Source organism: Carassius auratus, chromosome 29 (assembly GCF_003368295.1).
Source record: "Carassius auratus strain Wakin chromosome 29, ASM336829v1, whole genome shotgun sequence".
Taxonomy (NCBI): Eukaryota; Metazoa; Chordata; class Actinopteri; order Cypriniformes; family Cyprinidae; genus Carassius; species Carassius auratus.
In genome coordinates this window covers 1334754-1557917 of record NC_039271.1, presented here as the reverse complement: position 1 = coordinate 1557917, position 223164 = coordinate 1334754, and the positions used below count along the sequence as shown (strand labels likewise).

The window sequence follows — 223164 nt, the reverse complement described above, 5'->3', positions numbered from 1 at the left end:
AGTAAACACTTTACAATAAGATTTCATTTATAAACATTATGTTAACATGAACAATATTTATATAGCATTAATTTATGTCAGTTAATATTCCAAACTTAAACATTAAAACATTGTTTTATTGTGATTTTTTTCCAAGCACATTTACCAATTCCAAACCATATCAATCTTAATAACTACCATTATTTTTTATTTAATCATTTATGAGTGCTATACAATAGTCCAGGAAAGCTGTAAGAGAAAAACTCCTTATATTCATGTGCAGAATTATTAGGCTGTTTTCTTTTACAGATGAAATGCGCTAAAAAAGAGTTTTAACTCAAACTGTTTTAACTCAAAGTCGAAAATTATGAAATACCCATGAGAAATATCAAACACAAATGCAATACAGAAATGGAGAAGTTAAGACTTGACCATTGTACAAAAATGCTGACTGGGTCATGAGGTCAGAAAAGAAGAAGAAAAAAAAAACAGGTCAAGAAGAACTGACAAAAATAATTGCAAAATAATTAGGAATTAATGTGAAGATTAATTTTTAGTCAATTCTGCAAGACAGACTTTCAGGAAAGGAGGTGGAATAAAAATGAGCTCCTAAATCTTAATCCCGGATTCTGGAAGATATATTCCTCAAACCATCGGACAAGAGGAGGTGGTGCTGGTCCTTCATGAGTCACTCTAATCTGTTCATAAAGCCTATATATAAAGTCTTAATATATAGTATTTCACAATACTTCATGGTATTCTAATTAAATCATTTTTTGGAATCTTAAGTCTCTCAGAACCTGACACCGAGTAATTCTGAGACTCCAGGAAAGTGGCAGTTCTGTAAAATGTTGGCGCTGGAGACTAAATGCTCCCTGATAGTTTCACACCTAATTCACTTAACACACACACACACATACACACACACACACACACACACACACATTACCCACAGTGACAGAGGGACAGAGTGACATCAGATGTATGATAGTTTTTTAATTTTCTATCATCCATATAGTGTTGTATAGTCATGAAACTATGCATATTTCCTCAGAATGACTTGTCTTCTATGTGTACATTTTTTTGAAGTGTTTAGAAGCTGCACTTAAAAAAATAAAAGACATTTACTGGTTACTTTTTTACTGTTATTTCAAAAAATCACCACGACAAAACCATTCAAGCTATTCAAAATTCATCCGCACCTGTTCTGTAAGATACATTCTTTAAACAGTGGTAAAAGAGGATGTGGTGCTGATCCTTCAAGAGTCACTCAAAACTTATCTGTCCATAAAGCCTATAAAGAATTATTCTTAATATACAGTTCACAATACTTCAGCATGTTGTTCTAATTAAGTGAGGGTCATTTTATCAGTAAAATACATAAAATTCATATTATTTTTCTTTGAAAGATTTCTATAAATGATTTAAATCATACTTGTTTCTACAATAATTATTTAAAAGTGATCCTATAGCTCCATCTGGTGGCCATTATTGGTACTAAGAATTGCCAGCTTGATTTATATGTTATGATAGTTTTAATTTTATGCTGGCTCTTGAAAATGATAAAGCTATGAAACTTACTGTGCTTCCTTCAAATGATGACTTCTAGGTATATAAAAAATTATGAAGAGTTGGAATTAAAAATTTTAAAGATATAGTAAAATAACTATGGTATTTTTTTATGTTACTTTAATAAATCGCTATGGCCACACCATTTAAGGTATCCTAAACCCATTCGCAATTTAACATCTTCAGTATATGGCTTCATGTTAAAAAAGTTTGGTGTGAACTACTTGTGTCTTCTTGGAGGAGAATTAATTCATTTACAGGCTGAGTTTATCATAAATCCACAATAACATTTCTGAGTTCTGTATCAATCAGTGTTGTTGTTTGTTTATTTTTATTTTTTTATTTTTCATAGGAAGATAACTGACCCTTTACTCTCCTTTTTAATAAATTAACTATTTATAGCTGTATTTATAAACTGCTTACTAATGACTATTAATATTGGGACAAGGCTTTATAAAGCATGAACTGACTATTTACTAATGAGTGCAGTTATTATAAAGTGTTATCAATGCATTTGCTAATGTTAACAAATTAGACATTATTTTACAGTGTTATCAAATCCCTTAAATGATTTGTAAGTGTTTTGTAATGATTTTATTGACCTAAAAGCATTTGTGAAAGTTCTGCTTACATTACAGCTTAGTCTTGATCTGTGAGCTGAACAGATTTACTGTTACATCCATGAGGTTATGTAAATTCAAATAAATATCATGTCACAGGATGTCAGAGGTCAGTATCAAATTAGTTTGAAATTATTATTTGCAGCACAAATAAGGTTTTTTAGGATTTTTAAAAATCCCTAAAACTGTCAGAAAAGGATAAGGCCTAAGATTTCTATGTGAGTGGCTAAATTTGTTTGTTTTTATAACTATAATGCAGAAACTATGAAACTATACAAAATGTATAAAAAAGTACAAGTTATTCTTTTCCAATGTTTTTTATTTATTTACATTTTTTTTTTTTTTTTTTGGGATTTACATTTTTAAAAATTAGCCTATGGCAATCATTCTAAACAGCTTGAATAAAACCTGTCAATATTTATTATAGACCACTATAACTGTGTATAATCTAACAAACGAGTTTATTATGAAAATAAAGTGTGTACACCAGATAAATTGGACGATAAAGAAATTGCTAACAATAGTATAATAGAGCATGTTTTAGGTTTTTAGGCGTTTATATGCAGAAATGGACAAATCAAATGTAAAATCAAATGTAATTGATTTAATTAAATATAGATTAAGTCTTGTTAGAGCAAAATAATAAATAAATACGTACACACATTAAAAAAGCAGCCAAGATGAATGAGTTTAATTTTTATATAGATTAAAATTGAAGGAGCAGCTGGTATATGCGGTCACTTAATATTCAAATCCAGTAGATCCACTTCAGATTTATTTCTCAACAGTTTATGTTCACGTGGCTGTTTTCGTTTATATTAGCCAAGCTATTATGTATTTTGAAATAATCTTGTCCGTGATGTGTTCGTTCTTACGACGAAAGACAGAATCCTGCAGCTCGAGAGAGAAATGTTATTCTGCCAGTCGCGCTTTCAAATAGTCTTGCGCACTTAAACGGGTCACAAACACCTGCATTTAGCTCGTGTAGTGTTATAATGGATGTATTGTGTGCATTTATGGCAATAATTTATTTTGAAAAGCTCTTAAACAAGAATAAATTCGTTTGTTTTGAACTTGTGACACTGTGCGCGCTGATCGGAGGCAGTGATTTCATATAGGCAGCCGCGAATATTTCATTTTCACACAAACAGTTCAAAAACATCTTAATTTAGCTCTTGGTGTGCTCTAATTGGTGAATTGTGTGATATCGCTGCAATACTTTATTTTTAATAGCTATAAAACAAGAATAAACTCGTTTTTTTCTGAGCTCATCATTCCACACGCTCCTGCTCAGAGCGGTGATTCATCTCTCGTGTTTCTCACGTATCACTGACCACACATCAATTATTAATGAGCCCTGACATGGTAATAATCATATATGTTGGTTTAGCTTGTCAGTGTGAATTAAATCCAAGTATTTATTTGTATTTTAACCGATTTAAAATCGAAACCAAAAGACAGTCTCCTCCCTTTTTTATTCCGGTAACTGCACCTGTAGGGGCGCTATTTCTCTCAGACAATGGAAGTCTAAGCACACACACTCAAACAGAGGGACAGAGTGATATGAGATGTCTGACAGTTTTTTAATTTTCTGTTATCCATACAGTGTTGTAAAGTCATGAAACTATGCATATTTACTCAGAATAACTTTTTTTCTTTATGAAAAAAGGTTTTGAAGTGTTTGGAATTTAAAAATGCAGGAAAATTAATAATTCCATCTTTATTGTCATTTTAAAAAATCCCCACGACAAAACCATCCAAGCTATCCAAAACCCATTCACAATTTAAGTTCCTCAATGTTTTTTCAACATGTACACCAAGTTTGGTGTGTATAGTGTTACTCTCCTCTGAGCAGTATGCATTAATTCACAGCTAAATGTAAAAAACAATCCACATTCAAATCAAAATAGCCGACTTCCTGTTGGTCGTAGCTGATGACTGTGAATTAGAAAGTTGTCCGTCTTGATAAGAACAATTTTTGTACTGAGTTTGGTGTCTGTAGCTAAAACTAACCCCCCCACTTTTGACAAAAGGTGGCGCTATAGAGTGCCTCTTCCACGCCCTCTTATGAAATTTTGCCAGTGTCTAGCTGTCACTAATACTGATATGTGTTCTGAGTTTGATGAAATTCTAAGGATGTTATATGCCTCAAAATCACCTGAGAAGTATTCCAGTTTGACATGTTGCCACGGCAACAATATTTTTAGATATCAATATCCCCCCAGCAGATTTATATCGGCTGTGTTTTAACATTATTCTGATGAAGTTTGAAGCAAATCGAGTAAAAATAAGATGCTGAATTCAAAGCATTTTGAAAATGACACACTTCCTGCTGCCACTTGGTGGCGCTATAACTTTGACTCCTAATAGTCACATATATGCGATCGACATCATACAATGAATAATCTGATGAAGTTTGATTAAAATTAGGAAATGTATGTGGATGGTATTAGACACTTCCTGTTTCTCATTTCTCGCCATAATTTCAAAGCCTCGCCACGAGCAAACCGTTTGAGATATCAAAAATCCCCTGGCAATTTTTCATCCCCAATGTCTTGAGATCATGTTGACCGAGTTTGGCGGCAATCGAGTAAAAAACCTATGACAAGTATTTCAAATTCCAGAGCATGCGCTTTTTACATAACTCTAAATAGCTGACTTCCTGTTGGGCGGAGCCTATGATATGCAATACGAAAGTTGTTCGGCACGATGAGATCTATATGTGTACTGAGTTTCATATTAATACGTGCAAGTATGTGTGAGCTATACATCAACATTTATAACTGTGATCCAGGGGGCGCCGTAGAGCCCCTGTGCCACGCCCAGGTCTCAGCCTCTGCAGGCTCCTTCAGGCCACAGATTCCAAAGTGTGCGCAAATTTTCAAGAGTTTTTGAGTATGTTAAGGACCCCAAAAGCCCCCACAACTTTGACGACAAATATGAATAATAAACCCCAAATAGCCAACTTCCTGTTGGGCGGAGCCTATGATATGCAATACGAAAGTTGTTTGTATTGATGAGTTCTATATGTGTACCGAGTTTCGTATGTCTATGTGCAAGTATGTATGATATATGGCCCTCCATATTCCAGGGGGCGCTGTAGAGCCCCTGTGCCACGCCCGTGTATCAGTCTCTGCCCGGCCCTAATGGCCGCAGGTTCCAATGTGTGTGCTAATTTTCAAGACTTTTTAAGCATGTTAAGGGCCCCAAAAGCCCCCGAGACGTTGGAAAAAAAAAAAAATAAAATAATAATAATAATAATAATAATAAAAAATAATCCTAAGGAAAACAATAGGCCTCTCGCCCTTTGGGCTTGAGCCCTAATAATAAAAAATAATCCTAAGGAAAACAATAGGCCTCTCGCCCTTTGGGCTTGAGCCCTAATTATAAACCATGGACACAAATAAGGACTTCTCAGAGGTAATTAACCTAATCATTTTCTATGGTTAAAATTAAGATTTGAACTTAATTAAATGTGACACTAATAATTAAAATGTAAGAAGAGGTTGAGTGTATCAGGAGGGTATTTCCTAGCAATTTTGACCAATACTATTTATGAAATAAGAGTCAGTTTAATGTGGTAATAAGCATGGTACAATTGCATAATAATTCCTTCAAAATCTGAAACTTTATATGTTGGAAAATGGGATATGAGTGCAACAATACACTCTATAAAAACATTTTTGAAGTGAGATTGTGTTTTCTCAAAACTGTAAAGTAAAATGACATGAAAATGAATACAGTAATAGTCAGGGTCATTGTAAACATGAATTAATGAAAGAATGAGCAAACCTATAAAGGAAAGAATTTTATGAGCGTTTGAAAATGAGACTTGATGTAATAGTGCAAAGGTGCACATAGATACTTGGGTTGAATTTGGCATAAATTTTCTCCAAAACTTTACACTACAAAATATTTGAAAATTACCACAGTAATAGTCAGGATCACCATGAACAATAATCAATTGAAAGAACGAGCGAAGTTACAAAGAAAATATTTTTATGGGTGTTTGAAAATGGGTAATGGTGCAACTGGTAGAATGAACTTTTTTTTAAGTGATTTTTCCATTAATCTTATTCAAAACCATACAGTCAAAATAAAAAAAATATGATCATCCCACCCCTATCAGGAATGCTGAATCCCTGACAATTTTCAAGCGACAGCTGAAAGCTCATCTCTTTCAAAACTACTTGGCTTCATTGGAAAAAAAAAACAACAACTCTATTTATTCCTTCTTTTTCTAGCTTTTACTTATTTGAACAATGTCTAAAACTTGGTATTACAAGCACTTCCTGTGTTTGTTTGCCTCTAAGAAGAATCACTTTATGTATCCCGAAATTGTGAGTCGCTTTGGATAAAAGCGTCTACAAAATGACTAAATGTAAGTCGTTAAAGGTACTCGATGGCGCCGCGCATGGCTGCTTCAGTGCTTGGCTCTCCAGTGTTTGTACTGTTTTTGTTCGTTTTTCCTGTTTTTTGTTTAACAAACACTATCAGTTTCACCAGGGATGAACTGCTGAACATTCGGCAGAACACACCACAAGATCTTTTACCAGATTTAAATTATTCAGACGTTTTACTGAACGTTGTTATCGGAGGAGCGGCGGCGCTGATCAAACGCTTCAGGACGCGCAGACGGGTGAAGAGAGCGGGAACGCTCGTCAGACTCAGGAAGCGCGGATTTCGAACGCCGTTGCCTAGCATCCATCTGGCAAATCTCCGCTCTCTACCTAACAAAACAGACGAACTCCTTTTGCTCTCTCGGACAAATAAGGATTTCTCTCACTCTGCTGCTCTGTGTTTCACGGAAACCTGGCTGAATGACGCCATACCGGACAGCACGCTCCATCTGCCGGGCTTTCAGCTGTTCAGAGCGGATCGCGAATCAGAGTCTACTCGGAAATCGCGCGGCGGCGGGACATGCTTTTACATCAATGAGCGATGGTGTAGAGATGTAACTGTGTTAAAGAAGATGTGCTGTCCTGATCTAGAAATGCAGTTTGTCAACTGCAAGCCGTTCTATTCGCCGCGGGAGTTTCATTCGTTCATTCTGGTTAGTGTTTACATCCATCCGCAAGCGCACGTGAGCTCAGCTTTACAGAAACTCGCTGATCAGATCACAGAGACAGAACAACAACACCCGGACTCTGTTTTAATCATTCTCGGGGACTTTAATAAAGCCAATCTTTCCCGTGAACTGCCAAAATACAGACAGCATGTTACATGTCCCACCAGAGACAGTAATATATTGGATCACTGCTACACCACAATAAAGGATGCATATCACTCTGTTCCACGAGCTGCTTTGGGAAATTCTGATCACTGTCTGATTCATCTTATACCATCCTACAAACAGAAACTTAAATCTGCTAAACCTGTAGTAAGGACTGTGAAGAGATGGACCAGCGAAACGGAGCAGGATTTACAATCTTGTTTTGACCTCACTGATTGGAGTGTTTTTGAAGCTGCTACCACCGATCTGGACGAACTCACAGAGACTGTAACATCCTATATTAGTTTCTGTGAGGATGTTTGCATTCCTACCAGGACTTATTTAACATTCAACAACGATAAGCCATGGTTTACAGTAAAACTCAGACATCTTCGTCAGGCCAAAGAGGATGCCTACAGAAAAGGGGACAGGGTCTTGTACAATCAGGCCAGGAACACACTGAACAAAGAGATCAGAGCGGCTAAAAAGACCTACGTTAAAAAGTTGGAAGACCAGTTTTCTTCCAACGACTCAACTTCAGTTTGGAGAGGACTGAGGGCCATCACAAACTACAAGACACCATCCCCTTGCACTGAGGCTAATCAACGGCTTGCTAACGTCCTGAATGAGTTTTATTGCAGATTTGAAACCCCCAACACCCATTCTGACCATCTCCCTGCACAACCATTAACACCTCCTGCAATCCCCCGTTCCACACCTACTGCTCTTCAAATCTGTGAAGATGATGTGCGCCAGGTCTTCAAGAAGAACAAAAGAAGAAAAGCACCAGGCCCAGATGGTGTTACACCAGCCTGTCTGAAAATCTGTGCTGACCAGCTGGCCCCCATCTTTTCACAGATCTTCAACAGATCCCTGGAGTTGTGTGAAGTACCTTCCTGCTTCAAACGCTCCACCATCATCCCCATCCCAAAGAAACCCAAGATAACAGGACTTAACGACTACAGACCTGTGGCTCTGACATCTGTCGTCATGAAGTCGTTTGAAAAACTGGTTCTGGGTTATCTGAAGGACATCACTGGACCCTTACTGGACCCCCTGCAGTTTGCTTACCGAGCAAACAGGTCCGTGGATGATGCAATCAACATAGGATTGCACTTCATCCTGCAACATCTGGACAAAACAGGGACTTATGTGAGGGTCCTGTTTGTGGACTTTAGTTCGGCTTTCAACACCATCATCCCAACAACCCTCCAGACCAAACTGACCCAGCTCTCTGTTCCTAGCTCTATCTGTCAGTGGATCACCAGCTTTCTGACAGACAGGCAACAGTTAGTGAGACTGGGGAAATTCACATCAAGCAGCTGCTCCACCAACACTGGCGCCCCTCAGGGATGTGTTCTCTCCCCTCTGCTCTTCTCCCTTTACACCAACGACTGCACCTCTAAAGACCCCTCTGTCAAGCTCCTGAAGTTTGCAGATGACACTACAGTCATCGGCCTCATCCAGGACGGTGATGAGTCTGCTTACAGACAAGAGGTTGAGCAGCTGGCTGTCTGGTGCAGTCTTAACAACCTGGAGCTGAACACGCTCAAAACAGTCGAGATGATCGTGGACTTTAGGAGAAACCCACCTGCACTTTCCCCACTCACCATCATGAACAGCACTGTGACTGCAGTGGAGTCATTCAGATTCCTGGGAACCACCATCTCTCAGGACCTGAAGTGGGACAATCACATTGACTCCATTGTAAAAAAGGCCCAACAAAGGTTGTATTTCCTTCGCCAGCTGAGGAAGTTTAACTTGCCACAGGAGCTGCTGAAACAGTTCTACTCAGCCGTCATTGAGTCTGTACTGTGTACTTCTATAACTGTCTGGTTTGGCTCAGCAACAAAATCGGACATCAGAAGACTCCAGAGAACTGTTCGGACTGCTGAAAGGATTATTGGTGCTCCCCTGCCCACCCTTCAAGAACTTTATACATCCAGAGTGAGGAAAAGGGCTCATAAAATCACTCTGGATCCCTCACATCCAAGTCACCCCATTTTTGAACTTTTGCCATCTGGCCGGCGTCTCAGAGCCGCAAATACCAGAACAGCAAGGCACAAAAACAGTTTCTTCCCCCAGGCAATCTACCTCATGAACAGTTAAATGTTCCCCACTTATGCTTATGCAAACAAAATTGCAACATCCTTATATTTATTTGTTACCCCTCCATCCTAGTACATCCCTGCATCTTTTTCAATCCTATCCCATTATCATTTATAGCACAATTGTTTATACACTTATTTATTTGGCTACAATTTTTTTTTATTTTTTTTTATTTATTTTTTTTATTTTTTTGTCTGTGTGTTGGTGTCTCTGTGTACTGGAAGCTTATGTCACTAAAACAAATTCCTTGTATGCGCAAACATACTTGGCAATAAAGCTCTTTCTGATTCTGATTCTGATTCTGATTCTAAATCCATCCATCCATCCATCATCTTCCACTTATCCGGGGCCGGGTCGCGGGGGCAACAGTCTAAGCAGAGACGCCCAGACTTCCCTCTCCCAAGCCACTTCTTCCAGGTCAGCCGGGAGACATAGTCCCTCCAGCGTGTCCTAGGTCTTCTCCGGGACTCTGCTTCTGCTTTGAAAATGAATCCAGTGATAGTATGGGTTACTCTGAATACATATGATTTGAAAGAATAAAACAACCCTAAAAGAATGAGCTAACCTATAAAGCAACCCTTTTTAAAAGGGTGAAAGTAGGGGTCACTCTGAATACATATGACTTGAAAGAATGAGCTAACAATAAAAAGTGTTAAGTGCAACAATGGATTTTGATGTTTTGGGTGAATTTGCTTTTAGTTTTCTCCAAAACTATACAGTAAAATGCCTTGAATATTAATACAGTGATAGTAGGGGTCACTCTGAATACATATGACTTGAAAGAATGAGCTAACCTATAAAGGAACACCTTTTATGAATTTTGGAAAATGGGAAAAAGTGTTAAGTGCAACAATGGATTTTGATGTTTTGGGTGAATTTGCTTTTAGTTTTCTCCAAAACTATACAGTAAAATGCCTTGAATATTAATACAGTGATAGTAGGGTTCACTCTGAATACATATGACTTGAAAGAATGAGCTAACCTATAAAGGAACACCTTTCATGAATTTTGGAAAATGGGAAAAAGTGTAAGTGCAACAATGGATTTTGATGTTTTGAGTGAATTTGCTTTTAGTTTTCTCCAAAACTATACAGTAAAATGCCTTGATAATTAATACAGTGGTAGTCTGGGTCACTCTGAATACATATACATTAAAAGAATGAGCTAATCTATAAAGGAACACTTTATATGAATTTTTGAAAATGGGAAAAAGTTTAAGTGCAACAGTGGAGATTGATGTATTGCGGGAATTTGCTTTTAGTTTTCTCCAAAACTATACAGTAAAATGAATAGAATATTAATACAGTGATAGTAGGGGTCACTCTGAATACATATGACTTGAAAGAATGAGCTAACCTATAAAGGAACACTTTATATGAACTTTTGAAAATGGGAAAAAGTTTAAGTGCAACAATGGAGACTGATGTTTTGCGGGAATTTGCTTTTAGTTTTCTCCAAAACTATACAGTAAAATGCCTTGAATATTAATACAGTGAAAGTAGGGGTCACTTTGAATACATATGACTTGAAAGAATGAGCTAACCTATAAAGGAACACCTTTTATTAATTTTGGAAAATGGGAAAAAGTCTAAGTGCAACAATGGATTTTTATGTTTTGGGTGAATTTGCTTTTAGTTTTCTCCAAAACTATACAGTAAAATGCCTTGATAATTATTACAGTGGTGGTCTGGGTCACTCTGAATACATATACATTAAAAGAATGAGCTAACCTATAGAGGAACACTTTATATGAATTTTGGAAAATGGGAAAAAGTTTAAGTGCAACAATGGAGATTGATGTATTGCGGGAATTTGCTTTTAGTTTTCTCCAAAACTATACAGTAAAATGCCTTGAATATTAATACAGTGATAGTAGGGGTCACTCTGAATACATATACATTAAAAGAATGAGCTAACCTATAAAGGAACACCTTTTATGAATTTTGGAAAATGGGAAAAAGTGTAAGTGCAACAATGGATTTTGATGTTTTGGGTGAATTTGCTTTTAGTTTTCTCCAAAACTATACAGTAAAATGCCTTGATAATTAATACAGTGGTAGTCTGGGTCACTCTGAATACATATACATTAAAAAAATGAGCTAACCTATAAAGGAACACTTTATATGAATTTTGGAAAATGGGAAAAAGTTAAGTGCAACAATGAAGTTTGATGTTTTGGGTGAATTTGCTTTTAGTTTTCTCCAAAACTATACAGTAAAATGCCTTGAATATTAATACAGTGATAGTTAGGGGTGTGCCGGTTTCAGAATTGGTGATGACGGTTATGACGTGAGTCAAATGTGACGGTTCATAACATAGCCGTCGGGGGGGGGGGGGGGGGCGGATAGCGTGTTTCATTTTGTTTCATATTGTCTCGCCACCATGCTAGTGGATCTGCCGTAGTGTCAGTTGGTTGATCTTGGAGATAGCGGGTTAACTCCGTTTCAGCGCGCGCTCTGATCGGTAAAGGGGCAGAGATTTCAGTCCTCCGTTTATTAAGGAGATATGTCACAAAACTCATCATCCGCGCCAAAGTTTTTTGAGCAAATTTCAAAGCCGCACCCGCCCGCCATCCGCTGATTGTTTTGCGGTCTATGCTTTGCTGATGCGAGCCGCAAAAAAAAAAAAAAAAAAAGCCATTGTCTGTTCTGGAAAGGATGCAGCAAAAATATTTAATGCTAGAGTATGAGGCATAGGCCTACGCTGAGTTTCATTTACAATGAGATGCGCTCTAGTTCACAGTGCAGTGCAAGTGAACGCGGCGCGCTGGTGCTTCCATGTCACGGTTATCATTGTCTGCTATATTTGCTTTTTATTTATTAAAATACATACAATTGGTTGATGAAACATCTATTAAAATTAAGATAAAATTTGTTCAAAACGAAATTCGTTTTTAAGAAAGGTTTTCTACAAAGCAAAATTTAATGAAGTGGTAAATATCATGTCTGACGATTTACAAAACTTCATTAAGTGGTAAAAACCATGTCTCCCGATATATTGCGCATCTGATGATCCTATCTAAAAAATGAAAATAATTTTTGATAAAAAATGTTTGTAAAAAATATTTTAGTGACACGGTTTTGGCGGTTATAGAGTTCTAATGACGGTGTTCAACTATAACCGCCGGTCTCACGGTTATATACTAACCGTCACACCCCTAGTGATAGTAGGGTTCACTCTGAATACATATGACTTGAAAGAATGAACTAACCTATAAAGGAACACCTTTCATGAATTTTGGAAAATGGGAAAAAGTGTAAGTGCAACAATGGATTTTGATGTTTTGGGTGAATTTGCTTTTAGTTTTCTCCAAAACTATACAGTAAAATGCCTTGATAATTATTACAGTGGTAGTCTGGGTCACTCTGAATACATATACATTAAAAGAATGAGCTAACCTATAAAGGAACACTTTATATGAATTTTTGAAAATGGGAAAAAGTTTAAGTGCAACAATTGAGATTGATGTATTGCGGGAATTTGCTTTTAGTTTTCTCCAAAACTATACAGTAAAATGCCTTGATAATTAATACAGTGGTAGTCTGGGTCACTCTGAATACATATACATTAAAAGAATGAGCTAACCTATAAAGGAACACCTTTTATGAATTTTGGAAAATGGGAAAAAGTGTAAGTGCAACAATGGATTTTGTTGTTTTGGGTGAATTTGCTTTTAGTTTTCTCCAAAACTATACAGTAAAATGCCTTGATAATTAATACAGTGGTAGTCTGGGTCACTCTGAATACATATACATTAAAAGAATGAGCTAACCTATAAAGGAACACTTTATATGAATTTTGGAAAATGGGAAAAAGTTTAAGTGCAACAATGAAGTTTGATGTTTTGGGTGAATTTGCTTTTAGTTTTCTCCAAAACTATACAGTAAAATGCCTTGAATATTAATACAGTGAAAGTAGGGGTCACTTTGAATACATATGACTTGAAAGAATGAGCTAACCTATAAAGGAACACCTTTTATGAATTTTGGAAAATGGGAAAAAGTTTAAGTGCAACAATGGAGATTGATGTTTTGCGGGAATTTGCTTTTAGTTTTCTCCAAAACTATACAGTAAAATGCCTTGAATATTAATACAGTGATAGTCAGGATCACTCTGAATACATATGATTTGAAAGAATGAGCTAACCTATAAAGCAACCTTTTTTATGAATGTTGAAAAATGGGACACACTGCAATTTCTCGGATGCATTTTTTATTTGGGGTGATTTTGCTTTTAGCTTTCTCCACAACTGTACATTAAAATGCTTTGAAAATGAATACAGTGATAGTCAGGGTCATTCTGAATGCATATGATATGAAAGAATGAGCTAACATATAAAGGAACACTTCTTTGTGTAGGGAACTTGGACAGTGCAATTGGTAGAATGCATTAATATATATATATATATATATATATATATATATATATATATATATATATATATATATATATATATATATATATATATATATATATATATAGATGTGTGTGTGTGTGTGTGTATATACAGTATTGTTCAAAATAATAGCAGTACAATGTGACTAACCAGAATAATCAAGGTTTTTAGTATATTTTTTATTGCTACGTGGCAAACAAGTTACCAGTAGGTTCAGTAGATTGTCAGAAAACAAACAAGACCCAGCATTCATGATATGCACGCTCTTAAGGCTGTGCAATTGGGCAATTAGTTGAAAGGGGTGTGTTCAAAAAAATAGCAGTGTCTACCTTTGACTGTGCAAACTCAAAACTATTTTGTACAAACATTTTTTTTTTCTGGGATTTAGCAATCCTGTGAATCACTAAACTAATATTTAGTTGTATGACCACAGTTTTTTAAAACTGCTTGACATCTGTGTGGCATGGACTCAACCAACTTGTGGCACCTCTCAGCTGTTATTCCACTCCATGATTCTTTAACAACATTCCACAATTCATTCACATTTCTTGGTTTTGCTTCAGAAACAGCATTTTTGATATCACCCCACAAGTTCTCAATTGGATTAAGGTCTGGAGATTGGGCTGGCCACTCCATAACATTAATTTTGTTGGTTTGGAACCAAGACTTTGCCCGTTTACTAGTGTGTTTTGGGTCATTGTCTTGTTGAAACAACCATTTCAAGGGCATGTCCTCTTCAGCATAGGGCAACATGACCTCTTCAAGTATTTTAACATATGCAAACTGATCCATGATCCCTGGTATGCGATAAATAGGCCCAACACCATAGTAGGAGAAACATGCCCATATCATGATGCTTGCACCTCCATGCTTCACTGTCTTCACTGTGTACTGTGGCTTGAATTCAGAGTTTGGGGGTCGTCTCACAAACTGCCTGTGGCCCTTGGACCCAAAAAGAACAATTTTACTCTCATCAGTCCACAAAATGTTCCTCCATTTCTCTTTAGGCCAGTTGATGTGTTCTTTGGCAAATTGTAACCTCTTCTGCACATGCCTTTTTTTTAACAGAGGGACTTTGCGGGGGATTCTTGAAAATAGATTAGCTTCACACAGACGTCTTCTAACTGTCACAGTACTTACAGGTAACTCCAGACTGTCTTTGATCATCCTGGAGGTGATCATTGGCTGAGCCTTTGCCATTCTGGTTATTCTTCTATCCATTTTGATGGTTGTCTTCCGTTTTCTTCCACGTCTCTCTGGTTTTGCTCTCCATTTTAAGGCATTGGAGATCATTTTAGCTGAACAGCCTATCATTTTTTGCACCTCTTTATAGGTTTTCCCCTCTCTAATCAACTTTTTAATCAAAGTACGCTGTTCTTCTGAACAATGTCTTGAACGACCCATTTTCCTCAGCTTTCAAATGCATGTTCAACAAGTGTTGGCTTCATCCTTAAATAGGGGCCACCTGATTCACACCTGTTTCTTCACAAAATTGATGACCTCAGTGATTGAATGCCACACTGCTATTTTTTTGAACACACCCCTTTCAACTAATTCAACTAATTGCCCAATTGCACAGCCTTAAGAGCGTGCATATCATGAATGCTGGGTCTCATTTGTTTTCTGAGAATCTACTGAACCTACTGGTAACTTGTTTGCCACGTAGCAATAAAAAAATATACGAAAAACCTTGATTATTCTGGTTAGTCACATTGTACTGCTATTATTTTGAACAATACTGTATATACATATATATATATATATATATATACACACATACACACACACACACACACACACATATATATATATATATATATATATATATATATATATATATATATATATAGATAGATATATAGATATATATATATATAGATATGTGTGTGTGTGTGTGTGTGTATATATACATACATGAAAAAAACAAAGAATGAAAATCATTAATATTGTAATTTATAATCTCTAATAAACGATTTAAAATGATTAATGTACAACACAAACGTTTATACAATAATGAGTTAAAATAAGCGAAAGTATAAAGGAAACGTGTGTACGACAGCTCCTTTACATGCATTTTGACTGCTCTCAGCACCCGTACCGTAAGTGCATGATTACACGCGCAAAGGAAAAAAAAGTGCGGCTGGCTTGACCGTGTATTTTCAAAGTGCGGCTGGCTTGACCGCAGTTTTTTAATGTTTGAGTCAACGTGTCACTCGCTGGCGAGGAAATCACTGCAAACTCCAAATAAAGCCTTTCAGCTTCCTTTAACCTTAGAAATGTTATCTGTAAGAAACGCTACAGTAAAATATGTTACCAGTAGAAAAAAAAGTTTAATGGAATAATATAACTTTATGGTAAAAAAAAAAAACAGTTTAAATTCTTTATTTCCAAAGCTACAGTGAAAGTTTCTAGAAGACAGTAGCCTACTCTGCTGGGAATTTTTTTTTTAACACAAACAAACAAAACGCATCTAAACAAACCCAAGATTGTTTGGCAGTCTTTTGTTGAAACCTCTTTTACAACCAGTCAGAGACCAGCAAACCAGCTTTTTTCCTCCAACAGTGAGATATTGTTACAAGTACCTGTATGACACATTACTTTTGATGATATATGTAATGGTATGTTCCTTTAATAGCACTGTATTATTGTGCTAACAGTATATTTTATAGTATATATTATACTATATCTAAATTGACAGCATCATAAAGTATCAGTATGTGGTTTAATATTACAGCATTTTTGGAAGTAAATCTGTATTATGAGGTAAGATCAGCCTTCGGTAGAATTCTTGAAACATTTCTTTGAATACTTGTGGTAACCCATAATGACACAAAGCCTGCATGTGTCCCAAATCTCAGCCAATGCCATGGGTCTGTCAACAGAGTGGACAAGAGGATAGTTTGTCTTTATCAGACAGACAGTGAGGTGAATAATAAATGCAAATGAATAAAACATTATTCTGTACTAAATCCTTATTCCAAATTTAAAGTTCTGCATTTGGAGTCTATCACCATGATAACTAATATGTATTCACTGCTCAATACAAGTATATTGAAAAAGCACTCTGTGTGATTACTACTGACACACAGCCTACAGGCCCTGAGACGTGAGCGTGTCATCTGTCTGTGGCAGAAACCCATGGGCCACAGCTGTTAATTAACATGTCATAGAAAAGAACAGTGTTTGACTGCCATCTCTCCAAAAGCCTGTTTATGCTCCTGCCAACCTCCTCTTCTTTGTCCTTTTCCCATTTTGTCTCATAAATACGCAAAGTGTGAACAACCACCGCTTCATGAGAACATCTTTTCTTTAGCACTTCTTTTTTTCTCTCTTCTCACTAACAGGAGAGATGGGCAGCTTGTATAAGGATGAGCAGGACAACTGGATCACAGTGTGTCTCAAGTACCTCCTCTTCGTTTTTAACTTCCTGTTCTGGGTGAGTCTTAGATGCAAAAATTTAAATTTGCTGAAAATTTACTCCACCTCAGCTTTACTTTTAGCCTTACATCACTTGCTCACCAGTGGATCCTCTGCAGTGAATGGGTGCCGTCAGAATGCGAGTCCAAACAGTTGATCAAAACATCACAATAATCAACAAGAAATCCACATGACTCCAGTCTATCAGTTAACTTACTATGAAGTGAAAATACATTTTTAAAGTATTTTAACTTCAAACTATTCCTTTATTCATAAAAGTTGTTTTGTCTGAATAAAGAGAGAAATATGCACAGATCACGCACCATTTACAAGTGAAAAAAGTCCAAAACAGTTCTGAACTAATATTTGGATCTGAGAGGACAACATGGGATTGACTTCTTCACTTTTTCATTAATACGGATTATGGAAACCTGTTTTGAAGCAACAGTTTAGTTAAAAGGTTGATTTTAAGCAGTTATTTCACTTTGATGTGCATGAAATTATGTTTGGAGAACATTTCCATCTTCTGTTTTATGCACCATTCCTATGAAATATCAGAGGCAGTGAGAGACACAAGACAAAGTGTAGGAAGAAAAAGTGTATATGTGAATGTAAAAGCGTGATATTCATAACTTAAATTTGAGTTTTGTCCCATCATCTCCTTTTTCTCGTTCTCTTCCCACCCACCTGTGTATTAGCTCAACAAGTACAGTTCCCTCTGGAGTTGAGTGTGTTTTCTAAGTTGATCCGAGTGGAGAAAGACAAACCTGCTGTCTGAGCAAAAGCATTTCTTAATATGAAGCATTATTTAATTAAATATATCTTTATGATTACATCTCTACTACAGTTTCAGACAGATGGATTTCCATAAATCCTAGACAAAAAAAAAAAATAGAGGGAGAGACAGAGAGATCCAGGAAATGATTCAGAAACCAAACTTTCAACCAGAATGCATAACCCCGTGCATTAATCGACTTACTTAAACAGATAGTCCATCCAAGTCTGTATGACTGACTTTCTTCTGTGGAACACAAACAGAAAAATTCTGAATATTGTACTGTATTGTACTTTTTTAATGCTGTTAAAATGCTTCAAAGTTAAAAAAGGACAAAGAAGCATAATAAAAGTATCATAAAAGTGGTCCATATGAATTTCAGTCTGTATTTCACACTCAGTCCTCATTATATTCACCTTTTGTGCTGCATGGGAAAAAGATTAATGCAAGTTTGAATTGTCATGGGTGAGTAGTAATGACTCATTTTTATTTTTGAGTTTTTCTATAAAGCTTAACCTTTATAGAATAACTTAATATATATTCAGTATATACTCGAGTGATTCATTCAATACAGAGTTTTTATAAAGGAATTTTCTCCTCAAATGCTAAGTCCTCACTGTGTCAGGTATGCAAGCAGCTCAGGGAGCATTAAAGAGTCTCTGGGATAGCTAGTGTTTAAGTTTGGCACTGGAGATTATCATGGAAAGTGTTGAAGGGAGGAGCCTTGTTGGATTTTCCTCAGTTTCCGACTTGGATAGATCTGAGAAAGAGATAAATGAGTGTGTATGCATATAGATTATTGAGGTCTTTACTCTGCTGCTGCACCACACAGGTGGATCATTGACTTGTGCTGAAATCTCAGGGTGAGGGAATGATTATTTGAGTTGGTTAAATAATGACAACCCTGTCAAACTATGAAATAACTGTTGATCATTTGAAACTTTTTTGTGCATTAGAAGAAACATTCTGATATGCTGAGATGTATTTTTGTCTTTCAGATGGGTGGTGGGGTGGTGATGGGTGTCGGGATCTGGACGCTGGTTGATAAAGGAGAGTACCTGAGCCTGCTGGCCTCCAGTACATTCGCCGTGTCCGCCTACATCCTGATCCTGGCAGGAGGGCTGGTGATGGTCACGGGGTTCTTGGGCTGCTGCGCTGTCATACGTGAGCAGAGGAGCTGTCTGTCCACGGTGAGGGGATGGAGATGAATGAGAGGACATCATGTTATCAGTTGCACCAATTTATCCATTATCCAACCGCTAATTGCTTTAGATCCCGGCCTCTTTTCATTCACCTCTGTTATTGTCACTTGTTAGTCGAGGTGGGTGGCTCTTAGTGTCCATAGACAAAGCTGGCTCCATGGCAGCTGTGACAAATGAGCTGACAGGCATCTGCTTTCTCTCCATTTTATTACATTTTTTTAAAGATAGTACCTTGTGTTTGTTCGAAAGAGAGAAAGAGACAACAAGGTTGTGACTGCCACTGCAGCAGTGCTATTTATAGCCCACTCTCACTCAGATGTATGAATCTACTGAGGAGCGCCACCTCGCTACAAATTAGTCATGAGGACACTGCTTTGCTGGTCTGATCTGAGTGCATTGCATTCTGGGAAAAACATGCATGCATGAATGTCCACACGAGACCGCTGCTGTTGAGGTTAACAGCAGTTTAGTGCACTGTTTTGTTTGAATAACCTTGAGTCGGTTTATTTAATTTGCTTCACTGCTCGTGTTGGTGTTTATATAAATTACATTGGGCTTCCTGTCCTTTCTTTTGACATCTAAATGAGAATTGCAGCATGTATGGATTTGTTTGTTTGCTCTCATTTATTCTTCTCTCACACATACACTTTGTCTTTTCAGTTTAACTTCACTACTCCCTTTGCAATTCAAATAAAATGTGGAGTGTTCTTAGAAAGACATGGAGAGTTTGAGTTATGTATATTCTTGAAATGGTGTTTCTTGGATGGCTTGTTTTCAGTTATGCCACAAGAAATATTTTCCTGAAAACGTTTTCAAAGGCAGATTCGGGGTTGTTATCACCCACTCTCTCTCCCCCACAATAAACTATGACGGCTTATTCAGTTCATTTATTGTTTCATTTTCCTCTGAGGAAAATGTCACTGTGTCTTTTATTTTCATTTGTCAGGCATCTCCACCTCTGCCTGCTCTGAGCAAAACATTTCTTAGAAACCAGTTGTATTTATTTTATCCCTATGACAGGGATTTTGAAGCTTTTTGAATGTTGTTTGTTGATGCGTGAATAAACAACCTTGTTGTAATATAGTTTCCTATAGAGGAACGCCATTTAAAACTATGCTTCATAAGGACAAAGGCATATGAAACTAATTAAGAACAAATTTTTTCATTTTCTGAACAAAATATTTTTTAGTTACTGTGGTTGTGACTGTGATTAGTTCAATAGTTAATTAATTAAATGAAATCTAAAATAGCTTAAATTTAATTATATTGTTTTGTATTGTATTGTTTTGATACTTTAATAGATTTCTGTTTGTTTGTTTGTTTGTTTGCATGTTTGTTTGTTTATTTGCCCTTTTTTTAGCAGTTCTGTTTTTATATCAGATAATTTTTTCATTTATTACATTTTTAGTTTTATGGAACATCCCCTTGACATTTATGACTTTATATATAATCAGTATAACAGGAAACAGCATTTTTAAATTCGTATAGCGTATCAAGAGTGGCAATCGTTACTATTTCAATAAATTCAAATTCAATGACTGGATTTCATGATGTTTCCTGACAAAGATGTTCTATCATTTGTCTACAGTACTTCTCCTGTCTTCTTCTGATCTTTCTAATTGAGCTGGTGGCTGGTGTTCTGGCCTACGTTTATTATCAGTCGGTGAGTGAACTTCTAGACACACTCTATATTACTACAAAACAAAGATCTAAAGAACCAACTCCAATTTGCTTTTCATGATGGATGTAGTTGTAGGACCATACACTACTGGCATTTGACAGATGACACTGCATACTGCTCATTCTCTATCTTTTTCATCATTTCTCTCTGTCTTTCTCATCTCCTATCTCTCCCAGCTGAGTGAAGAGCTGAAGCAGCACTTGAGCAAGACAATGACAGAGAACTATGCCAAACCTGGAAAAGAGAGCATCACACATTCTGTGGACAGACTACAGCAGGATGTGAGAAATGCCAAATCCCAGAATGCTACTGGGCCTTTTCAACTCACCTTTTTGATGTACACACAAATATCAGAATCAGTATATTGAACATTTTATTTAATTAGATTAGAGAGAAAAACAAGAGTATATGGGTAGGGCAAATTATTTTTAAATTGGATTAGAGTTTTTTGTGAGATGGTAATGGAACATGAGTGATTCTAATCACACAAGCTACTACCTCTAAACATCATGTAAAATCACTACTGTGAAAGAAAATAATGCAGAAATATAAGCACCCCATACCAGACCACTCTGCATGCTGATCCTAATTAATCCCATAACTCCATAACATCTTTTAGTTCAAGTGCTGCGGGAGCAACAACTCCTTTGACTGGACACACAGCGTGTACATCATGTCCCTGGAAGCGGAGAAAAGATTGGTCCCTGACAGCTGCTGTAAGACCATCACCCATCAGTGTGGAAAGAGAGACCACCCCTCAAACATCTACAAGGTGGAGGTGGGTCAGAGACTGTTAACCTCAAATCAACCCCCACACCCAACATTTATGCAACATGTGTCTATTCATCTTTACTTAACTTGCTTTACAAAACACAGAAATCCAAGTACACTAAAGGGACTTTGTTAATGTACTGTTGTAGTATGGGGGGTACAGACAAAGCCACCACAGACTCTGATGCTTCCTCGTTGCCTGTGTTTAGACTAAGAAAGCACAGCAGTGAGCAAAGCAGGCGTGACTGGTAACATATACGAGCTTGAAGTGTGAGGTAACACTACAGTTAATGGCTGCCAAGCTCTCTGTATTCTGTATTCTTGGGAACCATCCGCTGGTGTGATAAATAATACAAGAAGACACTGGTTTTACTGGCCTCTAGTGGGCCATTAGTTTTCTTCTTAACGTGGTCTGTTGAGGCTGTACCCACGATACTATTGCGTGAATCATGCAATACAAAAATCACCCATATAGCTGTAACTCTTCATCAGTCTGCAAAATAAATCCGTTTACTCATTCACAACTGGGCATTGACACTGAAAAGAAAAGATCATGATCTACACATTATTCTGAAGTAGTTAACGGTGCTGTGGTCTCTTACAGGGCGGCTGTATCACTAAACTAGAGCAGTTTCTGGCAGATCACTTGCTCATTATTGGTGCTGTGGGAATAGGCGTGGCCTGTCTACAGGTAAGCCCCGCCCTCCTCAGGTATACTGTGCAATTAAAGGGATAGTTCACACAAGCTGAATCTGCAGTAGTCATTACGCCAGTCTTCAGTGTGACATGATCTTTCAGAAATCATTCTAATATGCTGATTTGCTGCTTGCAAAGAGTTGTTTTGATTAAATTTGAAAAAGAAGATTGTTATTGCCTTAACTGTCACTTTTGGGTCAATTTAATATGTCTTTGCTGGATAAAATTATTTAGTTCTTTTAAAAAATAAATAGTGACCTCAAATATATGCATATTTATATACAGTATAAAGTATTATTTATTTATTGTATACTTTGAGTTGAACTCAACATGTACTGTACAACCTACATACTTTACAATATATTTTTTACGTTTATGCCAAATTACTATGAAGTACATCTCAGAGAAACAGTAGAAACAAAGGATCATTAAGTTCTTCTGATGTGGTTCAATAACATGAAAGCCTTCACTAAAATAGCTGATGCAATGACCTGCGGGCAATCATTTAATGGACTCTGTTTTTGCCCCTGACCGTTAATGCACACGGTAGTCTCGCAGAGCACTGCCCGCTGGGTAAAAATAGGTGGAGACCTCATACAGGTTTGAGAAAATGAATGAAAGAGAGATAAAGAGCTCTTAGCTTTAAGTGCAGATCTCACAGTGTGAGTGCTGAGTTCACTGCAGGGTGGAGAGGCCCATTGATCTGTTTCCTTTGAATAAACTCTGTATATAAACACCACTGAAATGTGACTCTAGCTCTGACCTCATATTGATTTTCTGAGCCGGGAGGGATATATAATGAGCAGAGATTTATCTTTTAAGAACTTTATCCCATTTATTGTCGTTTTAGTGGATAGTGGTGGTTTTTATGTGCTGTACAGAAGTCTTTTTTTCTCACTATTCAACATGTTTTTTTCTCAAAATTACTATGTAGTACTGTATGTTAGTCCCATATATTTGGTCAAATTGGTTTAATAAATTCCCCAAAGTCAGTTGAATTAACAGTCAACTGAACTTCTTTTTTTGTGAGAAGATTTAAGTAGATGCATAAAACTGTAACTACTGTATAAATATGTCAGGATTTCAACATATGCAGCATTAATGCAACGTTTCCAGCATCAGGGTCTCAGCTGATGGTCATGTGATCATTTCGTCCAGGAGATGTGAAGCTCTGGAGTGATTAGGTGACTAAAAATAAATCCTGTGTTGACTTTAATGTAGGGATGTCAAATTTCGATTATTTCCATGATCGATCGTCGTTTAAATTAACGATCAATTAATCGATTAATCGTTAACCATAATACTGCAAAATGCGTCTATTGTAGGCACGCAGTCAGCGGTATGACAGGATGTGCAAAAGCCACACACACACACAAAACGCTTTCTCACTTGAATTAAAGAGGTTTTAGTCTGAATAAAATGCTAGTAGCAGGATTATAAAATGAATAGATGCGATTATGATCATTTGATAAAATGAAGCGCGCCATACTTTTGAGGTCATTTTACTTTGTTGACAGTTTCCAATCCCGCACGGAGAACGCTGAACGCGCCTCTTTAAATGGTTTTGTGGTGCTCGTTGTTGTATTTTAAAGCACAATTGCAATGTTTTCAACTGACATTATTGTATAAAATTATCCGAAATGTGGAGCGCGTGTGACTGCGCTGCACATTAAGTGAACTACATCGGCGCTGCTGCACCAAAACACAGTTGCTCACATTAATTTGATCCTGCTGGATTCGGTCCTAGAAAATGTCAGATTTTTAAAAATCCGGCATACAGCACATTAGATCGTGACAGTGCATGCGTGCAGACGAGGATGAGCGAGCGCGGCTTTGGCTAGATTTATTTGGAGGTTATTGCTCATGTCTCATTCGGCAAAAATCGAAATGTTTCCATATTCGCAATGTATTTGAATGTTAAACTATTATTTATAATGTAAACTAGGCTTGTACTTAACACGCATTCGCATATAGACGGAAAAGATGATCCTCTGAGCAAAAACGTCCTTGGCATAACAGCAGAGTGGACCGGTATACTACTGTCTATTTAAACTGACCAGTGTAACCTTTTAATGTTTAGTTGACATTTTATTTTGATAATGAACAGACTGCGATGTAAGTTTGAATCGCTAGAATATACGTGTGCAGCAGGCTTCGGGGCGATCGAAACAGCTGAGACATTAAAAAATATATATATTTTCCGCAAAAGTGTTTACTTTCATTTGTGCACACTCACAATAAAAACAGAAGATTTGTGCTCTTGTAAAATAAAGCAAACAAACAGAATGCGTTGTCATCCTTTTTTTTTTTTTTGTGAACTTATGGAGCGCCCACACTTCTGTTTTAAATCCGTTAATCTTAATTAGCCTATTTAAGTCGGATATATTTCGCATAGCCTATTTAAAAAAAAAAAACATGAAAACAAATTGTTATTTTTATGTTGGGCCTATTACTTAGTAGGCTATAAATTTTCTTTAAAACTTCCCATTTTGTCCCAGGGCTTAGAACCTGTGCCCTAGTCAGGTCCATGCAGAAACTTGTGAACGATGCTCGGCGTCACCGTTTAGTGACAGCAGTGATAGCTCCAGGAATGTGTCGGTCACAGCGCCTATTAATCGCTGTTTTGAATCCAGCAATTATTTATTTAGAAATAATAAGATCTGATTATGACAAGTGTGGTATAAAAGCTTTGTTTATTAGAGGAATAATAGGTTAACTGGAAAATGTTAGATCGCGACCATGCTTTTGGACCCCATAGTCTTCATTTACGCGGCTTTGTTCTGGTTTGCCGGTTGGTCACGAATTTCCACAAATTCAGTATATTTAGGCATTGTTTCTTTTCATAAATCTTCATCGTCTAACCCTCTAATTTCCCAGGTTTATTTTATTATCTTTCGATTTTAATAACTGTTTTCGCATCTCTTACTGTGGTAAACATGGGAAGGGAAATTAAAGATTTCATGAATTAAGAATTCGTTCGATTTATTAATTTGTTCCCTTATTTCACTTAAATCATGGGTTATTTAGGGAACAAAATTAATGAAACATGGACAATTGCCACATTAATAATTCGTAGGAATGAATTAACAAGTTGTAGGAATGAATAGACTACCTGTCCTGTCACTGTGTCCCGCAGCCCTGCAAAGTGCACGATATAAAACAGTCATCTGATGAAATGATTAGTAACTACATTTCTATTGCATTTAATGTTGAAGAACTTTTATGTTGTTTCTATTTTAATGTACTTTAAAGTTTAAATCACACTAAAAGCTTAATTTGTACATTGTGAATGAATGATGATGCTTTTATATATCGTCACCGTCACTCACAGCCGCTCGCACGTGTTGAGTGCGCATGAGCCGCAGCCCAACATTGAATCGGTTAACCGACCATCGATAGCCTTAATCGATTGCATCTCTTATCGACAATTAATCGATCATCGATTAATCGTTGACATCCCTACTTTAATGTAATGATTTTACTGTAAAAAGCCACAATGTAGCTTGAAGTGGCTCTCTAGAGGGAGCGCTAATTGAATTGATCGTTCATTATGGCTGTAAATACAGTGCTGCTCTGCAGGGGTCTAGAGCATTGGTTCACATTCAGAACATACTGTTAAACATAATATTGCTTGGTTTTATATTTTCTGTGTAATCGCAGGAGTGTATCTATGAAGAAACGAGTTAAAAACTGTAATTATCGCTTTAAGTTAATATCACATAAATCAATATCTATAAATGCATAAATTAATTCTGCAATTAGATTTTAGTCTAAATTAGTCTTAATTAGGGTGATTAGCATTTAATTGACAATAAATACAACTAATACAAAAATAGAAAACACAATGAATTATGTTACAGAGTTAAAGAATAAAGCAGCTTTAAATGTAATATTTCACTTCAGAAAAGGAAATCTGTGCAAACAAATTTATTTTCTATTTCCCTGCTGTAAAAATGTGATAATGTATCAACACTTTGTCTTTCCTTGAACATATTTTTCTCAGATTGTCTTATTGTCATAATGTTTGTCTTCAATTATCTGTGTCTCTGTTTTGTCTTTGTTTTGTTTGTCTTTGTCTCTCTCTCTCATTATTTTTGGTGTTATCTTTCTTATCTGTTTTGGTGTGTGTGTGTGTGTGTGTGTCATTTAGCTGGTAGGAGCAGTGTTGACTGCCTGCTTTATTTATCTCCTTTATAAAGAAGAGGAAGAAGACTTTTCTGATGTTTGACTGGCTAATGCCAATGTTTGATTCCTGAAGCTCTATGTGTTGAGAAGGTTGGCCATTTGAGTTTGTGCTTGTGTCTGTGCATGTGTGCATATCCATGTGCCTTGTTCCTGTCACTTCATGTCCACCTTATGCTTTCGGTATGACTTATGTGTATGTGTTGGCATGAAACAGTCAGTTTTACACTACACATGCTGAATGCTGCATGGCAAAAAAAAGAACAAAAACTCACAACTAATTGAACCAAATATCATTTTATCATGTTAAACTTTTGTATTTTGAGACAAAAATTGTTTCATAACAGAATAAGGCAATTAATTGAATCGTAATTTTTTGAGAATAAGTATCGACAGTTTACCTGATATAACCTTTTACCTGCAGCCTGCTGTGGGACTCCCAGTGTGTCTGATCTATTTCAGGCCTCTCTCTTCCTGCCTATTGTATCGCTATCTCTGGACCTAGACCGCTGGAAAGAAGAGCTTTCAAAGGTGTCAACATATCTGCTCAGAAAAAAAGACTGTTTGTCCCTGGCTTTTTGTGAAGGTCTGCTGATTGCGTATAAGTCTCATCTCTCGGTTTGTTGTTGTTGTGCAGTTAATCCCACTTTCATTTGGTTTTATTGTCCTCTGGAGTAGCATTTGAAGTGCTGGCAGACAGCAGTATTACTGCTTCTCACTCAGTGCTTTATGACATGGAAGACAATTCCGTGAAAAGAACATGCTTTTTAAATGTGAAAATGAAAAATTGACACAAAGGAAGGTATTCTGTAAATTTTCTAAGATGCTATTTTCCTTGCACGGAAATGAATGAGGTTTTGAAATGAATGAAGTTCCAAAAATGACAAAAAAAAGAGGCATAAAGCACTAGAAAATTGTCTTTTGGTGCACTATATTCTACATTTGCTAATGAGAGATGACATATTTGTGTTTAAATAATTCTTTACGACAAATTTACGCAAAGTTTGGGGTCAGGAAGCTATTTGAAAATTATTTTAAATTAACATTATATTTTAGAATATTACTGTTTTACTGTGTTTTGACCAAATAAATGCAGTCTTGGTGAGTATAAGGTGAGTATAATTTATGTTATTAAACACTCGAAATGGGATTTCCAAGATATATTTGCACCAGGTTTGGTCCAGCTGACATCAGATATCACTGGTTCTTGTAATTTCCTGATTGCAAAACTGTTCATTTTTATTAGCCCTCAGGCGCAAATAAGAGTATTCCTTTCCGTTTTCATTGTATTGAAAAGAGCAGCTTTGACATTCTGTAAAATATCTTCAAAAGGAGGAATAACATAAGGGTTAAGAATGTTGTTTGAGTTTGCAAATTAGAAAAGATGAAAAATCTATACTAAATCTACACTTTGTATACAAATATATATTATAATATATTTAGGTTTTGTTCACATTCTGATTTAAGCTAAATAATGCCGCTCAGTTATAACATAAAGCAAGCTTTATGAACTAAGATCGGAATGTACCCCATTTTTAGTCCATAAACGACTGTGACACATATTTTACAGTTCCCATTCTGAGGTTCATTTGAAACCTCTAAAAACACTCATAAACTAGAGATCCTTATTGGTATGTGCCATGAATACTCATTTGTCCAATAGATAACTACAGATTAACCAATTTATAGTTTATGGTTTTCCCATAATTGTAAAACATTATTAAGGCAGGCAAATACTTGAGTTGAGCTGCACTTCCAGCTCTGGTTTATTTGTGTGTTTGTGGGTAGGTTGAGGCTCCTTCATTCTTGTAGAAATGATCGCCCACCAAGAGCCCTCCTAGGACCTAGCTTCCGATTTGTCTTTAGCATTTTCCAGAGGGAGAGGGGAAAAATATAGCATGGCTGCATACTGAAACACTCTGTATTTTTAGATTATGTTTTGTAACATGTAGACTAAGTTTGTAAAGGTTTGGGAAGATTCTTATATTTTTATCTCCTATTTATTTTTAAGTTGTTTTTCCCAGGATTACAGCTTGAAGAATATCTCAGGATTTTTTTTTTTTATGCTATCACAAAAATATGTACCTCTCTCATAAGAAATTACCAATGTGAATCTCAAAATTGTTGCTATGAATTATTCTACCATCATGGCAATATTTAAAAGTGACTTGCCATTCTGAAATATAGAAATGTGTAAATTAATGTTAATGCTCTTTTCATTATGTTAGTTATCACTGATCTGACTCTCCCTGAACGTTATAGCCTTATACAAACACGTGCACACACACACACACACTACCGGCTGCCTTACACCTTGGTTTCCATAGTAGCTCAACACCGCTTCCCTCTTCCTACGAGCCTTTTATGAAGAGTGTTTCAACATTTGCCACAAGCCTTTTAAAATATCAGTGCTTTTAAAGGAATGGCTAACCCAAAATGAAAAAAATTACACACCCTCAGGTCATTCAAGAAGTATAAGAGTTTGTATCTTCATCAGAACAGATTTGTAGAAATTTTGCTCACCAGTGGATCCAATGCAGTGAATGGGTGCCACCAAAATGGGAGTGCAAACAGCTGAATAAAGCATCACAATAATCCTCAAGTATTCCACACGACTCAGGTCCATCAATTAACATCTTGTGAATTGAAAAGCTGTGTGTTTGTAATAAACAAATACAAATAAAAATAAAATTTGAGTCCTCTATCTAATATTGTTTTGCCAGTGAAAAATCATATTTTCTGAATTATGAGAGAAATATGCACAGATCAAGCAGAAAAATATTCCAAAACATTAATTGGTTTACTGGAGATGTGGATTATTGTGATTTTTTTTTTTTTTTTTTATCAGCTGTTTGGACTCCCATTATGACGGCACCCATTCACTGCTGACGATCCATTGGTGAGAAAGAAATGCAATGCTAAATTTCTTCAAATCTGTTGAGCTAAAGACACAAACTCGGATGGCCTGAGGGTGAGAACATTTTCAGCAAATTAACATTTTGGCATGAACTATTCCTTGGACATCTTAATTGAAAAAAAAAAGAGCTAAATCTCAAGATTTTTCCATTATCCATGCTGACATTGTTGGAGCTCTTTTTATGGAATGTTTTGCTGCCTGATGCCTGCCAGTATCATAAGTTATTATCCATATTTGACCAGACAGATGTCCACCAGACATGAAAATGTAGCTGATGGCCATCTTATCTAGTCAAATGCAATATAAAATCCAATCTTTACCATGTTACTTTGATAATTTTCTATCATATGTGTGTTTCAGATTTGTGGAATGGTGTTCACCTGTTGCCTGCACAGGCGAATTAAACTTGACCCGTACTGATGGCTCAGAAATGTTATATGCCGTTCCTGACACTCAAACGCACAGCCTTACTACCATTTCCATTTTAAACTGCATGACCAAACCATTTACATTGATATAAGGGCTTTATTATCTTTCATAGGCTACATTTTTAGACAAATGTTGCTATTTTTAATAAATCCTCATGATCCTAATAGTCTTGAAGGATATGGGATATTATTATCATTTAGATGTCAAGGAATTGGTCAGAAAAAAAAACTCTTAATTTTCACTTTTAAGTAAATTGTAATATATCAGAGTATTTTTTATTAACCACATATTTGCTTTGATTCACTCATATTTAATGTATGTAATGTGCTGCTTAATCTTAAACAGGTGTGGGAACCTGCTTATAGGCACAAAACACACTAGACCAACGTCAAGACCATGTACCGTATTATTATTATACAGTATGTTCATAAAATGTGTTTGAAGCTTGTAGAAATATCACTGTTTAGCATGTTTCAGGTATTCATATTCTGGGAAGAAATGCCATTATGTCAACTGTATCATATACACTGAGAAAAAACAATGAAACTATTTTCATTCAGAAATTCATGTCATTTTGGCAAAATAATGACAAAAATAACAAGTGACACATTGACTTAAACATTACATTTTGAAGTAAAAAGACTGATATCATGTTTTCTTGTATTTTCTTGTTATTTTCTTACTCCAATAATCATTTTATTTATTTAGCCTACACTATTTTTTTGCAGTGTAGTAATTATTATCATGGCATTACAGTAAACAAGTGTCTTTTTAATCTGTGAATCTCTTTAGTAGTTATTCCTAAATTATATATCAACTTGTAATGTAAATTCTGCCAGTTGTTACACTTTGTGCTAAAAATCATTAACAAAAAAGATGAAGCTGCTTTTTGAGCCTGAATGATTTCTCTAAATGATGGATTGGCTGAATGTTATGCTTATCTTATAAGATATTTTATTGAATCAATAAACTCTCATTTATGGTCATGTTATGAAATGTTCAGCTGATTGAAGGAGAAGAATGAGCACCATTTCATTGCAACACACCAGTCACAGCTGCAAAATCTTAATATAGTTGCCACAGCAACGTCAGCCTTATTGAAATTCAATGTCATTTGGGGAATAAATGGTTAGGAGAAATACATTCTTGTTTTTTATTGTGCTGATTACTGTCCAACTGAAATCCAACAGCTTTATGCTAATGTTAGTAAAGCCATTGAGCAAATAAACAGTCTCCCATCAGAGCTGCACCTAAGTCTTTAAAATATGAATATAACAATCTTGTTATAGTTTATATAATAGATGCAATCTTCCATTTGAATTTTGTGTTTGTAGATGGAATGTGCATGTATTTTCATAAAGAATTCACTTCATAAACTATTTTCCTAAGACTTTTTGTGGGTAGGAGAGTTTTATCTGGAACAGCTACAGTATATGCTTATTCTGTTTTTTAAAAATCTATTTCAAATAAACTTATTTTGTTGACATATTCCGGTTGGCTGCTTGTACTGACATACTTTAGCCAGTAGATGGAGACAAACACAAATGAATAAGCTTGCTTCAAGGACAAGAACTCACTTTAAATTGAAAATCCAAACGACTCTCATGTGCTTTATTTTGGAAAAAGACCCACTGAGATGCAACCACTAATATCCGGATAATAACTTTCATATCCGGATAATATCCAGATCCAGAATGTCTTTATATTTGACCACATAAATTTGTCTCTGTTTTCTGTCTCTTGTCAGATAAAATCTGATCTGTAATGCTTTTCCCTTGTCCCAAAAAAATACGGGCAAGCTAATTTCCTGGTTGCTTTTTGTGATGATGCCATAAAATGTCATTGTTATATGGTTTTGTGTGCATAAGAACAAGACTTTGAGTTTTTTTTTTTTTTTTTTTTTTGCAGTCTTGTGGTTTTTTAGTTTTAAGCTTGAGCTGGCATTGCAGCCTCACGCATTTCTAACTGTTCTGTCATCAATTATAAGTAAGTTACTGACAAATTCAATTAGGGTGGTGTAATCATGACTTATGCAACTTGAATAAGCAGATGTTTTCAGCTCACTCACATGCACAATGTGTTTTAAAGCACATCTCAGTGTACTTTGCGCAATATTATTGCAATGCATAGATGCCGTTACACTGCAGGGCATCCATCTGATCAGGCCCATAAAGTGGGTTGATCTGGCCAAAATTCGACTCTGCTCCTGTCATTTCCACAGGAAACTGTGAAAAACTGAGTAAAGCATATGAGCGAGTCCAACACTCCCCACACCCCACACTACCCCTGTTTAACATTACCAACAAGTGAGAGTGAATGAAAGACAGCTGGTGATACATAACACTCTGCACACACACACCCTGATCTCAAATCTCTGAGTTATGCTACACCTATCTGCTTCATTTCAGCTGACTGTCTGTCTGACAGTCCGTCCATCTTTGTTGCCCAAAGTAGAACGGAAACTAACCTGACATGAATATTTAAACTGCATTATACTCTGCAGTAAACATGCTTGAATGTTTCAGTGCCATGATCAAAGCTTGGGAAGGATGGATGCATAGACAACAAAAGCTGCGAGTGTCAGCAGGACCAGGACCGGAGGCCCGTCACACATACTAAAACCGTAGGGTGTGTTCCTGTCAGCATGCGGACATGTGTCAGAACCAAAGCAATCGCAGCAAGCGATGAATAGTGCCAGATGTTGTTTCTTGGATCGGCGCCTGGAAAGATGGCCTCCAGACAAGATCTTTCAATCAAACTTAAGTCGGATGAGTGAATGTTTTACATCTGTCAGTTGTTCAGTGTTCTAAATGAATTAAATGAAATGATGTTTGTCATTGTGATTGAAAAGCATTGATGCTTCATTAGGCAACTGAGTAGATTGTTGTACTTGATTGTTTATACATTTTACACAATGTGACCTTTGGCCTTTACATAATGTAATTTTTGTGTCATGGCCTTATGACATATTATATTTTTAATGCAAATTTACACAGATCCATCAGTAAAATACTTTGTTTAGTTAGCTATTTGGCCTTTCCAGCATTGGAATGAAATGAGGGAGAAAGACGCTGAAGTCTGATGTACTGCCTTACCATAATATATTAATCTCTTCTCCAATTATTTACATGACTTGTTATAACTTTCAGAACAAGCCCTCAAAAACAGTCAGCCAAAACCCAAACAAGATATATTATGAAGAAAAATCTAAACATAATAGACAGCTAACTAAACATAATATTATTTATTTACAAAACACACACACACACATGATGTTCATTCAATATTTTAAAATGTTCAATAACTATCGTAATAGGCTATAACTCAAAAAGGAGGAGAGAGTTACATTTTTTTAGACATATTTCACTTTGTTTTAATGTCTTTTTACAACCCTTCCAGCCAATCATAAACAGTTTCAGCGTTGCCCTCATTAAATATTAATGTGCTGTATAATCGGATGAACTTAACTTCTCGCGCTGTTTAACCGCATTAACACCAAGCGTGTTAATTGTCGTTATAATTAATATTATCATTTCACTATATATGTCAGAAGAAAACCAGAGCGAATTTACATGGCGCCATTTGTGTTTCAGTGTTACTAACCTCGTAAATACGCAAAATACGAACGCTAAACCCGTGTTTACAAGCGTATAAGGTAGGCCTCATGAAATCCGGAGAATTAATTACTAAGACAGGGTAAAGAATAATGAACAGTGTTATAAATTAACTAGATAACCAAGCATTTCAATAATCCAGAGTTATTTAAAAAATGTAATATATAAAACACCTCAGGTACTATTCAAGTGTGCACAAAGCAACAGATGTACAAGGATATACACTGACACATTTAAACGTTTGTATTGTTTCAGGTAAAGAAGCTTATTCATTTGGATAAAGGCATTTCTCATCTGATTTGGTAAGTCACCTAACTGTTGAATTATGTATAGGCTAAGAGAAAGCAAAATGCTTTGGTTTGGTTTTTATATTGTTTTTATATTATATTGTTTTGCTTTGTTAACCCTTTTTTTCTTTTGAACTGATGGGTGTTGCTTGTGCTTTATGTTAACATCTGCTAGGGCAGTTGTATCAGCATTCATGTCATATTCTTTGAGTATCACAGCATCAGTCAGTTATATGTCCTTAACACACTCTGCAAATTAGGGTTATCAAAATAAACAAACGACCAAAATTGCACTTGTCTTGATCAAAGACTGATTATAAAAGCAATTTTTGAATATTCAATGGAGCAATTTTTCCAATTTAAGAATTTTAACTTGAAAAGCTTTTTTTTATTTTTTTTATTAACCTAACCATGTTTCAGTTCTCATCTCCATTTTTCAATTGGACTTTAGCCTACATAGTATGATCAGTTTTGAATGTTTCCTGGTTTGTATCCTGACTGAAACATAAATGTGAAATACTGTGTGTATGGGCAAGTTATCGATTGGCTTAACATACAAACAAAAAAGCGGGACAATGAAAATGTGTCAAAGAGCATATGACGAAATTCAGCTTAGCTGGTCTTTGAGGTAAATCTACATTTTAATGAGATGATTCAAACATCTCAAAGCTGTATGAGCACACATGTCAAACAGTGCACAGAAAGACAGCAGAAAAACTATATTGACATGAACACCTGGAACATATTTTCTGTGAGCTAAACAGTCCGGCGAGCAAAGGAAACTTGAGCCTGTTTGTGAGAGTAACACTTCTGGTGCTGGAACGACTTTTGAATGTATTAGTATTCAAATATTGGAATAAGTTTAGGATGCCATGCACCTGAGGATATATGACAACATATCATTATTAGGTTATTTGTAAGTCGCTTCGGATGAAAGCATCTGTACAGAGTAAATATTATTTTCAGCACCAGAGCATTACATAACAATTCTGTGCCTGTTTAAGAAGAATTTCTTCAGTTCAATGGAAATTATATCAATACAGAAAAGGTGGGACAGTTTTATTTACTAGAGGCCTTTCAGGTTGAAACTGAGTCCATCATTTAAAGTCTGATTTTTGAGATTTTTTTATAGCATACTGTCTTTGTGAAACATGTTTTTATTATTATTATTATTATTATAATATTCATGTAATATATATTGAGCATTGTTGTGGAGTGCTTGTTTTAAAATAATATTCAAGTTAAACTTAATCAACAGCATTTGATTACCACCAACATTAATTTGGCTTAGTACTCCCTTTCTTTTTTTTTTTTTTAAAAAAAAGGGAAAATGTGGTTTGAGGTGCCACTGTTTGATAAAAAAATTAATTGAAATGGCACTATTTTTCACTATTTTTTCCTGAGAGGGTAAAATATTTTTCCACACAGATTAAAAATCAGATTTAGCTGTTCATGCACCATTTCTGTGGACCTTCAGTTGGATTTTTTTCACAAATATGATGCACCTTTACAGTGTATCTTTATAACTGTATTTTCTGTGTAAAGTTTTACAACTTTGCCTTCATATTATAATCCTTATATTACAAAACAACTGTAAACATGACAAGAACAATTTTACAGCTCAAATAATGCAGTTTTAACAGAAGTTAGAACATAACAAGTGATGAAATTGCAAATTATAATCTTCACAATTCTACTTTTCTTACAAAATTGTCCTCCAACAAATGGCGCCATTGCTTTATCCCTTTAAGTTGTCTGTCCTGTCCTAGGTACAGTTGATAAATGTAGCCATCATGATTTGAATCGCACCCTTCACCATTAATCAGTCTTTTCCTAGCAGTTGTGTGAGCATTTGCTGCAGAAAGGCCTGCAGACAGAGGTGAACCTCTTCGTATCCTCATACTTGATCCGCCATATGTCTTTTCACCTCTTACTGAGAACTGTGGTGGAGTTTTGCTGGCATATCTTTCTCTTTCTCTCAGGGGAACAGTAGACGTGTGTATGTGTGTGTTAGTTTGTATGCGAGTGTGCGCGTGTGTCTGTGGATTGGCTGACTCACAGATCTGCATACTGTAACACACACAGATCCTTTTCCCACTGCACCACAGTCAGGCAGGGTATTGCGAGACCCTCGCACACACATTCCTCACATTAAAACTGTTGAGTGTCTGTATGGGATACGCCGGTGGTCGTACAGGGGTCGGAATAATCCACTTCTTGGAAAGCCTGCTTAACATCAGTGTGAGTTTTAGTGGTTGTGGCCACATATTAAACTACAAAATGGCTGATTTTTGTGTGGCGGTCTAATTGTTATTCTCCTAACATCCAGAAGAGGGCACTGTTAGTTCAAAATCATTAGGAGTGCATTTAACAGCCATTATTTCGAAATTAGCTTTTTTTTTCTACGTTGAGGGCAGTACAGTTTTATTTAATCTTTCTTATTTTGTGCTTGTAAAGTGAGACAGCCCTGATTCTATTGGGACCCCTTAAATTCTTCAGGTTGCTAAATATGTTGCTAAATGCTTCAATAAGCCACTTCTGAATTGTAAATGGTTAATTGTAAATAATTAAGCAGATTATTAGAGAAGGAAGAGAAAGGAAAACAGATGCAGGGGTCTGGGTCGCATGGGCATTAAGACAAATCACCATGACGACAAGCCTTTAAGTGCGTGGATCCAAACGGCGCTTGCCAAGTTCCGCTCCGAAACATCTAAGCCATGAGCGTGCCTTCCTTTTGGACAACAGCATGCATCATCAGGGATCTGGGGACGGAGGCGGACGGAAACCGCAAGGACATTCTTGCAATTATTCATATCTCTTGTGTCATTAAATAGATTTCGTGTTGGTGTTCGTTTCAAAGGCCAGATCGCATGCCTTCCATGTGGCGTGTTGTTGTTCAGTAAGTTATGTATGGCCATATGTACAGCGTGTTAGGGGTGCTGGTGCAGCGGACCTCAACGGACGTCTATAACTGGATCACGTTCAGCGTTAACCCACTTGTTCTCGCACAGTCCAGAACCGCTCATTTATATCTTGTAACCAGTAATCCCATATGGCCGAACGTGGACCACGCCGTCCTGCTTCCACGGCCTCGCTGATCGAATTTTAAGAGAGTTCTGTGACTTGAATTTGCTTGGCACCAATCATGTGACATATTCACGCCTCGCGACCATATTTTCCGCCCCAGAGGAAATACAACAGGCCTGTAATAAATCTTGCAATTACACAATAGAAAATGCAGAATATGTAAACACAAGAGTTTTAATTGGAAACACATTTGCTGCTTTGCAGCCGAGGGAAGGCAGCTTTCGGTTACATCTATACAAGACTGTAAATGAGTAATTGCCTCAGCCTCTCTCAGCCTGTCTCCATTTTTTAAATTCTTGACAGGCCGCTAAGGAGAGAGAGACTGGATTTTTGCACGAGCAGGGTCTGCTCTGACCCCTCTCGCAAGCGCAACCCTCAGGGACGCAGAAGGAAGTCTTATTATTTTTTTCTGTGAGGCTACAGAGATGCGGGGGGAAGGACAGGTGAAGAAAAATCGAATGAGAATGAGATGGGGGTCCCAGGTTGAAAGGGGACCTGGCGAGGCTTGCTACAGGCTGAGAGGGGCTTTTTGGCCTGCTGCCCCATAAATATGCGATTGCATACTCTTACCGATTTACTTCAGGAAATGTGTTTCTGATAAGTCAGCACAGAGATTACATCCACTGAGCTGCTCTGCTCTCTTGTTTCAGACCTCAGCACTCCTCCCGACCGCATATCGCCAGCAGTCCTGGCTGTATCTCTCAAAAACATGTCCGCGTTGCATTTCAGTGCAAAATTCAAAACTATTTCTTTAAATGATCCTTATTAGATTTGTATTAATTAAATGAAAATGTAATATATAAGAATTTTAACATCTAAATAAAAAAATAATAAATCTAAATTACAATGTATATATATATTGTATGTGTGTGTATATATATATATATATATATATATATATATATATATATATATATATATATATATATATATATATATAATTAATTTAAATATTTGTAATTAAATTAGTCATCTAAATGACTTATATATATTTGCAATTATTTAAATATTTTATACAATTTTAATCATATAAAATAAATATATTATATAACAACATTTATATACAATATAATTATATGCTTATATTATACACTACATTTAATAAGGTTCAGTGCAATGATTTAGAAAGAAATTAATGCTTTTATTTAGCACGGATACATTAAATTGATCACAATCGAAAGAAAAATATGTAAAATGTTGCCAAAAACAAAAAATCAAAAGGTTTTAAAATTAGGCCTTAACTTAAATTAATCAGGAGTCCTGAAATCCATCATGTTTTCCACAAAAATCTAAAGTAACACAACTGTTTACAACATTGATAAAATAAGTCTTTCTTTACCAGCATATCAGCATAAAATGATTTCAGAAGGTTTATGTGACAGTAATGGCTGCTGAATATTCAGCTTTGCCATCACAGGAAAACATATATATTAAAATAGAAAATGCCTTTTTTAAATTATGATAATATTTTACAATATTTGATCAAATAAACAGCCTCGCAGAGCATAATTCTTCATAATACTTTCAAAAGCATAAAAAAAATCATACTGACCCCTGACAGATGTTTTATTCATTCATTTTGAGAAATCGTTGTGCATAATTGTCATAGAAATAATGCCTTAATTTTAATGGCGTTGAGAATACGCTTATTTTCTTTCCTCCTTCTCCATTTGGGCTAAAATATGACATGGACAAGGTTTTTGTAAGATTCATCTTCTTACTGTATTTTCCCGCATTCACTGCCTCTGGTGACAGAAAATGAAAATATGGGGTCAATGTTTTGTTTAGAAGGCTAGATGATTCTGCCGTTGCTATGGACACAGTGCTGCTGAACGATTTGCCCATTGTATTTGCCGTCCTTAAAAGTGATGGGGATTTTAAGAGCTTTATTGATGTGCTAGATCTACAGATTCATCATACTGTCAACTGAATTATCATTATGAATAGATCTGTGCATATAACTTGAATACAAGGTGAGGTGGCAGTGTCACATTGAGAGAACCCTCTTTAGGGTTTTACTGTGTCTAAGCATACATTTTAGGCTTTCCATAATTTCTTCTTTTTTTTTTTTCATGCCATCACAAACCATTGACCAGCACAGTTGCCTTTAGTTCCTTCAGCTGTGTGCTCAAAATAAAGACCTGTAAACCAGTTCAGCATCAACTTAGCCGCAATGGAAATGACTTTTTCTGTCACACTTATTCCTATGGTGCTTATAGCCAATCACATTGACACAAGCAAAGTCATTGGTCCTCAGCCTTATCACTCAAACCTCAAACTCAAGGAATGAACCAGGCAATTTTTGCATAGTTTGCCAGCTTCAAGATATGGAAAATACAAGAACCCATTAGGACATAACCGAAATCATCTCGACCACAGATCAACCTTTTCATACAGTTCCAAGCGTTCTTCAATGCTGCATCCGAGCCCAGTTGTCAATGGGCTGTTTGTGCACTGATGTCAGATCTCGTTCCTCGAGTGTGAAGGACAGTCTCATTTGTTCTTGTTTATTAGATATCAAATGTAGGAGCACAAATGGCCCAGTAGGTTGCCATTTATATCACTCTGGATTTGCTTGATTGGGCAATGCGCGTCTGCTCTTTGGGTCCATGTGCCCAAGTTTCCTCTATCTGTGTCTTTGATTCCAGTGGCAGCTATGGATCATTTCAGAAAACCCTTTCCTGTTTTCCCACTCGTACCCCTGCTGCTGCTGCTGCTGTGGTCTGGTCAAATGAAAACGGGCGCAAACACACTACCTCATACCCTGCCAACCCCTGGTCCGGTGGGGAATAAGCCAGCAAACCCCACTAAATGAAGTCACTGAGTGAGGCCTCATGGAGATTAATGACTAGAATGGGTGAGATGACTTTTATGAGAAACAACACAATCCATCCATATTTGAAGAGGAAGGTAAAAAGTGCTTAACTTTGGAATTCACTTCACTTTTATTTTCTGCCATTTAGTCTGATCAATACCATATGTGAAACTTGAGGACCAACCAGATGTTAACACAACTTAATTGAATAATTTAAATTTCAGATACAGACACCTGACTGCTATCTCATGTGTTGTTGGAAAGAAGCAATTGTTATTGTCTTTTTAACCTAACCGGATAGTTCATTCAAAAATTTAAATTCATCATTTACTCATCCTCATGTACTCATGAGGTTCCAAACCTGTATGATTTTGTATGACTTTGTTGAATACAAAAACATTATTTTGAAGAACACTGGAGTCTAAACAACATTGGACCCTACTGACCTTTATTGAATGGACATTTCTCAATAAATAATACTAATTTGTGTTTCAGAGATGAAAGTAAGTCATACAGGAGTAAATGATAGCAAAGTTTGAATTTTTGGTGAGAACTATCCCTTTAATAAAGACAATGGTCAATTATAAGACTCATTTTCTGGAAGAAGGATGTTGGCATACAGTGTTAAAGGCCAATTGTTTTTACAAAGCGCCCAGTATTGGAAGTTATCAGGAGATAGGGCCAAATTAGAAAGGATTAGTCACAGATTTAAGCATGTGAACAGCTTTCTCCCAGACCGCAGACCTCCGTGCTTAATGTTCATGATCAGTGTCCCTTGACAGAGCTGAGAGATGCTGTTCATCGTCATTACTGATGCAGCTGTTTATGCAAGCACGTGTTCGTGTCTAAATGGAGACTGGAATTACAAGTTGTAGTTGAATAATTTTAACACACAGCTTTCAGTGTAATTTTACCAAACTGTTTATTTTAGTGTTCCAAAGCCACTATAGCAAAAAAAGGAACTGTTCTAAACAAGTTTTCTTTTTTATTTTAGTAACTATAGTGAAGTTTTTGTCTTTGATGCTATCAAGAGATCCATTTTTACATGCTATAATTTAATTAGGGACTATGACTGATTCTTTTTCATAGAAACTCAGACTCCTAGACCTCTGTCAGCCATCCATGGTATCAAATGTTAGATATTTTTAATGGTTCAAAGATAAGATTCGGTTTTGGCTCAGCAGTTTTTGTGGATCTATTTTTTATGAGCAAAGGGCTTCAATTCAATAGACTTCAATCCTAATGTCCTCACAAATGTACAATTTCATGTATTATTCTGTTTAGTAGAGCCATCTTTAAAACAGTATTATTATGAACCAAATGAACTTAACTCTGCTGGTAATCAGGTCTGCGTAAAAAAAGTAGTGTAAAAAAATCTTGAAAGGCATTATAATTTTACTGTGGTACCATTTATAATCATTGCACTTGTTCTTTCTTTTTTTCCCCATGATCTTTTTGTGTTTTTAATAAATCCTTGAGTTTTGAAGTCATGGATAAATGATTAGTGGTAAGACACCTTGAAATCTTTTAAGAGGCTGAGGAACATCTCGTCATCTCCGCTTCCTCTCTACAGTTGTATGGCATAAATATTATGAAAAATCTTCAACGAAAAGGATTTATGGATCAGATTGACATTATGTCTGGAAGCCAAAAGTGATGCTGAAACCGAAAGCTGATACTGATTTGAGAAATGCCAAGTATTCTGCTGAGGTGCAGCGATTTTTGCCATAGCGTAGCGGATCGGGTCTCTGGATTTATTTGCGCTCACTGGGGACAGGTGATCGTTTAATCCCATCTTGACATTGCCAGTGAGGAAGTGTGATGTGCTCTTGCGAAGCACGAGCTGTGACAGGAACACAGACAAGAGCTTCTTAATGGGCCCATGGGGAGACAGGGATACAAGTTATCAATCAGAGAAGAACCAAAGAGAGCCAAAACAGTTTAATCATATAACTCACACATACACACTTTCAAAGATGCAGCTGTATACGTTATACATGTACCTTCCGTGCTCTGCTCTTTTTTTTAATCTTAGTACTGCACAGACAAGATATGTTCTGCATAGAGTTATTTAATCACTCGACTGAAATGGAAATACATTATCTGAGCTGTTTTTGACAGATGTGATTTGTGGTCTAAGTGTTGCTATTTTCTGAGTATTTGGTATATCAAATAATGTTAATATTACTTTTGTTCATTTAGCAGACTCTTAGCAAATTACTAACTGTAATAAAGGAATACAAAAAAAGTTACATTTCAGTGACCATAGAAGACTAAGAGTGCAACTATATAATAAATAAACAACTGGCAAATAAATAAACATTTATACATTTACATGCTAATAATACATTTGAAAAATACCTTATACATTTCTCAAAGATTATATTTTTTAATTAAATTATTCATTTACTTTTAATGTTTAACTTTACTATAAAACACGACTAGGCTAATTTAATAATTCTATAATTATAATAATAATATTATACAATAATTATATAATAAATATTTTATAATTTGTCTAATTATAAATAATATAATCATTTGTTTAACATTGTTTTATTTTTCAAATTAATACATTTATTTCTTATATTCTTTTATTTACTGTAAGTAAATAAATACTGTAATTAAAAGGGATATTGGGATTTTTAACTATGTACTTTAAAACATGAAGCTAAATAATTGTATAAATTCTATAATTTTTAAAAAAACTAATAATAATAAAATAACATTTTCTAACTATAAACATCTGTTTAGTAGTATTAATGATAAAATATTTATCATTAGTTATAATATGTATATTTTGCATTTAGATTAATTTATTTCTATTAGTTTTAGTTATTTTTTCAAATAAATTTCAAATTGATTTCAAATTTTTAAGTGGTAAATTGGGGAAACTGGAAATGTATTGAATGTTGGCATGTTGAGATTTGCTTTGTACGTCTCTCTCCTGTACAATAACCTCAGTGCTCGTCTTCAGATTTCGGCAGTACTATTAGAGCTGGATGGTGCGCTCAACACATGTCCCTTGGGACTCCAACTGAATGCAATGACCTTATGATGGATTTGAAGAATTTTTAGTTGTGTGTTTGTGTGTGTGTGTGCTGTTTGCTCTTTGTTCACAGAGTGTGCTGAATCGACACAGTCTTGTCAGACATAGTGAGCCATCGATCCAGCAGTGACACCCAGATCCTTGGTACACTACACACACACATCCTCAGAGGTTGAGGTATGTGCTTAGAGCTGCAGAGGACTCAAAATCGCTGAGACAGAGAGAGTGCGCACTCATGTATGGATAAAACATTTCATGCTGCAGGGAGAGAAGAGTGTCTTTGTTAACCTGAAACAGGTTCAATTATAATATTCAGTTATAATATGCAAGCCAATTATTTTAATAAGTAAATATATTTTTATTAATAATAGTATATTATATAATTCATACTATTGTTTATTAATTTGTTTATTAGTTTATCAATTTATATATAAAAAAAAATTCAAAAGAAAAAGAATTTCAAACCAGCAGACGTCATACATTTACTGACTTTGCTGTTAGAGAGGAGAAATTGTGCATCATACACTTAACGACAGAATCACACACACTACAGCCCCTTTCACACTGCACGTCGGACCCACAATATTCCCGTAACATTGCCTGGTCGCCTTCTGTGTGAAAGCAACCACGTCCCGGAATTGATTACCGAATCGAACCCGGGTCGGGGACCTAGTAACATTGCGGTAATCGATCCGGAACGAGCGCTGTGTGAACATAAGCCAGATCTAATTCCCTTTTACCGGCTGTTTTGAAGGAAGATCAACGTTCGTGACGAAAACATATGTGCAAACTGTAATGAAGCAGAGATCAGTTAGTTCCTCACTTTCCATGCTGATGCCGAGATCATTTGCTTGCTTCAGCTAAAGTATAACATGCCAAGCGTTGTCGACTCGTACATTACACGTCACGCGCTGATGTCACGTGTCGTTACGGGATCTTCAAGGGTTGTGTGTGAAAGCACGCACAGATACTGGGTCATCACTGGCAGTGTGAAAGTGCACAATCTAGCGACCAGGGAACAATTACAGGAACACTTTACCCCTGTATTTGCCGGAATGGCAGTGTGAAAGGGGCTTACGAGACGTTCAAATTGTTCCGATCTCAACAAACTCACACATGCCTTAGGAGGAGCCGGGAGACGTATGACAAATTAAAACTGTGTGTTCTAAAATTGTCTCAAAATATTAATTGTGTTTGATATCCTCTTACTTTTTTTGTATGAAATCATATTCCGAAGCTAAAAATCTGTGGCCATCATACACTGTGATTTTCAATGAAATCTGTCTTCTCAAATCTGCAGACTAGCTCTGATTTCCAGACTGTAAATCTGGGTGAAAGTCATGTAGTGTATCCAGTAAGTGTGTGTATTTTCAGCATTAATTCACCTGCTCAGCCATCACCTCTGTATTAAAATCCATTCTCACCTCCCTCCCCCAACTCTTACAGCTCTCGTTCCATCTCAACATAGATTTAAGATAATTACCCACCTTTTCACACACATACACACACACACACACACACACACACCAATGCCACATCAGCCTCTCTCCACATGATATGGAGTCATTTTCTCCTACCAGGCAGTAATTACCTTAGATAAGGGTCGATTAGAGCTGGTATTTGGTAATGACCGCCACTGGACATCTTTAATTACACACTGCTCTAAAGCAGTGCTTGATTCCTGTTATAAAGGGACCTCACTTCGAGGTAGTACAGAGGAAAAAGAGAGAGGGAGAAAGTGGAATAGTTTTATTCGTTTAAAAATACAAGTTTTTTATTAATTAAAAAAAAGTAAAAAAGAAGTACTTTCACTAGTGATCACAGAGCTTTGTTCCTCACTGAATATAGAAACTCTTTCAAGTGAGTGGGAAAACAAAGTCGGAGCGTGTGTAAAAGACAGATGAGCTTCTCTGTACAGGTGCATATGCTCAGGATGATTCTCGTTTGCACGCTGTAGTCCTCTCTGGGTCACGACCTCGAGAGCCGTCATGGTGATGTGCACATAAGCGAAACAAAGGCCAAGGGTCGAGTCACATGAACTGGGAAAGAATCCGAGCAAGCTTGAAAGGAGACCCTCGTATACGGCCCATCTCCACGCTTCACCCGGAAATAGTTGAGAAAATCTCAGCACACATAAACTGAGCCTCTGCTAGAGTAATCAGCTAATCTTAAATCCCAGACTATTAATAAATCATTACTCTCACATCAGCACCTGGCTATATAAAATCGTTAGGACTGTGACACTGTATAAGGTCTCTCTATGACACCTCAGCAGGGGACGGTCTATGATTTCACTCTCAGGGGTCTCAGTTCAACCTGAGTGTGAGCTGATGTGAGTCTGAGAAATGTGTATATGTATGTATGTATGTATATATATATATATATATGTATATGTGTGTGTGTATGGATAAATTAGTTTTTTAAGAATGCTGAGATGAGAGAAGGTTAAATCCCCCTAAATGGTGTTTAAAACTGCCCCGCATCTGTCAGGATGGACTGTTCTCATAAAGCTCTGTTTGTGCAGTTATTATGTGTGTTTGTGGACCGTGGGTCCTCTAACTGCTCTTGTAAAAGGTATAATGTAACCGGGCATCTGATGAAGACATTAGCAGAGAGTGAGGTCACCGTGTGGACTGACGGTAGCCCCTCTGACCCGTGAACGCTGACCTCAACTAAGTCCCGGGCTCTATATTTAGATCTCTTTTCTGGTAATTCCCTGGGGAACCTGGTCTGGAGGTATGCGTGTCCTTCATTTAAACACCATCAAACGCTTGCATGGCTTCATCCTGCTTTATCTCCTTTTTAACTCTCCTTGTGCCTTCTCCCTCTCATTAGCATTCATTAATACCTGTCATGTTTCAGACAGTCTTGTTTTTCATGTGACAGGCTGTAATTCGGCCTGTCGTTCTGCATCCAGATCCAACCCCACCCCCAAGAAGCTCTCTTTCTCCACTTCTCTTAAACCTGCTTCCATCTAGAAGGGCCGATAAAACACTAGGATGTAGATCAATCATTTTAAGTGCTATTAAGGTAGTGATGTTATTCTTTGTGACGTGATGCCTGGTTTTGCCAGAGGATGGAATCGTTACAATAACCCCAAGCGCCGTGCCTTGTTGCGGTCATGTCAGGGCTCAGTTTTATTCAAAGCCATGATTCAACACTGTGAACGCAATGCCAAAAGACTTGACTCCTGGCCCAACGGCCTCATTTAACTTTTATTGTGTTCGAATGGCAGGCGACAAATGACGGTCATATGAGTGAAGGACAAGCTAAGTGCAGTCCAAAGAACAGGCCAGGATCTCTATTTTCAGAACATAGTCTTACATTGCAGCTTGTTAAACGAGAGATTCAGTTGGCTTATTCAAACATACATACTAGCATACTGTTGACAGAATTATGCTTTTCTCTTCTACTCTTAACAATGCATGTTTATTAGTGCCTTCAGTTCTCTATCAGTAATTTTTTAAATGTACTTTAAAGAATTACAAGTAATTACTTTAAACCAGAATTAGTCAATGGTCACACTGTGTGTTTTTGATTCATTTAAAAAGAAGTGACTCATTAAGATGTTTATGTGATTCTTTATGATACATGAAAATCAGACTACACTGGTTGTGCATTTTTTCGTGATAAAGAGTTTGTGGGATTTTTAATAATTTACATCCTGAATATCATTTGGCTCTTGGAAATGGAAGTAGTTTTGAATAATAACCATTTTTTTATTCCCTACCCATACTGTTAATTGCAAACTGACAACTAACATACTAAATATAGATAGTTTACTTGATATTCCTCTCACTGTATAACTTACATCATTGGTGTCTGTAATCTAAGGGCTGTTTGGTTGCCTTGGATCCAGAGCTACAGCCTCGTGATCTCCTGGCTAACAGAGCAGGGTGGATTTTGTTCTTTTGAATCCATCCCAAGGATGCTTCTCAGAGATGAATGAGGCTGATATATCTCATCACCCTTTCAAATTAGAGCCAACATATAAACAACTTAATAAACATGCTTCATCAGAAGATTTACAAAACCCGCTGATTCGGAGTGGGGCTGAGGTCGCGGTCTTCTCATTTTAACTTGCTTTAGTTAGATTGTCATTTTTGCTGTCCTGATATGATCTAAAGTTTGGTTGATTTAGCTGACATTGTTAACAAAGATCATGCACTCTGATTGATATCAGTGAGACTGCTAATGATCAGTGTTTATTAAAAAAAAAAAAAAAAAAACTTGCCAAATGCTTGAGCTAAAAGAAAAAGCTTTTTCCCCTTAGTTGAGCAGTCAGCGTAATAGAGTTGAGTGTGGGATCCCTGGTCACTGAAGCCCAGGATCTAATTGGCTCCTTTGTGCAGCTCATTGAGCTGCAAGGTGTTGAGTCGCCCCTGTTAAAAGTGTGAAGTTTGAAAGTGTGTGTCAAACTCAAGACAGATTGCTCAAGCTTACCTCTGCATTCTCTGCAGCTATTAAAGGAGAAATGGCTGGATTTGGTCGGAAGAAAGTCTTAACGCATTGACCAGATGACAAATTAGGACCATCAAGGTCTTGCTTTCCAGCGGGGGCTACTACTTTCTGCTTGCGTGTGTGTATCGAATGGATCTTGGTTCCTTTTAAGTCCTGTGTTGATGTGTCTGGGATTAGTTAGATGGATGACCCGCATAAAAGTGCTGCTGGAAAGACCATTTGATGTCCTGGTCTGTGATGGCTCAACCATTTGTGACCGTACAGATGTGTGTGCCCTTTGTTTCCAAGCCCTAAAGACTCTTCTTTTATTTCATTACATTTTTAATAGACTGGCGCACACTATATTTCATTTTCTTGGCATACTAGCGCTTTTAAGTCAACAAAGTTCTAATTAGCATCCAAAGCATCTTGAAATCTACTTATTACGGGGACAGTCCCTCTGGAACAACCGAAGGTTAAGTGTTTTGCTCAAAGGCACATGATGTTTTGTTCATGGTTCACCTCTTGTGGGATTTTTGGACCAGTCCAGAACTACCTGACTTCACAGCCTACAAATGAGCTAGTAAGTTAGTCTCTCACCAAGGTGATTTAAAAAAAGTTAAATACATAAATTGTCCAGCATGAGGACACAAATCAAATAAAGCACAGCAAATGATGTAATAAATTAAAAAAAATAATAAAAAGCTTTAAATTAAATATTTATTGTAATTTAAAATAGTTCAAATAAAAAAATATAGCTTTTAATTTTATGTATATATATATATATGTGGCGAGTGGGGCGGGGCCGAGAGGCGTGGGAACGAGGAGTGAGGCCAGGTGTAGTGATTGGAGATGAGCTACACCTGAGCCCCACCGCTAGTATCGAGTCCCACGTAGGAGATGGAAGGATATAAAACTGGAGTGACGACCGTGAAGGACGAGAGAGGACCAGGCCTGGGATATTATTTTAATGTGTGTGCTTTTTATTTATGCGCACCAGTCGGCCGTGAGGGGCTGGTGCGCCGTTTTGTATTTACTTTTGATTATTAAAGTATGTTTTGATTGTGCGCCGGTTCCCGCCTCCTTCTTCCCGATGAATATGGAGATTTGTTTATCATTACAGTGGTGCCGAAGCCCGGGAGAAGGAGGGACGCGCTGCTGAAGATCCCTCGCCGCTGTGGTGAATCCGCGGTGCCCTCGAGCAGGCGAGGTATGTGCCGCCAGGGACGCTCGAGGCGGTGGGCTGGAGCGAGTTGCCGGGGACGGGCGAGCTCGCTGCCGACCGCCCACGACAAGGAGGGGCGGCTGCCGTCCGTGAGGGAGCGGAGGAGTCGGCGCCGTTCGCCAGGGGGCCGGAGCCTGCCGCCTCCGTGACGGAATCCGGAGGGGCAGGGAACGGGGGACTCCTGCCGCTGCCCAAAATCGGAGGAGCCGTCGCCGTCCATCGGGCGGCGGAGGAGTGTCGCGCCGTCCGCCGAGGGCCGTCCAGTGCCACCGCCAGGCACCGCGGAGGATATCACCCAGCTGGTGGAGGGCCGAGCAGCAGTGCGTCTGGGAACCGGATTTTTTTTTTTTTTTTTTTTTTTTCCTCTCTCCCCTCTCTTGTCCTTGTCGCTCCTCCTTCCATCTCCTTTTCTCTCGCCTCGTCTGTCCTACCCCCAGGTTCCTGCAGGTCCCCCCCGGAGGGAAGGGGGGGGGGGGGGGGGAGTAGAGCGCAGTCTCGAGGGTACCCCCCGGCCTGCGAGGGGCGATGGGGGTATGTGGCGAGTGGGGCGGGGCCGAGAGGCGTGGGAACGAGGAGTGAGGCCAGGTGTAGTGATTGGAGATGAGCTACACCTGAGCCCCACCGCTAGTATCGAGTCCCACGTAGGAGATGGAAGGATATAAAACTGGAGTGACGACCGTGAAGGACGAGAGAGGACCAGGCCTGGGATATTATTTTAATGTGTGTGCTTTTTATTTATGCGCACCAGTCGGCCGTGAGGGGCTGGTGCGCCGTTTTGTATTTACTTTTGATTATTAAAGTATGTTTTGATTGTGCGCCGGTTCCCGCCTCCTTCTTCCCGATGAATATGGAGATTTGTTTATCATTACAATATATATATATAAAATGGACATCTAATTGTTTTACCACTATGTGTGTGTGTGTGGTGAGCCCAGCAGATCAGGAATTCACTGGTTCTGTATTTTTGTGAAAGACTGACAGTAAAAGTAAATTGATGGTACGGTTGTCATGGAGATTTGAACACCTGCTGAGTCTACCCAAACAGGTGGGCATGCTACTGTCAATCATTATGTCAGCGCCATCCCAAATGCAACTCCTCCCCTCCCCAACACACACACACTATCTGACATATCAACATCAGGAGTGCTTCCCTGGTATGTTCTTTTTTAGGCAGCTGTAATGATTTTCTAGTACTTCATAATCATTTGTAGATTATTCTTGTAACATGTCATGATGGCTTGATATCTTGTGATTGCATACTACAGTACTGTGCTAATTTATAATGGGAAATTGTAAGCATTCACATGCTGTTTCTGGACATACAGGAGCTAGAAAACCCAATTTCAAATCTGTCATCATAATGAAAGAATTTTCCATGACAACGCTGTTCCCCGCATATGAGCGTGGCATCTCAGATTGCCAGTCAGTTTAATGGTGTAAGTGTTTTCCTGGACTACCATCCATCTGCTGTGTATTTTATTGGTTGTTTCATTCACGGGCCACAGAAAACAATTTGAGTGGGTCGAGCTGAGAGTGACGACAAGAACTTAGTCAGAACATCTGGCAGATCTTTAAATCTGAACCATTCATGAGTCTGAGCCAACTCATACTTTGGCCATTATGGAGAAACAGAATGGAGGAAGACTAAATCAATGTCCCTAAAGTAACGTCAGGCTGGTAGGTTGAATACAAGGCCACAGAGTCAAAGAACTTCCTCTTTAAAATGCCTTTGTTCTCTGTGGGATGCCATAAAAGGGATCCTCCCCATTCAAAACACTGCGCTCTGATTCGCTGGCTATCCTTCCCCTTCACTCTCTTTACTTTCAGATGGTTGTCATTGTCTGTCCATCAGAGCTTAGCTTGGGTCTAGTTTCTAAAACATTGATTAGGCCTAAGCCTGTAACAATAAACAGTCAGCTGGGCTTCGGCGGAGTTGTGTTTCTTCCATATGGGGGAGATAGCAATAGCTCTCATGTGCGACCTCTTATTTCAGGAGTCCTGCAGTCCTAAGTAAATTGATTGCTAATATTTAGACATGAATATTTGAAACAGTTTTTTAACAAATTATAGTTTGCAGTAATAATAATATGCATATTTCAACAGAATAATTAATGTGCTTTTATGAAAATATAAGCCTCACATTTTTGCTTTAGCCCTTATATTGTTTTCCACAACATTTTGCCCTGGAGAGGATTTTCTTTTTCCTGAAAATGCTAGTTAATGTTATTGCATTGGACTTAAACTTATTTTCTGTGCTCAACTTCCTGAAAATGTTTTATATATTTTTTTTTATTGTTCCACTTACACTTTTACACTTTTGGCATTCCCGGTCAAGAATAACCAGCTTACAAAAAACTGCATATACTCATTATGCTATCTTATTACTAAATTAATAAAATAAAATAAAAATAACAGGTTTTGTGTCCCTTTTTAGAGATGATTGATCATAGGCTAATGCACTTCATTTTTTGAGTAGACATTGTCAAATTATCAACAAAGAATGCATTTTTTTCTTTTCTTTTTTAAACAAACAAAAAAAACTGCAAGACTGTTTAAAAGGCTGGTTATTTTGACCAGGAACATCAAATTAGGTAAAAGGATGTTTTTAGTTTTAGTTTTTTGTAGAAAATAAGAGACTTTTTTTTCTGTGGAAATAAACATTGTACCACAAAGACTATCAGTTGAGCTTAACTTGTACTCAACCCAAATTATTTGTTTAAGACAGAGACAATTTTTCCCAGTTCACTAGGCCCCTCAACATGTATTAAAATAAGGCAATGTACCTGATTGCACTTTTTAGTTATGTAAGAGCAACTCCTGCTGCTTTTAGAGCTGGCCTCTTGTGTCTGTGATCGTAATTGAGAGCTACAGTATTGTTCAAAATAATAGCAGTACAATGTGACTAACCAGAATAATCAAGGTTTTTCGTATATTTTTTTATTGCTACATGGCAAACAAGTTACCAGTAGGTTCAGTAAATTCTCAGAAAACAAATGAGACCCAGCATTCATGATATGCACGCTCTTAAGGCTGTGCAATTGGGCAATTAGTTGAATTAGTTGAAAGGGGTGTGTTCAAAAAAATAGCAGTGTGGCATTCAATCACTGAGGCCATCAATTTTGTGAAGAAACAGGTGTGAATCAGGTGGCCCCTATTTAAGGATGAAGCCAACACTTGTTGAACATGCATTTGAAAGCTGAGGAAAATGGGTCGTTCAAGACATTGTTCAGAAGAACAGCGTACTTTGATTAAAAAGTTGATTAGAGAGGGGAAAACCTATAAAGAGGTGCAAAAAATGATAGGCTGTTCAGCTAAAATGATCTCCAATGCCTTAAAATGGAGAGCAAAACCAGAGAGACGTGGAAGAAAACGGAAGACAACCATCAAAATGGATAGAAGAATAACCAGAATGGTAAAGGCTCAGCCAATGATCACCTCCAGGATGATCAAAGACAGTCTGGAGTTACCTGTAAGTACTGTGACAGTTAGAAGACGTCTGTGTGAAGCTAATCTATTTTCAAGAATCCCCCGCAAAGTCCCTCTGTTAAAAAAGGCATGTGCAGAAGAGGTTACAATTTGCCAAAGAACACATCAACTGGCCTAAAGAGAAATGGAGGAAAATTTTGTGGACTGATGAGAGTAAAATTGTTCTTTTTGGGTCCAAGGGCCACAGGCAGTTTGTGAGACGACCCCCAAACTCTGAATTCAAGCCACAGTACACAGTGAAGACAGTGAAGCATGGAGGTGCAAGCATCATGATATGGGCATGTTTCTCCTACTATGGTGTTGGGCCTATTTATCGCATACCAGGGATCATGGATCAGTTTGCATATGTTAAAATACTTGAAGAGGTCATGTTGCCCTATGCTGAAGAGGACATGCCCTTGAAATGGTTGTTTCAACAAGACAATGACCCAAAACACACTAGTAAACGGGCAAAGTCTTGGTTCCAAACTAACAAAATTAATGTTATGGAGTGGCCAGCCCAATCTCCAGACCTTAATCCAATTGAGAACTTGTGGGGTGATATCAAAAATGCTGTTTCTGAAGCAAAACCAAGAAATGTGAATGAATTGTGGAATGTTGTTAAAGAATCATGGAGTGGAATAACAGCTGAGAGGTGCCACAAGTTGGTTGACTCCATGCCACACAGATGTCAAGCAGTTTTAAAAAACTGTGGTCATACAACTAAATATTAGTTTAGTGATTCACAGGATTGCTAAATCCCAGAAAAAAAAAATGTTTGTACAAAATAGTTTTGAGTTTGTACAGTCAAAGGTAGACACTGCTATTTTTTTGAACACACCCCTTTCAACTAATTGCCCAATTGCACAGCCTTAAGAGCGTGCATATCATGAATGCTGGGTCTTGTTTGTTTTCTGACAATCTACTGAACCTACTGGTAACTTGTTTGCCACGTAGCAATAAAAAATATACTAAAAACCTTGATTATTCTGGTTAGTCACATTGTACTGCTATTATTTTGAACAATACTGTACATATTTTTATGTGTGAGACAACCATAAATAACACACAATATACAAGATCTAAGGCCTGTCAAAGTTGGGCTTGAAGTGTTGGCAAAACAATGCATTAAATAATGTTTGGTTGATTAAGCTTTTTACTGAATAACTGTGACACAATAGGGATAAACAGAATTAGTTCTCCCATCTGCACTACATTGGTTTATCCTGTCATCATTTGTCCAAGCCTATCACAAAGAATTCATATAGAATTACTTATTATGAAGCTAAAGATTGCATAATTTATAATGCCAATATAAAGCCATTCATTTGGTGCGAAAAGAGAAGGCTGAGAGCAACACATATTTATTATCCCTCTAAACTTTTAACTGTCGGCCCCCCCAGTGCAAAGCAGGAGCCAGATGATTAAAGCCTCCAAGAAATGATCCCTTGGCTTGGGATGTGTCTGATAGTCCAACACTGTTTGTTCCAAGACTCCTAGTCTCTACCAAAAACCAACAAAACTCATATTAAAGCCTAGTGTGGTGATTTAAAATAACTCTTTTGCGTTTATGAGAGCAGAGATGATCTATTTATGGTTTCACAGATATTATTGAACTATTTAAGGGTAACTGCTAAGACTTTGGTGGCTTGCCTGGATGAGGAGGATCTTAAAATAGGGCCATTTTCTTTTTATCACACGCTGGTGTAATTATGCAGTCATGTAGTCACAGCAGTAAACCTCGGACAGGACTTTTGGCGACCCGTGGGACAGCGGCACCCTTTTAAGAGGCTGTTTACCATGAGTGAAATGCCTTTTGGGAGGTGCTCCAAAAAATCTTGAAACCCAAAAAAACTTCAAAAAATCATCGAACCCCACAATGTTTTGAAGATTGGGGGGCACCTTTGTGGTCTCTTGGGCCCTTTCAGTACCTGTGAGAATGACATGACCATTCCCTCAAGCCTTCAGCTTGATTGAGAAGAATGTTTTCTGGTTAAGTGCTCTGAAATGTATGTGGTTTTTAATTTGGAGTTCTTGACGAACACCCAAACAATCTTGCGGTGGCCTCAAAATAACTTCCACACTAGTGAAACCTGGTATGTAGGGAGAGAAGATGTCCCTCTGTCGATTTCCCCACCGCATGGTTAAGCAATCGCGGCTAGTGTTGAACCATGGGAAAGGTAAACACTTCCACTGAAGTTCCCATTATGAGATTGGGGCTTCTGCTAAGTCAGTATGTGTTGAGTGAGATGAGACAAAAAATTTCTCAGTTCGTTAGCTATTGTTTGCTTTGCTAAATGCTAGGCTAAAAGACCGTACCCTTGTGAAAAAATAGAATACTTTAGCATACCTTTAAAACAAGTACTTACTTCGGAATTAACATACTTTAAAAAAATAACACTTAGTTCAAACTAAATGTAATGTGAACTTAATTTCATGTTATTTACAATTTAATGAAAATGTGTTATGGTTAACTTTAAGTAGTACTTAAGCACATCTTTAAATGCAATGTAATAATTACTTCTGTAATAATTTCTACAGAAACTTGTCATGTAAATATATTTGTAATTACACATTTCACAGCAAAATAAGTGTACCCCTTTAAAACATGACAAAAGACTTTCAAACATAACATTGTTAAATGTGCTTTAAAGTAAAACTTTCTAATTTGGCTTTAAAAAGTGCAGTTTTTAAGCTCTTAAGTGTGTTTTAAGTGTTCTCACAAAAGTAGCCTTATATTTCATTGATATCATATCTGCTTGATTTGAAGTATGCATACAATACAAGTGTACATTTACAATTAAGTAAACTTTACAAGTGTAGTCAACATTTTGTGGTGTAAAATATGTAAATAAACATGGAAAGCCATTCAGAGTCACTCATTCACTTCTGCTAAGTCAGTTAAGTTGAAAAGTGCATGAGACAAAAGCTTTCTCGGTTCATTAGCTATTGTTTGCATTACTAACTGCTGGGCTAAGAGACTAGGCAACAGTCTTTGGTCTAAAATATGTAAATAAACGTACACAATGGAAAGTAGTTCAGAGCCGCTCGTTCATTTTGTCATTTTTAGCTTGCCATGCTATCGCGTGTTAATTAAAAAGCTCTCTCAGGTAATCACGGCTAATTGCTACAAAGTAATTGAACACACAAATATAGGAAAACTACAAGACAGCAGCTTTATGGTAGTAATTATGCTTGCAGTAATGGCATTCCTTGAAAAACAGGAACATGTTTGCAAATCATGGTCGTGATTCATCAGATGTTTATTATCTTATAAGTCTTATGTTACTTCTCATTATTTAAATATGGGCTAACATCATGTTTCCTGTTTACTTTGACAACAGAAATGTTGCAAATTTGGCGTGTGATGCAAAAGAACCGCTGTTGGCCACCCAGCAAATGTGATTGAACCGAGACAAGTAATTCATCCAGGTAAGTGAATAAGCTAAGAGCTCTCACACAGCTGGAATGAATATGCTCTTGAGAAGAATCGGAGGTTTGAACAGATAATTGCGGCGTGAGGTAATTACACTTCAGCGGCTGGCATTAAATCACTAAAGCTGTATAGAAACGAAAAAAACCAATGCACGCAGAGCTACGGTGCTAAGAAATAACGAGAAATTTGGTGCCAGTTTTATTCGACAATGTTTAAAGTCATACGATTATGAGCTGGGAAATATGAGCTGGGATATTCACACATTCTTAACCTTTTGGCTTTAGACGACAGTGTTGATTTATGCATTTGTCTTGTTTTCCTTTGAATCCTGAATCAAAGGCTTACAGTGGATTCGGATCATTGACCTGTCAATGGATAACAAATGAGTCTTTTCTTTTGGCCGCGCTGCTTCTAATGAATCATTTGTCGTTAAAGCTGTAGTCAACACAATGTTCTTCGGAGACAGTGACACTTTGTTTTTTGGTACGAGGCGATCTGCACAATAGAGGCTCAGTATGTTTACGGTGCGTATATCAGTTTTCTTTCTAAATGAAAGTGCAAACCACAAGTGTACACGAAATTGAATGTTTTCCCAAGGCCGAGTGTTTTTGCTAACTGAGCGTGACTGCCAGGATCCAGAGTTTGAAGGAACTGCATTTAAGGAAAACAAATGGCGATTGTCAGCAATATATATGTGGTAGCTAAACAAACTGTTTTTGTGGATGCTTCTATGTGTAAATAAGGGAAAATGTGTTGTTATTTTTTTTCTCCATTTCAGTTTAGCGAACCCTTCTAGACCTCTTTTCCTGTCTTGTTATAATGCAGTTGTGAAGGCTTGTGGGTGTTTTGCAGTTCCCTGAATGCAGCGTCAGCCGGTGCGGTACGATTGGGCTGTTGGGGACAGTGATTGAGTTTGAAATGGAGCAGGTCAGCCCCAGGGTATCTGAACAGGCTTAATGAACCTGTTTGAGACCTGCAGGGGCCATGAGCAGTGAGGGTCACCATGGGGTCATGTTTACTCAGAGCCTTCCAGAGCGTGCCGCATGCCAATCCATTTTCCCTCCAACCTGAGCAAGTGCAGCGCCGCATCTGGATGCCATTGGGCTCTGTCACTGTGGGGGGAACCTACTAATCCTGCCAGGAAAGCTCAAAAAAAGTCTGCATTTTCAAAAAGGGAAAGTTTGCTTATTTCAGTACACCATGGGGTTTTTGCTTCGAACGACCCTTTGTGCTGCTTTCTGTCATATTTCTCCAGTGCTCTTGAAAGTGACGTATTTATAGCGATGTGAGCTCTGGTTTGAGATTGCTCAGGCCGGCAGCACCATGTTTCATTTTCAAGCCACGCCGTATAGCTAGTCACATCTCATTAAGTTTGGGGCAACTCTCTGAACACGCTCCAGCAGTTAACAAGAGTAGTAAAGCGAGACTGGAACGCCGAGGTGAGGAGAAAGGGACTGAATGTGTGGCGGAGAACGAGAGGAAGGTGAGAAGCCTGGCATGTGCCAAACCGGGCGCTGCTTGGCAGTGGAACTCTTGGCATCGTTAATGAGTAAAGAGTGAGCCTGAAACCACCGAACTGTGACTGCGCAGGAATAATCAATTGTTGGAAATGAAATGTGTAGATCATAAAAATATGAACAGAGCTATTCACCAAAAGTCCCACAGAGTGTTAAAAAATGTGTAGTTTATGGTTCAGTTTTACATTTTTGCTAACATACATAAACCTGGATGGCAGACCGCTGGGAATAAGCGGGAAAGGAATGTGTATCGCTACAAACATAAACATTCTTTTTCGGGTGTTTAATCATTTTAAATACATGTATAGAATTCGATACAGGCACAAATCAACCTCCGCGGGAGTGAATGGACGGTTATATATGTGTAGTCGGAGGTTATAGTTCCTCAGTCTCTAGCAGTGCACTTATGGTATTCTTGTCAACATTTACAGCATTATTTTTCATTGAAATGTATGAGAATGCAATGCTTAGTTTAGAGTCTACTAGTAACTTTTCACTTTATACTGATAAGTATTTAAGCCATTTGAGAGCATGTAATGTGTGATTTAAACTGTCTATCAGCATGGCAGTCAAAGTAAATATTTATTTTTGTTTTAAAGACAACCTTTTTCATATATACAGCTATTTTTACATTACATTTTATTATTTAGTTACATTTTTATTTTTACATATAATTAAATATTATTTTGTAAAATTTAATTTATTCTATATCATAGTTTATGTATTGTTTTTATGGTTTGAGTTTTGGTAGACAAATACATTATTTAAGCATATGATGTTAGATTTTGGCCATCGACATGGGAAGTCAACATGAATAGGATCTAAACTAAAGTCCGAAATGTATTCATTTATTTACACAGGCCAAACTCTAGAAAATAAGACCGGTTCACATACGAACCAAAACAGTTTTAAAGGTCAGGATGGCTTGTATCAGCAATGTAGGAATGTGCAGCCGTACAGAGAAGATCTGCAGTCTGAAGAGTTTGTTTGTGGCGTAGTAGCGTGTTGGGCTGGTATTAGTCTGGCTTGAGCGATTCAGGTTAATCTTTTCACCCCTTCCTCAGAAGACAAGAACAATCCCGTGAGATTTACCTGGGATTAGAGCCATTTATGCACCAAATCCTAATTTAGGATTCTACAGGCAATTCTACACCCTCCGTATGGCCCATGTGACCCTTTCAGAAGCACATAAGTCCCTTGGTCGTCTCCTGCTGCCTCAAGAGGAGCTCCTGGAGCACAAGGTGCTTGCTTCATGATCCTCACACTTCTTCTCTCAAGGTGCTGTTGACATGTGAGGGTATTTGAGCATGCCGAGGGGTGAATGGTGAAGCTCCAGGGGGACAGCGCTCAGGTATCAGGCTCTGATGTGTGTGTGATAGACTGTGAGTCTGTTAAACCCTGACCTGGCTGTAGAGAAATGAAAACCAGCTGAGGAGTGCCTGCATCGCTCTTTGTGCGAGAGAAAGACATGAGCACAGGGAGGACAGGAAAAGGTGAAGAATATTCAGATGACAAATGGTGCTGGGAGATAGTGGTTATTTTATGAACTGACTTTCGCTTTTTGACTGATAAAAGGCAGAGAGAGCAAGAGAGGAAAACCAAATAAACTCCCCACAAGAGGAATAGTGCTTTGTGATTTGTTCACCCACACCGATAACAGCCTAATCTGTCTTTCTAATCCTAAAATGTGTCTCCGTAACGTTAAGTGCCAACATTTGTTCAAGTAAAGTAAATGTCTGTTCTTTTAGAGGTTGAATTAGTTAAATTACCTTTTTTAATAACCTGAGAACATTTACTGGCCATATATTTATTAAATAGTATATTAATTAATTACATAGGTTTAATTACAAATGTTTTATTACTTTAACAAATTATTTTAAAAATGAAGTTTTGCTCTATCACTGGCCATAAGTGTTTCTTTCCAGCCCCCCAAAAATATTTTAATTGAAAAAACATTTTATTATTTATTTTATTACAAATATTCTGTCACTTGATAATGAGATTGCAGTTTTTATGATTACTTAAAATTGTACTAATTAAAAACAAATAACTATTATTTTGGGGTTGAATTAATTACATTTTGTCAATTTGTATAAATATTTCTGACCAGCCAGGAAATTGTATTTCTATCGAATAATATTTTAATAGTTATCTTATTCAAATATTCGCTTTGACAATGAGATTTTTATTATTTTTTACAATTTCAATATTTTTACTTGCCATACCATTTTCTAACATTTGAAAATATTATTTCATTATGTCAATGAAATAATAATAATAACAATAACTATTGTATTATTATTATTATTATTATTATTATTATTATTATTATTATTATTATTATAAATTTTACTTTTTATTTTCTTTATCTGTTTTCATCATATGTTTTGTTTGGTGGTATAATTCACATGTGTGTCATCACAAGGTTTTGGAGCGCTGCAAAGATTATAATTAATCAGTATTTTTATCTTGTTTTACTGTAAAAAAATATCTAAACAAAGCAATATAAATTTGCTTGTTAAACAAAACTGTGTTGGAAAATTAGAATTGCTTCCAGAGAGTATTTCTAGAATCCCGTTTATTTTTCTTACCCCATTGGTGAATCATTTTTCTTGTTTTAAGCATAAACCTTCCTAAATTTAGTTAGATTTATGCTAAAAACAAGTAACACTTTGTGTTGTCTAGATAAACGAATGGAAAAATTTCCACTAATATAAAAGCCATTAAAAGAATCAGAGCAGATGTTTTCATTAGCCCACAGTTTGTATCTCTTGGAATTGCTTGTCAGATTCTGCTTACAAACAATTGAGTACCATGTGGTTTTCCTGTTATTCCCATCGCTCTTTCAAAGGTGAAAAGTCACGCCGGAGCTGTTCTGACCAGCCCTCTGTGTTATCAGGTATGTCAGGTTTAATGGCACGTGGAGGTTCGGACCACACGATTCCTCTGGGAATACATTAATTAGGAATTAGGAGAAACAGATGCTCCATTCCTTCATCCTGTAGTCATTTCAGTTTATCTACAGCTGTTCGACAGTGTTTTATGCAACACAGGGTTACTGTGATTTAGCATATTCTTCTTGTGCAAAAACACATCCAGGCAGCTTCCTTGGAGTTTCCTAACAAGTCATTAAAAGCATTTATTTCCTGTGGCACAAAGGGGGCTATTGTTCTACTCCAGTCTCCATTTTTACAGTCACAGCATTTTCATTTTTTCATTACTTCAAGAGTTAGACGAGAGCGTCTCTTGCTCTCAGAGAGATCTGTGGGAGGTCAGGGAGAGAGTCTGTGACCATGTGTGAATTCTCTTTATTTAAAGCTGACTTTAATACTAGTGTATGTTTAATCTAGATCCCCGTGCTGTCCCGGCTTCAACTATAGTATGTCATTTCATTTCTGGAGAGATGCCCTCAGCATCAAGGATGTAATTTCAGGACTCTGTGCATTTAGATTCTCGATCCATCTCGCCCTAGATGAAACAGGTTTATTATTACAGCAGGGATGTAATATCAGCCTGAGTGTTTCCACTGGCTGGGAATAATGCCCTGAACATGCTGTTAACCACTCGTACACTACACACAGGGAAGGTGAGATGCCTCAGTCATTTCCGTGACTTTGAAGGCACACTTATGTTTTTGCCCTTGTTCTGTGTATGCTTGTGTGTCGTGCCAGAGATTAGTCCAGCCAAGGCAGCTGTGAGGATGGACATCAGGGATCTTGTCGGGTTGTAAAAAAATGCAGCGAATGCGGAACCTAATAGTCTTTTGTTGGTCCAAACTGTTCTGGGCTTTTGATCAGTTAGACTAGCAGTTGTTGGGACTGATATGGTAAGGGCTCAACAACTTGGATAGCATGCTGGATGAGAGAGTAAATTATTAGGGGACAAAAATTAGTAGGACAAATTTTGAAAATATACTCCTACATTCAGACGTTTGGAGTAAGTACGTTTTTTTTTATGATTTTGAAGGAAGTCTTTTATGCTGAAAAAAAAAAAACTGTAATATTGTGAGATATTATTACTATCTAAAATAACTGTGTTTTTTATATATATATATTTGTTAAAATAAAAAAAATGTCCGGGAATGACAAAGCTGAATTTGTAAAAAAAACTGTACGCTCTTTTACAAAGTCTTGATTTTGTGTACTTTAACAGACTCTCACACTAGGTTGTTTAAAAAAAACACATAATTTTTTGTATATTTTACATTATTATAACACCTCTCTTCCAGTCATGAATGGCTCGAATAGTTCCTGTATCAGATGAAGGTCGGCCTTCTGAAATACGAAATATGTTGTGATTGACAGCACTTAGCACCTGGTCGGGAAATATCATGCCCCTTACCATAGCCATCTGCCAGCTTCAAAATCAAATCAGTTTGAGATCGATTTAAACCCGATGATTGTAACCACTCTAAGCTCGTCTGTCTTGGGAACACTAGCGCTTTTCAGATATAGTGATAACTAGGGATGGGTATCATTAAGGTTTTAAAGGTATTACTAAGGTTCCTTCATCTTGGCTGAGCTTTCAACGTTGTTACAGAAAAGGTGAGGAAGTTACATGACCTGCGGTGCGCTTGCGGCATTCTGAAAAGTTGATGTTTTTAACTCGATGCAGTGCGGATGCACCTGGAAAAAAACGAGCGCGTCACACCCCTTGCGCGTCGCGACCGCGTCGCTTCCATTATGAGCGTGCATACCGCGTGCCTACATTTGAAATAACGAACTTGAGCGCGCAAAAGACGTGATATATGAAAGGCCCCTTATGCGTGTGTATGCGCCGCACTCGCGTGATTTCTGTTCAATAAAAGATCTCCTTTTGCAGTGGACTTTGACCTTTGATCTTTTTTATGCTCAAGCAGCAACATTACAGACTAACTAAAGTTGAAAAAGTGAAAAAGCATAATAGGACCCCTTTAATTAATTTCTTACTGACCCCAATTTTTTGAACAGTATGTGTATGAAATGTATGAATAAACTTAAATTAAATACATACATTATATTCTAATGATGACAGCTTTGCATTAAGAACAGACACAAAATAGGTGTAGCAATAATAATAATTATTATTATTGTTATTATTCACAAGTTCACAAGATGAGAGTTATTCAGTGATAGTATGATTTATTTAGTTTTTTCATGTGCCCATGTTCAGTTATGTACCTGTGCTTACCGTAACTTAATCTTACCAAATCAGGTCATTCCTCATCACATTCTGGTAAGGGTCAGTCATGGGAAACTGGTACCTAGACACTGGCTCAATAAATCTCTTATCTGATCCAGATGTGCTGTGAGGGTCTGTTTGATCTCTCAATGGGCCTGGTAACAGTTAGCGAGGGCCGCTTGCTTACGGCACAAAAAAAAGAAGGGGATTGTAGCGGAGCGGGAATAGAAAGATGATCCAAACTCCAAGGGAGAGAAGTACCGTCCAGCTGTTGGACAACATCACTTCACACTTACCTCATTCAGCGAGAGTAAAATCCGCAATATCCCAGGCTTGAGCATGCAGACCATTCCCTGTGTGTGTGTGTGTGTGTGTGTGTGAATGAATGTTTGTGCCTGTCCATCTGTACGTCCTAATGAATACTCATTAGCTGCCAGTCTGTGTGGCTTCCATTGTGATCCACAATGACTGCTGGAACTAACGACTTGAGGAAATAAAGGAAATTAATTCATTCTTTCTTTTCATTTTGAAACAAGACAGGGGTGGGGGGGTGGGGTTAGGTTGATAAATTATTTTCTCTCATCGTCTTAATTGTTCACATTCAGGCCGATCTCCTGTGCCACCAAAATACACTACAGCCTGAACCCCACAGATAAAACGACACATCTGCTGTTTTTCACCCTACCGCCCACTCGTTTACCACACCATTGCCTCAGAATCACCCACCGGCTGTTTCCCCCATCTCCTTTTCCTCTTTAATAGACCACAAACTTACCCGAAACACACCACCCAGGCTTCAGACCACATACGTGTAGGATATACATTTACAGTGTGGTTGCAATCCAACCTCAAATCCCCTAGGTTCAGGCATATAAATTGATGCATGTGTCTGCACTCGTCTTATCTGTTGTTGCTGCTGCTGTGCATAATTGTTTCTGCCTAACATTTGGCAAAGCTTGAGCCGATATCTAATAAAACCTGTATGCGGCATGCATGAGCTACCGACAGATCGGTATCAGGCGAGAACAAGAGAAGCAGATCTGAAAACTGTCACCTCGTTGATGTTCGGCCTTCGAATGGACTCTCTAACTGAATAATCGAAGATGTTCTTGGAGGAAATTAAAAAATCACTCTTGAGGAATTGGGTTATCTAAGAAGAAAATTACTCTATTGATTTTTGTTAAGGCTTTGCATAGCTTGCAGGAGTGAATTCGTTTTAGATGTTTTTTTTCCTTTTCTCCTTTTCTTTTGAGGATGAATTATTTTCTTAATTATTATCACTTGGGTTTTTTTCACTGGTTTGGATCTAGGAAGTCTCATGTAGGAAAACTTTTGACTGTACGCTATTATTTTGCCCACTTGACAGAATGAAGAGACTGACTACATGACTGACATAACATTACCAACCACGGTTTATTTTGTTTTAAAGTGCTTTATTCAATATATTATATCACACTCAAAGTCAAATAATGTTTCATACATTTGAAATGAATAGAAATGTAAACATTTATTAAATGTTTTGCAGGTATAAAATGAAAAGTAACATTTTTTAATTAATTTCAAAATAAAATATTAAATTAATAAAGAATAATAAAAATATGTAAATATATGTAAGTATAAATTTTTATAAAATCAGTAAAATTGAAATTAAGTATATAATTAAATGTATAATGAATAAAATTGAATTAAATATGAAAATATAAAAAGTTGATAAATATTTAATTCATTTTAGAAAAAAAAACTTTATAGGCCCAGATTGCAAAGAATCAGATCAGAAAAGTAACAAACTATTATTTTACAGACATAAAATATTTTTTTTTTGGTAATTAATTTGGTAGACTAATTTTTAATTACCTACTTACATTTAATTGATTTATTTTCACGTAATGGCAGGCCCTAATTCTACAGAATGAATTGCACTAACCTGGGAAATCCAATGACTTTTTAATCCTAAACTATTTTCAGACAGACAGATTAAAAAACGTGTGAAAGTTGCGTAAAGTCAGCAGTCAGATTGAAACTGGTCATTTCAGCCAGTATTCGTCATATTTGTATGCGTTATGCATCATCGGTCAGTAAGCAGGCTGTGGGCGGTTCGTAGGTGCGCTGTCTGAGACTGAGACTAGGATCTAGGTAACTAAGGAACCGGTTTTTGATTTAAGACAAACCAACACACCTCTATTTGAGCATTCATCATGGAAGATCTTGTAGACAATCCCTCTAAATGTTCTGGATCTTGAAAGGTGGGCCAAAGGTTCGCCTTTGTGTTGTGTAGATGCATCAGTTGAGCAGGATTCCCACCTTTAGAGTCGGGTGTCTTGTTTCACGCTTTTAAACGTGTGCAGATGAGTGCGAGAGACATGACAGAGCTGTATTTATCATGTCAGGAGCTTTTCTTTCGAGCTGAATAAAAACGTCTCTGTGTTTGACTCTCTCCATGGCGACGGGAATGCCAGAGGAGGGCCAGATCTGTCACAGAAGATTATGCCAAGGTGCTGGCAACCAGGAAAACGGTAGTTAGATGAAGAAAGGAGGGGAAAAAACTCACTGCTATCTTAGATATAAAGCTGAAGTTTTGAGTACTTTGACCTCTAGAGGAGGATTAGAAAAGACAGCTGGCTAATAAATTAGTTTGAGGGGGGGGGGGGCCCTTTCCTCTGAGCCACTAACACATCACCCATAATTCTTTACAGTACACCTGATCGAGTTGGACTTCAGGAGACAATGATGGATTCGCCCATTTTTTATGCTCATTCGCAAATAAAATTTAGTGTAAGATTGTTGATGCAGGAACTGTTAGAGAAGACAGTGAAAAGATGAGAAACGTTGATGCCTTTTCAGAGATCTACAGATTAATAATAAGAATAATAAAACTTGTTTTCCTAATTAAGACACTGGAAAGCATCATGATGTTGTTTTACTGGAAAAGCTGGAAATTATTTAGAATTGATGCATTGGTTTGTTCCCAGAAACATTATTAGTCACTATGTTCAAATTGTTTTTGCTCTGTTGTTGTGTAACCCATGGTAGGAAGTGTTTATTGTTAAGTGCCATTATTCATAATCAGTTTTAAAGTGCAGAAATGAAACACATCCAGAAGTAGCCCCACCAAGCCTACTCTTACAGTTTTTCTCAGTCGCTTTGGTACATTTCTCTAATCATTCTTGAGATTTGCAAAACAGTAAGTGCATTTCTCAAAACAACTCGTACAAATATCAAAACACAATGGATGACCTGCAAAAGCCAGTCTCTTGCTCAAAATCCTTAGTTCATCTCTCAAAAATAAATATCTGTGTCAATGAACATGTCAGTGCCATCAGAATGACAAGTCCTTGTGTCATAGTTTACGGATAAGACAGTCAAATTGCTTAGTCATGTTGTCAATTTAACAGTGGAGGGATGTTCTGATGTAAACTACTGTATTGAACAGTATGCCATATGCTTATGTATGCCATATATCCATTTCAAAACTACACATTTACATATTACTGTTTGTGGGATGTTGATTGAAAGAGACTGGATAGAATTCCCAGTTACACTTTTACTAGTGGTCTGACCAAAAAAATAAAAAATACTTTTACAATGCCATTGTGATATAGAAAAGGAAATATGGGAACAAAGATGAAAATAATTCCATTTTCAGAATTTGTAACTCTTGTGTTGTCCTTTGTCTATACAGTATAAGCTTTCCTACTGAAGATTCATGAGATGAACCTTTGAGCTATTTCAGAGAAATGGTTTATCATTGGTTTATCATCTACATTCTCTTCATTAGTAAAGATTCACTTGCACAATTCATGCCAAATTGACAAAACATCTAATACAGTTTTTCTCAGTCACTTTGGTGCATTTTTCAAAACAGAAATGAAATTTTCAAAACTACTTGTACAACCTCCACATCATCTAGTCATTAATACACATCATAAAACCAGTTTCTCATTCTTTTGAACAAGTTGCGATTGCTATTGTACATTCCTGCAATTGATTACGCACATTTATCTGCGGTTTCCTACATTATCAGTTGCTAATGTCATGTTGCTCAAAATGTATTATACAGTTTTCTGTGCAATAGTCTTACCCCCCAAAACATCTAGTCTTTAGTTCATCGTATAAGTCATTAAATGCAAAATGGTTAATCTAGTTGTCAAAAACTGCCTGGCACACGTTTTATATTTATTTTTACAAATTATTATTAGACTTTTTGTACATTTGGCATGAATTGTCCAAGTGAATCTTGACTAATAAAGAGAATGTAGATGATAAACCAATGATAAACCCTTTCTCTGAAATAGCTCAAAGGTTCATCTCATGAATCTTCAGTTGAAAAGCTTATACTGTATAGACAGAGGACAACACAAGAGTTACACATTCTGAAAATGGACTTATTTTCATATTTGTGTCCATATTTGTTTTTCCTTTTCTATATCACAATGACATTGTAAAGGTTTTTTTTTTTGGTCAGACTTTGTAAAAGTGTAACTGGATATTCTATCCAGTCTCTTTCAATCAATATCCCACAAACAGTAATGTGAAAATGTGTAGTTTTGAAATGGATATGGCATACATAAGCATATGGCATGTTGTTCAATACAGAGGTTTACATCAGATCATCCCTCCAGAGTAAACTGTTATATTGACAACATGACTAAGCAATTTGACTGTCTTATCCGTAAACTATGACACAAGGACTTGTCATTCTGATGGCACTGACATGTTCATTGACACAGATATTTATTTTTGAGAGATGAACTAAGGATTTTGAGCAAGAGACTGGCTTTTGCAGGTCATCCATTGTGTTTTGATATTTGTACGAGTTGTTTTGAGAAATGCACTTACTGTTTTGCAAATCTCAAGAATGATTAGAGAAATGTACCAAAGCGACTGAGAAAAACTGTAATAGTGTGTAAAAATACAAATAAAAAGTGTGCTTGGCAGTTTATGACAACTAGATTAACCATTTTGCATTTAATGACTTATACGATGAACTAAAGACTAGATGTTTTGGGGGGTAAGACTATTGCACAGAAAACTGTATAATAAATTTTGAGCAACATGACATTAGCAACTGATAATGTAGGAAACCGCAGATAAATGTGCGTAATCAATTGCATGAATGTACAATAGCAATCGCAACTTGTTCAAAAGAATGAGAAACTGGTTTTATGATGTGTATTAATGACTAGATGATGTGGAGGTTGTACAAGTAGTTTTGAAAATTTCATTTCTGTTTTGAAAAATGCACCAAAGTGACTGAGAAAAACTGTAAAACATCTTTACATTTCTCTAGGTCAAAGGTACAGTATATGGAAACCTAGTGCTAAAATGTTGGCTTTGTCTCTGTGTGCATTTGATAAATAGCAATAGAATAATTAATTTGTTACAGACATCTCTGCTGGAACAGTTAATATAAAACAGGTATATTGAAGTTATGTATTATTATTAGCTTATGACCATTTCTTTGAGAAGACTTAATCTGAGAAATTTGGTAAGTATATTTATTTATTTTAAAATAAATAAATTAGTTATAAATTATATATCCAAGGGTATGTTAATTAATGTTTTTTTTTCTTTAAACAATTTCAGCTACATCACTAGCAGGTGCATAAAATCAACCACACAGCCATAATCACAGAGTAATCTCCTTAGACAAACATATTTAGAAGAATGGGCCCCAGAATCGAATGGCCCTGTGCACAAAGCAATGCAGATAAAGAAATAATTTACAGAGGAGGGTGGGAAAGAATTTATCTGGTCTGCACAAAGCCCAGACCTGAACACCTTTGGGATAAATTTGAATGCAGATTGCGAGCTGGACCCTATCACCCAACATCAGGGCCTGACCTCACTGAAGCACTGAAGCAAATCCCAACAGCCATGTTGTAACATCTGGTGAAGAGTGGAAGCTGTTGAAGTGAATAACATGGCTGTGCACCATTCACAATTAAACTGAGAATGCTTTTTAGATTCCAGTTCAGTCTTTGAATTTGAACTGAGGAAACAAAAAGGATGCAGAATTGAATGTAAGGATGTAGAATTAACAGGAAATGAGTTTTAAAAGTTTTGAAAAATGGATGGATGGATACAGATGGATAGATAGATGGATACAGATAGATGGATGAATGAATATATAAATGATGGATGGAAAGTTGTATGGGTGAATGCTTAGATAGATGGATAGATAGATAGATAGATGGATAGATAGATGGATAGATAGATGGATAGATAGATAGATAGATAGATAGATAGATAGATAGATAGATAGATAGATAGATAGATAGATAGATAGATAGATTTATAATGGATAAATGATAGATGACAAATGGATAGATGAGTGGATGTACAGATACATGGATGGATTGATAGATACAGATAGATGGGTGGATGGATGGATGATAGATCGATAGTTGGAAGGGTGGATGCGTGGTAGATGGATAGATACATTGACCGTTACATGGATGGATGGATGGATGAATGGATAGATACATAGATGTATAGAGAGATAATGGATAAATGATAGATACATAAATGGATAAATAAGTGGGTGGATGGATGGATGGATGGATGGATGGACGGATGGATTGTTGGATGATATATGGATGGATACATACAATAGATAGATAGATAGACAGATGCATAGATGGATAGATAGACTTGGTTATAATACATTGCACAAACATTGCATGAATGTTAATTTTGACTGCTCAAATATATATTAGGTATATTTTGAGCTCTGTATTGCTTATTTTATATTACTAAAACCTGCCTCTTTTTTTCTGGGATATTAGGGAGTTTCTGGCTGCTCTCCACAGCAGTCCCAGATCATGTGCATCTCACTGGGTGTGTGCTTGTACTGAAGGTCGTCCAGACCGTTCTGTTGTTCTATTGCAGGGAGCATATTAAGCACTGGAAGGTCTCTGCCAGCCCCTGTAGTCACAGACATGTTAAGTACACTTGTGAAGGGCATTTGTGTTTCATTTCCTCTCACCCTCTCCCTGGCATCAGCCATCGACACAGCTTCCTGCTGAGAGGAAATTAAAATCCTGATTTATTGAAATGGTTTCATTATATTGGTACTGTAATAAAGAAATCACTCTAGTGCAAATCTTATTTTTTTATTTCAATTTTTTTAAACTTCTGTTTGGCAGTTTATACACAGTCAAAGAGCCATAACTCTGCTGTAATAGAAAACAAAATTTGAAGCATAGCTCTCATTATTTTAAATGCAAAGCAAAGCAGTTTAAATCATACCGGTTTAGTCTTGATTTAATACTTTTGAAAAAGAAATCACTTTAACAACTTTAATCAAAATCAACAACTTGTTTAAACATGACAGAGTAAATCTCAAATCTGAGAAGGGCTTGTCACAGTAAATGATGCGAGGAGACGCAGTGAATCAGTTTCTAGCTGCATACTGTGTGCTCGGCTATAGCATGTGAAGTATCGGCGATGGGTAATATGTCACAAAGCAATCTCACGCTGAATGGCTTGATCCGAACAGTATTTAATGGCGGTCGATTTCCCAGACTAGTCACCGTTCTACACTCCGGTGGGCCACAATCACCTAACAGCTGTCAATAAATTACAGCAACCAATCTAGAGATGGCCATTCATTTAAAGTGGCCGATATTTCATTACAGTCAATGTTGTGCTTGTGTGTCTTTGTGTTCAGTGCCATAGAGTTATTGCTTCTCGCTGCATTATCTGACTTTTTGGTGCAGTATCGAACATTTTTGTAGGCAGTTTTGTTCTGAAGTATTTCAGTGGGGATCCTGAAACATAGTTGAAGGCCATTGGTCTTTTGTCCTTGTTCATATGTTAGTACAGCTCTGCAACAGTCGTCTATTGATTTATAGTTTCTCTGGGTTTATGAAACATATGTCAGAACAATCAGTCCATCTGACGGCTGTCAATAAAAAATGATAGGCGGAGAAAGGGGTGACATATGTTCTTTATAGGGGGCATTTGCAGGCGTTATAAACGATACACAAATTCACACCTCCTGTTTACAGCTCAAAGCTTTGCACACAAACCTGGAAAATGTTTGGTTTGCAAATCTATAGTAATGGGTTTCTTTTCTTTTAAGGTTTGTAAATGAAAACAACAAGCCAAAAAAGAAATACAAATTAGTTAAGTATCAGCTTTAAGCATGTAAAAGTGGCTCGGCTTCCTGTGAGAGGCCATCTGAAGCTGTTATTTTTTGTTAAAGACGTCTGTCAGAATGCGTCTGATTGTTGTCCTAATGAAGTGGAAATAGTTTCGTCGGGTCTAATGTGTTGCGGCTAGTTACCACATACATCTCCGAGCTGGAGTGTGTCGAGTGGAAGTTTTGAAGCTGAGAGTATGTGGCGAAGCGTCTGGGTTATAAGGTCAGTGTTCTGGATGAGTTATAAGAGCTGAAGTCGAGACCTTACCTCGTTAGTGTGATGTGAAGTCAAGATGTCTCGATGTGACAGGCCACACCAAACATAGCCCAGCATTCTGCTGTGTCACGGCCTCTTGGTTATAAATACCTGTGTTTCCATCACCCAGCTTTACTCTTTCTCTTTATTGCTTTCTCTCTCTCTCTCTTTGTATTGCTCAGTGGTTGCTCTTTCATATCTCAAGAGACTGAATAGAGTTGTTTTTGTTGAGAGTCAGCTGAGTCTCATATGTTTCTCCTAAAGTTTCTCCTTAAGAAAAAAAAAAGAATAGGTGCCTATAAAATCTATATATATTAGTTCAAAGAAGAAAACTTGGAAGAATATGATAGTAAAAGGATGTTGAATAATTGATTCAAATGACAAAGTCAGAATTTTCCCAAAATAAATAGTGAAATTAAATATAAAAATGTGAATAAATACAGTAAATAAAATGCTAAATTATGTAGGATAATATTGATAATAATAAGGTCAGAAATTATTATTATTATTATTATTATTATTATTGTTTTAGTTATCATAAAAGAGTAAAGCATGTGATCTATCTATATTCAATTTATAGCTCTGTACTTCTTCCATTTTATTTTACCTCTCTGAACAGAGTGAGATTATTAAAGTATTTTCAGGAAAAGGACAGGAGAAATCAGAGAAGCAGAAGACTTTTGCAGACTCCTCCTCTTGATATTTATTGGATCTTTTTGCTGTCTACCATCAACAATTGAGATCTTACTGTACGTGTTTCCTATTCAGCTTTCAACTCTTTTTCTTTTTCGTTCTTACCTCTTCCCGCTGTTCTTGCTATTTCTTTCTCCCTTCTAATTTCTTTCTTTCCAACTAATTTTCTCTTTCATCTCATAAAAGGTCACAAAATGACCAGCAAATCCTCAAACTGTGTTTTTGCATCCCATGTTACCCTCTCTTTATCCAATTCTTAATTGCACCGACCAAACTTGTTCAAAAACCACATGCCCCTTAAAAATCACCATCCAGTCTCTGTCCAGCCAGTTTAATGCTCTTTCTCTCTCCAGACACACATCTGGTTCAAATTTCTAAACCTTCTATTATTGTCAACCACCTCAGCAGCTCACAATGGCCTTTTTATAAAAACGTCAACCCATTCTATTGTACTACCATTGATTAAATGTTTGCTTTAACATAATGTGCTTCCTGAAGATATTCACTCATCTGGCCAAACAATAATAATTCAAATTAAGTTTGACGTTGTTTAATTGGTGTTCATGAGCGATACGTCCTTTCTGGGCCTCCGTGTGACACTGAGTTGAGGAATGCCAAATTAATATGCTTTTAAAATTTGCAAGCTTGTAGTCCACGATCATCAATCATATTGAATTTTGTTGTCTTAAAGTTGCTTTAGTAGCAAAATAAGTGATAGATGATTTCTTTTCGCAAACCATACGCATCAGAGCACCCTATTGGATCCGTTAGGGACCAGGAATTCATGTGATTGGATGACATTTTATCCTTTAACAGCTAATAAATGCCTCACAGCACACAATATTCTGTTTCATTCTGACAGTAAGTGGGATTAAGTGTTTTTCAATGGTTCAGACATGCATTGAGGGTAAAAAAAAAAAAAAGGATTTTGCATGAAGATGGAAGTGCTTTCCACAAGTAGCTCACTCATCTCTCTGTGTTTACAATCAGTAAGCTCCGGGTGCTGTTTCAACACACAAGGCCAAAGGGCTCTGACCCCATTTCTCAATATCTGTGAGGTATGGAAAGATATTATTTTTCATTGTTTTTTTTCTTGTCAAGCCCATTCGTTCCTGATCACACACTTTTTCGGCATTCTCTCGCTCAGATATCAAGCTGGTTTGCACACTCTCCAGCTTTCCTGCCAATGGTTTGAAACATTGCAGTATTGCACGAGGCATTGAGTAATAAGTCAGCAGCTTCTGAGGTCAGGGGTCAGAGGTCGCCCAACCATGAGGATACCCAGGGCTATTTAAGGGGTGATGGCTTTGCCCGCTTCAAGGGTCACCTGTAAATGTCACCTGTAAGATGTGAAGGGTGACTTGAAGAGTTGAAAGATTAGTTTACAAAATGAAAATTCATGTCATTCCAAACTTGTATGACCTGCTTAATTTTTAATAATTGTACTTGTCATGCAGTAACAATGAATGGGGAACTTGAAGGGATCGTTCACCCAAAAAAGATAAGTAGATTAGGTAGAAAGGTGGAAATAAAAAAACAGTCCCTTTGAATTTCATTGTATAGACAAAAAAAATGCATTTAAATTTATAGACATAATAAAGAGTCATACAATGTTGGAATGACATGAGATGTGTGTAAGTGATGCCAGACTTATAATTTTTGGATGAACTATCATTTAAAAAAAGATGTAAAAGCTTTTTAACAGTAGTCCATTCAAGTCATAAGATATATTTGTGTGAAAAAAACTTTACCCCCCATTTTTTTTTTTTTTTTTTTTTACTGATAGTCTGAGTTGTTAACTAATGTGACTGGATCGTTGAGTCAGTGAGTTGGATTCAAGAAAAAAAATACGTCTGATTCATGAATGAATCATTCACTGTTTTGTGAACTGCATCATCTGATTCATTGAAAAGATCTGACTCAAAAGAATGGTCTGTTAATGAATCATACTGTACATTGTTACAGTGTTTCTCTCATGAATCATGAAACTAACATGGATTTCAAGATTTTCAGCACATCATTTAAATTCAGTGTATAAATTACTTATGTTTGGGAAGGTTTTACTAGCATTACTAGCAAAAAAATGTGATAGATGATACATTTGGCATGATTCATTTGAAAAACTGTATACACTGGAACAACACTGGAACACCGGAGTGACATAGACAAAGTTAGCATTATTTTTGTGTGCTTTTTCTCTGCAGTGAAGATTAAGGAAAGAAGTGAGGGCCTAGAGTTTAAACGTGGTTTTTGTGGAAAATCTGTGTTTGTAAGCATATGTGTCTTTGTATATTCCGGCTTGCCTCTGCGCTCTGTCTTTCACCCTCCTAATGGAGTAAACTTTGAGAGAGGACCAGTGGTTTATTTAAGTAAAGCTCATACATAACTTTCACAAAGCCAAACCCACAAACCCACAAACCCACATCGATCACCCCCCACTGCACTGCACTGTCTCCATACTTACCACAGTCATTTAAAAACGCCAGACTTTTTGAAATTTAATTGTTAAACTTTACTCACTGTAAATTGTGCAGCAACTCATTTTTACCGCCACCCATGTAGCGTCTGTAGGTGTCATATACATTCCTAGCTTTAAAAGCAGAGCAGAAGTGGAACTGTCAGCGATGAACTCTGACCCTAATCACAGAGCTATCAGCTGCCTCTGTTCTTTTCTGGAGCTCTGGCTGCATTGCTGCTGCTGCACCGCTGCTTTGTTGTGTGTTTTTCTGCAGCGTTGCACTGCATTGCTGCATCAGCCTGTTTACAGCATTAGCAGTGTCTCTGTATGTTTGTTTGTGCTGTTTCCTCTGCCTCATATCATGCATTCTGAGCTGTAGAGTCTGTCTGTATGATTATATATCAAATCCTGGATAGGTTTAATCGTGCAATGCAACTTTTTTTCTTTGTAGACAGCTTTGTTGATTTAATTTTAATCCTTTACACAATGCCACGCATGTCTGATGTAAGGACAGTGCAAGTGTAGGTTGTCTGAGAAGTGTTGCACAATGTTACAGATGTGCAAGGATATTTTGCAATAGTTTGAAAATGCGGTGATTTTTAACATATTACACTTTTAACATATTTGTACACTTTACAAAAAGCCACACCAATATTATTCAATACATTATGTATTATGAACAAACAATGAACAATTATATTTGAATAAAATAATTTATTAATTATAAACCTAAAGTAGGTTACTGTTAATTTCTACATGCATTTTCAAGTTATAAATTAATATTAGTATGGTATGGACACACTTGAAATAACAATGAACAATAATTTATATATAAATAACATTAACTTTGATAAATGTTGCAAAAACATTGTTCATTATCAGATTGATATCTAACGAATTAAGCAATGGAAATTATTTTATTTTACCTTAAATACAATTCTTATATAATTATTATTACAAATATATTATGGTTTAGGCCTGTCAAATTCCAACAAATGACAATAGAAATATAGGCATTATTTATTTATTTGTGAAACAAAAATATAAATAGTTAAAAACAGTAGGGGTTGAATTCAAAGTGACAACACTAAAATGTGCAAATAAAATTCTTAAATTAAAATAAAGGGGTACATTTTATAATTTGTAAATCCTACAAAAATAGACATTCATTTAAACCAAATTATTTATTAGTTAAACAATAAATTATTGAAGAAAAAAAAAAATTGGGGGTTTAAATTCAAATTATACTATATTTTGATTCAAAATTACTCATGCTGTTTGTAATTTTCGACACACCGCCCACCCAGTATGACAGCATACTGCAGATGGACGCTGCTTACAGTATGTCGTAACATACAGTACATGTGAAATACAGTTAAACAGTTGTTGTATTTCCCCATTGCTTCCCACTGCTCTGTCTTATTTGGAAACCACAGCCAGGACATAATACAGTTTTATTGAGTCTAAGCCCACACATGCTGGCCTGACTGCAGGTGTGTGAGTGAGTGATGGCAGCAGTTCATTAAGGGGACGGCCAGAAGTGGAGAAAGACCCTCAGGAGACACATACCGAATGTTATGATGGATGGTTGTATCAGTCACAACGGGCCACTCATTTTTACTGTCAGAGGCTCCTGTTTTAATAGACCCAATGCAACATATGATAGGGAGACAGAAAGGCAGAAGGGTGTAGGGTGAATTATTCATGGAGAATGACTCTCAAACCGAAAGGCCCCCAAACCATGTAGAGGTGTTCAACAGTCTGGACCGATCATAATGACTCATAATAAGTGGAGAAAGGATCAAGATGAATGAAGAGGAAGAGACAGAAGGGACTGAAAAGGCCACATAAGTCTTGAGAGCCAGTCAAGCGTTGTTGTCGACACAAGATGACATTTCTTAATGAGCTGGTGGAACTGGCTCTAGAGGTATTTTGAGTGCTAAAATCACAGCCTTGTACACACATTGAGTTTCCAAATAGTGACATTTGGTCCCTTACAGACCCTTGAAAAGTCAATGGAGCAGCACAAATGAGTGTTGTACTGATGAAAAAGAGAGAAGAGATGCCACGAGTAGAGATGTGTAGATGCTCCTGATAAAAGAAACTAGATTTTTACATTTTCAGAAGATAGTGTGAGTTATAAGTAATGTTAATAACTTTAAACTTCATAAGTGGTTCATGTTGTTATGAAAACATTTGCGTTTTAGAATGATTGGGAAAGATCACGGACATTTAAACAGCCTACTGTCTGTAACACCTTCATTTACATGCTTGTTTTCATCACTTTTGCTTTGATTTTCTGTACTTACTCATTTGCTAAACTGAACAACCAATGAGAGGTATCACTCTTGCTGACGGCCCCGATGCCGTTTCAACATGGAAAACTGCCGCTGATGTGAGCCCGACGAGAGTCGACGAGTGGAGCACACCAAACAAACTAGCCTGACAGTTAATTGTTGTGATGGAAAAGCTGAATTTTCAGCAGCCACTACTCCAGTCTTCATTATCACATGATCATTAAGAAATCATTCTAATATGCTGATTTGCTGCTCAAGAAGCACTTCATATTATCATATTACTATATCATATCATCAATGCCGAAAAAGTTTTTTTTTTTTCACATTTTGCACTTGGATAGGTTAAATACAGAGCACAAATTGAGAGTATGGGTTACCATGCTTGGCTACACATCACATTACGTCACTCATCTTTTCTTTTTTTTTCAAGATTATTTGAGGAGAAAGTTAAAAAAAAACAGCATTTCTCTGAAAGAAAAATCTTTTGTAACATTTCAAATGTCTTTACTCTCACTTTTGATTAATTTAATGCATCTTGGCTAAATAAAGCATGTGTCATTGGCATTGTGATAAAATTACAAAGGCAGTCTGAATTTTTATGCCTTTTAAGGCATTTTAAGGTCTGTAAACATCCTGTGGCTCAGGTTCCCCTTGGGATATATTTCACTTGTTTTATTCTTCACTTGGCAGAATCATAATTTATCTAACCAAAAATAAAATTAAACACATAAGTGCACCATTTTCCACACCACAATCAGTCAAGCTCATATCACCAGCAAACATACACTCATTTACATACTTCTCTTCACTCTCTGAGGCAGAAGTCTCAAAACTCATCCTTTCTAATCACCCTACTACTTGCCCGCTTGATCCTATTCCATCTCATCTCCTTCAAGCCATTTCTCCTGCAGTTGTACCTGCACTCACTCACATCATCAGCACATCCCTCCACACTGGTGTTTTTCCCTCATCATTTAGACAGGCTCGTATAACTCCACTACTTAAGCATGATCTGTCCCCTGCCTTTGACACGGTTAACCACCAGATCCTCCTATCAACCCTAGTGGCAAAGGGCATCTCAGGAACCACACTTCAGTGGTTTGAGTCTTATCTATCAGATAGGTCCTTTAAAGTAGATTGGAGAGGTGAGGTATCGGAGTCACAACATCTAACTACTGTGGTGCCTCAGGGCTTAGTTCTTGGACCACTTCTCTGTCTACATGGCATCACTAGGTTCTGTCATTGAGAAACATGGCTTTTCATACCACTGCTATGCTGATGACATTCAACTCTACCTCTCATTCCATCCTTATGATCCGAAGGTAGCTATTCGCATCTCAGCTTGTCGAACAGACATTTCTTGCTTTATGATGGACCATCACCTTCAACTCAACCTTGCCAAGACAGACCTGCTTGTGCTTCTAGCAAACCCATCGTTTCATCAAATTTTCACCATCAAGTTAGGCACATCAACCATAACTCCTTCAAAAACAGCCAGAAGCATTGGAGTTATGATTGATGATCAGCTGACTTTCTCAGACCACATTGCTAAAACTGTCCGATCCTGCAGATTTGCTTTATTCAACATCAAGAAGATCAAGCCCTTTCTTTCCGAACATGCTGCACAACTCCTTGTTCAAGCTCTTGTTCTGTCCAGGCTGGACTATTGCAATGCCCTCTTGGCAGGTCTTCCAGCCACTTCTGTCAAACCTTTACAATTAATCCAGAATGAGTAATTTTTAATGAGCCAAAAGAATACACGTCACACCTCTGTTTATCAATTTGCACTGGTTTCCAATAGCTGCTCGCCTTGATGTTTGCCTACAAATCTACCACTGGCTCTGCACCCATTTACCTAAATTTGTTACTTCAGACTTATGTGCCCTCTGGAAGCTTGCGTTCTGCAAGTGAACGTCGCTTGATTGTGCCATCCCAAAGAAGCACAAAGTCACTTTTACGGAATTAAATGTTCTTCATTTTTTATTTATCATATTATTTAAAAGCCAATGCTACGTGTACTGTGTTAACCTAACTGAGACTTGTTATAGCACTTCTATATCATTGCTCTTTTTGTTGTTTTTAATTGCTTACTCTGTCCTCATTTGTAAGTCGCGTTTTCATAAGGCAGATAAGAAAACGTAAAACACTTCTCAACACTTGTTTGTAGAACAAACGATGCACACCAAGTCTAATAACCCAAGCTACTGTATGAGCAATAGTAATGTTGAACATGAATCTGAATGATTGACAAGATGGATGGTTGTAAAATGCCGTCTGTGTATAAATATTAATGCGTGTGCTCTTAAGCGTGTTTGTGCATGTGTATACGGCAGAGATCGATAGATTGAAATGGTGTTAGAGCTGCCGACTGATTTGACAGGAAGAGAGGATTTATTCAAGTTTAGAGAATACGGGCTCGCAGCTCCATGAAGAAAAGGTCACCGTCTCATTAAAACAGCCTGTATGTGCAACACGATGTCCAATCCCACCCGTGCTTTCACACACAGATAAATGACAGTGTCAGTCGTTTGAAAACATGTCAGGGTGAGATGGATGAGCTTTTCGCAAGGCATCCATTGATTTTGCTCCTGTCTTATTGAGTGATACACATCTGATAGACGTCTCTGTTTGGCAATGTCGTGCTATTGATTAGTAAGCAGTTCTGTGTTAAAACATGTATCTATGTATCGATTAGGGTCAGCATGAGCCTCTTGGATACAAATGACCAGCGGTAAATGGCAAGCAAGGTCAGCTATACTCGCCAAAAGCATGTTTGTGAGTGTGTATGCGGCACTTTTAGACTCCAAAATCTGCAGTCTCAGAGTTATTTCCCTCTCATTAGGAGTTGTGGTCTTGTTTTTACTCCAGTCCCACAGTAAATAAACTCAATATGCTGGATTCTTGTCATCCAAGGCTTGGATTCGGTCCAAGTACTCGTGTTCATTCAAAATTTCCATTCACTGCCATTAAAATGGAACTGTACCGAACCACTGAATCCATCAAAAAGCGATGTTATTGTCTCCATAAGCACATAAACTGTCAAAGATGTGGCGAGCCTCACATATCCCAAATAAACATTCTTGACGTCTCTGAAGCAGGATCTCACCCTGCTGCTCTGAAACAACAAATAAGAGCCAACGGAGAAACAACCAGAGAGAGAATGAGTTCAGGGAGAGCGATCTAGACACGCAGAGCGAACGCAGATGGGAGAATGTTACAGGAAATAGTTTTGGGGGGGCTGGTGGGGTGGAGGGGAGGTAGACAAATCAGAAACAAGAGTCAATAGCCATATTTTAAAGCGAGGACTAAATTCATTCATTTCCTATCTATTATATGGGAGATGCAATCAGGAAGTGGTACATTTCCCTAAAGAGTGTCTGAGTCATGGGTAATAATGTAATCTCCTTATAAATGTTATTGTTTTATTGTTTATACAGATTTCATCTTGTTTGCTCAGGTAATCGTCTGACAGCCTCTGACAAGGGTTATCTGACAATCTCCTGTTATGATTAATGATGAGGTTTGTCTTTATAGATCTGATCTCTCATCTGACTCTAAAACGATGACTTTTTTTTTTTTTTTGCTATAAAGCTAAAATGAAATACAAATATTAATATTAGGTGCAAAAACAACTTGAAATACGTGCATTGGCATCTAATTTAAATAAATTGAAGCACTGAAACTACTAACATTAAAAATAAGTAATAGCTCACTTCATTTGTTATTTTTTTATTATTATTTAACATTAGACATGTTTATTTTATTTCATTTTTAGTTTTAGTAATTGTAGTACTATCACTTTTTTTCAATGCTTTTTATTTATTAATTAAAAAAACTATTATTAAACATAAAATAAATACTAAAATAAAAATGAAAACGTAAACTGTAAAACTATAAAAATAAAAGCTAGTTTAAAATATTACTAAATGCCATAATAGTATATACTATTAGCTAATAGCTTTACTTTAAAAACACTGATCTGAATATTTCGCACATTTGTTTTCAGGCTCAAAAAGTGTCCTGCGGCTATAGAAATATTATGACAGTCATCATAAATCAACTGACCGCATCCCTCGTGGGCTTTCACAAAAATATGAAATCAATTGAATTACCCTGGCAGCTTTAAAGTCAGACCGCAGTGGAAGTCAAAGGGCTTGTGTGTTTCTCCTGATGTGTCTGACCTCTGAGAGAGTTCATGTTGTATTTAAGTCAAATTAATGTCCAGAGGTGTGACCTCTGCACCTGCAAACTGTAAGAGCAGGGGCGATGGATAGTGTATCTTTCTATCTCTGTCTGGTTCTTTCTCTCACACACACACACCTGCGGTGAGAACCAGCGGAGGATGGCGGTGGATCACATGTCTATCTGGCTGTGTGGCAGTAAATTAAAAATGAGGAGCAATTTCCTGAGCTCTAATTAGCAGAAAATTGGTCCTGTCTGTTTTCAGCTTCTTCCGCAAGCCCAGTCCAGGGAAAGGTGTGTGTGTAACTGTGCCAGAGGAGTGTGAAGACATGTGGAGAGTGAGAAAGAGAGAGAGAGAAACAAAAACAGCGGGAATTGTGGCCAAAGATGGCAGAAACGGTATAGATACAGCACTAAAAAGAAAGAGATGTGGACTTACCAGCATGATGTTGCAAAAATAAAAATAATAGACAGACACTCATCGTGTCACTCATCGCAGCTGTGGCTGGCTAGAACAAAACCTCCAAATTTCACAAAGCAGTCTTCTTTTATTGCATGTTTTTTTAAATGTATATATTGTCTGAATAAAGAGAGTATAAGCAAGTTTCACAATTAGAATTCATAAGTAAATGTTATTGTAACTTTATTTAACATTTAGATTTATATATTGTTATTAATAAACATTTAATATATATTTAAATGTGTGTGTAATATATATTAGTACTTCATAGTATATTAGTTCAGTCCTAATATTTATTTAATGTACTATTTTTGTATCATAAAGTACTAATGTTACTAATGTTCACTTGTAATATGTAAATATTTGTGTGTGTGTGTGTGTGTGTGTGTAATTTAACATTATATATATATATATATATATATATATATATATATATATATATATATATAATGTTAAATTAATTACTTATTAATAAATGTATTAATTATTAAATTATTGACACAAGAAATCTAAAATGTTAGAACTGTAATATTTAAAGTGCTATTTAAAAGTATTTATATAAATAAATTCGTAAAGATATGAATTTATATTGGTATGTTGAATTTATGAATAAAACATTATATATTAAACAAATCTTGTTTTTACATTATATTTTATTAATGCAATAGTGTAATATCTAATATAATAATATGTATATATAGATATATAGTTGTGTGTGTGTATGTGTACAGTATAATATAATTGTATTTGGTTCAGTCAGAATTGCAGACATTGAGAAAAACAAATTAAATGCTAAGAGAATGATTGAGGGATAAAAGCTATTGGGGAAACTAGATGTATAGTGTTGGCCACTGCAGCATTATGGGTAATGAGCTGCACATGCAGTTTTGTCTCGTATCAATTTGAGCTGGAACGAATGGCTCATCAATGACATTGACATGTGGGCTAATACAGGCTTCAGGGTTTAGGTCAGTGTCGGGCTGGTTCTTATCGACGCGTGATCCTGGGTTTTAATGGAACCTGCGAAGCGTTGAAGTTCAGTCATGCAAAGGTCGAATGCACAGAGGGACCGAGATTAAACAGACAGTCTTCTTGCAGTTCTTCACAGTCAGCACAAAAGCAAAGTTGTTATAGGCCTGCAATGCCATGTTAAATTCAAAATCAACTTATTTGTATGGTCTACTCATCGGGCCCTTGAATTTAAGCTCTGACCCTGTGCCGTCATTGATCCGATTCAAAGGCATATGTTGTCAACAGCACATTAGTTTGTGTTGTAGGTTAGTCTGGCATGTGAGTGGGGGTTAATGTTATCAGACAGCCTGACTCTGTCAATAAAGCATCAGTGCTGTGATTGACTGAACTGGATACCAGTCACGACTGTCATCACTCTATTATCTTCTCCGTCACACGCCCTGATAAGCAGCAACCTGTCCACATGAAGCTCCTGTTTGTCTTCATCCTTCCCTTCCTGGCTCGCTTTCAGAAACGTACCTGTATTGTTTTTTGTCTTTAGTTTTGTGCCCCTCCTTTTCTCGCCCTCTTCCTCCATCACAATCTGTCCCTCTAATATGTAGATAAGCTTCGGCTTGTCCAAATGTTGGCTCTTTCAACTCTGTCTTCGGCTGCCATTGGCCCTGTATGTTGTGATATGCCCCAGGCACAGCAAACATGACACTTTGACCCCTCGCTCTCTTGCCCGTGTCCATTAAGGGACTTTGTGTTAAACTGGTGACCCCTGTTCAAACACTGCCGAAGGGCTTGAGGGAAAATGTACTTTCAATATGGCTGCTCTTTTTTTTTGGCTAAAATGGGGAATAATTTGCTGCTGGGAGCTTACACACCTAGACCACTTAGACATCGGTTGGTGTACAGCAAACTCTAGAAAAAGAAAGAATATTTTTATATAAAAAATAAAAATAAAAATAAATAAAGATTATTTATTTATAGGAGTTACACAGACTAAATGCTAGTACATAGATTGGTCAATGACAAATAAAATGTGTACTTTTAATAATAATAAAAAAATACATAACACTTTTGGAAAGTTAATTTAAAAAAAAATCTTCTTTTGTTGAAATGCTTTTAGACAAAACAAAAAAAAAGGTTTCAATTCAATAACTCTAAAAATGTCATGGTGTGACAATGGTGTTTACAGTTTTAACAATTTTCCTTAACATCAGTATATTTTAAGAATATTTAATATTTTCAATTATCCTTTTTAATATATATATATATATATATGTATATATCATTAATTACAGTCTCTGATTACTGGATATAATTAACCAGTGTTTTTGAGGATTTGCACCACGTGATACTTTTCAACCTGAATTAACCTTGCTTTGTAAAAAAAAAAAAAAAAAAGAAAAAAAAAACATTCAGAACATTAAGAGTTCTCTCTGTGATATAAATTTCTTTTTTATTATTTTTTTTTCTGCTGCATGAATTTAATTTTGCAGACAGTGTTTCTTATATATGAATAAGCATTGAAACAGTTTCATATTAGCGGTTTTAAACATTATAGTTTTATATAAAAACAATAATAAAACATTTTAGAGTTTTCTTTTCATGATTTTAATTCCTGTAATTAGTATTTTTCCTTATAATATAAATTATAAAGACATTTGTGTCAGCTTGACATAAAAAAAAAATGAAGAAAAAAAAATCTAGTCAAAGTACAGTCAAAAAAAAAATATTTTTGTATTTCTCATAGAGGAGACGTGTTCAAGTTTTTGTATGCATGATTTAAATGTTTATGTTATATTAGAATAAATCTTAAATTTGCATCTCATCACTGAACCAAAATAGAAACCTTGTTGTGGTGGCATTGGACATTACTGTATTCATTACTATGGAATATCTTTCATGGGTCAGTACATGATCATGCTAATGGTGCCCATCTTTCTTTGGTGGCTTGGCATTGGCTTTATCAGCTGTGTGATATGTGGGAAGGTCAATTGATCATCTAGTTGACTCCATTCACACAGCCGGCCATTGTTAACCTTGAGTTTGAGCCCTTGGGAATGATTTTTGGGGGACACAAAGGCTGTATTAGGCACAAAGGGGTGGTGAGTTGTTGAGGGTGTAGGGACAAGCTGGAGCCGTGGCCCCCAGGACCCCTCTTGTGTGTCTGCGTGTGATGTATGACTTGCCGTCTGCAAGGCTACAGAGAAACTTCAAAGAACAATAGAGTGTTTATGTGAGCGCAGCCTGATTTAGGATTTATTAATGTCAGGCTCTTTATGTTTTAACTCACCACACGGGTTTCATCCACTCACACACTCAAGAACACACTTGCATGCCTCATGTGTGTGGTACTCAGAGCCTTTGGTTTGTTACTAAAATGGGTTGCACTGGATATTAGGCCGGACCACATTCCTAAAGTCATTTCCAATGGAAAAAGGTTAATTGATTAAATTACTCCCTACTGACTCCTTAAGAATTTAATTTGACACTAAACAGAGCAGCATTATTGGTTAATAAGGAAATAGGTGCCAAGGGATTTAGATATGCTGCTAGAAATTACTGTGAACTTAAAGGATTAGTTCATCCAAAAATAAAATTATATTATTATCTACTCTGCCTCATGTGATCCCCAGGACTGTTATTGTTAACTCAAACTACAACTATTAAAAATCAAATTTATTAATTGAAATAAAATAAAATGAAATATAAATATTTGATGAAAAACTTAAATGAAATTAGAAATGTTGCCTGAAATAAAATAGGCTGAACTGAAGTAAGCATATAAAGTTCTAAAGTATAAACTAAAACTAAAATAAAAAATATTAGAGAACAGAATATGTAAAAACAGAATAAAAAATGCATACACAAAAGCACATAAAAGTACAAACCTTAAACTAAAATTGAAATGAAAACTGAAAATATAAAAATAAAGGTAAATATAAAAAATAAATAATGTACCAGTATGACTCATTCTTCCATTGAACACAACGGAAGCATGCTGCTCTCTTTTCATGCATTGGGGAACAAACAGCTGTTCATATTAGGTGAAAAACCATAAAAGAATAAATAATAATAATAATAATAATAATCTGAAACGATAAAAATTGAAAAGGTAAAATATAATTGCCCTGAAAATGGAGCTTGACAGCTTTGGTCACCATTCACTTTCATTATATGGAAAAGAGCTGCTTGGAAATTCTTTAAATATCACTTTTTGCTCCACAGCAGTCATACAGGTTTGGAAATAAATCAGGGTTAGTTAGTGATGACAGAATTTCCATTTTGGCTGAATTATTCCTTTAAAGCCATCTATTATGTACACAAATGAGGTAAATTCTCAGCTGAGATAACATCAGAATCTCTGGAAAACTTCATTTTTAGTCTGCTGTGCAAACCCCATTTGGGACATAAAATGCTACTTAGTATGTAATTTATCAGATAACAGTTTGAGATTCAAATAAGCAAATTAACAAGCTGGATACAGTGTAAGGAGCACAAAAAAGGCTTTAAGATGTGGTGTGAATTAGAGGCATTTGTAGAATTGGGTTATCTCTCGGTGGGTGATCTCTCCACAGCCAGGGTCCGCACCTCTGAGGTTAACAGCTACACATCATTAGCTGTACCGCACTGGAACACTGCTATTACTGCCGCGGTGAAGTCTGCTTTCCTTCGGCAACCTTTGGCTCTCAGAACAGTAGCACGTAGTGAGAGAGTCAGCAGGAAAGAGACAGTTTGTTGATGGAAAATGAGAAGATTTTGTGGGGAAGAATGTGGGCAAAAGGGACAGAATAACAAAAAGTTCAAGAGGCAATGCAATGTGTATTGTACGCGAAGAAAAAAAGGACTCAAGTGAGGAAAAAAGCGAGAGTTGATGGGGGAAAAAGCATCAAGTGGCTTAGCCTGAAAAAGCGGAAGGTGCCAGGAAAGAAAGAATGAGATTTAAGGGAGCAGAGAAGTGGAAAATCTGATGATACACCTGGAAGCTCTCAGTCCACAGTCATTCAGCTGGAGGTCACAGAGACGGATTACACATTACACTGACTCACATTACATAGTACACTGATTTCAAATACTGAATCCAGTGCGGTTTAGGTTTCATTTGAACGTGAACGCATCCTGGTGCTCCGTATGGCCGGTCCATTCCTGTTTAGCACACTGACACGGTCAGGAAAAGGGCTGTTGGTTCAGGCGGACACACTTTGTAAAGTAGGCCGGGACTGGAATAATCAAACACATTACCTTGATAGAGTGTTGCCTGAGTGTATGACAGTTTTACACACAATATGGCCAGAGGGAAGAGGGTTAGCGCAGTCAAACACATTACAGTGATTGAAAGGGAGGGGGTGCGAGTGACTTTTCTAAACACATTATGGCGGAAAAGAGATGGTGTGCTTAAACACTCAACGGTGATGGAGAGGAGGGAGAGAGGAAGGTCAAGTGAGCCTCTGTTTTAACTCAGACGAGTTAGCGAGCTAGCGCCGCGCCTCTCGACTCTTCAGCGCTGACTGAGTTTTGACACAGCCTCACCTTGTGCAAACAAACAAGTTATGCGTAGTTGATCACCGTCTCGTTTAACTCTGAAGTGTCTCTTGTTCTTCCTGTTGGGGGATGTGTGATAGTGCGGAGTCTTTGTGCGAATTTGGAAATGGCAGATAAGAGTGTGCTTATTGGTTTTGACTATTATTTACACTTTTTTACAGATATACTGGTAAAAAAGCAAAGCTCAGTCATTACTTCCATGCAGTACATCTTTAAGTAAAGAAATATTCCTGGTGGTCTTTTTTTATTTTCTTCACTCAAAATGTTAAAATAGAGCATGTTTTATTAGCAATATTGTTTGTAAATGTATAGCTTTTTCCCGATGATCTCAATGTCATTTTCTTTTAAATATAACTCTGTGAAATACTGAATATCAAACTGTTTGAAACACTTTCTCAATGTATTCTAAAGTCTATAGAAATTATTATAATACATGCCTTGGCAGAATATTACCTGTGTGTGTGTGTGTGTGTGTGTGTGTGTGTGTGTGTGTGTGTGTGTGTGCGTGCGTGCGTGTATGCGTGTCTGCGTGTGTGTCTATGTGTAATAATAAATAATATATATATATATATATATATATATATATATATATATATATATATATATATATATATATATATATAACTACTTTTTAATAAGAGTTGGGTTGTCTCAGTCACTTTTTTTTAATTTTATTATTATTATTATATATTTTCTTCTTTTAGATATCATGTTCATCTTATTTCTTTTTATTCTGTAAATTATAATTAGATATAATTAATAAAACTGACCTTTACCACAGTACATTTCTGAGAAATGTTTAAATGACTAAATTGCAAGATTCACTTTTTAAAAAGTTACAATTTCAAGCGGTGCTCCATAAAAGGAATGACCCTAAGGCGTGCAAAATAAAAAATAGTCCGAGACATTTTAGCAGAGTGCCTGCCATTCATAATAAAAACAAGAAGAGTAGGAATTGAGGTTCTCTTCTTTTGTGGCAGCACATATTTTCTTGCCTATTAATCAGGTTGACTTTAGATGTTTAATTAAGTCTTCAGTTTGACAGGCTGTCAGACTTGTCAAAGCCTCTTATGGTGGTCTTAGCGCTGCTGGACTGCAGCGACGCAGTGTTACAAACCCAGATGGATTGGGTCCAGCTGGGACTGGATTAGCTGACGAGTCGGGGCCTGGAGCTGGTCTTTTCTGGAGGGCCCTGGAGTGTTTTGCCTGCGCAGCTTGAGTTAATCTCCCATCTTTTGAGCAACCTCCCAACAAGACCCCCCTTGCTCACCCCAACATGTGGCCAAAACCTGAATAACGCAGATTATTGCGTGTGTACGTTTATTTGCTTCTGTGACTCATCAAGCATGCAAAAAACTCTCTGATTGTTATTAATGCAATGTGTTGCTACACACATCAACTCAATCTCTTTAACCTCAAGTTTGTTGAGACAGTACATATTCCCGTTCAAATGAGTCATATCCCATAATCTCATGTATGTCAGATTGTCAGGAAGAGATATTGACTTTGGGTGGTCTCCCTAAACAGTGAATTAGACAGACAGGTGTGTGTGCTTTATAGAAGAGCATTGCATGAGCTATAAATGTTTTTTTTTCTTTCTTTCTTTTTTTTTTCTTTGAATAAGTCAGTTGGCTTTATTTGTGACTGCATGCTGACAGAAATGTATAGATGGAGGGCAAGTCTGCTCATAGCACTGCAGTCTGTATGACATATTTCCCTGACAAATGTTTTAGAGTAAATCTCACATGTATGTCGCAAAGCTGTGATAATCATAAAAGAATTAGCTAAAACGGTAAAACCTGTCTTGAGCACATGCAACGTTTACAAAAACGTTTTCTTTTGGTGGCTTAACCCTATTTAAGGGATTGCATTTGCAAGCCAACAAAGCAAAGGTCTGTCTGCGTGTTTTTCAAATCTGACTATTCAAGTTGTAACTTGAGAAACACATCAGGCTTTTTTAACGAAACAAGTATGAGGGGAAAATGTTGCGTCATGCAGTTACTTACATTTATTTGTGAATAACTGTTAAAGTGCATGCTTTAAATGTTGTCTTGTACCCTGAGGCATCAAACATGTGATTTAATATCATTATAAAGGGTTTGCATAAAATTGTACAATAAATGTAAGCTCTAAATGACGTAATCACAATAGCTGGGAATCAAATTACAGGCTTCAAATGCCAGTTTCCCATAACTCTAAAGTGTCTCCTTGGCCAAAACTAACAATGCAAACAGGGATTCTCTGATCTGGGTACCGGGCTCATTCAAAAGGGCTAATCTCACCAAAAACACCACTGGGCCAACAGATAACCACACAAAAACATCAGAGGAAGAGCATGATGGGAGCGCAAGCTCATAAAGACATGCACAGAGCTTTTATATTGACAGATGTCGCTTTTTGGAAGCTCGTTTGGTTTCGTTGCTCTAGGGCGCTGCTCAATCTTCTAGTTCTGTTGAGAGAAAAGGTGTGTTTTGTAACATTGTGAACCTTGTCGAGTACAATGACAGGTAATGGATGAAACGTTAGCCCGTATGTGGCATTGTTAGTGACAGAGATGACTTGATGAACGCAGAGCGCCCTTTGAAAGAGGGTGCTGTGATATTTAGACTTAAGTGGACAGGAGACTAGAGGTATGCGTTCCTCCTGGTACGGTGAATGTTGTGAGTCATGGTTCTAACCACGCAGGTTATTGATGTGGCTTTTTTCCCATTAGCCCCCATGTATAACTTTACAATCTGCACAGGAGTCACATCAAAGGGACGCTCCTAGCTAAAAGCCATGTTTTATTCAGCAGTATCATCTTTTGTTATGGTAACTAAAAGCCAGGATTATTATTGTTATATAAAGCTAAAATCATAAACAATGTTTCCATTACTTTATATAAAATAATACTATATATATACCAGTTCTATTGATATTTTGCTACTGAAGTAGTTTAAATTCAACATATCACACAGATCTATAGATGCAGTATTAAAACACAGCTGTTATCAGTAACTTTATGTCCGGCATGATTATAAAAGCATAGGCAGTGTGCATAATTGACGGTCATGAGCTGATCCTTTAGCTCTGTTCCCACCAGTTGGACAAGGGGTTGTTTTCAAAGTCTGTTTCAAAGTCAGCACGTCAGTTCTCTGAAGTGTCTCGCTGATGGGAGCGAAAGGGATTGTATTATCTGGAAAGGAATGAATGAGACTGATCTTCTGCCAGGGAATTTCTACTGCGGATATATCCAGAAAAACCTTGGCCAACTGATAACTGTTCTGTTAAACAGCACATGCCTGATAATAATGTGAGCCGTCTTCAATACAGAAGCGTTTATGAGGTTAAGAGTTTTTGCTCCTGATGCTATGATTATTACTTTTGTGTATTTTATTAACATGTCCATCATAATGAGACTAGTGTACTTGTCATATCAGCATGTACATTAATATCTCAATGAGATGTCTTGGCTTGTTCCCAGCCAAGCCTTTATTGCATAAGCCAAAAGTTATTGTCATAAGCGCCAATGCCAACAGTTGAATAGCCATTAGCATTTCCCTAAAGAAACCACAGAATGCACACTAGACGTCTCTGATGGATGACATGTCATAATGGAATGAGGATTGAAAGAAGGCTTATTTATGTATAAAGCCTTCAGACCCAGTAAAATGCATACCACGGATAGAAAACATCTCATTTCAATTATGAATCTCGGTTAACTGAAGAATTACCACTGTGAAAACCGACACTTATAATCAATTATAATCACTTTACCCCTTATTCTGTGGGGAAATGCCCTAAACATGCTTATTATTTGACCATAAAAGATAATGGAGTGTTTCAGTTCTGGTAATAAACGAAAATAAAAATGTTGGTTAGTGAGCAGATTTCATAATTTCATCAAAGTGCAAAGAATAATTGTCATAATGGCCTCACAGACATACTTTTTTTTTCTTTTTTCTTTTTTTACAGAGGAGATCTGCATTGTATCTTGTGAGTCTGTTAGTTGTGTTCAATGTACGATGAGGTAAATAAGTGAAGCTTGTTTTTTTTTTTTTTTTGAAAGCTTGATAGCAGGGGTTTGAAGAATTAGAACAGGACATGGTGTGGGCGAGCGCGTGCCAGTGTTTCATTTGCATGCAGAAACATCCCTTCATTATCCTAAATGGCAACCGAACAATTTGTCTTACCCTCCATTATTTCCTGAATAGCTCTTGACTTGCCTTATTCAGTAATGTGTACGTAACCCAATTGCGGGGCAGCATTTAACAAAAGCATATGTGCTTTCCAAAAGCATGTCCTGCATTATATATGACGATTTCCTCTGGGTGACATGGAAATGTGTCCATTAGTCTGTTCCAACACAGGTGAAGACTATCACGGACCATCAATCCTGGAAGAATGTTTTAAAGTGGTACCTCACACAAAAATTCTGTTGTGATTTACTCACCCTTATGTCATTTCAAACCTGTATGACTTCATTTTAAGGCTGGGAATTTGACACAGATTTCACAGTTGGATTCATTTTTGAGCTTGCGATTCGATTCAGTTCGATATAGATTAATTTGGATATACTGTACACCAGGTACAGTACATGTCAGGTATTCTTTTTGAAATAAATCTCTCTTAACTAATCCTGTAAACTATACTGTGAAATATAAACATTTAAAAACAACAGAGGCTGCTAACATCTAAACCTGTCCAGGAAGTCATATTGTGCGTCATTGTCTTGAAAAAAAAAAAAAAACACATTCTCACTTTATGAATGCAGACGCTCATGCCCACAGCTGGGTCTCATCACTAGCAGCAAACACCCGGTGACTCATCACAACGCCACATTGCATTAACGTCGCTTTCACAGGAAGCATACTGTGTCTGAGAGAAGCACCTATACACTGAAGAGCATCCGGTTATTTGTGCAATAATCTACCCTCATCCTTCTGTCACAAAGGCCTGTTTTTCCCAGTGGCACTGTCGTGTTAATGTGTGATGTAAGCATTTTCAAGATCATAGACAGTCAGATAAGGTTACCGAGTCACAGACTGACTCATTATATTTTTGCTGAAACACCGAAACGGTGCATAATAAAGCAAATCTAATTAAGCACTACATGAAAACACCCCATAGAAATGCATTTAACCACAGATCATCAGGTTTCATTCGAAAGAGGATTACAGTTGCTGTTCTCTCTCTCTTTTACCCTGATATTTTTTTTGGCAGCACTTCAGCTCCGTATTAAATATGACTCCTCAGCTTGGCTGTAACGTGAGTGCCGGTGGTTAGTTTTTATTTGTTTCACAAGCATGTAAATGTTTAATAGAGTTCCTGGCTGGACTGCAATGTCACTATGACAGTTTTCCCAAGCTGAAGAGCTCTGTGCCTGACAACAAGAGCAGAGATTCATGATGCACAGGTCAGATTTATGTACTGTAAGTCCTCTGTGCCGTTCATGTCTAAAAAAATAATATTTATAAGGCTGGGTTTGAATTCCATAATTTGATTTAACTTAAGCACAATCTAAATTTGCAAAGCACTGAACATAGAAATGAGATGCAACACATTGGCCAAAGATGTCTATCACTAACTTTCTGAGCAGTTCACTTAGATCCGCATCTGTAGTTTGTATGACTTTGGTTGATTTCTGAAGACAGGACTTCCCATGTAAGCTAAATGGAAGACTAGCTTTTGCCTACTTTCCTTTGAAGAACTCTTAATTTTTGCATAATGATAGACTTAGTTAAGCCCACTTAACTTTTCTAAACAAGCCTTGTGTATTGGTTCCAATACAGTAATTGACTCCTATAGCTGAAACTCTCCATTTGATTTGGTTACATTTTAATTTTAGCCATGCAAATAAGTTAATGCTCTTTCTCTGTCCTTCTTAACCCCAATTCACCTTGCCTGGGGGCTGCAGGGGAGGATTTTCTGCCAGCTTAAGCCTTCTGATTGGGTTACACAGATGGAATAATGAGTGCTTTTCTGTTGTCTCAGCCGATCTTGAGTTAAGCTCTGTGGACCGGGCCATTCACTGACGCCACACAACATTTACATATACATGAGATTTAAAAAGACCTTTTGCCTCCTGGATTAGTTCAGCTTCCTCACAAACTCGACTAGGCCTTTCCACATCACTAGCGCTTTTTAGTAGCACTCCATCGGACAATAAACTCCTGTGATCCAGAACGGAGACCTCCACATTCATTGAAAGCCGATTCAGTATCTATCCTGGAACTGTTTGTTCTGACCTGAATACTTCAGTAGCAGTTTAACGTGTCTTCTTTTTAGAAACAGAAGTCTGTTAAAGCAGATAATGAGGCTGTAATTAATCTTTTCATTAACGAGAAAAAGTACCAAAAAGTTCTCATGTGTTTTGGTAGTCCTATATCAGTGTGTGTTCATTAAATGGATCAGATGTTGATACAGTAACTGCTCTGATGGATTTTGTTCAGTGAAGGATTTGTCCAACCCGATCTCACGGCAATTCATACATTTTTACATGGTGGCTTATTCGTACGAATTCGTACGACCACACTCGTACAAATTCTTACGATTGTTGCCAAATCGTACGTATTTTACGAGTTGCACAATTCGTATGAATTTGCACGAATGACCTACACCTAACCCCGCCCCTAAACCTAACCGTCACTGGGGTCGTATAAAATCGTACGAGTGAGGTCGTACAAATTCGTACCAATAAGCCACCTTGTAAAATACGTACGAATTGGTCGTGAGATAGCGTTGGATTTGTCAGACTTAAAATAACCATTCGCTCAGATTAGTGTTTTTGGTTCACTAAAAAGAACTGGATCATAAGAGTAATTCGTTCAGGAATCAGACTACAATGGTGTGCTTTGTGTTTTTGATGCACTTAAAGGAACCACAGACAAGAATAATTAGTTTGAGAATAGGCTTGTTCGAGATGCATTGGCGCTGTGCAGCCAAATCGGCGTATGTTATCAAAGTACTGTAAGAGTAATTGGAGAACAGATGAATCTTTATGCTTTTGAATTCTACACTGATTGGTCTGTGCAGTGCCAATTCATCTCGAACAAACCTAATGAGACTACAGTAGTCAACATTTGAAGTGGATCAAAACATGAAGTTCATCAAAGCTGTATTAAGACAAGAACACGTTTTGTTTTAGGCTTCGATAAAAGGTTTTGATCCATTTCAAATGTTGACTACTTTACACTGGTTGAACTGTATGGTTTTGATTCACTTAAAAGAACTTGTTTATAAGAGTCATTCATTCAGGAAACAGACTTCACTGGTTTTGCAACTTGTTTTTGATTCACTAACAATAAAGTTTCATGAGAGTCTGGTTGTGCTGTATATCTTTGATTCATTAAAAAGCACCAGGTCATAGGAATCAAGTATTAGACTACACCAATTACACTGTAACTTGATGATTCACTAATAAAACTATTCAAGAGATCCAGCCTTTCCATTCGTACTCATTTTAACTTGAGATTCTCCCATGCCAAATTACACAGCGATATATTTCAACCTCATCCTGCTGCCTCACATTACATCACCTGTAAGACAAGTCCAGACTCTGTCAGACTTTATTAATCAGATGAAAGTTTTTTTTTCCCCTTCTTTTCTTTCTTCCTCTGTTCTGCTCTGTAAATCACTCCTGAAATCCGAAGACCCCGCTGATGCACTGCTGGAACGGATGCATCTGTGGCGAAGACGCTGCGGGATGCTTCCTCTACGGTGATAGATGGGAAGAAATTAATGATAAAAAATATTCTGCCAAGATTCTCAACCCTGACACTCTTTCATTGATGTTTTTATGAGGGTGCCACTCTTACCCATACATTTTACCCATACATACATAATGTGGTTCATCACTGCTTATTTACATTCTGTTTACAAAGTTTGTCAAAAAGATTTAATATCGAAAGCATTCATGAAGGGGAGGGTGATAAGGTGGGGGCATGTGGAGGGTGGAACGGTGGATTATGAAACTTCCGTTGCCCACATGACAAGGACTGTGACCTCTTTTGTGAAATGAAGGCTGACCTCTGACCTCTGCTCCTCTGATGAAACAGAGGAAACACCCCTTTTCCGAAATGGAAGTGGACAGGAGGTACTAAATGAGTCAAACACACCCTCGAGTTCTGAGGAAAATTGACAAATTCAGTGCAGCTTCTGTGTTTCATCATTAAGGTTCACAGTGATGGAATGAAACAAGCAGAAAAAGTTTGACATTTTTTTCTATTATAGAAACGTAAAAAAGTTTCAAGTATTGAATTTTGAAGCATAAAATGTGAGCATTGCCAGGTGTCTTTACCTTGGCCCACAACATTATCAAAGTTCATGCTCTCTCATCTCCCCTGTCTCCTCTGCTGTGGAACACCTCTCTATTACTTCAAGTAATTGAAGATGTGTTTCAAGGGACTTTACTGTTCCAGTGATTATTATTAAGTGTGATGAAGCCTTCGGGTTACTTGCATACTCTCTTAAGAGAGTGGCGCTTGTTTTTGGTGCTGTCATTGCCAAGCAAATCTATCTATCTATCTATAGCCCGTTTCACACTGCACATTGGACCTGGGAAATTGCCGGAACATTGCCAGGTCGCCTTCTATGTGAACGTGAATACATCCCGGGATTGATTCCGTGATTGATCCCGGGTCGGGGACCTGGTAACATTGCCAGGCTCAGTCCCTGAACGAGCTTGGTGTGAACTAAAGCCAGAACTAATGCCGTAAAGGGTGTATCGTAGTGATGACGTACATTATCGCGTGACCCTTTTACCAAGTGTTTTGAAGGCAGATCTACGTTTGCGACAAAAAAATATGTGCAAACTGTACTGAAGCAGGGATCAGTTAGCTCCTCACTTCCCACGCTGAAGCTGATATCGTTCGCCAGCTTAAGTGAAAGTTCGTGCCTAGTGTTTTCAACTCGTACATTATCGTCACATCCTGATGTAAAGTGTCTTTACGGGACCTTTACGGGTTGTGTGTAAACACATGCATCTATCTATCTATCTATCTATCTATCTATCTATCTATCTATCTATCTATCTATCTATCTATCTATCTATCTATCTATCTATCAATCTATCTATCTATCTATCTATCTATCTCTAACCTTATAACTGCAATAAAACAGCGTTACTTGTGATGTTGGATATGCAGAATTCCAGTCTATCAATCTTCAGGCTTGTTGTTCATGAGTAGATGTGATTTGTGGATGTGTTTTTACGGCTCTCTCTCTTTCTATTTCTTTCTCTCTTTCACTGGGCCATGTGTTGATTGAGCAGACCAAGGCGTCTGAGCTGTCATCACGGCGAGTGGAGAATGTGGGTAGAGTGGACTGACTCCTCTCTTTTTCCATCCATCCTTCCTCTCCTCCCCTCCCATCATTCTCCTTTCACCTAAACCAAACGCTTTCAGGAGTCACAGGGGAAGTGCATGTGGTTTACTGATATCTGCTGACTTACTGTACATGACTTTGAGAGACGTCACTGCAGTGTGTTCCTCTTGCAGGAAGTGTGACCTCTCAAACAGGAAGTTCCTTCTGGTGGAGTGAAACCTTGAAAGTGGCCCAGCAGTTATCGTAATACTCATGATAATGACCTCTAAAGAACATAATACAGGAAGGGAAAGCCTAGTTGAATGAGAGAGTGAAGGTTCAATTCACGTAAAGAGGCTTTCACATAAATGTGTGTATGTATATAACAATTATTATTTTTGCCATATTTTTTGTTATATATACACTAATCTTTTTAAGTTTTTAACCTTGAATCTTGGTCCTAGAAATATGTGACAATTCATATAATCTTTTAAACACACACACACACACACACACACAGATATATATATATATATATATATATATATATATATATATATATATATATATATATATATATATAATTTTATATATTAATTTATATATTGTGATTTCAATTAATTATTTATTTTTATCATCCGGTTTTGATTCCCTTTCTGAAGTAAATTTGCTTCATTTTAAGATTTTTTTTTTTTTATTTTAACTGGAAAATTAGACAATAATGCCAATGCTTTTGCGTCACCAACCATAACTTATATTTCCTTTAGTCATTCCTTGAACAAAAGCGTGGCTGCAAGAAGTCACCTTTGTGTCATTGATTTATACATGCCCTCATGTGCTCCTGCATGTATACACATGCCTGCAGTGTGAACATTTGCCTATAGGCCTAGTCGTTAGTGACAGACCGGTAATAATTTAAATTTTTTATTTGTACAGTAGATTGCACAAATCATTCCACACCAACAGGTTTTGAAGACACGTTGCATTTGCAATAAAGATTGCACAAACACTTAGCAAGCTTTCATCTTCAACACGAATGCTGTATTTATCAAAGCCAGGATCCATTCGATGTGTTTCAAGGAGGCCACTCCTCTGTGGATCTCATGTTTCGGAGGCTATATTTACCACTTTGCTACTGACAGGCTTCTGGAAACTAGTTGTCAATGAGCTATCTGGTTTTAGTGCACAAATTCATTAAGACATCATTAGTCAAAGTGCCCTGACAAACCACCTCCACATAGTTGTTGTACAGAAGAGCGACGACCAGAGGAAAACCTCGGCATGTCAGCGGATCTGCTGGGATAGAGACCAGGCAGCAGGTGGATGTTTTTTAGCCTCCTGATACCTAAGGAGGAAGTGTAGTGTCTGTCCATCATCTCCACCGTTCTATGTGGTGTAAACACCTTAAGAGCGTTTGGTTGTAAAGGTGATGAGACCTGCTCATGAAAGCAGGAAACACTTACATACAGACATGCCAAAGGCATTGAGAGATCTGGGGATTTTTTTTTTTTATAATTTGCAAGGTTGTGAAATACCTTCACACACTCAGCTGGTGTTTCGGAGGCACTTTTGTCTTTAGCACTCAGGGGTGAAAAATCACACATTAACACCTCTGTCTATCAGAGGCTTTGTTACAACAAGCAGAGAGTGAGTGAGAAGTAAGAATGCTGGATAGTCTAGCTCTATGTATTACGTTTTAATTTAATGTACGTTTTAAGTATTATTAGTAAATCTCATTGGTTTGCTCATTTTGATAAAAAAGCTGAAGTTGGTTTATGGACAATAGATAGAAATATTTCTAACAATGGCAAAAATAGAAATACTTTAATGTGGCCGATGATTTTTCTATATTTTATTTAATGTTATTTTTATTAATTAATTAATGTATTTATTCATTCTATTGCTATTGTTTTATAACATAAATCGTAGATAGATAGATAGAGAGATAGATAGATATTTATATTAGATTTTATATGCATGTATGCTATATTAATCTAACCTTTTATATAATTATCATTATCACTATTTTATTATGACTCAAACAATTAAATCCAGGCTAACATACATACACACAGAAGTATTCTAGAGGCTGTGATGAAATATGATGGTCTGCCAGAAAGCCAAAAAAGGAGAGAGCAGGTGGGAAGACAATGCATTGTAGGTGTAGCCTATAAGCAATGCAGAAAAGAAGGACACAGAGCAACCAAACCTTTGCAGAAGAGTCTTTCGCATACCTCTCCTTTCAGCTCCGCTCCCTCGTCCTCCCCCTTCAGCTGCTCCCCCTCCCTCTCCTCCCCTCCCCTTCCCCTCCTGCGCTCCGGTGGATGGTGTACTGCTCTCTCTCCCTCTCCCTCTCATTCAGGCTGAGCCGTGGACACAAGCAGAAGCAGTCTTGTGAGTGTATGTGAGAGAGTGTGTGTGCACGAACCTTGAGCGGAGAGAGAGAGGGTCTGCCAGATCCCTTACTGAAACTCTACCTCTCCCACAAACACACAAACCCACTCACCGGTCCTCCCCACCAGGGTCCGAGAGCACATCCCTGAGGAGTACACCTTCACCCCCAAATCCGGTTAAACGCCCCCCCCCACATGGAGCCATGTGAACCCCTGTCTCCTGCTTCGCTTGGGATTTGATTTTGGATTGCCTCCTTGGGGAGAAGCTCCAGGCGCTGGATCTTTTGAAGTAAGGAGGGACTCCGAAGAGCTCGGCTATCCCAGAGGGAAGCACTTTACTCTTGATACTCTGGGCTACAAGCCCCCCTGGGCTGGAGGCCAGCGCTCCAGCACCATGGATTACCTAGTTGGGATTTTTCTGCTGTTGTGTGGGGTGGTGTTACCTGACCGAGTTGCACCCCAGCACACCAAAAAGAACGTGCCCAGACTCAAGCTCTCCTACAATGGTAAGTTTTGTTACCAGACTCATCACCATGAGCTTTATTACCTTTTTTTTTAATTTCATTACCTGTTGTACACCTATTTATTCTTAAATTGGACTTTTTATCATTTTATTATATATATTTATATATGATTCCATAACTGTCACCCTGCTGTCTCATTTCTGTCTAGTTTGATAGTCTCTCTCACTCTCTTGCATGTGATTTAGTCTCGTTTTACCCTGACACATTGTTTCCATGTGTTCAAAGTGCATGTACTGGATCTTCTACATAATTTTTCCAGTTGCACTGTCCTGTAGCTCTAAACTCTGCACTGGAACCCTGTCATACAGCTTGTGAACTCTGAATGAGGTATCGTGGGTAATGACTCTGCATTTGCGGCCAGAAGTCTATTTTCTCAAGCCATCAAAGTGATTTTACAGCAATCCATTACAGGAATATTCCTGGTTTAATGCATGTTAGGCTCAATCCACACCATGCTGATTTGCACATATATCATTTTGACTCTGTCATTTTCTTGAAACAAAAAGGAAATACAAAAATCAAGGTTACAGCGAAGCACTAATAAAGTGAAACGTGAAGCTTCTAATTTGATAAAAGCACTAACATTAATTCCTGTTAAAATGTGTATTGTTTGAGCTGTGAATCTATTTTTACACTAATTTTAGGGTTTATCGGGTTCTATTGTCATGGCAACAAAGTTGTCGAAATTAGATGTAACTAAAGTGTTTTTCCACACTGAAATCATGTTAACTTATGATTATGGTCTATGTTTTGTGGTTATACTAATGAAACAGTGAGTGTTTTAATGTTACAGATGTTTCTCGTTTACTTCCAATGTAATTGCCTCATTGTAATCTAGAATTTTGCCTTTTAGAAGAAGAGGAATAGCTAGGACATTTTTAGTGTGAAAAAACATTTGCCACAAATGCCAATTCCGCTTAACTTGTACTGAAACTGAAATACCTTTGCATTTACTAGCTTTGTAACAAGATGAATTGCCATATGCACACATTATAACAAGTATGCATACTCATGCTCGCACACATTATATATTTTGAAGCATATTCTATGATACTAGACACACAGTACATTGCATCTGAAGGCTTGGGTGATGCTGGTCGCTGTGCGTGAATGGTGGTAACAGCAAACATGTTATTCTCTGGACTGTGCTATTTTAAAGGAGACAGCAGAGAGATCCAGACTATAGCAGCCTCTTTGTAACCCAGAGCTTTCATCTCTCACGAAAATAAGCGGCAGGATTTTTGGCATATTTTGGGTTGTTTCCCTTTTTAATGTAAGCTTAGCAGGCTTGCTGTGGTTCTTTGTTCAGGAACATGACCAAAAGTGTACGCATCTATGTGTGGCGGTGATCTCTCTCTCCCTCATTTGGTAAATATAGCCTTCTGTTCTGTCGGTCAATCTGTGCTTCTGGTGTGGTGATTGTAAGGTCTGTGTGTGGCATGGGTTTACCCCACCAGAGTCGTTTAACGGCCTCTCATTTCTTTTATAGAGACTGAGAGTGAAGGAGGAGTGAAAAATATTATTTTTCTGAGAATGTTGTTAGGAAAGAAAGAGCTAGGCAATGGAGAGCAAGAGAGAGGATTTAAGAAACAAGTTGTTGCTCTTTAAGAGGAAAGGCTGGAGACTTTATTATATGAAAGATGCAGGTCCACCTGTGATCAATCACATGCTTCTCTGAGTTAACACTGTTGTGCTTGGATGGCCCGAAGCATTGTAGGAAAACAGTCTCACATCGCGTCATCAAAATGCTTTCCAAACTAATGCCACCTGTGCACTTTATGGCTGTGTTTTCTCTGATTCATGTTAGAGTTTTTTTGTATGTTGTAATGGATTTGGATTTAGTTTGATTGATAGTTGTATTCAGATAAATACAAAGAGAAGCTTCACTGCTATGCACAAAATCCACTTGGGATGTCAAAATGGATCACATCCAATGGGAAAATATTTTATTTTACAGAATAAGAACTATTTAACTAATATTTATAATTTAACTGATTTCTGAATCCTCTGAAACTGTGATCAAACCAGACATTTCCAACAATTGCGAAAATGCTGTGTGATGTAACACAACCAACGCCACTCAAATGATAATTGGTGTTTGTGTGACATTTGTGTGGAACAGATTTTTGGAGCAGGGCAGGCCACAGAAATATGGAACTAAATGTTTGTCAAAATATCGCTCATCGTTAGATATGAAAAAAAGAAAGATTAAATTGCTTGCTACTTTATCATATTATGCCTTGTTAAAAAACAGTGTACTGTAATATTTTATACAGGTCTGTTAAAATTTAGTTTGATCACCAGATATCGTATAAACCGTAAATAGCCAGCAGAAATAAAAAACTTATAGTATGCAAAATAGTAACATATCATTCAGATGTCTGCATTTTACCTCCAAAATCTATTCCTTTCAATCTAATATTAAAAGTCTACATTTTTTTTATTACGTTTGAGTGAATTTTGAGCAAATATTATTATATTGTTTATTTTGATTCCGAAGTGTTGAGTTAATCTCATTTACTGTCATGGTATTTTAATATGTATTTATATAATATATTGATATAATATAAAAAAAAATGTATGTACATTTAATGTAATTTAATGTACATTTAATGTAATTTAACAGTAAAATGCTGTTAATTTTACAATAATAGAAGAAATCCATGTATAATTTACAGTAAAAAAAAGTCCATAAACCGATATTCCCAGAATTCCCTGCATGACACTCCACATTTGAAAGTATTTTATTTAAATAATCATGTTTTTTAATAGTTTATGTCATCAGTTAAGTACATTTGGGCTTTATGTTACATCTTCCGTTTAATGAATGTTTATTGCATTATTTTTATTTAATTTTTAAGGGACAAAACAGAATTTAATAGTAATTGTTGAATTTACTGGTTAACAGTCAATTGTTCATGTTAAATTACAGTTTTTGGCCATAAATGTGTTTACAGTTTTTCTGTACTTTATACAATTATTCTGGTAACCACAACTGACAAAACTATTTTGTAAAAAAAAAAAAAAAAGATCCCTTATCAGGCCCCACATACAGTAACTTGTACTGTACGATAACTTGTTTTCCTATTGGATAATTGGGAGTGAGTCATCGTATATGTGTCCGAGACAGAAAATGTGTCTGATGTGTTTTTGGCCTGCAAGATGTGTGAGAATGGAGGCAGGCTTAGATAATTAGACACCTGGCCATGGTGATAGAGCTGTGTGTGTGTAATGCAGTGGCATAGTTCACAGGTGCTTGATGGCTCTTTTGATGCTCTGCAGTATGACAGATTGCTGTTTACACCCACACAGTGTCTGAGTGTTAAAATGAGAGAGAGTAAGAGAGGAAAGGATGGAGGAAGAGTGGCAAAGAGGCTGCGTGAGGGGAAGAGAGTGGCTGGTTTAATGAAGGCGGTGGGCAGACAGTAGTTGGCCAGGAGAGGATAGTCGTTAAGTGAAGTGTCATTCATTCTCACTCCCTCTGTGAATGCAGCATAGTAATTAAGCCAAATAAACGCTCAGACATGCTCTCCAGAGACGCACACTCCAATGAGTGTCGAGAAGGGGGACGGGTATCTCTTTTTCACATACACACACACACACACAGATTTATCATGAATTACACCCAGAGTTTGCAGTTCTGTTGTACTGCCTCCGGGGAGGCCATTCGGACGATCACAGACGAAGAGATCCATCTTAGTTGTTAAACGATGGCAGAGTGATAGATTTTCCTCTTCGTTTCCCGTCCCTGTAATTATACCAGAGTTATGTCTCCAGTTTACTCCCCTCATACACTTTAAACTACCGTCTGTGAAAATTGCTCTTGTCAGAGCTATCAGCGGCCCGTTCATCTGTCAGTATGGTGTAGGATAGGCCTTCACATGCTTGTCAGATTGCCTTTCGGATCTCAAACTTGTGGTTACGAGGTTGTGAATTCACACTGTAGGATTAGCAGTGGGTTACAGGGTCCATGTGTGCCCAAAACCCCACATAAATACCATGTGAGATGCCAGATTAGGGTGGAGGTGGTCGGTGCATATGAAGACACTGCCCCCTGCAGGTGGCAAAGTGTGGGAACATGACTCTGATAGGGGGGTCCCTTTGTAAAAAAGGCCATCCCGATGTCACACGTTTGTAAAATGGTGCATCGGGGACTTTAATGTGCTTGTGAAACAACCTGATAATTACTCACAACTGCATAATTACCAGGCGTCCCATTTCATTACCCTGCCCCATGGCCTCCTGGGATTGATTGGGATGGGCGACACTGGGACTACGAGACTGCGAGTCGTCTGTATTCAGCCTAAATCTTCTGAAATAGACACTCCGCGCCCGACCGCACTGGACGCAGACTGGAGGAATCCTATAATAGCGGGCTGTTCGCTGGCTGCCGGGTGAAGTGCAGGCTGACATCGGGCCAGGATTTGGGGTGGATGGGAATGATTATATGGAGAGTCTGGGAATGATGCTGGTTTCTCTTTCTCTCACGGTTTCTCTCATCTGCATCCGTCTCTTGTCTGTCTGTTTTCACCCTCTTCCAGAGATGTATAAAGTACTAGAGAACCATACTTGAGTAAAAGTACAAGTGCTCTATCAAAAAAGTGACTTGAGTAGAAGTAGAAGTGCTCTTTAAGCACCACACTTAAGTAGAAGTACTAAAGTATTCAACATTTTTTGTACTTAAGTATTGCAAGTAGTCTATTTTAAAATTTACTACTCAAGTACTGAAAGTAAAAGTAGAAGTATTGTGTTATGTAGCTATTAAAGAAAATAGTCAAAAGTTGGAACATATTGTTTTTACTATTTCAAATGATTAACCTAAAGGACAATAACAATTCCTTTGACTGTAACTTCTTGTAAACAAAAAAGGGTTACTAGGGTTAGTTAGCCCAATTTGCAAAATGATGTCATTAATAACTTACCCTCATGTTGTTTCAAACCCCTAAGACATCAGAGGGTCATTTAGAATTTTTTGAAGCATCGAAAATACATTATGGTCCAAAAATAGCTAAATCTACGACTTTATTCAGCATTGTCTTCTCTTCCGTGTCTGTTGTAAGCAGAGTTGGGTATAACGCGTTACTGTATTCTAATTACTTTTCGTGGTAACGCAGTAATGTAACTCATTACATTTAAAATAAATGTAATTTGATTACAGTTACTGATGTCAATAAAATTAAGTTACTTGCGTTACAAATGTATTAGTACGAAAAAATATTAAAAGTTAGGCCCGACAGGACCAGAGCTCGACAGGTTTCGGCCCGAGCCGTACATTTTGATTGACAGCCTTTTAAACCCCGAACCAGTGTGCAGCGCAGCCCGACATTCAGATGTGCGCATACACGCACAGCTCTTTTGCCTTTTGTCAACAATGAGTCATTTATACATGTTTTAACATAATTTATTCATAACTAACGTAGACTAGGCCACTTGGAAGTTGGAATAAAGAAATAAAATAAGTCCTCTGTAACATCGTATCTCAGCACTCTAAATAGACATAGCCTATAAATAAACCAACGCACCAATGAAAACGATCTTTTTTAACAGATTAAATTAAGATATGGTATTTGGCAATAACGAAATTAAGATAAAGGCTCCGCCGGGTTTGCTTCTCATATCAGATGACATTTAATAAAATAATAATGCCAACATTAGCGTAAATACTCTGTCCACATTATGCATTTAAGCCTTAATGAATATATAGTTATCATTTGAAAAACCTTTACTAACAGAGATTAGGCTAGATCTACATGTTTTTGTGGAGGAAAATGAATGAATCCACTGTAGATGTCTTCAATGTGTTCCTGCGCTCACTGATGGTGATTATTCACTCATTATTCTCATTATAAACATGGTCAAAACTTTTCCACACCTCAGAACTTTGCTTTAGTTGGTGGTGCAACCAAAACGTATTTTCGCCAGAGGCAAGCCTCCGTTACACATACTCAGCATCCATTTCACATCTTTCTCGCGCTAATCGATTTACCTATCAATTAATATTAATTTACCTCACAAACCGGAGCGCAAGCCCGAACCCAGTCAAAATCGATTCCCTATTTTCATTTTCGAAACTTTTTTTGGTTGGTCCGATCGATTGTGCAATCGATTTTCGAATGAAAAGTGACAGCCCTATGCGGATATGGAGTATGAACTGAAAAAAAAAACATTCGAGCGTTTGGAATACGTCTCCACAACCGCAGACATCTGGACTTGTAATAATAGAAGCTTCCATGGAACGACAGCCCATATGTAGTTAAGACATACTGTATATACATTTAAAAAGACTATAGTTTTCATTGTTAGGCAAGTTTATGTTAAGAATGTTAAGTTATAGAAATGCATTGGATCTTTAATTCAAGTTGCTGTTTTCATATTTCTGTAATATTTTTCAGTCAATATTAAATTATGGAAAGAACTGAGTTTCACTTTGTTTGTAGTTTTTTTCCTTGTAGGTTTAATAGGTTTTCAAAGTAACTTGAAAGTAAAGTAATTAGTAATCTGATTACTTTTTACTTGCAGTAATCAGTAATGTAATCAAATTACAATTTTAGAGCAGTAATTAGTAATTTGTAGTGGATTACTTTTTTTGGGTAACTTACCCAACACTGGTTGTAAGACAGTTAAAAACAAAGCAGTTTGTGATATCTGGTTCGCGAACGAATCATTCGATGTAACCGGATCTTTTTGAAACAGTTCACCAAATCGAACTGAATCGTTTTAAACAGTTCGCGTCTCCAATACGCATTAATCCACAGATGAATTAAGCTGTTAACTTGTTTAATGTGTCTGACACTCCCTCTGAGTTAAAACAAACCAATATCCCGGAGTAATTCATTGACTCAAACAGTACACTGACTGAACTGCTGTGAAGAGAGAACTGAAGATGAACATCGAGCCGAGCCAGATAATGACTCGTTCACGAGTCAAGAACCGTTTCTGTCAGACGCGTCCGATTCGTGAACCGAGGAGCTGATGATACTGCGCATGTGTGATTTAGCGTGAAGCAAACCGACACACAGAGCGTCTGGAACCGAACTGATTCTTTTGGTGATTGATTCTGAACTGATTCTGTGTTAATGTTATGAGCCCAAGTGCAGTCAACGCCAATGACGCCATTGCATCGAGCGCAAAAGAATCGGTGAACTGTTTTCTTCAACTGGTTTATTGAATCGAACTGTCAGAAAGAACTAACGTTACTGGTCATCCGAAAACCGATGCAACCGGTTATTGACTCGTGAACGAGTCATTATCTGGCTCGGCTCGGTGTTCATCTCTCTCTTCACAGCAGTTCAGTCAGCACGCGTCTCGCTTGATTCGCTCAATGATGTGCCAGCTTCATCAAACCTGCCATGCCTTCTACAGTTCTGGCAGTGGTTTGTAATGGAATGATTCGTAACATTTTTATAATTGTAACGAGTAACGATGCAGCACATAAACAAAATATCGGAGTAAAAGTATTAAACTCAGCGAAAATATGTACCGAAGTAAAAGTGGAAGTAGGAGAAAAAAATAATACTCTAGTAAAGTACAGATACCGCCTTTTAGTACTTAAGTACAGTAGTGAAGTAGTTCTACTTCGTTACTATACATCTCTGCCCTCTTCACCAAGTATTTCTTAATTTTTGGCCACAATGTTTTTTTCTTCTTCTGCGTGTCATGAATAAACATAATAAACAGCTGAATTTAACTTTTGATTCTTTTCATAAAATAGCGCTATATAGTTTTTGTTGTCCACTGCTTCTTGGAAAGGTAACTTGTTACTAGCAAAGCGCTTGTGTTTATTTATGATTCTGTGTTTTTTATTTTATATTTCTGTATACTCTCTCTCTCTCTCTCTGTTTTGCTCTTTTCTTCATTCTGGAGTGCTGTAGAGAACTTGAAGGTCACCTGTAGAATATATATATATATTTTTTTTTGTAGCATGAATTTTTTTCTCTGTAGCCGTGGAAGTAGTTTGTCCTTATTGACCTTTTTACGTATCACATCCTGTTGTGTCCAGTCTTATGTTGGCCCTATTAGACGTTAGACTTACTTGGCTCAGGGATTTGCACATTTAGCTTCCTCTTCATAATACATAGGCCTAGTTATTAATAAGCAGAGTGTTCTGTTATTTAGATTTAGTGTGTGCTTACACCTGGGTGTCATATGCTGTGCATTAGATTACTGGCTAGATACTGAGTGCAGGGTGTTGGGAAGTGGTGCACCTGTTATTGAATTTCAATGATATCCTTAGACAAGCATTTCCAGATGAGTCAGATTTCATTACTAGTTATGTATTAGTTTGCATGTGTGTGCTTGTTTGCTTGTCAGATCTCCAGGCAAAAAAATAAAATAAAAAAATGAGGTTGCCTTGTAAAATTAACTTATATATTTTTTTTAGTTGACAAATTTCAGAATCAATCAGTATTTACTTATAAGCTTTTAAAGAGATATTTCACCCAAAAATGAAATTTACCTTCTTTCAGACAACATTTTTAAATATTACTCCCATTCTATTTGTCTGAAATAAGAAAATCATATACACCAAAGATTGCTTAAGGATGAGTAAATCATGGGGTAATTCTCATCTCTTTAACCTTAGCTTTTAGTGTAGTTTTTATTTTATTCGGGTTTATTTTATTTTATTATTATTACTTTAATATTTATTTAAACGTGGGATTTTACTAGTTGAATGCACTATTAATTTGTACAAGTTTGATGCTGTCAGATTCATTTGTGACACATTTTTTACATCACAGAAACATTTTCTGGTCCCTTGCGAATTGTACATTACCAAAAAATGACTTGCAGTTACGTGAAGGAGTCAGTATAACTCAGTAATGTCTCTGAACGATTGATTCACTGACCGAGAGTCTGATTCAAATAAACTGAAGTCCGAAGCTGTATTGTGAAACTAGTAATAAAAAAAGTAATAATCTTGAGTTTCACCAATGGCAACTACATGGCAACTAAGTATTTTTTGTTGAATTTGGGACTATTTTATTTAGCCTGGAGCCAAGCTGAAGGCCATATTTCTGTCAGTTCGAGGAATAGAACTGAATTAAATTTCTGTACTAATGTATCTTTCAGCACTTTGTCTCTTGTAAACCTCCTCTCTTGGCTATTTGCTTTAATGTCACATTATCTCTGGCTGTCACTCTCCCTCTCTGTACATGTGCTGTGTTTTTTGTGTCATCTGGAGCTGTGGAGAGTGGACTGTGCTTTCTCTGCACGGTCTGTGGCTGGGAGCCAAATTTAAACAGACACTGCGGTTCACCCATCATGTCACGAGTAGATTCAGGGGTAATTAAACGGTTCCACATACTCTCCCCTCTCTCTGTGCATCAGGGCAACACAGGAATCTCATGCGGTCGTGCATAAATATTGTGTTGCATTCTGCAACAAAGGAGATCAGCGAGAACGCTGGTTTTTAGTGGGGTGCACAGACAGACTTTCAGACTTGAGTGCAACAGAAGAAAGTGTATAAATATAACACCACTGACAACATGACATTTGCATTTTTGACACAGATGCTTGTGTTTAATTGGAAAATGCATTCAGTTTAATTAGACCTTTTACTTTTGCAAGAGACTGTTTATGAATTAAAACTACAGTTAAAAAAAATCTACAAAGGGATCATTTTAAAGGGATAGCTCACTGAAAAATGTCAATTCTGTCAAAAGCAGATATTTTGAATAGTTTAATGGTTACTTTTTTACATGCAATAAAAATGTATCTAACTGTTAAATGCTGTGACTGAATCATTGAGTCAGTTAATGAATGATTCATTCAGGTTATCTGTTTTTGTGAATCAGATAAATGAATCTTAAATGAGTGAACTGGAAAGAATTGGACTCGGGAGAAGAGTTAGACCACTACTTTCTCATGAACTTTCATGAACATATCAATATTTATTTGTGAATAAAGACTTTCATTTTGGGTTGTGACTCATACAATACCTTATTTTGTACTTATACATGTACTTCTAAGATATTTTTATGGTGCTTTTTTGTCATTGTTGAGATTGACAGTGCCAGACTTCATTTACATGGAAAAGAGAAATAAAAAAAAATGTTTGGAAGAACATGAGGTTGAGTAAATAATGACACAATGTTCATTTTTGGTGAACTTTTCCTTTGAGCTAAACAAATTCATCTTTAGAACTGCCACATGCATCTTGCCAAAAAAAAAAAAAAAACGTTCCTCACCGTTTGGCTTTGTGAATGGAAATTTGAGCCAGTTGGCCATGAAATAAATCAGTTCATACAAAGGCGTCTATTATTAAAACGATTGTGTATAAAGAGATTTGACACAGTGATTATGTTTCCTGTTGGTGTCAGTGGAATCAAATGTTGGCCCACAGGTCCGCTCTCAGCAGCCCTTCTCTAGCTGTCAATCCAACAGACTGAGCACTCGAAGACCAGGGAAACTTACTAAAACCTGCGGCCGGTTGCATGCGAGAGCAAGTTAAAATAAAGGGAAACTACAGGCTTATTCTTATCCCATAGCTTCAAGCACAATGCGAAACAGCATGTTAAGCAAATCTCTAAAATTTAGGATCTCTCAAGCACAAAACCGACAAGACTGAACCACACACTTAGCCCATTGAGAGAACATAGAGATGAACTTTTGCCAAAACCGTGTCATGATCAACGACGTGTGTTTTGAAGCGCGTCATTGTTCTGGCTTAAATAAACAGGTAGCGCCCAAAACCATCTGCAGCACTTTTTCACTTTTTATTCCTTCTTTCATCACTTCCCTTGCTCTCCCGGGGCGACTGGTAGCCCGAGGCAGAGCTAAAGCACAGTGGCAACAGCATGCACACACATTTTCCCTTCTCTCAAACACATACACAGATGCAGAGAGACATAACTGAAGTCCAAAACTGGTTTTGATCCTTAGACGGCTGCATGATTCATTTTCTACTTCTTTTGACCTCATAAAACAGAACAGGTTGATTTTTCTTGTCATGTGGGTTATATTAGATATACTCCTATTTTACATTTTTGGCCTTTAAGTGGCTTTTATTGTATTGATATGTCACCTAATTGGTCAACTAGTCAACTAGTCAAGTGGTTTTTATTTGTACATTTTTCTGATTTATAACTTAGATTGGGATTTTTCTAAACTCACACACACACACACACATATATATATATATATATATATATATATATATATATATATATATATATATATATATATATATATATATATATATTGCCAGAGTTGTAGATTTTTATTTTATATTTTACATTTTAATAAAATGTTTGTATCACAAGCAGCATATGTACACACAAACACACACACACATATACATTGTCATGCAAATAAAAACATTAATATGTGCTTTATAAGTAAGTACTAATATACAGCCAATATTTTAGTTATATGCATGATACATAGCAACTAGTTAATAGTGGAAAAAAAATGTTTTTATAGAATTAAACCTGCGTTGCAACTCAGCGTCTTTTCAGCAAGTTTTTCAATTTAGAATTTCAGTTTAGAGTTTTCAATTGTAAAATTTTAGGCTTGCTTAGTATTGTTATTTAGTTTTCATGTACTATCTTAAATTTATTGGAAACAAAGGTGTGTGAATGAAAGTGTTGCAGTGTATAAATCAAGTGTATGATGATGATATATGAAGAGTTGACAGCACACTTCTTAGTCTACGGGACAGAGAGAAACTGAGAAAGAGCGAGAGACATTTGTTAAGCTTCCTTTTTTAAATCTCACACTTCATTTACTCTAAGCTCCTATCGAGGTTGATATATCCCCCGGATAAAATGTGTGTGTATGTGTGATCAAGGACCATATGACGGCTACCTTTTGTGATGGTCTTGCCAAGGCACCATTTAAAAAAAAATAAAAAATGAAAAAAAAGCCTGGTCTTCAGAGTTCAAGTACCAGTCATTCACTTTGAGCAGGGGAAAAGTGAAACTGCGAGACACGGCCGTCAGATCTTGAGCCAGAATGGCAGGAGAGTGAAGCTTTGGAGAAGTTCACGTAACAGCAGTATTACAGACACTGACTGAGAAAAACGAGGCAAAGAATAAGAATATTTGGCACATGGAGCGATGCAAAGACTATGAGCGAGGATAATGTGTCAGGGGAATAGAAAAAAACAAAACAAAGAAAGATGAGATGAAGAGACTTCTAGGATGTCCTCTTGTGTTCTCTCAGACCTCCCTTGGAGTCTGGCAAGAGGGAATCAGTGTGGCTTTCTTTTATTTCCTGAATATAAGCTCCTTTTGACTATTAATATTTCTTATTAAAAGTGTTAGACACATAGCAGCATGGCGAAGAATTGCAAAATGAATTACTTATATTTTCAAACTACTTTTCTTTACATTCTTTAATGGTGGTTCTTCTATTGAGGAACCATGATTTACTTTATGGTTTTGAGTCGATTATATGGTTCTTCATGTTACATTATTGGTTCTTCATATCAGTTGAATGGGTTCTGGGTTATCTAAAGCACCAGTGCATAGATGGTTTTCTGAATATGCAGTGCTTTGTATTTTACAAAGTTTTCTAATCATTAATTGAAGAGTTCTCTGGGATACTTGATTCTGATTTGTCAGTTGTGACATTCTGCTGTCAAATATAATGTTTAGCGAACTTTATTATGGACTGTTGACCCTGAGAATCAATTTCTTAGTTCCATATCTCTCGTGTCACTCTGCATCCTCTGTTTTTAACTATATTTGTTTATTTGTTTGCCAAGTATACTACTTTTCAGACGTTTGAATTTGGTAAAATATTTAAAAAATTCAAAAGACGTGTCTCATGCTCTGCAAGACTGAATTTATTTTATCAAAATACTGCAAAAAGTGTAAAATTGTGAAATATTCTTACAATTTAAAATAGCCTTTTTTCTATTGTGATACGTTTTAAAATTGTATTTATTACTTGTGAAGGAAAAAGCTGAATGTTCTGAATATGCAGATTTTTTTTTGTTTTTAAAGTTTTAAAGAAATCGCCAAAGAAGAACAGTTAATATTTTAATAAACATTTTTTGTTGTTGAAAATATGACAAGTCTTTACTGTCACTTTTAATCACTTTAAGTATTAATTTCTTTCAAAACAAAAAACAACACCAACAGCTTTCAAACTAGGGATGTCAACGATTAATCGATGATCGATTAATTGTCGATAAGAGATGCAATCGATTAAGGCTATCGATGGTCGGTTAACCGATTCAATGTTGGGCTGCGTGCGGCTCATGCGCACTCAACACGTGCGAGCGGCTGTGAGTGACGGTGACGATATATAAAAGCATCATCATTCATTCACAATGTACAAATTAAGCTTTTAATGTGATTTAAACTTTAAAGTACATTAAAATAGAAACAACATTAAAGTTCTTCAACATTAAATGCAATAGAAATGTAGTTACTAATCATTTCATCAGATAACTGTTTTATATCGTGCGCTTTGCAGGGCTGCGGGACTAGGGGTGTGACGGTTAGTATATAACCGTGAGACCGACGGTTATAGTTGAACACCGTCATTAGAACTCTATAACCGCCAAAACCGTGTCATTAAAATATTTTTTACAAACATTTTTTTATCAAAAATTATTTTCATTTTTTAGATAGGATCATAAGATGCGCAATATATCGGGAGACATGGTTTTTACCACTTAATGAAGTTTGTAAATCGTCAGACATGATATTTTTCACTTCATAAAATTTTGCTTTGTAGAAAACCTTTCTTAAAAACGATTTTCGTTTTGTACAAATTTTATTTATTTTAATAAATAAAAAGCAAGTAAAGCAGACAATGATAACCGTGACATGGAAGCACCAGCGCGCCGCGTTCACTTGCACTGCACTGTGACCTAGAGCACATCTCATCGTAGGCCTATGCCTCATACTTTAGCATTAAATATCTTTGCTGCATCCTTTCTAGAACAGACAATGGCTTTTTTTTTTGCGGCTCGCATCAGCAAAGCATTGCATCGCCATAGACCGCAAAACAAGCAGCGGATGGCGGGCGGGTGCGGCTTTGAAATTTGCTCTATGATTTCCATGAAGCAAAAAACGAGGACGGAATCTCGAAATCCAGTCATGAAAATGAAACTTGCATTTTAATATGGACAGTCATGGAATTTGCCAAAGTTAGCATAAAATAATCAAATCAAATCTCCATATGTACCAGTATCTGTAAATGTTAAGCCGCAAAAGTTGTTTAAAATATAAATCCGTGTTCTGCGCGTCTCTGTGTGAATTAATGAATGGCAGAGACGTGCAGGTTTGTTTACTACATAGACTGAAGCGCATGACGCTTGCATTAATTTCAGCATCTGAGCTTCAGAGTTCTCTCTCCTTCAAGCGATCTGAACTTTTCATCTCATCTCAATGGACACACAGCCCACCTGTATTTGACGCTCTGTAAACTCTTTGTGAATGCGCATGACTCACCGTCACTTTACTGATAGCGCTGTTTCTCACACATGCAAAGAGAGAGAGCGTGAGTCTTACCACGCTTAAACAACACGCTATATGTAAACTATTCTTTGTTGTCTTCTCCTGTCAAAATAATGGATTAAATTTAGAAATATTCATATTCATTTTCGAACAAGCAGAAGACATACCAGTTTCTCCGGTAGTGGGCGGAGCTAATGGGCAAATGGCAATGGCTTTTTTTGCGGCTCGCATCAGCAAAGCATTGCATCGCCATAGACCCCAAAACAATCAGCGGATGGAGGGCGGGTGCGGCTTTGAAATTTGCTCAAAAAACGTTGGCGCGGATGATGAGTTTTGTGACAGATCTCCTTAATAAACGGAGGTCTGAAATCTCTGCCCCTTTACCGATCAGAGCAGAGATTTTAAAAAATCTGACATTTTCTAGGACAGAATCCAGCAGGATCAAATTAATGTGAGCAACTGTGTTTTGGTGCAGCAGCGCCGATGTAGTTCACTTAATGTGCAGCGCAGTCACACGCGCTCCACATTTCGGATAACTTTATACAATAATGTCAGTTGAAAACATTGCAATTGTGCTTTAAAATACAACAACGAGCACCACAAAACCATTTAAAGATGTGCGTTCAGCGTTCTCCGTGCGGGATTGGAAACTGTCAACAAAGTAAAATGACCTCAAAAGTATGGCGCGCTCTCTTCATTTTATCAAATGATCATAATCGCATCTATTCATTTTATAATCCTGCTACTAGCATTTTATTCAGACTAAAACCTCTTTAATTCAAGTGAGAAAGCGTTTTGTGTGTGTGTGTGTGGCTTTTGCACATCCTGTCATACCGCTGACTGCGTGCCTGCAATAGACGCATTTTGCAGTATTATGGTTAACGATTAATCGATTAATTGATCGTTAATTTAAACGACGATCGATCATGGAAATAATCGAAATTTGACATCCCTATTTCAAACAGTAGTGTAAGTTAACCAATATAACATTTTGGACTGAGAACTGCTGATCCAGATCTTTTCCCCATGTGATATTGTTTAAATAAAACTATTCAGGATGACAGAAGACCCCTCTGTACGTTTTCCCTTATATAAAAGAGAACTTACTTATTATTCTGACTCAGCCGGAGTCTGTCAGAAAGGCCTGGCATCCGTTTCTATATCTGAATATCGCATGTGATTGCTTAATGAAACTCTTGTGTTGGAAGCAAAGAACGAAATCAGCAGGAATGGACAGACTTGAGTCGTGCCCGTTCTGCATTCGGTCCTGTGGGAATGCTGTTCTACATTTGATATGCAGCGTTATTGACACAGGCAAAGGAAGGATGGTCTGTTTCTCCTTAACGCTTTCCCTTGCTCGCTCTCTCTCCCGGCACCACACAGATGTCCAGAATCTTAGCGGGGCGAAACGCAGATGGCTACTATAGGAGCGGATTGATCTGGGCTCTGGAGAGGAGCTGCAGTCTTTGCGTGTCACTGTTGATTATGATTCGTGTGCGTGTTGCAGAAACGTTGCAGAGATGTTGACCTCACCCTCTCCCATGAGCAGATGTTCTGGCCGGTGGCTCCTGCGAGCTCTTTTCCAAAGTCGTTTCTCTCTTTCACTTCTTCCTTATCATTCTCACTTCATCTCCTCTTTAATTGTTGTATTTTTTCTTTTCCTTCAGCCTTCTCTTACTTTTATCCAACCTTGTTTCCTCACTCACAGGGAGAGTGACGAATTTGGCAGGTTTTGTGTCTCAGGTCATTATATTTTCACAATGTCTGGTCTAGTGCTGTTGCGCAGATAGTTTCTTTGGCTGTGTCTGCCATAACAACAGTAGTTTTTACTTGATTAGTTATTCTTCTGACCTGAGTTACTAAAAAGATTCCAAATAAAGCGGTACTAATTTGCTTGTGCAATCTAACAAACTGTGTGTGGTCACTTCATAGGTGCACTGCGAGGGATTTACTAAGAATATTCATGCAAGTAAGATTGATGCACCCTAATTTAAAGGAGACTTTAAGTGCTGAAAGATGTACTCAGCAGGCTACATTAGTAGATCAGATTCTTGTATGATGATGTTGCACCATTTTTATACACACAAATGCTAAATCTAAAGCTAAAATGAGATGTAGATGTAAGTGCCAGAGTGCAATAAGAACTTATTAAATAAGCTGTATATACCAACATGCTTAAGAGCTGTTCTGATACTACCTTAAACCCAGCGTGTGCGGGCACACAAATCATTTTGAGTATTAAGCTCATATAAATGATTACATGGGTCAGCTGGTCATACACTTGATTTGGTCCTTGTGATTCAATCATGCAATGTTGTCCTCAGCACTTTTCATGCTATGGTTGAAAAGATACAGTTGTGGTCCACTAACCTTCAAGGTGGTTTTAAAGAAATTGTAACTAAACACATGATTAGTTTTGTTTCTCAGAGATGCAGAAAATGCCGCAAATGACTTCAAATAGCCTTAGGTGTCTGAAAACAAATATTGAAAAATATTTTAAGATATTTGTATATTTATTTGTATGTATATATATATATATATATATATATATATATATATATATATATATATATATATATATATATATATATATATAATAAATATTTTTATTAATTAAACAATTGAAAAGTATTATAAATATTAGTAAAGTAGTTTTTTAAAATATAGAATTTTATAATAAAAAATAATCAGCAATAGATAATGGGACCTTCTTGTTAAGCTTTCTGCTAACCTCAAACAAAAATATTTTTTAATGATTTCAACTGTTACTTAAAAATAACTAATTTAAATAAATAGACAATTTCAAACATCTAATTTTAAATAAATAAATAACATCATTTATTTAATATATAATGACAATATATTGTGGGACCTTTTTAAACTTTGAATGGATGCAAATGGATTTCACATTCTAGACTTATGTTTGCCTTCGTTCTCTTGTTCTGTCTTTCAGAAATGCTGGAATCCAGTAATCTAGTGACTTTCACTGGATTGGCGAACAGTTCAGGTTACGACACGTTCCTGATGGATGAAGAGAGAGGGAGATTGCTTGTTGGCGCGGAGGATCATGTCTTCTCTTTTGACCTGGTCAACATCAACAGAGACGTCAAACAGGTGACACACCACACCAGCTTGCCTTGACATCACTATAAATAAATGTATATTCATGGTCTTATTGTGAGCCATTCATTGTTTTATGTTATTTGATTAAATTCTTCATATTCAAATGAATTAGTCAAAATCTTCGAACAGCTATCCTTTACCGCTGATGACACTTAGGCTGCACAGGGTGTTCATCATGAGCTAAATACAGACATTTTAAAGCAAACTTGTACTCAGCTTGATATGGTAACTCATGATCAAATCAAACTGCATTTTACATTTTTCAAATTGAATATTCTTCTTAACTTGGAAATATGTCACATTTTAGCAGTAAAATATGTTGTGAATTGTAGTTCATGCTGTTTCTCTCTATCTGCATTTAGCAAGAAAGATCGGTGAGGGATTTTATGAAGTGTGTCAGAGAAACCCAGGGTCATCAGAGACGTCCATCTCGCTCTTATTAGCTGCACAACCAGATCTGCGTCCACTTTCTCCTTCTTTCTATCTGCCCATTTGATCTCAGCCTGCCTCCCTCTGTTTCTCATTCCCTGATCATATCTGCAGAGTAATGCTTCTCTTTCTCTCTCTCTCAATCACTCTTTCTTCCTCTCTCTGGATTCCATTACTTTGGTTTCCTCTTTCTTTCTCCTGCCTTTATGCTTTCTTTTTCCTGGAGGCTGCAGACCGTTCTCTTTATATATGATCCTTGTAAGGGTTAATACTGGCTTTTATTGAAAACTCACGCACACATGCATACTTCAGCAATACCATTGTTGAAAGATAATTATCATCGCAACTAACCAAATTATTTTTGCAGACAGAATAACTTAAGAATCAGATCTTAAATGAAGATAACAGAATAAAAACAGTTCTGTAGGCCTACGTGTGTGTGATTGTTTCTCGTGCTCGTGGGATAAGACGAATGGTAGTTTTTATCCTCCGTCTTCATCGTCGTCACAGATGGAGGTGGCAGAAGGACGGCAGGCAGCACTCGTTGATTTTTTTACAGCCAGGTTTCATGCCGAGCGCCTTAGTCAGTCATTTGCAGTTCATTGTGTTCGCTCTGCGCACATTCTCACACCTTCTCTCTTTCTGTGTTTTATAGATCGCCTGGCCCGCCACACCTTCCAAACGCGATGAATGCAAGTGGGCTGGAAAAGACCTTGGGGTAAGTGTGGGGTGACACGTAAACTTAAAAAAAAAAACTATACTTCATCTTTTGGGTATATTTAGGGTATGTGACTCACTTCAGTAATATTCAAATCTACACTGCCATTCAAAGGTTTGGGGTCTTTCTTTTGAAAGAAATTAATACTTTAATTCAGTAAGGACCAAGCAAGGATATTTTTGATCAGAAGTGACAGTAAAGACTTTCACTGTTTGAAAAAAATAAAAAAAGTCAATCTTCAATTCTAAATCTTCTATTTTAGTTTCTTTAGAACTTTCTGTTCAGAAAAGGATCTGGATAATTATGGTTTCCGCACAGTTATTAACCAACACAACTGTTTTTAGCATTGATGATATTAATAATAATAGTAATAAAAAAGTATAAATGATACTCGAGCGCCATGTTTTCATATTAGAATGATTTTTCAAGGTTCGTGTGAAAATGTAGCTTTACCATGTCAGAAATAAATGACATTTTAAAAATGTATTAAAATAGAGAACAGTTTTATTTAATTGTGTTAATATTTTATAATATTACTGGTTTTAATGTATTTTTATTGAATTATTTGTAGCCTTGGTGAGAAACTTAAAAATATATATAAAAAACTTGCTGACTACAAACAGTTGAATGATTTTGTATAAATAAATATACAAATCTGTAAATATGTATTCATTCATTTTTATTGATGGAAAAAAAGCATTCCCCTGAATTTACCAAAAGCAGCAGACAAAATGGCTGAAAAGTTTTCATAGGTCCACTGTAAAAAAAATATTAAAATGTAAAGATTATTAAATAATGTTTTCATACTATATTTTTTTACTTCAAAATTTCATGTTTAATTAAATTAGTTACTTACCATTTAACTAACTTTTTCTAAGTAAAAATGTTTCTACAGTAGTTTTTTTTTTCTAGAATCAATGAACTAATAATCTGAATAACTTTTTTTTTAATTTTTTATTTCTAAAGCACCATCAACATGGTTCTTGATGGTTTTCTAAAGCAACATGAGCATGATAAATGATTCATGATAAGAAAAGTGTTGATTAAAGAACCTATACTATGTGTGTATGTATGACCTGCATTACTCAGGCTGGGTGTTGCATGTGCACTTTGGCTTGATTGCCGTTAGCGATGGAGTTTTGCTGGTGCACACGCTCTTCTGTTCCTCTCGAGAGTTTATATTCTGCGTTTAGATCGAGCAGCAACCCTTGGCCCTTCTGTAAAACAGAAATGGTTTATTTATCAACCCGGCTCTTGCTCGCTCTGTACGTGTGTGTTGTATCTGATGGTAATTTCACGGCTGGGTTCCCGCTGAGATGGGGGGCAGAAGGGGAGCAGGGTTATTAGAGATAACTCACCAGACCTACTTCTGAGACGTACACCCTTAAATAAAGTCACCTGATATTGCAATGAGGTTCTGGAATCACCACATGAATCCGGAAAGAACCATAGATTTTGGCGCTGGCTGTGAAGGGTTTATTTGGCGTTACATGCACACAAATTCACCAGTTCAGAATAATGGTGTTTGCGTGCTGTGAAAATGTTTGTTCAGTTGTTGAAAGCTGCTAGTGAGTGTGCTTGAATGTGTGATTAGGGTATTACCAGCGCATTTCCATAAATCTCTTCATTCTCACATTTGCGTTGGCCAGCCGAGACAGAAACAAGCCCAAAACGACAGCTGGTACAACTGCCTCGCTGTTCATTCGAAACTCTTGGTGATTCATGAGATGAGGGTTAAATATCTCAGCAGCACACTTCATGTCTGTGTTCATTCAAGTTCAAGTCTCAATACTGTATGCTTAAATACACAATTTACAAGGAATTATTGAGGATGTGTTGTTTGATGTGACCATCTACTTAATATATATATTTATATTATAGTCACTGAAGTGATCTTCTTTTTTTTTTTCATGCGACACATTTCAGCAAATGAAGATTAATTAAAAGGCAAAAAGGACCCAGTCAACGGGAACACGAATCACTATAACGAAGCTTTTTCTTCATCTAATAACACAAAACAGCATGGATCTTTTAAAAAATCTGTTCTGTTGTAAAGAAAAGTAAGAAGCTTGCATTGATGTTACAATAAAGTTCTGAATATTTTCATCTAATTTATGTTAAGTAATCGTGTAAAGTCCTGGTAATATTTTAAAGTGGCAGATTGCAATTCCACAGTGGCTGCACTTTAAAAGAAACTGTGCATTAGTTTTGACATTGTCAAGCTCTATGCTGTTATTATCTTTTCATGACTTCACTCGTGTGTGAATGAAATTAGTCACTACTGTGTTGTTAGTATTGTACATAATTACAGATGTGTCTAAATCGTAATCCCCAACACTCTTTGCTTATCTTATCTGAAAGGGAATCATATATCTCTCACGCTTATGAAGGTGCACTCACTTTTCTGCTTCGCAGCTTTGGCCGCTTCTTTATGGACCTTGAAGATAAAACAGAAGGGTTATATGTGTCTAATTACACAGTAGTTACACTGTAATTACAGCACACCACCCAGTTATTACAACTTGAGGTTTGTATACATAGTAAACTCCAAAGAGCGCCAGTTCATCCACCTCTCTCTCACGTGAACACCACACTTGGCTCTATTGGAGCAGGCAAGGACCTTAAAAACAATAACGACCATGGGAAATTTAAAACATTTTTCCTGGTGCAGGAAGTGTTGAATTTTATAGAGCACATGGAATGATTATGCTAGGAATACACACATTTCCTTTACCTTGGAAAAGCCATTACATCGGCACACTAAAGTGCTTTTGTGTAGGTTGACCAAGATGGGTCACACATATGTGTGAGGAAGTGATCTGATTGGCTGTTGCAGGTGATTGAGGTCACTGGATTTATAAGAAAACCAAACATGTCGCCAGAAAATCTCAGCCCTATGCAAGCATTTATTATCTGCTTTGAATAGCTTGTACAAACTAAACTGAACTGGATGTAATCAAGGGAAAGGGCCTGCATTTATGTGTTCTTCTGTTTAGCTTTCTTCACATGTGTGTGCTGAATAAGAGTATGTATGTGTCTTTTTTGTGGTGAAAACACACACGGAGATGGCAACACCCTTTCCTGTGCTCTTAACTGACAACTCTCATTCAGACGGCACACACCGCGCCAAGACCATCAGTGTTTAGACAGATGGACCTGCTTTATTTTCTGAATAGCTGTGGAAAGGTGTGTGCGTGCGCGCATAGGTGTGTGTTTCTTCATGCAGTGTGTTTTTAATGTGTCAGTTTATTATTAGTGAACCCAGTCTTCGCATATTTTACAAAAGAAAGGGAGTTAAAGAGAATTCATTCACATGAAACAATTCACTCATCGGCTCTCACCAACTCATTCAGATGGCCTTAAGACATGTGCTGTACATTTACCTTTCATCCAAACCACACACACACACACACACACACACACACACACACACTTTCAGCACTAATGAGAGTTGGCTGACAGGATATTAAGATGGATAAAACAGCTGGGATCATCATCACTCAGCCGGCAGGAACTCAAAGGCATTTTAATGATACTAAAAGCTTAAATATTAGGTTTACATAGAATTTAAATGTCTCATTTACTTATTTATTGCAGATCTTGTGTCAATTTAGATGGGTTTTCAAAATGTATGTGCAGTACAAGAGAGTCTAAAAGTGAGAAATTATGAAAGTTGTAAACTACATTTTTACAATATAATTTGTGTGGTTCTTGCTTGTGCAAAAGTAGGTTGCTTAATGTTCGATATCCAAGTTCTGGTCACTAAATATAGTTTTTTTTTTTAAAATGTTATTATTATTAATTAATTTTATTATGAAAAATTGTCATATTTTTTTTTCATTGATTTTTATATAATGTTGTATATTATACAGTATCTTTTTTTGGTTAACAGATTTTTTTTTTTTTTGATGTTGTGTCTTTTTCAGAAAGAATGCTCAAACTTTGTGCGTGTGCTGCAGCCGTATAACCAGACACATATTTACATATGTGGCACCGGAGCTTTCCATCCTATCTGTTCTTACCTGGAGATAGGCAAGCGAGCAGAGGTACACAACACACACATGGACACACACGCACACACACACACACAGAAACACACAATCTTGATGCTGTATCAATAATTGATTCAATTAATTCTCTTAGTCCAGTTCTTTCCCATCTCAGGAAAGCAATGACACTAAAACATACTCAGGCGCTCATGTGCATACATATCTTGAAGGCTCATTCACCAAAGCATTTAAAGGAATGAAAAGGAAATTAATGGTGGCTGTCTGCTGCTAACATCTACCCTTATAACAATTTCGGCCTAGTGAAGTAGAAAATGAGGGCATCACAAAGCAGCGAGTGTGTTATTTAGAAGTGCCTCAACTGTGGGAAATGAGATGGCCTTTACATGGTAGAAAAATGTCAGTGAATTTCATGATTTGATCCGGGGAAATTAATCATGGCTTGAGCGCACTGAACATAATAGAAGATAACTTGAATGCAGTTGTTTTGCTGTGAGTTTAGAGATCCAAATCTAAAGTAGCTTTTTTTTTTTTTTTTTTATTAATGTTTTTGATTCTTTTTGGCTACTTGTTGAATATTTAGAGACTCTTGAACAAGATCCTAATGGCACTTTTTGACATTCACCTCTCCATTACCTCATCCGTTTACTATTCATGACTTGCTGTGGTTGGTTAATTCATTATCCCTTTCCTCAGGACAATATCTTCAGACTGGATGCCAGCTACTTTGAGAATGGACGTGGGAAAAGTCCCTATGATCCAAAGATGCAGTCCTCATCCCTCCTGATTGGTGAGTTAGTCAGAGATGGTGTTGTTTGGCTTTTAAAGATTTAGAATCAGTATTAAAAGTGGTCTGATTGGAGATTTCATACTCTTTTTTTATTTCTCAGATGGAGAACTGTATTCTGGGACATCAGCAGACTTCATGGGACGAGACTTTGCCATTTTCCGAACACTTGGGTCACAACATCCAATCAGAACTGAGCAGCATGATTCTAGATGGCTGAATGGTAAAAATGCTGTATTCTGAATAACTAGGGGCTGGTTTTTCAATATGTAAACTATATTTTCTGTTATCCCACCATGATATGAATGAAGTGACTCTCTGAGTGAGTTACTGAATCATTCATTCACTTGATTTGCTCAGTGAGTGAGTCACTGAATCATTCATTTATCTAATTTTTTTAAAACTCTGATTTATTTAGGAAGAACCAAGTGACTCTCTTTGTGAGCAAGTGATTAAATCATTCAATCAAACGGATCAGTTCAGAAATTAATCAAGTGACGGTCTTTATGAGTCACTGAGTCATTTCTTCAACAAATTTGTTCAGAAACACTGATTTATTCAGGAACAAATTAAGTTTCTATCCTTAGCTGCTTGCTGAAATCATCACACAATATATGTGACTTTGCTAGGCATGTGTCTGCCAAGACCAAATGTGTGAAATACATGTAGATATATGGGTTCTTGCAGAACTTTACATCCCTTTACGTGAGTGTCTATCTGCCCGTGTCTGTGAGAGAAAGAAAGAGCCTCTTTGTGAATCTCTGCAGGAGAGATTAGCTTGGCCAGGGTGTTGAGTGTTTCCCCTAACATCCCACCTGCATTTTTGCAGGTCAATATCAAGATAGGAGAATCGGTCAGTATTTTCCCATGAAGTTAATCCTGTCTCAACTGTCCCTGCGAGTGGCTCTTGTTTCAGTCCTCACACAGGGTCAGCGGCCACGCCATCAATACCCTCCTATATTCGCGAGGAAAGGTGCTTTTGAAAACGCTCATCTCACCTTAATCCTCGCTGTCTGTTACCACGGATACATCGGACGTTAATTCCATTTCACCCTCTCTGAAAGCTGTCTCTCGCACAAAAGACCCAGTTTTGTTTGGAGGATTAGTCACATGGATATTCTATCAAACCTTATCAATAGAAACACAGGCCTCTCGCTATCATCAGACTGTTGATGGTTATTCTTCCTACACTTCAAAGAGGATCAGCCTTTACAGAGCAAACATTCGAAAGTTTGGGAGGCTGGAACAAACTTAATGTCATTGGGAAACAGTCAGTGTATTGAATGACAGGGGCGGCACTGTTTCATTGGCGTCTCTACGGGCACATACACACTCACAGTGCATGAACAGAGTTGGTCTTTGGTAAATGTTCGTTCCGCTATTTAAGCTTCACATCCTGTTGGGTCTGTTGCGCTGTAATGCAGCTCTGCATGTTGCTTTATGCGTGTGCCGCCCACGTGGGTGGGGGACATATTACATTTCATTTCTGAGAGCGAAAGAGAGAGAGCGGTCACGGCTGGGTAAGAGTGATCCCCCTGTAACTGGTGATATTGAGGCCTTGGCTCATTTTGGAATAGCTAAAAGGGATTCAATGAAGTGTGCAATCATTTCTGTGGGTTTGAACTTCCCAGAATGGTCTTTTAAACAACTCTGTTTCTTCTGTATCTTCTTACAGTCAAGTGAAAACTGAAGTTCTGATGCATTGTGTGTATTCCAGACCCCAGGTTTCTAGGAATACACCTGATCCCGGAGAGCGATAATCCTGAAGATGACAAGATATTCCTGTTTTTCAAAGAAAACGCCATGGATGGTGAACATACAGGCAAAGCTACCATCTCCAGGATAGGACAACTGTGTAAGGTATCATCACATACAGAAACAAAAGTCATGCACGTTTTGCATTTGTGCATTTGGACACACATTATAAGTCTGTATTTTAGAGCTTTTATGTGATTTTTAATGAACGTGGTCAATCTGTTTGATTTTTTTCCAGAATGACATGGGTGGACATAGGAGTCTCATAAACAAATGGACAACTTTCTTGAAAGCCAAGCTGACATGCTCAGTTCCGGGCCTCAGTGGCATAGACACACATTTTGATGAACTGCGTAAGTAATGTGTATGAACGTTTAGTCTGAACATAATTATTTTTAATATAAAGTCAGAAATGCATACAAAGGAATCTTGTGGGAAAATGCATGAATTAGTTCAGTTGACAGCATCATTGGTATGCTGTCAGTTTCTACTCATCCCTCAAGCTGGGGCACACTAGAAACAACTGGTCCATAAACTTCCATTGCAACATTCCAGATGCTGTCAATAGAGTTTAAGTTGTGTTTATCCACTTTTAATAACTCCAAATGTTTCTTTATTTAACTTCCAGAGGATGTGTTTCTGATGAGTGCTAAAGACCCAAAGAACCCAGTGATATACGCTGTGTTTACTACATCCAGGTAATGCACATATACTTAAAATACATACAGTTAACCATATTAAACGTGTTATAATATGGGGCAGCTGTGGCCTAATGGTTAGAGACTTGAACAAGTTACCCGAAGGTCGCCGCTTAGAGTCTCGGTGCTGGCAGGAGTTGTTGGTGGAAGGGAGTGAATGAACAGCACTCTCTTCCACCCTCAATACCCACGACTGAAGTGCCCTTGAGCAAGGCACTGATCCCCCGGGCTCTGGATCTTTAGCTGCCCACTGCTCCGGGTGTGTTTTCACAGTGTGTGTGTTCCCTACTCATTGCTGTGTGTGTGCACTTGGATGGGTTAAATGCAGAGCACCAATTCGAGTATGGGTTACCATACTTGGCAAATGTCATGACTTTCATAAGTTAGGACTTTTTTCCTTTCCTCGTTTTTTTCTACCTTTTCCCTTCCTTTCTTCCTTCTTTCTCTTCTCTTTTATGCGACGTCAGTGATTTTGCGATGTGTAATATGTTTGGCCCTTTAGAAGCTTTGCAGTGCATTAATCTGGTTAGACTCAGATGCTTCACATCGCTTTTCCTCCTTATTCTGGTCTCTGCCCTCTCTTACCTGTTTCCCCATTCAGCTTCAGCTCACCACAGCTCAGAGGAAATATGATTAAGGTGGTAACCTGAATCTCATTTCCCAGCCAGACACTCTCTTCTCCGGCCCTGCTTGCGAGAAGCAGAGGGTTGGGGAGGGGTGAAGGCAGTAACAAAAGCAGATAAACCGTGTTCAATAGAAGAAAAGACTTTTAAGATGATGGATGAGCACACTGTGTGCGTGTATGGAAGCGTGTGTGCATGTAAACATGAGATGAGGAAGAGGACAAACATATCACAATTAATCACTGTCAAAAAGCGAGAGAGGCCAAGGCGGTGGTCGTCCAAAGCGTGCAGATCCTGTTCATGTGTTCCCACCTCACTGATTACCTAATGTATGCAGAGAACACAACATTCGGAAATTCAATTACGGATTTTAAAGAATTAGACTGCTTTAATTGGTTTTCTAAGTGCTCTGTTTCTGAAATGAATAGAAGGGCATTCTAGGGACTTGCTTTTAATATTGCCACTTAATGAGGCCTGAAAACTGGGGTGATGGATCAGTATTTTATCTCTCGCTTTATCTATGTTCGTGTGTGTGTGTGTCTGTGTGTTAGAGTGTGCAAGCACATGTATGCGTGTGTGTGCATTTTTATGTGTGGGACCCTGACTGATTGATGGGGAATTAGTTTATTCATGTGCCCTGTGGTTAATTGATTTCCTCGCTAATTAACATTTTACAAATGCCTAGGGGTGTTCACCACAGTCTGTTTGGTCTCGTGGCTGTTTAGGGGAATAAGTGCTTGTATACACACATGTACGCTGCAATACAAATGCTAATTTTATACATCATCTAACACAATAAAGTAAACATATAATCAAAATGAACTTTCTTAACACACATTTCTAGTCTTATTGTGTGTGATACATTTGTGCATATTTAAAATGTGTCTTTATGATCTTTCATCAAAATGTAAAAACTCAGATGACGTTGCCAAGCCCTCTTGTTTTTCATTTCACTTCCAACCCCTTGTCATTTAAAGACTTTTCAATCCATTTTGTCAATTCCTGGTCCAAAAAATCCTGTCCAGATTTTTTTTGTTAGATTAAAATATTTTAAACGCATTGAAATGGATAATTTTCTTCTGATATATACACTTCTGGAAATATACACATAATGTATTTTGTGTTCTACCAGTGATTGTGTTCTCCATTCTCCCCTTTTCTTTGCTCAGTAATATTTTCCGTGGATCTGCTATATGCATGTACAGTATGGCAGACATCCGAAGGGTATTTCTAGGTCCATATGCCCACAGGGACGGGCCAAACTACCAGTGGGTTCCCTTCCAGGGCAGAGTGCCATACCCCCGTCCTGGCACAGTGAGTGCTGGCCAATATATTTGGCATTAACACAAAACTGAGAAACTACAGCTTCATATCTGTGCATTTTTATTCAAATAAATCATTGAATTTATTGCCTTATTCTTCCAAAGAGTAATACACTGTTATTTATTGGCCTAACTGTTTGCCTTGACATTTAACAGAATTTGGAAAAATCCCATCCTTGCAAAAATACATTACTACAGTACTTTGAATGCATACTAAAATAACTAAAACCACACTATATTATTCAGAATGCAACACTGAAACATTATTGCATCAATAATCTCCCCTCCTTTCCCCATCATAGTGTCCCAGCAAAACGTTCGGAGGCTTTGATTCCACCAAAGACCTTCCTGATGATGTAATCACATTTGCACGCCTGCACCCAGCCATGCATAACCCCGTGCAACCGATGGGTGGGAAGCCCATCATAGTGCGGACGAACGTGGAGTACCAGTTCAGTCAGCTGGTGGTGGATCGTGTGGAAGCTGAGGACGGCCAGTACGATGTCATGTTCATCGGCACAGGCTAGTAAAAGAAATATAACTGCTGTTTAAACAGAACAAAGCCTTTCGCTAAGAAATCACTCCACTTTTATAGTTCTTAAAGCCACTGTCCACAGTCTTTTTGACTTATCCTCTACAACAATATTCAAAGGCCCTATGACTTTTCCAGTTGCTTGTGATTTACTGGATAATGATATGGATTTTTTTACTCGAGTTTTCCAGTTCTTTTAAAATGTCCACATATATCCATGTTTTCCTAAGACTGTGGAAATTCTGGTTCTTTAATAAAAAAAGAGTTGTTGGTGGGTCAATAAAATAAGCAATATCTTGATTTTCTTTGATTATCTTGAATATCTTATTTAATGGTTGTTTTGTCTTATTTTAAGTCATCTTGAGACCCCCTTGGAAGTTTCCCCACACTCTTTTTTTATTGTAATCTGTGGTTCCATGAAGAACCTTTACCATCCGTGTAATCTTTCCATTAAACATTGTGAAAAATTGTTTATTAAAATGTCTTTCACACAAAGAAAAAAAAAAAGAACTGTTCATAGAAAGATTATTTTGGGAAACCAACAATGATTCAAAAACCTCCTTTTAGGACTTTTATTTTGAAGAATTTCACACAAAATATTTTTATTAAATTTTTTTATTCACCTTCATGTCATTTCAACTCATATATATATATATATATATATATATATATATATATATATATATATATATATATATAATATATATATATATATATATATATATATATATATTATTTTTTTATAACAAGAGAAAAAATTACTGTTCGTTTTAAAGTTACAATTAATAAGAAATAATGTACAAATAATGAATATTAAAAAATTCTAATCCTAAATCAGATTTAGGAACTGTGCTGAAGGTGGTGACCATTCCCAGGGAAAGCTGGCATGATCTGGAGGAAGTGGTGCTGGAAGAGATGACGGTGTTCAGGGTATGAGCGCCAACTGTTCATTACCCAGAGAGCTGTGCGTTTCTGCTTGCTATTGGAATCGAAATCCTCCAACTATTATTTTCACCTTAGTACATTTAATTGCTCCCCCATAAATCTGTCTGCACAGTCACAGCATGTCATCACAAAAAATATCCTCAGATCTTAAAATGAGATTAAACTTTTTCTGTTTTCCCTTCTAGGAGCCAACACCTATTACTGCCATGGAGCTCTCCACTAAACAAGTACGACTGCTTGATATTACGCTTCACCAGCCATTAGCAGAGAGCAAACCGTGTCCTAATAGACTTATATGTTCATCTGTCAACAGCAACAGCTGTACCTCGGGTCAGATTTAGGGATTTCCCAGATGCCCCTGCACCGCTGTGAGGTCTACGGGAAGGCCTGTGCCGAGTGCTGCCTGGCAAGAGATCCATATTGTGCCTGGGACGGGACAGAGTGCTCTCGATATTTTCCGACTGCTAAGAGGTAAGCACAATGAGGACATCTGTATTCTTCAACATTTTGGTAACATTTCAGTTCAGAATCTGGATTAAATTACCGTACATATTCTAAAATGGACAGTTCACCCAAAAATAAAAACAAACATCCTTTTTTCCGTAGAACACAAAATAAAATATTTTGAATATTTTTTTGTCCAGTGGGGTTGTTTTGGACCCCATTGACTTTCATAGTATGGACAAAAACACAGAGACTTGTCTCAAAATGTTTAGGTGCGTAAATTACAAAACTATCCCTTTAAGTAAATGACATTTTAACACAGAATTATGGCACCATATTTACTGTTTAAGTGTTTAGTGCACGACAATTTCTGCATCTTAACACACATGCATTGACAAGCACAAACACCTGGGTCCAAGTATACAGGCTGCTTTTAAACACCCTATTAACACATGCTCACAATAAGCCATGTACCCACTGTAAATATATTTAATATATATTTTTCTCGACACACCCTTATGGTCCACAGCACTAGGAGGGTCCACGCCACTCCAAATATTTTCAGTGTGCCTGAAATGCGAAACAGACGTCCTTACTGCACCTCCCGCACGTGCCAAGACAGCCAGAGTCGAGGAATGTGTGTGTGTGTGTGTGTGTGTGTGTGTGTGTGTGTGTGTGTGTGTGCACGCCTTAGCAAAACATGTTACAGAAATGAGAAGACACAGAGAGCCACGCACTGAAATACAAGAACAGAACAGGAAAATAAATGACAGATCTTTAAAAATGACAAGGAGGCTGTTTTAAACGCGAGAAAGCTTTCAGATTTCACTTATCGTTCCCTAAGATATACTCCACACAACCATTCTTCACACCAGATCCTGAATGTTTTCAGTCAGGCACAGGAAATCTTCTCAGTCTTTCAATACAGTTGTGAATGGATAAGAGTGCTGGCCTTGGCTCAGTCCTTGGCCCATGTTAGCATTTAAGAGGTGAAGTTGTTCTCTTAAAGTGGCACAGAACTGTTGTAAACACTCTGATGAAGACTGAATGGCTCTCTTAGCTGAAAATGACATGAGGAGCTGTTTTAACAAATATGAAGGTTCTGAGCTTTGGAACTCATCATGAAAGATCTCTCCATGAATCATTTTTCTGAATTATAACTGGGGCACCAACACATTAAACACATTCCTTCCTCCGTGCATCTAAAAGTGTGATGTACGGTTTAGCAGAACCACAAGAAATTGTTTCCCTTTCTGCCTTTATGGGGACAAACAGATAGTGCCTCCCCTCTGGATGAGTCAGTGTTGCTGTATTGGGCAATGTTTAAAGTACCACAGAGGCACATTGTTTACCCAAATGGTTTAATTATTGTTTTATAGAGCTAAAGTATTTTACCATAGAAATCTCACATCATCCTTAAGTCTGTATGACAATACGGTAGTTGTTTGATTGAAACAACAGTGCCATCTAGTGGTCTGAGGATAGTAGTGTTGCGAATACTAAACTCGAGGATCAATTTCAGTGTTCAGAAGGCTACGTCACATCACACTTCTAATCCAATCTTTTATCATTTAACAGGAGAACAAGACGTCAGGACATCAGAAATGGTGATCCTCTTTCTCAGTGCTCTGATCTGCAACACAATGGTAAGTATATTCACATACCTTGATTTCTGATCAGACATAATTAATTAGTTGCCTAAAACAATATGAGTCAAATACATGAAAAATGGCTATAATACAGAAAAGACCTTTATTACATGTCTTCTGTTCTATAATGTATTGAACATTGTGCAGTTGTGTTCTACTAATATTGCACCTCCTGTAACTAAATGTTAATAGATACAATCAGCAACACATTAGAAGGAAGTCAGCATGCCTGAACATTTGCGAAGGATTGAAGCATTATAATGTGTAGGCGCCACTGATACACGTTCTATTTCAGCACGCTGGAAATGACTGAACATTACCTCCTTGTGTGTGTGTTAGATGATCTGGAAGGATACGGCAGTGTGGAGGAAAGAAGTGTGTATGGTGTAGAGAACAGCAGCATGTTTCTGGAATGCAGCCCAAAGTCTCAGAGAGCGCTAATCTACTGGCAGCTCCAGAGACCCAATGATGAGCGTAAACATGAGGTACACACACAGCAAGACATGCCTTTAATGCCTTTATGATTATGGTGATCAAAATGCAATACAAAGAATATAAATGACTAAATATATTTGAACCGTTTTTTCCCAGTTCTCTTACTGTGGTTAGTTTCCAGATTCTTCACGCATTAGATCAGTTGGCAGTTTTAACGGTTTTAACAGTCTAACACTGTGTTGAAATAATTTAAAGCTTACTGCTATTCTGTCTAATCTATCCAACGTATTAGTTTTTTTTTCCTGAATGCAGATAGAACATTGTTAATCTTAATTTTACAGATGTCATTTCTGTGTCAAAAGTTGGGGGGCAGTCCTTTTTTTTTTACTTTTATTCAACAAGGATGCATTACATTTTTAAATTGAAAAAATGTTTTTCAAATAAATACTATCTTTTAAATCCTAAAGAAAATGTATCAAGGTTTATAAATTAAAATAAAATAAAAAATGATGTATATACAGAAGGGATTTTCATATCATAAAAATGTTTTCATTTTTATAGATACACTGGGATATTATAATGGTTACTGTTAAATAGTTACATATTTTACTAGTAATAAAAAAATAACAGACTTCATCATTATTGTATGTAAATCGCACCCTAAGTAAAATGTTACTGTTTTATGAAGGAGAAAGAGAATGTTATTATTACTAGTATATTAAGGTATTTTATTGAACAGGATATGACATCATGACCCCCACACCAGCAACCATCACACATACACCAGCTGTGTTTCTCTTTCAGATATTATCAGGCAAAAAATAGTGCTAAAGTAACACCTCACCCCAGACGCTCATTTTGTAAATGCAATAATGATCAGATTTCAGCCTTCCTTCTGTGTAAGAAAATCCCCCAACTGTGTTTTAGTTTTCTTCGCACCCCAGATGTAACCTCAGATTTCAAAGTTCTGGTCTGGGACCATTTTTGAGGTCAAAACCTATGAAAAAGTGTTAATAAACTCAATCTGGTTTTTTTTTCTCGATGTCAGATTGTGATTGATGAAAGGCTGAGTCTAACTGGCCAGGGTTTGCTGATCAGAAGTCTAACCCAGGCCGATTCAGGAGTGTACCACTGCCATGCCGTCGAGCACGGCTTCATTCAACCACTGCGGCGTATTAATCTCCAGGTCATCCCAGCTCAGCGTGTGGGCGAGCTGCTTCTCCGGGCGAGCGCCAACGATAAGGATCCATCCCCCAAACACAAACTCTGGTATCGGGATTTCATGAGCCTGCTGGAGCACCCAGATCTCAACAGCGTGGACGAGTTCTGCGAGCGCGTTTGGAAGCGTGAGAAGAAGCCTAAGGGAAAGAAAACCCCCAAAGTCAACCCTGTAGCTGGCGTAGGTACAAAATCAGAGAAGACCCCTCAAACGACGGCTCAGACTTTGCAGAACCCGACGCAAAGAGCCCAAAACATACCCAAAGTGCCGAACAGCCCAACGGTTCAGATTCTCCCGAAGTCCTCAGGTTTGCAAAGAAGTCAAATCCCGGGAAGTACCGTGGATACAGAGAGCCAAAGCATCAAACCGGACACTCAGAGCACGCAAAAGGTCCAAAGTGCTCCCGAGAGCCAAAGAGCACAGCCGAACCAGGGTAAAAGAGGCACCCAGACCCCACAAAGAGGACCTCCTAACACAGCCAAGTGGAAACAGCTTCAGGAGAACAAGAGGGGGCGCAACCGCAGGACCCACGAACAGCAGAGACCTCCACGCAGCGTGTGAGATATACTCACAAACACTCAATAGACACTTGTAAACATCTGCATCAGTCACTCATACAACAGACTAACGTGCAGTGCGGCCATAATCAATAGCACAAAACTCAAAAACGGTGAACTCAGCTAGAAATCCTACTCACGTTACTTGTTCACTAGGGAAAGCACATTGACTTTGTTGTTGTGATGTGACAGCAAAGACCTTTTACACTACTAGTGTTGCAGATCCGACATCATACACGTGATGTTTTCATTAAAGGACGCAAAACAGTCGTTTGCCAAAAAAACCTTTGCAATACGATGGGATAGTGCCAATGGAAAAAGAAGATGATTTCAAAGGAAACTCTTTTGTCGATATGGCAAAATATGAAAAAAGACATAATGGGGTGAAGTAGGCACCTGGAAAACTGGAAGCCAGTTGCTTAGATTTGTAAAGACTGTAATATATGAGCAAGCATTGTACTGTACATAGAACAACACTAAGTCATTACGGACACAATTGGTCAAAGGTGAAAATAAGGCATGCCAAGGTACCAGCTTGTCTAACCTCTGATCCTCCGAAGCGTTTGGATGTTTGTGTTAATTATGTTTCAGATAATCAAGTGGGCCTGACTGACTAAAAAATGTCAACAACTGTAGTGACCATTTCTGCCAAAATTTCGTTTTCAAGTACAACGTGCATGAGTTGAATGAACAAGCTCTTCCAAGCCAGTTGCATAGTCGAACTGTCTGCGGATTACAGCCGTCTAGATGATCGTTCTAAATGTCGGCTGCGTAAAATGAAAGAACATCTTTTGAAAGATGTTTATAGATGTTTCCATTATGTCTGTAGTGTATTTCTAAATTATTATTACTCATTCTTCATATGTTTTTGTCATTAATTTGCTAAATCAGTCTATGTTAGGCTGAAAGCTGAGTGACCCTAGTATATGTACATAATATATATATACAGCGGAACACCACTTAATTATTTATTGCTGGTTATTGTTCAAAGGGTTGCATTTATTTTTGATATTATTTTTTTTCTATTCACTTGTAAATGTGGACAATGGGCCACAGTTCACATATATGGACCAATTATTTGTTTTTAGGCTCAGATTCTTGTTGAAGATGAGGCTGTTTGCTGATCTGTATCATTTTATTTGAGTTTCACATGCTTTCTTAATTTTATTTGTTCTTTCTTTTTCAGTCTCTTAAGCTTATATTCTTTTAGGTCTTGTTATAACTTCATTGTACAAAACTAACAAAAAATATTAAATCATCTCCAATGATTAGCTGTGAATGTCCCTAAAAAAAAAGTGTGGGTTAGGTCAGATTAGATGCCGTTGAGAACACACTGCATGTGAAGTCTGCCTTTGCACATCTTTATTTTTTATTGTCAGTGTGTCATACGAAACGTCATTTCTGTGCCATGCAAGATGTATGAGATGTGAATATTTTTGCCATTTGCATCTAGACACACCCTGTCCCTTTTATGTATTATAGGTCTACAGTCTTTTCACACATACAAGTGTCCCCCAACAAATGTCATTTCAATGCAATACAGAGGTATATCCACCAGTTAGCTCTCCAGTTCACTGCCTGTCCCAGATGGAGATGATTTGGAGCTGGCTGGTGCTACAAAGCAGGAGAGGGGAGCTGTCAGTTATGTAAAATTGGTGTTTCTGGCATGCATTTGGTTGTCTAAATAAATATTTCGTCTAGAATTTCAGGGTGGTCGTGGGTGGATTATTTGTATATTTCTTTGATTTGTTTTTAGCAGCATTTGGAGGACACATGTAGTCTATCTGTGAATGTTGTGAATGACTCATTGTGTTCGCTGAAAGGTGAAAATATCACATCTTGTAGTTTACGGTCTCATTTATTAAATAATCGCAGTAATTATTCAAGTAGACAATTTTGGGACATTGGCAAGTTCTCAAAAGGTACCTGAGCTTGAAAGCTTGCGTCTGGTGAACAAAATCTGATATTGTAGCAGCAATGATAAGTGCTTATAATTTCATCTACACATTTGTTAGTTATTTAGTCAGACTATCTGTTGCCTGATGGAAGTTTGATTAATCGAAGTTGGACTTCACCTTTGTGTAGTGTCTCAGATATGCCCATGGGAAAGTGATTGGAAATTCAATAAATATAACCAATGCATGCCAACATGACTGACTAATTTACTAAGTGAGTATCTGAGTATTATCTCCATATCTCAAGAAATATCTAGGTAAAGGGTTTTATTTAATTATTTATTTATTTTTGTTTTTCAAGTTCAAGGATAGTTATTTTAAAATTCCGTTTTTATAAATATTACATAAAAACAGCAATATTTTTATATTTTCCAAAAGTATTGTGTAGTGAAGTAGCATGGGTTTCGAGTCTCTTTAATTAACAATTTTTGAAGAAACTGACTGAACTGATTAGAGGATTCAGAGAGCTTAATCATCCGCGTCGAACGTTTTGTGACCGAAATAAACTATGTTAAAATATGTTAGATTTTGTAGGAATGGCTTTTATTTGCATGCAATCGGAAGTTCAGCCTTCCCGATGCCATATTAGGAGAAGTAGGCGGAGCAGAAGAAACTGCACACAACTAATTTGTTCTCGCGCACCACGTGACGCGCCAGTTTTAAATATTGGGTAGCTGGAAGAATGAAGCCGATGTTTTCTGCGGCCTGTTCCTATCATATTACTATTATATTACTTTATAAGACTTTAAACACAGGGGACTTCTTTTATGACCCTTTTGTGGAGCTCGACAACCGCGTTAACCAAGAAGAGCAGCCCAATTATTTAAAGCAGATAGTAATCAACGGTATTTTGTTGCATATGTGAATGTTTCATTACAAAATGTATCGTTTCTTATTATTATTTGACCTTTGTTCTCATCCTTATAATAAAGCTATTTAAAGTTTCAGTGCGAGCTTATTACCACTAGATGGCGCGATAAAAACTCATTTTTCCACTGTCACTGCCAGCTGGATTTGATTAAAATGTGCATTGTATGATACAGTAACAAATAGCTCTATATTATCTTTACTATGTACATTAAAATCTATATGATGAAGAGAGAAGTATTTCTATAATGGTCCAAACTCAATCAAAACTCTAAGCACTGATCATTTATTCTGTGCCCAGGGTTTGACCTGAAATGAGTGTGTGCATGTTAGTGTTTGTGACTCAGAGGAGAGCAACAGAAAGGAAGCTGCCCTCGACTCGAGACATCCATCATCTCTCCCCCGCATCAAAAGTGTCCTCAGAAAGCAAGGGTGTCATTCTGTATCCTGGAGATCATTGTTTGTGTGTCATAACTAAGCACACATTATGGGGGAACAAAAGGCATGTGTGTTTAAGTACTTACTACTGAATCAGAGGTCTCTTCACGTTGTCTTTTGGTCACACACATGCACACGGCCCTGAGGATTCTGGGTAGAAAGAGATTCAGGTCAAGACTCTTGCTTTCTGTAAATGGAATTACTATTGCACAGCTGTAATGGATTTATTGCTGTAAATATAATTTTGATGATTAATGGAAATAAAATATAAATATCAGATAAAAAACTAATATGGAAATTAGAAATGTTGCCTTGGAAACTAGGTTTAAGTACAACATTTATCTTTTTTAACTAAAACTGAAGTGAAAATAAATCAGTAACATGCTCCTTAAAGCCTTTATTTATAATGTATTATACTAAAATTATCCATTAATTTTACAGACATTTCTGTTAACCGTTAAACACGATGCAATGAAGTGCAAAATTCTACATGTAAAACACCTGTAAAAAAACAAATTATATATACACACACACATTATGCATTTTGTATGATTTCATGAATAATTGTAACCACAGTTATACATTATAATATTTATCTATTCTTTATTAAACCTTTAAAAAGTGTAAACGCAGAAACCAATTTCAGATGTAAAAAGCAATCTGCCAATAGTATAATGCATTTCAATTGCATTAAAATTACTGTTGGATTTATGCGTTTTGTTGTAATTGTTCATGAAAAGATATAATTCCTATAATTATGAATGCCTATGTAATGAATTATAATGCATGCAGTAAAGTATTACCAATAAATTAAAGCTAAATAAAAAAAGAAACATTCATAAAATATCAAAAGCACATAACGAAATTACTAAAACGTAAACTGAAGTTAAAATCAAAACTGAAACTATACAAACAATAATAGTATATAAATAAAAAAACACTGGTCAGAATTGCTCCTTGATTACAATCCCTCAGGTGAACAAGAATGCAAGGTAACTATGGAAACAACGTACTCTAGTGGCCAAATAGTTGTCAGAATAACAGCCATAAAGAGTTTCTGATAAGATGGCAAAGACTCCCAGCTGCCTTGGTTCAAAACAGTGCGTTTATATTTAGCATCACGGCACAGGTGATGAAGTCAGCAGTCAGTCACCCGGCACAGCCCCCCTTAGCCCCTAATCTCAGGCTCTTTATGGAGTTAAAATGATCTCTGCCTTTGATGAAAATGGTACACTTCACCACACTTAATGAATTTCCCTTATTCCCTCCCCCTCCTTCCTTCCTTCACTCGCTCTTTCCATCCTTTACTTCTTCTTCACTCTCGTTTAGAGTTTCAAGGTGTAACCCTCGGAGCATGATAGAGGCAATCTCACCTGTTATTTCCATTTATTAGAAAATGATGCCTTTCTACATTTTCTAAAATGCTTGAATAATTTTCACTTCATAATATTCTTAATCGCATTTGTTACAATCCTTTGGTCGCAGTCGGGTTTTCATTTTTTAGTAATCCAAGTCTTAAAGAAAATTAAGCTTCATTTAATCAGCCTCATGTTGGAGAACCTGTATGATTTTTCCTTTATTCTGTGTTAATAAAAAATAAACATTTTAAGAAATATTAATGCTGTTTCATTAAAAGAGAAAGCGACACTGTGTCCTTTACAAACAATTGACTTTAACCGTAATCTGAATCTGGACTGAACAAAACGCCCACCACACCAGCACACTAGTGTCCCTCCACACTCACACACAAGCAGCAAAAGATACTCTGAACCTTATTATATACTGGTTTGGCAAAGCTGTGTTAAACTGAACCTTAAGCCTAGAGAGGTTAAACTGTCATTGATAATATATTTTACCAATGTCAGCTGAATGTTAAGTAACATATAAATAAATACAAAAAGTGACATTCTTGTAGACAGATGTTAACTACTATTGCATTTACAGGTGTTCAGATGTTTCTTTACAGCAACTGTTGACTGTCTCTTTGTTGGAAGGTAAGAATTTAAAGTAATAGTCATTGTATAAATAATAAGTTGAAGTTGGATAAATATCATTAAGTCAAAGGTACCCTGGAAATATACATATTTTTACAATTTGCATAAATTGAAGGAAATTGATGAGTAATGAGGCGAATGTTAATGAAAGTTATGTGGCTTAATGGCTCTACAATATGTCTAAGAAATTATGTGAAAAAATGTTCATAATGTATGTTTTAATATAAATGTAATTACAAATGATATTATCATCATACCAATTTGAGTCTAATGTCATATTGTACATATATACAATACTTTGTATATATACACAATATATGTACAGGACATATTTCGCTGCATAACATTTTTCTTAAGTCCTTTTATTTAACGTTTCTTCACTCTAATAAACTTATTTTACATCTTTAAATTATATTTAGATTCCCAGATTTTCAGTGTGGCTTTGTCCTTAGTACATACATGTGCTTGTAAGGGCATGTCTTATTCTGTGAGTGTGCCTTATCCCAGACCCTGTGATTGGCTGATAGTTCATAAGAAAGGTGATGGTGTGTGTGTGTGTGTGTGTGTGTGTGTGTGTGTGTGTGTGTGTGAATTAAAGGGGGTGTGCAGATGCAGGGGCAGCCAGAGAGGTGAGAGACGCCTTCCCTTTAAGAGTGTATTTTTAGCCATGCAGTTATTAGTGTTCATCGGAAGGGAAAATGGGGTGTTAAGGGAGGAATTGGGCACATGCAGACTGTCTAAGAAGGATGAGGAGATCAAGACGACTAATATACCATGAATGAAACATCGTCCCCAGGGAGCAAAGTGCAGAAGGAGCTGTCCACTCACGATTACTACAGCCAACAACAGACCGCCAGCTTCTAATGCAGGTATGTGACCCTTTACTATTTTCTGGATCCAATTTTGGATCCAATATCTTTGTCACTCTTTTCTCACGTCCTCTTGCATCTCAGCAGCACTTATTATAACTCTTGCCACATGTGTGATAGTTGTTTTTGTTTGTTAGTTACTATATACACTTGCACAGTCACTTCTGAAAGTGTCAGAGGTATATAGTCTGGACATCAATTGCATTATGAAAATATTCTGTATCAAAACTACCAAACTGTCTTGTTTTGTAGACTTGTCATGGTTGGGGTCATTCCAGCCATATTTTCTGTATTGAAGTCCATATTCAACTTTAATGAGCAACGCACTGTGTGTGTGATTAGGTTTCAGGCTTCAGTTACACTTCTCTGCTTCTCCATGCGCTGTAAGTCTCCCATACACACCGGCATACATACAATACACGTCTACAAGCAGCACACACACTCACTTACTCACTGACACATTGTATAGCATTATTAATGTCTACAGTGTGTGTAAATGAGTGTATGTGCATTCAATAGAGAGACAGGCTGCTACAGGAAGTCAGGTGAGCATATGTGGCTATAGAATATATCAGGATAAACACTACGCTCAAAAGTTTGGGTACTTCTTTTAAGGAAATTAATACATTTATTCAGAAGCATTATATTGATAAAAAGAGACAGTAAAGACATTTATAATGTTTCTCTGAACTTTATCTTTATTAAATAATCCTGGAAAACAATTCCACAAAAACAAAAAAAAACTGTTTTCAACAATGATAATAATCAGAACTGTTTCTTGAGCACCAAATAAGCATATAAGAATGGTTTCTGAAGGAACATGTGGCACTGATGGTGAAATAACTGATGAAAAATGAAGCTTTGCATCACAGGAATAGATTACATTCTTATACAGTGTGTATACACACACACACAAATATATATTATATTATTATATTTTTTCCCAATATATTATTTCCACAGTATAGTTTTTACAAAATTTTTTGGTAAAATAAATAGTAGCATTGATGAGCATAAGAGACTTCTTTAAAAAAAAGAAAAATAAATAAATAAAAATGACCCCTAAACTTTTGAATCTCACTGTATTCAAACAGTTTGACCAGGTTCCATAGCTATATTTATAGTGGTGTGTGTGTGTGGCATAGTATATGTGTGTGTACTTCTGCTTCAGAGCGTTAAGGTCATTAGTGTTCGCTCCACTGGTCGGCCCTGTGTGGGAAAGGCTATCTGTTCTGGGCCGCAGTTCATCATTGCTGATGAGAGGGAGAGAAAAAGAGGGAATGAGGGCAGAACACCCACTAACAACAATAATAGTAGTCTTTGACTGTCCTGTCATTGTATTTATACTGATTGTGGTGCCAACAGCAGATATTCATGATAGAGAGCTTAACTGACTACCAATGCCCTTTGATCTTGTTAATTGATGTGTGGAGATTGTTAAAGTATCTGTGGATCTTGATAAGAGTCCATCTTCTCAATATAGCCCAGGGACAACAGCTGGTTACACAGAGGATGAAATCCCCCAGGAGCTGTGGACTGGACTGAATAAGCCCCCATGTCCCATCACACAGCAGTCCCTCTGATGCTCAACAGGGTGGAGAGGATAATACGTATCAGTTAATAGAAAGCCGGAAACAGCATTAGATGAATCTGATATTCATATAGGAATTAAATGCATGTAGTAGCGTGACTGGTCTCTGAGCATTAAATGAAAAGGTCAGATCTTCACTGAAAAAAATGTTTTATTTATCCAATTAAAAAAAAATAGGGTAATGATTCTATTTTTTTTTTTTACTTGAGTCAATGAAAAATAAATAGTTTGTCCTAAGGGTGAAAAATAAATAGCTTGTCCAAAGGGTAAGTTATTTAATTTTCATTGGCTCAAGATAAAAAAAAAATAGATTTGAATCATTACCCTAATTTTTTTTAATTTGATGAATGAAAAACTAAATTCAGTGTTTGAGTGTGTGCAAAATGGTTGCTCTATTAACATTATTAGTGATGGACTGTCAGTGTTGTTTTCGGTAACTAAACTCAAACAATTGTAATGAACTTTTTTCTTTTTTAATTAAACTGAAATACAGTAAAATATGTGCCATGGCAGCTAATTAAGATGAATTACTAAAACTAAAATAAAAATAATGAAGAAACTAAATATAAAAAAATGTAATAACTTGTCAAGCAGTGTTTTCCAAAGCAGCTCATGACATCACCTACACAGCCCATAGAAGGAAGATGGAGTGTGCATGCAGAACACAACGGATATCTTGATACAAAGAGGACAGATATTTGTTAAATCAAAATAATAATAAATCAAAAAAAGAGTAATGCACAACAAAACTGCCTGAAATACAAATTGATTAAGCAAGATGCTTGGTGTAATCCTGTGAATGCACAAATTATAAATAAGATTTTTACAGTAAGTGTTTATTTCCTTTGCCTAATCGGTTTCTAGCATGGAGCTGTTGTATTGTTAAGACCATAGCTGAAGATAAATCGGATGCTCAGTCGTGCTCCTGGAGATCTTCCTTTTTCCCATGTTTGGTGCATCCATGCTGTTCCACACCTGTCTGTGATTTTCAAGAGATCCGGAAGACTTTAATTAGCTTGTTCAGGTTTTTTTCTTGTGGTATCGTTTTTTTTTTTTTTTGCCATTTCTTATTGATGAAACCCTCAAGAAAGCACTCAAAATGATTGGGAGAAGAGGGGACAGCAGGATCAATTTGTCAGATGCATTTTGTCTTTACATATTTTTTTTTTTTTTTTTTTAATAACGCCCTTCTGGTTTTAGTTTTAGAATATATACAAGCATTATCACATCTTCATATTAGATTAAGCATTGAACATGGAAAGATAAGAATGACTCAGTAAATGTACTTCTGCATTTAATTTGGCAGGTGTGAGTTTAATTACAGTTTTTGATATCAACTGTTTAAGAACTTAAGAAAATGTATGCATCCCTAGGTAAAACCCTAACATTTTATCACACGTTTTGGTCAGGTTTGGTTCAATGATGTGTTCATCCGGTTAGTCTGGTGAGAGTGATCTTGCAGTCAGCTTCATGTCTGCAAAAATAGTGGGAATCAATAAAGGTGGCTAATGGAGACAGGGTTTTCTTCCATCACTCCTCAAGGCTGCTCAGACATGGTTATATTAAGTTGCATGTCTGGGGCTTTCTTGGTTTCAAGTCATAGAATAAGCTATTGCAGGAGCAAAATGAAAATCCTACAGTCTTCAGAAGTACTGAATGCAATGCTGTTTCTCTGTGAAACCAACCGGTTTGTGTCCTCTGATGTTGGATTTTGAGGACAAATGGCTCTGTCAGGACATACAGCATTGTAAAGTAGGCAGTGTGTCACTGCAAATTCTCCCTCTGACTCATTGAAGTCATTGATGACAAACTCCTTCAGTGGCTCCTTCTGTCTCCAGGCCCTTGGCATAGCTATATGAGCCTAGGACATATTGATGATTTATGGAAATATTGATGCAGTGGCTCATGATTCCCATTCAGCAGGATATCTGTGAGCAGGATGAATGCATGTGTTTGTGAATGTGTGATCTATGCATTTTGTGTGTGGTGACTACAACTCACAGCAGGTAATTCACTCTTATGCAACAAAACAGAAGACTAATGGAAGGTACAGTACTGTTTTGGTTTTATTTTACAACTTCAACCATTATATCTTCCTCAAAGCAGTTTGAAAAAGGTGCAAATATCAACAAAGCAGAGAGCTTAGAATAAATTCAAGTACTAAGAGCCGAAGGGACCCATACCAATGCTACAAAGCCCAAAACAGTACTGATAATGTGGAACAGAATAGCCTAAAGTATGGACTAATCATTTTAAGACAATAAAATGTTACCTCCTGGTGTTCTGATCTGATTGGTTACACTGTAGTCAGCTGCAAAGGCTGTAGATTTAATTGTATATATAGTATATGCAGTATATATAGATTTAATTTATTGTATAGGTTTTATGTTTCATTTCAAAACAACTCATGAAACTGCTTAAACATTTTAGTTGGATTCACTGTAAAAGAAAACAGCCTACATTAAAAAGAAAAAAAAGTGATCTGTCGACTACCCAATTAAATATATTTACAGGCGTGTGTGTGACATGCTTTCTGTAATGCAAGGTGTTTCACGTCTTGATACCTAAAACCAGCTGCTCTCCACCAAATCAGTTCGCTAATTAGAGAATTATTGGCTCGGCTTGAAAGCAAAATAAACGGTAATTATGAGAATATTTGTTAATTCTATGGAGCTTTGTTCCTTTAATTTCGTTTTTTCCTTGTGATCACCTGTGAGGGGCGGGACATGCGCGTTGGATGGCTGGAGGAGGGAGGCGCACAACTCCAGATCTACTCTGCTCTCGGGATGCGCGTTGTCGCCACAGAGACCCTCGAGTGAAATGTAGAAATAAAACGCCATGGATCCAAAACAACCGTGGATTCTGACGCTGTCGCCTTATTCCGGTCTTTAAGAGCCGAATCCCCGCTTAATTAGCTGGAGGGAGGAGGATTACAAGCAAAGGGGGTCGATCATGGGGAACGAAGCGAGCCTGGAAGGCGGCGAAGGGGAGCTCGCTGGTTTACCAGCGGGACTCGCACCTGACGGGAAGGGTGGCTTCATCCAGATGCCCGCAGGGGTGGAGGCAGACCTCAGTAATCTGTCTGAGGAGGAAAGAAAGGAACTTGTGGCCGCTATGGCCAAAGCGCAGTCCAGGCAAGTTCAAGTGTCTATAAATGTATGCCATGATGATGATGATGTCCATCCTTCCAGTGCAGGAGCGCTTATGTTGAACGCGTCTATGATATGCTTGTGTTTTGATCATCGGGGCACTGCAGGTTGGCAGATCACGACAGCAGCAACGATGCAAAACATGATCACACCCATTTACGCTCTTGCTGCATGTTTACGTCCGTTTTATAGCGTTATATTTAATCCAGACCAATTTTCAGCCATGCATGTGATTACAAATCAGAACCTCCTTAGTGCACTTTTGTTTTATAGCTATACATACAGGCAAAATTACAGCTGATTTGCACGAAACGTATTTAAATCAATTAGTGTCATGATCGTTAATATGGTGGATCACTGTATGTGCACAGTTAATGTGCATAGCGTTCTAATGAATGTAGTTTTCCTTAAACGCCTTATTAAGTCCATGCAAAACACCGGGGTTGTAGATTGAATTTAAAAATAAGCATTTCCTTGAAAATATGAATCTATACTAACAAATAACAGTCCTCTGTGTATCCAGATATCCTCTTGGTATCCAGATATCCTTTGCGTTCTCCATGCACACTCCATCTTTCTTCTATGGGCTGTGTAGGTGATGTCATGAACTGCTTTGGAAAACACTGCCTGAAAATAACACAAGTCTATGAAAATTCGATCACTTGAAAGCACGCGATCGACATTCCATTTGACACGATCTCATTCGTAAGCTATTTGGATTTTGTCTGTAAAGTTGCTTAAACGTAAATGTGTTATTTTTACCCAAACGTAAATGGGGGGAGGGGTATAAATATTAATATGACTAAATATAGCACCGCAAGCACAAATGCCATCATGTTCATTGATCGCTTTCATTATTTTTGGGAAGCGAGCGTGTAGTATTACACCTGAAAACAAGGACCATGCTACAGTTCAAGGATTATTTTATGTTGTTCGCTGTCCGTGGTGCTGAAACGCTCGCAGTGATGCCGAAGTGGAGAGCACTACTCGATCAGAAACAAAACCAATCTTGGACGTGGCGTGATGATCTTTTATGGGTGGCTGAATGACAGAACACTTAAATATATGTAAAATAACGCCCATGAAAACCACCAATAGTTTAGGATGCTGTTCTCAACAGCCATTGAGCTAACAGCAGTGATACACTGACATTAAATTATTGACAATAGGCCAAATAAAAAAACAAATAAATTGAGATGTGCTAATTAGCCTCATATCCCAAACACAGGAAACTCCTATATATTAAAGTACTTATATGTAAGGTAACCATTGGTGTATAATTTAAGATTTTGGCCTTTTTTGTGGCCTTTAATTGTGACACATCCTTAGTTAGCAGTTGTATTTCTTTTCTGTCACATAAAAAAAACAAAAAAAACAACAACTTTGTTTTGGCTTATTCTGTGTGTTTTATTGCCTCTTAAAATGAATAAAGTTAAATGTTATTTACTGACAACAGAAGTAAAATGCATATGTATTGTGGATATGTCCTATTCTTGTTAAGATAATGTTGTAACCATGGAGTCCATTTTAGATTTACATTTCTCTGCTGCATGAATTTGGCTTTTGATTGATTCTTTTATATAATTTGTAATGCCCTTTGAATGTTTTTATCTTATTATTTTATTTTTTTTATTTTTTTGGGGGGTGGGGTGGGGGGGTTCCAGAATAGCAATTAAGAAAATAAAGTACATATCATTTAATCAGTTTTTTTTTCTTAATTCAACAATTTTTCAAAATCTGTGGTCACATGAAGTTCATCTTATGTCTGTTTACTCCACAGGCCACCAGAGGCTCAAGTTGGTGGCACCAGAGTCCCAGCGGGTCTGAGTAAAAGTCGGACTGTAGATGCATTTGGAGAGGGACCACCTCCCAAGCCAAAACCTGGACGGAGCCCCTCCTCCCTCAGTCTTCTTGAGTCACGTTTCCGGCAGGAGCCCAAAGACCCAGAACAACCACGAGCCGGCATGTTCTCATCTGGCTTCTTGAGTGGGGCCAACCCCCTGAGTGCTGTCTCTTCTGCTGTCTCCTCTGCCAGCATCCCAAAGTTTAATTTGTTTGGTGATGATGAGGAAGAGGAGCCTGCAAAGCAAAAAGGAAAGCCTCCTGGTCCACAGAGTGGAGCAGGGAAGGGTCCTCCGCAACAAGGGAGTAAGCCACCTCAACAAGGTCCACCTAAAGGACAGGGGCCTGAAGGTAAGCCTGGAGGTCCTGGTCCCCAACAACAGGGACCCAAACCTAGTGGACCAGGACCACAACAAGGACCCAAACCTGGGGGACAAGGAGCCCAACAGCAGGGACCTAAATCTGGAGGACCGGGACCTCAACAGCAAGGACCCAAACCTGGAGGATCAGGTCCCCAGCAACAAGGACCTGGTAAACCTGGTCCAGGGGTTGCAGGAAAACCAAGTGGGCCTCAACAGCAGGGTAAACCTGGGCCGGGGGCTCAGTTGGAAGGGCCTAGTAAAGCTGGGCCTGCTCAAAGAAAAGCATTGTGTCCTCTTTGTAATTCTACAGAGCTGAATGTGCAGGCCAAAGACCAGCCACCTAACTACAACACCTGCACTCAGTGCAAACAGCAGGTGTGCAGCCTGTGCGGCTTCAGTCCACCAGACTCAGCGGTAAGAGACATATCTGTTACCTTAACTACATCAGTCATATAGATCTCGCACTGGTCTGACGTTTTATCTAGATATTGATAAGACTGGCATATATTGTTGGTTTTTCATAGAGAATTTACAAGGCTCTATTTTGAGTCTTTCTTTGAAGACATCAGAAAAAACAGTTCATATTTGGTAATTAAAGCTGTACAGGGTTTTGTTTTAATAACCCTAATTTGGTTGTCCCTGAGTTTGGGAGAACAATATTGACACAGAAGGATGGAAGATTATCAAGGTCACTTACATCACCCAGACAGGAAGTGGAGGAAGTTGTTTTTCACTGTGTTTAGAAACTAGATTCATGAGTTATAGAGGCAGTCATTATACAGACCGTTAGCATTATTCCTGGTCTTTGTTAGAGATAATAACAATATTACTTGCACAGTGATGATTGTACAGTGTTATTTTTTTTAAAGGATTAAAATGTGCATTACAATAAATGACTCAACCAAACCAACAATAAAAGTAGATTAAATGTTTTTCATGTAATTAAATCATAAAGTCGTGGCTTTCAGAGCTTACTAATCAATCCAATAAGAATAATGGATTACACATAATAAAGGATAACAGCAAGTTCTCCACAAATTAAAAAAGTTACATATGGGGTATTTCTGTTGAGTGGCTGGCTATAAATGAAAATATTTTGATTGCCATTTTGTGTATAATGAGCTTGAGATAATGCAAATGCTAATTAATATTCTTACAGAAATGTTATTTGCTGCATTTGTGCTCATGTGCCTTGTCTTTCTCTCCATGTTTCTACAGGGTAAGGAATGGTTGTGTCTGAATTGTCAGATGCAGCGGGCAGTGGGGGGCATGGAGCCTACTGGACCTTCAATGATGAAACAGCCCTCCAAGCAGGGTTCTGCACCTCCCTCCCCACAAAGGAAAGAGCCACCGACTGGGTCTCCCTCTAAGGGTGAGACAGGGAAGAAGCCCCCAATGCTGACCAAACAACAGAGTATTGCTGATACAGGGAAAGGAAGTACACCTCCATCTACACCAAAATCTGGACCACAACAGGGACCTCAGCCTGCACAACTAGGGGCCAAGCGTGGGCAGCTGCCACCTCTTCAAAAACCTTCACAGAGCCCAAAAGGTAGTCCCCAGCCTTCTCCTGCAAAAACTACTACGAAACAGGATGGAGGGGGCTTTTTTGGGGGATTTGGTCTGGGTGGATTGACAGAGGTGACAAAACCGTCTGCAGGTGCCCAGGCTACAGAGTCAGTCACAGGGAAACTCTTTAGTGGTTTTGGTGGGTCGTCCAAACCTCAGGCCAGCTCTGCTGCTCAGACCAGTGAATCAGTCACTGGAAAACTCTTCAGTGGGTTCGGTGGGCTCACAGAGTCGGCTAAACCTACGGCAGCAAGTTCTCAGGCTGCCGAGAGTGTGTCTGGAAAGATGTTTGGTTTTGGCTCTTCCATCCTGAGCTCTGCCACCAATCTCATTTCTGGGGAGGAATCAAAGTCTCCCCCAGAATCTCCCCCAGAATCTCCTCCAGGATCGCCCCCTGATTCCCCCGTTGGGTCTAAAGCAGACTCCCTTCCTGGATCCCTCCCTGACTCAGAGTCACCTCCCGATACACCACCTGTTTATTCCAAAGACACAGCATCTCACAAACCTACAGCTGCTGAAGTAAAATCATCAGTGGACATTCCCCCTCCTAAATCGACAGAAATAGAGGGGCTTCCGACTCAAGTTTCCGGCTCTGAGGCCCAGTCCTGCTGTCCACTCTGTAAAGTGAAGCTGAACTTGGGTTCAGGAGAGTCACCCAACTATAGCGCCTGTACTGAGTGCCAGAAGACTGTGTGCAACCTGTGTGGATTCAACCCCACTCCACATCTTTCAGAGGTAAGAGTTTTGCTTCAGCTACTTGTTAAAGGTTTTTTTTTCTTTAGTTTATTGGTGTATTTCCTATTGAAACAGGAAATTGGGCTCCAAGCCCTCCAAGGGCTTGTTCTGTTTTTAGCTGCCTGTAGCTTTTAGTTTTTCATCATGGTCAGCAACACTAAAAGACTATTTATGCTACTTATGTTTGCTTGTCGTAGGCAGGTGGTATTTATAATTTAAGAGGATAGGCCATTCATATTCTAGAGGGCATTTTATTGGACAAGAATTTGTATATGCTTCTATGAACAAGATGAATCATCTGTTTCTTTGTTTGTTTTTTTGGTCCATTTTCAAGTAAGAGAAACTCTTTGTGTATATGTGCTACTTTTTTGTCAACTTACAAGCAAACTAGAATATAGACCACGTCAAAACTAACAGATAACCCATCGTTAGATAACCTCTGGTGATCAGAGGTGTGATTTAAAATGGGTTTGGATGATCTACACTTCAAGCGTTTCTCTGGAGAATGGCCTTTTGCTGTTGCTCTTTGAAGTTTTGATTGTTCTTTTGCATTATACATAAGACTCATCATTCCTGTCCCTGTTTACTTAAAAAGACTGACACTTCACTGTGTAATCCAATGCACTTTGAGCCTCTTTTTGAGAGAATGTGTGTGCACTAAAGACTGAGAGAGTCATAGTCTGATCCCATCTCAGATGACTCACCAACTCTTTTTCTGTTAGAAATTAACCTTTGCTTTTTAGTGAACAAAGAAGGTAGGAAGGTATTTTAAAGTTTTTTTGTTGTTGTTATTTGTTTGATTTTTTTTTTTGTTATTTTATATAAGCAAAGGAATATTCAAAAGTATAGTCATTCTAAAAATGAAAATTATGTCATAATTTATTCACCCTCATGTTGAATGAATTTTATTTTTTAGGTGAACTATGTCTATAATATGATAACTTTAATGTGTTTTAAATGGGTCATATGATGTGATTTCAAGTTTTCTTTTCTCTTTAGAGTGTTACAAGCTGTTCATGAATAGATAAGATACCTGAAGTTGAAAAGACTAAAGTCTCAAATTTAAAGAGATATTAGTTATAAAAAAAATACTTGTCCACACCCTCCAAAAGCCCTCGTTTAAACACGCCCCCAGAAGTCTGTCATGATGTGGGAAGATTTGCATAACACCGCCCAAATGTTAACTCAAAAAAAGAAGGCGTAACTTTTATTCTTGCTGTAGTATTGTTGCTGCTGCCATGTTGTGAAGATGCTGTTTATTTCGTTGTGAAAGCTAAACTACTTTAGGCAACGCTTAAAACGACAGTATATGTCATAACCCCTAATTATATCCCCACTTGTTGCAACAGATGCCTAGTTTGTCATGGGTTTTATTGGTTTTGTCTCGCCATGCCGGGAGACGGCATCACAGTATGGCAAGGGGCGTAACATTTCCGTCACATGCTTGAGGCATTCAGCCAATCACAACACACTGAATATTTGGCCAATCAGAGCAGACCTTGCTTTTCAGACCGATGAGCTTTGTAAAAAAAACAATGCATTTCAGAAAGGCAAGGCATAGAGGAGAAACAATAATGTACAGTATGTAGAAAATGTTTTTTTAAAAACATCATATGACAGCAACATCTAATGAACCCTTTAATATTATGCATAAGTTTTGCTGTCATTTTATGTTTCATATTAACATGAGTTGACTAGATGAAGGATCTAGACCTTGAGGACTTTTGTTGATTAATAGGTTCTATAATTAGTTACTATATTCTGTAATTACCTACTAAATTATTATATATAGTAGATAATTACAGTAGCTAATTACAGGGTTCAGTTAGTCATAGAATGCCTGGAAATATCAGGTTTTGAAAAGTTATTTTATAAAAAAAATTGGTGAAGTTACAAAAATGCTTTTTCTCTTTGTGATTTGGTTGTGTAGAGTTACACTTGCATGCAGAATGGTGTGTCAACATCAGTCTGTTCAGTGAGGGTAACTGCCTGTGTGACTCAGAGCAAATAACTGTCTCCGGTGGGACACCGTTGTCTTCCTGAAGCCATACAAAATCTCATAATGTGTGTTATTGTTTTGGATTTTGTCTATTGTATTGTACACCTACATTAACTTGACTATGATCATTTAAATGTCTTCATTTGTAGGGTATATTCAAGGATTGTTCTCTGACATACAAACTAGCAATGTTTTTCATATGGAAAAAGACACTTACTCTGGTAACCAAATTTGCTGTAAAATGAGGCTAATCAGGTATATTCTGGTGCAGTTTGCGGTGGTGAGGGTTTTTTTGTAATAATACCGGTTATTTTAAACTGACATGTTTTGACCTGCACACCATCGGCTTTCATGGCTCTCACGTTTAAATCACCCCGTGTTTGATGGTTGGTTTGTATACCTGGTTGCTCATTACCTATGTTATCCCATGAATCTATTTCAGGTTTTCCAAATAGATAAGCCTGAGCATGTGTGTCTGGTTTCACCTCAAATGGTACAGCCAGTGACTTCACTTATTATACTGTCAGGAGTACTCTACCAAGATGGCTGACAACACTGTTCCCCATTTCACTGAGACCAGAACCGAAAGCAGAGACAGTCCTGTCATTTTTAACTGTAGACAGGCCTTATTATAGTAGACGTTAATGCATGAGACTACATGTTTTTGCAGTGTGTTGTTTATTCCTCAGATTGTTCTGATCAAAATGGCTCAAGGCCGTACAAAATTGTGTTATCAGGATCAGTGCTGAAGTGCTTCCATTTGAAGAACATCCTCACTCGAGATTAGATTTAGTCTCTATCTCTCTCTCTCCCACTTCCTGTGAGATTTCAACACTACTTGTGCTGCTGTGACAGTGTGGGGTGAGTGTGCATGTGAGAGTTTGTGTAGCAATCTGTTTGAGCTAACAGGATTTTAAGTGCAACAGCCGAGTTTTTCTAAAGGCCACTTAAGGACCACATTTTTAAATCTCTCAACATGGACAAGGTTTTAATAAGACACTTTGGCTTTCAAAGATTATCTTGATTTCTCGTCATTATTTCTCTTCCCTGTCTCTTCAGTGGCAACACACCTTCTCCATCATGTTTTTAATTTATGTAAGTGACTGGAATTCCTTGTGGCACTGATCCTCTGCCTCATTTCATCCGCCTCTGTGGATTTAAATGACTTGAATTAGAATCTCTTATATTTTGTCTATATTCTCTCGCTGGCTGTTTTGAAGAAGGTTGGAAATGTTCCTTAGACATGAAAATCTACAGTATGTATAATATAAAACACAAAGGATTTAAGAATCTGCCCAGAATCTAGCATGCTTTATTTATTGAAACATGCTTGCTCTATTTCAGAGCCACTATCAAAATAATCTTGCTGCGGATGCGGGCCAGATATTATTTCAGACGGGCCAATTTGCCGCCTGAACAAGAATCATTTTACAGCTAAAATAATACACAATTTTACAGAAAATGTAATGAAAATATTTTTAGAAAATGTTTAATGATTCTTACATTTATGCATTCAGCAGATGCTTTTTATTCAAAGCGACTTACAGTGCATCCAGGCTATACATTTTATTTTCATTTTTTTACCAGTATGTGTGTTCCCTGGGAATTGAACCGACAACCTTTTGCGCTACTAATGCAATGCTCTTTTATTTATTTTTTAATTCCCAATTTACTTCCATTGTAAGTCAATTTTTTTCCATGTTTTGAGGCATGTTTCAGAAAATGTATGTTTGTGAAAATCAATAGTATACCACAAATACTCCTTTAACTTCACAGTATTTAACCCGGGACATCTCATTTAGGTGCATCTACAGGCTTTAAATATTCAGATTCTTTAGTTTAAATATTAAAAAATGTTTTTGGTGGCCCTAAACTTGTAATTTGCAGTTTTGCAGTAGTTGCACATGTCCTGTTAGCTAACAACCAATGTAACATTGTCCTTTTATGGCTAATGAAAGGCAATGTTAGGCAAATCAGGTGTAACACATTTTCCATGTGCCACAGTGTTGACAGAGAACTGGACCAGATATTAGATTTCACACTCTTGTATTTTTTTTTTTTTGGTTGGCCATCTGCCTTAGGCTTTGAGTCACTTGCCAGCCACCTTATGTGTCATCTCTTCCCACAGTGCGCCCCCTCCTCAAAGATGACCCATTCATTCCATGCATAGTCACAGACAGCCCAGTGTAACATGAAATCAAGTGCATATTGTTTGTCTTCTGCCTTGTCTCAATTCTCCAAGGTTTTGCCCACACGTTCACACCCACTGTGACCCATCCACCTCCCACTCCACCAGCCTAAGAGATTTAGCTGACTCCCCTTCCTCAGAATTTCCAGCTTGGGGTCAGATACACCACTGCATGGCCTCCCTCAGAGCAGAACAGTTTTACATAATCCACCACCTCCCTAAATCTGAGCATCTAGCAGACAGAACTGCTTCATGGTATTGTGCGGTCTCTCTATAGCTGAAGAGCAGGTGTGATCGCATTCTGTCTTTGACCTGATTTGACTCAGGCTTGACAAAAGAGTACATTTTAACAGAGAATAATATTGTCAATATGCATTTATCCAGTTTACATGTTCATATAATTCTTAAAGTCAACATGAAATCATAACCTGGTCTATCACATTCCTAGTCTCGATGTGCATGATTCATTGTTGCAAATTATTCCAACGAAAAAATATTTATTTAATTCTCTACATCAAAATGTGATAGCTTGTTCTGCCTCTAAAACATATTTAATTTTCCTAAAATTAAAGAAACGCCATGAACATTTCCACTACTCTGTCATTTTGACCACAGTTCAAATTATGGATTGTGTTGAAAAGCATTCTGTTGTTGAAAATACATTTTTTACATTTCTGAAATAAAATAGAATACCCCTCTGTCTTGGTAAGGCTAATCATAAAGCAATATTTTTATATAAATACAGTTGTTTAAACAGTATTTTTCAAAATATTTGATATTTTTATACTTTTTTTTTTACGGAATTGCTGGTCGTGGTGAAAATGGCACCAAAATGAGGAACAATGTTTTTGTAAAAAGATAGCTAAGATCACCAAAATGGTTTGTTTTTCGACTTTTTGATTGTATTACAGTAGTTTTAAGAATGTAATTATATTTTAATATTTAGGACTGAAGGTCTAGAACAAGGGTAAAACAAATAATCTAGATCTATCTTCATATCTACACAATTTAAAAGTTACAAAAAGATATCATGCAACATTTATTGACAGGATCAGCTGGATAAACAAGTTCCTCGCAAATTTTGCAAGTCTGTTTACATTTCTGCCTACAAATGAGAAGTTAAACTCCTTCCTAATTCTTTCTATTACTTCAGCTTGAAGCAACTCAACCTTCCTGTCTGTTTGTGCTGTTCCCATAGCAACAAGTGCCGTCTCCCAATCTGTCTATTTGATCACTTTTTATAATGTGTACAGACGTGTGTGTCTGTGTGCCTTCCATCACCATGGAGATCTGTCCGCCTGTCTGTTTGATTATGATGTTTGCTTTGTTTATCTTTAGCAATCTTCCGATTTCTAGCATGCATTTCTGAAAAACACAGCTTGGTCTCTTAATCTACAAGACAGTGTGTCCATGTGAATGTCCGAGCAATGGTCTGTCATGCTGAGGCACCAAATATTTATTCTATCTGGAGTTTCAAATATTCACTGTTTGTTCTTGGTTTAATCATACAGTGTGACTTAAATTTTATGCACTGTCCCATCTGTCTGTATTTTATTCTACATGTCTGTCTGGCTCGCAGGCCGTGCCTCTGTACTCTCCAGTACATTGAGGCAAAAACAGCCAGAGTGGCAAAAGAGTGGTAGAAGCAGAGCCAAGAACTACTGCAGGACATTATGGGAGTGTTCCTCTTTGTGGTAGTAAGCTTATATTGCTGTGTATGTGACTGTGTGCACTTTCCTTTGAGCTCTAAAGCCTCTCTTTTAGGCTAGACACTTTCCTGCAGTGTCCACCACATGCCATCCTCTCCCTGATGTTTTGAAAGCAGTCATATTTTTAGATGTGAAGTTGTTTTGTGTGTGCATGACTGGGAGACAGCCACTAGGCACCCTGTCCATTAAACCAAACTCTCGGTGTACAGAGACAGCAGTCTCGCCTCGGAGAAATATGTGTGTTATGCTGACTCAGAATTTTAATGTGTCCAATATCTCTTTAAACTTAATTTTACTTAAAAACTAACAGATATAAAACTCGCCTTGTAGACCACAGAGACACTGAGTAATCTGGAGGTTTTTGTTTTCCTCTATTTATTGTTTTTGTGTGTTTTTAGCATCAGACACTTATTGTAATGAAAACTGGCACATATTAACTGTGGTGGCAGCACCAGGAAATCGGTGAGGTGCCAACACAGTCTTACAGGAAGTATGAACCTCACACAGACGTATTTTCGCTAGCTAATATGGAGAGGAAGAGGGGTGGCGGATGTGAGAGGAGGAGAGACAGAAAGTGCATTTAGAGTGAGAGAGGAGGCGGTGAATTATATTAGAAATTGGAGGAGGAAGTGTGTGGAAAGATTGAGAAAATATGACTTCTTTGACTATTTGTTTTCTTTTTTGTGTGTTTATGACAGAAGTAGGAAAACTATTTGACATGAATACTAAATGTGTCCAATTTGAATCTATAAATTAAATAAAAAGGCTTATTCTGTGTAGCTAAGTCTAGATAATCTTACAGTATAACTGGAGTATCTATGTTTTGTGTGCTGATATTTAGCATTTTGCTACATTACTAGCATTTAAAAAATTTACTTTTAAAACTTTTCACCAAAACACAGTAATTGTGTCACTACAGTAAAACTGAGGTCAATTTGACATCAAAAATTTAAATGACAAAGATATGGAAAACATCTGATCTGAAGAATTTTTTTATTTTTTTATTTTACATTTGTAAAGAAATAACAGTAATTAATTATTTTTGATGGACACTTTAATTGATAGTGTAGGTTTTGTAAGCAAATGCATTTCATTGGCAAAGTAAGTCTGTCATAGTCTTTGGGCTTTTAGTAAATTATTAGTTTCACACCTTTATTAACAGATTTTGCCCAGTCGCATTTTGGCTTGGAGAGTAAGCACACCCATCTGTGCTCATTGGATAAGGTTTCTAATTAAAGCACAATTTTCCTGATTGACAGAGAAGGAAACTTAAGGTCAGGTTTATTGTGCCATAGAAAGAAAAGCCTAAATGTGCGTTTGTAAGAAAAACCTTTCGTTACACCTCATGTAATCAAGCAGATAATCCCTCTTGAAATGGTAACACAATAAAAATGAGAGTTGGATTTCTCAGTAAGAACAGATGGGATGTTTTCCTTGGTGTGCTTTTTGGAGTTTTCAATTTCACAAATACTGTACTGTACACCCAAGGTGGCAAATTCTCCTATCAAATAAACGAATAAATCTCAGATAGAATCCCTTATTAGCAGCCTAAAACACTTTAAAGAAGTCTGCAAACTCAGCAAATATGAAAGGATGAGTGGTGAAAAGACAAGCAATGTTTTCAGCCCAAGCCACAAATAATATGGCTGCCTGGACTCTCGTTATATTGTATCATTTGCAGTCTCTTCACCTCTGAGGCTGCTGGAATTAGTGCCTAGTGCCTCTGTTTGTGAGGCTAGTAAATCTTGAAATACTTGAGTTTGCTAGCCAAATCATGTACATAATGTGTTGGATAAACGTGTTGTGTTGAATAAATATATGCTGAATAATTCATGTGTTGAATAAAATGACTCAATTTATGCTTCGTATTTTAAATAAAGTCTGTGACCTGTGAGTCAAATAGATTGGTTTCATCAAGTTCCAAGTCTACATTGCCTCTATCTGATCTGATCATTTGTAATCTGGCACATGCTTTGTTGCTGATGATTTACATGAAACGCAGTTAAGTGCAACTTTCATTTTCAAGTCCATGTTTCAAGCTGCATTAGAAGTGAGAGCAGACATCTGTTTTTGCCCATCATTGTAATGACTGGCAATAATGATTCAGCGAACATTACTTAGACCTGCCTGTTTGAAAGTCTTTACATTTTTAGACTTGTAATTGTTGTTCATTGCTTTCTTAGATATGATCATATTTCCTTCTCTTCTGATGTACCTTTCAGCATGTTGAAATCAAAGTACCTTTCATAAGGTTACAATCACATCACTCTTTCATCTTATGGGTTTCATTGTCCTTTTGAACTCCTTGCACACATACAGTATTGGGTCTTGCCGTACAACTTGTGTGTGGTTTGAAATATCCATTTGTGTCTCTGTCCTCACAAGGATCCAAGACCTCTAGATTTAGGCTAATCCCTGCAGCCAAGCCATTGGAGAACCAAAATGTGGCAAACTATGCCTCAGCACCGAAGCCTAACATAGATCAGTCAGATTTTGCATCAGCCAGTGGGACATGATTCCTCATGAGAGGACTTTGCTATCTACATCCCCCATTAACATGTAATATTAATCTCAGACGTTACCATTTGTGGTGCATCCAGTGTCATGGAGTGCTCTGCTCGATGCCACAAGGTTCAGTACATTTCAGGTGTTGCTCTTTTTGAAGCTTTCAGCAGATCCAGTGTTTATCTTTAGAAAATACATCTTTGAAATATGTTTAAATAAATTCCAGTGGATTGGAATATCAGTGAAACATCCATTATAAACAGTTGTTAGTTTTAATTGAGCAGTGTTCAAATCTCATTCACAGCTTAAGTGGGGGATGGATTTTTTTTTCCTATTTGGTCTCTAAAATAAATTGTGCTGAAAGGATGCTAATTTCTGTGAACAACTATAGACGACATTTCCATTATTGGATTTTCCAGTGTGGTTTGCTAGCAGATTTAATTGGCTCTAAATAGATCATTTTTGTGTAGCATACCTTTCTAAGTTTAAGGAATACCATATATGCATATTCAGTCCTTCGGTTGAGACGTTAAACCGAGGTCCTGACTCTCTGTGGTCATTAAAAATCCCAGGATGTCTTTTGAAAAAGAGTAGAGGTGTGACCTCGGCATCCTGGCTCAATTCACCCATTGGCCTCTGAACACCATGGCCTCCTAACAATCCTCATATCTGCTGATTGGCTTCATCACTCAGTCTCCTCTCCATCAGTAAACTGGTGTGTGGTGAGCGTTCTGGCGCAATATGGCTGCCATCGCATCATCCAGGTGGATGCTGCACACTGGTGGTGGATGAGGAGATACCACCTGACTATGTAAAGCGCTTTGAGTGCCTAGAAAAGCGCTATATAAATGTAATTAATTATTATGATTTATTATATCCACACAGCACCGCCTAAAACTGCTTAATCTTTTAGATTGTTTTACTTCACTGTTAGCCTAAAATAAAGACTGATACACCCACCCCCACAAATGTCTATGCTTTCACTCCATATATTAACTAGCATCTGTAAACTGTTGAAGTGCAGTTTTTGCTAAACAGGTTTTTCTGATTTTGAAGTGATATAGGTTCATCCATTTACTAATAATAATACATGAACCGTCTCTTAAGTTACAAACAATAAAATCACTCCAGAAACAGAGTGAGTTATTCTTTGCTGTAGTATCAGAGGTTTAATGGTAAATGGGTTGTGCAACATGGAAAAATCACTGTGTCAGAGGCTGAAATGTATTAGAGCTCCCGAGCTTTCAATACTTCCTCTCAAATCTACTATTATTCTTTTTTTTACAGAAAGAATGGCTCTGCCTAAACTGCCAGACCCAAAGGGCTCTGTCTGGGCAACTTGGGGATATGCCACCTCCACCTTCTCCATCCAAGTTACCAGCCAAACATGAACCCACCACTATATCCTCCCCAGTCCATGCTGCATCCTCCACCCCTTCCTCTCCTGCACCTACTGCCACTGATACCCCTGCCAAAGGGCTAATACGGATGCCCAGCATAACTCAGGCCCCATCTGACAAGTCTGAGCCAGTCTCAGCCAAAGTTGATGCTAAAGATGTCATAAATACAGATGCAGAACAAGGGGTTACAACAGAGCCAGTACCGAAGAATACACAGGTAGTACCAAAAGAGATCAAAGAACAAGCACCTGGCACCCTAATTGAAAAAAAATTTCATCCGAGCAAATAGTTAAGGAAGATGCCCATCCTTCACCTCATGTTTAGGAGAGATAGCGTATGTTAAATGGGGAGATGCAGGACATGCTGAAACTGTCAAACAAACTGAAGACCCTACAGAGGTACAAAATGCAAAGAAAAGTGAGCCAGAACAGTGCCAGGTCCAAAATTCAGAATATGATAATACTTACGAAATGGAGCGTGAAAGCAGCCAGGAAGTACTTGTAATTGATAATGTTATTCAGACCCTTATGGTTAGTGACATGGAAACTATTTCAGAAGATGAAATAGAGCCACAATCTACTGAGACATCAGAGCTTGACAAGATCAAAATCACAGAGTCTAATGCAAGCTCTCTTATAAGCAAGGAACCACATAACCCAACCACAGAGAAACAGTCTGAAGAGCTCGCACAACGCTCAACTGTAAAGTAGATAACATGCCTGTAAAGGAAAGCTCTATCGAGGCAGCAACTACTGATCCTGACCAAAGTAGCACAGGGAATGTGCCAGAGAGGAAACCTGAAGCTTATGTGCAAACTGAGGCACCAAGAATTGAGTTCAGTGAGTCCAGTGATGATCGCCCATCCTATAATATAACTGATCAGGAAAAATCTGCAGAGCTAGAAAATAAAGTAGGTCAGTTTAAAAATGGGTTCATAGTGGATACCTTTTTCAATTTAAAGAAGAGCAGGATACAGAAACAACACAGTTAACCCCCCAAAATAATTTAAATGTATGTGACAAAGAAGAGCTTATTGTACAAATGCCAGAGATGAAGTAACCATTTGAAAAGTCAGAAGTCACTAGCAAAGATTCTAGTCTTATGGCAAATGATATGTCTGTACATAATAACGATGAAAATTCAGAAAAAAGTCTAACAGAAGATAAGATAGAGGTAGAGGACACATCACAGACACAATTAGATGAGCCTTCACCATTTCCAGTTATTGAACCCAACTTTACAGAAACAATATTGTTTTGTTGAAAAAGAGGATAAGCCACTGGAAAAGGAACAGATGAACACAGATAAAACAGAGCTGGAAAAATATATGCTGAATCAAGCAGGTGGAGATTGAGAAATCTTTGAGAACAGAGAGCAGAAAGTCACTCCCAAGACTATGTCTGACAACATAAAATTTGAATTTAGTTCTGAAAGCACTTTCTTTGAACAAGAGATTAGTCCAGATAAAAACATAGAGGAGAAAAAGATGGGGCATACATACGCTCCAGCCCTTCAAGAAGGTGCTCCCAAATCATCTGTTAATAATCGTAATGTTTCAGTGTTGGTAAAAAAAGTATTTCCAAAATAAGAGGAAATTAGGCAAATTCCAGACACTGTGACAGAAGAAGCTCTAGAGTAGTCTGTCATGCCAAGTGGTTTTACTGACCAGAAAATAGGACTCACCTCATCCCCTGTCGTAAGCCAGAATAAAGACATAAGAACAATATATAAGATTAAGCCTGAAGAGATGCAGTCTACCCAACAAACCCAGACGTTGGGAAAGCGATGGTAGAAGAAAAATGGCCAGAACATACGGATGTTAGACAGATTCCAGACTCTGTGACAGGAAAAGATCTAAAGCAGTCTGCCATGCAAAACAGTTATACTGACCAGGAAATAGAAGTTCTGTCATCCCTGATGGTCAGTAAGAAGGACCATCAGGGATGGTAAACCTGAAGATCTGCAGTCTACATAACAAGTCCAAACCCCTGCTGTAACATCTACTACATCTAGTGAAAAAGATAAATTAGCCAGTAAGGAGCTGATGGAAAAACCACTGGATGTAACTGACCTGGAATTCACCAAAAAAAAAACTTGAATCTACAGCAAAATGTGTGCCCCATAGCGTAGAACGTGATGTAGAGCTAGTTTCCCCACCATATACATTTAGCCAACAGGAAAGAAACAAATCAGAAGAGCGGAAATTGACCTCTGAACCACAAGAAAAATGGGACGATGTGTTACAACCATTGATAAAGCCTAGTAAAATTGATGAATCTGGAGAGGTAACTGTAGCTGTAGAGGTATAGATATCTTGTAGGTAAACTAGGTTCATTGTGTAGACACCTACAGTATCCAACATTTGATATTAGGTAGAGGTATAGATCAATTGTAGAAAATCTAGGTTAATTATCTAGACATCTACAGTATCCCAAAATGTATTTTATGTTGTTCTCATTTCTCTTTTTAAATATCATGCATGTTTTATTATGGTGGAAATCATAACATGACAAATTAAATATTTTTTTCTGTTTTGTAGAACAAAGATGGGGCTGCTGTCCCAGTGAAAGAGAGTGAGCTACTGAGGAAGCTTGATGAGAAAGATAAAGAAAGCAGTCCCACGAGTCCTACAGACTTGGCCAAATTGGAAAGCACTGTCCTTCCAATACTAGAGGCTCAGACAACATCTAAAGAGGAATCACAAACTGAAACTCCAAAGCTTAAGCGTCGACTGGAGGTGTTGCCAATGTCTCCAGAACCCAGCTCAGAGGATGACCAATATGGAGAAATTCAAGAGCAAAAGGCTGATGCACGAAAAAAAGAGCGGAAAAAACTTCTGGTTCCAAATGATATCGAAGGAGATTCTTTTGAGGACATTAATGAGGAAGAACCTTCACCTAAACTGCAAAGGAAAAAGACTGTTGGAGATAAGGAAGTAGAAATGGAGAGTCCTATGGATGAGGAGGATTTAATCCGGAGACAGATCATCGAGATGAGTGCAGATGAGGATTCATCACAATCTGATGAAGAAAACCTTGCCAGACGGAAAATTAAAGATCAAGAGAAAACGCAAATGGAACAAAATGCAAAAAAAGACGATAAGAACAAAAGTGAGTCATACAAGGTGAGACGTCTTCTCAAAAAGAGCAGTATCAGTCCAGAAGATGAGCCTGAACGGAAGAGTATTATCTCTGTAACTAAAATTGAAGAACTAGCTAAAGGAGAACAACCTTCAGTAGACAGTGGAGCTGGCATACGACATTTCAAAACAATTGAATTCAACAGTACAGCAAATGTACGTCAGACATCAGATGACGGTGAGCTAGAGAGTCTTACAGACTCTCCTGATGACAGGTCAAAAGGTGAAGGCTCTTCCAGTTTACATGCATCCAGTTTTACCCCAGGAACATCTCCAACATCTTTGTCTTCTCTTGATGAAGACAGTGACAGCAGCAGCCCAAGTAATGTTCAGTCAAGTGGTGAGGGCAAGCAGCAGAGGAAAGCAAAGCACCGGCAGCCAGGTCAGATGCTTCCTACTATTGAGGATTCATCAGAGGAAGATGAGCTGCGAGAAGAAGAGGAGCTTCTTAGAGAACAAGAGAAGCAGAAGGGCACAGGAAAAAAGTCAAAGAAGGACAAAGAAGAAATGCGTGCCCAGAAAAGGAGAGAAAGGCCCAAAACTCCGCCAAGCAACCTCTCACCAATTGAGGATGCATCTCCCACAGAAGAGCTACGACAGGAAGCAGAGATGGAAGAATTTCGCAGGTCTTCCTGCTCAGACCTCTCCCCAAGCATGGAGTCAGACCCAGAGAGCTTTGAGATTCTTCCAGAGAAGATTTTTGCTGTCCAAAAAGTGTATCAGTTACCAACATCAGTCTCCCTGTACTCTCCAACAGATGAGCAACACGTTAATAGTCAGTCCAAAGAACAGAAGAAAAAACAAGCATTAAGAAGTGCAGATGAGGCATATGAAGAGATTATGCTTAAGGTCAAATCTCCAACGAATGATGTAAAGGAACATCAACCTGATAAAGAATCACTTTATGGGGGCATGCTGATAGAAAAGTATGCATACAAGTCTCAGGATGATGTTGATGATGCATCCTATGAGCAGGAACCAGATAAACTTATTGTGTCAGAGAAACCCCAAAAAGCCCTGAGAGCACCTGATGAGGTTTATGAGGACATAATTCAAAGAAAGAAAGAGATGATACTTAAGGAGGAGGAGATAACACACAGTAAGCCAGAAGTAGATGCTTCTAAAGCAGAAACTGTGTTGCCTGATACTGACTTAAGCAAAGAGCAAGGCATTATGTCATCAAGCATCACAGGTCAGTCCAGAAAGAATGGAAAACCATTATTAGATGCAGAAACAGCTTATGAAGAACTTATGAAGAAGCAAAGAGGAGTACTAACTCCAGGAACCAGTCCAACTCAAGCAGGTCCTGATCTAGGTGGCATGGCACAAGGGCCAACAATAGCCCAAGTCGAAGAAAACGAGCCAGCTCCCATACGAAGAATACTGCCTATACCTGATCTGAGAGTGACACCGTGCTCATCGGGTGATGAGGAATCCGGTGAAGAGAGCATTGCTGATCAACCACAAGACTCTGAGAAAACCACGGTTTCAGTTACAAATATTGAACCAGAACCACTTGTGAATGAGACTTTCCAGACAACATCAGTCTCTGAGCCAGTTGTAGGTGATTTGTCAGTGCAAAGAGAAGTAACATTGCCTGCAACATTAAGTGATTCACAGGATGCCATAGAGAAAGATGTAGGAATTGAGCAGACAGGTGTTGTTGACTTGTCCAAGTCATTAGCCTCTAGTCAAACTGACTCTTTTACATCACCAGTTCCTAGTGTAATTTCAAGTCCATCGACCCCAGTAGTTGTAAATGTATCAACTTTGCCCACAGTACCACAATATATAGTATCCACTATACCTAGTGTTGTATCATCTGCTCCACCAGTCCCTCCCAAACCAGTAGCATTACACAGAGCTGCATCTCTGGAAAAAGCAGACATTCCAGTTCCTCCACCCTTACCCCCTCCAACACTACCCAAACCCTCTATGTATCCCAAAAAGACTCCACCACAGGTCCCCCCAAGAACTACTCCAGTTGGCATGTCAACCACAGGGGAGAGTGTACCAGTAAGACAGCCTTTCACTCCAGGCTATAAGCCTCATGTCCCTCCTCCTGTACCACCTAAGCCATCCTCTATCCCTGCAGGCCTAACATTTAGTCACAAACCTGGGGAGACTGTTAAACCACCCATTGCTCCCAAACCCATAGCTGGTGCTCAGCCACCCTTTTCTGCCCATACACCTGCAAGACCTTGTATACTGAGTACAAGCAGTGCAGATAGTGTCCTTAATCTAAGTCCTTCTGCTGAAAGTAAGACCCCATCTCCTCTAAAGTCCCCTACATCACCCAGGTTTGGCAAGGTTTTACGTGACACATATGTTGTTATTACTTTGCCATCTCAGCCTGGTTCACCTACAGAAGGTATCACAACCCAAGCCTCAATAAATCCTAGCCAAGAATCACTTCAGAAACTGCCTCCTTCACCACCTCAACCACATCCACATTCACAAACAACTAGAGTACCATTGGCATTTACGCGAATTGCTGAATTTATTGAAAGCCAAGAAATATGTGGTCCAGAGAATATAGTTTCTAGCAAGAGTCATGTCTATGAGGCTATTTCAGCCTCAACACAGCCTCAGTCAATTATTCCAAATGTTGGTGTTCAGTTAGTTGCCACTGAAGTCCAAAGAACCACAGTGTCTGTTATGCATGATAGTACACCTCCTCCAAAACCCATTCCAAAAATCATTGCCATCTCTGTAGTTCAAGAAAACATAAAACCTGAACCAGTTCAAGTGCAGAATTGTCATGCCTACCATCCTGGTGAGGTGGTGGATCTCCGAACCCCAAAGACAGATGCAGAGACATATATGAAAGGTGTGGATCTGTCTTCCTCTGAGTCAAGACGACAGTCCCTTGCTATTGATAGTGGTGGACATCATCAGAGTGCTGTGCAGTCATCTGTAGTAAACCTAAGCACTGATACTTCCTCAGTATCAGTTGTTACTGGCAACATCACCATCCTCACATGCACAGCCACTGTAGCTTATGATAGTGATGCATCTCTGTCTACATCAGTGCCTCTCCAACTTACAACAGCTAAATCATTTGAGCCTGTGTCTCAAATTATTTTCAGGCCTGTGGAATCTCAACCAGAGAAACCCATAAATCTTTCTACAACAATGGGTAAAACTCTTCCTGTAACAATTGCTCCTACGATTGCAAGCAATGGCATTGCTGCAACTGTACCCCCTCATCTAGAAATAGGATTATCCGGTGCAGTTGACCTCACCACAGTAAAACCTGCACAGACTGTGGTTGCAATGAATGGGTCCACTGCAGAAGTGGTTACTGCTGTAATTACAGAGGATGATGGAAAACCAGTAGATCTTACTGCTGGAAGAAGAGCAGTCTGCTGTGATGTAGTCTACAAACTTCCTTTTGCGAGCAGCTGTACAACTCAGCAGCCCTCAGCTCCATTACCAGAGGATCGTTTTGGCTACAGAGATGACCATTATCAATACGATCGTACTCCATATGGTATGAGAGGTCTTGGTGGCATTAAACCCTCGATGTCGGACACTAACTTGGCAGAGGCTGGTCTCTTTCTATATAAAAGTAAACATAGTTATGATTACAAGGAGGCCACTGAAGGTGCTGTAGACCTGACATCTGGAAAAATCTCGCTGGCAGGTCAGTATGAGATTGAAGATCTTTCTTCTCAATATCATTTTGAGTTACCTCTACTTACTCCAGGCTGATTTTTTTATGATTGCCTGTATTCCTTTTTTGGGATGTAATTTTGCAGTTTTTATTTTATTATGATCTTTTTTTTTGCATGTTGCTGCATGCTATTCAGTTTACTTTTTGCTGTTTTAATTTTCATCCTTTGCATGGTGCATGGTTATCTCAATGCTGTTACCATTGCACTATTTGTATGTGCTGAACTCTAACAAAATGAACTTTTAACAGGTGAAGCTGTAGACTATTCAAACAAGTCTACCGTAGTGTGCACTGGAATGACAGTTCCACAGTACACTCAAGGCAGGATTACTTCAGCACTTGGAACACACTATGGTGTTTCTAGTGTCCTAAGATCTTCCAATGGTATTGTTTATTCTTCTGTAGCAGCACCTGTTCCTTCTTCATATGCCATAACCACCCAGCCTGGCTCTATCTTCAGCACATCCTACAACACTATATCAGGCATGCACACAAGTGATACTATGCCATCACTGTCAACTTTACAGAATCAACCTTTCACCAGATCACACAGCTTTCTTTCAGCAATTGCTGTAACCACTGCAGAAGAACAAAGTGACTTACCATTAAATCTGGAGACTGTTGTTTCAAAGACTGGCCTTTCCACAGCTCTCTCAGATGTAGTTGCTACAGTCACCACAGTGGCAGCAATGGATACCTACACAAATGCTTCACTTGAGGCAATTGCAGCCTCTTTAGAAGCTCTATCTTCACCTTTGGTTCCAGGAGATGGACAGTACCAGATGGAGCGTGAACTTCTTGAGCTAGAGATGATGAAGCAGCAACGCTTGGCTGAAGAACTTGAATGGGAGAGACAGGAGATACAGCGGTTCCGTGAACAAGAACAGCATTATGTGCAGAAGGAGCTGGAAGAACTTCAGGCTATCAAACAGCAAATACTATGCCAGCAAGAAGATGAGAGACAGGCCCACCTTTTGATCCAAAAGGAAACTTATGCTCAGCAACAGGAGCAGTTAGAGCAGATCCAGAGACTCCAAGAACAGCTCAGACAGCAGTTGGAGGAGCAGAAGTTCAGGCAGATGTATCCAGTGGAAGTACTGCCAGAGGCCCTTGTTGTGACGGGGGAACGAAAAATGGACAGTTGCTGCCAGACTGATGAGGAGGATAATACTGAAAAGGCCTACACTGTAGGAAGGAAAAAGAAAAGTACAAAGAAAATTGTTGATAGCTGTGTACAGACAGATGACGAAGACCAAGATGAATGGGAAGTTCCTGCTCGAGGCAGGCGCAGTAGACCACGTGGTGGCAAAAATGGCATGGGTGAAGGAGGAGCTGTTTCAGTTCAGTCCCTAACTGAAATCTCTGTACAAACAGACTCCTCAGGAACACTTAGGGGCCACTCTGTGCAGGTAGATACTAGAGTAGATTATGCTGATTCTGATAGAACGTCCTCTCCAAAGAGACGTCCCACTCCACTTGATATAGGTCAGTCTTCTCACCTCAAAGCAGATGCCTCTACACTTCAGGCTATCCCAGGTCCCCCCAAATCCCCTAAAGTACTGTACTCTCCGATTTCCCCTTGTGTATCCCCTAGCAAATCTCTTGAGTATTTGTCCTATGAAAAATCCCTTGGAGACTCCAGCCCACAGAGAATAAACTCTGCCACAGATTTATCTAAAGGCTCACCAAGTCCTTTGGTTCCCAAGGTCATACAAAGGTCAATGTCTGACCCCAAACCCATGAGCCCAACTGCAGAAGAAAGGGCTGCAGCAAATTTCCAGTATTCTGAGGGTTACTCTGTGAGTATACGTGATTTTTTTTTTTTTAAATAAGTGTTTAATTTTTCTAAGACTCCTCTCAGCTTGTAAAATTACTTGCTCTTTTCCTAATTCTTTGTTAATCTATGATTTCAAATGTTTAATGCCTTGAGGCAGTTTTATCAAATTGTTTTTCTTTAATATCTTTATGCTGTTGTCCAGCTTACATTGACTCTGAATCATTGTATTCTTGTTCTAGTTCTCTTTTATTTTTCTAATGTTGTCCCGTACCCAGTAGACAATGACATGCTAGCTGTCTTATTAAAGGTTTAGTTCATCCAAAAATGAAAATTAACCTGTTTTTTACTCACCCTCAAAGCATTATAGGTGATGTGACTTTCTTCTTTCAGACAAATCCAATCCAAGCTATATTAAAAACTGTGCTCTCTAGTGGTCCGCCGATATATCAGCCGATATTTTTTCTAATATCAGCATCCGCCGATAAGTTTTCCTATTTGGCCGATGCATTTGAGGCGGAATGGCGTTGAGAATGGCAGTGTCTAAGAGCACAGTGCTCACTTTCTCCCCTCTTGTTTGCTTACGTCGTTTAACAGTTCTGTTTAATACGGAGTGAAAACTGTCTAATAATCAGATAGAACTGTTAAACGAAGGAATTCAAATGCATACAAAAAGTATTACAATTATTGCTTTTATATTATTAGTAATAGAAAGGCAAATATTATAATACTTTCTTATTTGTCGTTAGCATTCAGCAAATATGCATTTATATATTTTAAACAATTTTTTCAATGACTAATAAACATTTAATTTCACAAACCTTGCAGACCTGTGAAGTGTGCATTTGTATCCTGCATGATGACACAAACTTCCCAGAATAATGAGTGCCCTGTTGTTTACAGTGTTTACTTCCTTTTTAATATTATTTTTATTCAATATTTATTTATTTGTGAAAAATAATTTGTCATCTTAAGTATATTTAACACATTTATTTTTTTTTATCCATTTTCAAATTTCTTGAATATTAATAAAAATAAAATTATTATATGTAATGTAACTTAATTGGATTTGTTTGAAAGAAGAAAGTCAAATGTAAATAGAAAGCTTTGAGGGTGAGTAAAACACAGGCTAATTTTTAATTTTGGGTAAACTAACCCTTTAATATTTTCAGTGCTTGCCCTTTTAAAGGCAATGCAGCAGCACAGCAGATATAGAGAATGTGTTTGTTTTCCCAGCCATGGCATGTCTGACATAAGTTAACAAAAGCTTTTTCATTTTACCATTCTCCTTTATTCTCAAACTAGAAAACTTAAGTGTTGGTTACTCGTTCTTAAAGTTCTGTTAAACACTGTGCACTGTGGTTGTTCCTACAAATATTTAAGCTTAATTTTTACTTAAAAACTGTTTTCTCATTGACACTCATATTGCTCTTTTTATTTGTCATTGAAAGGGAAAGGGATCTCCAAGTGGAACTCCATCTGGCACCCAAAAAAAGGTTAAGAGAACCCTTCCTAACCCACCTTCAGAGGAAGAAGCTGTTAATGCTGGTCAAACAGCCTACAGCACTGGCTCAGCTCGTCGTCGTCTCTGCAGGAGCACTAACATGGCACGGGCAAAAATCCTGCAGGACATTGACCGTGAACTAGACCTGGTTGAGAGGGAGTCCTCAAAACTGCGTAAAAAGCAAGCTGAACTGGATGAGGAAGAAAAGGAGATTGATGCCAAGCTGCGTTACCTGGAGATGGGCATTAACAGAAGAAAAGAGGCATTGCTCATTGAAAGGGAGAAGAGGGAAAGGGCCTATCTGCAGAGTGTTGCAGAGGACCGTGATTACATGTCTGACAGTGAGGTGAGTAACATTCGTGAAACAAGAATTGGAGAGGAAGTCAGTGGACATGGGCTTGAGAGACCACGTACTGCACCACAGTCAGAACTTGATGAATTTGTTCCTCCACAGACCAAGCATGACCAATATGGAAAATATTCCCATTCCCACTACCAATACCCACAATACCAGCAGTCCCTGTACCAGCCTCAATCACCATACCAATCCCAGTCTATCTACTCGTCTAATCCTTCTCTGACTGCCTCACAACAACAGAGCTACCACCAAATGCTCTTGCTTCAGCAGAAAGCCAGAGAACAAGCTGCTCTCCTCTCTGAATTAGATTCTACCAAAATAGCCACCGACTATGACACGTCATCTTTCTTGGGAGGAAAATATGGTAACCACCTTGACTTGAATAGCCTAGAAGAGCATGCTGGAAGCATGGCAGTCAGTCCTATGTCAAATGTATCTGCTGACTCCTTCTATTCGGACTTAGAGCAACATCAAACACCAAGGAGCTATATGATTTTAGAAGATGCAGCAGAACTGGCAAAAAGCACTGGTAGCCTTTCATCTGCCAGCTATGGCATTGCTGAAAGGGAGCTAGCAAAAGCAGAGCGTCTTCTGAGACACACTGCTGCAGATGTTGGTACAGACTACCTGGGCAGCTCCTCCAGACTTCACTCCTATGGTAAGGCTCAAGATGAAGAGGACCCAATGGAAGAGCCATTTGAACTAAAGCTTTTAAAACAACAACTGAAACAGGAGTTCCGAAGAAGCACAGGGGGCACTGAAAGCTTAGAGCAGCTTGCTGGACTCTCACATCACTATACCCTCAGCACTGGGGTATCTAGTGGAGGCTACAGGGCCTTCCCCAAAACTGATAAGTATAGCATCAGTAGACTGACCTTAGAGAAACAGGCTGCCAAGCAACTTCCAACATCTATGCTCTACCAGAAACACAAAAACACCAACATAGGCAAGTACTCCTCCATCCAGGATAGCAGGGCTCTGGAAACAGACTATAGTAGTTACTTGGGGTCCAGTAGTGCATCTCCCAGATCAAGCAGACTTCTGCAGGATGAAATCACCTTTGGGTTACGCAAGAACATTGTCGAACAGCAGAAATACCTGGGCTCCACTCTTGGGGCCAATCTGGCAGGTTCACTCAATCTGGGCCAAAGCTTAAATCTGAGCCCAGGCATGAGGACCTCTTTGGGAGAAGACTCTGCTTATCCTAGTGGAAGTAGGTCACGTCCTTCTTCTAGACCCTCCTCTGTGTATGGCCTTGACCTGTCCATTAAAATGGATACCTCAAGTTCATCTCTAAGGCTCAAATCAGAAGGTGACCCCTCCTTAGACACCTCAGCTTTCCAAGCTCCATCAGGCAGGTCAAAACCTACAAGCCTGCCCCTTGTACAAGGTGGGCGGGGACGTATTCCTATTGTGGCACAGAATTCAGAGGAAGAGAGCCCACTGAGTCCAGTGGGTCAGCCAATGGGCATGGCACGGGCATCGGCAGGTCCACTCCCACCCATATCTGCCGACTCCCGTGATCAGTTTGGGTCATGTCTGTCCCTCCAAGAACCTCAACAGCAACATCTCAGAGAAGATCCTTCAAGAGGGCGTGGCTATGTGCTAATGGATGATCTACAGGGCACCATGTCTGATAGTGAAGGTAATTTGTTTGTCCACAGACTGTCTTCTTGGAGTGACTCTTCATACACTTTTCCAGATTTTTATTTGTCTATGTCTCATCTTGTAAGTGTTCATTCCTGTCTATATGAAGGCATCAGTTCTCTGCTTATAACTGATTTTCTGTCTTGTTTTAGCTTTCTTGTCCTATGCTTAAATAATGAAAGAATCACACAGTCCCAGTTGTCTTTCTATAGTAACATTTCTGTGGTATAATTACAGTTGGGTTTTAATATTTTTGTTGATTTCTTAATAGACTAACTTTTTGTTTCTGTGTGAACTCTTAGGGGCCGTTCACATATCGCGTCTTTTGCTTGCTCAAATTCGTTATTTCCAATGTAGGCGCGTGTGGCGAGTAGGTCGGGGCCGAGGGACGTGGGAACAAGGATTGAGGCCGGCGGAATGATTGGGAAATCAGCGACACCTGTGCCCCACCGCCGGTCTCGAGTCCCACGTAGGAGATGGAAGGATATAAAACTGGAGCGACGATAGTGAAGGACGAGAGAGGACCAGGCCTGGGCCTTATTTTATGTTTTGGTTTTTATTTGAGCGCACCAGTCATCCGTGAGGGGCTGGTGCACTGTTTTGTGTTTATTTTGATCTATTAAAGTGTCATTTTGGATTGTGCGCCGGTTCCCGCCTCCTTCTTCCTGATGATAAGGAAGATTTTATTATTAAAGCGCGCAATATGCGTGCTCATAATGGAAGCGACGTGGTCGGGACACGCACGCGGTGCGACGCGCACAGTGGGTCATGTGACAAGAACTAACCAATCAGCTTCATTCTTTCCCGTAACAACGTTGAAAGCTCAGCTAAGATGATTTCCGCATCTTCATGGAGAGAGCACTTCATGGTTGCTTAGCAAAGGCAGACGGCTCAGGGGCGTAACTGCCCGAGCGCTTTGGAAAGAAGGAGAAAACGGCGCGCCTAGCATTTTCCATGCATTTTTAGGCACGATATGTTAACGACCCCTTATAGTGCATGCTTTCAGTCTTTGTATTTTTTTACTTTTTTTTAAATTTACTGTACTAATACTGTGCTGTACTGATAAAAACTTACACTAACAATGAAAGGACATATTATAAATCTCTACTGTAATTAACATAAGAATAGTCTTACAACCCATTTTTAGTTTTTAGTTAAGCTGCTTGTAAACAATAGAGCTGCACGTTATCTTTTAGTTATTTAGTTAACTATAAAGTGCCTTATAGCAAAAGAGTCATAGTATAATTACACAGATTATCTCTTAATTTAATTATTTTGTATTGCTTTATAAATATGTTGAATTATATGTAAAACCTATAACAACAAACTGTATTAATGAGATGTTTTTTATATATAAGGTTGGGTAGAAATGTTACAATTTTGTTAAAAGAAGTTTCAGTTTCCTTACATACAGAAAATGTTATAGCATACAGACTATATAAAAAATTTCATAGCCCATGCAAACTTCTTTCAGTGATAGATGATACTCTTCATGCATGTTGCTAGCATGTACCAGAGTAAATATTACCATGCCAGTCTGTGTTTGCATGTTTGATGTTCCTATAATAAATAGTACAAGTGATGTGCTTGTTTCTTCCTGTTTGGTTTTTAATAAACTCTTCACTTTCTTGCATGTTCAAGAAATCTGCTATCTTTTTCACTTGGGAACTAATAAATGCCTTCAAATAGAAAGGTCTATGCTTTTTCTCAGCTGTGTGTTTAATTAAACCATTTAAACTATAGTTTTAAGATTGATGAGATCAAAACAGTAGTTGATATGCATTGCATGCCTCTTCCATTCGCTATCTATGAAATGCATGAAATTACTTTAACTTCATTGTACAATATAAAAACATGAATATTGTAATTGTTAAACCTTATAGAGCTAAAGAATCACAACCACAGAATGCCAAGCTCAAACCCAAAATACAAATTTTTACCAAAATATACTTTTTTTTTTTCATTTATCTGAAAAGTAATTGACTCATACACTTAACAGCATATGATGTGTTCATCATATGTGCCCTCTGGAAGTAAATGCATTTGCCTTGGTTACAGCACTAAGTGAATCCCTGGTGGGTTTGAGCAGAGACGATCCAGGAAACTCACATGAGAATGTCACAAACGGTAGAGTATAACCACCTTAGACTCCTGCACATCTTCCATCTCCCCCACACCCCTTCTACCATGACCACCCACCTGACAGTCACCCAACCAAATCGACTGCAAATTAATCTCCATAACATGTTGCAGGAAGTATGATGAATTTGCATACTAATGTAATGCTGTGCTATTGCATCTGTAATTAAATTGGAATGTCACACTCCTTTCTCTCTAAAAATAACGTTCATTTTCTCAGTTTAAGCTACTGCAAATTTTACCAGTTTGGTTAACAAAAAACATTCATATAACACTAGTAATAGCTTTCCATATCAAAATATTTTTAAAGTAATGACTTCCTGATAAAAAATGGTAATGCTTATGAAGCTATACACAATAATAGTGCTCCATGTTAGTGAGTGTTTGAGCATGTAACAGGATCTGCATCTAACATATCATTTTACATCTGAATGTCAAGTCTGTAAACAATAAAATTGTCTTCTGTTAAATGTTATCCACTTGTCCATAACAAAATCTTGACATCTAAAATACCTTTGAATGTAAAACCCTATAACACGCTCCTTTTGCACATTGTAGCTGAAAGACCCATACCAACACCAATAGAAGATACTATGCCAACATATTTCTTATATCTCTGTCTGTCAGTAACCCATGTTTTATGAAAACATCTGATTTTTAAGGGAAGGTACAGTAGCAAAAAGACTTGCCCCAAATATTTTAACAAATTCTTATGGAGAATTATATATAGAAAAAAGAAATACAATCTTACGACTTGTATCCTCAGGGTTTGTTTTAGTTTTAGGTTTGCATGCAAAAATAACTGCTCTACTTTATATAACCATTTCCTTTTCTGTCCCAGATGGCTCTATATTGTTTGAATTTGAGACTGCATGTACCTTAGCTGTCTCTAGGACCTGATATTACCAAAGGATCTTTAGAGGTTTGTTTTAACAGACCGACAAGCAAGACTAATGTTTTAATTTCCATCTGTTTTTCTGAAGCGTACCACCTGCGACGGGAGGAAACTGACTGGTTTGATAAACCAAGAGATGGACGCCCAGAGAACGGACAAGGGGATAGAAGACAGGTAACACAGATGGTTTTTGCATTAGCATTTCATCACGATTAGGGAGGAGCAGAGAATATTCACCGCAAGAAACCTAACAAATGAGACCTTTCTAGAAACCGGGTCTTCAGAAAAAAACAACAACCGTATTTAGATTCACTGTAAAAATTAATATCACAGTTTTCCACATAACATATAATTGTGTGTAAAAGTGTTAAGAAAATGAAGTCTGATTCTGCTAATTCAATGTCCCTTTAGGGAAAGCCAGCACACTACCCGTTTCCTTATGCCAGATTAAAATTACAGAGGGATCCCAAAGATCGTAGTGTATCAGGTAAGTGCATCCTGTCTAATACTCAGTGCTGTGCTGCTTGGCTTCCTGACATGCTCCAACAATGTAGACAGATGTTTAAGATAGCTGCGCCTGATAAAAGAGGATCTGTTCGCTTACCAGACCATCATGGAGAGATGCCCGAGGCTTATGTCATGCAAACATTAGTTTGACCAAGCTGAGACAGCATTGGCACAGTTTTATTTTATACCTACTACTAAACAACACATTAGCTCAACTCTAGTTTCCCTTTAGCCTCCTCTTGTGGCACTCCGTTTTACCACATCATTGCACAAAAAATGTCAACAGACACAAAACCGCTGGGCCAAAGCACATCAGCAGTCTAGCCTCTTCTCATGCTTTGGTATGTCATGCACTGTAGGTGTGGTTGATTCCCCTCGATCTCCTGTATCAGTGTTCTTATAAGCATTGTTACGGGGCAGACATTACTCAGCAATGTGGCAGATTGGCATTTCTCCAGTTTAATCAGTCTTCAAAGCTCAAAATGGTGTGTAATTCACAAATTGGATTATCCTTGTATTTAGAAACTGATGAATAAACCAGTGCCTTAAATAAATAAGGCTATAGTGAATGCCCTGTGCTGTGGCTGGTGGATTTGTTGCACTGTATTTAAGGTAAAGGAAGGGTCTGTGTGTACCATGATTCTGAATTACAGGATGTACTGTGTGTCTTCGAACGGTCATGGTCACAGTAACAGTTTTAAGGGAATCTAAAACGCCATTTACATTTCTGTGTTGATTATAGAGGCACTATTTTTTTTCACACATTTGCGCCAGTGAATATTCTCATGGTAGTTTTATTTATTTATTTTTTAATCAGTTTTTGTTTCAGGTTAATACCTTGACTAAAAAGCTAGAGCATTATATACAAAAATATACAGTTTGTTGAACACACTTATGGCCTGCTAATAAGCCTATTATAGATTTGTCAGCAAAATATAAAACGTTAAACAATACAAAAATTTAGGTAGCATACAAAAATATCAAAAATATCCAAGGTCTGGCAACAGTTAAAAAATCTAGCTTGAGTTGATTCTTGTGTGGTTTTATTGACCTTTATTTTTACCCAATAGCTAAGTAAAATGTGATTGTATTGGCATTTTTGTTCAATTGGGTTCACAATAGTATTCTACACTCTTTAAAAAAAGTACTGTATTGAAATCCGTGGTTCGGTGATCTTTCTTTAACATTCATTGCACAAAATGTGCTTTACAGTGGAAAAAGGTTCTTCATATATGTTCTTCACATTAAGACGTTTTCAAGAACATTAAGGTTCTTGGGAGATCCCAAAATGGTTCTTCTATGGCTTCTCTGAGAAAATGCCATTTGAAATATTTTTATAACAGTGTAATATTAAATGGTTTTCAAAATATGGTGGGTACTTGAAAACAATATGCATAAGTAATTGGATTTCTGACTTTAAAATCTTAGTTACTAGCCCTTGTGGCAAATAGCCCTGGTCTCTCCTAAACGTGCACACTAAAAAACAACTATTTTATTCTGTTAATTCCAAAGAAACAAATGGAAATTCACTGATAGAACAATAAAATAAAAACGAGACAGTCTTCTAGGCTTGTTACCATCTAGTGCGGTTTTGGACCACATTATGTGTATGCAATACTCTTTTCTCACAGGAAATGGACTGGGCATCCGTGTGGTTGGAGGAAAAGAGGTCCCGGACAGCAATGGGGACATTGGTGCGTATGTTGCCAAAGTATTACCTGGAGGAGCTGCGGAACATACGGGGAAGATTGTTGAAGGTAGGCACCTCAATGAAAGATGGTTACACTTTTAAACCCGTCAGTGAGTTCTCTGTTTTGTTTAAGCTGAAGAGGTGTTTTGATGTTCACTGTCTCTTAGAGCGGGAGAGAAGCACATCTGTTAACATTAAGGGGCACAAAGTGACATGATATTTCAGAGTAGGAGACAGGAAAAACAAATGATGCTAATCCACGCAATTCTTCACCTCCAGACTCATTCATGACTCATTCTTGATAGAGAAGCAGAAAATGAAGTTTCAGGTTGATGATTGTGTTTCCTCTGCATTGTACATCGGCGGTGTAGGTGTTGGGCACATCAAATGAGAGTTGAGGGTTACATTTATATCAAAACTTTGACTGAAATGTGTCTGGTGAGTTCAGCTGAAAAGAGTTTGAGGTTTTACTGCTTTAACACTGTGTTGCAATGCCATTATGTAAATGTGCGCTTTATAAAATCAACATTGACCTCATTGTGACAGATTCGTCCATCGATGGCTGACGGCTAGAGTTTCTTGTTGACTTGGAAGAATCTTATCAGACTTTTGGAATAAAACCCAAAATGAGATCTAAATTGGATGACTGCTTTGGACTGTCTTGACGGACTATGAGCCATTATGATGGAGCTGAATTTTACAACCTCTATTGAATCTAGTTGTGACGGAGACATTAACACTCTCTTTTTCAGCAGTGGTGAGAGTGAGCACAAAGTGTTGTATATTAGCTCTCCTTTGGCTCCCACTTTTGTGCTGTTTTCTCTCGGTCATAATTAACAAGGGTCGGCATAGACGGCGAGAGGAAAGTGAAGCTGGAGGGAGTGAAACTGTCTTTGCACCGGCTTATTTATGAGGCTATATACAACGGCTGGGCTTTGTGAGAGAACATTCTTGGCTTTGACTGGGACTGACGCTTCACATCCGTCTTCCTCCTCCTCCTCTCACACTCTCTATCAAATATCACTTTGTATTTAGACATCTGATTTCTTAGCTGCATACTCTTCTCTTCTCTTCTCTTCTTTTGTGTCATTCATCTTGATTATCCTGTCTCACCTCATCTTGTCACTTACTGTGTGGTCTCTTCTATTCTCATCTTGTCTCATTTCATCTTACTGTATATAGTCTCATCTTTTCTCTTCACATCTTCTCATGTCTACTCTTTCAGCTGGGACTTCTCATCTAATCTTATTCTCACGTCTACTCTTCTTGTCAGTTTGTTTCTCATATTCCCATCTTTTCTCATCTTGTCTCATCTCTTCTCGTCTTTCTTTCTCATCTTGTCTTGACTCTTTTCTTCTGATCTTTTTCTTGTATCTACTTTCATTTAATCTTATCTGATCTCTTCTTTACCCTTTTCTTGACGTGTCTCTCAACCTTTCTCAGCATCTTTTCTCATTACATCTTGTTCCTTCTCTTCTATTTTGATCTTTTCTCATACTCTACTTTTGTCTCATCTCATCTTGCTTTGTCTCTTCTGGCATCAACATCTCTCTTCTCAACTTGTCTCATCTCTTTCTATCTGGTCCCTTCTCTTCTCTTCTCTTTTCTCATCTCATCTCGTCTCTTCTCATCTCATCTCTTGCCCCCTCTCTTTTCTTTTGATCTGGTCTCATTTCATCGTTCCTACATATTGTCCCAGCAGCAGCTGAGGCTTCTCAAGGGTAAAATGTCAAATGTTTATACTTGCTATAAGTGTGATTATGCATGCAGTCTTCATGGTTACAACAGCTATGTGACTCGTGTATCTTTTTCACTTAGCAGAACAAGCTGGTGTTAAGCAGTGGAGTAATGTGAACGGCAGTTCAGTTTCTCACATTAAACTATATAATCTGTGAGTGTGTATATTTATAGTACATGACATGCGTACACATTCACCTCCAGGGACCCCAAGCATCCACCATAATGTGGGAGTTTCGAAACGTCCAAAGCGGGCCTACCTGGCCTACCTGAAGACACGTTTTCATCTGTGAAGGTGCACCAACAAAATGGTTTCAGTTTGCTGTGACTTGGAGTGAACTCTGCTGCACGTGTTTCCCTCTACTCTCTCACAGGGTTTCTACAGCATGCATCATTTAATTGAAAGACATCATGTTTGGTGTTGCAATGCGTTTCACAGCGTGTTTGAGCTTCCAGATTGTGAAGACTAAAATGTATCCAGTGGTTGATTTTATGTCTGTCTGTGTGTGTGTGTTTGCACAGGAATGCAAGTTCTGGAGTGGAACAGCATTTCCTTGACTAGTAAGACGTACGAGGAGGTGCAGGGTCTGGTTGGTCACCAGGTTGGAGAGGCGGAGATATGTGTCAGACTGTGAGTGCCAGATTTGCATAGCAACTTACCATTTAAATGTGTTTTAGGTCATTTTAACTTTCACTTTCTATCTACTAAGAAAGTTGTACAGCTTGAGAAACGAGTAGTACTTGTTTGGAAAGATTAGTGCTTAGTTATTGTCTTAGAAGTAAAAATAAAACACAGTTCCTAACTCATTTTGTATTCTGCATTCTGATGTATTTCTTAATGAAACATGATATTTAATAAGAAGTAATGTAGGGCAGGAATAAATCATGAAAGATTGGGATTACATATTTTTTTATGAAAAAAAGGGGTTAGAGGGAAAATGTAAAAAGGACTTGTGACTTCAATCAGAAAGTTAAGCCATTTGAGAACGAAAAAAGTAATTTTGTTACAAACCATGAGTGTAAATTTAAGAGAGCAAACAGGATCCATTCACAGAACTTTTTGTCTTTTGACCATGATTTTTCTTTTTGTCATTTCCAGTGACATAAATATGCTGTCTGATTCTGAAAGCTCCCTCCTAGACCTTCAAGACCAGACCAAAGGTGAGAACCTCCAGTCAGGGGAGAAGACAATCAAATGATGATGTCCTAATTAACCTCAATGGGACTTTACCACTAACTTCTGACTTGCGTTTATAAATATACAGGAGACAGACCTCCACGGTCACCAGGTGTGGACCCTAAGCAGCTGGCTGCCGAGCTGCAGAAAGTGTCCCAGCAGCAGGTGCCATCCTCCACTGCATCAGCACTGGATAAAGCCTCAGCATCCACTGGCTCCAGTGCGGTTCCTAGCCCTTGCCAACCTGGTTCACCCTCTGTCAGCAAGAAACGTCACAGCAAGGTATGCATATGCCATGCACACGCAATTATTTGATGCCTTTTTGTATACAATGAGGTAAATGCATAACGGCGTCTTTTCTTGCTGCTGATGTTTTGTTTCTTAGACCTCTGAGGCTGCAAAAACTCAGTCCCTCCCAGTGTCAGGAGAGATCCAGGTAGATTTTGGCTCTCATTAACGCAGCTATAAGAGTAGCTTATTCAGCCCGTGGAAAACCTGGAAATGTCAGGAAATTTTAAAATAGTGTTTTACAGACCTGCATATGTGGAAATTTCTATAGCTGATATAACTCTTCTAGTTATGCTCAGCTCTAAAATATTTCTTCAGCTAGAAATTGCTCATTATGAATGCATTCTCTATCATGTAAAGTGAATGAATTGGTCAGAACCCTGCTTATTAATCAACAGAATGTATTTATGCCATATTAATTTATCTTTTTAGTAGTGGAGAGTAGAAAAAAAAAATATTTCTTTCTTTCATTGATTTTGCAGCTTCAGATAAATTATGACAAACAGCTGGGAAATCTCATCGTCCATGTTCTTCAAGCACGAAATCTGGCTCCTCGAGACAATAACGGCTACTCGGATCCGTTCGTAAAAGTTTACTTGCTGCCGGGTAGAGGGTAAGTACAAGTAGTGAACCTACCCCTAAACCTAACCCTACCCAGTGTAGTTACCTTGTATTACCATTACCTTTCTTAGATAAATACACTGTAAGTACACTATAAGTACATTTTAGTACACATACTGTAAAATAAAGTGCAACCGAATTGTGTCTCAAGGTTTCCACCTCACTGTGAACAACCAACTGTGGCTGGTCACTTTACACGTTAAGCCTCTTCCTTTTCAAGCTACCTAACAAAATAGCTCTGTGAGACTACAGAGAGTGTGAAAAATAAGATGCTGGTATAATTTAATATCTGGATTCTTGACTGTAACAAGATAAATCCAGCTGTTTCACCCTTGGCACTGGAAATTAAGACTCCCGGAGCTGTTATTCATTCCCAGCTGCTACTTTCCCTGACTTAACGAAACAGAAAATCACTTATCCAGCTGTAATTAGCAACAGGTCTGTGGGAACGACCTGGAAAGGATTATGCATATTGTGTATGATTTTGTGTCTGTGTGTACGTGCTTCTCCATACATTTTGTGCATTAAGTGAGTCAGCAAAAGAGGAAAATCAATACCAGTTTAGATTGTGTTAAAAATGATAGCGCTGACTGATATTTGTAGGTTGGTCTGTGTGTTTGTGTATGTGTGCTTCGGATCATTTCTGCCTCTAATCTGATCATGCAGTACTTAGATTGAACCTACAGAAACAGGAGCTCTCCATTTCTCTACACCATATGTGACCCTGGACTACAAATATTAAGATTTATACATCATCTGAAAGCTGTATAAATAAGTGTCCCATTGATGTATGGTTTGTTAGGATAGGACAATATTTCGCTAAGATACAATTATTTGAAAATCCAGAATCTGGGGGTGAAAAACAAATCTGAAGATTGAGACGCTTTCCAAATGAAGTTCATAGCTATGCATATTACTAATCAAAAATTGCGTTTTGATATATTTACAGTAGGAAATTTACAAAATATCTTCATGGAACATGATCTTTACTTAATGTCCTGATGATTTTGGCTTAAAATAATATCAATAATTTTGACCCATACATTGTATTTTGGGCTGTTGCTACAAATATATACCAGCAACTTAAGACTGGTTTTGTGGTCAAGGGTCACATATGAGCATGAATGCATGGGCTACTGCAAACACACACACACAGAGACACACACACACACACACACACATACATATTTTCCGTATCCCACTCATCACTGATTGTTGTCTGTTTTTGCTGCATGCTGGATCTTCACAGTCAGGTCATGGTTGTGCAGAATGCCAGGTATGTGATTCTTTCCTACAGTACCAGCACATTATACAAGACTTGGCCAAGCTTGGACATGAATGGCTTAATGATGTAGTGTTTTGCTCTTTATATCATCGCATTTGATCATTTTCTCAAAGAAGTATATGGTCGCTGCAGCAACACAAGTGGGCCTATACTAGACGTCCTCCATTGTTCAAACCATTTGCCATCAGTGTGAGGTGTTTTATCGTTAAGGTCGTGCCAAACTGATTTTCTGGTGACCTCTTGTAGTATGTTATCTAATTGCAGTGCTGAAAACAAAAGAAGGTCCAAACACGTTCAGAAGAGCCTGAACCCAGAGTGGAACCAATCTGTCATCTACAAAAATATCCACCTGGAACAGGTAAATTACAACCTCGCAATCATTTGCTCAAGTCTATGTTGCAGATATCTAGAAAACCAACATAAAAATCTGATTTCACTTTATCGGAATATGCTTTTTTTAAGTTTGAACATTTCAGATCAGTTTTGAGATTTTAATTATCTGAAAGCTCTTCAGAGAGAATCTCAGGCTTTTGGTGCAAACAGGGAAAAGTCTGTTGTCTCCCAGAAGTGCTTTAGTCTAATTAAGACCAAAGAGCTTCCTAAGTCTGTGGTGCCCTCTGAGGCAGCTGCAGACAGATGTGATTGATATGTTTTTACTGGACTATTGAAGCGGGGTGAGTGGTTTGTAATTGAGAGAGAAAGACAGAATGCAGGTAGGTGAAGCTTGTATTGAAAACCATCTGGATGTAATGTTGCATATCGTGTTGGAGATGTTTGCTGGTTTAACAGAAAATAGATATTTTCTTACTCAGTATTTTTGACTTGCTTTTCAGTGAAAGTATAACGTATAATGTATGAAAGAAAATAATTTTACTTCAGAAGCAAAATTCCAAGATTCAGAATCTCTCAAAGTCTATTATACTTTCCATGGCTGTATTTATTTGATTACAAATGTAGTCAAAACAGTAATTTTGTGAAATATTATCTCTCTTATTAATAAATATTGCTCTCTTATTATTTAAAATAACTCATTTTAATATATTTTAAAATGTAATTTATTCCTTTATTGCTAAGCAGAATTTTCAGCATTATCACTCTAGTCCTTCAGAAATAATTGTAATATGCTGATTTGGTGCTCAAGAAAATATTTTTTATTATTATTATCAAGATTAACAATTGTGCTACTTAATTTTTGTGGAAACCATGACAAATTATTACTTTGATCAATGTAGAGAAATTTTAAAACTACAGAATTTGAAATAGAATTATTTGTAAGATCATACATTTTCTCTGTCCCTTTTGAATAAATTGTTTTATTGTTTTATTTGTTTATTTTTATTTTTTGAAGTTTCTTTTGAAGTTTTAAATGGTAGTGTATGTTTTGAAATACAGCTTCTCAAGGAATAGTTCAGTTGAAGTTACTTAGAATGACAACATTAAAATAATGTATGGTGATAGTCACAAATTCAATCATCTTGGCATTGAATCCTCTGTGTTTGTGTGGTGTGTGTTTAGCTAAGAAAGAAGACACTGGAGGTCAGTGTGTGGGACTACGACAAGAGCTCTGCCAATGACTTCTTGGGAGAGGTGAGAAGCTAAAAGCTTTAAACACACTTTGAAAGAATAAACACCAGGTCCAATGTGTGCTAAACGATACAGAAGTGTGTGTGTGTGTGTATGTATATATGTTATAGATTTTTATTTTATACCAAAAATCATTATGATATTAAGTAAAGATCATGTTGATTAGTAATATGCATTGTTAAGAATTAATTTGGACAAATTCAAAGGTTATTTTCTCAGTATTTAGATTTTTTATTTTTTTTTGTTTAATCAGTGAACAATAACATTCATGGGCTTTGTAGGTACTAATTGACCTGTCTAACACGGCCCAACTGGATAACGTCCCACGCTGGCTGCCTCTGAAGGAGCAGAGTGAGGGCGAGCATCACCGGCGTTCTCACTCGGGACAGGGCCGCCAGCACTCGCCCAAACCCCATGGAGGACACGGGAGCCAGCATTCCCCAAAAACCTCTGGTCACAGCAAGGAGGACTCACCCAAATCCTCGGTCATCAAAAGCCGTAGTCACGGAATCTTCCCTGACCCTGCCAAGGGTAGGACCGCAAGTCGCATAGAACTTCAGCCACTTCTCCTTTCACATTTCCAGTCGTGACGTCCTCCTCTTTTCCATCCTTCTATTGCTGTCATTTCTATGCTGTCTGTCCTCTCTTCCACTGTCTTTATTGTTTGCTTTCACTTGATATCTATACTTGATTGTTGCTTTCACTTGATATCTCCATCCTGTATTTCTCAAGCTTCCTAGCTTTGGCTTCGTGCTCTCCATATATGTGTGTTCAGTTCACAACAGCGCTGAGCTCACCAGCGCTTCACTCCATCCGTCTCACACAGGATGTGACAGGGCCGCTCTGACAGGAAGCAGCCTGCTTAGATGCTAACTAGGGCACAATAGTTGGACCTTCAGTATCACATTAGTTGTGTCAGACTAAATAGAGACTCCATTTCAAATAACCTAACATAATAACTGTAGAATAAAAATAAGTATGACTTTTTGAAGAATTAAAATTAATAAATAGGCAAAAGTAGGGAATTAAACACCCTTGTGGTAATCTGGTTCTGGTTGTTTTAGACACGCAGGTCCCTGCTATTGAAAAATCTCACAGTAGCCCTGGCACGTCGAAGCCGTCCCTCTCCGAGGGCCAAGCTCGCCCCCACAGAGGCCCCCGTGCTCATGGCAAAAGTGGTACGGCCCGGGCACACCTTGATGATGCCACGGCAACGGCGGAAGCTGCCGGCCAGCAGCCCCGTCTCCAACCAAGTAAACGACGCAAATAAAACCTCCACAGCATGGCTGCCTTCACTCATCTGTTCCTCCTTCTGTTCTTCTTCACTGCCCTCTTTTGTTTTTTTCCCCCTTCCCTGTTGTTTTCTGGTTTCTCCCATTGTAATTCCTCTGGTCCAACTGTGGTCACATTCTGTCAGTTCACTTCCACTTCCCCTGTGTGTTCTCACCGGTGTGTTGGGAACGCATCACGTTTGCAAAGATACAGGAACAGTATTATTCTTTTTCCAACAATTTTAATAATCATAAAGCTAAACTGGTTGATAAATTTAAAGCGTATTATATTTTGAATTAATGAAATATACTTTCACTGCACCCTTAAATTTGCGTCTTTTAAACTTCCTGTTCCTGTAACGCAGATAGCACGGCGTTAGCCAAGGTCATGTGTTTGATTCCCAGGGAACACACAATAAGCATATGCATAAAATAATGATTAAATATATTATGATGGTGAGTCTGAGTCCAACCCTAAAAAATCTTTAAAAATAAATACAGTTTCTGACCTAGTCAGGCACTTTGCTGCCTTTCACAGGATGCTAACTAAGATTACCAAGACCTGTCAATCGCTGTAAGGAGATCTGACTGCACATGTCAGGCACCTAGTTGGTAGACTTGTGCTTTTACCCAACAGGGACATGTTGAAACCTTGCCACTAAGGCTATTTTAGAAATAACCTACTCAATTTATCATTTAATTAAAGATAGATAGCAAATGGCCATCCCTGATCAGCACACACATACATATCGACATGTTTTGTCCCCTCGAACCCTTCACCACAGCCCTGACAACCTTTCTTCGAACTTCTCTTTTATGTGTCCCATTGAGTTGGTTACTGTCCCAGACGGCTGGCTTTTCAGCAGCTTCCCCACTCTACCGAGATGGCCGTGCATGTGGCCACCTGCTCCTTATAGCACCATCCCACCCTGCCTCCACTCTCTCTGTGGCTCTAGCTGGCCTACACTGCACCTCAGTCGACGCTGTAAGCGTACTGTGGCTGCATGTGACTATGACCTACAGTTAAAGCTGGTGGTGTCCATTTTGTGACAAGTTCATACTCTGAGTCTCCATCTCGCCTCCCTTCTTCCCTCTCCAAACCTCCCCTCCTTCTCGCCCCCCACCCCATGACTGATACATGGCCCCAGCCCAAAATGGCCGCCTCGACCCGAGGCACCACAGGCACAGCGTAGTTGGTGTGCTCACCATTCAGAAAGCCCCGTCCGAGTCGCCGGCCAATGAGATCCCTGACAGCCGTCACCTGACCCTCAGGAAAGCCATGTCTGATGAGACGCCACAGCCGGACGGAGGTGAGAGTTGATTGCATCTCGTATGATTGCCGATGACAGCAAGAGAGAGAGAGCGAGAGGATGTTGAGTTACTAACGCACATCTTAACTAGCGGAACTAGCTAAGGACACTCTGTTTGAACTGCAAACGGTGCTTTTGTGCCCACAAAGGGCACTGAGGGAAGGGAATGCTATCCGAAGGGTCCAAATGAAAGTGAGCAACTGGATCCTTTTACACAAAACTGTTACAGAAGATGATCAAGGAAGTAAATTTGAAGTTATGATAATGTGAACCTGGTTGCTGCATCATTACGATTTGTTTAGGAGGTGCCAAACATCCCAGGACTAAATATTTCTTTACATATTAACATAAATAGAAGTTTAACAACATGCAAGTTGAAATACATTTTAATTAAATACACAAAAAGGCAATGTCTGAGATTTTTTGCATTAGCATTCATTAGCATGAATTTTGCTATCAAGTAAAAGGCCTGTTCTCACTGAGATGAAGGTTTGGTGCAAAAATCGGGTGCAATTAATAATATTTTAATTTGAATGACTGACATCTAATGCATGTTCAGATCAGAATAGACTTGCCATTAGTTTGACTGAATTTATTTTAATGGAGAGTTATTCTAATCAATTTTTCCATCACACTAAGTAGAAAACTGGCCAACCAATAAGAGTTGAATTTTTTGGTCATGTGCTCCGAGGCACATGGTGCTATTGTTACATAAAACAAAAACTTGGTGGCACTCACAAAAACGCAGTTCTGTTAAGTGACAATGAATAGCAGATAAAGAATACAGACTCTTTGTCTGTACTATTGTAATTGCTATTGTTGATGAATGAATTTGTCAAAATAAAACTTAAAAATTAATCAGAACAGCTGTTTGAAAACATTTAAATGCTGATTACATTTTTTCTCCATGATAAGCGAGTGTCAGAAATGTACAGTTGTGCAGATTATGTGTGTTTTTATTGCAACATTTTGAACAATGAACACATAAAGGCAATTATGACAAATATCAGCATTCTAATCAAATACTATAACAAACATTAGAATATTAATATAAAAGCTTTTCTGTAACCTACTGCTAGAGAGTGAAAATGCATTTTCATTCAGGCCATTTGCAGGTTTTTTTTTTTTTCTCAGGTTGGTCTGAACATTAAAATTGCATATAGGCTGATTTTTCATGTCAACAATCATGTTGGTATGAACAGGCCTGAAATTTGGAGAGTCACAATAGAGTAGCAGTGATGCTTCTTTACAAATACGTGCAAATGCCATGCGACCTTCGAAGTCCTCAGTTTTTCAAGTGATTGGGACCTAGTGATGCTCACTTTCGACTGGGATCTGCTTTCTGCCACTTAACAGGAAATTCATGCAGCGAGTCTCAGTCTGCTTCAACAGTCCAGCAACATGCTTCCTTAAAACCAGGGAACAAAACAGTAGCGCTAAACTATGACAAGCGCTAGGAGGGAGCGCCAACCCCCTGACCATCCCAAGAGATTCTTATTAGCTGCCTATATTTTAGCATTACTGTTGCTGAATCTGTTTGAAATAAGACTATGTGCATGAATTAAATGCCAAAATCATGCATCCCACGTCACACCATCACCATAACTTTCAGTCACACACTGCATCAACATAAAAAAACTATTTAAATATGATTAATCGTACTCAACCACAATTAAAATAAGCTTCTAAATTCTAAAAGAATTAGCATAATGAAATTACGTATTGTACAAAACTCAACTACACAGTTTACTAATGAACAGTTTAATTTGTTGTGTCTGTGCTTTTGCTTCTGTCATCTGATGTCTGCTTAGCATATCTCTGTCTGCGGTATTTCCTTTCATTGATGAAGTGCTGCCATGCTTTCTTTAAATGTTGCCAACAGTATCTGTGTATGTGTGTGTGTGTGTGTGTTGGGAGTGGATATGTGAATATATACCCCTATGATTGATATTTACCAGTTGCAAACTAGTAGTAGTGTTTGTGACTCATGCAACTCACATAGTCCACTTCAAAAAACAGCGTCCCGCAGCCATAGATCTGGTGATGCTCCTGTTACTGCAGCCTCATTGGACAGCGGTCTGAGTGGCAGTGCCTTTAGCCTTTTGGATGAAGAGGGCGGGACCAATGCAGTAGATAGTGCTATCTTCCAGGTCCCCAGACTGTGAGTGCTTTACCATATGACTCCCTTAATATTTACTAATCAGTCAAAGTTTGTTTGAAATATTCTACAATTTCATGGTTTTATTTGGTAGAATCTAGACTGCTTTTTTATTTTGTATTTATTCAAATCCCTCCATTGAAGTTGTTTATTCAAATCCCTCCAACTGATGTTGTTTATTATTCAGTGGAAAGATTCCAAACGGCACTGAAGCTGTGAAATCCGCTCATGGAGATACGGAGGGTAATGTTTGCATGGGATGTTGTGTGGTTTTGTGATTAAAAAAAAATAATAATAATAATTTGTGCATGCATGTGTCAATAGCAGGGTATTTGGGAGAACAATGTGGCAGCTAAGAAGTTGAATCTCTTTTATTTTCTATTATATATATATATATATATATATATATATATATATATATATATATATATATATGATAATAAATTATTCATTAGATCATACTTTTATCTACGGTTCAAAAGTTTGTGGTTTGTAAAATGTCTTAATATTTTTCAGAGAAGCCTTTTATACTCTCCAAGGATGCATTTATTTGATCAAAATACAGTAAGAACAGAAATATTGTGAAATGTTATTTCAATTTTAAATGATTATTTTCTATTTTATATACTTTAAAATTTTATTTATTCCTGTGATGGCAAATACCATCATTTAGCATCATTACTCCAATCTGCAGTGTCACATAATCCTTCAGAAAACTTTCTACTGTACTGCTTTGGTGCTCAAAATTTATTTCTGATTATCAATTTGAAAATAGTTGTGCCTCTTAATATTAAGTCAAAACCATGATGTTTTTTTTTCAGGATTCATTGATGAATAGAAATCAATTTAATGCATCCTTGCTGATTTAAACCATCAAGTGCTTCCAAAAAACAAAGTCTTAGTAGCCCCAAACTTTTGAACGATATTATATTCTATATCAAACTTTAATCTATGAATACCAGTAGACTAATAGTTCCCTCTGGATTTATCTGTTTCCTCTGCTATGTTATTTATTACTTTCTGTATGCTCCTCATGGTCAGAGATACACAGAATGTGTTAGGAAGAGATACAGAGATAACGGATAGGAAGAAGAATTGCCATATCGATGTGTCTGTGTCTGTTTAGGTAAGACTCAGGTGATAGGGGAGCTAAAGATCGCCTTGAAGAAAGAGATGAAAACAGAAGGAGAACACCTGGTGCTTGAGATCCTACAGTGCAGAAACATCACCTACAAATTCAAGTCTCCAGACCACCTCCCAGGTAACAAGACGCACTACTGCAAACATGTTCACTCATACTATGCATCTATTTGATATATGGTTGATTTACACATTGTCTTATTGATATAAACTTGCCAAATGTTCTGAAATTCCTATTTCCTGTTTAAACAGGACTTGAGATAGGAAAGCTTAATACTTACTGTTGGTGTTGTTTTACAGACCTGTATGTGAAGCTCTATGTGGTGAATGTGGCCACTCAGAAAAGAATCATCAAGAAGAAAACCAGAGTGTGTCGGCATGATCGTGAACCGTCTTTCAACGAAACTTTTCGCTTCTGCATGAACCCTGCAGGTCATTCCATTCAGGTACGTCAGAAATTGACAAACTAGGGTGCTAAAGTTTGACCCAACTTGAAGTAGTGATTCATATTTATTCCAACCCTTGCAGCTCTTTCTTGTTTCAAATGGAGGCAAGTTCGTAAAGAAGACCCTGATCGGCGAAGCCTACGTGTGGCTGGATAAGGTAGACCTACGGAAACGTGTGGTGAGCTGGCACAAGCTGCTGGCCAGCACAGCTCAGATCCACTCTTAAAGACGGCGATCGGATGAGGCACAAGGACAGACCAGGCAGTGGAGTCGCACATCCCTGCCACACTCTTTGGGACTAAACCAAGCTGAATTTGGAGGTCGACACAGGGAGCTTCCCGACTGCACTGGCATGTGTAATCGTGTTAATCCAAGCCATTGAGAAACAGGCGTATAATGGTGTTTACAGAAAGGATCTGACACTTAGTGACACGATGCAGATCTTTAAGTTGGGAAAAGCTCAAAAAATTGAGCAGGACAGTCACACAATGTGTTCATATACCTATATGTGTACATGCACTTTCAAAACAACTTACACTTATCTACACATATTTATACAGATGTATGTATAATAATGTGTGTACACTGGGCCACAACAGACAGTTAGATAATAGAGTGAAAGTATATTTATTTCAAAGTTATTTTTCCCGTTTGTGCATTATTCATATGAGATATTATCTACAGATAGAGATAAATATCATATACATTATTTTTGTATGATAGAGACAAATTCAGTTTTAGATATTTATCATTATTTTACATTCCCTCTCAGATGTTATTATGTGTTGAAAGACCTGATATTTAAAGCATATTATCATTGGAATTAGAAGAGTATTTTATGGTATATTATAGACAGATTTAAATGAATGAAATATGATTTATTGGGTGTTGTGATGACTCGTTGTGTCAGTATGGTTATTTCCACTCACAGAATACTTTCATCTTTTGCTTTGTGATACTGAATTCATCAAAGCCAGAGATACAGGTTCAAAGTTCTAGGAATGAAGAAGCAGATAATTACAAAGAATTTAAACTTTTAAGATAACTGCCAGACTTATGACTCACACAGAAATGAATAGGAAATTGAATAGAAAGTGTTCACTGATTGTTCTGATTCGCTGTCTCATTTGATGAATGTGACAGTTGAAATATCTCCAGTTTGCAGCAGCATCAGTTGAAAATGTCAAACCCAGCACTGTTATATAATTTGCACTTTTGTGTCAAGCATTTTACAGAAGTAGGTTGTAAGTTTTTTTCTGAGTTTTCCTCGAAACAGCAAAAAACATCCTGCCATTTAAAAGAGTCAAACACTGTCAATCCCCCACATACTCATACACATCTGTTTCTCTTACATACTCAAGGAATAGAGTTCGAATGGGTCAGTGTAGTGTCTGTCCGCATCATATTGCTGATACAATGTTGATATTATGTTTTATAAAAAAAAATAGAAATAAATCCTAACACTCAGGTTTCGATGAAAAGGCCTTGCTTAAAAATTATTGGCTGATCTTTGTTCTAAGCAGGTTCTGCTTAACCTGATAAATGTCACCGTCCCGTATACGGGACGCCTAAATTTACTTCAATATATTACAATTATATCCTAATCTAATCATGACAAACTATATATCGTTGGAAAGGTCTAAGACTCCTAAATAGATATTTGACCACGTTTTGTTGTTAAAAAATTATGAAGGAACAGTAAAAGATTAATTTATAAAAAGAGTGCACCTCAAAACATATACATCATAACTGGAGTTCTGACCTTTGTTACAAAAAATCTATTCCGCTTCCTTTTTCCCTATCACATATTTTAGTAATCATCATAAATTATATATCATTTGAAAGCTTATATACTCCAAATTCATCTTATGAAAACCATTTTGAAATCGAACACTGCGTTACCATGGAAATCGTACTTTAAAATCTTTTAGCGTGGTCCTCCCCCTTAGTGGGAGGGGTCATATTCCAAATATATTAGTCTTTTAGAATCAAAACTTTTCATAATCTTGACAAAATACATATCGTTGGAAAGGTCTGAGTCTCAAGATTCCATATTTGGTGGTTATTTTGTCATAGACATAATATTGAGAGAGAAATTGATACATTTGTGACAAACAAATGCATCCAAAAAATTCAATGGAGTTTCAATGGCCCCTGGTGGCTTTTTGTGGTATAACGTCTAAACAAAATTGCATATGAACCTACATTTTTTTCATATCAACTTCAAATTTGGAACACAACTTATTTAGACATATGGCTTTAATTTTATAGCAATTTTGGATTAAAACATATTTTATTAAATATTTATTTTATATAAAATATAATAAAAATGAAATAATAAACGTATTTACAGTAAATTTAAACTTCTATAACTTTTTTATGCTTTCATTTTTTAAAATGATTTCACTTCTGCAATAATCTGCAGATTGTCTTCTTTAAAAAGAGACCAACCTTCGGTCTGTATTCAAAAGCGTTTTTGATTTATAACAATTTAAGTGTGAATAGTGTACTTCCATGTCTATGTTCAAAAATGGGGGTGACAGTTAAAAGGTTAAAGGTGATAACAATGAGGATCAGAGTGATGACATCACAATGTGTTCATTTTTAATTTAACAGATCATTTTGGCAAACTTTACATTTCTTCTTGGTTTACATGTCTTAAAGGACACGTTAGACGCTGAGTGCACAATCTCATACTTTCAGAAGAGTGTGGCCTTTTCACAATGCAAACACTTGCAAATGCCATTAGTATTAATATGTAAGTTGTTTCTTGTTGTTTTTTTATGCCTTTAAATTTAGGATTTTTGGATACAAACTTTACATAAAATAACCCAGCCATTTTACAGCTCATGCACTTACTGGTGTTCACTCAAACACCCAGTGCCAAACTACCAAAATCCACAGGTTCTATGTATGTTATTCTATGCAACCGAAAAAGCATCTGGTGTACTTATTGTTTAGTGGTCAATAAGTACACCAGATGAAGACGGATGAGGACTTTTTTTTTTTCTTTGTATGTTTTTTTTTTTTTTTACGTGGTAAATAGGTTTGCTTTTATATTTGGTTGTCTTTTGCCTGATGCTTGTTTAATTAACTTTTTATTGCTATTTTGATGTCATATAACAATGAGTTTGCAAAAACGTAGGGTTGATTAACCTACTCAATTAAATAACTACTAGTTTTGAGAATTTAGTTGTACATAAAATGTGTTTACAGGGTCATAGCAGGTCATATGTTGGTCATTCACAGTGTCTGGAAAGAAACACAACTTTCTCACTGCACTCAGCTTTATATCCAATGCGCAGCTTTCACTATATATTCTGATGTCCCAGAATGTGTTATAATTTTGTATGTTTACAAATTAGATAGCAATCATATAACCAATTGTCACGTGAATTCATCTTAACCAACGCAGCCTCCTTGAATTATTCGCGCATGCTCCACTTTAACTTCGCCACACTAACCTTCACCTCTGCAAAAAAAAAAAAAAAGATTTAAAAATAAATAAATAAATAAATTGTGTAAATAAAAATTATAATTTTCTTTTTGTACAAATAAGATCTTGTATTAGTTTTCTGGTTCAGCGAAGAGCATGTGTGAGAGAAAGAAGCAGAGCGACTGTGTTTGATCTGTGTTACATGTTGTACATGTACATGACTAGGGTAAAAGCTCTCCTCATGCTTGCCTCTGACAGAAAGGACTTGACCTGCACAACAGACACCGATTTAACCCTGTATAATAACGAACAGATTTGGACCTCACTGACTCCAAGTAGAATCAGGAAATGTATGGTGTTTTCACTTTGGATGTTGCATGTTTTGTTGGTGGTTTGTTCATATTATTTTTGTGTCCAGATTCTATTTACAAAAAGAGAATACGATTATGAAAAATTTATCAGATCTAAATATGTATGCTTACTGTACAAAGATATAATCCGTCTGGTTTTCCACTTAATGTAAACTGATGAAAAAAAAAACTGTTATGGTTTTTGTGGTTGTACACAAACGGTATTGATAAATTATGCAAATTGTGCTGTAATAAAAGGCTAATGTTCCAAGTCCCAAGTCTAAATATTAAATGATATATGTAAAATTTTCCCTGATGTGAGTTCATTTGTAAGCACCCCCCCTCCCCCCTCCCTCTCTCTGTCAATGTGTCATCTATCTGTCTGTATCTGTCTTTCTACATGTAGCTGTATCTATCTATCTGTTTGTTTTATATATGTCTATCTATCTGTCTGTTTTATATATCTGTCTGTCTGTCTACCAGTTTGTGGGTAGGAAGAAACACGAAGACAGGTAATGCCATAATGCTTTGTCATTGTATTTTTTCTTTCTTTCTTGTTTTATAGTTTTATGAGATTATTATATTTTATAAAGTAAAAAAAATAAATAAAAACATTAAGAAAAAACGAATAGCGTGACTTTTATTTTGAAGAAAACGGTGGGTGGTGGTGTTGTTGTTAAATGTTGAAGTTAAATGTAGGAACCAAACACATTAAAGCACATAATCAAATCAATTCAACATGGAGAGCTGTGCACGAACAGTCGTCCGAAGCAACTCAAAAAACATTCTGTCATCTAACTTACACTCATTTTGGGAAATCTGGATACTTTAGTGCTATATGCTGTCAGACATGGACACATTGATATGTTGCATCATTTAGTAGAGCAGCTCAACATGGACATTGAAGTGTACAACGACTTCCTCGAGCACTGCACGAGGCTTCTGAAGGGAATTTATGAATTTTCATATAGTGAGTCATAAACTTCTTTAACGCCTTCGATAGCTCAGTTGGTAGAGCGGAGGACTGTAGAGGTTCAGCACTGATATCCTTAGGTCGCTGGTTCGAATCCGGCTCGAAGGAAGTCTTTTTAGTCAATTGAAAAAATACTGCTTGTTGCTGTTTATATACATTTGTACGTCGTATAATATCCGTGTAGTAAATGTTAAGTAAAACCATAAAGGATTATCTTCGAAATAAAGCTGACATAAAATGAATATTATGAAAACTGAAATAAAATAAGCTAAAGCTGAAATACTAACATTACTAAAACTGAAGAAAAAGAAAAAACTAAATACTAACTAAACTAATAGAAATCATAAAATCACATTACAAAATTACTAATGTACTATACTAATATAGTATATATTTTACAGTTATAATGTGTGCAGTGTACACACATTATTATTATTTCTTTTTAGCTTTAATTTAAATTTGTTTAGTTTTTTTATAAGTTTTACTTCAAATTAAAATTTCTTATACATTTACATTTCTTATTTATTTATTTTAAGTTTAAGTTTTTTAAATCTAATATTTATATTTATTTTTCTATTTCAGCCTCATTTCGATTAAAGAACATCATTTTTAATAATTTTACTTATAGTTGATAATAACACTGCTTCGTTCTTCATTTTAACAAATCCAACTTCTAACCTGTTTGGGACCCCTCTTATGATGGCCTGTACCCGTTGAAACCTCAAGGTCATTTTGGAGCTGCTGAATCATGGTGGTAACCCAATGCTGTAGAACAAGGATGGATGGAACTCATTCCACATTGCATGCTGAGAATGAGCTCTAGCCATCATACACCACCTCCTACTGGCCAAACCCGAGGTGTGGAAGACAAAGAGCAAGACTGGCAGGACACCTCTCCACACTGCTGGTATACTATAGAAACACATGAATAAATGCTTTTCCAGATTTCACAGATTTGCCTTCATGTGTCTGCTTTTTTTCTCCCCCATGCTATGCACGGCTGTGAGGATGCAGTGAAGATTATGCTTCAGAGGTAACATATTTTAAGTGTGTGTGTATAGCATAGTGCCTTCTTATTTTGCTCACATTGTTTGCATGTTAATTCAGTTGTAGCTATGAGCCTGATGAGAAGGAAAGTTGTCGAGTCACACCATTTATGGATGCCATAAGAAATTAATTGCTCCTTGAGATTCACCAGGTAAGCACATATTAACAATATCACTCACTTTATTTTTCTTATATTAGATATAAGCATATACACATTTATCTGGTTTATCTCCTTCAGCGGTAGATATTATAGTTGCACAGACCCTACACCAGGCCTCTGTAACTGCTCAGGAAGAAGCACTTTATTTCCTCGTGCATAATCTTGGTATTGATATAAACTTAAGAGCCACAAAACTGAAGCTGACTGCACTGCACTACGCCGCTAAGGTTGTATCTATTGCATTAAACATGAAGCACAGTTAAGGTAAACATGCTGTCTCTTCTAATCTGGTTTTGATCTCAATGCTCATCTTTCAGGAAGGTCACACATAAAAACACTGCACGCCCTGGGCGCTGATCTACATACAAGAGACACAAAAGGAAGATCAGGTTACACTTTACAGTGTATTTCATCGCATGCCGCCTTAGTGAGATGCCATAATTGGAAACTTTTTATAACGTAAAGTGATTTTTTTTTTTATGGTTTGCAGCTCTACATATGGCCCTGCATTGGACAGAATGTGGATGCCTTTAGGATGCTGCTGCAATTGGAACTCAGATATACTGAAGACAATACAGGCAATACAGCAAAACAGTATGCCAAAAAACCTCAAGACATTAAGGACATACGGACTATAAGTGTCATTTCTGTCATACAATTTAAATAGCTAAAAATGATCCAGTAAGATGTTATGTTTTAGAATAAATAGGCTATATCCAAAAATCCATAATAAAAAAATACACATCCAAATATTTCCTTTAAATTATATCCTTCAAATATGTGACTAGCACAGAAGGAGTTTGCCTGCACACATCAATTTATCTGTGCAGCAGTAGTTGTACAGTATTGTCATATTGGACCTATTCAAACCGGCCGATTGACCGTTCATCCACCGAATAGGACAGAGTTTGCGTGCAGGTGCACACATTTTCCGGATAAGTTTGTTTTTATAAATCCCGTCAATTGCGAAGGAATTGTCGTGCGCCTCTTTCATAGCATGTTTTTTGCGTATAAGTGAGGCCCTTGGTGATCAGGAGGCGGAGCATTTGCCCACGATGATTGACAACACAATCCACCAGTCGCATCTGAGAACGTTCAATCTAGCACGCCCTGCCCACTTTAGCTGCACCCACTCGGGGGTGACGTGCCAGCGCACTTCTTTCATTTCCAGCTTTGCAAAGATCTCCATTTTCTTCGGGCAGACGCGTAGGAAAAGAGGATTAAAGACGAAGAAAAATGAATGAAGAGTACGACGTTATCGTGTTGGGAACCGGGCTGACGGTAGCAGAATATTATTTTATTCAAATATAATCGCGTATATGTTGAAAAAATCATAAGAAAAAACACAGTCAGAGGCTGTTTCAATCTTGCTAGGCAGTGGTGTTACTGTTGCATTCACTTTAGGAGACTAATTACTATCTTGCTGATTTAAGCATAATGCTCCTCAGCAGCCAGTCGAACTCTTATCAGATATGCTAATTAGCAACAATGCTACCTTTAGCCTCAGGCTAATCAGCATTCATTCTAACTATACGTGATGTGCTAATCTGGCTGAATGCTAACTTTAGCATCAGTTATCTATTGGCGCTCAGCCGCGGCTAACGCTGCTTCACAGGCCTCGTTTACAAATTTGACGGCGTTTTGTAATTACGCAATATTATTTAATGTTATAAAATAGCTGGTTAATAACGCACTAAGAAACTTATTGTGTTTTGTTGTTTTAGTGTGACATTTTGGATCACATATCTCTCATGTAATGAGGCTTTCATAATGTGACAGTGCTAACTAATGTTACACAGCGTGCGTTCTGTGTCTAGGTAATACATTGTCTTTTAATGTTTTTGATAACGGTTTTCATTTTTCCTAAAAAGCATATAAAAGTATGCATTTGTTCTGCTATTTGAAAGTAACGTTAGTATATAATGTTCCCAGTGGCTTCCTCAGTAATCTCAATGTTATTTTTTACAAGAACTTGAGGGTGGATGATCCTTTAATATATTTTTATTTAAAATGAAATTACACAATGAACCAATTTTTAGATGACATATTTCGTCAATATAGTAAGTAAACAACCACACCCTCAAGTGAAACAGAAAACCTTCATTATATATTCTATTGCAATGCTTTATATGCCTGTTCATTCAGCCAGAAAGTTGGTATATATATATATATATATATATATATATATAGATATAGATATAGATATAGATATATATATATATATATATAGATATATATATATATATAGATATATATAGATATATATAGATAGATAGATAGATAGATAAAATGATACACAAATGTTGTTACCCAGATCAGCCAGGCTTTTCAAAATGACTCCATAGTATACATTATTGTGTGTCAGGAAAACCCCGTGATGAAAACTATTCCTGGCTGCTACTGTACTTTGCTTTTCGGTCAAACTCATTTGTTTGGTGTGACAGTCCCTGGAAACCTTTCTTCCTTGTGGTCCAAACAGGATCAAGTACACCGTTTTTTGTTTGTTTCACTGCTTAAAGTAAGAAAACAAGCACCCACATCTCCATAAACATGCATTTGGAATCTCATCAAATTTTAAACTGTTATCCGTACTAATCCTAAGAGACTCAAGTATGCATTAAAACCGATGTTGCATTTTATTGAATGTGGATATTGATTAATAAAATTTCATTGCTTTTACTCAAGGCCTGGGTTAGTGTAATGTTTCTAAAGAAGCCTATACAAAGTTGTTCCCCTAAAACAGGAAGTATGGGAAGTGAACATAGGACGTTTTTGTGCAGAGGTGATTTAGGCTATCAGTAGAGAACCAGAAAGGCGTTGGTCCGCTTTGTAGAGGAACCGAGACTGACGTCCTCTGTTTAGTTCTGCAAATCAGGCAAGAATGGTAAGCTGAGGGTGGCATGAGAGCGAAAAATGAGCAACAGTGCTCCCATCTCGGCTGTTTTAGGAGGAATTCCACAGTTTCTGAGGCCACAGTTTCCTTGAGCGTAGTAGGAATCTGGTATTACATGGCTTATTGCGTAATCCCTTTAGCCTGAGCTGGAGAGTGTAATGGCTGGAAGTTAGGAGCATTGATGTTTTAACTTCTCTGAGTTCGAATAGAACAAATGTCAAGAGTCTTGCCTGTTTTAAAACGCGCAATGAGAGGAATTTTAATACTGGCTTGTTATTCTTTGTAAATTTTATAGTAAAAAGCTTGTCACTTTTTCACTTTCTTTGCATTTTCTTTTTTTTATTGGCCGCTATGTCGTCTCGTTTTGTGTAGACACCTCTTTCTCCACATAATGTGATGAATCATCTACAGTGGATTCAGGGGAAAAGGCAACAAACAAAAGAAACATGATCAAATACTGGATGATTGAGCTTTCTGTTTAGAAGAGTGGGAGAAGTGTTTTACTGGAGTTTGATCGAGTCGCTGATAGTCATTTGAAGCCAGAACGCTGGATCCCAGCAGGTGTTTAATGTCATGAAAGAGGAAGAGAAATGTCAGGAGCATTTCTTAGGGCCTTTCATGTGACTGTAGCCTGATTCTTTAGTACGGAGAAGCAGGTGGTGTTCAGCCGTTTGGATCTACTGTACACTTTACAGTGAATGTTAACATTTAACCCTTATTGCTACAAAAAAATATATCTTTAGATTTTAGTACACAGTCATTTTATTTTTTAAGATTTTTCCTTTTAGTTATAAATGAACTCATCCTTTGAGATGAGGGCAGTTGAGTCATGAACATTTGAGGCGAGGACATTATGTGGACATGAGAAATTGGTGCATAAAAATTTTAACTGCCACCATAAGGCATATTAAGTCGTTTCTATAGTCATGAGGGTTTTGTTCGGACATACTCTTTCCACACAAGAGTTTCTGAATTAATAATTACACAAACATTTTACAGTACCACATATACAGCAGCTATGATCAGATGAGAAATAGGTCTCATTGTTGGTATCCCAACCTGACCTGTTCTAGCTTAGCAGTGTGATGCAAAGAAGGCGTTGTCTTGTTTAGATATTTTCTTACATATTTGTAATGCTAAGGCCTTGGCTTATCTCCACTCAGAAGGATTTTGTTACTCTCATACCTCAACTGATCATCTGCATTGAATGATTTGTGAGCCGTAATGAAGAAAAGAATGTTGCTTGTTGGAAAATGAGTTACTGTTAATGGCTTTGAGAGTACATGTCATTGTGAATTGTGTCATTCAGTGGCTTATGTTACGTGTAAAGTCCACTCCATCACATGATCTGTAGGTTCGCTGTTTATAATCACTTATTATGGCCTGTGAGAGGACAGTGTTTCAGTGTTTCTTTAAATGTCCATGCTTGTCTTTTATATAGCCTTTTTTTTTTTTTACAAAGCTTGCTGCCATAAGCACTGTAAACATTTTATGATAATGTTGATAACTAAAACAATAAAAATGTTCTCGTTAATTAAAATAAAGCTGAAATAAAATGTCAAAATTACACAGAAAACTTAAATAAAAATAAAAAGTGTTGCCTTGGAAAAATAACTGAAATAGTTAATTTAATAAATACTGAAAATAGCTAAAACAGAAATAAAAATAAAGACACTAAATTAGTGCTCCAGACTAACTATTTCTACTAGGAGTGCTGTAGCCCCTGACTAAAACATTTGTAGGAGCACAAGCAGAAAATTTAGGGCCAAACCTTAAACGAGCCTGCAATGCAATCAATCACATTTCCCCATTTTAACTCTATTACTGATAAATGCTTTGATAATAAATAGACTTGACTCAAGAGGAAATTACAATGTGCAGCATGCTTTTAATTTCGGAGGGATATGATGTATACATGATAAAATAAATATCGTTTTGCATTAATAAGTGCAGTTACTAAAAATATAACATGTTAATTTCTTGTTTATTTCATGTTTATGCACATTTGACAGTAAAGCACAAAGTTTGAGTTGGGAAGCTTACGAAATTTATTTTATTAAAAACAGTATTGTACAAAATAAACATTTTATGTAGAAAGGGTATATAATGGACTTTTAATAAATGTACCATTATTATTCTATAGTTTGTATGGAACTGACCAACAACTAGACTTGTGCCGGTATTTGGTAATCCGATATATCACGGTAATGAATATGTATGATATTATCGTGGGCACTTCTAAATCCAGTGAATAATTATATTACAAATTATTCTGAATTTGGAATGTATTTTAAAAATACTATTCCCATCAACTGGTCAAAATGCACAAAACCGCTGTATGCTGCTTGAAAGACTTGTGCACTCTGATGTAAACAAGCACGTAAGAGAAGCACATGGAGGAACACGTGAGAGAGGAGCTAAATGAAAGCACATTCACTCTCTGACAGCAGATGGCGCTCAACTGCAGAATATGTCCTTAACCTGGAAACCCCTTAAATAAACCAGCTGGACTACTTTCTGGAACATATTTAAATAATTTTAAATAGCCATTCAGATTTGTGTATTTGCTATGATGTTCATCACAGTGCCAAATACTTAGGGTTAAGACTTAATCTGGACTACAACGTGCCATAGATATAGTTTGAAAATTTTTTGATTCTCCATTGTTAATTCACACTTTACATCAGGACTTCATTTTTAACATTAGTTAATTCATTGGTTAACAAACTGCCAATGAAAAATTCTTCTGAACATTCATCAATCTTCGGTATTCCAATATTTAATAACACGTTGTTAAAATGTAAAGTTGCAACTGTATTATTTAATGAGCAAACATGAACTATGATTTGTATTTTTTTTTTTTAACAAAGATTAATAACCTATGTAGCAGATGTAGCTATTGTGAATGTTAATGGTTAACTAATGAGATTATAAAGACCTATGAGTCTTTATAGTTCTTTTGCACTTTAATCTGTGCAAAACTTTGTTTCTTTTATTGTTTTATTTTATTTAAATGTTCAGTTATTTTTGTTATTAGAAAAAGTTATTTAACCTATTATATTATACTATATTTTGAGCACTTTTTAAATTGAAATTTCAATACTGTTTACCGTGATAAAAGCATGATCAATTAACCGGCATATCCCTACCAACAACTTCAGTGATTATGAGCACTTTCCACAGTTATGTGCACAAAGCAATTTGTAACTTCTTTTATTTCATACACAAAAAAAATAATGTTGTATGAAATTAATGTAATAACATTCAACTATTTCTGCCACAACACCATGATTCTAGTTAGCGTTAGATTATACAGAGATCTGTGCAGAATTTGAATGCTTTTCATTAGATCTCGCATCAATCTTTATTCATTCTGCAGTAAAATCAAATGCTTCTTGCTTCTCACAGCGCTGTGTTATATCAGTTTAGCGAACTCTACTTTGGCTCCCAAGTAAAGCTGTTCTGAGCTCGGACCAGTCTTTTTGCGATGCGGTCCTTGCTGCACAGCTCAAACAAGTAGCGCGATTTATTTTCACATTCGTTTTATTTGCTGTTAGATGTTACTCATATGCAACAGAAATGCCAGTGTTTACAAGTTGAACAACCGCTCACAAAAATGACTCGCTCCGGCAAAAAAAGGTTCATACAGCTGTAACTAGGTTAAAGGCCGTGTTGCAAGGTTAATTTTTTAACGAATATGTGCAATTTGCTTGTTGGTAATAAACATTTAAACTGTTATCCATCGATTTTATGTTGTTGTGTATCACAAAAAGAAATAATACGATAAAAATAGGTACTATCTTACAGCGGTCTCCTTTCCCCCACAATGCATTGCATCACGTCACGTTGGGGAGAGAATTTACCAAAGCCGCCTTGAGAGCATTGAGAGTGACTAGAGAGACGAGAGTATTCAGATAGCGCAGAACGCAGATAATAGATAAATACATATATATAGATAGATAGACAGATAGATATCGATTTTAAATCGAAATCGATCGAAATTAAGTCACAGTCTCGAACTTCGAATTAAAAAATGGAATGGTCGATGCTGCCACGCCCCCATGTTGTATGACGGCAAATCAATGACAAAAATAACCGAGCATTCAACTGATGCTGGCGCGCACGCTATATGGCTTCCGCGAGAGGAAAACTGAATCGGATGCGAAGAAACGGGAGCCCACGAGCTCATTTCAAACTCTCACGCGCGCGTGACATGTACTCTGCGCGCAATAAAAGTCCTCGCGCGCGCATGCTCATTCCCCACATCCTCGCGCTCGATCATCTCACCTCTGCTCACGCGAACAATTTTATTTTTGTCAGTCGTGGGGCGGGGCTTGCTGTTTTAGTTGTTATCTCAAATGTCATTGGTTATTCCCCTTTTCCTAAAGTCAGTATTCGACGCCTGTTAGAAAATGATTAATAATTCACTTGACTTGACCCATGACTTCATCAGTGGACCAGATACATGCGAGTAATCATTTCTTTTGCTTGTTTTATTTTTGTCTTTAATGTAATTTAATGCATTGTTTATAGAGTAGATCTTTTGTAGACTTGATTAACTGGAATTCTTCTGATTGCTAGTGATTGCAGTCTTGTAATAATAGATACACATATTTTACAGACTGTAATGATGCACACACACATACTGTACATACATACATAATAAATTATATATATATATATATAAATAAATCTAAATGAATGACAGTGAAGTGTTTAACAAGTGTTTTATCTTTAATCTTTTAAATAGATACATCGTAATATTTGAAGATTAGTTAGGCATTTTTTATTGTTTTTGTTTGTTTTGTTATGAACTTGAATGTCATCTTTTGTGACTGCACTTTCAAAAGAGAAACTGGATGGCAGTTTTTGTTTTCAATTGACTAAAGATATAAGTTATTGTTACATTATGTTGTTAATAAAAGTTTTAAATTTGACAGTGTAATGTGGTACATTGCAAACAAAGGTCAGATATTATATTACATAAAAGTCTAGTTTGAAAAATGACAATCTGTGCTTTAAAAAGAATAAATGTAAAAATCGAGAATCGAATCGAATCGAACCGTGACCTTAGAATCAAAAATGCAATCGAATCGAGGATATGGAGAATCGTGACACCCCTAGTCATGATCACTGCCACTAGATATAAAGAAAACATTGATTTTTCACTCGGTGCTATTCAATGGCAGTAATAAATAAAATGATCTATATATATGTATATATGTGTGTGTGTGTGTGTGTGTCGTTATTGCACACTGCTGCTCGTAGACTAGCTCCAGTGCTCCTTGCTGCGATGTTAAATGATAGCAACTCACCAGGACACTTCACCAACTCTCCACTCATTCTCCTCGGACCATGCATAGGCTTTGACGGACATCAGTTCTTGGCAATTCCTCATTTGCCCTCTCACTTCTGGCTCTATCAAAATTACACAGCTGCGGGCAATCATACATGTTGGCTCTTGCCACCTCTTCCTCATCCCAGTCAGTCGCTATAGTTCTGATGCTGCGTTCCAGGCAGGGTTTTTGAGCTCGTAATCACTATTTCATACCACTACTAGCGACTTTGTACCGTTCCAGGCAAGTTACGCCAAACTTTCTGAGCGCAAGTAATTGTAACTAGATTATTTATTTTATTGCAACGTTGCATTAACCTAAAATAGTTTTTTCAACGTGTACTACTTGCATAAACACTGCATCCGCAGGCAGTATTATTCGTATGGGCTGTCATCGTTGTTTCGCGTGCTGTGTGACCTCGGAACTCGGAGTGCATCGATCTAGTATGATACACGAGTTCACGGGTGGGAAGTCATGGATTTGATTGCCGTTCCAGTGCACTTTCATGGGTTTAAGATTGGAAAAACACGGGTTACGGGTTGCCTGGAACGCTGCATCATACTAGGCTGAGGCTACCTTTCCTCGACTTCTCCCCAACATGACGTCATCACAAGAGTTGCGTAAAAAAAACGTTAATACCAAAAACTTAAAAAATAACTTTAAGACTATTTTTGAGACATTTTAAAAATGATATACATATCTTGAGTGATTTATGTACCCGTTAATCGAAAGTGGTGTTTAACCTGCAACATGGCCTTTAAGTTGTTTTGCTACAGTGATAGACAGTTTATGATTAGTAAAGCTCTCCATTTCAGTTCTGACATTCTTGTAAAGCATAAAGGACGTTCCTCTGCTGAACCCCTTTGATCTACTCCACACTGATATTGAAAAATGTGCTAGGGCTTGCTTTAAAGGCATGTCTACAGGATATCCATCGGCTAGGATTGGTTCTATGAAACGAGTAATGCTTTGCTAAAGTCAAGGACAGTATGTATAATTGTATTTTCCCCAGAGATGCAACCTGCTTCAAAACCACTAAATGATTGGCATTCAGTATATTATGCAAACCATGACTGCATTTTGAATGGCCTGGGGTCATCATGGTCACATGTCCGAGATATGTTGTACTGAATCTGCATTCATGTGTTTCCTCTAGGAATGCATCCTGTCTGGGATCATGTCCGTGAAGGGGAAGAAGGTTCTGCACATGGACAGGAACTCGTACTATGGAGGGGAGAGTGCTTCCATCACCCCTTTGGAGGATGTAAGTCACTGTTTGAGACCACAGCTATTCTCTAAATCTCCACAGACACTAACATTGTCTTTTGGTTTTGTCACAGTTGTTCAAGCGTTTCAGCCTTCCTGGCAGCCCTCCTGAGTCCATGGGAAAGGGCCGCGACTGGAACGTGGACCTCATTCCCAAATTTCTAATGGCCAACGGTAGGAAGCGACAACACCAAACTTTACATTTACATTTCAGCCGTCACTTTTTGGAATCTGTTATCTTGGCCAAATACACATGTTCTGGATCGCTTTGTGCCAGGCACTGCTGGATCCCTCAGTCACACGTATCCTGTTGCTTAGCAGTTTTCTTTCACTCTTGAAGTGCTCAAGAATACAAAGGATGATGATTGTCCTTTTTGTATTCATAGGTCAGCTAGTCCGTATGCTGCTGATCACACAGGTGACGCGTTACCTGGACTTCAAAGTGATTGAGGGCAGCTTCGTCTACAAAAAGGGCAGCATCTACAAAGTGCCCTCCACTGAGACTGAAGCTCTGGCATCCAGTAAGTGACCGGTTTATGATTCAGATTACCTTCTGTTGTTGTTTTTTCCCCGTTAAACTGGCAAATTCAGATTGAAACTGGTGAGTTCAAGCTAGCTATTGTCAGTTTTGTATGCATTGTTCATCAGATGTTCATTATACAGGCTGTGGCTGGCCCATGGTCCTGCCATCTAGAGCTTGAGTCTACAGCCAAGTAGGCTGGAGTGTTTTATTGTCTGAACCAGAGTTATTATTTTAAACTAAAACTATTAAAAACATTTTTGGTAATTTAAATGAAGCTGTCGTGAAATAAAATATAAATATTAAATTTAAAAACTAAGTTGTTTCACTATTTATACCTAGAAATAAAAACAAAAACTGAAAAAATAAATGAAGGCTAAATAGAAAATGTAAATGTAACAGACAATAGGGGTGCAGAAATGTAATTTTTAATCGCCATTACAGTTACGGATGCCACAATTACGTAATCGTTCAAAGCTGCAATTAATCGTTCAAAGTCGATTTATGTTATTCTGCATGCTTAAGATATTTGGTATAAACATCATTCAATGAATATTGTGATAATCGTAAATTAATAATCGCAATTACAATTTCAAGGGAATAATCAACAATTATGATTTTTGTCATTTATTGTGCAGCCTTAACAGACAATTTAAAATATTAATAAAAACTATAATGGTATATCAATTAAATCACCCTGGTCTGCTATGAGTAGATGAGGAATTACAGTGAAGTGATGAGCTTGGACATCTCGCCTTACTTCCCTTTTAATTAATTTTGTAGCATAATGAAATTATTGTATGTAATACAGTTCTGCAGTTCTTCTTTTTTTGCAGACTAAGTGAGCTAGCATGTGTTTGGTTCCCCTAAAATACATCCCTTCAAACAAATGCATGCTGTCATAGTATCTTTTTTTTAAACATTTTTCAATCATCTTTCAGGCCTCATGGGACTTTTTGAGAAACGACGATTCAGGAAGTTTCTCGTGTTTGTTGCCAACTTTGATGAAAATGACCCAAAAACCTTGGAAGGAGTCGACCCGAAAAAGACCACCATGCGAGATGTGTACAAAAAGTTTGACCTCGGGCAAGATGTTGTTGACTTCACCGGCCATGCTCTTGCACTCTACCGCACAGATGAGTGAGTCGAAACCTCATCTACTTTTTGAAGAAATTTCACCTAAAATTATGATATCAATGGCTTGTTTGTCCCATGAAGTTAAAGCTGTTTGTGTTGTCTATCTGTCCAGCTACCTGGATCAGCCCTGCATAGAGACAATAAACAGGATTAAATTGTACAGCGAGTCTTTGGCGAGGTATGGCAAGAGTCCATATCTGTACCCTCTCTATGGCCTGGGAGAGCTGCCCCAAGGCTTCGCTAGGTGAGTTTCCCCCAACTACTTCCTCTGCTACTAACGTTCACATCATTTTTAAACCTGTCTGTGTGTACTAGCAGTTTATTTGTGTCACTCACAGATTAAGTGCCATTTATGGAGGAACATACATGCTGAACAAGCCCATTGAGGATATAATTATAGAGAACGGCAAAGTGGTGGGCGTCAAATCTGAGGGAGAGGTAAGTTTCTGTTGCAAGCGGTGGGAAATCTAATTTATCCTTAAAATGTGCTTTGACTTAAATGTTGTTTATTCTTCACGGTCAGATCGCTCGCTGCAAGCAGCTGATTTGCGACCCTAGTTATGTCATGGACCGAGTCAACAAGGTGGGTCAGGTGATCCGGGTCATCTGCATAATGAGCCACCCCATTAAAAACACCAGCGATGCCAACTCCTGCCAGATCATCATTCCTCAGAACCAGGTCAACAGGAAGCATGGTTAGTCTTGACATGAAACCACAGCGCTTGCATGTTGATGACTCTTGATGATTTTTTTTTTTTTACTACATTTATTAAAGCCCTAATACACTTAACATAGATATTGACATGCATCAGTTATTTGCCACCTGCTTACATTTTATATAATTGACAAATTCAGCTTTGCCATCACAAGAATAAATTGCATTTTGAAAATGCATAAATTGTAATACTGTTTCACAATATTCCTGTTTTTACTGTGGTTTTGATTAAATAAATGCAGCATTAAAAAAAGCATAAAAAATATTACCAACCCTAAACTTTGTAAAGGTGCAGTATTGTACATTAAAATCATCTCCTCCTTTTAGATATCTATGTGTGCATGATCTCTTACGCACACAACGTGGCAGCCCAGGGTAAATACGTAGCCATTGTCAGCACCACTGTGGAGACCAGTGACCCTGAGAAAGAGATCAAACCAGCCCTGGACCTTTTGGAACCGGTTGAGCAGAAGTAGGTTTGCATGTCTGTTTGCACTTGCTGATGTATAAAACTTACTTTGACATGCATGCAGTCAGATAAATAAAACCATGTGTGATCTTTTTGCAGATTTGTGAGCATTAGTGACCTGTACGCTCCAAACGATTTGGGATCTGACAGTCAGGTAAGTGTTTACATTGTGCTCGCTTGATATACAAAGTGTAATTACAGTACTAAGTTTTTTATCTGCACCCAGGTCTTTATCTCCCGCTCCTATGATGCCACAACTCACTTCGAGACAACCTGTGATGATATCAAAGACATCTACAAGCGAATGACGGGCACAGAGTTTGACTTTGCTGAAATGGAGCGCAAGAAAAATGACATATTCGGAGACGGTGCTGACCAGTAAACTAGCTCCAACTGCTCTTGAATATCAGATATTCAGGCGATCATAATCTTAAGGTTAAAAAAAAGAAAGAAAAGAAAAAAATTGCAACCAAACTGGGCGAGCTGGCTATCCAAGCATATGTTCTGCCCATAATGGAATTTCATTTAAACAGTTATACAAATTTAGCATTTTTGGGGGAGAAGGGGAGAAGGTTCTGCCAGTCTGCTTTTTATAATCAGGAAGCAAGTTTATCAACGGCCTGTATTCAGTTTCCATCATGTGATCTTTATCTCAGCCTGCTTAGACATGGTATGTAAAAAGTCCAAAGATGCCAAAAAAAGATGTATTCAAGTTGATGTGAAGAAATGCATATTTTAAAAATGTATTGGTGTTGGCTGTAAAGAAAATAACCTTAAAGGGGAGGGGGATGGGGTTTGCAAAACTCCAAAATGATCTGTTTTGAGTTTGGCCAGGTTTAATAGCACATGGTTTAATTTTTAAAGGAAACCATCTACTTCTAAGATAACTTCCAGGGATTATCCATTATTCTATTTTCCTAGAAATTACAACTGGTGCTTAAACTGGCATCCTGAATATTTCGTTTGCAATATTTCTCCAATTACCTAGGTTTACAGATCGAAGGGATGTATCAAGCACACACAGTGTAGATAATCTTTTATGTAATCCCTGTCCAACCACAGTATTTGTTTTGCTCAATATGCTCATGTGATTTAACATAACTGACCCCCCAATTAGCTGTAAATTGTGCTACTTGTCTGAAGGGCCGGGGTTTCTTTCAGCTTTGCCTTGCATCTCTTTTCTGATGGGTTATGTGTGATTCAAAGGCTACTACATGGAGGTAATCACACATCAGTGGAAAAAGCTGCTTAACTCTAAGTCTGGAATCTGCTTGTCTAGTGTGTATCAGGGAGCTCTCCTTCTCCCTCACCTCAGAGCAGAGAGCAGCAGGCAGTGTCACTTCAACAGCTCTGACATGTTAGCAAGGACCAAAATGTCTATGGCAGTATTGATATGACCGGGGCCCTGTACAAAATGTCACCTATGTTTTAAAAAAGAAAAACAAATGCTGAAAGGATGGGGCTCAAATGATTTCTGTACTGCAAAGTAAAAATGTTAACTTGTGGAAAACTGACTTTGTGTTTATTTTACTCAATAGGTCATGCTACAAAAGCTGTAGTATCGCTTTTTTTTTTTTACGATCCTTTAATAAAGTTAAATAAAAGTTAATAGTAAACCATAATTAAACACTTATATATTATTGGGAAATGTTTAAATGTTCTGTTGCATACAAGTGTTTCGTTACTGTAAAGGTTGTTTTGCCGTTAAAAAATATTGATGATAGCTCATGAAATTTGTAAGGTAGTGAGCGCGAACTGGGGAACTATATCTCCCAGGATCCTTTGCGAATTTGCCGTATTCAATCCGTAGTGTCGCAAATCATAACAAAACAGGCGGCTTCTCTAAATATAGAACTTATCAGCACGTTTCTCGCATGGTATATGAGTAATATTTGTTAAATGTCAGGTAGATTTATTAAACTATGGAACTCACCTCTGCCCGATCAACGTTTTATGGTGACATCGGTGAGTATTTGGGGGGGATTTAATGGTTGAACTAAAATCTATTAAAACCTGAAGGAAAATAAAGTATGCATTTGTAGGCCACTGGGCTGATCGCACGCCGGTACACGAGGCTGCGTCTCTAGGTCGAGCTCTGCAGTTAAAGCAACTGATAGAGGCAGGAGCATCAGTTAATATCGTGTCTGTGGATAACTTCACCCCACTGCATGATGCCTGCATCCAAGCCCATCCAAACTGTGTTCAAATACTGCTGGAGGCAGGAGCCCAGGTGGGTTACAGCACCAGGTATATTTTAACGAGTGATGTCCTGAATTTCGTATACATTTAGCAGACGCTTTTATCCAAAGTGACTTAACGTTACAATAGAGGAGCATGAGCAAAATCATAGAGCCAACAATATTAGAGAAGATCGGATCAATAACAATGCACTGATATTTGGAAATTTTAAATTAATTTTTTTGTTTAATTCTAAGGTATCAACTCATTTCTAAAAACTGTGCGCGTGTGTGTACAGGTGGATGTACGCACCATCCATGGCAGTACTCCCCTCTGTCATGCCTGTGCTGCTGGAAGCATAGAAAGTGTCAAGCTGCTGGTGGATCACGGAGCATCAGTCAACCCTTCCCTGACCGCCCTCACTGCATCCCCACTCCATGAGGCCTGCATACGAGGTGAGACGGCAAGGTGAGATGGATTGCTTTGTGTTAAGACTTGTGTGTGTTCTCATTATTTCTGTTTAGGTGATGTAGACTGTGTGAAGCTTATGATAGACAAGGGAGCGCTACTGGAGGCCTTTGACATTTACTTTGGGACGCCGTTACATGCTGCCTGTGCTAAAGCTCACTTCGACTGTGCCCTGCTGCTGCTCAATGCAGGTGAGGTACTTTATTTATAGGTGTACTTTATATATTTTATTTTGCACTATTATGCATTATTCTGCTTTATCATTCATACTTTCAAAGGTGCAAAGGTGAATGCCACCAAGTTCCATGAGACGGCACTGCATCATGCGGCGAGGGCCGAGAGAGTGGACCTGGTGGAGCTGCTGGTGGAGTTTGGTGGAGATGTCAACATAAGTGATAACTTGGGTCACAAACCTAGAGATTATACAAAACCAGAATCTCCTGCAAATCTCTGCCTGCGGCACTATGAGAGTGTGTTACAGTCTGCATAGTTGCTATACAGTATATGTCTCAGAGTATTTCATCTGTTCTGTGTTTCTGCAGGTAATCCTCTGTCTCTACAGCAGCTGTGCCGTACCGTCCTGAGGACTGTGTTGGGCACCAGAGCTTTGGAACTGATCCCTAAACTGGACATTTCACAGCGCATCATTGAATATCTCATTTATAAATCATAATTTTATTTTATTATTATTATTTTTTTTTAAGTTCCATAGAAACCTATAATAGACTGCAGTTTGATAAGTCTTAAGTTTAAGAGTGAATTAATTAAGTTATTTATAAATAACCCTATGGAAACTATGTTTACTTAAAAGAGGTCCTCGGATGCAAAATTCAGTTTACAAGTTGTTTGAACATAAATTGAACATAAATCCCTATTTTAAAATACCCTTCCTCAAATCAGGCTGTTCTGAGATTCCTGTCAGAATGACCTAGTTCTCAACAGGCCCCTCCCACTGTAGTTGATTGACACTAGCATCTCAACTTAGACCCGCCCTAAGTGAGCTGTCATCAGTTCGATATTGTATCGACCCCGGTGCAGGGGAAGACAAGAAAGTCTCCATTTAAGCGACTAAGGTGTTTTGTTGCTGGATGTAATAATGAATATAGCAGTCGTCATTTACACCCGACATCTGAGCCGCTGAAGGATTAATATTACTATTATTTTTAAGAGAATGCGCTTATCCCGATCTGCCTAAAATGGGCGACTCATTTGTGATCCAACTTAATCAGCAGAAGTGAGTATTAGGGTTTTTTTTTTTTTTTTTTTTTTTATGAGTCTTTGCAAATCCCCTTTCTTATCAATGAGCTAGTTAGCCAGTTGAATTTTACAGTCTGCTCATCACCCCCTGAAGAAAAGGGCTGGGTCAGGAGAGCTCATTAGCATTTAAAGCAACATGGACTAGAACAGCGTGCTGAAAAGGGAGCTGATTTTGACAGTAAAAAAAGTGTTTTTTTTTTTTACACTACCATTGTGAAATTTTAACTGAACTGTGTTAGACTTTCCATTAAGACCCTAAAGAATCATATCAACTTGTGCTAAATTTCCATCTGATGACCCCTTTAATTGGGGTTGTGATGACTTGATTTCAATGAATGTGCTACATTGCCTTAAAAGATTTTGCAGTGTAAATGTACTAATAATGTTTATGTTATTGTTTGCCCCTGTAAAACTCAATATCAATTTAACTTTTAAATCAGCCTTTTTATTTTTATTTTAACCAGCTGTGAACGTGTTAATGTTTCCGAATAAGTTTTATGAAAGGTATTGTTTTATTATTTTAACTTATCAAATTTTCCTGCTTCATTTAAAATACTTTATAAAAATAAATGCCAATGGTTTTCAACCAGGAGGTCCTGAAGGCACTTTAGGGGGTCTGTCGAGATATATTAAACATATAGAACTTAACTTTACATGATATGTTTACCTAATTAACTAACCTAAAATGGCTGTCTGTTAAGCATTATGTATTGTTCATGTTCTTAAATAAAGTTGTTGTCATGTCTTATCTGGTGCGCCATGTCCCTGGTTAAAAATGCACTCATATTTCTACATTTGTGTCCAAATGTATCCAATACTTATTATTATTATTATTATTTTTAAGTAAACCACAACTCCCAGCAGCACGTCATAACTAGGGCCAAAACAGAACAGACCACGTGATGTATATACCGCACTTCTAAACAAAGCAGAATTTCTTCTATAGTTACTTAGCTAGCGACAGTGTATTGTTTAAATTTAACTTTATAGCACTTTACTAAAGCGGAGATGGAAGTAGTAACAGCACGACCTTATTTTTTTCGTTGATTTCGGTACGTCCACGAGAAAAGTGTATTTGTATTTTATTGACTTTTTCTCATTTCTGTAGATTTCGGAATCTAAGATAATTTTACACATTCATGGATAATTAATTATTTTATTAACTAAACGTTTTGAGTGAAATAGTTGCCTATCCATCGTATAATGTGAGAATAATCTGTGTAATAAATGCAGATTGTGTGAGGTTAGTGATTGCTAAATGAGCCAGTTTGGTTGCCAATGACCTGTACTTTGGTACTCCTCTACACGTGGCATGTGCCAGCCAGCACATGGAGTGTGTTTAAGTACTACTGAATGCAGGTGAAACCAGATGCCGTGAGATTGTAAAGTACTCTGTCAGGCATGCAAACACTGAAGAATGTGTCTCTAAAGCAGGTAGTTTAGATCTGGAATCACCAAAGTGAAGCTGTAATCGTGAATCATTGTGTGCAGGTGTGCAAGTAAACGCCACCAGCATACACAAGATGCCCTTACATCATGCTGCAAAGTCCAACAATGTGATATGATTGAGCTTTAAGCTGTTGGTGGAGTTTGGGGCCAACATTTATGCCCGTGACAAATATGACAGGAAGCCAGTTGACTACACAAAGTCTGATACGCCCTCAGCGCAGTCTTCAACTTTATGACAGTGAGTTCAAAACAAAACAGCCTTGTGAGGAAATTTAATTATACTAAATTCTTATTTGTATTTTGAAATGGTTTGCATTGGTTACATGATATGTTGTATTGTTTACATTCACTACTTTATAGGATAGACAGTCTGAATATACAGGGTTCAAAAAGTAAACAAATATATTTGAAATCTGGAAATACACTGAAAGTTTAAACACGTTCACAATTTCAGTTTTGGTGAAAAATGAAAATTAAATGTTTAGTATTCTGCAATAATTTGGAGCCTAATAAAAAACAGCTTTAAGTTATTTAAAATAAAAAGGCAAAACAGTTTTCTAATAAAAATAAATAAATAACAGGCAAAATGAAAGGTGTCCAGCAGGTGGTGCTCACGGCTTAATTTAAAAGCTGTTAGCAAACCTAAATGTGTTTATATGTTAAATTGATTTGCATGATGAAGAATCTGTTCACAGTTCACAATTTTATTATGTTCTCTGTGGTCTCACTGAGATTTAAAATGTTCTGGAAAATAAAATCTATTATGTTAATGTTAGGTGTTCTGGCTGTAGTGATATGCTGCCTCTGTGTCTGCAGCAGTGATTCACAGCCAGGTCTGCTGCCTAGGTGCTGCTCAGGATGTTTTGGGTGTGATGTTGCAACAAATTAAATGAAGTTTATGATGATGAGATTAAAAGTTGGATTCTGTAGGTCTGGAATCCATCATTAGTCTCATTTCAAAGATACATTCACAACAAGTCAAAGCACAACACGCCAGTGCCCGGTTTCAGAATGTAAACCAGATTCATGAGAAACCGTGTCCTTGGAGCATATAAATATTTTCCTGGCAATAACATTTAGAGACTAAAATAAATACAAGAATGCAAACATTCTGATTTTGTGTATTAAATGATATGACAGGAGGTCGTGATCTTGAAGTCTCATATTTTAATTCTATCAAGCAAGAATGTTTAATCTCCTGGTAAGGTCACTCACAATGTGTTTTTGTTTGGTTTCTACGGAAGGCAATGTAAGAGTGTATCAGAAATGTAGTGAAAGTTGCCACAGTTGTCATCATTGACTCATTCTCATGTTCTTTCTTCTTCTGTAGCTAAATTAAATCTAAATGAATTTTGTTGCATTGAGATATTATTGATTTAAATGTTTAATGCTGCATTCCATTTTGTGTTTTTGCAGGTAACCCTCTTTCTCTGCAGCAGGTGAGCCGTATCACCCTGAGGACGATGTTGTGCACCAGAGCTGTGGACGTGGTGACCCACCTGGATATTCCTAACCATATTATCAGTTATCTCTTACACCAGTGAACTCTTTCCTTAGAGGTCCACAGATAGTGTGGAAACACCTTAAGCATTGAAATATCTCCAACAAATATCAGTTTTGTTGGCACTTTAGAGATTTATAGGTGCACTATGTATTTTTTTGTGTGTTATAAATGTATCCAAATTATTTTTCTAGCAATTTTTTATGGTTACCTTAATTGACTACACTTTACATTTGAAAAGAATAGTGTGCTTGTAAATGACAATTGTGTCATTATCAACTCAGTTTCATGTCGTTCCAAACCTACATTTTTAAAGATGTTTTTGTCTGTACATTGAATGTCAGTGGGGTCCAGAATAACCACTTTACGGACAAAAAATTTTTTATTTTTCAAAATATCTTCATAGGGAGTAAATGTTAGAATTTTCATTTTTGGGTGGACTGTCCTTTTAAGTAACAGAAGCACAATGTATTACATAAATAGGAAGCTCTTCTTAATAGCACTTCTCAGCAGAACAGTCCAGATTTGCTGTAAAATATGTTGTCTTAATGTGTCTGAGGTGAATTTAGGAGTGATGAAAACTATTATATGTTTGCTAAATATTGCCAGAGAGAAAGAGTGGGAGATAGAAACACAAAAAGAGGAAACTTAATCTGGCAGCTGTCTACATTCAGGAACTCCTCTGACCGCGTAATGAAGTCCAGGGATATGTCAGCACATTAGTAGATCAGACGACAGACACTATATGCACAACACACACTGCATTGCTGGATATGAGCATGTTAACATCCTCATGCTCTCATTAGAGATTCTTTAAAGGAGATCACAGCGCCTTGAACTAAGGGTTATTGCACAGGCCCGGGGGAAACACTGGCATTCATATTATGACATGAGCTGCTTGAGTTATACTACAGTTTTGCCACATTCATTGTTTGTGACGCCATACACAATGACAATGACAGAAACCAGTTTCCAGCAGTGTTTTGTTGTAGTAACATTGTATTAGTACACCGGTTGTAATATATCACTATTCAGCTTTTGTTTCCAATTCTCAACTGCTGTTCTTACATCTAAGAAGTGAAGAAAAGATATTTAAGACAACATGAAATAGCCTTTAGAAATTATTTAATTAAGAGTTAATCAGAATATTCTGCAGGAAAATAAATCAGATGCGATTTGATACATTAGGATCTGATTGGATCGTGAAATGTTGGGCTTTTTCTCTCCTCAGTTTGGACTTTGCCAACAAAAATTAAGTATTTTCTGATGTAAACTAAAGTAATATTACCATGAAAGATAATGACAGCAGTCTTTTTACTTTTTAGTATATTTTCAAATAAATGCAGCATAGGAAATTTTTTCCAAAAATATTAAACATGTTACCAAACCCCAAACTTTTGAACAGTAGTGCAAGAAATAAAAAATAAAAAAATAAAGGTTTTAACCATTTATCTTCAATTTATCATTAGAAAACGGTTTTATTTTAAGCCAGAGTTCAAATGATTTGTTTCATTTATTTCTAAGACGCTCTTTCAACTGTTCCTTCCCTTAATTCATTTAAGTGGTGTCAGGATTAGTTTTGTGAGTTTGACCCACAGTTCTCCAAGTTCTCTTTATCCATCTGATCCCTTCACATCCCATGCCTCCTCTTATAAAGTACAGAATGTTCTATAAATAGCAGCCAGACCAAAAATAGAAAGAAGTCCATGTGTTTGTGTTCTGACTGAGCTGGATAAATGAGTTCCTCTTCCTGTGCATGTATCCCGAGCACATAAACGTGCTGGATCTGACCTGAAACTGAGCAGCAGGGAGGGCAGGAATGTTGTTTTTAGAGCGCAAACCCTCGTCTGATATTAAGCTTACACAGACACGACAGCAGCGATTGAAAGAATGCTGCTCTTTTTCTTCTTATCCACCTCTCATCTTAAAACAGCCTTTAAAGGATTGTTGTTTTATCTTCACCAGTCTTTATTGTTTAAAGCTGATTGTGGAATTCATGTTCTGTACTAGTTAGCCTAAAACATGCCAGTGTTATCTGGATTTTAGTTGTTTTGTTTGGTTATTCCAAGGCATGAGTACTTTATAGCACCAAATACTATAAGCTTGAGTGTAAAGTTTACTGTTATACTGTTCACAAATACTTGATGCTCATTATGTTTGTATAAGGTAATTAAGTTATTGTAAAGTCAATATTTACAGCAAGATGCTGATTGTTTTATTAATCTGTTGTCCTTACGCAGGATATCCCATAAGTCATAAAACAATTATCATTCTTCTTCATTGAGAAAACAACAGACCTGACAAGGATATTGTTTGAATCATATTTTAATATCATGGTGATTACAGTGTTCACCAATGATTCAACTTTCATAATGAACAATATTTTTATTTTATTGATTTTATTTTAGTTATTTTTTTAATTATCGGCAGTTGTGTGGCTGGTTTTATGGATTCCATACCAGTGATTCAGATTTTAACACAATATTTTGATTTCTAAAGACACTAATCAATCTCCATTTATTTTATATCATTTTATTACACTACACTTACACTGCGCAGGCCAATTCAGTGCAATTTCTGTACATTGCCACAAGGGGGCTCCGCAGCTTTTATATTTGAACCATTAGTCTTTTCTTTGTTTCTAGACAGTCTTGCTGCTTTGTGATCAAAAGAAGGCCTCTTTGCGATTAAAGTCACCTGATCACATTCTGGTGATTGTCCCACTGACCTTTGATCCATGAGCATTGCATAGTAGAAAGTGAAGTGACACCTTAATTTTTACCAGACGGGTGTACAGCTCCTTCAGCTCCTCATATTCATTCTTTCTTCTGCTTGTTGCTGTTGTGCTGCTGCATGTTGACGTTCAGGCTTGTCATGCAAGAAGAATAGCACACCTGATTACACAACCGAGCAGCTTTTGTGCTGGAACAAAGGTCTGCGGTCAAGAGAGCAGCTTTAGAAGATGTGCTTGCAGAAAAAGATTGTGACCCATAGTAGGAGGAAAAGCAGCAGAAGCAGATTCTGAGATGGTCCGCTTCTTGTCTTAAGAGGCTCCCAGGCACAAACCAGCTCAGATCCACTCAGGAATTCTGCCTCAATGAGAAACAGATGTGTGTGTGCATGAAGCGCAGCCATGAAAGCTAAGCTCAGCTCCAAAACTGCACACTCCACACACACACACTTGAGACCGTTTTCTAGTTGTGAAACACCGTATTGTACCCAAGAAATGTTTACATGGTCTAGTTTTGTTACTTTATAATTCTATCACTGTATTTTATTATGCAAAACCTTTCATAAAAGTAGTTGCAGATTCAAACTGTGTGCTTTGTTTTGGAGGTTACTGCATCTTTTGTGCCACAAATGGGAGTAAATTACATAGCAGGCTAATTTGTAGAATGACAAATGGCTACAGGACAGAAACGGTTTCCCAGATCTTTTCATCTTGGTTGCTTGTCACTTAGCAAAAAGTGACTTACAAGTCAGTAAATGCAGACACAGGCCCCTAAAGCAATGCTGGGTTAAGTCCTTCGTCCTGGAGTTTGTCTGGTCCCTATCTAAAATCAAACTTTAACCAGGCTTTTCATCTGTTTTTATGCACTGTCTAATGGTCTAGAGATGAGACAACAGACAAGACTCGTTCAAAAAGTCTTTGTAGATGTCTAGTCAGAAAAATGTGTTTCTGTCCAGCTGAGAGCAGAAGCAGTGTAGGATAGACTACACACACATTCACATCATCTGTCTTTGTTTCCCCTTCTCCTCTAAATGATCATACCATCTGTGTGTGTGATTTTTCTTTTTTCTTTTTTTTTTTCTTTTCTAAAGGGACACCCTCTATTTGATATTCAAACAACACACCACATACTGACCTCAGCAACTTTCCATTTAAGCTCCTGGTAAAGGTAAAGGTTAATGGTAAAGTTATTTTTATTAATTTTTTATTTTTTATTTCAGTGACATGGTTGGTGTCATGGATTGAATAACAGTGATTCCTCCAAAAATGAATAAGTTTTACTAAGAACAATATATTGACTTCTAAAGCCACGAATTAATTTTATTTTATTTATTTATTACTTCTAAAGCCACTTTTTTATTATTATATTATATATTTGTTTATTTCCATTAATTTCAATGGCAGTTGCATGCTTGGTTTTAAGGATTATTTTAAAATAAATATATAGTATATTGACTAAATGCACTTATGTTGTGTTATGTTATGCTATGCTATGCTATGCTGTATTCAATTCATAAGCATTTTCATTCATTTCAGTTGTGGCTGTGTGGCTGGTTTTATTAATTCCCAGTGATTCGAATCATAAATTAACAATACATAAACTTTTAGACCCAAAAATGTATCTCCATATCATTACTTTTTTTTTTTTTTTTTTTTTTTACAGATTAAAAGCCTTATGTTTTACATATAAAAAGATTCTGTTATGGTGATGTTTTGGCCACACATATTGTTGGTTATGATGTATTTTGAAGAAAAACTCTGTGGCTCCAAAACATAAATCTGATTTAGTGTTTCCTCATGTCTTCATGGGTGTTAGCACATCACACTGAGAACAAAGGCCTCACATAGACACATTCACATGATTTCTCTTTTGATCTTTCGCTGAAAATGAATTACATTAGTTAAAATAATTTGAAGGCACCACTCACCTGACAGCACATTCTTATTTGACCTAAATTAAATTTACTATTGTATAATATTATTGGTGTATTCATTCTTTGTGTGTCACACTCCAGTTATTTATGTCTCGATGCCTTTTGTCTGTGTTCTTGTTTACACTGTTGCCTAAATCTCAGTCTGTAATTTTTGGATCAACCCTCAATTACAAGATTGCTTTGGGGGATTTCTTTTCTTGTGGCATGAAAAGGCAATCAAATGCATGTTTCATCACTTACATGTTTTACATTTTGTTCTCAATGCACGCAAGGTGAATTAGCACACATTAAAATGTAAACAAGGATTCAAGCTTTCTAACCATATGCAGTCATTTGAACTGCTGAAGTTTGGGTCCTTGAAGGTACATTTTTGTGTGATGGCTGAGGAATGATAGAGGACTCTATTAGCACTCCGGTGCCACTGAAGAGCAAAGCTATTTAGTTGTATAATCAGTTCTAAGGTCATTTTCACCACAGGCTCATCTACTGTGAACATTTTGTTGTGAATCACATGCTGAAAAACAAAATAAGAACAGTATGTGCTCCAGGTAGCTTCTACTCACTCCTTCAAACCAACAATTAGCCGTTGATCCACGTCGGTAATGACAAGGTGTGTCAGCAGGTTGAGTAGTTTTTGAGGTTTTAGAATGCTTCTACCGCTCTCCCCCCAAGCCATCTGTCCTCCATATCTGGCTTTTCAAGTTCACCTCTGTCTCTTTTTGTCAATAAGATGAAGAAGAGCTATTTGGGAGGTCTGGGGAATTACAATGAGCCGAAGTGTTATACAACACTTGGTTAACTGTTGCAAAAGAGGTGACACAAATACTTTTATTGGTTTGTTTAACTTGCAGATGTTCCAGAGCGTGTGATCAGAATGGGATGTGCTGTAAATCTGCTTCTAACTGAAACGTGACACTAGACAGTCACTTTTGGGAATCATAACAACATACTACAGTACTGTTTCTGCAGTAGTGTACTGTGAACACTATACATTAAATACACGTAAGATCTTGTACAATTAGCTCAAATGTGCAGTTTATATCAACATGTCACAATGGGTTGTGTCTCTACAATGCAATGCAAAACATGACGTTCCATTTGAGATGAGATGAATGAACAAATTATTTATGTATGTATATATGCTGTTCTTTTTAAATTTCTATACATCAAAAATCCTGAAATTAAGGTTTAATTTTAGACTGATTTCTGAAGGATCATGTGATACTGAAGACTGGAGTAATGATGCTGAAAAATGTAGCTTTACTGTCACTAAAATAAATTGCATTGTAGAATATATTTAAAAGAAAACAATTATTTTAAATTGTAATAATATTTCACAATATTATTGTTTTTGCTGAATTTTTGGATCAAATAAATGCTGCATCTGGTAAAGATTTATTTCAAAAACTTTCAAAAATATCACTGACTCCAAACTTTTAAATGGTGCAAAATAATAAACTAACATGATCAGATTATGTGACAGTAATGAGGCATGTGGCTGTTTGGAATATTGCGTAATTTTACTATTTCTGCAATATGATCGGTTGTCTATGCTAGTATGCTATTCAGAATTCAGTTTAGCATGGCCTGTAGACCTGCTGATTAGCAGGGTCATGCTAATTAGAATCAGTTGTTGATTTGTCTAATGGGAAATGGTACTTTGTAGACTTGCTGCAAGCTGTTTGTTGCTCCTTCAGTGTGCTTCATCTGATGAAGTTTGGCATGAAAAAGATATCATTTCAGCTCAAGGTACTCCCAGACACCACCCAAGTAAGTTTTATGTTGTTATGGATATATTTTTGATGGATAGACCCTTTGGCATTCCCAAGGAACTGTTCATGATTTAAAAACACTGACAGACTGGAAGACAGAGAGAGATCTCTCTCACAGTGTTTGTGTTATATTTGAACTGTATGCATGCCCGCCTAAAGCATGCACAACAACCTGTTGATTTAAGATACACAAAATCGACATGAATCAAAGTCGTGCCTTGTGTAAGTCACAGGGCTATTTAAAAGCTGGATTAGCACTGAGATGAGAGACTTCTATAAAATGCTGCTTGATGCCAAGCTGGCAAGAAATAAGTCAACCTGAGAAAAGCCATGTCGCTCAGACTGGACCTCAGCAAGCTTTTTATTTGAGCTAATAGGCCTGCATTATATTGTTGCAGAGTTTATCTGTGCATGTATTTTAGTGGTTTGAGCATAAGCCACTTGATGTATTCAAAGATGGTAATTCCAGATTTCATTGCATGCATTCTTCTCCTCACAGCTCACCACCTTTCTGTGGCTCAGTTTATGGCAGTTAAATCAAAGCATTAACTAGTAGGGCGAATCATTGTGGTCAGGCAAATAAAGCATTTGTGTTCTTTGGTTGCTTTATGAGAGCGTGTCGGTGCTGTCCAGGTTTGTTAGAGTCAGAGGAGGCACGTGTTTGCTCCTTGTGCTTTCACATTAAGTGCTGCATACGCATTAATGGAATCATTTGTCTCTACTTTTGTTTGCATTGTGGGTCTTGACATGGCTTTTAGCGCAATATTCAGTGCTACTTTAAGGCTTTGTGAATCTGTTTTGTCTCAAAACTGACCCAGAACAGACACTACACCTCATGCTTCCTCCATCCGTGTGAATTTCACAAATCCCATATCAGTTTGACTGAAATCCTGGCCTCCTGTCTGCACTTTTGTACCACTGAAAAATGATGTGTTATTGTTTGGATTTAAATCACTGATATGCATTGACAAATGCAGCTTATCAAGCAACCTTAAAAGAAGGGACGGTTGCTTGACACAGCTGCTGGGTCCATCACTAGCCATGTCGTCATGCTATAATACACCACCCCACATTCTTTTAAATTCTGAAGTCACACAATGCCCCAGAGGTCACCCAGAACATACCATGGAGATGTGACCCTTGTAAACCTGCTTTCCCCATGTTTTAGCTCTTTCGCATTAGCATTCATGCACTCTGAGATCAATTCAAAACCTTCTCATAAAGGCGGACATATGGTACGATCAAAGTGTGTGTGTGTGTGTGTGTGTGTGTGTGTGTTTTTTTTTTTTTTTTTTTCTCTCTCTTTGAACACATATTCCTCTCTGGGATACAATCTTCAAAGAGTTAACGTTAAACAGTTGTAGTCTCTCCTTTCAAGATCCTTATAAAAACCATGCTGTTTATGATGGAGATTGTAAACTGAAGGATTAAGCACATCTTTTTTTATTACCATTCAAAATTAAAGGTGCAAATCTGTAGGCAAGACTTTAAGGTTAAGGGGTTAAATAGCATTGACTCTTATGTCATTAGATGTAAATACTCTACTGAAGCAATGCTGGTCATTATCATTTAGCATGAGATGATAATGTGCTGGTTTTCTCTTTGGGTGGATTAACTGTCATAAAAGTGTGAGATAACCCACTAAATGAAACCATTATCACCAGAAAGACCATGCTGGTTGAGCTTAACTGTTTTGGTGGTGAACTGCATGGCTATGCTAGTTAGCCAATTAGCCAGAGCAGTACTTTTGTAGCCTAAATGATCATTTTTAACAAATGTAGAACACAGTAGTCAGAAATCTGAAAGTTCCCTCACGCTTAATAAACTTTACCAAATTAATAGACTAAAAAGACATCACAGTGTAGCTCACTATCTCACTGAATATGTTTCAGACTAGCGTCCTGACATGTTGGCTGATTTTGGTTTCAAGGCCCATACTTGCATAATGTCTGGGCTCTTGCGTTGTGGTTGAGAAGAAAATGTACATATGATGCCTCTGTGAAAATAATAAATCTCATATTAGTGAGAGGAATCATATTATCGGGATCCAAAGTGTGAAATTATGCTTTGGAATTATGATTCAAATTTTTCCATTGCCTTCTGTCTGCAATAACTAAGCATGTCAGTAAACCAGACAACTGTAAGTAGATATTCTTTTAAATGAGTGTGTCTGTGTGGACTTAAATATACAGATTTAAGATCAGCGTTTTGGCTTTATTAATTGTTAGCCTAAGGGTTCCCGGGTCTGTTTTAGATGGGACACTTCAAGTGATTATTTTACAGAGGCTGAGACCGATTGCTATTAAATGAGTGTGTCCATCTGAGCAGTCAGACAGTGTGTTTTTTTCTGTTTTCACCTTAATTCTATACATGCTCACGCACACAATGATAATGATGACAGGGATGGTTTGTGTGTGTGTGTGTGTGTGTGTGTGTGTGTGTGTGTGTGTGTGTGTGTGTGTTTTGTGAGCTCATGCGGGTGGGCGAATGGCCTTGAAATGGGGGCAGGTGTGACTCTTTATGCTTTCAGAAACGGTAAGCAGAGGTCAGAGGCTGAGCTGTGAATGAAGCGGTCAGGTGTACGGCCATTTCAGCAGCTGGTTTTAAGGTGCAAACATGACACTTTCTGCATTGACCTCTCACCATTATGTCCAGATTATAGCTTAACCTGAAGACCAAAGGTAAATGCTCTTTCCTCTTCATATTTGATCAGACAAGTTGTGACATTACTTTACTCTGGCATTAAATGGCTCACACACCCACATCCCTCAGATCCCAATATAAATTATATTACTATCATTAAAAATCTTATGAACTTATGTGAATTCTTTTGATAAAATACTTCATGAAATATAATCATAAATGGGTAACAGAGACATTATAACTACAATTAGCTTCAAGCTATACATGACAATTAATATATACTTAAGTCACCATCAATCACCGCTGAGTGTTTGTAATAACTTCTGGCTGCGATCCAATGTAGATTATGGTCAAATGATGAGGCAGACATATGTTGTTAGTAACAATTTAGAATAATTTTATGGGGAAGATGCACAATTACAACTACTGTGGCATGAAGGAAAAGTAATGTAACTAGTAGTGTGACTAATTACTTTAGGCAGAATGTAATATTACTCTTGAAAGGAGTAATTTGTAATGGGTAATAAATTACATTTGTGGATTAACGAGCCCAACACTGATTAAATCTGACTGACCTCAAACTTTTGAACAGTATTTTACTTAAACATAAATCTAAATATATAACTTTCTGATGTTACATTGTGTAATTTAATCAGAGTTATAATATCTAACCCAAAACAAGTGATTTTGAGTGAATGATGTTTGGGGTGACATTACATTTAGAAAATTTTAACTCTTTACAAATAAATATCTAGAATTTGTCCTAATTTGAAATGTAGTAAATAAATAGTTTTTGATTAGAAAGACCCAACATATCACTAAGGGATTCAAATTCATCACTCATTCATATTTTTTTTTTTTAGTTATTGTATTTTCCATCAAAACAGAACTCAATGTGCTTTTGACAGTTAAACTTCTCTAAATGTGGGGTGACAAAGCTCATGCTGGGACACTCAAAAAACACAGTCAGTCTAGACTAGACTTAATCTCCAGGAAACAATCTTTTAACATGGCTCCTAATGCTTCTACGGTCTGTTACCATCAGTGAAGTACTGCGTTATGAATGTAAGGCTTTATAAGAGAATGTCGTTTTTGACGCACTGATCTCAGATTTCACCGCTGATGATGAATGCCACATTGATTTTCCATTGACTTCATCTCTTTTGGCCTTATTATGTAACCCCCCTGTTTCTAACTGCCTAATTTTTAGGTCAGACCTAGATAATGGCCCCTTAATCAAACAGATCTAAGTGTGTAGCCAGGCTCTCGCAGTCTCTCTCTTTTTGTAATTAACATACTTGGTGTCAGTGGGTCTCAGATTTAGTGTAGTCTCCTGTTGGAGGGATGTTTCACCTGATACTTTACATGAGCCTAGCAGATGTTGTTTGGGTTGAAACAATTTACAGTGAGTAATTAGATTTGGTACAAATCATGCAGACTGTTGATCTCATACAAAGGGTCAACAAAAGGGCTTTTTTGAGTAATGGGTATTAAAACAGTTCTAGTATAATATG

The 223164-nt window shown here is 37.5% G+C and overlaps 5 protein-coding genes, 1 non-coding gene and 1 pseudogene across 19 annotated transcripts; all 7 read left to right on the top strand.

The window, feature by feature from the left end:
* The first annotated feature begins 17233 nt into the window (after positions 1–17233).
* On the top strand, positions 17234–31441 carry LOC113047818 (tetraspanin-11-like). Of its 6 annotated transcripts, none has more exons than XM_026209136.1 (8): positions 17234–17321; positions 19076–19267; positions 20868–20942; positions 21137–21241; positions 21580–21738; positions 22336–22422; positions 26578–26702; positions 29887–31441. In XM_026209136.1, the coding sequence occupies exons 1-7, from the start codon at positions 17235–17237 to the stop codon at positions 26653–26655; spliced, it is 783 nt and encodes a 260-aa protein (XP_026064921.1). In that variant the 5' UTR covers position 17234; the 3' UTR covers positions 26656–26702; positions 29887–31441. The 6 variants fall into 6 exon arrangements, with proteins under 6 accessions (XP_026064921.1, XP_026064922.1, XP_026064923.1 ...); XM_026209137.1 differs by lacking the exon at positions 29887–31441 and adding an exon at positions 27034–27145; XM_026209138.1 differs by lacking the exon at positions 26578–26702.
* A 24436-nt stretch (positions 31442–55877) lies between these two features.
* LOC113047817 (semaphorin-3aa) lies at positions 55878–134045 on the top strand. Of its 2 annotated transcripts, none has more exons than XM_026209133.1 (17): positions 55878–55897; positions 115608–115768; positions 116862–116924; positions 120851–120970; positions 121628–121721; positions 121822–121941; positions 123436–123578; positions 123712–123826; positions 124102–124171; positions 125964–126108; positions 126419–126638; positions 127487–127578; positions 127779–127820; positions 127907–128064; positions 129616–129683; positions 130026–130171; positions 131170–134045. In XM_026209133.1, exons 2-17 carry the CDS (start codon positions 115610–115612, stop codon positions 131899–131901), a joined length of 2487 nt encoding a protein of 828 aa, XP_026064918.1. In that variant the 5' UTR covers positions 55878–55897; positions 115608–115609; the 3' UTR covers positions 131902–134045. The 2 variants fall into 2 exon arrangements, with proteins under 2 accessions (XP_026064918.1, XP_026064917.1); XM_026209132.1 differs by lacking the exon at positions 55878–55897 and adding an exon at positions 97448–98225.
* Positions 134046–142062: 8017 nt separating this feature from the next.
* On the top strand, positions 142063–189037 carry LOC113047816 (protein piccolo). Of its 8 annotated transcripts, XM_026209126.1 has the most exons (27): positions 142064–142745; positions 144541–145378; positions 146183–147268; positions 156957–157286; positions 159609–163854; positions 164134–165683; positions 167110–167508; positions 167617–169165; positions 171226–171294; positions 172290–172375; positions 172613–172688; positions 174340–174465; positions 176658–176766; positions 177235–177296; positions 177401–177594; positions 177698–177748; positions 178083–178213; positions 179471–179497; positions 179771–179864; positions 181022–181093; positions 181372–181621; positions 183510–183671; positions 185691–185832; positions 186017–186072; positions 186956–187090; positions 187270–187415; positions 187498–189037. In XM_026209126.1, the coding sequence occupies exons 1-27, from the start codon at positions 142564–142566 to the stop codon at positions 187639–187641; spliced, it is 12312 nt and encodes a 4103-aa protein (XP_026064911.1). In that variant the 5' UTR covers positions 142064–142563; the 3' UTR covers positions 187642–189037. The 8 variants fall into 8 exon arrangements, with proteins under 8 accessions (XP_026064914.1, XP_026064915.1, XP_026064911.1 ...); XM_026209125.1 differs by having other exon boundaries at positions 142065–142745; positions 167110–169165; positions 185733–185832; XM_026209123.1 differs by having other exon boundaries at positions 142065–142745; positions 167110–169165.
* A 3157-nt stretch (positions 189038–192194) lies between these two features.
* Positions 192195–192282, top strand: trnay-gua (transfer RNA tyrosine (anticodon GUA)). Its single transcript is given in 2 exon segments — positions 192195–192231; positions 192247–192282. It is a non-coding gene; the product is annotated as a tRNA-Tyr (tRNA).
* Positions 192283–194505: 2223 nt separating this feature from the next.
* On the top strand, positions 194506–207227 carry LOC113047815 (rab GDP dissociation inhibitor beta). Its single transcript, XM_026209122.1, has 11 exons — positions 194506–194662; positions 202767–202874; positions 202951–203050; positions 203263–203397; positions 204338–204536; positions 204646–204777; positions 204872–204971; positions 205057–205228; positions 205576–205720; positions 205817–205871; positions 205944–207227. Exons 1-11 carry the CDS (start codon positions 194618–194620, stop codon positions 206097–206099), a joined length of 1347 nt encoding a protein of 448 aa, XP_026064907.1. The 5' UTR covers positions 194506–194617; the 3' UTR covers positions 206100–207227.
* A 237-nt stretch (positions 207228–207464) lies between these two features.
* LOC113047814 (ankyrin repeat and SOCS box protein 13) lies at positions 207465–210368 on the top strand. Its single transcript, XM_026209120.1, has 6 exons — positions 207465–207682; positions 207760–207947; positions 208194–208350; positions 208420–208554; positions 208642–208833; positions 208906–210368. The coding sequence occupies exons 1-6, from the start codon at positions 207640–207642 to the stop codon at positions 209034–209036; spliced, it is 846 nt and encodes a 281-aa protein (XP_026064905.1). The 5' UTR covers positions 207465–207639; the 3' UTR covers positions 209037–210368.
* On the top strand, positions 209560–212848 carry LOC113048644 (ankyrin repeat and SOCS box protein 13-like; annotated as a pseudogene).
* The last annotated feature ends 10316 nt before the right edge of the window (positions 212849–223164 follow it).

What these genes read in the sequence shown, in the direction of transcription:
- LOC113047818 (XM_026209134.1), top strand. Translation starts at nt 17,235, where the DNA reads ATGGGCAGCTTGTATAAGGATGAGCAGGACAACTGGATCACAGTGTGT. An exon ending in AGAGGAGCTGTCTGTCCACG is followed by an intron (nt 19,268 to 20,867) that starts GTGAGGGGATGG and finishes ATTTGTCTACAG; the next exon opens with TACTTCTCCTGTCTTCTTCT. An exon ending in CCTACGTTTATTATCAGTCG is followed by an intron (nt 20,943 to 21,136) that starts GTGAGTGAACTT and finishes TATCTCTCCCAG; the next exon opens with CTGAGTGAAGAGCTGAAGCA.
- LOC113047817 (XM_026209132.1), top strand. Translation starts at nt 98,114, where the DNA reads ATGGATTACCTAGTTGGGATTTTTCTGCTGTTGTGTGGGGTGGTGTTA. An exon ending in GGGCTGGAAAAGACCTTGGG is followed by an intron (nt 116,925 to 120,850) that starts GTAAGTGTGGGG and finishes TGTCTTTTTCAG; the next exon opens with AAAGAATGCTCAAACTTTGT. An exon ending in AAGAGATGACGGTGTTCAGG is followed by an intron (nt 127,579 to 127,778) that starts GTATGAGCGCCA and finishes TTTCCCTTCTAG; the next exon opens with GAGCCAACACCTATTACTGC.
- LOC113047816 (XM_026209123.1), top strand. Translation starts at nt 142,564, where the DNA reads ATGGGGAACGAAGCGAGCCTGGAAGGCGGCGAAGGGGAGCTCGCTGGT. An exon ending in TGGAAAAATCTCGCTGGCAG is followed by an intron (nt 163,855 to 164,133) that starts GTCAGTATGAGA and finishes AACTTTTAACAG; the next exon opens with GTGAAGCTGTAGACTATTCA. An exon ending in CAGTGTCAGGAGAGATCCAG is followed by an intron (nt 177,749 to 178,082) that starts GTAGATTTTGGC and finishes TTGATTTTGCAG; the next exon opens with CTTCAGATAAATTATGACAA.
- LOC113047815 (XM_026209122.1), top strand. Translation starts at nt 194,618, where the DNA reads ATGAATGAAGAGTACGACGTTATCGTGTTGGGAACCGGGCTGACG. An exon ending in CCATCACCCCTTTGGAGGAT is followed by an intron (nt 202,875 to 202,950) that starts GTAAGTCACTGT and finishes GTTTTGTCACAG; the next exon opens with TTGTTCAAGCGTTTCAGCCT. An exon ending in TTGGAACCGGTTGAGCAGAA is followed by an intron (nt 205,721 to 205,816) that starts GTAGGTTTGCAT and finishes ATCTTTTTGCAG; the next exon opens with ATTTGTGAGCATTAGTGACC.
- LOC113047814 (XM_026209120.1), top strand. Translation starts at nt 207,640, where the DNA reads ATGGAACTCACCTCTGCCCGATCAACGTTTTATGGTGACATCG. An exon ending in CCATGAGGCCTGCATACGAG is followed by an intron (nt 208,351 to 208,419) that starts GTGAGACGGCAA and finishes ATTTCTGTTTAG; the next exon opens with GTGATGTAGACTGTGTGAAG. An exon ending in CCTGCTGCTGCTCAATGCAG is followed by an intron (nt 208,555 to 208,641) that starts GTGAGGTACTTT and finishes ATACTTTCAAAG; the next exon opens with GTGCAAAGGTGAATGCCACC.